The following is a 288,358-nucleotide window of genomic DNA, read 5'->3' as shown; positions in this document are numbered from 1 at the left end:
GCATGTAAATATTGTAATGAACTGTAAGTGTTAAATGAAGGAGGGTGGAGCGTGCTTTATGCCATGCAATGGAAGAGATTGAATTCCTTTGATCTTTCTGAAGTGTTATTTGAGGTTAGGAGCTGCTGCTGTGTGATAAGCGGCTACTTTCACAGATTGTGCTAGAACATTAGAAACTACTTTGCATCTTTCTGTCAGTTGAGAACAGGTAAGATGTATAATGTGCTGTGTTATGCATTTCCCTCACTTATGCAAAATAAGGTTCTCGTTCTTTGGGTTCTATTCTCTATCTGTTCAGTGTTCAGATCCTTTTTTGACTACCCTAAACAGTTTCTGAACTCCCTGGATATTTGCTTGGGAACCAGCGTGGTTATGTGGGATGATATGGGATAGTGAAGAGCCGGGGGTGTTGATGTAAAAGTGATTTTAATCTTTATGTGTGTGGATCCAAGGCCCCCTCATCCCCACCAATCAGTCATATTTGGTCCTAGCTCAGCTAATAGGTGAGGAAATTGTTCCCTAGGAATGGATTGTCTATCTTGGAAAGTTGAGGAAGAGAATTAAAAAGGATTGGGGAAATCAAGATCACTCTCAGCACGAGACTTTCTTAATTTGTATGTAAATCAGCCACAAAATTGTCATGGTAGCCTTCTTCCAACCAACTACAGGAGACTCAGGGACAGCTTACAATTGTTTTTTTCATGATTCAAGCATGGAGGGAATTACCCCAGAGAAAACTCTGGGGAAGCACTCTGCAAATATAGCTCTCAGCTTGACTACAGTTCTCATTCTAATCCAGCTCTCTCCACTAAGTCATAGATATTGACTGTTTATACAGTTAGTCAGCAAACAGAACATTGTTTAATTTCCAATCTTGTGTTATTAAACCCTTCACCCAAAAGCTTTGCTGTTATCTCCTAGCTCAAGACTGTCTCTTCTTCTTATAAGTAAACAACCTTGCTGGCAAGCTCTGTTGATTTCAAATTCTTGAGGCTGTGCAAAGTTCACTGAGATAAGCATTTGACGAACATGTTATTTTACACTAATGCAGACCTATCCCCATTTTACTAAACCTATTCAATACCCCTTACAATACGGTATACATTTCTCATGACTAAAGGTTTTCTCCAGGATGACTGTTTGAAGTTTAGTTTTGCTTGACATGCTTCCTTAATCTCAGTGTAATCAGCCACTCTTAGAAACTGACAAGTTTTTTTGGAAAAATAAACAAAGAATTCTGGGAAATCTCAACAGAGCGGGTCATCAATTCTGTTTCTATCTTCGCAGCTATTGTCAGACCTGCTGAGTTTTTCCAACATTTTCTGTTTTTATTTCAGAATCATATTGTCCTACAGTGCAGAAGGAGGCCTTTCAGCCTGTACTGACTAAATCCCAGTCAGACCCTGTTACCGTAACCCCACATATTTACCCTGCTAACCCCTTGACACTAAGGGGCAATTGAGCATGGCCAATCCACCTAACCCGTGCATCTTTGGACTGTGGAGGAAACTAGAGGACCCAGAGGAAACCCACTCAGACACGGGGACAATGTGCTAACTCCACACATGCAGTGACTCAAGGCCAGAATTGAACTCAAGTCTCTGGCGCTGTGAGGCAGCAGTGCTAACCACTGTGTCACTGTGCCACCCAGAATTCCAGTATCTGCATTATTATGCTTTAAATGTTTATAGGAATTGTGTCAGAATTCCTGTAGTGACTTGGAGCATCAAACCAAAAGAGGTAGGTGCAGAAGTAGGCCATTCAGTCCACTGAGTCGGCTCTGCCATTCAATAAGGTCATGACTGATCTGTCATGATAATCCTCAAATCCACTTTCTCGCCTTATCCCCATAAACCTTGACTTCCTTACTGATTAGAAAAGTGTTTATATCATCCTGGAACATCCTTAATGACCCAGCCGATACAGCCCTCTGAGGTAGAAAATTCCATACTTGTGCAAAGTCTTACCCAGAGACAGCCACAAGCACTCCCTTGCAATCAAGATCATATATACATAACCTTTACAGATGTACTTCAAGCTGATGGAAGGAAGTTGGAGTTAACATTTGGCAAAGTGATGCCAAAATAGAAAATGCTGCAAAGGCTCAGTTGGTCTGTCAATATCGATAGAGAGAAACAGGCAAGATAAAAATTCAGCTGTGATTCCTCCATTAAAATGTGTGAATGGTGTCACCTCAGCAGCAATGAAAAATGAACAGAATAAATGTGAAGGATCAATCCCACACATGCCATGTTGTAGACATCTTGTAGAGCTTATGAGGAAATAGATGAACTGTTAGTTCCCATGCAGTAGAAAGGCAATTAGGAAAATAAGAAATGTCTGCAGTACATCCATCTTGCGTTATCATACAGTAATCCTATTGTGCACAATTTACTGCAACATAAACCTTGAACAAATGGTTCCATAACATACATCACCCTCGATAGAGCCATAAGATGAGTAGAAAGCAAAAGTACTTGTGATAATGTCGCTATATTACTGTGCACTTTGGGTGACAGTGTTGATGCAAATGAGTAGTGTATTGGTGTGAGTATCTACCTTGCTGAGCTGTGGGGTGGCATGGTAGCACAGTGGTTAGCACTACTGCTTCACAGCTCCAGGGTCCTGGGTTTGATTCCTGTCTAAATGCTTTTTCAAAGACAAAATTGTACCCACGTGTACTACTACTTCTGGTAGCCTGTTCCAGGCATTCACCACACTTGTGTGATAAAATTGCCCCTCTGGACCCTTTTGTATCTCTGCCCCCTCGCCTTAAACCTATGCCCTCAAATTTTAGGCTCCGCTATCTTTGGGAAAAGATATTGACTATCTAGCTGATTGACGCCTCTCATAGGTTCTATAAGTTCACCCCTCAGCCTTCTACGCTCTAGAGAAAAAAGTCCCAATCTATCCAGCCTCTCTTTATAACTCAAACCATCAAATCCCAGTAGCATCCTAGTAAATCTTTTCTGCACTCTTTCTAATTTAGTAACATCCTTCCTATAATAAGGTGACCAGAACTGTACATAGTATTCCAAGTGTGGCCTTATTGATGTCTTGTACAATTTCAACAAGACATCCCAACTCCTTTATTCAGTGTTCTGACCAATGAAACTAAGTATGCCGAATGTCTTCTTCACCACTCTGTCCACCTGTGACTCCACTATCAAGGAACTATGAACAAGTACTCCTAGTTCTCTTTGTTCTGTGGCTCTTCCCAACACCCTACCATTAGGGTGAACAGAGGGGAGTACGATAGGTTGAGAGAGGAACTGGCAAATGTAGATTGGGGGCGCAGATTGGTCAGTAGGACTGCTGAGGAACAGTGGAGGATCTTTAAGGAGATCTTTTTCGGTGCTCAGCAGAAATTTATTCCAAAGGTAAAGAAGGAACATAGGAGAAGGGATAATCAGCCATGGTTATCGAAGGAATTAAAGGAAAGTATTAAATTAAAAGCTGATGCGTTTAGAGTGGCTAAAAGTAGTGGGCGTGTAGAAGATTGGGAGAGGTTTAAAAATCAACAAAGAATGACTAAGAAGTTGATACAGAAAGGAAGGATAGACTTTGGTAGGAAGAATGGTAGGAAGGACTATTACTTACGTGGCGAAAAACTGCAGCAGGCGACGGTGCAGAGGGACCTCAGGGTCCTTGTGCATGAGTCGCAAAAACCCAGCTTGCAGGTGCAGCAGGTGGTCAGGAAGGCGAATGGGATGCTGGCCTTCATAGCGAGGGGGATTGAATATAAAAGTAGGGAGGTCTTGCTGCAGCTGTATAGGGCATTGGTGAGGCCGCAGCTGGAGTACTGTGTGCAGTTTTGGGCGCCGCACCTGCGCAAGGATATTTTGGCCCTGGAGGGAGTGCAGAGGAGGTTTACTAGGCTGATACCGGAGTTGAGGGGATTGAGTTATGAGGAGAGGCTGAATAAACTAGGCTTGTACTCGTTAGAGTTTAGAAGAATGAGGGGAGATCTCATTGAGACGTATAAGATGATGAATGGGATGGATAGGATAGAGGTGGAGAGACTCTTCCCGCTCAAAAAAGACAGTAGGACTAGGGGGCACAGCCTCAAGATAAAGGGGAGGCGGTTTAGAACGGAGTTGAGGAGGAACTTCTTCACTCAAAGGGTGGTGAATCTCTGGAATTCTCTGCCCGTTGAAGTGGTGGAGGCTGCCTCGCTAAATATTTTTAAGAAGCGGGTTGATGGGTTCTTGATAAGAGAGGGGATTAAGGGTTATGGGGAGAGGGCGGGAAAGTGGAACTGAGCCACAACAGATCAGCCATGATCTTATTGAATGGCGGGGCAGGCTCGAAGGGCTAGATGGCCTACTCCTGCTCCTATTTCTTATGTTCTTATGTTCTTATGTACTATGAAGCTAAACTAGCACTAAATATAAAAAAGGACAGTAAGAGTTTTTGCAAATATATGAAAAAGAGGAGGCTGGCTAGAGTGAATGTTGGACCCTTAGAGGATGAGAGGGGGGATTTAGTGGTGGGAGATGAGGAAATGGCTGAGGCCTTAAATAAGTTTTTTGCCTCGGTCTTCACGGAGGAGGACGCGAATAGTTTGCTGGATATTAAAGATAGAAGGATGGTAGGAGTTGAGGGCCTGAATGCGATTACTGTCACTAGAGAGGTAGTGCATGATCGACTAGTGGGACTGACGGTGGACAAGTCTCCAGGACCGGATGGAATGCATCCCAGGGTTCTGAAGGAAATGAGAGGTGATAGTGGATGCCTTAGTGATTATTTTCCAAACTTCGTTGGATTCCGGGGAAGTGCCGGAAGATTGGAAAACGGCTAATGTTACGCCGCTGTTTAAAAAAGGTAACAGGCAAAAGACAGGGAATTATAGGCCGGTTAGTTTAACGTCTGTTGTTGGAAAAATGCTTGAATTCATCATCAAAGAAGAAATAGCGAGGCACCTAGAGAAGAATTGTTTGATAGAGCAGACGCAGCACAGATTCATTAAGGGGAAGTTGTGTCTGACGAATTTATTGGAATTCTATGAGGATGTGACTAGTGCGGTAGATAGAGGGGAACCGGTGGATGTGGTGTTTCTAGATTTTCAGAAGGCGTTTGATAAGGTGCCGCACAAAAGATTGCTTCAGAAGGTTAGGGGGCATGGAGTTGGGGGTAAGGCGTTAGCGTGGATAGAAGATTGGTTGTCTAATAGGAGGCAGAGAGTTGGTATCAATGGGTGCTATTCTGATTGGCAGTTGGAAACTAGTGGAGTGCCGCAGGGATCAGTGCTGGGGCCTCAGCTATTCACCATTTATATAGATGATCTGGAGGAGGGGGCTGAGTGTAGGGTGATGAAATTTGCTGATGACACAAAGATGAGTTGTAAAGCAAATTGTGCAGAGGGTGTGGAAAGTCTGCAGAGGGATCTGGATAGGCTGAGCGAGTGGGCGAGGACCTGGCAGATGGAGTACAATGTTAGCAAGTGTGAGGTTATCCACTTTGGGAGGAATAATAGTAGGAGGGATTACTATTTAAAGGGTGAAAAGCTGCAGCATGCTACGGTGCAGAGGGACCTGGGGGTCCTTGTGCATGAGTCGCAAAAACCTAGTCTGCAGGTGCAGCAGGTGATCAAGAAGGTGAATGGGATGCTGGCCTTTATAGCGAGGGGGTTGGAGTATAAAAGCAGGGAGGTCTTGCTGCAACTGTACAGGGCATTGGTGAGGCCACAGTTGGAGTACTGTGTGCAGTTTTGATTGCCACACTTGAGCAAGGATATTTTGGCCTCGGAGGGAGTGCAGAGGAGGTTCACTAGGCTGATACCGGAGATGAGGGGGTTAGGCTATGAAGAGAGACTAAATAGACTGGGTCTGTACTCGTTGGAGTTTAGAAGGATGAGGGGGGATCTTATAGAGATGTACAAGATAATGGAAGGGATGGATAGGGTAGAGGTAGAGAGATTCTTCCCACTCAGAAAGGACAGCAGGTCTAGAGGGCACAGCCTCAAGATAAGGGGGGTGCAGTTTAGAACGGAGTTGAGGAGGAACTTCTTCACTCAAAGGGTGGTGAATCTCTGGAATTCTCTGCCCATTGAAGTGGTGGAAGCTAACTCGCTAAATATATTTAAGACACAGTTAGATAGGTTTTTGGTAGACAAGGGAATTAAGGGTTATGGGGAGAAAGCGGGAAAGTGGAACTGAGCCACTTCAGATCAGCCATGATCTTATTGAATGGCGGGGCAGGCTCGAAGGGCCAGATGGCCTACTCCTGCTCCTACTTCTTATGTTCTTATTAACTGATTAGGTCCTGTGCTGGTTCAATCTACCAAAATGCATCACCTCACTTTTATCTAAATTTAACTCCATCTGCCATTCGGCAGCCCGCTAGCCCAATTGATCAAGATCCCATTGCAATCTGAGATAACTTTCTTCTATGCCACATATCTTGGTGTCATCTGCGAACTTACTAACCATGCTTCCTATATTCTCATCCAAACCATTAATATAAATGACAAATAACAATGGACGCAGAACTGATCCCTGAGGCACATTGCTGGTCACAAGCCTCCAGTTTGAAAAACAACCCTCTACAACCACCCTCTGGCTCTTTTCATCAAGCTAATTTTGTATCCATTTAGCTACCTCACCCTGGATGCCATGAGATTTAACCTTATGCAACAACCTACCATGTGGTACCTTATACAAAGAACAAAGAACAAAGAACAACACAGCACGGGAAACAGGCCCTTCGGCCCAACGAGCCCGCACCGCCGTCCCAGTGTCTCAGTGACCTATTCATGATTTTAGTCTACGCCTGATCAGGGAGGTCCAATTTAGGGACAATTTAGTACCCAATCAATCAGCCTAAAAGCACATCTTTGGGATGTGGGAGGAAACCGGAGCACCCGGAGGAAACCCACGCAACCACGGGGAGAACGTGCAAACTCCCACAGACACAGGCCCAAATCCATGTGTCCGCACAGTAACAGAGATAGTCTCTGAGCTGTCATGTTGCCCTCGAGATGGTCCAGTTTAAGCACACTAACGACATGAAGCAATAGGCAACTCCCGAAGCAACGTCCAAGAGCAGCCCACTACAACCTGTCGCATGCATGCCCCTTGCTGGACTTAAATGCCTGTGGAGACAAAAAAATTCATTATTAAACAGGTAAAGACTAACATCCCTGAGGCAAAACGTATTCCCAAGCCTACAATGTTTAGTAAGGCCTACTATATCCCCCTATATGCAGCCCGCTCATGTGGCTGTCTAAGTGACTCTTAAACAACCCTAGCGTGCCTGCTTCCACCACCTTACTCGGCAGTGCATTCCACACCCCCACTACCCTTTGCGTGAAAAACTGCCCTCTAATATTTGTCTTATACCTAGCCCCCCTCACCCTAAGCCCGTGACCCCTCGTTCTATCCATTTCTAATAGCGGAAAAAGCTTACCACCATTTACTCTATCTATCCCCTTCATAATCTTATAAACCTCTATTAGATCCCCCCTCAGCCGACGTCTCTCAAGGGAAAACAGCCTAAGTTCATTCAATCTTTCCTCGTAAGACAGCCCTTCCATACCAGGCAACATCCTGGTAAATCTCCTCTGCACTCTCTCCAGGATCTCTACATCCTTTCAGTAGTACGGCGACCAGAACTGGACGCAGTACTCCAAGTGAGGCCTAACCAACGTTCTATACAACTGCAACATCAGACTCCTACTCTTATATTCTATACCTCTTCCTATGAAGGCTAACATACCATATGCTTTCCTCATCACATTCTGCACCTGCACCGACACCTTCAGGGACTTGTGCACTTGCACCCCCAGGTCTCTCTGCGTATCTATGCTCCGGATAGTTCTACCTTTTATCGTATAACTCCCCTCCACATTATTCCGGCCAAAGTGCATCACCTCGCATTTCTCCGGATTAAATTCCATTTGCCATCTATCTGCCCAATCTACCAGCCTGTCTATATCCTGTTGCATTGCCAGGCACTGCTCCTCAGTACCCGCCAATCCAACCATCTTAGTGTCATCAGCAAATTTGCTGATCACACCACCTACTCCCTCTTCCAAGTCATTAATATATACCACAAATAGAAGAGGTCCTAGTACCGAGCCCTGCGGCACACCACTGGTGACAGACCTCCAATTGGAAAAGGAGCCTTCCACTACTACTCGCTGTCTCCTCCTCCCAAGCCAGTTCTCCACCCATCTACATACCTGGCCTTGTATCCCATGAGCCTTCACCTTTTCTATCAGCCTACCATGAGGGACCTTGTCAAACGCCTTACTGAAATCCATATAGACGACATCAACGGCTTGTCCTTCGTCAACCGTTTTTGTCACCTCTTCAAAAAATTCCACTAGATTATCTACGATCTTGCTAAAGTCCATGTAGACAACATCAACTGCATTGCCCTCATCTACCTCCTTGGTTACCTCTTCAAAAAACTCAATCAAATTTGTGAAACATGATTTTCCACTCACAAAGCCATGTTGACTGTCTCTAATTAGGACTTAAGTCTTTAAATGCCTGTAGATCCTGTCTCTCAAAATACCTTCTGACAACTTACCCACCACAGAGGTGAAGTTCTCTGGCCTGAAGTTCCCAGGCTTTTCCCTGCAGCACTTGTTAAACAAAGCCACAGCATTTGCCATGCCCCAATCTTCAGGCACCTTACCTGTGACTGTCAATGATTCAAATATCTCTGCTAGGGGACCAGCAATTTATTCCCCAGCCTCCTACAAATGTCCTGGGATACACTTCATCAGGTCCCAGGGATTTTTCTACCTTGATGCGCTTTCAGACTTCCAGCACCTCCTTCTCTGTAATATGTATACTCCTCAAGACATCTCTATTTATTTCCTAAAGTTCCCTAACATCCATGCTTTTCTCAACAGTAAATACTGAAGAAAAGTATTCATTGAGGATCTCACCCATCTCTTCTGGTTCTGCACATAAGTGATCTTGTTGATCGTTAAGAGGCCCTACTCTCTCCTTAGTTACTCTTTTGACCTTTATGTATTTGCAGAAGCTCTTTGGATTGTCCTTCGCCTTATCTGCCAAAACAATCTTGCGCCCCCTTTTGCCCTCCTGACTTCTCTCTTAACTCCACTCCTAAATACCCTATACTCTTCAAGGGATCCACTTGATCCCAGTGGCCTTGCATGTCATGTGCCTCCTTCTACTTCTTGACCAGAGCCTCAATATCCCGAGTCATCCAGGGTTCCCTACTTCTACCAGTCTTGCCCTTCACTCTAAGAGGAATGTTAAACCATGGTTAACATACTTTTGAAAGCATTCCACTTACCAGACATCCCTTTGCCTTCTCACTGATTCCTGCCTGATACTATCAAAATTGGCCTTGCCCCAATTTAGAATTTTAACTTTTGGGCCAGACTTATCATTCTCCATTGTTTTCTTAAAACTAATAGAATTATGGTTACTGGTCCCAAACAAACACTTCTTTCACCTGCCGTTCCTTATTTCCAAGAGGAGGTCACGTTTTGCCCCCTCTCTAGTCGGGCTATCTACATACTGAATGAGAAATTCCTCCTGAATATACTCAACAAATTTCTCTCCATTCAACCCTCTAATACAATGGAAACTATGGCTGTCCCACTCAATGTTGGGAGAGTTAAAATCCCTTACTATTACCACAACAATTTTCTTGGAGCTACCCACAATCTCTTTACATATTTGGTGATGGTGAATTTTGATGAACAGTGCATTGGTGACAATGTCCATATTGATGAACAGTGTATTGGTGACAGTATCTATATGAATGAGCTGTGTATGGTGACAGTGTCTATACTGATGAGCAGGGAATTGGTGCTTGTAAATATATTGATGAGCAATGTATAAGTGATAGTGTCTCGATATTAATGAGCAGTGTACTGGTGATAGTGTCTATATTGATAGGCAGTGTACTAATGATAGTGTCTATATTGATGAGCTGTGTATTGGTGTTTGTGTCTGTACTGATGAGCTGTGTATTGGTGATAGTGTCTATATTAATGAGCAGTGCATTGGTATTAGTGCCTATATTGATGAGCAGTGTATTGCTGATAGTGACTATGTCAATGAGCAGCATATTGTTGACAGTGCCCATATTATTGAGTGGTGATTTAGTGCCAGTGTCTATATTGATGAGCAATGTATAGGTGTTTATGTTTATATTAATGAGCAGTGTATTTGTGATCGTGTCTAATTTTTTGAGCAGCATATTTGTATATTGGTGTTAGTGTCTATATTGATGAGCAGTGTATTGGTGATAGTGTCAATATTGATGAGCAGTGTATTGGTGTTAGTATCTGCATTGATAAACAGTGTGTTGGTGATAGTGTCTATATTGATGAGCAGTGTATTGGTGATAGTGTCTATATTGCTGAGCAGTGTATTGGTGATAGTGTCTATATTGATGAGCAGTGTATTGGTGTTAGTGTCTATATTGATGAGCAGTGTATTGGTGATAGTGTCTATATTGATGAGCAGTGTATTGGTGATAGTGTCTATATTGATGAGCAGTGTATTGGTGATAGTGTCTATATTGATGAGCAGTGTATTGGTGTTAGTACCTATATTGATAAACAGTGTATTGGTGATAGTGTCTATATTGATGCGCAGTGTATTGGTGATAGTGTCTATATTGATGCGCAGTGTATTGGTGTTAGTGTCTATATTGATGAGCAGTGTATTGGTGATAGTGTCTATATTGATGAGCAGTGTATTGGTGATAGTGTCTATATTGATGAGCAGTGTATTGGTGTTAGTACCTATATTGATAAACAGTGTATTGGTGATAGTGTCTATATTGATGAGCAGCGTATTAGTGTTAGTGTCTCTATATTACTAAGCAGTGTATTGGTGATAGTGTCTATGTTGATGAGCAGTTAATTGGTGTTCGTTGCTCTTGATGAGAAGTGTATTGGTGTTAGTATCTATATTGATCACCAGTGTATTGCTGATAGTGACTATATTAATGAGCAGTGTACTGGTGTTAATGTCTATATTAATGAGCAATGTATTGGTGTTTGTATCCTTATCGATGAGCAGCATATTGATGATAGTGTCTGTATTAGTGAACAGTGCATTTGTGATTGTGTCTATATTAATGAGCAGTTTATTGGTATTACTGTCTATATTGATGAGCAGTGTATTGGTGGTAGTATCTGTATCGATGATCAGGTACTTGGTGTTATTGGTGATTATTACTGTATTGATTGGGATCATGCACAAAACGGGCGTGATGGCCATTTAAATGCAATTGCATGCATTTAAGTTGACTTAATGGGCTGCATGCGCAACCTAACGGGCACCTCCCCCTTTACCTTTGCATTTGCCCATCCCGATTCAGCACACAACAGACATGCTCTATAAAATTCTGAGAACGATGCTCCAGTTAATGAGGAAGTAAGTGCTGGGCATCCAATAACTCTGCTAGAGATTAATGGGGGTGAGGGGTGCATCTGGCAGCTATCTGCTTGAGATCGGTCTAGGGAGGGATGGGGTTCTGCTGCCACTCTGCCTGTGATCAGCGAGGGGGAAGGGGTGAAGGGACCTGTGATCAGTCTGGCTGGAGGAGGGAGTGGGGTGGTAAGGGGGTCAGTAATGTTTTGGAAGTGGGGCAATGTCTGTGGAGGCCGGGGAAGGCATTATCTAGCAGCAGATCTGCATTCTATTTTTTTTTGCGCATGCGCAGTTGGAGGCTCTGATCAGAGCTGCAGGGTTCTGGGCTTGTTAAGACCCGCCACAGGCTTGTGCAGTGAGATTCAGGATTGCTGATATTTTTGCAGGCAGAGTGTGTATGGGGGCACCTGAGAACGGATCTAAAAGTTGGATCTGAAACATTCCCATCACTTAGAAACAAAATGGTTAAATAGGTCCTTATGAGTGCAGAAAACATTGAGAATGTTTGTGTCTGCATTCAATGTATCTTTGTTGTATCATCTATTGAAATTTACCTCTTTATTTCAAGTATAATTTGCATAGTAATTCATGTCTAATCTGTTTGGATCTGACTCATGTTGAAGTAAATGTGGCACCATGTTGGTAATTTCTTCAGTCAATTTGTTTCATTTGATTTCTGGTTTTCACACGGAGGTTCTAACTCACAGAATTTTATCAAACCCACAAGAGTGGGAAACATGGCATGCAGGTGACTTCATTACATGGGATGGAAAACTTTGATTTTCCAACTGGGGTATTGAGATAAAGTATTTGCAGCATATCAAACATCATGCTGGCGATTTGTATGCCATAAATATTCATTAATAGGAAATAACTTACAATGAAGTCCTACCTTTAGGATAAAGTGAATGGTGCATAAGTATCCTCTGGCACCCAAATCATAATCATTTAAAGATGCATGCATCTATGAAGTTGTGTGCATAATCAGTGATTTTCCTTGCTGTGCTCTATGGTGCAAAGGAAGGAGCAGGGAATGGCAATATGCACAGAATCTTGAGACCAGAAAGGATGAGTTGGTGGTGAAGGGGCTTGTGGAGTGGGGTCGAGGTCATGGAGGATGGGAAGAGATTCGCGGAAGGTAGACAGTGGAGGTCAGGGGCATGGAGGTGTGAGGTGGGATGTGGTGTCCTGGGTATGGCAGGGATGTGGGAGCAGTAAGTCAAGGCAAGAAAACGAGTGTCCAAAAAGGTGGGGGGTCAATATTGTCCAAATATGTGTCCATCTCGAGCTGTTGACTGACAAGAGCCACCTACACTTACCCTGCTGAAATTGCTCTCAGAAAATGTCTTTTACGATGCGTAGGAGGAGCTAAGCCTAAATGTTTAGCCATGTCTCAGAGTGGTGAGTATGATACTGGACAGTAACATAAGCATTCAATCAAGAGTGAACAAGAACACAACATTGTTTCTGCTATCATAAAAGAAATGTTCAGAATCCCCCTGCAACAATCAGTGTATGCCAACCATGAGGCATGCTACTACAGTTAGCTCTCTAAACTTGTCTCAAGAAATATGACTGATGCACACATGATTAAAATTGAACCAATTTAAAATGAAATAGTTACAATTGAAATTTAATTTGAAAAACATCCATGTTATCTTTGTACTCGCAAGTCTTATCTTAATGGCAATGTAGTTGGATTGAAATGTTGTGGCAATGATGCGCAGCCTCTCTGTTTGAACAGAAGGGTCTTTATTTGGCTGCCTGTAGATGCAGCATTATCACCAATATAAAGCTCACCTTGCTGCTAAATTGAATGTGTTTTGCATGCAAGCTACAGCACTTAGAGTTATAATTGCGTGGGAAAAGGAAAAAAGAAAGAGGGAATTGTGGGCATTTTCACTTACAATGTTGGGAATGGAATATTCTCGACAAAATCCATGTCATGGTGTTTAGGTGAATGGCTCTGTATATTGATCTGTGTGTTGTTGACTATATCTCTTTGTTGATTACCAATGTATTGAACATAGTTTCTTTATATTCCTGATTGGTTTGTTGGTGATCATGTCTGTATATTTGTGTATTGGTGATTGTGTCCCGATATTGATGAACAGTGTATTTTGTCTCTCTGATTATCAGTGTATTGGCGATCGTGCTTTGCTTTCTCTCTCTACTCACCATCAGTGTTTTGGGGACCATGTCAGTATAGTAATGATCATTGTATTGGGCACCATGTCTGTACATTGATGATCTGTGTTTTGGTGGTCATTTGTCTCTCAGTTGAAGGTCACTGTGTTTAGAACATAGAACATAGAACACTACAGCACAAACAGGCCCTTCGGCCCACGAGTTGCGCCGATCACATCAACACCTACCAATCCATAGACGTATCTATAACCCCCAATCCCATTAAATCCCATATACTCATCCAGAAGTCTTTTAAAAGACCCCAGCGAGTTCGCCTCCACCACCACTGACGGCAGCCGATTCCATTCACTCACCACCCTCTGAGTGAAAAACTTACCCCTAACATCACTTCTGTACTTGCCTCCCCGCTCCTTAAATCTGTGTCCTCTCGTAGCGACCATTTCAACCGGGGGAAATAGCCTCTGAGAATCCACCCTATCTATTCCTCTCAACATTTTATAAACTTCTATCAGGTCGCCTCTCAACCTTCGTCTCTCCAGGGAGAAGAGTCCCAGCTCACTCAACCTAACTTTATAATCATATATCCCTTTTGATGATCAATGTATTGGTGAACATGTTTTATGTTAATGATTAATGTATTGGGGATCATGTCTCTAAATTGATTATCAGTGTATTCATGACCATGTCAATAGAATTGAAGATCGCTGCATTTGGAAACCTATCTCTCTACGGGTGTTCAGTTTAATAATGAGCATACCACTATCCTCATGATCATAATATTTGTGATCTTAACCTTCAAATGATTGTCAGTGTTTTGGTGATCACATGCCAGTATCGATAGTCAATGTATTTGTGATTGTGTCTCTACCTTTATGATTAGTGTCTTGGTGTCCTGTCTCCAGAATAATGATCATTTCTGATCATGTATTGATTTTATTTTTATTGGTTAATGTGATGTGGGTATCACTGGTTGGGCCTGTGTTTATTGTCTATGCCTAATTTGAATTGAATGACTTGCTAGAATATTTCAGACAACATTTAAGAGTCAACCACATTACTGTGGGTCTGGAGTCACATATAGGCCAGGCCAAGTAAGGGTGCAGATTTTCTTCTCTAAAGATCATTAGTGACCCAGAAGGGTGTTCACAACAATCAACAATGATTCCATGATTCTCATTGGACTTTTAATTCCAGATTGTTATTGATCTCAAATTTCACTATCTGCCATGGTGGGGTTCAAACCCAGGTCCCTGGAGGATTATCCTGGTTCTTTGGAATACTAGCCTAGTGATTTATTAATACAACACCACCTCCCCTATTGATCAATGAATTGTGAATGTGTCTCTCTGTTAATGATCAGTGTCTTGACAATTGTGATTTCATACCAATGATCATTATTTTGATGCCGTCTGTTATGATCAGCACACTGCTAGTTGTATCTGTATATTGACTATCAGTGTATAGATAATCACCTCTGTATTATTAATCAATATACTGCCAATTGTATCACTATATTCATCATCATGTTTTTTTCAATCATGACTCTCTTTATTCATGACCAGTAAATTGGTGGATCATATCTGTATATTGATCAGTGTATTCATAACCATGTGCCTCTGTTTGTGATCACAGTATTAGTGACCATGTCTCTCTGTTGAAGATCCGCTTTGCAAATATCTAATCATGGTTCAAGTTTATTAGTATAAGAATGTTATTTTTAACTGCAGAAAATGGGATAAATGTAAGTAACGCAGCTTGGAATCTATTACACTGAAGAGAATGGCACCTTGTTTTAAAAGGTTAACAGCTAGAAAGGTGAAACCATAAAAAAGCAGGTGGGCTTACGTAGTTGGAGAATTGACGACATGTCTATGCTGTTTATTGAGAAATGAAGTCCATAGATATATTATTATTTTGGGAGTTAAGACTAAATTAATTTGAAAGCATTCAGCAAACCCTTAAAGACTATAAGACACATTTACTTCATAAGAACAACTAAGAATTTGTAAATGAGGGATAATTAGCTTAAAGATGGGTTTGAGGGCATTCCAGGGTAGGCTACCTCATCATGGAGCTGGGTGGAGCTTAGGAGAACTCTCTGGTTCCAATTTATCTGGGCGTTTTCTGGGAGAAGCTTTTGGTTACAGTTTGGATTTTATGTGTTTCCATCTTGCTAAGAACAGGTAGTCCAAACAAATGCTAGTTTGACAGGTCTGCACTGGGAGCAGAGTAAGCAGAGTAACACTAACTTCAAATGCATGGAAGGTGAATGAGGATTATTCATGTGAGGAACAGAACATTGCCTAATACAAAGCTTGTGGGACAATCTACAGTGTGCCTCACAGTGTCTTATTGCAAATGAAAGTAGTCAGGTGCATTAGCATGGAAGTAACCAGAGCAAGGGACAAAGGCTCCATTGTCAAGAGATAGAAAAGGAAAGTTTTACCTCAGATTGCTGAAGGTGAGGAAAATACCCCCAGATGAGTGTAGCAAACATATGGAAGAAAATAACTTTTAAGATTGATGTGACTATTGAAGAATTGTTGTGGGGAGTAAAAAGTAACCTGAATGCATAACATACGCAGTTACAAACTATCGGGTTAATTTACTTATATTTGCTTCTCAACTTATGTGTTTTGTTAAAAATGAAACATTGATGCATAATTAGTTGAAACAAAGTGTTAGGATTTCTATTCATAATTGATTAAAGCAAAGTGCTAGGATTTCTATTGTAATGGCACTGGTCCAAACCAGAGTATAACATCAATGTTTTTGTGTTTGTATCTCTCTGTTGATGATCATTGTGTTGATGGTTGTCTCTTTCTGTTGGAGTGTATCGATATCATGTCTCTCTGTATTGATGATCACAGTGTAAGGATAATTTTGTTTTAGCTGTAATTGATATATGAGAATTAGTAAAACATATTCATTTGGTAGCTCACCTTGAAATGTTGATATTGACAAAGAGACTGGGATTCAATTTAATTTGGGTCACAGTACTTCACTATATGTTCTCACTGATTAATGGTTTCCTGCTCTGAGATGGTTACTGAGATTGTTGATGAATTTGGTGAGTGGGAGTAGACCTGACAGTTCAAAATTAGATATCACACATAATTGGACAACAGGCAGTATTCTCCCATCTTGTGTCCTTCCAGTCTATTGCAAGATTTAACAATCCAAATGATTTTCATCATTCTGTGGCAAATGTTATGACAGGTATTGATGGATACTAGGGGCTTTTAAAAAAGAAAATCAAATTCTCAGTTAGCAACCGAATGGATTACCCCACAGATTTCACGTTTTAAACAAAGAAGCTTTGTTGTACAAGAGTAAGAAAAAGCAAGTTATCTTCCATCAGGGATATTAGTGTACACGGTAAGATCAGAATCTGATTTCCGTGTAAATAATCTACACTGTGGAAGACTGAAAGGTATTAACTTAATATTACATTTTGTGCGCTTAGACTTTAAGCCTGAAGGTCACAGCAGGACACTCCCAGTTTGACTTCTATTTTCACCCAACAGTTTTCCTATTCTTTGCATGATCTTAGGAGTTATTACACTTTACCAAGCATCAAACCAAGGTGCGGCACAGCTCTTAGGAATTCTCTTTGACTGTGTACAGTGTTTCCACTATTCTCAGAGGTACGAGATTTCTCATGGCATCCAGCTCAGCAGTTCTCCAACTCTCCTTAAGCACCTCACAATTGTGGACACCCCAGCTCAAACGTGGGCCTTATTACACTCTTGCTTCGTGACTCTAACTCAGAAATACTCTTGCTTTCTAATTGTTCTCTGCTTCTGCTCCACAGTGCCTTTACAGCTTTTGACAGATACTCTTTCTCTCTCTTTCGGTCCTCTCTCCCTCTCTCTCTCTGCCTCTCTCCAAGCTGTTCCAACTGTAGATATCAACTGTTTGTTTCAAACTGTTCCAAAGCCTGTTCCCTGAGAAATCACACAGATAAACCCAAAACAAAAGGGTACCTCCCAGTATAATCATTTTCTAGAGCAATGTGGTATCCTGGGATATTCCAGATAGAGATCATCCTCAATTCATTTACCTTCAAAACATCCTTTTAATTCTGGGATCCACATGGAAAATTTAAACCCTTTATGGAGAGACAGCTGTAGACATCCCATCTGCGCCAAGACTTAGAAGGGTTATCTATTGTTTAGAATTTCCCTACTTCCAAATCTGACCTTATTAAATAAAAATCAACCACCCTTTTGAGTTGAGATTTTTTTGGGCGTTGTTTATCAGCTTCCGAACTGAGGAGTTTCCATTTCCTACATTTAACAATTGGTTAAAAATTGCAGGCATCCAATAGTGACACTCATGGATTGGATACAAAGTTGGATATCCACATCAATATCAGCCTTCCATGAGAGGTGTCTCCCCAGGTAAGGAAAATGTTCCATGTTTGGGAGGATTTCTCCATTATCATGATGGAGGGAGAGACTGGATCTTGCACTGGGGCAGGTTGGTAAAGGGCTTGTGTCATCCTGAGCCTGAGGCTGAGACTGATTCTTTGGTGTGCTCCCTTGTATGTGTGAAGCATGGCTTGGAGATTCTCTTCTGAGAGAATGGAGATGGTGATGTCATCTGTATACTGAAGTTTCACCACCAACACCAATGGCGTTTTCTTTTTGGATTTCATGCCTGCCTTGACTGCAACATTTGTGCTGATACCAAGATCCTGGTATACAAAGCAGTCGTTCTCCTGACTCTTCAGTATGGCTCAGAAAATTGGATGACATGTCAAGGCCCTGGAGAGGTACTGTCAATGTTGTATGATATGGATTCTCCACATAGGCTGGGAGGACAGGTGTGCTAACATCAGTGTCCTTGAAGGAGCCAAGAAAACCAGCACTGAGGCCATGATCATCTGAAACCAAGTTGGCTGGGCCAGCCATGTGCTTAGGATGTCAGAGTCCCAGCTGCCAAAGCAATTCTTCTTCACCCAACTCAAGGAAGACTCTCAAACAAGGAGAGGACAAAGGAAGCTCTTCAAAGGCACCCTGAAGACTTACCTCAAAAAATGAAACATCATCATCAATGCCTTGTTCAAAAGTGACCCACTTGGGAGGAACCTCCTGATTGAAGGGACACAAAAATCTTAGTCCGGGCGATGAAGACCACGTAGATCAGTTGATATTGCTCCTGGCATTTCTCTTGAAGTTGTCAGGCAGTGAAAATCATATCTGCTATTCCACAGTTTGATTGGAAGCCATACTGGCTTTCTGGAAAGATCACTTCAGAGGCTGGGAGAAGTCAGCTAGAGAGGAGTTGGTCAATGATCTTCCCGATGATGTAGAGTAGGGAGATTCCTCAGTAGTTCCCACTGTCCACTTTGTCTCCTTTCTTGAAGGTGGTGGTGATGACTGCATCCCTGAGGTTAGCAGGAATTTATTTTCTGTCCCAGACTTTCAGGAACAACTGATGGAGATGGTGGTCTCTTCTCCAAGTTTGAAAATCCCTGCTGGAATCCTGTCAATTCCTGCAGCTATTCCACTCTTCATATGTTTAATGATAGTTGTGACTTCAAAGAACAAAGAACAAAGAAAATTACAGGAACAGGCCCTTCAGTCCTCCAAGCCTGCACCAACCTGCTGCCCTTCTGGGACCATATTCCTCTATTCCCATCCTATTTATGTATTTGTCCAGATGCCCCTTAAAAGTCATTATCATATCCGCTTCCACTACTTCCCTGGGCACCCATCACCCTCTGTATAAATAATCTTGCCTCGTACTTATCCTTTAAACGTTGCTCCTCGCAACTTAAACCTATGCCCCCTGGTAACTGACTTTTCCACCCTGGGAAAAAGCTTCTGACAATCCACTCTGTCCATGCCTCTCATAATCTTGTAGACTTCTATCAGATCGCCCCTCAACCTCCTTCGTTCTAAGTTTCTCCAATCTCTCCTCATAGCTAATACCATCCAGACCAGGGAACATCCTAGTAAACCTCCAAAGCCTCCATATCCTTCTAGTAGTGTGGCAACCAGAGTTGAACACTATATTTTAAGTGCAGCCTAACTAAGGTTCTATAAAGCTGCAACATGATTTGCCCTGGCCGATGAAGGCCAGCATGCTGTATATCTTCTTGATTACCTCCTCCACCTGCACTGCCACTTTCAGTGACCTAGGTGCCTGTAGACCCAGATCCCTCTGCCTATCAATACTCTTCAGGACTCTGCCATTTACTGTATATTTCCTCTCTGTATTAGATCTTCCAAAATGCATTACTTCTCTGGATTAAACTCCATCTGCCATCTCACCGCCTAAGTCTCCAATGATCTATATCTTGCTGTATCCTCCAGCAGTCCTCATTGTGATCTGCAATTCCACCAACCTTTGTGTCATTCATGCTTGGTGGGGGTCCAAGATCATCTTTGATTGGGGAGCTGGGGGAATTTCCTCAAATATGTCCTCATCTATGAGTGTGTCATAGTATAGGAGTTCTTTAAGAGTTCTCCCCATAGAAGGCTGATGTTTTCTCTGTCTCTCAAAAGGGTTTTCTTTATTTCACACTGGTTTGAGGTTTAGAGAGTTGCATCCAAATATTGCCTTGGTGGCACTGAAGAAGCCCCAGGTGTTGTTCTTGTCAGCAAGGAGTTGCAACTTCTTTTTTTTCTCAGTCCACCATTGATTCTTGGTTTCCCTAGTTCTTCTTTGTACCTCTGCCTTTTCTGATTGATAAGTTCTCCTCTTTGCCTTGCTGGTGATGTTCTTTTGTCAGATGTAGAGTGATTGTTGATGAGGATTTGTATGGGGTGGTAATTCTCATCGAATCGCTCTTGGTGTTTCTTGGTCTTGTAGCTGATGGTTTCCTCACAGTTTGAGATTAAAACTGTCTTCAGCTCTTTCCAGTTTTCCTCCACTCCACTAGAATGAAGACTTTGGAGAAGACATTGTCGGAAATTCACTAGCATGCTTGGCTCTTGAAGCAACTCAACATTTCTTTATCCTCCACTGCTCCTGGTGGAGTTTGATGGACATAAAGAATGGATGAGCCAGTGGTCTGTCCAGCATTCATCTGCACTGGTCATTGCTTTGGTGATGAGGGCATCCTTTTGGTCTGGAGATCAGATAATGATGAAGTGAATCATGTGCCAGTGCTTTGATCGTGGATGTCTCCAGGAAGTTTTGAACTTGTCTTTTTGGTGGCACAGTGTGTTAGTGATAACAAACTGGTGTTTTGTGCATTTGAGGCACTGGAGAACCCTGTTGGAGTTGCAAATCCCAACTCCTTCCTTTCCAATGCTTCTTTCCAGAACTGGAGCCCTTTCCAGCCCTGGTGTTGGACTTCCCAAGGAGGATGATCTTATCCTCCTTTGCAGTGTTTGAGGGTATGTTGCCTTAGTGGTGCAGAAGTTTTCTTTGCATTCAGCATCAGCATCAAAGGTTGGGCCGTAAGCACTTGTGACCATTGCCTGCTGGTTCTTGGCAAGTAGCAGATGGAGGTCACAATACTGACACAGAGCTCCGAGAGTCAGTTGATGAGTTTGTTCTTCATGATGAATCTAATTCCGTTCAACCTGGGCTGGTGATGGTGTTTTCCTCTCCAAAAGAAAGTGCCAGTACCACCTTCTTTCCTCAGTTTCCCTTTGCCTGCTCTTCAGGTCAGAGCAGAGATGTCAAAGTAGAAGTGCCTGAGTTCATGGGCCTGTAGAAGTGCCTGAGTTCAATTGCTCTGCTCATTATCCATGAGGGATCGTACATTCCAGGTTCTGAAATGGAGTTTAACTTTGACTTTCTGACTGCAGGTAGATAAGGCTGCTGGATGCGGTTTGCCAACCAGGTTGCAGATGTCTATTTTTAGGGCACCTTTTCTAGGCCTTTCGCCATGCAGGGTGAGCAGAGTGGATCATGAAGTGGGTTGCTCAGTCATGAAGAAAGCTGCCAAAACGCTCTCCTGTTCCTATAGCAAGATGACTGAATCAAACTCCACTGCCTACATGCTGGTCCAAAGCTAGGGACTTTCAGATCTCATGGTCCCATCTCTATCACCTCTTACCATAGGGCTTGCCTGTGTGGAGGGGTGTGTCGGTTTCCTCCAGGTAAATGCCTGGTTCGGGACACCTTTTAACATGGAAATGCCAATTCACATCAGAGGCACATTCCTTGGCAGAAGTAGATCCAGTTCCAGTGGCAAGGGGAGCTGGATGACTGGATATCTCCCTATTGCTGCAGCCTCCATCGCAGCCACTGATACCATATGAGTATCTGATTTGCTATCAAAGGCTTGCTTTGGATTGTGCTTTGTCTAGTTCTTCCCCACTGGCCTTACCGTCCTGGGTGATCCTGCCAGCAGTTTAAAACTCACAACTCAGGATCAATGGAATGTTCAAGCCTCTCCACCATGGCAAGGTGGCAATCCAGGGAAAGAGTTGTGTGAGTAGTCACTATTTAAATGTTCCGGTTTCCTTTTACTGAGATTAATTGAAGAGAAGCTCAGTTTCATATTTCATATTTCTAAATTGGAACAAGAGTTGAGGGGGTTATCTGACATCCCCCAAACATCAGAGTTCCCCACTGGGGAAACGGGCTCTGCATGGCCATTCATGAGAAATATCATCAATTTCTCCTTCACATGTTTTGTTCAAGAAATATTGGAACTAAAAAGAAGCAAATTGAGACATGAGGGGAATGGATAAACTCAAAAGTTGGAGAAGAAATGTATATGTGACTGTATTCTTGGGGCAGAGCACAAGAAATAAAAAAAAACATCAGGCGTATATGTTAATCAAGTTTATTCTGGGGTAAATATAGCATCATAAATTTGCAGGCTGAGTCATATTGAATATTTATATCTTTATGACTGGAATGTAAATGATTACATAAAACTCATTACAAATTCATCCTCTGGGAAGAATTAACGCATTATCCTGTGTTACATACCCATGCATCTTCATTATGGCAAACTTCTCCTGAATACCCAGAGAGGTCCCCCCTTCAAATGTGGAACTCTCACATGCAAAAAACAATGGATTTTGGTTCAATTAATGATTTTAATTGTGCAATGGATAGAATTTTGGTCTGAGAGGGATTATAAAGGGATTTGGAACTAAGGTAAAAGAATTGTGGGACATGCAGAAGAGACCAAACTCTTGGGGAGGAGTTAGACTTTTGGTCAAAGGGAGCATAGCTACCATTTTGGAATAATTTGACAGGATGATAGCAATAAGAAAGAGCAGAGTTGTCTTGCTTGACACTCTGAACAGAACTTGTTTTGTTCTCATTCCTTCAAACATTATAAGCATAGCCAGCCTCTCTGTCCAAACATATGCCTGTGATCTCCCTTGCCGAGAAAATGCATAACCACTCTTTGCAGTAAGTCTGTGACTTGTATTTTGAGAGTGCTGAAACGCTATTATTTGAATAATGATCTTTTCAGCCAATTTATCATCCTGCTCCCTTTAATATGCAAACAAATTAAATCCTTTTGCATCTCATTCCTGTTCATTCCTGCATTTTCTGCTGATTTTTCAGTTCAGGCAGATTGAGAGTATTAAGAGGACACTCAGCAAATTCATCTCCAATCCTGTGGCTTTCTTTTCAACAGGAGTTAGCCAATTGTTGCAAAGTAACTCTTTACTAGCCAGTACAGTTATGTGGAAGATTGCATGCTTTAAAGAGATGATGGACTGTTATATGGACAGTTGTAACTGTTTTATGTGTTTTTCTCTTCGAGATTCTTGTCAATTTTGTCTGTGCAAATTGTCACATTACATCGCTGGATGAGCTATTCTGTAAACTAATTACCTCTCAGTTACGAAATACCTCTTGATATCCTGCCTAAACCTACCACTGCTTACTTTAGACTCATAGGGCCCGATTTTACCATTGCGTCACGCCTGAAAACACAGTAAAGTCAGGTGTGAGGCCATTAACACGATCCACGCCCGTGTCCGAGCAAATTGCCACTTCACTGAAACCTGGGAATGACGGCGATTCAATTCATGCCCAAAACGGACACAATGGTGATTTAAATATATTTGCATACATTTGAATTGAATTAATGAACTGCCCACCCAACCTTATTAGCATTTTCCCCTTTACCACTGCATTTGCCAGTCCAGAACCGCACCATAATGGACCTGCTAAATAAAAGCCTGAATCGGGTGCTCCAGCTTCTGAAGAGCACATTCAGAGCTTCCAATGGCTCTCTGACTCAGATCAGTGGTGGGGGGAAGGAGGGAGGTGGGTCAGATCATTCTCTGGTTGGGGGGGGAGGGGAGTGAGGCCAGATTGTTCTCTGGTTCGTGGAGGAGGAGGGGGAGGCAGGTCAGGTGTTCCTTCGAGGATGAGCGTGTGGTGTGACTGAGGTGGTGTGGGGAATGAGTGAGGCCAGGTTATTCTCGGGGGGGGGGGTGAGGGGGAGTGAGGCCAGATCGCTGTCTGGGGGGGGAGGGGGCTGGAGGAGGGAGGTGGGTAAGATGTATCTCTGATGGTGGGTGGGGGGAGGCCCGATCGCTTACTGGTGGTGGAGTGGGGGCAGATGGATCTCTGGTGCAGGCGTGGGGGGTACAGGCAGGAAGGTCTGCTGCCACTCTGTGGCTGGGGGGCAGGGGGAGGTGGGGGGAGGTGGGTGGGAGGAGGGGGCAGGAGTGGCGATCAGTCTGGGTAGTAGGGAGAGGGGGTGATGATAAGGGGGACACTGATGTGCACCATCGCTCCAGCTTTTCGCTCTCCTGCCATTTTCTCCACTTTCTGTGGCCTGTGAGCGATCTGACCCGGGTGCGCTTTTTCAAAATTTTTTTCTAACTGCGCATGCACAGTTCAGAGCTCCGTTCATTTTGGCTGTGCTAAGCCTCGCCCGCAGCATGAATGGGATGTTTTTTTTTCAGGCTAAGTGCGTATCGGGCTGCCTGAAAGCAGATTTCTAAGTCGGATCCGAATTGCGCCCAGATTCAGCACTTCGAATGAAAATGGTAAAATCGGGGCCATAATGTTGTTTCGCTACCTTTTGCTGAGGCAAGTAGCTAATCCTGGATCACATTAATTTGACAAAAACACCTTCTGTCCTCCTGTCTTTTTCTTCTCATTGAGGAGGTCTCAATTCTTCCAATCTATCCTCCACAGGTTTATCCCAACAGCTTTTCTTTTCACATTTTCTAAGTCAGTCACAACATTTCTGTTCCATGTGTTTGAGAACAACATGCAGGCTGGGATTTTCCCAAATAAAAGAAGTGTCCAATGCCTGGAAAAACAGGGGAATTTCCCACTGGTTTTTTGGTAAAACTTAGTGAAATGAATCTCCGACACTCAGTGCATCACAGAGTGCCTCAGGGAGGTTCACGCTGGAAAGTGGTGGCGGGGCCTTGTCCCACTGGAGAGGCCGGCAGCATAGTGCTGACTGGGCCACTGCTCATGTGTCAATCTGTCAATGGGGAGATTGGTGCATGCTCACAGACTGCCCCCCCACCCCTCCCAATCGCTGGCCTATTGGTAGTTATACACCCCTCCCCTTCATTGCTGGATGCCCCGATCTCCATCCCCCAACCTACTGTAGCCCTCAATCACCCCCTCCCCCACCAATCCCATTGCAGAGTACGCAGTGGGTCCCACACGCCCTATCTGCCTCCCCATTAGGCTCTGCCCCTTCCTCCCCCTACCCGCACTCCCTCTGACCTCCCAGGGGAGCCTCAATGGCCTCTGTCCCCACTAGCGGCGTGGCCATGCCTGGTCCCTTTGGCGGAGACCAATTGTAAACCTTGCTGGTGGAAACTATTCCAGCAGGAGGGGAGATGCTAGTGGGCTCGGAGGCTACTACCCTGGGCTTGCTAACCATATGGAAATGACAATTATATGTGGTAATTAGCCCTGCACTGATTTCCTGTTGCAAGTTCTGCTATAGCCTCCCCCCGCCCTCCTCCCCAGCTGATGTCTCCTGGCACGCTGCACTACTTGACCTCCTCCACGAATAAAAACAGAAAAGGCTGGCCTGGCAACATCTGTGGAGAGAGAAAATAGCATTACTGTTCCGACTCTGTATGAGTCTCTGTCATTTGGACACAAAACATGGGGCCTGATTTTACCATTTTCATTCTAAGTGCTGAATCTGGGCACAATTCAGATCTGATTTGGAAATCTACTTTCAGGCGCCCCCATACGCACTCAGCCTGAAAAAGAAAACACCAGTCTAAATTGTGCTGTGGGCGGGGTTTAGCGCACCCAAAACAATCGGAGCTCTGAGCTGCGCAATGCGCAGTTAGACAAAAACCTGAAAAAGCACGCCCATGTCACATTGCTCCCGGGCCACAGAAAATGGAAAAAGTGGCCCAGGAGCAAAAAGCAGGAGCGATGACTCCTACAGACATCACTGTCCCCCTTATCTATCTCCCCCACCCCTGCATTATCCAGATCGATCGCTCCCTTCCCCCTCACTAATTGCCTGCAGAGTGGCAGCAGACCCTCCTGTCTCGCCCACACCCTCCACCAGAGATCCATCTTACCTGCCTCACTCCTCCCCTCACCAGAGAATGATCTGGCCTCACTCCCCACCCATCCAAACCAGACAATGATTGGCCCTCCGCCCCCCCCACCAACTACACAATGATCGGCCTTCCCCCTCCAACCAGATAATGATGGTGGCCCCCACCTACAAGACAATGATCGGGCCTCCCTCCTCCCCCCCACCAGGAAATGATCTGATCTGCCTGCCACCTCCTTCACCCACCTCCCCCCCCGCCCGCCCCCCCCCCGACCAGAGAATGATCAGGCCCGCCTCCCTCCTCCCCACCCCCACTGATCTGAGTCAGAGAGCCGTTGGAAGCGCTGAACGAGCTTCTTCAGCACCCGGAGCACCTGTTTCAGACTTTTATTCAGCATGTCCATTTCGGCGTGATTCCAGATTGGCAAACGCAGTGGGAAAGGGGGAAATGCTGATGAAGTTGGGCAGGCAGTTTATTAATATAATTTAAATGCGTGCAAATGTATTGAAATCACCGTTGCGCCCATTCCAGGCATGAATCAGATCACGGCCATTCCTGGGTCTTGATAAAATGGCCATCTGCGTGGAAGTGGGCACGGATCACATTAATAGTCTCACATGGGACTTTACCACGCGATGCAATGGTAAAATTGGGCTGGTTATTTCACTCTCCATGGGTGCTGCCAGATCTGCTGAGCTTCTCCAGCATTTCTGTTTTTTTTCTTTCAGGTTTCTAGCAGCTGCAGTATTTTTGTGCTAATTGTCCCTTTCAGAGTAACATAGCAGAGGAAGGGTCACCCATGCCAAGAGAGCCTTACTTTGCTGTGTTACCCACAATTTTGTTTTTGTATTAATGCAATGTTCCACGTTAGGACTGATCACTGCTCTATTTAGAGACATAGGATTACTTCCTTTTGATCTTTTCTTCATTCATCTTCACAACAACCTAAATCCCATTTGCCTTTTTAGCATTGATTTAGCATCTGGAAGGACCTATTCATTGTGATCTCTAAACACTCCTCTGAACCAACTTGTCAGTACTTCATTATTAATCCAGTATCTGCTCTGGATCAGTAGGCAAAAACCTTACAAAAAAGGAGGCCATAGTTGGGAAATTAAAATAACATTTTGAATGAAGTGGCAGAGGGGAATCACTCAGATTTATGCATTAGATGGTTGTTGGTTCAACTTCACTCACAAGACCTGAGCATGCAATTTCTGACATAATTGTACATTCCCTATTTAATTGTGTGCAGGAGATAGATATTTTCTGGGATTTCACTTGAAACTAAAAATAAATACAAACAAAAACTATGGCGGCTGGGTTTGGAGTATATGCCTGCAATGCATAAATAAACTCTGTCAATAAATCTAGAAATGTACAGGGATGGCATCAGTGCTACCTTTCATCAACTGGCTCTCCGGAATAGAACATAGAACATAGAACATAGAACATTACAGCGCAGAACAGGCCCTTCAGCCCACGATGTTGCGCCGACCAGTTTTTTTTTAAAAAAACACTGACCCACTAATCTAAACCAATCCCTTTTCGTCCATAAACCTATCCACAGATCTCTTAAACGCCCCCAAACTAGGCGCATTTACAACCGCAGCAGGCAGGGCATTCCAATCCCTCACCACCCTCTGGGTAAAGAACCTACCCCTGACATCCGTCCTATAACTACCCCCCCTTAATTTAAAGCCATGCCCCCTCGTGCTAGCTTTCTCCATCCGAGGGAAAAGGCTATCACTGTCCACCCTATCAAAACCTCTAATCATCTTATATGTTTCAATAAGATCCCCTCTTAGCCTCCTTCTTTCCAGCGAAAACAACCCCAAATCCCTCAGTCTCTCCTCATAGGACCTCCCCTCCATACCAGGCAACATCCTGGTAAACCTCCTCTGCACCCTCTCCAAAGCCTCCACGTCCTTCCTGTAATGTGGGGACCAGAACTGCACACAATACTCCAAGTGCGGCTGCACCAGAGTTGTGTACAGTTGCAACATGACGCTGCGACCCCTAAATTCAATCCCCCTACCAATAAACGCCAAGACACCGTATGCCTTCTTAACAACCTTATCTACTTGATTCCCAACTTTCAGGGATCTATGTACACATACACCTAGATCCCTCTGCTCCTCCACACTATTCAAAGTCCTCCCGTTAGCCCTATACTCAACACATCTGTTACTCCTACTGAAATGAATTACCTCACACTTCTCTGCATTAAACTCCATCCGCCACCTCGCGGCCCAGCTCTGCAACCTGTCTAAGTCACCCTGCAAACTATGACACCCTTCCTCACAATCTACCACACCTCCGACTTTGGTGTCATCAGCAAACTTACTAATCCACCCAACTATACCCTCATCCAGATCATTAATAAAAATTACAAACAGCAGTGGCCCCAAAACAGATCCCTGAGGCACACCACTCATAACCGAACTCCATGACGAATATTCACCATCAACCACCACCCTCTGTCTCCTATCTGCTAGCCAATTCCTGATCCAAGTACCTAGATTACCCCCAATCCCATACATCTGCATTTTCTGCAGAAGCCTACCATGGTGAACCTTATCAAACGCCTTACTAAAATCCATATATACCACGTCAACTGCCTTACCCCTATCCACCTCTTTGGTCACATTCTTAAAGAACTCAATAAGGTTAGTAAGGCACGACCTACCTGCTACAAGCTACAAATGGAATGGATCAATCTAGATTGACACTTTAGTATAAATCCAAGGGAATGTACATTCTGAGTTTCACCCTTCTGATGAGGGGTTTACTGACCATTTCAAATCCCATTCCCCTCCAAGGTTTAAGTGAAAAATCGTAAAAAGTCTGACAACACCAGTTTTTAGTCCAACCGGTTGGACTAAAACCTGGTGTTGTCAGACTTTTTACTGTGTTTACCCCAGTCCAACGCCGGCACATCCACATCATAAGTGAAAAATCCCATGGCACAATGGCCCAGATTTCTGCTCCTGGAGTGAGGTGTGTTGGGAAATTTCCCAGCTCGCCACAACTGTCCCAAATCACAGAATCTTCATTCTGGGTTCGGGGTCAGTTGGAAGGTGTCAGAAACTGTTTGGAGAAAGTCACAAGAGGGTTGTCAAGTGCAAATGCAGGTTGGTAAAAAGGCCTACCTCAAAGGTCTGGTCCCAGTTGTAATTTTCAAGTAATAGAGCCTCTAAATTGCACTGCTCACACTCCCTCACCTCTCACTAATTCTCCATGCTCTATCCCTGCCAACTCATGTCAACTCATGCCCCTTTACCCAACCTATGACCCTCCACTCAACCATTACCTTCCACCTAAGCCATGACTCTTTACCCAAACATCCTCTTATGCCACTCATACCGTTTATGCCAACCAATGCCTCCCATTCATTTCCAAAGACAAACATTTGTGTTCATAGGCCCATATAAATGACTAATTTTGTGATAACCGCTGTGAGCTACAAGCAAACTATGGAATTTAAAGCTACCCAGCAGGAATATAGGTTGCGGAAACATTCAAATAGCACTGGTACTGTAATGATAACCCTCAAGCTTATGTCAACAAACTTTTGAAATTGCAAGCATCAATATTTTTTTCAACTGAGATACGTGAAAGCCTGCTCTTTTTTATAAATTTAAAAAGCAGAGAAATTAGTAACTTGATAGCTTGACAGTTCCAAAGGCCTTATCCACCTTTAAGGTGACCTTGTATATACCTTTAAATATTGTAAGTCTCACACTAGGTGAAACAGAACTTGTTCCAGTGAAAATAAGGCCTGTTTGAATTCTGCACTGAGGTCAAAAGGCCTAGTTAGGTTCAGGTTTCCCGTCTCTCTGAATCATGTCCCATCCTCTTTCCTGGTGAAAATAGGATGTTGGAAATGGGCAGGACATCCGGACCTGGATCCTCAGTGTGATTTGGATAAGGCATTGTAACAAACTCTGATATTATAGATATCCTAAAATCTACAGTGCAGAAGGAGGCCATTTGGCCCATCAAACCTGCACCAAAAACAATCTCACTCTGATCCCATTCCCATAGCCCCATGTATTTACCCTCCTAATCCCCCTAACACTAAGGGGCAATTTAACATGGCCAATCAAACTAACCCGCACATCTTTGGACTGGGAAGAAACTGGAGCACCTGGAAGGCGGCCAGGTCCAGGTCCAGGTCCTCAAGAGGGCAATCGCTAAGAGGCATCACGGGCCATGGGGTGCCTTAGGCAGCTGACTCCCTCCATTCTGATGTACTTCCTGGATAGACACCGAGATGTAGAGGTAGGCCATGTAAGGTTAAGAAGTTGAAGCAGAAGTAAAATGATATGGGTGAAGATGGGTTTATAAGCACTTACCTCCGTGAACCGGCCTCATTGTTCCTGAGGAGCAGTATCCAGAGGCAGCGATTTTTGGGCGTGTGAAGAGGCAGCAAAAAAGGTGCATTTTTCTGTTTATTTTGTTTAACTGTTTATTTCTAATTTAAGTCGCGAGTTTTTCGGCGGTTTTTTTTTTAATTAGTTAGAAACCGGAAGTCGTCACTAGGACGCTTACCGGTAGTTGTAGTTTTTTTTTCTTGAGCCCCTAATCCTCTAAATTAGCGCAGAGAGGATACCCGATCCTCTACACTGGTAGAGAATCCCACCCTCCCACCTCCTCTAACCTAAATTATAAGTGTCGGAAAGTTTTTTTTGTTTTTTTTTGTTTTTTTCTGCTGGTAATTGTTTCAGGGATGGCAGTTCAGGCAGTGTGCTGCATCTCCTGTGGGATGTATGTGGTGAGGGACTCCAGTAGTGTTTCAGGGGATTTTACTTGTAAGAAGTGTGTTAGATTGAAGCTTCTGGAGGAGCGTGTAAAGGAGCTGGAGGGGGAATTAGAGGAACTCCGCATAATTCGGGAGGCAGAGGTGGACATTGATAGGAGTTATAAGGAGATAGTCACTCCTAGAAATCAGTCTTGGGTCACTGCCAAGAGGAGGGGAAAGAAGCAAGTGGGGGGAAAATCCCCTGGGGCTGTTCCCCTCCAAAATAGGTTTTCGGTCCTGGAGGCTACAGTTGAGGAGGAATCAACTGGGGATAGCCAAAGGGAGCAAGTCTCTGGGGGTGAGCCTATTGTAAAAGCTCAGGTGGTTAGGGGATGCAAAAGATTGGGCCTGGTGATTGGGGACTCCACAGTCAAGGGGACGGATAGGAGAGTCGGTAGTAATGGTAGGGACTCAGGGCTGGTGTGTTGCCTACCAGGGGCTGGGGTCCGGGATGTGTCAGAGAGGATATTCAAGACTCTTAGGGGAGAGGGCGATCAACCCCAAGTTATAATTCATGTGGGGACACATGACATAGGGAGGCTAAGGGAAGGGGATATTAAGCAGAGATTCATGGAGTTGGGGTGGAAACTAAAGGCCAAGTCAGACAGAGTGGTTATCTCTGGACTCTTGCCTGTGCCAAGGGATAGTTTAGAGAGGAATAGAGAGAGGGAAAGTTTGAACTTGTGGCTGAGGGGATGGTGCAGGAGGGAGGGGTTCAAGTACTTGAGCAATTGGGGCTCATTCTGGGGAAGGTGGGACCTCTATAAGAGTGATGGTATACATCTGAACCAGAGGGGAACAAATATCCTGGGGGGTAAATTTGTGAAGGCTATGCGGAGTGGTTTAAACTGATTCAGAGGGGGGGTGGGATCCTGAGTAGAGGGGGTGAAAGTGAGGGGGGCATAGATGGGGACTGCAATGCACGGCATTGTGGGGGTGGAGCAGAGCATGGTTTGAAATGCGTATACTTTAATGCGAGGAGTATTCGCAATAAAGTGGATGAACTTGCAGCGTGGATCAGTACCTGGGACTTTGATGTTGTGGCCATTTCAGAGACATGGCTAGAGCAGGGTCAGGAATGGATGTTGCAGGTCCCGGGGTACAAATGCTTTAGTCGGAGTAGAGAAGGAGGTAGAAGGGGGGGTGGGGTAGCATTATTGGTCAAGGACTGTATCACAGTGTCAGAGAGGAAGTTTGATGAGGACTTGTCTGTTGAGGTAGTATGGGCGGAGATTAGAAATAGGAGAGGAGAGGTCACCCTGCTGGGAGTCTTTTATAGACCTCCAAAAAGTTCTAGAGAGGTTGAGGAAAGGATTGCGGAGACAATCCTGGTTAGGAGTGAAAGTAATAGGGTAATTGTTATGGGGGACTTTAACTTTACTAATATTGATTGGAATTGCTATAGCTCTAGCTCGTTAGAGGGGTCAGTTTTTGTTCAAAGTGTGCAGGAAGGTTTTTTGACTCAGTATGTAGATAGGCCAACTAGAGGTGAGGCTATATTGGATTTGGTGCTGGGTAATGAGCCAGACCAGGTGCTAGACTTGGAAGTTGGTGTGCATTTTGGTGATAGTGACCACAATTCGGTTACGTTCACCTTAGTGATGGATAGGGATAGGCATGAACCTCGGGTCAGTAGTTTTAGCTGGGGGAAGGGTAATTATGAGGCTATTAGGAGAGAATTAGGAAGCATAGGTTGGACTAGGAGATTACAGGGACTGGGAACGTCCGAAATGTGGAATTTTTTCAAGGAACAGCTACTGCGGGTCTGCGATAGGTATGTCCCTGTCAGGCAAGGAGGATTTGGTAGGGCTAGGGAACCGTGGTGTACTAAAAAAGTTGATTCGTTGGTTAGGAAGATAAAGGAGGCTTATGTTCGGATGAGGCTTAAGGGCTCAGGTAGTGCATTAGAAAGCTTTAGATTGGCTAGGAGGGAGTTGAAGAGGGAGTTAAGAAGGGCTAAAAGAGGACATGAGATGACTTTGGCTGATAGGATTAAGGAGAATCCTAAGACGTTCTATAGGTATGTCAAGAACAGAAGGTTGGTTAGGGCAAGATTAGGGCCAGTTACAGACAGTAGAGGGAAGTTGTGTGTGGAACTGGAAGAGATTGGAGAGGCATTGAACCAATATTTCTCTTCGGTGTTCACGCAGGGGGACATGAATGTAGCTGAGGAGGACACTGGGGTGCAGGGGTGTAAAATAGAAAGTATTGCAGTTGATACCGGGGATGTGCTGGATATTCTAGAGGGCTTGAAAATAGATAAGTCCCCTGGTCCGGATGGGATTTACCCTAGGATTCTCTGGGAGGCTAGAGAGGTGATTGCAGAGCCTCTGGCTCTGATCTTCAGGTCATCGTTGGTCTCTGGTATAGTACCGGAAGATTGGAGGACGGCGAATGTTGTCCCATTGTTTAAGAAGGGGAACAGAGACTTCCCCGGGAATTATAGACCGGTGAGTCTTACTTCTGTTGTGGGCAAGGTTTTAGAAAGAATTATTAGGGATAGGATTTATAGTTATTTGGAGAGTAATGAATTGATTAGAGACAGTCAGCATGGTTTTGTAGCAGGTAGGTTGTGCCTTACTAACCTTATTGAGTTCTTTGAGAAAGTGACCAAAGAGGTGGATAGGGGTAAGGCAGTAGATGTGGTATATATGGATTTTAGTAAGGCGTTTGATAAGGTTCACCATGGTAGGCTTCTGCAGAAAATGCAGATGTATGGGATTGGGGGTAATCTAGGTACTTGGATCAGGAATTGGCTAGCAGATAGGAGACAGAGGGTGGTGGTTGATGGTGAATATTCGTCACGGAGTTCGGTTACGAGTGGTGTGCCTCAGGGATCTGTTTTGGGGCCACTGCTGTTTGTAATTTTTATTAATGATCTGGATGAGGTATAGTTGGGTGGATTAGTAAGTTTGCTGATGACACCAAAGTCGGAGGTGTGGTAGATTGTGAGGAAGGGTGTCATAGTTTGCAGGGTGACTTAGACAGGTTGCAGAGCTGGGCCGCGAGGTGGCGGATGGAGTTTAATGTGGAGAAGTATGAGGTAATTCATTTCGGTAGGAGTAACAGATGTGTTGAGTATAGGGCTAACGGGAGGACTTTGAATAGTGTGGAGGAGCAGAGGGATCTAGGTGTATGTGTACATAGATCCCTGAAAGTTGGGAATCAAGTAGATAAGGTTGTTAAGAAGGCATATGGTGTCTTGGCGTTTATTGGTAGGGGGATTGAATTTAGGAGTCGTAGCGTCATGTTGCAACTGTACACAACTCTGGTGCGGCCGCACTTGGAGTACTGTGTGCAGTTCTGGTCCCCACATTACAGGAAGGATGTGGAGGCTTTGGAGAGGGTGCAGAGGAGGTTTACCAGGATGTTGCCTGGTATGGAGGGGAGGTCCTATGAGGAGAGACTGAGGGATTTGGGGTTGTTTTCGCTGGAAAGAAGGAGGCTAAGAGGGGATCTTATTGAAACATATAAGATGATAAGAGGTTTAGATAGGGTGGATAGTGATAGCCTTTTTCCTCGGATGGAGAAAGCTAGCACGAGGGGGCATGGCTTTAAATTAAGGGGGGGTAGTTATAGGACGGATGTCAGGGGTAGGTTCTTTACCCAGAGGGTGGTGAGGGATTGGAATGCCCTGCCTGCTGCGGTTGTAAATGCGCCTAGTTTGGGGGCGTTTAAGAGATCTGTGGATAGGTTTATGGACGAAAAGGGATTGGTTTAGATTAGTGGGTCAGTGTTTTTTTTAAAAAAACTGGTCGGCGCAACATCGTGGGCTGAAGGGCCTGTTCTGCGCTGTAATGTTCTATGTTCTATGTTCTATGCCACCCGTAGATAGAATATGGGTAGATTAGAATATTTAATTCTAAGTAGACTGAATATTTAGGCACTTTAAAGTTTCACATGCACATATTTTTATATTATCACTTATTTTGAAAGCACCTTCACTGGCAACAATAATTGTTATTTCACCCCACAGCTATGACTAACTTGTTTCTAATTACCTTCTAACAGCAATGCTGTTATCTTGATGGTCACCGGAAGGACCTTGCATGTTGATGTCAGTGGGGGAGGCCCCCTCAGTGCACCAATACTGTGAAAAACAAAGTGCTCCTGCAGTGGCATCCCCAGAACCCAGAGAGATTCCCTCTCTGCCATCTCCTAAACCACCCCCTCCACACCCCATCTGCCCTGGGGCCCTGTGTGGGAGTTTAGTGCTCTCTTACCCACCACCCAGATGTGGGCTGAGGTGCCTGGGTGCATGTGGAGCTCAGGTAGAACTCAGACTAGTTTGCACCAGGTCTTCATCGTAATTGTGCACACACACTGAGTCATCATCACCCTCCTGCCTGCCACAGAAACTCACTAACACAGTGACCCAGGCCCAACACTCTGGTATGACAATGTTGCAGGAGATTGTACGGGGGGGGTAGATAATGGAGCTGATGTGCGGCAACATGGACCCTGAGTGACCAAACAGCATGGTGATCAGGGTCTCCCTCACTGCTCTCACATGCCTGACCCATGCTGCTGCCAGCCCTCCTGCACTAGGGTGGTGTTGCTTCTCATCGTCATGGCTCAGATGTGCATAATGTTGAATTGATGGTCACATACCAACTGCACATTTATTGAATGGAAGCCCTTTCTGTTCATGAATCTTCCTGGATTTTTCACCAGGGCACTGAGGGTGATGCGGGTGTAGTCTATAGCCCTCTGCACATTTGGCATCCCACAATGGCTGAGAATCCTGCAGCCTGGGCTTCCCACTGGACCAAGTCCAGGTCAAATTTAATAAACTGGCTAGCTTGGGCATGCAGGCCATCTGTGATATCCTTCACACACTTGTGGATGGGTGGTTTGGAAATACCACAAAGATCTCTACTGTGATCTGGAAGGAGCCAGTGGCATAAAAGTTCAAGGCAGCAATCACTTTCGCAGCCACTGGAAGTGGGTGCCCCCCTCATGCCCTGAGGTGCCAGGTCCTGTAACACATGTCACAGGCATTGCACTGTCTCCTTTGGAGTCAGAGCTGCCAGCCAGACGCAATGTCAACAGTTGCTCAAAGGACACTGGCGTGCAGAACTGTCAGGGTCTCCACTTCCTCTTTCTCCTGCACCCCCCCAGACCCCAGACCCCATCCCCCCCACCCCCACCCCCACTCCCACCTCCCCCGGGGCAAATGGTAGCCACATTCTGTCCTTGGCGGCCATCTTCCTTGACTCCTGCAAGTGGTAAGGCCTGGGCCTCCTCTTTCCACAATTCCCCCTTCTGCTCCTCCTCCTCAGTTCCAGCAGTAACCAGAAGAACAGCAAGATCAAGGGGTTTCATTGCAAAAGCCATCTCGTCACTCCAAAAGTGGTGGGCGGTGGGGGGGCGGAGGGGTGGGAGGGGATTTGGGGAAGGGAAAAGACAGATGGAGAGGTTAAAGAACTCTGCTCACATCCCCAGCCCAGGAACACACACTCACCACATTCCCCCCCACAGACCCCCCGAAAAAAACATTCCCCATAGTACCCACAGACCCCTATAAAACCCACTCCGTATAACCCCTACGGCCCCCCAGAATGGCAACACAGAGCCCCCTCATACCCCATCACTCCCAAACACACCCCTGAACCCATGCAGTAGTGGCCACAGACAGTGTCACTTCTCATCTCCCATCAGCAACAGTGCTTGATGCTGCCAGCACCCAGATCCAGAGTCAGCACTGAGGCTTGAGGTCAGCACTCTGACCCAGGTCCGTGCTAAGACACTGAAGCTGGACACCATGAGCAACAGCAGCTGCAACCCTCACACTTCCCTCCCCTAGCCCCCACTCTCTGCCCCCATAACCACCACCACCTCCCCTCACTTGCGCAGGCTCCCCTGACACAATACGCAACGTGATCGCCACAAAACAAACCCCCCAACCCCAAGCAGCACTGAGCAGTTTGAAAGCAGAGACTTATCTACTCGCTCATCCTCTCTGTTCAAGTGCTTGAATGTAATTTTTATACTTGAGGTGTTTTCCTGATAGATCCAGCTACAGTGAATGAGGTTGTTAAAGTGAGTGAGCTGGGACGATTGGGAGTGAAGCTCATTAATTGTATTGTGAAGAATGCAAAAAAATGCAAATAATATTTCTTCTATTTTGATGGGGTCTTGATTGCATTAATTTTCTTTTTCTTGATAAAATGGGAATGGGCACAAAAATGAGCGCCATTCCCGCTAGTCACATAATTTTACAACATTTTCCCACTTCAAAATAGGCACGATGAGGTGGTAAAATTCTGCCTCATGGGTCCTCATACTTAGAACAATAGAAGACAGGGGAAAATCATCAACAGGATTAAAAATTAAAGTGCCAGTAAGGCGAAGACTAAGTAAGGAAATAAAACTCTTTATATGGTTTTAAAAGAGGGGGTTTTCCAAAATTTGAAAATTATAATCACAGGAACTAAAAACCTGACAGTCAAAAAAATTGGGAAAATATTTCAAAATATGGATGGAGGGATATATATTTTGAAGTATTTTCCCAAATTTTTGACTGTCGGGTTTTTAGTTCCTGAGATTATAATTTTGACATTATCTTCCAAAGGGAATTCTTTAATTCTGTGCAATGTTCAAATGAAAACAAGATGAAAGAAAGGATCCAAGGCTGTTCCAAAGGCAGATTAGCTGCATCCAATGTTGCCCATACAATTCACATTCATAAGTAGGGGCACATCTGCCATGGAATGTGAGAGAAGAGTTGCCAATACAAACTTCTTTTCACTATGGTTAATTTCCCAAATTTAGTAATCTCCTTGAATCTATTTCCAACCAAGTTCCACCACGGGGACAATTCTTCCAAGTTCATCACATGACTTTGAACATTTGAACACCTGTCTCATAGCTACAGGGACATCAACAATCCAGTTACAGATCAGAAATGTATTATACAGGTCGCTAATTGCTCACTAGGACACTGTAGTTTAATTACCTTTCCCATAAATAATTAGGCAGCACAAAGAAGATGCGACATTATTTTCAGTTTGCAAGATTCTTAGCACACTTTCACATACAGTACCACCGATGAACAGAATTCTTCCAAGTCCATCCTTCCCTCGTCTCTGCTCTGTCTGCTGTTTTTCTCTTTCACACCTGGACGCGCTGCTTCAGATTTTGTTTCAAACTGCGCATGCGCAGTTCAGAGCTCCGATCGTTTCGGCAGCGCTAAGCCCCACCCACAGCGCGGATTGGACCGGAGCTGGCAAAAAGCATATGGGCGCAGTGCAAGGAGGATTCTGGGCTCGGATTCGTATTATGCCTGGATCCGGCCCTTGGGCTCCGATTGGTAAAATCAGGCCCAGAGAGTCGCTCAAAGCTGGATTTGAACCCAGGTCCCTGGCACTGTGAGATAGAAAATGATCCTGACATTCAGAGAGCTTAACTGATTTACATGCAAAAGATTTATGAACACACATTCCGAACGAAGGTCTGATAGAGACAGAAGTAATCCTACTCTCACAGACAGTAAAATCAGCTGACAAAGTTAATCCCACCTCACAGGCAGTAAACTGCTGACAGAATTAATCCCACTCACACGACTGAGACACCGACTGACAGAATTAATCCCACTCTCACATACTGTACCACTGACTGACAGAATTAATCCCACTCTCACATACTGTACCACTGACTGACAGAATTAATCCCACTCTCACATACTGTACCACTGACTGACAGAATTAATCCCACTCTCACATACTGTACCACTGACTGACAGAATTAATCCCACTCTCACATACTGTACCACTGACTGACAGAATTAATCCCACTCTCACATACTGTACCACTGACTGACAGAATTAATCCCACTCTCACATACTGTACCACTGACTGACAGAATTAATCCCACTCTCACATACTGTACCACTGACTGACAGAATTAATCCCACTCTCACATACTGTACCACTGACTGACAGAATTAATCCCACTCTCACATACTGTACCACTGACTGACAGAATTAATCCCACTCTCACATACTGTACCACTGACTGACAGAATTAATCCCACTCTCACATACTGTACCACTGATTGATAGAATTAATTACACTCACCCAAATAGGACACCGACTGACAGAATTAATCTTACTCACATAAATAGGATACCAACTGACAGAGCTAATCGCACTCACACAAATAATAAACCAACTGACAGAATTAATCCCACCCCACAGACAGTAAACTGGCTAACAGAATTAATCTCACTCTCACATACAATACCACCGACTGACAGAATTAATCCTACTCACATATACAATACCACCGACAGACAGAGTTAATACCAATCGCACATACAGGAAACTGACTAACAGAATAAATCCCGCTTTCACATAGAATAAACAGATTGACAAAATTAATTCCACTCTCACATACAGTACCACTGACTGACAGAATTAATCCACTTTCACATACCGTACACCGACTGACAGAATTAATCCCTCTCTTAGAAACAATACCCTGACTGACAGAATTAACCCAATTCACACTTACAGGACACCGACTGATAGAATGAATCCCACTCTCACACACAGAACACTGACTAACAGAGTTAATCCAATTCTCACATACAGTACCACCGACTGACAGAATGAATCCCATTTGCACAAACAGGACACCGACTGACCAAATTAATCCCACTCTCACATACAGGACACCAATTGACAGAATTACTCCTGCTGTCACGTACAATACACCAACTGAGACAATTAACCCGCTGTCACATGCAATGCCACTCTCACATACAGTTCACCAATTTACAGTTAATCCCACTCTCACATACAGTGAACCGACTGACAGAATGAATCCCACTTTCACATACAGGGCACTGACTGTCAGAATTAATCTCACTCTCACATACAATACCACCAAATCACAGAATTAATTCTGCTGTCACATACAGGACACCGAATGACAGAATTAATCCCACTCTAACATACAGTACACCGATTGACAGAATTAATCCCATTCTCACATACAATACCACCAAATCACAGAATTAATCCCACTCTAACATACAGTAAACCGACTGACAGAATTAATCCCACTTTCACATGCGTCATCACCAACTGACAATCAAGTTAATTAAACACACTTGCTTTCCTTAACTAGTCCAAATGACTGTTGATTTTAACCCTCTTTCTACAGAGTGGCTTTTGGCTCTGCCCTCATTCAGTTCAGACCAGAATTCTTATTTCCTCATTTTACTGTTTTTCCTTCTGGATACCCAGACAGACAGACAGAGCCTACGGACTTCCCTGGAATGTTGGCCCTCCCCATAATCCATACGCCCAGACAGAATCTGAATCATGTAAATAAACTGACTACCATGGGACCTTGGTGGCTAATGCACTGATGTAACATTTCAAAAATATAGATAGGAGCAAACAAGGCCAGGCAGTCCATCTGGTTTACCTGATTGTTTAGCTAGTTCATGATTTGGATCAATGGATTAATGTTTTTCCAGTCTATTACTAAGGGAAGATCGGTGTCCCCTCGATCAATTCTGTGTATTGTTCATCATCCATTGTGGATTTATCTCTGTGATCCATCAGAGGGGAACATTGATTCAGTTCAGTCTGTCAGTATTTCAACTCCATCCTCCAGAATTTTTGATATATCTTTCAAGCACACTTGGGGCAGGACTTCCTTGCCTCTCAAACCCTGGACGCTAACTCCTCTATGGCCTAAAGATCCTGCGTTAGATTTTAAAGATGTCAATAAGGCAGCACAGTGGCACACTGGCTAGCACCACTACCTCACAGCGCCAGGGACCCGGATTCAATTCCAGCCTTGGGTCACTGTCTATGTGTAGTCTGTACGTTTTCCTCATATCTGTGTGGGTTTCCTCCGGGTGCTCCAGTTTCCTCTCTCAGTCCAAAAGATGTGAGGGTTACGTTGATTGGCCATGTTAAATTAACCCATAGTGTCAGGGGGATTGAACAAAGAACAAAAACAGCCCGGGAAACAGGCCCTTCAGCCCAACGAGCCCACGCCTCCATCTCGACACCACCAGTCCCCCTCTCCCCCCACGACCCCTGTCTAATGTTTTATGGCCATCCACATTGAGGGAAACTGATTTAGGGACAATTTATTCCTGCCAATCAGCCTAACAGCACATCTTTGGGGTGTGGGAGGAAACCGGAGCACCCGGAGAAAACCCACGCAAGCACGGGGAGAATGCGCAAACTCCCACAGACACCGGCCCAAATCCATGTGTCTGCACAGCAATCAGCGATAGTCACTGAGCTGTTGTCTTGCCCAGTATCTGGTCCAGTTTAGGCACACACTAACGACATGAAGCACTAGGCCAATCTCGAATAACCAAGAGCAGCCCAAGTACGACCCATCGCGTGTATGCCCCTCGTTGGACACGAGGTGGACCGACTTAAAACCTGTGAATGAAAAGAGAAAAAACATTATTATCATACTATACCCATTTACATTACCAGGTACGCCCCAATGCTAATGACCCTTATTTAAAACAATCTCCTATATCCACCCATCTCCAACCCACTCATGTGCCTGCCTAAGTTACTCTTAAATGACTCTAGCGTGTTTGCCTCCACCATCTTACTTGGCAGAGCATTCCATACCCCCACTACCCTCTGTGTGAAAAACTTCCCTCTAATATCTGTGTTGTACCTCTCCCCCCTCACCTTAAGTCCATGGCCCCTTGTCCTCTGTGTCTCTATCATAGGAAATAGCTTACCTCTGTTTACTGTATCTATACCCTTCATAATCTTATATACCTCTATTAGATCCCCCCTCAGTCGCCGTCTTTCAAGGGGAAACAGCTCCAATTTGCTCAATCTTTCCTCATACCCCAGTCCTTCCATACCAGGCAACATCCTGGTAAACCTCCTCTGCACTCTCTCCAGAGTCTCCATGTCCTTCCGGTAGTAAGGCGACCAGGACTGGACACAGTACTCTAAATGCAGCCTAACCAACATTCTGTACAACTGCAACATTAGACTCCAGCTCTTATATTCTATACCCCTTCCTATAAAGGCTAACATACCATAGGCTTTCTTCACCACACTCTCCACTTGCACTGCCACCTTCAAAGACTTGTGCACTTGCACCCCCAGGTCTCGCTGCAATTCTATACTCCTTACGGGCTTACCCTTTATCATATAACTCCCCCCTACATTATTCCGGCCAAAATGCATCGCCTCACATTTATCCGGATTAAACTCCATTTGCCATGTATCTGCCCAATCAACCAGCAAGGTAAATACTTGGGGATACAGGATTATGGCCTGGATGGGATTGTTGCCCGTGCAGGCTTGAAGGGCTGAAAGGCCTCTTTCTGCACTGTAGGAATTCTATGATTTTATGCATAAGGAAATTGGGAGAGTGGTAGTATTTACCAAACGTCAACCCAAAGTTTATTAAGGATGATCACCCCCATCCCCTTTCCCTATCCTTTCATTTGAATCTGTTTCCCTGTAAAGGACTTTTTGTTACATTTTCATGGAGCAGATTTTATGGAGATTATCATCTTGGAACGGCTGACCTAAAACTAAAATGGTAATTTAAAAATCAACCATGAAAAGCTTTATTATAAGTGTTCTCGGATCCATATTTATAAGGTGTCCCCTCACAGCACCGAACGTGTGACTAATGTAATACCAGTTTGTATAGGATCATTACCACTGCTTCCTCTAATTATCACAACAGCTGTGTGGCCCCATGGGCCTTCTCCATTCACACACATAAAACCATCTAATCTTCATTGGAAACGTGAACTGCAACACAAACTATCTATTAAAGTTCACCAGAGCTGCTTGGAGAAACTGGAGGGGGAAGAAACATTCTCTATGAAACACTCTGGCCTCATCAAACCCTATTCCTCTTACTCCCCCTTCATACCTTCCTTCTCCCCTCACTCCGCCAATGTCTCCTCTGGAACTTCCCACCCCTTCTCTTCTGGGCACCATTTCCCCTCTTCCCACCGCCCAGCCACCGCCCTGTATCCTCTGAACCTACCCCCTTGTACACTTTGTGCACACCAGACCTGTGGCCATCTCCAGTGCTGTAGCCACCTTCGACTCTAAGGTAAGTGTTGTAAAATTCTCCCTCGCTGGATGACGTGAAGTCCAGTCAGGTAACAGAGTGGTCTAAATTCCTATGGGCAGGGCAGAGGATTTGGCAGGATGCATAGTTCTAGCGTGTCAGGGTTTTAATGCTTGTGCATGAGATGCAAAATAGATTCCCATTGAGCCTCAGCGGAGACTCGACCCGTCATTGAACTACCATAAATGTCAAGAGGGGTAGATCCCAGCCTGATTTCAGAGAACCAATAATTTTGCTGCCAGCAACATCTTCCACCACCCCTGCCAGGGCTCTGTCTGAAGAGTCCACAGTCACATATAGTTGTTAATCAAACTGTGAAAAACAGGCATCCTTCTGTGATAATGGATGGTTGTGAAATCAGTCATGTGGCATGAATACAGTAATAAAAACCCTTAAGTTTCTCTAAACGGAGTGAAATAGCAAGCAATAATTTTTTTTAATACTGCGGACATATTTGAAGGGAAGAATTTTTAAATGACTTGACAACTGTCAGTTCCCTTTGACAGCTGCTTCTGACAGTTTGACAGTTGATTTTGACAGGTCTGTTGTGGGGCTGTAAACTAGGTAGACATGAAACACTCCCTGATCCCACTCTTGTCCCTGTGACTATGGAAAGTGCTGTGTTCGGGCAGGACTTCGATTTTCATCCACTTGGTCCATTTTCACCACAGCTGAGAGCCTTTCATAGCAAAAAATCTGAGCTTGAATTTTTTTTGATGTCACTGAGCCTCCATGTCCAAACCAGTTCATCTGTTGTTCCTGTATTTATTATGTTTGCTTCAATTTGGACTTTTAATTTATACTTGCCCTTCTTCCATTCTGATTGAACTTCTTCCCTCTTGTTGATGGGATCAGAAAGAAATGCACTGACTGAATTGAAGCTGAGTTACCTGCAGTTGAGAAATTCTGTATTTTATGACCTTAAAGAAAGTTCATAAATCTTGCAGTGAAAATCTCCAAACCCTTAGCCAATCCCAAAGGCCCACTTTATTAGCTGGTAGTAATTTAACCTATGAACCCTGGGTTTACCACTGAAAACCCTGAGGAGTTGCTGGAATTTGACCACATTACCTGAATGTTAGAGAGTCTGTTGTGCTAAGGGATGTGGTGTCATGTGATTTGTAGAAGCCAGATGGTGGACATATGTCTCTCCCTCAGGAGTCATCAGGAAGAACTAACCTCGCTACTGACAGTAACAGCTGCTTTAACACTTCCAGTGCTTCCATCGGCTGGCTGTCAATGTTTACCCTGCATAGCACTCACTAACACTACATAGGTTTGTTCCAGTTAACGGGGCACTCCTTTGGGAGGAGCTTATTTTCAATGTAGCTCACTTTGCATTCCCTTTGAGTTAATTCATCAATTGACGCAAACTCCTAATTGCTGGGAGAGGTCTGCATTTGATTCATCATTGCCTTCTGAAGATCTGGCACTCTGTGAGTATGTAAGAGCTAATTGTCTGATTTGAATAATTGACACAAGACAGTAAACAAAGATTAGGGTCTTTTCCTGTCCTGGGTACTGGTCCAAAGGCTTCAGAAGTTTTAGAATTGAGTGCCAGATGGCTATTTTGTTCTGTTTTCAATTAATAGAAAATGCTGAAATTACAACTGGTGAATGTTTATAATGAGAGCTTAGAAGTAATCAAAATACCAAGATATACTCTGAGCACAAATAGTGAACATGACTAATTAAACACTCTGCACTAATTGCTGCTTTTTTCTGCTTCTCTTTCCGAATGCAAATTCAAAGCTTGTCTCTGTAAGATTTTTCAGGACCTGCATCTAAAGGAAATGGCCTCAGAGATAGTAGAGGCACTGAATTAACCATAGAATCCCTACGGTGTAGAAAGATTTCATTCAGCCCATTGAGTCTGCACTGACGATCTTCCAAAAGAGCATCCATCCAGGCCCTTCCCCTGACACTCTTTCTCCAAAACCCTGCACATTTACCAATACACCTAACCTACACATCTTTGGACATTAAGAGGCGAATTTTACCATTCTGCCTGCCACGGGATTTTCCGGTTTCGGGGCAAAACCAAAAATCCTGCCCCAATTGGCAATTGGGCAATTTGACATGGACAATCCACCTATCGACACGTCTTTGGACCATGGGAGGAAGCCAGAACACACAGAGGAAACCCACACAGAGAACATGCAAACTCCACACGGTCACCCACAGTAGGAATTGAACCCAGATCCCTGGAGTTGTGAGGAAGCATTGCTAACCACTGTGATTATAATTTTCCAAAAATCCTTACATTCTGGAAGAGTTGTAGTGGATTGGAAAATAACAAATGTAACAAGGGCGATTCTCCCAGTCTGCTGGGCTGTTCTAACAGTGTAACGGGCCAGTGAGGGTTGTTTCGCTGGCCTCCCCGCTCAGCACCATGGCCTCTGCACATCTCCCAGCCCAGGATTTTCAGAGTAATCAGCTCTGCGCCAGAAAAGGGCATGGAGCTGATTTCAATATGCTAATCTGCATTTCAATGTCATTAGCAGGCCCAGGGACTGACGTCCCCAGGCCTACTAGTATCTCTCCTCACCCCTACTGGGAGTGGTTCACTCTAGTGGGGTTTACAACTGCGATGTGGAGTTGTGGGACTGGCTAGCGACTGGGAGGCTGGTAACCCGGAGACACTGTGCATGCGCCAATCTCAGCGCTAACAGATCGACGCATGTGCAGTGGCCTGCTCAGCGCTATAGGCCCCAACCACAGATTTTTAGAGCAAATCACACTATGGCGCTCTGTGTTCAATCTCATGCTAAAATGATTAGAGGGAGTTACTCCTGTTTTCACACGAATTGAGGACTTAGAATTTTTTGGGAAAAACCCCGGCCAAGAAAGGAGGGAGACAGAGAACAGGAAAAGATAAATCAGTTAGCCAAACACCTGTCAGAGGGAAATTGTTAGAATCTGTTATTAAGGAGGTTAGAGCAGGATACTTGGAAAATCAGAATGATTTTAGGCAGAGTCAACGTGGCTTTGTGAAAGGATAATTATGCTAAACTAATTTACTACAATTCTTTGAGGAAATAACAAGCAAGGTAGATAAAGGGGAACCTGTGAATGTGGTTTACTTGGATCTTCAAAAGGCATTTAATAAGATGCCACAGCAAAGATTACGACACAAAATAAAAGCTCTTGATGTGGTAAAACATATTAGTGTGAATAATGGATTGGTTAGCTAACCATCTTCAAGTATAGATGAATGAGTCTTTTTATGGGTTGGCAAACTGTTATGCATGGAGTGCCACAGGGACCTGGCCTTAACTAATTACAATCTATATCAATGACCTAGATGAAGGGATCGAATGTATGACAGCTAAAGTGTTGATGACACAAAGATAATTAGGAAAGTAAGTTGTCAAGAGGACTTAGGCTTATAGAGAGATATAGGTAGGTTAAATGGGTAAAAATTTGGCAGATGGAATCTAACATGGGAAAATGTGAATTCATCCACTGTGTCAGGAACAATAGAAAGGCAGTGTACTGTTTAAGTGGAGAGTGACTATAGAACAAAGAGATTTACGTGTCACTGTACGTAAATCACAAGAAGTTAGTACACAGTGACAGCAAGTGATTTGTTTGTCTTTATTGCGAGGGGAATGGAATGTAAAGTAGGGATGTTCTATTGCAGCTATACAGAGCCACATCTGGAATACTGTAGACAGCTCTGGTCTCCTTACTTGGAATAGGATATAATTGCATTAGAAGCTATTCAGAGAAGGTTCACCGGACTCATTCTTGGAAAGAAAAACTTACTTTATGAGGAAAAGTTGAGGAGATTGAGCCTTTGTAGATCAGAACTTCGAAGAATGACAGATGATCTTACTGAAATTTAAATGATCTTGTTAGAGTGGAAACGAGAAGGATGTTTCCTCTTGTGACTGAAATTAAAACTCAAGGACATCATTTAAAGGTAAGAGTCTGCCTTTTAAGACAGAGATGAGGAGTATTTTATTCTCAGAGGATTGTTAGTTTGTGCATTCTCTTTCTAAGGAAACAATGGAGTTTGGAGTCACTGAATTTATTAAAGGCAAAGTTAAACAGATTTCTGATAGATGGGGGAGTTAGGAGCTATCTATCGGGGGCAAACAAGAAGGTGGGGCTGAGGCCACAGCCCAGATCAGCCATGATCTTATTGAATGTGTAGATCAGGCTCAATGGGCCAAATGGTCAATGCTGCTCCATTTTAAATTTTCAAATTTTATTGAGAATTTTCAGCCTTTTATTCAATATGATATCCAACAAGTTCTCAGGATTATTCAGCACAATCATCATTTCACATGTGTATTCTCAGTACAAACAGTATGGCTTGTACGTTTACTCAATGTTTGTTACTACTCTTCATTCCATTTATGCACTATCTTTTCTTCACTCTTCAATCAGTGTATTATAAAGTTCCTCAGAGCAACTGTTGCTAGCTGCCTATCTGTGCAGTTTTTAAATTGATCACAATCCAGTAAGGACGTGGACTGACTCACTCGGACATTCACTTATTTTATTATTTCTGTAGGTTTGCCTTTAAGATAAAACCTCAGTAAACAAAGAGATTTTCACTGTCAATATTTTCTGAATACATTGCTGGGACTGGCCACAGTGTCTGTGCGAATGTCTCAGTGTTGACTTTACTGATGTGTAATCTGCTTGCGGAGCCATTTATTATTCTCTATGAAATTCTTTCAAACAGACGAGACCTCATTAACTTCCCACACAGCAAGATGACAGGGTCCATTTACAGGGGCATTCTGCTTTGCAGACATGAAAGGAAATTAATGATTCCAATATTCAGAGCTGTAAGGGAGATTGCATTTATAGAGAGATAAGTCAAGCTTCATTGACAACTGAGGCATTTAAAGATTCACAGAGGCACAGTAACCTATTCAAAGCTGATCTTGGCTGTATTGGAATAATGGTCTTCTTGTATTCCGCTTCTAGTCTATTCCTCACAGTTAAATTGCACATTAATCTGATGGGAAAAATAAGCATCAGCATGTTATTTGATAATGGAAGCAGCACAGTTAAGCACACGAGAATCATATTTTCATGGTGTCCTCACCCAGTGGAAGACATTGGCGTTGACTCAGACGTACTCAGGTCAAATGTAGATCTTTGAATTGGCATCGAGAATTGTTTAATTCTACCCTCTGCCTGAATGTGTGATTTAGGAATATCATACAGTGCATTTAGTTGCCGACACCATGGCAACACTCTGCAATTCTAAACATGGCAATTAGGAGGACACTGTTGTGTGGAGAGTAAGTCCTTCTCATGTATGGGTAACTATGTCCCAGCCTCGGATAAAATGATAGATACCTAGGAGGGAGTTTCAGAGTAATAAACAGCTGACAATGAGATACGTGGTCATGAATATTTGTCAGATGAGATGTTGAATCAATTGTTGCTTGTCTGCTGAAGTGGATATGAAAGATTGCAGCTTTTCACATTGAATGAGAGTAGAGGACTTTTCTGGTATTAAGGCCAAAATTAATCCCAACTAAACATGCATTCTGGCTGTCTGTGCAAACTAGATTCTGCTTTGTTCTATAATGTTCTATATGGGAGTGGGCAAGGGGGGGGGTAGGAATATTGAGCCCACACTTTGGGCCCGATTTTACCATTGCATCAAAATGTGTTAGAGTCGGGTGTGAGGCCATTAACATGAACTGCACCCACATCCGTGCAGATTGCCAGTTTACCAAAACCCGGGAATGGCAGCTATTCGATTTTCACCCAAAATGGGCGCAACAACAATTTAAATGTATTTGCATGCATTTAAATTGAATTAATGAACTGCACGCCCAACTTTATTAGCATTTCCCCCTTTACCACTGCGTTTGCCAATCCCAAACCACGCCGTAATGGACCTGCTAAATAAAAGTCTGAATTGGGCGTTCCAGCTTCTGAAGAGTGCGTTCAGCGCTTCCAAAGGCTCTCTGACTCAGATCAGTGGTGGGGGGAGGAGGGAGGTGGGTCAGGTCATTCTCTGGTTGGGTGGGGAGGAGGGGGGTGAGGCCAAATCGTTCTCTGGTTGTGGTGGGGGAAGGAAGAGGAGGCAGGTCAGATGTATCTCTGGCATCTGGGGGTGGGGGTGGGGGGGGGGTGGGGGGGGGGGGGCAGTGTGGCGGGGGGGGTTGCAGAGGGCCAGTCATTGTCTGGTGCTGGGGGGTGAAGGGCTGATGGTTGTCTGATGGGGAGGAAGGAGGAGGCGGGTCAGATGTTCCTCTGGAGGGGAGGGAGAGTGAGACCAGACCATTCTCTGGGGTGGGGGAGTGAGGGCAGTTCATTGTGGGAGGGGGTGGGGGGGAGTGAGGCCAGATCATTGTCTCAGGGAGGGGGGGTGGTGAGTGAGGCCAGATCATTCTCTAGGGAGGAGGGGGCAGTGAGGCCATATCATTGTCTGGGAGGGAGGAAGAGGGAGGCAGGTAAGTTGTAAATCGTGGGAAGGAGGAGACCCGATCACTCACTGGTGTTGGGGGGGGTGCAGATAGATCTCTGGTGGGGGGGGGATCAGATGGATCTCTGGTTTGGGGGGGTGGCAGATGGATCTCTGGGGGGGGGGATCAGATGGATCTCTGGTTTGGGGGGGTGGCAGATGGATCTCTGGGGGGGGATCAGATGGATCTCTGGTTTGGGGGGGTGGCAGATGGATCTCTGGGGGGGGGGATCAGATGGATCTCTAGTTGGGGGGGGTGGCAGATGGATCTCTGGTGGAGGGGATCAGATGGATCTCTGGTTGGGAGGGGGCGGATGGATCTCTGATGGGGAGGCAGGATGTTCTGCTGCCATTCTGCAGCGAGCAGTAGAGAGGGGAGAGGCGAAGGGGTGGCAATTGGTCTGGGTAGTGAGGGTATGGATAAAGGGGACAGTGATGTGTGTGGGTAATGGGGGATGGTGGATAAGGGGAACAGTGATGTGGATAAGGGGGACGGGGGGGCCATCACTCCTGCTTTTTGCTCCTGAGCCGCTTTCTCCAATTTCTGCAGCCCATGAACGATCTGACCTGGGCGCACTTTTTCAAATTTTTTCCTAACTGCGCATGCGCTGTTCAAAGCTCCAATCATTTCAGGCGCGCTAAACCCCGTCCACAGTGCGAATGGGACTGGCGATGTTTTTTTCAGGCTCAGTACGTGTGGGAGAGCCTGAAAGCAGATTTCTAACTTGGATCTGCATTACTCCCAGATTCAGTACTTAGAATGAAAATGGTAAAATTGGGCCCTTTGTGTGTGTGGGATCACTGGCGCAGGTGGAAAATCCGGTCGGAATCACATTTCTCAATTCCCCCCATCCCTCGCTGGGGATGTCATGTGGTTCACACCCACAAAGGGCTTTAGACTTTCATGTATTTAAATATTATTAACAGGCATCACATCAGCAAGGTTCACAACAGGTTTGGCTGAATGAAAGGTTGCCTCCAGGAACACAGAGGTAAATATAGCCTCTGGGGGAGAAAGACGTGGCCAGTCACTGCCCCCTGCACTTGAGGTGTAATAGTTTGGGTGTGAATTACTTTGGAAAGTCCTGAGGGTGTGAACAATACTTGGTGAATGTAAATTTATCAATGATTTAAGTACCAGGGTATTGGCTGAGCTGGTGGTATAATGGTGATGAAGTTGGAATAGTAAGTAATCCTGAGGCCCGAGATAGGTCGGCATTTTCCAATCCCATCAGCAGCGGACATCATGCTGGCTGAGACGGAAATATGTGAAGAAAGACCAAAAGTCAGTTTGCCATTGGCACGAAAAATGTTTGCAACTGTCCACTCCCGACATTCATGGCGGTCAGGGAGCCTGCACGGCATGCTGGGAACACTCATTATAAAGGCAGCTAACCAGCATCACACTCCCACTCCCAAACACTGGGCCACATTGGTGGGTGGCTCTTTAGACTGGCGTGATTCATGACCCGAACACCACTTCCAGGTTTATTCACCAACTTTCAACACAATGTGTTCATTCATGACTGTTCAGACTCCATACCAATGCTGTACAGGCAAAACCAACAGGCACTCAAGGGGGTAACTGGGCCAAGGCTGACCATTTCAGAATAACAGAAAAGTGAGGATGGGGGTTAGTGAAAGGGGCAAGAGAGCAAAGGCTTGACTGGGGGTGACTGGGAAAGGTTGCTCACATACACATAACTGGTGAGGTTGATGAGGGGATTGCGGGGGGTTGGGTAGATAGAGAACAGGTAATGGAATGATGGGCACTCAATGGTTTCATGGTGGTGGGTAGGAGGGAGTTAGTTACTGTAATACACCTCAAGCTGGGGAAGGGGAAGATCTCCATGGTTCACTGAGTCAGCAACATCAAATGCTTCAGGAGGGAGAGCTGGGATACCAATCACAATCACAATCGAATCAAAGATTAGCAGAGGAGCGAATGGTGGGAGGAATACCTATAGACACTTACTGCAGACTTGCCTTGGATAACACTGGTATTCACAAGCTCCCACATGCTGCAGTCTTGCCACATCATCTGTCCTACCACAATTATGATCTTTAACTAATTACTCCATTATTATAATTGATCACTTATTTTCTTTTGTATTAATTAATCTCATCATAAATTGCAGGACAAATTTAAATCTTAAAAAATGGACTTTAATCACTTTGTGATCACCTTGATCATTGGTGAGTATCTGGATATTTACCAAATAATCACCAATGCTCACCCCCTTCCCTGTAGAACAGCAGAAACCAATTGCTGCAGGGTGAAAAAGCTGGAAAAACAAAGTAGCACTTCCCTCCCCTCCTCACCTAATTCCCCCTCCATACCAAACTTCCACACTCCGTTCAAAGTTGCACCCAGTGTTGCTTACACAGAGCTTGAATACCGTTTGCAATTTTGGTCTTCTTATTTAAGAAAATGAGCAAATGCACTGGAGACAGTTCAAAAGAAGTTGATGAGATTGATATCTGGAATGAACAGCTTGTCTAATGGGGAGAAGTTGGACAGACTGGGCTTGTTTCCACTGCAGTTTAGAAAAGTGAGGGATGATTTGATTGAAATATATAATACCTTGAATGGTCTCGACAAGGTGGATGTGGAAAGGAAATTTCCTATTCTGGGTGAGTCCGGGACAGGGAGTACTGTTTTAAAATTAGTGTTCGCCCTTTTAGGAAAGAGATAAGAGGGAATGTTTTCTCTGAGAGATTTGTGTGACTTTAGAACTCTGTACTCAGAAGGAAAAATATCTTTAAATGTATTTAAATAAATTTAAAGGGCTTTCCCACCATACGATCCCTGCAGGTAGAGAATTTGTGAGTGTTGTTTTCACCATAAGTCTGGAGGGGTAAGTCTGATAGATCATTCACCTTCTCCGCCCTACCACCACCATGTTATGGATACAGGGGACCCCCACACAAACCTTGGGGTGCCAGAGAATCTGGAGAGAAAACTTGGCTATGCAGCTAGGGAACTAGACATCGGTATTCTCACTGAAACCGACATTCTGACAAATTTATAGGAAGATTCTGCTAATGATCTTATTGAATGGCAGGGCAGGCTCGGGGGCTGAATGACCTACTTCTGCTCCTAATTTGCATGTTTGCATGTGCACTGGAGAGGATTGACTCGATTTGTACAATTCATATACTGCACAAACACTTTTTAAACTAGAACATCTCCTATGGCATTGCTCACTGATTGAGAAGTAGAAGCAGGGGAGTAAGTGAAAGGATTGAGCTGGGAACAGGGGACAGGGCAGTGCTGAGATTGTAAAACAATATAAAATACAGGCAGTGGGAGGCTAGGGCTGGGAGCATGCAGAAGGTCATGGTTTTAGTGTAGTAATGATGACAGAAAAGCTGAGGGGCTTTAGGGTCAGAGGCAGTAAGTGGACAGCCTGTGTCTATGAAGATTTACTCCCGCATTTTATTGCCTTTGCTGGGTTAGCTATAAAGATTGAAGAGGAGAACTGTCATGGCAACTGAAAGGGATTTGATCTATTTTCCTAGTGTCAGATTGCCTCAGTTTCCACTGTGAATAACAACTAATGTAAAAGCTTAGACATCAGCTTATGGGTGACAAAGTCAAACATTAGACAGGCAGATGGATAGATTTAACTGCAACATTTAGACAGTAACTGCAGTGCTAACATCTGAGAAACTTTAGGAGGAAAATTTATCATCAAAGGGGCTGACAACTGTGCAGATCAATTTTCACATGGGACTGTGTTTTTTCAAAGTGAGATTTATTCATATATGTTCTTATTTTTAAACAATTACAATAGTTTGTGGGAGAGTGACAAGATTCTAAATCTACAGTTATCAGCAGTAGTTGGAAATATGAAAACAAAGCGTTAGCGGAGAATTAAACAAACGCTTAAAGAACGTGATGAAATAGTATTAGAGAAAATACGCTGTGTTCTGAAGCTGGCAGTGATGGGCTGAATGGCCTTATCTGTTGAAATTAGAATCATAGAACCCTACAGTGCAGAAAGAGGCCCTTCAGCCCATCAAGTCTGCACCAAACACAATCCCACCCAGGTCCTACCCCCATATCCCTACATATTATACCCACTAATCCCTCTAACATATGCAACTCTGGACACTAAGGGGCAATTTCTCAGCATGGCCAATCAACCTAAACCACACATCTTTGGACTGTGGGAGGAAACTGGAGCATCCAGAGGAAACCCACGCAGACACGAGGAGAATGTGCAAACTCCACACAGACAGTGACCCGAGCCGGGAATCGAACCCAGGACCCTGGAGCTGTGAAGCAACAGTGCTAACCACTGTGATTAGAATTATTCTAATTCTGTCGCATTAATGGAGGTGATGTTGTGATTCCAAGTTCCGAGCAGGGAATTACATTCACAGGAAACGTGCTGGAAAATTAAATTAACAGTTCAGTGGGGTGGAGTTTTCCAGCTCCTCATAATGATGGGATCTTCCAGTTCTGTTGATGTGAACAAAGAATTCAGTGGTTCACCAGCTCCACTGTGGGGGAACTTGTCACGGGGTGGGGTGGGGGGTTGGCGGGGGGCACGCAGGGGGCAGGGGGGTTGAAAAATCTGGCCATTATTTTTGACTCACACGCCCCGGTGCTGTAAAATTCTGACTGAAATTCTGGGACCTGTAAGATTCATATACTAGTATTCCACCAAGTTCACCTAACCCTATCTCACAGCAGTTTCAACCATGTTCAGAGTAGATAGCATAGCTTTTCAAAAATAAACCTTGTGCTATTGTTTATAATTGTAGCAAAATTACAATTAAAATGCATCAGTCAGTCTGTTAGCATTCAGTGACGGCTAATTGTTTTTCTGAAACTTGCTGTCAGTGGCAAAGATATCAATGGTTGAGTTCTCAATTACAATAAGCCTCATAGATCCCAAATGAGAGATACTGTTTGAAATTCTCCGAGCTCACCCATGGCTGGGATTCTCCAGTCCCACTACAGTGAATGGAGTTTTGGCTGAGCACCAAATTCTCTGTTCTCCTTCAAAAGAAAGGATTCATCAGTGTCACATATGAAATAGATATGCAATAATAATAAACATCAAACATACATTTAACCAGCAGAACTTACCGCAAAAATCTTCTGACTTTTTAGTCGAACAAACCAAAAAAAAACTTTTCTTAATTTGGCTTTTCAGGGTCTTCAGATGTTAATCTAATTCCAAGATATCTGTTCCAGAGTGTCTGTTCAAACTCCCACTTCTTATAGAAACACTGAATATTGCAGATGCTGGAAATCTCAACTGAAAGCAGGAAATGCTCAAGGGTCAGGCAGCATCTGTGAAGAGAGAAACAAAGTTAAATTTGCTGGTTGATGATGTGGCCAAATGGGCCACCTAAAATGGTGATTTATAGAGCACTCTGGGACATTTGGGCAAAAGCTAAAATAGCAGGCTGCCACCTAAAAGACAGAGATAAACAGGCTCCAGCTCAGATGACTGAATACACAGGATATGGGCCATCTCCAGGATAAAGGAGACTTTCTGATCAAACTGAGTTGTTTATCAGACCAAGCCTTAATCCCTTATTTGGAAGGGAGGCGTGTGTCCTATGTTTCCCTAGCCAACAGACGTGGCTGTTGGGGACACACCTAGGGGTTGGTGTGGCGGCACTGATTGGACTTCATCGATCAGGATGATCAAGTCCTGATCGATTGATTGGCAATGGCCAAAAGGGGTGTGAAAACCAATGGGGTATAAAGGGTGCTGGGCAACCAAGAATCTATCTCTCTTTCTCTCCAACCCCACGACTGAGTGACAACAATGGTGACCATCCCCAGCAACAACCAGCACACGGAGAACCACCACACCCGAGAGGAAGGAAGACCAGAGCCAGAGTGCCCTATTTTACCATTGCATCACACCCATTTTCTGATGCAAAAACATGATAAAATCGGGTGTGAGGCTATTAACGCGATCCGCGCCTGCGTCCACGCAGATGGCCACCTTACCGAGATCCAGGAATGGCCATGATCCGATTCACACCCAAAACAGCCACAACATTGATTTAAATGCATTTGCATACAATTAAGTTGAATTAATTAACTGCCTGCCTAACTTTACCAGCATTTCCCCCTTTACCACCACGTTTGCCAATCGGGAATTGTGCTGAAATGGACATGGTGAATAAAAGTCTGAATCGGGCACTCCAGCTGCTGAAGAGGTGAGTTCAGAGCTCCCAACAGCTCTCTGACTCAGATCGGTGATGGGGGGAGGAGGTGAGTCAGATCATTCTCTGGCTGGGGGAGAAGGACAGGAGAGAAGGAGGCAGGTCAGATCATTCTTGAGGTGGGGGGGAGGGAGGACAGATCATTGTCTTGTGGTGGGGGGGTGGGAGGGAAGAGGGCCGATCGTTATTGCTAGGGAGAGAGAGTCGATCACTGTCTGGTGAAGCGGTGGGGGGGGGTCAATTGTTGTCTGGGGAGGGAAGAGGAGGCGGGTCAGATGTTCCTCTGGGGGCAGGGGGAGCAAGGTCAGATCATTCTCTGGTGGGGTGGGGGAAGTGAGATCAGATCATTCTCTGGGAGGTGGGGGTTAGTGAGGCCAGGTCATTCTCTGGGGGAAGGAGGGAAGTCCGTTTGCTCACTGGTGGTACTGGGGGCAGATGTATCTCTGGTAGTGGGGGGGGCAGAGGGAGTCCACTGCTACTCTGTGGACAATCATTAGGGGGAAAGGAAGCAGGGGGTCGCGATCGGTCTGGTAGCGGATGTGTGGGTAGATAAGGGGGGCACTGATGTGTATGGGGGCCATTGCTTCCACTTTTCACTCCCGGGCCACTTTCTTTGCTTTCTGTGGCTCGGGAGCAATGTGACACGAGCACACTTTTTCAAATTTTTTTCTAACTGCGCGTGCGTAGTTCAGAACTCCAATTGTTTCAGGCATGCTAAGCCCCGCTTAGCATGAATGGGACCTGCAATTATTTTTTCAGGCTGAGTGCCTATTGGGGTGCCTGAAAGCAGATTCCCAAGTTGGATCTGAATTGAGCCCAGATTCAGCACTTAGAATAAAAATGGTAAAATCAGGCCCAGAGTGTCAAACCAGACCAAAGCAAAGATTATGCAGAGGACTACGGAGATTAGCACACAGATAAAGGCCAATATTTGCCTGAGTACTTGTTGGTCACGCAAAAGTTAAGTCAAAGTCTAGTATTGGATTTGAACTTTAGTATTTCTGTAAGATAATTTATTGTTGGTTGGGTGGATGATTATTGATTATGTGTTTTAATAAATATTGTTGTACTAACAAGAAGTCTACTTGCAATTCTTTGTCCTTCGTATAAGGGCTAAAACAAACCGTGTGGCAGGCACAACAATGACCTTCTATCGGAACTGAAGATACTGAAGATATTTGGATATGGAATAGACAGTAATATCCTGTCAGATGTCTCGATAAAATCCTGGAAAAAGAAACAAAAGAGGAAAGAGAAGTGTACCACTGTCTAAAAGTGAAGGCACAGTAAGTAATCTCACAACACCAGGTTAAAGTCCAACAGGTTTATTTGGTAGCACGCGTTTTCGGGCTTCATCACCTGATGAAGGGGCAGTGCTCCGAAAGCTCGTGCTGCCAAATAAAACTGTTGGACTTTAACCTGGTGCTGTGAGACTACTTAGTTTGCCTACCCCAGTCCAATGCTGGCATCTCCACTTCATGAAAGAGGAGGGAAGTGTAAAACCAAAATATGTGGAAAAAACAAACTGGTGAGACAGAGTTTACAGTCTGACATTGTTCAACTCATTGTTGAGTCTGGAAATCTGTAAAATGCCGAATCAAAAGATTAGTTATTGTTCCTCAAGCTCCCATTGAGCTTCACTGAAACAGTGCAGCAGGCCAAGGACAGAGATGTCAAAGCAAGAGAAAAGTGGAGAATTGAAAAAAACAGGCCATAGAAAGCTCGGGGTCATGTTTGCTGATTGAGTGGAGGTGTTCTGCAAAGTGTTCACTCCAGGGTAGAGGAGAGCACATTGTGGGCAGCCAATACAATAGGCTTAACTGAAAGAATGCTGCTGAACTGGAAGTTGACTCAGGACGAGGAAGGAGGTGGTCAATGGAAATTGCTTGGCTTTGCATTTAGAGAGGCAGTGAGATCTCAGAGTGCCCTGGTGGGGAATAGAGGTGAAGAGGGATTAGACTTCTATTGTGAAGAGAATATGGTTAAGATGAAGAAGTTGTGAAAGATTACAGTGTCAAATAGCCTCAGAACAGTCACAGACATAGATGGGAAAAGACAACATAAGGGGAGAAAAAATTGATTCAGGATAGAAAGTCACTGGGTGGAATTGTGCACTCTGTATACAGATCTGGGGTGAGTAAAATGGCCTGTAACTCTCCAGTGAAACAATTGCATTTTCTCGCAGATTCTCAGTGCAAGGGAAATTCCCCCTCCCTCCCTCCACTTCCCCTCCTCACCAGAAGCAAATGCCTCCATGTCAGTGGGACGGAAAAAGGCCAAAACGGGAGCCAGGATTTTCCAACCACCCACAGCAGCTTTTTCAGCAGCGAAGGCAGCTAGCCATTGGATACCGGCGAGATCTTTCAACCCCACCAAAGTCAATAGCTATTTGTGTTGCTTGCCAGCTACACTAACATGGAATCTGCGTGCCGGATCACGTTCAATTGGACTGGAAGATCCCACCAGCAGGAAGGGCCAGAAAATCCGACCGGTCTACCAGGACTCTCCTGTTTATGAAGTCTGGGAAAGAGGAAGGAATAAGCTGTGAGGGGCTGCAGAAGTGATGGAAAGGAGTTTACTGGAAGAGATGAGGTCATTCTGGACACAATGGATTGATGTTTAGTGGTGTAATCATGGCTCAGGGAGAAGTAGGAGGAAATGGCCAAGAACTGGCGCCCGGCCTCTGCAAGGTAGAGGTCAGTTACCCAGACAGCCTGCAAACTCCCTCCCCACCCCCTGCCATCTTCCCACCCCCCCTCACTCCCTCCCTCTTGTCAGTAATTTTGGTAACCAAGGCTGTTGAGAAAAAGGAGTGCAGCCAGTTCAGAAGGAGATAGGTTGGAGTGAGCAAAGGGAGCAGATAAATTGAGACGGCCGAGTTCACGTCGGCAGTTCTCAGTTAAAAGGTTTAGAGATGGTTAGATGCCAGTGGGAGGTGTTCAGGTGGATGAAGAACACTGGAGATGGGTAGAAGTGTCCATTGAGCAGCAGACAAGCACAATGTTGTGCCCAGCCCCAAGTTCATTAAGTAGGGTATTCGTGGATTAAACTGACTCCTTTACTTGGAACGGACTATTCAGCATCAGCAAGGGGAAGGTTAGGGAGTAATACCTGGCAAGCAATGAGATTAATAGGGAAGGTGAGGTCAGAGGGGAAGAGAGATGTGGAGGGATGTTAGTATCAAACAAGCTGTTAGAACTTGCAATCCTTAACAGAAAAAAAATAGTTAAAAGGTTGAATGAGTGGAAGGATGAATGGAAATGGGCAGCTTTGAGATGGAGTGAGTAACTGAAGAGAGAAGCTAAGAATGTTCCTGGGCTGGTTTGTGGCACAGACTGTAGTCACAATTACCTGATCAAACATGAGAAAGGAAATAGGAAGCAGTGAAGGTGAACAAAGTGAAAGAGATGAGAATAGAAATCCCACTGAAGAGAAGAGCAGAACTTCTTCAAGGTGGACATTCCTGGAAGAGAGGTGGCAGTGAATTAAACACCACTGCAAGGAGAATATGGCAGATGCTAGAAATCAGAATCATCTGGAAATATCAGCGGGTCAGGCAGCATCTGCGGAACAGAATTGGAAAATCTGGAAAATATGGAATTGGAAAATCTGAAGGACCGGTCAAAGGTCCATTCACTTCCAGGCCAGAATTCCAGGAGAGGAAAATTCCGGCCAACAGCTTGATGAAATTCCTTCAGAATTGGGAAAAGTTAACAAGTTGTTTCTCTGAATCAACCAATATGACTGTCCTCTTTCTTTCCAAATCAAAGATTTCTCTTCAAAGCTACTTGCTATAGAAACAAACACATGGAATTTCACTGCCTTTATGTATTATCTTCAGAATTTAACATCCGATTACAACTCCCTGCTTCTAACGAGTGTTAATATTCTGCCTGATCATTGGTAAAGTAATAATTCAACAGTTCCGTGACCATTGAATCTAAACTGATTCAAGACATTCACTGTTGTGTCTTTACAACACAGAGCACAAACATTCAAATGTAAGGGGCCAGCTGTTCTACAACACTGCTCTGTAATACTTTCTTTATCTCAATCTTCTCAAATGGCTTTCCACCAATTATTTCTCGCTGGAGGAAATAGACTTACACTCCTCACACTTTCTCACAGTCTCAAGTCTCCCCTGTTGGGCGTCTGTTCACACTAAGAAGTCTCAGAACACCAGGTTAAAGTCCAACAGGTTTATTTGGTAGCACAAGCCACTAGCTTTCAGATCGCTGCCCTTTCATCAAGTGGGTGGGATTTCAGTTCACAAACAGGGCATATAAAGACACAAACTCAATTTACAAAATAATGGTTGGAATGTGAGTCTTTACAGGTAATCAAGTCTTAAAGGTACAGACAATGTGAGTGGAGAGAGTGTTAAGCATAGGTTGACGAGATGTGTATTGTCTCCTGACAGGACAGTTAGTGAGATTTTGCAAGCCGTGGGGGTTACAGATAATGTGACAGGAACCCAAGATCCCAATTGATGCCATCTTCATGTGTACGGAACTTAGCTATCTATTTCTGCTCAGCGATTTCTGCGTTGTCATGTATCGTAAAGGCCGCCTTGGAGAACGTTTACCCGAAGTTCAGAGGCTGAATGCTGTAACTGCTGAATTGTTCCTTGACTGGGAGGGAAAACTCCTGCCTGGTGATTATCGAGCGGTGTTCATTCATTCATTGTCGTAGCTTCTGCATGATCTCTCCAATACTCTTGCGACTTGGCCAGCATTGTCTACCTGATATGCTGCAGGAAAGGATATCCCGAGGCATGGTCTTTATATGCCCTGTTTGTGAACACAACTCCTCACTCACCTGATGAAGGAGTTTGAGGCTCCAAAAGCTAGTGCTACCAAATAAACCTGTTGGACTTTACCCTCATGTTGTAAGACTTCTTACTGTGCTTACCCCAGTCCAACACTGGCATCTCCACATCGTGATGATGTGTAGCAGGCTGTGTTATCCCACTGAGGTGTCTACGTAGACTGCCTGCCATGAGCCTATTGCAAAGTGGTAAAGTGCCATAGTGATAGGCACCAGGTGTCTCTGAAAGTTTTTGGTGTAGATCTCCCTGACAGAGATCATACATAGTGATATCACAGTGACTCTGGAAAGCCTGAGGGCACGATCTTACGACCGCTTCCTGAGATAGTAAGAGAGGGTGAGAGGCAAAAAACGAGAAACACACCCAGTTTCTCACCTCCCTTGATCTTACCTGGCCTGTTTTGCCAGCAGAATCAGCTTTGTGCTCAGAAAATGTTCATGCGCACTTGCCTGCTCACTGGCCGAGCTTCTCAACGGCAAGGATCACAGCTGCTCTCCACCAGCGGAGACTAGATGTGATGGCCTCACTGGGGGATTGGAGGCCCTGGGTGGTCAGGAGCACGACTGGGCAGTGCCTGTCTGGCAATGCCCATATGGCACCATAACTGTGACGGGGCAGTGCCAAGGGGGCAGGGCCTGAATATGACAGAGGGAGGGAATCGGAACAGCAGGGGGCGGGGGGGCAACTGGGAAGAGAGGGAGGAAGCTTTGCAGGAGGGGCTGTTCATCCAGCAGTAAGGATATGTCAGTAGCAAGCAATAAAATAAGTAATTTCACAACATAAATCAAAGTAAAAATTTAATAAAGAAACTTCATTACAACAGCATTAGGCCTCACCCTAGGCCATAAATGCTCCCCAGAATCTCCATCTGCTTTTTATTTATACAGGGCCAGCTGACACCACATAATTGTGCCATTGATTGTGTTGTGCGTGATTTTACCAAAAACAGTCTAAGTGCTGAATGAGCCTGAAAATGAGGGATTTTCAGATCCTATTTTTGGGCGAGTTTAAAATACAATTTTACGCCACTTCGTGCCAAAATTAATGTACAATCTATTTCCCGCCAGCAGGGGGAGCAACAGGGCCTAGGTTCTAGAAAACCGGCTATTTACACCAACAACAGAACAGAGAAAGAACTGTCAGGCATCCCCCCTGAACATTGCGTATCCTGCCCCCGTGATCTCTGGTCTCACCAGCCAATTAGCCACCCCATGGCCCAACTGATCACCGCCTGAACACCCCCCCAACCCCCCTGGTCTGGCCGATTGCCATCACAGAATGCGCAGCACCCTGCCCCCCCAGCTGTTCGCCATTATAGAGTGCATTGCTCCCCCTCAGCCGATTACCATTGCAGAGTGCACAGCTCCCCTATCCCCAGCTGATTTCCATTGCAGAGTGAACAGCTCCCCCCACCTCCCCTCAGGCCCCATCCCATTGTAGTGTCAGGGTGCCAGGCTGGCAGGGCACTGCCCCTCCTGTTCCCAATCACCCAGGGGGCCTCAATGGCCTCCTGTCCTTCCAGCAAGGCCATCTCATCAAGTCTTTTGACTCCCAATAAAACATTGCAGGATCACATTTAACTGGATACGGCCACTTTTCAGCAATACAGATCGTACAGAAAAAATACCAAATCCTTGATGCATCACTCAATCTGTGTACACATTTGTTCAGTTTCCACAACAGTCCCTGTGTATTACCTGCCTCTTTGGGTGTCTTCAAATAAACTTTTCTTTGAAATGTTTCGTCCTGCAGAAATGTTGCTTTGATATTTATCAATTTACGTTCCCAATTATTAGAGGCCAGGCTGGTGAAAAAAAATTCAGTTTCATTTTCCCTGCTATGGACGAATCAACTCTAACATCTCTCCCTTCCAAGTGTTCCTCAGATTTATGGGCTACTAATCTGGCCTTTGCTTCATAAATCCCACCTTGCAAAACCTTCTCTGTGCAAACCCACCGATGGGACAGAGCAGGCTGCCCTTCATTTGTACCTCAGTGTATACCCCAAATTATTTCCAACTGTCCAATTCTTTGTCTAGCCTCCCTTATTTCCATAATTTCCATTTTATTGGCAGCCACCAAAACTTTCTTATCACTGAGGCTCCTAATCCTATTCCTGTCACTGGTCACTAGCCATCTTTGTTAAACTCCGGCCTCGAGTACCATCAGGACTACTAGTCTCAGACCTCTGTTCACAAATTCGTGACTTTTTCCTGGGTTTATGAGTGCTCATTGACTCACTCTCAGAACTTAAATCTCACTTTTTTGGCTTCCATCTTTCTACTCCATTTTCCCAATCTAGAGCTTTTGCTTGCACCCTTGTTAAAGAACAAACAAAGAACAACCCAGCACGGGAAACAGGCCCTTCGGCCCAACAAGCCCGCGCCGCCGCATTACCCTACACCTATTCTACCCTGCGTATCTACAAATAGAACCCCTGACTTAGCCAGATTCAGGGGAGAATAGTGTCAATTTGGTAAAACCAATCAGCCTAAGAGCACATCTTTGGGGTGTGGGAGGAAACCGGAGCGCCCGGAGGAAACCCACGCAACCACAGGGAGAATGCACAAACTCCCACAGACACAGGCCCAAATCCATGTATCTGCACAGCTAGCAGTGCTAGTCACCGAGCTGTTGCGGCGCCCGTCTACCGGTCCAGGATCAAGCACACACACCGACACGAAGTACTAGGCCACTCCCGGAACCTCCAGGAGCAGCCCACGCACGACCCACCGTGTGCATGCCCCTCGTTTGACAACGAGGTGGACCTCCACCTGCGGAGTGAAAAGACAAAAACGTTAATCACAAGCCTGCCTTTCCGGTGTCTCCCGAGGTTCTAACCCTTATTCAATAACCCCTACCATAACCCTCCATCCTCGTTTCACTCATGTGCCTATCTAACTGAACCTTAAACGAGTCCAACGTTCCCGCCTCCACCACCCCACTCGGTAGCACGGTCCATACCCCCACTACTCTTGTTCTTGGGCATTGAGCCAGTGTTTATATTTTCCAAAGGCTTTTCCTGCTCTTCTGATTATAATGGCATCCTTCCACTCAGTTGACCCTTTGGGTATACATGATACCATTCTGCCCACTCCGGATAACTGAGCCTTTGAAGTAACGGCTTCATCCCCTGCCTCACTGTTACTTATCTGATCATCAGATTCCTTCTTGTTTATAGCTGTCTAATCAGAGCTGCTCAAGGTATGTGTATGTAAGATACAAGCTGCTTCTTGTATTTCTACATCTTGTCCAAATGCACCAAATTCATACTCAATTCCCACTACTCTCAAAGACTGGGCTTGTACTGTTATGTTACCATATTGTAGTATAACTATAACTTGCCATTTGTCCCTATAACTTTCCCGGGCCCTTTCCACTCTTTTAGGCCATCTCTTTTATAGTAGACCATACCGCCTTGCTCAAAATATACTCCCGGCTGATATTTGTTCCATGAGATCATTATACCCATTATCCAGCGTACCTGCACCCTGAAGCAGTGCTTTCAGTCTCTGTGGTGCTGAAAGAGTAAACTGCTTATGAAGTTTCAAAATAACCTTTTTGTCCATCAAGTGGTTGTCTGTAAGTGACGCTAATGTGTCATGAATCCTCTGATTAGATATTTTCAGCTCAATTAAAGGAAGACAATAATAGCCTTACCTCATAAAATGTAGATCAAGATATATTCCAAATGCCATGGCTTACTTGCCTTTACCACCTCACTGGATAAAGTTCACTCTGGCGAGAACCACATATGGTCCCCACCAAAGGGGACCAGACGTGATGGTCTTGCTGGGGGATTGCACACTATTGAAACCCCTGGGTTGTTGGGGGCAGGGCCAGACAGTGCTCATTGGGCAGTGCCACACTGGAACTCTGGCACTGCCTGACTGGCGCCCTGGCACTTCCCACTGGGCACCTTGGCTCTGCCCGACTGACACTCTGGCACTGCCTATTGGGCATCAAAGCACCGTCTACTGGGCACTCTGGTATTATCCGCCTGGCACCCTGGTAGTATCTGCCTAGCACAACAATTGTGCCTATCGCGATCGGGTCTCAGATTCGAATCGCCCTGCTGGTAAGAATCTTACCCTGGCAATTTGTTTGCACTAAGTGCCATGAGATTGCATTTTTAATCTCACCCAAAAAACAGGTCTGAAATTCTATTGCATTCTCATTTGTTCAGCACGTGGAATGATTTTTACATGATTATACCCTTAGAATTTTATTTTGTAAAATTCCGCCTTTTTTTGTCACATCACGATCCGACTCTTCCACACTGATCTTCACGATGCTTCCAATAAGCATTTCTGGACTCCTGCATCATCTCAATCTGAGCCTGCTCTCTCTCCTTTATGAGGAATCATTTCATCCTGAGTGTATAATACTCACAGCAGTTCTGTGACTGTAATATTCACACCAGTCCTGTGGGTTATCAGTAACTATAATATTTACACGGGTCCTACATGTTATCTAAATATTTACACCAGTCCTTCACAACACACGACAACGCAGACTCGCTGAGCAGAGACTGATGGCCAAGTTCCGCACAAATGAGGACGGCCTCAATCGGGATCTTGGGTTCATGTCACACTATCTGTAACCCCCACAACGTGCCTGGACTTGCAAAATCTCACTATCAGTCCTGTCTGGAAACAATACACATCTCTTTAACCTGTGCTTAACCCTCTCTCCACTCAAATTGACTGTACCTTTAAGACTTGATTAGCAAAGACTCACATTCCAATCATTATTCATGTAAATTGAGTTTATGTCTTTATATGCCTTGTTTGTGATCAGAACTCCCGCTCACCTGACGAAGGAACAACCAGTTCCGAAAGCTAGTGGCATTTGTTGCAAATAAACCTGTTGGACTGTAGCCTGGTGTTGTGAGACTTCTTACTGTGTTTACCCCAGTTCAAAGCCGGCATCTTCACATCATAATATATATACCAGTTCAATGTTTTATCTGTGACTATAATATTTACACCAGTCCTGTGTGTTATCTATAACTATAATATTTACATCAGTCCTGTGTTATCTATAACTGTAATATTTACACCAGTCCTGTGTGTTATCTGTGACTATAATATTCACATCAGTCCTGTGTGTTATCTGTGACTATATTATTCACATCAGTCCTGTGTGTTATCTGTGATTATAATACTTATACCAGTCCTGTGTGTTATCTGTAACTATAATATTAACACAGTCCTGTGTATCTGTAACTATAATATTTACACAGTCCTGTGTGTTATCTGTAACTATAATATTTACACAGTCCTGTGTATCTGTAACTATAATATTTACACAGTCCTGTGTGTTATCTGTAACTATAATATTTACACAGTCCTGTGTATCTGTAACTATAATATTTACACAGTCTTGTGTACCTGTAACTATAATATTTACACAGTCCTGTGTGTTATCTGTGATTATAATATATATACCAGTCCTGTGTGTTATCTGTAACTATAATATTTACACAGTCCTGTGTGTTATCTATAACTATAATATTTACACAGTCCTGTGTATCTGTAACTATAATATTTACACAGTCCTGTGTGTTATCTGTAACTATAATATTTACACAGTCCTGTGTATCTGTAACTATAATATTTAAACAGTCCTGTGTGTTATCTGTAACTATAATATTTACACAGTCCTGTGTATCTGTAACTATAATATTTACACAGTCCTGTGTGTTATCTGTAACTACAATATTTACACAGTCCTGTGTATCTGTAACTATAATATTTACACAGTCCTGTGTGTTATCTGTAACTATAATATTTACACAGTCCTGTGTATCTGTAACTATAATATTTACACAGTCCTGTGTGTTATCTGTAACTATAATATTTACACAGTCCTGTGTATCTGTAACTATAATATTTACACAGTCCTGTGTGTTATCTGTAACTATAATATTTACACAGTCTTGTGTACCTGTAACTATAATATTTACACAGTCCTGTGTGTTATCTGTGATTATAATATATATACCAGTCCTGTGTGTTATCTGTAACTATAATATTTACACAGTCCTGTGTGTTATCTGTAACTATAATATTTACACAGTCCTGTGTATCTGTAACTATAATATTTACACAGTCCTGTGTGTCATCTGTAACTATAATATTTACACAGTCCTGTGTATCTGTAACTATAATATTTACACAGTCCTGTGTGTTATCTGTAACTATAATATTTACACAGTCCTGTGTGTTATCTGTAACTATAATATTTACACAGTCCTGTGTATCTGTAACTATAATGTTTACACAGTCCTGTGTGTTATCTGTGATTATAATACATATACCAGTCCTGTGTGTTATCTGTAACTATAATATTTACACAGTCCTGTGTGTTATCTGTGACTATAATATTCACATCAGTCCTGTGTGTTATCTGTGATTATAATACTTACACCAGTCCTGTGTGTTATCTGTAACTATAATATTTACACAGTCCTGTGTATCTGTAACTATAATATTTACACAGTCCTGTGTGTTATCTGTAACTATAATATTTACACAGTCCTGTGTATCTGTAACTATAATATTTACACAGTCCTGTGTGTTATCTGTAACTATAATATTTACACAGTCCTGTGTATCTGTAACTATAATATTTACACAGTCCTGTGTATCTGTAACTATAATGTTTACACAGTCCTGTGTGTTATCTGTGATTATAATACTTATACCAGTCCTGTGTGTTATCTGTAACTATAATATTTACACAGTCCTGTGTGTTATCTGTAACTATAATATTCACACCAGTCCTGCGTGTTATCTGTAACTATAATATTTACACAGTCCTGTGTGTTATCTGTAACTATAATATTCACACCAGTCCTGCGTGTTATCTGTAACTATAATATTCACACCAGTCCTGCGTGCCATCTGTAACTATAATATTTACACAGTCCTGTGTATCTGTAACTATAATATTTACACAGTCCTGTGTGTTATCTGTAACTATAATATTTACACAGTCCTGTGTATCTGTAACTATAATATTTACACAGTCCTGTGTGTTATCTGTAACTATAATATTTACACAGTCCTGTGTATCTGTAACTATAATATTTACACAGTCCTGTGTGTTATCTGTAACTATAATATTTACACCAGTCCTGTGTATCTGTAACTATAATATTTACACAGTCCTGTGTGTTATCTGTAACTATAATATTCTCACGAGTCCTGCGTGTTATCTGTAACTATAATATTTACACAGTCCTGTGTGTTATCTGTGACTATAATATTTACACCAGTCCTGTGTATTTTTTGTGACTATAATACTTACACCAGTTCTGTGTGTTATCTGTAACTATAATATTTACATCAGTCCTGTGTCTGTCTGTAACTATAATACTTACAGCAGTCCTGCTTGTTATCCGTGACTATCATATTTACACCAGTCCTGTATCGTATCTGTGACTATAATATTCACTCCAGTCCTGTGTTTATCTGTAATTATAATATTTACAGCAGTCTTGTGTGATATCAATGACTATAATATTTACACCAGTCCTGTGTGTTATCTATGACGATAATATTCACACCATTCCTGTGTGTTACCTGTGACTATAATATTTACACCAGTCCTGTGTGTTATCTGTGACGATAATATTCACACCATTTCTGTGTGTTACCTGTGACTATAATATTTACACCAGTCCTGCTTGTTATCTGTGACTATAATATTTACACCAGTCCTGTGTGTTATCTGTGACGATAATATTCACACCATTCCTGTGTGTTACCTGTGACTATAATATTTACACCAGTCCTGCTTGTTACCTGCGACCATAATATTTACACCAGTCCTGCTTGTTATCTGTGACTATAATATTTACACCAGTCCTGTGTGTTACCTGTGACGATAATATTCACACCATTCCTGTGTGTTATCTGTGACTATAATACTTACACCAGTCCTGTGTGTTATCTGTGACTATAATATTTACACCAGTCCTGTGTGTTATCTGTGACGATAATATTCACACCATTCCTGTGTGTTACCTGTGACCATAATATTTACACCAGTCCTGTGCATTTGATTTGATTATGTTCATATGTATATAATAATATAGCTCTTCATTTGGCTGATGTATTTGTCCAAATATTTGAACCAGTTTCCCTTTTAACCTTGCCATTGTTGTTATAAGTCCGTACGTTCTCTTGAACTATTTGTTTGGAAAATTTAATTCTATGTTGTGTCATGATATTAGCTTTTGAATATACTGCCATCTCTTGGCTGCTTTAGACAGTAATACAGAATAGATTTTCACATGAAACTTCTGCAATATTTTTCTTATTTTGTTATTATGAAACGTCCTGGGCCAGCCAATTATTTGACATATAAGAACATAAGAAATAGGAGCAGGAGTAGGCCATCTAGCCCCTCGAGCCTGCCCCGCCATTCAATAAGATCATGGCTGATCTGTCGTGTCTCAGTTCCACATTCCCGCCCTCTCCCCATAACCCTTAATCCCCTCGCTTATCAAAAACCCATCAACTCGCGTCATAAAAATATTTAGCGAGGTAGCCTCCACCAGTTCAACAGGCAGAGAATTCCAGAGATTCACCACCCTTTGAGTGAAGAAGTTCCTCCACAACTCCGTTCTAAACTGCCCCCCTTTATCTTGAGGCTGTGCCCCCTAGTCCTACTATCCTTTCTGAGCGGGAAGAGCCTCTCCACCTCTATCCTATCCATCCCATTCATCATCTTATACGTCTCAATGAGATCTCCCCTCATTCTTCTAAACTCTAACGAGTACAAGCCTAGTTTATTCAGCCTCTCCTCATAGCTCAACCCCCTCAACTCCGGTATCAGCCTAGTAAACCTCCTCTGCACTCCCTCCAAGGCCAAAATATCCTTGCGTAAGTACGGCGACCAAAACTGCACACAGTACTCCAGCTGCGGCCTCACCAATGCCCTATACAGCTGCAGCAAGACCTCCCTACTTTTATATTCAATCCCCCTCGCTATGAAGGCCAGCATCCCATTCGCCTTCCTGATCACCTGCTGCACCTGCAGGCTGGGTTTTTGTGACTCATGCACAAGGACCCCGAGGTCTCTCTGCACCGTCGCCTGCTGCAGTTTTTTGCCATGTAAGTAATAGTCCTTCCTACCATTATTCCTGCCAAAGTGGACCACCTCGCACTTGCCAACATTAAATTCCATTTGCCATTTCCTGACCCATTCGCCCAGCCTATCTAGATCCTTCTGCAGACTCTCCACACCCTCCGCGCAATTTGCCGTTCCACCAATCTTGGTGTCATCAGCAAATTTCGACACCCTGCACTCGGTTCCCTCCTCCAGATCATCTATATAAATGGTAAATAGCTGAGGCCCCAGCACCGACCCCTGGGGCACTCCGCTAGTCACCAACCGCCAATCCGAATAGCACCTATTAACCCCCACTCTCTGCTTCCGATTTGACAACCAATCCTCTATCCACGCTAACACCCTACCCCTAACTCCATGCCCCCTGACCTTCTGCAATAACCTCTTGTGAGGTACCTTGTCAAACTATTTGCTCCTGCTGCAGATTTAATGATATTCAGATTATACAGTTTGTCCAGCACTGTCGTTATGAAACGAGAATAAATATCACCGAGTCTGAGCTGCAGGCATGAACTTCTCAGTCTAACTCATATCTTTCAGTGACCAGTTCCTGCTCATGCATTCCTCAGATTGGAAACCTGGTATTGAAGTGGTCAACTCATTTTCAGCAGATAATATTCTAGAATCAGTTGAACTTGAGTCATCGTCAGACACAGAAACAGAATGGTCAAGGTCACTTAACCCTTCCGATAGATGTGGCGATAGAATATTGGTGCTGTTTCTCATATTGATATTGCACCTTTAATAAGCTCAGGTCAAACTCAAAATGCCTTGAAGACATTGATATACTTTTGTGAAACATTGAAATGTAGGAAATGCAGCCATCAAATTCTACTCAAGCTCCCACAAACAAAAGGGGCGATTTTCCCAAAATAATTCTAAGTGCCCACTGGGAAGCAAAATGGGAGGTTTTCCCACCTTTTTTTTGGGCAAGCTGAGTTTTGAGGCTGGGAGCAGAGTGCTCAGGGGGCCATTAGGCATGCGCCAGTCTCCCAGTATGATAAACCCCTTTCCCATCTCCCTTATCACTGGCCTCCCAATAGCCTGTCCAAACCTCTGAAGGCCAGCCCCAATCCCCTGCTGCTGTCCCCAGCCCCCCATGCAGATTTCCTCCCTTCCCTCCCCTGCAATGTTCTCCCCACCTCCCGGTCTGGGTCCAGCCCCACCTGACTCTGAGGTCCCTCAAGTCCTGCCCCATTGGCACTGCCCGGTGAGCACTACCAATGTGCCACACTGGTAGTTTGTGTGCCCAATTTATGCCAGGCTGGACTGCCGCCTCCCCCCCCCGCCCCACCCCCGTCCCTGACCTCTGGGGGCCTTAATGACCCACCAGTGAGGCCATCACATCAGGTCCCCATTGCTGGGACTTTCTATAATTCCCGCTGCTGTGAACATTCACTAGCAAGATCGGAAACCTAGTGATGATAGTGTCCCAGGTTTGCGAAACAGATTTAAATGAACTAATGAATATTAAGATCAGCCTTGTGGTGATTACGTCAATAATTGTGGCCTATTATTGGCCTCCCACTTACTGCTCCGTGTCCAATTTGTACCAATGACTAGATAATCAAAGTTGACAGAGAGCTAAATATTGTTCGAGGCAATGATATAACTCCCTACTTTTGAGGGCAAGCCTTTGGATTTTTTGCTTCAGTTGGAGAGAATGGACAGGGTCATTGTTTAGTTTTGCCTGTGAAAGACAGTGCCTCTGACAATGCAGTGCACCCTTAGTGGTGCACCGGATTGTCGGCTCTGACTGTAAGATGAACTAAACCTTCTGACAAGAGTGCTACCCTCTTATTACTTAGATTTGGTTTCGTTCAATCCTTGTTGGATCATTCATACCTCTGAGCAACCTGGAGCCTATTCTTAGAAGAACATTTATCCTCCATCTGGCTTTGTGAGAGAAAGAGAAATAGTTACCTTGGGACATTGTAAAGTGCTTTACAGCTAATGAAGGGCAGCCAAGTCCAAAACACCAATAGATACCCACAATCTGCAATCTGATAAACGCCACACAATCTATTGTAGTGGTGTTGGCTGTGGGATGACTATTGAATGGGAAGCCCCTGTTATTTTGTAATGGTTTCTGTGAGATCATTTGCTTTAATTTGAGATGGCAGGCTCTCTTGTAAAAACACACATCACTTCCAAAGGTACCTACATCACTCTCACAATATTCACTGAAGTGTTTGTGTGTCTCACGTGCTCAGGTTTCTGGAGTGAGTTTGAACCTACAGCCTTTTGTTGGGGAGGTTGTTGCCTAATGAGGGGCATGCACTCGGGGGTCATGCATGGGCTGCTCTTGGATGTTTCGAGAGTGGCCTAGTACTTCGCGTTGATGTGTGTGCTTAAAACTGGACCAGCAGATGGGCACCACAACAGCTCAGTGACTATCACTGCTAGCTGTGCAGATACATGGATTTGGGCCAGTGTCTGTGGGAGTTTGCACATTCTCCCTGTGATTGCGTGGGTTTCCTCCAGGTGCTCCGGTTTCCTCCCACGCCCCAAAGATGTGCTCTTAGACTGATTGCTGTAACAAATTGTCCCTAAATATGGTTACAATAGGGGTACCATACACATACACACGGGTCAAGGTAGGTGTAGGAAAATGCTTTGTTAAGATGGCAATGCGGGCTCGTTGGGCCGAAGGGCCTGTTTCCCGTGCTGGGTTGTTCTTTGTTATTTGTTCTTTAAGATGCTGCCCAATTAGCAGTGTACTGGAGTGCTGCTGTTAAGACTCATTCCTTCATTCTCTTTTCCCTGGCCTTGGTAAGATGATAAGTAGACAGCATCCTTCATCACCAAGCATTTTACAATCAATGAAGAACTTTTCACAATGTAGTCACTTAGTAATATAGAAAACACAGCAAGTTCTCACAGACAACAATGTGATATTGATTGATGGATAAATATACGTCAAGATACTGGGGATAACTCCACTGTTCTTTTTCCAAATAGTGCCATGGAATCTCTCCCGTCCACCTGAGCAGTCAGATGGGAACTTGGTTCATCATCTCATTTGAAAGACAGCACTTCAGACAGTGCAGAACTCCCTCACCACTGCATTGCATTGGACTATATTGTCAGCACCTCCTGCCTCAGAGTCAAAGTTGCTAGTGACAGAACCACAGCGAACCCAACCGTAAATATATTTTTTATTATCTCTAAAAAGCTGATATTGTCTTTTCAGTTCAGTATGAATAAAATAAGTAGCATTGAGCTTCCTTTCTTCTTTATTATTAACCTGTTAATCATTCAGTCAAGGCCATGGTCCCAGTAACAAGTTAGTTCAGCCAGTCAGGAGAAGCATGTAATGCACTGTGAGGAAAAATAAATTGAAATTATTTCTGTTCACCATTTGTCAGCCAGACAGCATAACAGACCAAGAACACTGATAAAAATGAAGAGTGAGTCAAAGAGACAGAAACAAGCTGATATCATTAAACAAGGGTTCTGTCTCAATGGGATGTACACTGAAATAAATAAGAATCTTACAGCGCAATGATGTCACATGGCATCAGTATAATTCATATCAAAGTGAGATTACTTTCAGATATGATTTTTGAACCATAAGAACATCCTTTTGTATAATAGTTGGGGGGGGGGGTGATTTGGGGTGAAGTAATCAGAGTTATGGATATTGAACATTAGGACTTAAAGAAGAAAATTCTCCAACACAGATTCTCTACACAGATTCTTGGGAAGTGCTAACATGAATTAGATCCAGTAAATAGTTGTGATTTAGGATATCTTAATTCAATATATTGAAAGTTTTGTTTATAATGCTCTCTTCCTCTGACAGTCACAATTAAGGCTGGATTTTCACAAATGTGTTGGGTAGTAAGAGTTAGGAAACTCCCAGGCCTGGTAGCACCACACCGACTCGGGTAAAAGGCCCTGCTACTTTCCATTTTTCAACTGGCAAGGTGGAGATTGAATAGAATCAAACACGCCAACCCTGGAAGGTGATATAAGAGGCTGTTGAGCTGGGTAATTACTGAGGCTGCTGGAGTGGGTAAATTCTGAGGCTGCTGGAGTGGGTAATTACTGAGGCTGCTGGGCTGGGGTAAATACTGAGGCTGGTGGAGTGGGTAATTACTGAGGCTGCTGGACTGGGGTAAATACTGAGGCTGCTGGACTGGGGTAAATACTGAGGCTGCTGGAGTGGGGTAAATACTGAGTCTGCTGGAGTGGGTAAATACTGAGGCTGCTGGAGTGGGTAAATACTGAGGCTGCAGGAGTGGGTAAATACTGAGGCTGCTGGAGTAGGGTAAATACTGAGGCTGCTGGAGTGGGGTAAATACTGAGGCTGCTGGAGTGGGTAAATACTGAGGCTGCTGGAGTGGGTAAATACTGAGGCTGCTGGAGTGGGTAAATACTGAGGCTGCTGGAGTGGGTAAATACTGAGGCTGCTGGAGTGGGTAAATACTGAGGCTGCAGGAGTCGGTAAATACAGAGGCTGCTGGAGTGTGGTAAATACTGTGGCTGTTGGAGTGGTTAAATACTAAGGCTGCTGGAGTGGGTAAATACTGAGGCTGCTGGAGTGGGCAAATACTGAGGCTGCTGGAGTGAGTAAATACTGAGACTGCTGTAGTGGGATAAATACTGAGGCTACTGGAGTGGGTAAATACTGAGGCTGCTGGAGTGGGTAAATACTGAGGCTGCAGGAGTGGGTAAATACTGAGGCTGCTGGAGTAGGGTAAATACTGAGGCTGCTGGAGTGGGGTAAATACTGAGGCTGCTGGGGTCGGTAAATACTGAGGCTGCTGGAGTGGGGTAAATACTGAGGCTGCTGGACTGGGGTAAATACTGAGGCTGCTGGAGTGGGTAAATACTGAGACTGCTGGAGTGGTTAAATACTGAGGCTGCTGGAGTGGGGTAAATACTGAGGCTACTGGAGTGGGTAAATACTGAGGCTGCTGGAGTGGGTAAATACTGAGACTGCTGGAGTGGTTAAATACTGAGGCTGCTGGAGTGGGTAAATACTGAGGCTGCTGGAGTGGGGTAAATACTGAGGCTGCTGGAGTGGGTAAATACTGAGGCTGCTGGAGTGGGTAAATACTGAGGCTGCTGGAGTGGGTAAATACTGAGGCTGCTGGAGTGGGTAAATACTGAGGCTGCTGGAGTGGGTAAATACTGAGGCTGCTGGAGTGGGTAAATACTGAGGCTGCTGGAGTGGGTAAATACTGAGGATGCTGGAGTGTGGTAAATACTGAGGCTACTGGAGTGGGTAAATACTGAGGCTGCTGGAGTGGTTAAATACTGAGGCTGCTGGAGTGGGTAAATACTGAGGCTGCTGGAGTGGGTAAATACTGAGGCTGCTGGAGTGGGTAAATACTGAGACTGCTGGACTGGGGTAAATACTGAGGCTGCTGGAGTGGGGTAAATACTGAGGCTGCTGGACTGGGGTAAATACTGAGACTGCTGGAGTGGGTAAATACTGAGGCTGCTGGAGTGGGTAAATACTGAGTCTGCTGGACTGGGGTAAATACTGAGACTGCTGGAGTGGGTAAATACTGTGGCTGCTGGACTGGGGTAAATACTGAGGCTGCTGGAGTTGGTAAATACTGAGGCTGCTGGAGTGGGTAAATACTGAGGCTACTGGAGTGGGTAAATACTGATGCTGCTGGAGTGAGTATATACTGAGGCTGCTGGAGTGGGTAAATACTGAGGCTGCTGGACTGCGGTAAATACTGAAGCTGCTGGAGTGAGTAAATACTGAGGCTGCTGGAGTGGGTAAATACTGAGGCTGCTGGAGTGGGTAAATACTGAGACTGCTGGACTGGGGTAAATACTGAGGCTGCTGGAGTGGCTAAATACTGAGGCTGCTGGACTGGGGTAAATACTGAGGCTGCTGGAGTGGGTAAATACTGAGGCTGCTGGAGTGGGTAAATACTGAGTCTGCTGGAGTGGGTAAATACTGAGGCTGCTGGACTGGGGTAAATACTGAGACTGCTGGAGTGGGTAAATACTGAGGCTGCTGGAGTGGGTAAATACTGAGTCTGCTGGAGTGGGTAAATACTGAGGCTGCTGGAGTGGGTAAATACTGAGGCTGCTGGAGTGGGGTAAATACTGAGGCTGCTGGAGTGGGGTAAATACTGAGGCTGCTGGAGTAGGGTAAATACTGAGGCTGCTGGAGAGGGTAAATACTGAGGCTGCTGGAGTGGGGTAAATACTGATGCTACTGGAGTGGGCAAATACTGAGACTGCTGGAGTGGGTAAATACTGAGACTGCTGGAGTGGTTAAATACTGAGGCTGCTGGAGTGGGTAAATACTGAGGCTGCTGGAGTGGCTAAATACTGAGACTGCTGGACTGGGGTAAATACTGAGGCTGCTGGAGTGGGTAAATACTGAGGCTGCTGGAGTGGGTAAATACTGTGGCTGCTGGAGTGGGGTAAATACTGAGGCTCCTGGAGTGGGTGAATACTGAGCCTACTGGAGTGGGTAAATACTGAGGCTGCTGGAGTGGGTAAATACTGAGGCTGCTGGAGTGGGGTAAATACTGAGGCTGCTGGAGTGGGTAAATACTGAGGCTGCTGGAGTGGGTAAATTCTGAGGCTGCTGGAGTGGGGTAAATACTGAGGCTGCTGGAGTGGGATAAATACTGAGGCTACTGGAGTGGGTAAATACTGAGGCTGCTGGAGTGGCTAAATACTGAGACTGCTGGAGTGGGTAAATACTGAGGCTGCTGGAGTGGGTAAATACTGAGACTGCTGGAGTGGGTAAATACTGAGACTGCTGGAGTGGGTAAATACTGAGGCTGCTGGAGTGGGTAAATACTGAGGCTGCTGGAGTGGGTAAATACTGAGGCTGCTGGAATGGGGAAATACTGAGACTGCTGGAGTGGGTAAATACTGAGTCTGCTGGAGTGGGTAAATACTGAGGCTGCTGGAGTAGGGTAAATACTGAGGCTGCTGGAGTAGGGTAAATACTGAGGCTGCTGGAGTGGGTAAATACTGAGGCTGCAGGAGTCGGTAAATACAGAGGCTGCTGGAGTGTGGTTAATACTGTGGCTGTTGGAGTGGTTAAATACTAAGGCTGCTGGAGTGGGGTAAATACTGAGACTGCTGGACTGGGGTAAATACTGAGGCTGCTGGAGTGGGTAAATACAGAGTCTGCTGGAGTGGGTAAATACTGAGGCTGCTGGAGTGGGTAAATACTGCGGCTACTGGAGTGGGTAAATACTGAGGCTGCTGGAGTGGGTAAATACTGAGACTGCTGTAGTGGGATAAATACTGCGGCTACTGGAGTGGGTAAATACTGAGGCTGCTGGAGTGGGTAAATACTGAGACTTCTGGACTTGGTAAATACTGAGGCTGCTGGAGTGGGTAAATACTGAGGCTGCTGGGCCTGGTAAATACTGAGGCTGCTGGAGTGGGTAAATACTGAGGCTGCTGGACTGGGGTAAATACTGAGGCTGCTGGAGTGGGTAAATACTGAGGCTGCTGGAGTGGGTAAATACTGAGACTGCTGGATTGGGTTAAATACTGAGACTGCTGGAGTGGGGTAAATACTGAGGCTGCTGGACTGGGGTAAATACTGAGGCTGCTGGAGTGGGTAAATACTGAGGCTGCTGGAGTGGGTAAATACTGAGGCTGCTGGAGTGGGGTAAATACTGAGGCTGCTGGAGTGGGGTAAATACTGAGGCTGCTGGAGTGGGTAAATACTGAGGCTGCTGGAGTGGGTAAATACTGAGGCTGCTGGAGTGGGTAAATACTGAGGCTGCTGGAGTGGGTAAATACTGAGGCTGCTGGATTGGGTTAAATACTGAGACTGCTGGAGTGGGTAAATACTGAGACTGCTGGAGTGGGTAAATACTGAGGCTGCTGGAGTGGGTAAATACTGAGGCTGCTGGAGTGGGTAAATACTGAGGCTGCTGGAGTGGGTAAATACTGAGGCTGCTGGAGTGGGTAAATACTGAGGCTGCTGGAGTCTGTAAATACTGAGGCTGCTGGAGTGGGTAAATACTGAGGCTGCTGGAGTCTGTAAATACTGAGGCTACTGGAGTGGCTAAATACTGAGGCTGCTGGACTGGGGTAAATACTGAGGCTGCTGGAGTGGGTAAATACTGAGGCTGCTGGACTGGGGTAAATACTGATGCTGCTGGAGTGAGTAAATACTGAGGCTGCTGGAGTGGGTAAATACTGAGGCTGCTGGAGTGGGTAAATACTGAGGCTGCTGGAGTGGGTAAGTACTGTGACTGCTGGAGTGGGTAAATACTGAGGCTGCTGGAGTGGGTAAATACTGAGGCTACTGGAGTGGGTAAATACTGAGGGTGCTGGAGTGGGCAAATACTGTGGCTGCTGGAGTGGGTAAATACTGTGGCTGCTGGAGTGGGGTAAATACTGAGGCTGCTGGAGTGGGCAAATACTGTGGCTGCTGGAGTGGGTAAATACTGTGGCTGCTGGAGTGGGGTAAATACTGAGGCTGCTGGAGTGGGTAAATACTGAGGCTGCTGGAGTGGGGTAAACACTGAGGCTGCTGGAGTGGGTAAATACTGAGGCTGCTGGAGTGGGTAAATACTGAGGCTGCTGGAGTGGGTAAATACTGAGGCTGCTGGAGTGGGTAAATACTGAGACTGCTGGACTGGGGTCAATACTGAGGCTGCTGGACTGGCGTAAATACTGAGGCTGCTGGAATGGTTAAATACTGAGGCTGCTGGAGTGGGCAAATACTGAGGCTGCTGGAGTGGTTAAATACTGAGGCTGCTGGAGTGGGGTAAATACTGAGACTACTGGAGTGGGCAAATACTGAGGCTACTGGAGTGGGTAAATACTGAGGCTGCTGGAGTGGGTAAATACTGAGGCTGCTGGAGTGGGTAAATACTGAGGCTGCTGGAGTGGGGTAAATACTGAGGCTGCTGGAGTGGGTAAATACTGAGGCTGCTGGACTGGGTAAATACTGAGACTGCTGGACTGGGGTAAATACTGAGGCTGCTGGACTGGGGTAAATACTGAGGCTGCTGGAGTGGGTAAATACTGAGACTGCTGGACTGGGGTAAATACTGAGGCTGCTGGACTGGGGTAAATACTGAGGCTGCTGGAGTTGGGTAAATACTGAGGCTGCTGGAGTGGGTAAATACTGAGGCTGCTGGAGTGGGTAAATACTGAGACTGCTGGACTGGGGTAAATACTGAGGCTGCTGGAGTGGGTAAATACTGAGGCTGCTGGAGTGGGTAAATACTGAGACTGCTGGAGTGGGTAAATACTGAGGCTGCTGGAGTGGGTAAATACTGAGGCTGCTGGAGTGGGTAAATACTGAGGCTGCTGGAGTGGGTAAATACTGAGACTGCTGGAGTGGGTAAATACTGAGGCTGCTGGAGTGGGTAAATACTGAGACTGCTGGACTGGGGTAAATACTGAGGCTGCTGGAGTGGCTAAATACTGAGGCTGCTGGACTGGGGTAAATACTGAGGCTGCTGGAGTGGGTAAATACTGAGGCTACTGGAGTGGGTAAATACTGAGGCTGCTGGAGTGGGTAAATACTGAGACTGCTGGAGTGGGGTCAATACTGAGGCTGCTGGAGTGGGGTCAATACTGAGGCTGCTGGAGTTTGTAAATACTGAGGCTACTGGAGTGGGTAAATACTGAGGCTGCTGGAGTGGGTAAATAGTGAGGCTACTGGACTGGGGTAAATACTGAGGGTGCTGGAGTGGGTAAATACTGAGGCTGCTGGACTGGGGTAAATACTGAGGGTGCTGGAGTGGGTAAATACTGAGGCTGCTGGACTGGGGTAAATACTGAGGCTGCTGGACTGGGGTAAATACTGAGGCTGCTGGACTGGGGTAAATACTGAGGCTGCTGGACTGGGGTAAATACTGAGGGTGCTGGAGTGGGTAAATACTGAGGCTGCTGGAGTGGGGTAAATACTGAGGGTGCTGGAGTGGGTAAATACTGAGGCTGCTGGAGTGGGGTAAATACTGAGGCTGCTGGACTGGGGTAAATACTGAGACCGCCGGAGTGGGGCAAATACTGAGGCTGCTGGAGTGGTTAAATACGGAGGCTGCTGGAGTGGTTAAATACGGAGGCTGCTGGAGTTGGTAAATACTGAGGCCGCTGATCTGGGTAAATACTGACGCTGTTGGGCCGTGTAAACCCTGAGACAGCCTTGTTCGAAAGCCTGCTTCACTTATCTGGGACTTGGTCGTTGTTGTTTTAGATACTGTTTATCTCTCTGGCACTTACTCAATCCCTTGTGTGCGCACATCCCCTCCTGCTTGCTTTCTCTCTCTCTCTCTCTCCCCACTCACCCACACACCTTGTTGACTCACTCACACCCCCTCCCCACTCAGTCATACCACTCTGCCCACTCAGTCATACCCCTCTCCCCATTCACCCTCCCCTTGCACGCACCCTCTCCCTACTCACATCACCACTCACACCTCCTCTTCCCGCTCATATGTCCATTGGCACCTCCCCTCCCTACTCATGCCTTCCCTTCCACACCTCCCCTCCCCACTCATACCTCCCCTTCCACACCTCCCCTCCCCTTGCCTCCCCTTCCACACCTCTCCTCCCCACTCATACTTCTCCTCTCACTCACCTGTAACTCCTCCTCACTCACACACCCTTCCTCCCCATTCACAAGCCCCTCCTCCCCACTCACACCCGCTCCCCACTCATATGCCCTCACCATCCTCCAAACCCTCTCCTTGCCTCCTCCAGATCAAGCCTACATAAATCCAGCAGTAAATTTCTGGGGTGCCTGATCTCCTTCCATTCATTCTCATAATCAACAAAATTAGATCAGCAATGTCGAGGTATGGAACGAGAGTTCCGAAAATGGATAAAAAAACTCTTCAATGGTTCAATTCTTACGAAAACAAATCAGATCAGGAGACAAAAAAACATTTTTTAAATATTTAACAATTGATACCGCTCTCCAGAAAAAAGTTGCAAACATTTTCAGATTCCTTTTTTTCACAGAGTTGGAAGTTCTAACATGCAAAATATGTTTCCAATTATCAAAGCAGATGTTAAAAAGTATTTTGGAAGGATTTTTCCTCTGCTTAGCTGCACCCAGAGCATTGTGTTCTATGCTGTAAATTGTATTCAGATGGTGGACATCGTAGATTCAGCCCTGCTCTGTTATACAGGACAATAAGAAGCCTCACAACACCAGTTTGAAATCCAACAGGTTTATTTGGCAACACTAACTTTTGGAGCCTCAAGCTCCTTCATCAGGTGAGTGAGGACTTGCTTTCACAAACAGAGCAAATAAAGACACAAGCCCAATTTACAAGATAATGGTAGGAATGCAAGTCTTTACAGGTAATCAAGTCTTAAAGGTACAGACAATGTGAGTGGAGAGAGGGTTAAGCACAGGTTACAGAGATGTGTGTTGTCTCCAGACAGGACTGATAGTGAGATTTTACAAGCCCAGGCAAGTCGTGGGGTTACAGATTGTGTGACAGGAGCCCAAGATCCCGGTTGAGGCCGTCCTCATGTGTGTGGAACTTGGCTATCAGTTTCTGCTCAGCGATTCTGCATTGTTGTGTGTTGTGAAGGCTGTCTTGGAGAACATTTACCCAAAGATCAGAGGTTGAATGTCCATGACTGCTGAAGTTGTGCAGCCACACTTGGAGTATTGCGTACGATTCTAGTCGCCGCATTATAGGAAAGATGTGGAGGCATTGGAAAGGGTGCAGAGGAGATTTACCAGGATGTTACCTGGTATGGCGGGAAGATCTTATGAGGAAAGGCTGAGGGACTTTAGGCTGTTTACGTTAGAGAGAAGGAGATTAAGAGGTGATTTAATAGAGGCATATAAGATGATCAGAGGGCTAGAAAGGGTGGACAGTGTGAATCTTTTTCCCCGGCTGGAGCTGGCTATCACGAGGGGACATTGCTTTAAATTGAATGATGATAGATATAGGACAGATGTCAGAGGTAGGTTCTTTACTCAGAGAGTAATAAGAGTGTGGAATGCCCTGCCTGCAACAGTAATGGATTCGCCAACATTGAGGGCATTTAAATAGTCATTGGATAAACATATGGATGATATTGGAATAGTGTGGGTTAGATGGGCTTTAGATTGGTTCCACAGGTCGGCACAACATCAAGGCCGAAGGGCCTGTAGTGCACTATAATGTTCTATGTTCTGTGTTCCCCAAGAGGAAGAGAACACTTGCGTGGTGACTGTCAAGCGATGTTCATTCATTGCATCTGCATGGTCTCCCCAATGCCTTGGGACATCCTTTCCTGTAATATAGGAACAGTTATATGCATCACGTAGGAAGCACAAGTTTGTAATATGTGTACCCTCAAGCAACAACGCTAAAAACAATCTGCTATCACATTGCTGTGTGAGGAAACTTGCTGTATACAAATTAACTACACTACAGCAGATAACTTCAGTTCTAAAGTATTTCAATGGCTGCTTTGGGATGTCCTGCAAGGTGCTGTGAATGTACATTCTTTCTTTTCCTAGTGTTTCCAAAGTGGTTATTAGTGAGCCAACACCCATAGTCAGTGTAAGAATATTGGCATTAGAGTAAAGTGAGAGGAGGAGCTCCTGGCCTCCCTCCCCCTCCTCATTTTCTATAGTTTTGTACAAAAATTTGCAAATTGTCGGTGCGAGAGCCTCACCTGAGTGGCTCCAGGGACATCTCAGTACTCTCAGTGATGGGAGGTTCTGATTGGCTCTTGCCAGCAGCAGTCAGAAGGCTTTGATTGGTCAGGAGTAAAGGTGCAGCAAGACCCTTCGGCCTGCAGCTGCATTTCCATTTCCTCGCTCCAGTTGAACAAGCCGCCTCCCTGCACCCGAATTTCCCCTGGGTTATCGACCCAGAGAGAAAATAAACGCAATACAAAGGCAGCTGTTTCCTCTGGGCAGTCAGCAGACACACCTGGAGGAAACTCTACGTTGCAGTGTTGCAGTAATGTAATTAGATTTAGAGGATTTGTGTGAGCTTCGATGTCTTCATTATAGTTTTTACTTCAAGACTTCTGTTTCCCTGAGAAGCCAAGGCTTTGGGTCTGAGATTCAGATGTGTATATTCTGGTAGTGTATGGACTCTAACACAGGAAGAGGCTGTTTGACTTCTTGTGCAGATGCCAGTTCTTTGTGCATTTATTCCTGCTCCCCTGCTCTTTTCCCCATAGCCTTGTAAATGTTTCCTTTAGATCCAATTCCCATTTTGAACATTCCTATTGAATCTGCTTTCCCCACCCTTTCTGGTTGTGTATTCCATGTCATAACAACTTGCTGCATCTAAGCAAAATGGGGTGTCCCTCTTGCCTGTTGTACATGAGTCTGTTTGTTACTGACAGTCTGTTGACATCAAAAAACCCTTATAATTTTGAACCCTTCAATTTAGTCATTCCTTAACCTTCTGTGCTGTTAAATGGATCAATTCCCTCTGTGGTAAGCAATTGATTATTTTCCTATAAACCTTCCCCTAGGTTTCTATCCTTCCTAAAGTGTGATGCCAAACATTTTACACAACACTGCAGCTGAGAGCAATCACAGAAACCCTACAGTGCAGAAAGAGCCATTTGGCCCATCAAGTCTGCACCAACCACAATCCCACCATATCCTTACATATTTACCCACTAACCCGTCTAACCTATGCATCTCAGGAAACTAAGGGTCAATTTAGCATGGCCAATCAACCTAATCCGCACATCTTTGGACCATGCAAGGAAACCGGAGCACACAGAGGAAACCCACGCAGACACGAGGAGAATGTGCAAACTCCACACATACAGTGACCCAAGCCGGGAATCAAACCAGGTCTCTGAAGCTGTGAAGCAGCAGTGCTAACCACTATGCTACCGCACTGCCCCATCAAAGTATGTTATAAAAGGTTAGAATGACTTCCCCATCCTTGAATACTATTTTTCTATTTTTAAAGTCAAGGCTTTCACTTTTTTAAGAAACAGCTATCTCAGCTCCTCCTGATGTTGAAAATCCTGAGGATGGGAGACAGGACAGGCAAGGAGAAAAAGTTCCCGATCGTGAAAGGATAGAGAAAGAGAGGGCATGGATTTAAAGTGATTTTCAAAAGGAGCAAATGTGATGTGAGAAAACCTCATTTATGTAGCTAGTGGAGGGGGCTGGGGGGGAGGTGTTGGGTTTGGAATGCACTGCCTTGTGTGGGGGAGGGCGGTTCAATCGAGAAGGCGTTAGATTGTTTCTATTAAAGTTCCATGTGCAGGGGTATGAGGAAAAAGGCAGGGGAATGGCACTAAATCAGGAAGCTTGTTAACTGAGCTGGTAAAGACATGATGGGCCAAATGGCCTCCTGTGTCATCACAGTTCTGTGATTCCTGTCACCTTTGGCGATCTGTTTGTCCCAATCCCCAAATCTTTCTGTTCCTGCACTCCCTTAAAATGTGGAGCTAGTTTACATTGCCTCTCCTCATTCTTTCTTGGAAAATCTATCAGTGGCTATAACACCAGCTGACCTGTTAAATATCTTTCATTCTCTTCCAGCAGCATTCCATCTCGCTTTTCAAAATTAATCCAAAGGAATTAAGCTGGAAACAACATTTGTGCGTGCATGTGTGTATTTTCTCCCTTTGCCTGAGTGAGTTTCCCCGAGTGCTCCCATGTCCTCCCACAGTCTGAAGGACGTGCTGGTTAGGTGCATTGCCAGAGTGTGGCAACTAGAGAATTTTCACAGTAACTTTGCAATGTTAATGTGACTACTTGTGACACTAACAAACAAATAAACTTACATTGGAGTGTCTATTCTCCAACCTCGCTGTACCATTTGTAAATTGTGTGTGGGCCTGAAAATTTGTTTTGCACCTTGTGCCAAACAGTTTGTGAGAGTCCCGGCCCTTCCTGATAGTAAGAAATATTTTAGCACCCAGAAAGGACCTGAGTCTGATTAGCATATGTAAAGTAGTATTTAAATAATTCAAATATGCTTTAGCATGCAGGCCTTTGGATATGGTGTAATGATGGTGAAAATGCTACCGGTCTCCACTCACAGTAGCTTGGTGTGATGGTCACACTTGGGGAGTGGGGGAGGGCACTAAGGCCCCCTGGGGCATTGAGATGGATGGGTGGGCCTACCTGGCACACTAGCAGTAGCCTTTGGACAACCCAATCAGTTGGATGGTGGTGAGGGGGAATGGGGTCTGAGTGGACGCCCTGATGGGGATGGGGTGAGGTGCAGGGAGGGTTTATCGGGGGTGTCTAGTAGGGGTAGATCATGAAGGTAGCCCTGATTGGTGGTGGGGGTGGTGGTGGGGGGGGGTGGGGGTGGTGGTGGGGGGGGGGGTGGTGGTGGGGGGGGGGGATGGTGGTGGGGGGGGTGGTGGTGGGGGGGGGGGTGGGGGTGGTGGTGGTGGTGGGGGGGGGCGGTTGGTGGGGGGGGGTGGTGGGGGGGGGGGTGGGGTGGTGGTGGGGGGGGTGGGGTGGTGGTGGGGCGGGGTGGGGTGGTGGTGGTGGGGGGGGTGGGGGTGGGGGGTGGGGGTGGGGGGGGTGGGGGTGGTGGTGTTGTTGTTGGAGGTCAGGCAGGGGAAATGAAAACAAGTGTCACCAAGCAGAACAGCCATAACAACAGTTCAAAGAAAATGTGGAAGATAAAATGTTGCTCACTGCATCGTAAATTTGATCACCCCCATTTTCCTAATTACAGCGTTTACACAAATCATATCATCCCTCCTATTTACAATAAAGCCACCAATTCAGATTCAACCAAGCCAGAGAGGATGAGAGTTTATTGCTGTTCTATATCCCCTCCCATCATTGCCTGTATTACTTAGTGGCTTGTATATGAACCTTCAGTATTTGAATCCACTAGTCTGTGCTTCAGCATGAGTCAGTTCATTAAAATTTCACAAGACAATTCCAGCTTTTTTGCAGTGGGCGGAAGTAATTAATTCCAACCCGACAAGGTGAGTCTGGAAGCTGTTAAAATCAACCTGAGTGCTACTTCCTTCCACTGGCTACAGTGTGAAGACATAACAACAAATTGCATTTATGTACACTCTTAACATAACAAAACATCCCAACGCATCTAATAGTTTTCAGATCGTGTATGTTAGTTTTTGGGAGTTACAGTTTGATGCTGTCCTTATTCAGCATTTGCCCCACAAAGAGGTTGTAGACAATTGGTCAGATTTTTAATTGTGCTCATGGAACCTTCTGGGGCTACGGCTGACTGTAATCTTATTTGAAGATGTATTTTCTTCACAACTAGCTGCTGCTGTTTCTTTGCGATAAGAAGGATATTCCCCAATGTGAATGCATTAGCTTATTTTTGATTTGCCCCTGATCAGGCAGGACTGCTGGATTTGGGGGAGATGTCACTGGGAAGAAATGTTCTCATGTGCACAGAGTTTCAACAACACTAGGAAATGTGAAGAGTAATATTAAAGATATACAATAGTTTTTAAATCCTAGGCGAGAGGCCGTAAGTTGCAGTTTTCTATTACTGGAAGAAGCAGATGTGTAGTTAAAACCCAAGGCCACAAAATATATCCAAAAGAAAAATTCATAAACAAATAAAACAGAACGTAATTATGGTCAGCATGACTATAGCATGAGTGATTAAAGACGAAAGCACAACAGAAAGGCTGAGGTGCTAATTAGAACCATACAATCCTTATGGTGCAGAAGGAGACCATTTGGCCCATCAGGTCTGCATCGACCACAATCCCACCCAGCCCCTATCTCCATAATCCCATGTATTTACCCTGCTAATCCCCCTGACACTAAGTGGCAATTTAGCATGGCCAATCAACCTAACCCGCACATCTTTGGACTGTGGGAGGAAACTGGAGCACCCGGAGGAAACCCACACAGACATGGGAAGAATGTGCAAACTCACACCAACAGTGACCCAAGCTGAGAATTGAACCCAGGTCTCTGGCAGTGTGAGACAGCAGTGCTAACCACTTGTGCCACTGTGCTGCCCTTTGACCATTGTGGTGGCAGATTTTGTGTTACAGAATAAATATATGCTGTTATTAAGGACTGACTACATATAAGACTGGTGGCGCAGTTGTTAGCACTGCTACCTCACAGCACCAGGGACCTGGCTTCAACTCTGGCCTCAGATGACTGCCTATATGGAGTTTGCACACTCTCCCCGTGCTTGCGGGGTTTCCACCGAGGCTCTGGCTTCCCCCCACACTCCCAAGGTTGTGTAGGTTAGATGGATTGGACGTGCTAAATTACCCCTTAGTTTTTGGGAATTGGCAGGATAAATACTTGTGGTTATGGAGATAGGATCTGTAGGGGATTGTTGTTGGTGCAGGCTGAATGGGCCAAATGGCCTTCTGCACAGTAGGGATTCTATGATTTGTTATTGATCAAGGGAGTGCAGCATTTTATTTTGGTCTGATTTTGAAAGGATAGGGAGGTGGTATTTGGCCTTCACCTCTGTCCAAATCGCAGGAGGTATCTTGATATGACTGGCTGGATAAAGCCTGACAACATTTCTAATGTAAAAATCCAAAACTATGACAGCATGCAATGGATTCTATTTTCCATGTAAGGAAATCAACCTTTTCAGCGGAGTCCACTCAGTAACATAGGGCTGGATCATACACTGAGGGCAGGCTCCCTGCATCCCAGTGTCAATTTTGGAGGGGAATTTCAAAGCCTTTGCTTGGGCAACCCAAGCCATTGGAATTTTTTGGGCATTGGCTCTTTAATTGGTATGAGGTGGGACTTCAGTCCATCTTCAGGAGTAACTCCTGCCTCATGGAACTGCTGTCCAATTGGAGTCTAGAAGCTGTGTGCCACACCAGGATTGTTCAAACACGAAAGGAATTGCAGGCGGTCTGGAGGAGATTGAACAGTGGATAACCCAAACCCTCATGAGGCTGGCTTGCAAACAATGATGCTGGGTGGGGAGGGGGAACGTTGATTACAGCATAGGCTGAGGTGGACTCAGGGAGGAGGGTCTCTAGCTGGCACAGAGAGCCCTGGAAGAAAGAAGGCATCTCTTCCTTTGGTCCCCACCTGTCATTTACTAACAGTCTGCACGGTTAAACCTGTCCAGTTTTGTGTTGGGTTCAGACCTTTCCGCCATTCCCCTTGTCTGTTAAATTTAAGCAGCATTGAGAATGAGCCCTCCATTGGACACTAATTGCCCTCTAAGGGTCTTCATTGGGTCACGGGTGTGCCACCTGTCACCTCACCCACCACCCACAAAATCTCAATGGGATGGGAGGAAAAGAGTGCAAGGGTGGATGGACAGACAAAGGGAGTGGAGCTGATGGCACCGTGCTAGAGTTAACCAGCCTGCCTGTCCTTTCTCCTATTATCTGGTAGCTGGTGGAATTCAGCCCGTGGAAACCATTGAAAAAATGATAAGCAAGGCTGCTATCAGCCCAGATGATCACAGGCTATGACAGATGGTGATTTAACCTGAGGCCTGACCAAGGTTGAGGAGGTGGTGCTACAAATAACCTCAGTCAGTATGGGAATTGAACCCACGCTGTGGGCAGTGATCCACATCACAAACTAGCCATCCAGCTGACTGAGCTAGCGTGTGCGTGTGCGCGTGTGCGTGTGCATGTGTGTGTGTGTGTGGGGGGGCGGGGGGGGGAGGGTGTGAAATGCTGACAACAGCCTTACATTTTTATGTTTAAAATACCTGCAATCCTTGTAAAAAAGTTAGTTTTTAGCTTGAAAGGCAAAATTCTGGAAAATTAAACAACCTGCCATAAATCCACGTTTTCTGGGAAGACATGAGCCAAATGCTTTGTTACATTTCTGGAAGCTTGTGAATCTCAGGACTCAACACAAATAAACAAAGTAATGACTCAATATGACTGAATAATTGAAGAATCAAGAGTGACCTGTGCTGTATAAATCAACTAATCCCCTACAAGATACCCTTTCTAGTTTAAAACTCAGATATTGGATGTTTCAGCTAGATACGTGCCTCTTCCTTATGAGAGAGGTACCCCCTGTTTTTGGTCCATACAAGGTGCCCACATATTGAGTGAGCAGAAGGAAGGAGGCCCTCAATGGGCAACCAGCTACCACGTGGGCATGGAACAAGGTGACAGAATATGTAAATACAACCCATAATTGTTCCCAGAACCTGCACATTGTAACCTAACCAAGACTCATCTTCACCACCTTTGGCTCCATCGCACAATCCTGCGAGACACCACTGTGACCTCACTGTGATGTGTGGTGGTGGAAGTTCTCATATGTTAAAGGAAGGCTTACATTTGTATAACTCCTGTAGTGTAAGAAATGTGCTCACCAGTTTGTGCACAAACATTCACAAACAACAATGCGATAATGACCAGGTGATCTATTTTTGAGATATTGGCTAAGGGACAAATATTGGCCAGAACACTGGGGACAATTCCATCGCTCTTCTTCAAATAGAAATGTAGATTGGAGAAAACAGTAGGGCCTTAGCTTAGATTCTATTTGAAAAGCATTACATTCAATAGTGTTGCACATCCTCAGTATTGCTGAGGAGTGTCAGTCTCAAGTCTCTAGAGTGAGGTTTTCACTGTCAGTTTCTCATGAATTGAAGCAGCAACAAAGTATTGTCAGTGATATTAATAATGAGAGAATAATGTGCATATCCACAGCTTCATTTATGATGATTTAATTTCTTGCTTTTGTGTATGGTAAAGTTAAAATGGTTTGTTTTGAATTGTCAGCACTTCTGGTAAGCACAGTATTTTTCTTGTTTGCTCAGTTAGTACACGTAGTTGAGTTAAGCAGCCCAACAGATGATCTCTTCAAACTGCAGGAAGCAAGGCCTGAGGTAAATTTGAAGTGATAATTGCTTTGATATCTCCAAACTCTCCAGCTGTGATCTGTTCTTACCTACCAGGTAGGTCTTCATTGGAAACACAGAAATAATAGGGATTTATTTTCTTTTTCTTTCTGCTTTCCCTCTGCAAACTGTGCTCTCACATTTATTTATGAACACACAACAAGCTCAAAATCAAGCAAGAAATCTTGTAAATCTGGAAGATTCATAGTAAGTCTAAGTGCAATCTGGATATAGGAGAGCCACATGTTACTTACATTCCATTATCAAAATAGTGACCATAGGAATCTGGGCCCGTTTCTTGCTAGGGAAGGCAAGTCAATGGGATTCCTTACTGAAAGCTGATTGTGTATGTTTGTTCACCAAGGGAGAATTTGACAGCTCTTCCAACCAGCAGGATCTTCCAGTCCTGCCAAAGTCAGTGAATGTTTGTTCCTGCCCCACTGCACCGGGGTTGGAAAATTCCACCCCATCTGTTAATGGTTCTGCATTCTTTCAAATGTCTTAGGCAGTCCCCAACTGAGCAAGGAAGGAGAATTACAGCTAAATGGATGCATGCGACAGCTATTGCTAAACTGTAAGGTAAAATAGAAAAAAACTATAAGTTTAATGTGGAGAGAGTGGAGAAACCGGGATAGTTCATCCCGGATAAAAGGAAATTTTGATCTGTTCAAAATCCTGAAAGACTTTTATGGAGTAAATATGGAGGCCAGAATTTTCTGGCCATTCATGCCGACGGGATCTTACAGTCCCACTGACGCATACCCCTGCTGCAAGTTTCCCCGCAGCGATGGGCGCATTCAACAAGAAACCCTGTTGGCAACAGGAACCAGAAGATCCCACCACTGAACAATGGTGGTCCGTTTTTGTTGCCATGAAACACACAGTGGAAGGTGTGGAGAATCCCATCCAGAAAAACTGCATCCACTGGCAGAGGGGTCGATTAGTCAAAGGACACAAGTTTAACATAACCAGCAATAGAAGCAGAGGTGACATTAGGAAACATTTATTTATGCAGCAAGAGCTGGAATTCACTGCCAGAAAGGATGGAAGAATCAGATGCAATATTCCCTTTCAAAAAGAAAATGGATAAATACTTTAAAAGGAAAAATATGTGGAACCATGGATAAAGAGCAGAGTACTGGGCCTATTTGGATAACTGCATCAAAGAGCTGACATCAGCATGTTCAACCAAGTGACCTCCTTTTCATGCTGTATAGATTTTATAATTCTAGTTGGAATCCAGAATTACTAATATAGATTTGGTCACACTCTTAATCTTCCCTCAGCGAGTCAGCAGTCAGAGTGGCATTTTATTATTAATGACATTGAGGCAGCGAAAGGGTTTCTGATTTTCCCTTTGAAGATGAATACCCTTTTCCAAAGCAGCAGATTTCAGTGTTCCAGTTCCACCACTGATGCCAATCTGTCCAACACAGTCTGCACAGTTTCAAATTCAGCATCCCTGGGAGCTGCTATTCACACTGCCACACACTGCTGTTGCGAAAACCCAGCTGCAGTTATCCATTCAAGTCGCCCACGTTCTCCATGGATCTCTGTGGGGTGTTATAGTATCAGAACTCCATACAAATTGATACCAGAACGGGCTCCTCCACATTGTGCTGCAATAGGTCCCTAGCAGCCAAGCTTTGAGCAATTGGTATTGCAGAGAAAGCACGTTATTTTTACAGATAATACTATATCCAAGCCCTTTTCATAAGCTACTCCACCAGTGAACTGAGTCTCGGGCTGGCCAGTTCACTGGCACTTGTTCCTGCTCACGTGCTTAGACCTCATAAACTGTGTGAGGCGTTGATATACGTGCTGCTGCTCACACAGGTGAGAATAGTGACAATACATGTTCCACTCAGTGTGAGGGGCTGAAAGATACAAGAGTGCTGACAGACTGAGGAAAGACAGTAAGAAGTCTCACAACACCAGGTTAAAGTCCAACAGGTTTATTTGGTAGCACAAGCCAAAAGCTAGTGGCGTTTGCTACCAAATAAACCAGTTGGACTTTAACCTGGTGTTGTGAGACTTCTTACTGTGTTTACCCCAGTCCAACGTTGGCATCTCCACATCAAGACTGAGGAAAGGGCAGAGACAAGGATAAGTACACAATTGCCAGGATAAGCAGCAGAGGGACAGTGCAATGCACCATCTCCTTGATCTGTTGAGTCAGTGAGTTCAATAAAAAGGGGAAAAACATGGCAGCCTGTTGGGCCTTGCCCCCAACTCGCTGGGCCTTGCCTCCAGCCCACTGGGCCTTGTCTCCAGCCAGCTGGGCCTTGCCCCCAACTCGCTGGGCCTTGCCTCCAGCCTGCTGGGCCTTGTCTCCAGCCCACAGGGCCTTGCCCCCAACTCACTGGGCCTTGCCTCCAGCCCACCGGGCCTTGTCTCCAGCCCGCCGGGCCTTGCCTCCAGCCCGCCGGGCCTTGCCTCCAGCCCACCGGGCCTTGCCTCCAGCCCACCGGGCCTTGCCTCCAGCCTGCTGGGCCTTGTCTCCAGCCTGCTGGGCCTTGTCTCCAGCCTGCTGGGCCTTGTCTCCAGCCTGCTGGGCCTTGCCTCCAGCTCAATTACCTCATATCTTGTAAGTTCTTTCTCTATATGGATTATGTTCATGATGATTTCCTCCACCAGTCTCAGAGTTTGATAAGCTGGAGACCTCCTCCTGTTAAGATACTCCCCCCACCCCCCAGCACACGATGTACCCTGTTTTCTTCTGACTCTCCTGCAGAGAAATGGGACTACATAAAATTTACAGAACAGAAACAGGCCATTCAGCCCAACTGATTGGTGCCAGTGTTTATGTTCAATGGGAAGCTCCCACGCCTCTCTTCATCAAACCCTATTCTTCTATTCCTCTCTCCAATCAATGCTACTCAACTCTGTAAGAAGTCTCACAACACAGGTTAAAGTCCAACAGGTTACGCAGAATCACTGCATACTACAGTGCAGAAGAGGCCCTTCAGCCCATCAAGTCTGCGCCGACGCATGAAAGGTCCTGACCTGCCCACCTAATCCCACTTACCAACACTTGGCCCATAGCCTTGAATGTTATGGCATGCCAACTATTCATTTTGTTTGGAATCATGAGCTTTTAGAGCATTGCTCCTTCATCAGGTGAGCGGAGGTAAGTTCAGAAACATGGCATATTGTAGGCAACGACACAATTGCAAGATAATTACAGATTGTGAAGAATGGTTGGAATACAAGTCTTTACAGGTACAGACAGTGCAAGTGGAGAGAGGGATAGTCAAAGGTTAAAGAGGTGTGAATTGTCTCAAACCAGGATATTTAGTAGGATTTTGCAAACCCAGGCAATATGGTGGGGGTTACATATTGTGTGACATGAACCCAAAACCCTGTTCGAGGCTTTCCTCATGTGTGTGGAACTTGGCCATCAGTTTCTGCTTCGCGAATGCGCTGTCATATGTCTTGAAAGCCACCTTGGAGAATAAATACCCATGGGCTGAATGCCAATGACTGAAGCGTTCCCAGACCGGAAAGGAACATCCTGTCTGGCAATTGTCACGTAGGGCTTACTCCTTGTGACAGTGAGGTCCCTGTTAGTGGAATAACACATGACCTGTGAACACTGATTAAAGATGGAGGAAATGGATTAATGTAACATGCTTCATGACAGGATGTAGCAGCGAGTACAACTGAGAGGAATTAATTGTTCTGAAAGCAGTGCAGGGCGGTACAGACAGGAAGGAGGTGCAGCAAAATGATTCTTGCTGACATGAGGAGAGGCATGTGAGACAGGAATTGGCAGTACTGATGGTGCTCTGATTAGTGTCAGGTCTCACAGGGCTGTGTGATGGGTTCGAGAAATGTGAAGGTGAGTCCTGGTTAGTCTTGGTTAGGTTACAGTGCAGCCAAGTCCTTGGTACAATTACGGGTAGTATTGACATGCTCTGTCACGTTTCTCCATGCCCACTGTCAAAGGTCTCATTTCTGTTGCTCACTGAATATGTGGGCACTTCACCACTTGTGGGCACAGGTGGAGGTCGTATGGCCACCCACCACTGGGCTAATGCACCTTTAAGGTGTTTGCCTTTAAGCAACAGATGTTCCACCAGATTTACCAGCCTCCCAAACTGTGAGCGGACAATCTGGCCACAGTAATGGCACTAGCTCCATGTTCTTGAGGTCTGAGCATCACCGCACGCTGCCCTCGAAGCAGCTGAGGGGGCGATGAGACAATCACACACCTCCTTGTGGAATGTGCCTTTGCAAAGAAGGCCTGGAGTGAGATGCACTGGTATTTGTCGAGGTTCGTCCCGAGCAGCTCGGTGACACAGGACTCTGTGCTCTACGGGCTGTTTCCAGGGACGCACAGCGAGACAAATATCAACTGCTGCTGGAGGGTCATCAACTCAGTGAAGGACGTACTTTGGTCCACCCAAAACTTGCTGATCTTCCAGTTGAAAGAATTGTCCTCGACCGAGTGTTGCAGACTGGCACATTCCAAGGTCCAGGACTATGTGCTGAGGGATGCACTCAAGCTTGGGGCAGCCGTCACAAAGGCACAGTGAGGAAAGGCCACAGTGTAAAGCCTTTCAACCGAGGCAGACCAAGGGCCCGGTAACTGTAGAATACCCTCGGCCTGTGTAACTGTGTGCTAATCTGAAAAACAACAGTACACATTAAAATCTAATGCATGTATATAGTTTTAAGTACTGAAATGTAATTAATGTAATGTCGTGTAAATAAGCATCATGTGGTACTGTAAAAATGACCTTTTTTTGCACTGTTTGTAATTTTTGAATATGTCGTTTTACAATGGTTTATTTGGGAGTTCTTTTGTGAATAAGGTATATTTTTGAAATTAAAAAATGACATTAGCTCCATGTTAATATCTTGACTTGGTGCAATGCAAACTTTGCCTACTCTGTCTGATCCATGTCATAGATGCAAATCAAGCTAGCTGTTGTTTTGGAGTTAAGCTGAAGCTGGAGGGACCGAGATCAAAACTTGATCTAAGGATGTTTCTTCTAAATCGTTTCTTTGTTTTGTTTCCTCCCAGGTTTCTGAAGTTTATGCACAAAAATAAACTGCTCTGCCAATGACTGTTAAGATGGGTCGTTTTGAGCGTGTCAAGTACTTGATGGTCACCCTTAATGTGTTGGTTTGTGTAAGTGTATCTGAGCAAATGTTAACACAGCGTAATATCTCAATGTGTGAGGGGAGCTGGAAACATAAACTATTTGCTTCAATTAATCAATTCAGAATATGTTGGCTCCAGTCTGTGCAGAGTGTCTGTGTGCTGATAGAGCCACCATGGGCTGGCTAGCTCCAAACTATCAAATATCTTCAGTCACAATCAAATTAATGGGAGCTTTGCAAAGTCTGTATTTAGCTCTCGTTAGAGGCTTGTGCTACATGTGATCCAACAGGCTTTTCACTGCTGCTCAGAAATAATCTGGGTTAGATCTGTATGATAATCATAGAATAACTGCAGCACAGAAGAGGCCATTTGGCCCATCGAATCTGCACCAACTCTCTGACACCCTCACTCCCCTGCCCTATTCCCATAACCCCACACATTTATCATGACTCATCTATCTAACCTACGCATCTTGGGACACTAATGGTCAATTTAGTATGGCCGATACATCTCACCTACACATCTTTGGAGTGTGGGAGGAAGCTGGGGCATCCGGAGGAAACCCACACGGAGGATGTGCAACTCCACATAGACAGTCACTCAAGGCCAGAATTGAACCCAGGTTCCTATAATGTAAAATGGCTGGTGGTCTCCAGGTGCTCCAGCTTCCTCCCACACCCCAAAGATATGTAGGTGAGATGTATTGGATCAGGATAAAGGGGAGACAGTTCTGTGATTCTATGATTTGCAAGCAATAAACAGGAAAAGAGTCATGACAGAGACTGAAGCTGCATTGACATAACTCAAATAGGTTGACTATTGTGAGGGGAGCCTGATTTTTACTGAAAGTAGATCCTAGAGAATCGAGCAGCATGTTTACTCCAAACCTCTTACCGTTAACATAGGGCTAGATCTTGACTGTGCAATGTGTGAATGCAACTTGTTCCACATTCATCCATTGTTAATTCAATCATTTCAATGTGAATGAGACCACCATCCTCCGTGTCTGTGTGGGTTTCCTCCAGGTGCTCCAGCTTCCTCCCACACTCCAAAGATGTGTAGGTGAGATGTATTGGCATCACCCGCACCACACTATGCACCATCGCAGAGACACACCCTCATGGGTGAAATTAGCAGACAGGCTTTAGGGTCACTTAATGGTGAGCACCACACAGCTGCTGACGCACATCAGGTGGATGCCGCAACTTGAGGGATCAGCAGGCAAAGATCTCCCAGATCCAAGGATATGGAAGGACTCCAGCCAAATCCCTGGAATAGGTTCTGCAGAAGCTGCCGGAGATGCAGAAGGAAAGCTGAGGATTGCAGGGGAGGGTGTCAGCGACATTCCAGCAACTGCAAAGTTGCTCAGAGGAGTCCCATAGCCTTCAGTTACAGGTGGTGGTGTCGGCATTGCGTGGAACCCAAAACAGCAATGGTGGCAAACGTTCATTCCAGCTTTCCTTCCATCCCACCAAGTGTCCCAGGGCTCCATGGGAGCCTCGCAGGAAGACGAAGCACTGGAGCCCATGCTGGAGCCTTCCATCCAGGAACCCCCGGCCATCCCCTCTTTCTACATACCCAACCCCACTCCCCCCACTTCCTGACACCAGTGCATTTCTTGGGCAGTGGTGGAATGGGTTGGCACGGCATGCATCTATGACATCCGAAAGTCAGCTGGGGCCTCCCAGGCCCTAGCCATCTGGGCAATGCCCACCATGAGGTGTGGAACACAGTTGACCTCCTCAATCTCTGATGTAGGGAGTCACCTAGACATAGTGCATGTCACATAAGATTAACCACCCTCCTGCCCAGACATGTGATTCACTGGCATGGCCAACCCAGGCCAATCATCCTGGTGTGCTGCCAATGAAACCCTCTGGGGGAGAGGTAGAGTGGAATGGGGACCTCTTTGATTCTCCTGGCTTGCTGGACCATTGCTGCCACTGCCCCTTAGCCTCTTCCTCCACAACATCCTGATCTGCCTCCTCCACAGTGGGTGTCTGCTGCCGCCCACCTCCCCCCCACCCCCCCACCCCCGCCCCGCCTCTCCAGAAATATCACCCGGATGCCGCGCAAGGTTGTGGAGCACACAGCAGAGCACAAGGATATGGGAGACCCTCTGGGGGCTGTACTGAAGAGCATAGCCAGAGCGGTCCAGGCAACAGAACCATATCTTGAGTAGGTCTTGCACCACTTGATGGCAGAACAGGTGGCAACGTGTGCGTCCTTGTAGTGGGTCACTACCTCGAGCTCAGGCCTCCACACTGGCGTCATCAACCAACCCCTTAGTGGGTAGCCCTTGACCCACACGAGCCATCCCAGCAGCCTGGGGTGGTCCACAAAGACTCCGGGATGTTGGAGTGCCCCAGAGCGTAGCTGTCATGCACACTCCCTGGATAGTATGCACACACCTCCAGAATGTGGCAAGATGGTCGCACACGATCTGCATATGAAGAGAGAGGAACTCCTTCCTCTTTATAAAGGGCACTCTCTGTTTCCATGGGGTCCACAGGGCATTGTGGGTGCCAAATATGGACCTCTGAACCTGCAGCATCCCAGTGGTGGCAGTAAAACCTGCAGCCTGGGCATTTTGTTGGACATGAGCCGGGTTAAAGTGGATGTAGTGGCCTGCCCGGTGAACAGAGCATCCATTACCTCATGAATGCATTTGTGTGCTGACAACTGGTAAATACCACACAAGTCTCTGCTCGAGCCCTGGAATGATCTGGTGGTGAAAAGGTTGAGGGTCGCTGTGACATTCACAGTTACTGGGAGTGTCCTGCTCCACCACGAGATGCCAGGTCCATGAGGCAGAGCCTTTGGCAGCACATAGTGTTGTCCTAAAGTTCTCCTCCACCTTCTCCTGCCACCCTATCGGGCGATGTGTGGCCGGGCCCTGACCCACATTGGCAGTCCCCTGATGTCCTGGTATGGCCTCCAGCCTGGCTTGTCCTTGCTATCAACCACTGTGGTGAGGGGTGGGATGGGGGGGGTTCTGTGAGGTTACCAATCCCGGACTCCTCAATCTCCCCCCCACTGATCTGAATGTTCACTACATGACCCCAACCGAGCAGCAACGACCCCCCCACCCACCCCCACAACCTGAGGACCACCAGCCCAAGCCAAGACCTCAAGCCCCTATCAAAACTGCACACGCACTTCAGCTGTGGCTGAAGTGTTTTATATAATTCCAGAATAACTTCTTATATTCTATGAGCCAGTTAATAAAGGCACCAGTATTTATATCATCTGCAAACTTCTTAACCATGCTCATTCAAGTCCATATTGTTGATTCATACCCCAAAAAGTAAGGTACTAGCCCTATGGAAAACCAGTGGAAATAGCCATGCAGCTGCAAAAATACTTTATCATTATACTTTACTTCCAGTCTCTCAACCAGTTTTCAATCAATCTTGCTACTTTGCCTTGAGATCTATATGCTTTAATTTTTGAAAGCAGTCTGCCAATCAGGATCTTATTAACATTCATATAGATATATACCTCATGTAGCCTTTCTGTTACCTTCTCAAAAAATTTAATCATGTTACTCAGACACAACAGGCAGGATTTTACGGCCTCATTTGGGTGAGACCGGAAATTCCAACCTGAGGTCACGGAGATTTCTGTTTTCAGATTCTCACCCATGTCAATTCTGAGTTGGGAGAGATGGTAGATTTCCAGCCAACATTGCCTTTACAAATCCATACTGTCTTTGATTTATCTATGCCTTTCAAAATGAAGATTTATCCTGCCCCTCAGAATTTTTCCAATTATTTCCTCATTGCCAAGGTTAGGCTGAGTAGTCTGTAATGACTTGGGCTGGGATTTTTCACTCCCATTCAGTGGAATGCAGTGGAAAATACCGTAAGAACTGCAAAGTTGCGTTTTATATTGGCGTAAACACTTGACGTGATTTTCCCCTCCCTCCATCAGTGATAGGTTGTGTTTCCTGACAATTAAAATTGCCAACATCATTTGAATATGTTAACATATATAATTATTAGGCCTCTATGTCTGAATCCTTCCCCCTGTGAGAAATTCCATTCAAGTCTGTGTGAGTACAGGCCAGCATACATCTCCATTGGTCTCCTTACACCTGGTGAGCTGACCTCCCAGAGGAACTCAAGTGAGTGCAGTATTCAGCGAGGGGAGAGAGTCAAGCCTGGGCACCGTCTCCTATGTTATAAAGCAGAGGTTGATTCCCCCCTCTAAGTACTAATACTGAAACACCCAAAGGGGAGTACCTCACCTTATAATCTGTAAAACGTGTATGCAAAGTGGTTTGACCTTAGTAACTTCTAATAGTTAAATATAAAATAAATCCCTGACATTCACTCTAAAACCAATACATAACAATTTATTTATCTAACAGTGAACAAATTAACTAAATATTAACAAACCAAATAAATCCCTTCTATTAACTATTCCCAAATAAAACAAGATTCTAATAGAATGCTGTTCAAGCAAATATAATTCCCACTCATTAACAAAAATAAAATTTAGTCACTTTCTAAATTACAACCAGGTTTTGTGACTTCCGGAATATTCTGGCCCTTCTCTGTTGATTCTTCTGTCTGGAACCTCTTTCTTCTTTGGTATCTTTGCCTAGATGGTTCTTTCTCTAAGACATAGATGAAACTATGAGAGCCAGCGATTCTCTTTCTCTGTTCAGAGCTGTGAGCTCTTGGTATTGGAAGTAGATACGATAGTGAATTTTAAGGGGTGTCTGGACATAGTTGGGAATCAGGGGATATGGTCCCCTAAAGGGGAGGGAGTTTTAATTCAGTCGGACAACATGGTCGGTGCAGGCTTGGAGGGCTGGAGGGCTTGCTCCTGTGCTGTAATTTTCTTTGTTCTTTGTTATCTTTGGCAAGTGGCAGTTGCTCTCTCTTTTTGTCTCACTGCCCCCTTCTTTTATACTTGTGATGACATATCAATATTTCCCACAATAGGATTGGTCCTAGGTTGTCAACACCATCAGATTTAAATTTAATAGGTTCTTGGTATCTAAGTACCTGATTCAAATTAATTAGCTAAATTCAAAAGTCTGTTGTCTTGGTTAAAAACTGCTGTTTGGCCTTTTAATACAAATGTTTCAGTTTGGGGTTCGCTATATACTTGCATCATTTTTTAACTCTCTAAGCACAGAAAAAGCACCACATTTTAAAGGGACCATGCAATGCTTCCCCCCTAGCATTTTACAGTTTTACAAACACCAATCTGAAATTACTCTACCCAACTTTGCAACAAATACCTTATATCCAACTGAGCATCTTTTGTTCCTGGTCTAGTTTTGCCCTTTTCTGTAGCTATGCTAAACCTGACCGATGTAAGATCACTTTCACCACACTGCTCCCCACTTCCAGCTGCCCAGCTTCATTCTCTAAATTCAGAACCATGTCCTCTCTTACTAGATGATATGTTATAGGATGGGGTGATGATGATTGTTTTATTGTGTTACAGCTGAGTGGATTCGCCCTGCTAACAGTTGCGTTCTTGCTATTGTTTCACCCGACTGAAATCAGATATGTTGTGTCACTGAATACGGTGATCTTCACTGGAGCAATGTATGCAGTTGTTCTGTCTGTTGTGCTGGTTATTCTTGGCATCATGGGAAGTATTGCAGCCTATCGGGAGAACAGAACTCTGCTGATGCTCGTAAGTCCACCTTCTTTTCTTTCATTTCTTACACTCTTATAAATGCCCTGTCTTTAAGAATGAAGCATGATGATGTATTGCACTGATAGATTCTGACGCTGCAGAATTCCTGACTCCAGTTCCGACATCCCAGGGGGCTGAGTGGCGGCTTGGGAACTGGTTGCTCTCCTGCTGATGGAGATCAGGAAGCTGAGGAAGAAAAGACACAAATGTTGCCCTTGTAACCAATCATTCCACTTTTTCAAATCCATCAGCTTTAGGGGAATGCGAGGCCTTGTCTGGGAAAGCAGGAAGTAAATGGCACTGGCCAAGGCATTGCAATAGAATTATATTGTTTAGCCTTAGATTAAAGGAGAAGATGAGATTGGGTTGTTGGAATGAAGGGCAGAATTGGGTACTTTTATAACAGATAACCCTCTATTATAATTAAGGTGCAGCCTCTTAACTCTAATTACGGAAAGGAAGTGTGGTGATGACGATTTCTGCCACCATTTATTCCAGAGTTATATCCTTGGGAGTAGCTGGTTTGAGACCAGATTCCCTTCTCATTGAAGCTTGCACTGACACCTAACTGCTCACAAAGCCATTAAGCAAAGCTGAGGATTTAAAAACATAAAAGGCAACTGATGGAGAGCAAGCAGTGATGTAGTTGGTCCTGTCAGATGTGGCCTCCACTGGGCTCATAGGGGACAGCAGTCCCAGGGGAATAGCCCCATATATATATATATATATATATACACACACTCAAAACTCCTCAGCAATGGGATAGGTTCGCCCAATTCAACCCAGGGTGGAGCTGGAAGTGAATCTGCCAAGTGGCAAAATCCAGCTATCTTGTTCTGCTGACTCTTGTGATTTAATGAGTTTGTGGTCTGCAGGGATGTACTCAGGTGACTGTCTTGTGGGATGCTTTATAAATTGGGTGTATGTCAGAATAGTTGCATTCATTTGCAGCCATGTCACAATCAGCCTGGAGGCCATCATGGTACTTACTACCTGCAGATTATTCCTAGCACAGTGAGGATAAAAGCTGGTTGGAAGATGTGGATTTATTATTTATTTCTGTTGATATGTTTAAAGTGACTGAAATATGGCTGTCCTTTTCTGGTTTCAGTTCTTAATGCTAATTCTGCTGATCTTTGTGGTTGAACTTTGTGCTGGAGTTGGTGCATTTCTCTTCAAATTTCAGGTAAGTGTCCATCAGAATGAACACTGGGATTTCTGAAGCATTGTGAATGATGAGTAGGAATAGGCCACACTGTCCCTCCAGCCTGCTTTACTTCCAAACTCAATCATGGCTGAATATTGACTTAACTCCACTTGATCTCCCATATCCCCTGATTCCCTTTGGGTCCAAAAGTCTATCAATCTATGCCTCGAACATACTCAAGGACTGAGCATTTGCCCTCTGGGGGAGGGAATTCCTTAGATTCACCTCACTCCCTTTATCCTGACTTTATGTACTCAGCTCTAAGCCCTGGAATTCCATTCTCAAACACTTCCACCTTCCTTTCTTCCTTTAAGACATACCTTAAAATCGCCCTCATTGACCAAAAGTTTGCTCATCTGTCAACAAATATGGCTTAGTGTCAGACTCTGCTGTGGACCTGGTTTGCTTAGCCAGCTAGGTTGCTAGCTTGTGGTTTAGAATATCACCAGTGATGTGAGTTCGATTCCTATCCCAGCTGAGGTAGATTTGGGAGCTGCCTGTTAGAGTAGAAGGCAACAGCAATGCACCAATGATAAAGACAACACCATGAAAATGGCTCACGATAAAACATCAGCAAGCAATGAGTCAAGGAACTGCCAATGGGCAGATTGCACATGACTAAGTGAATTAAATGTGCTGTGAAACACTTTGGACTGCTTACTATTTCATCACTGTTGTTGCTGTTGATTAAGAGGAACTATAGCTACCTGCTGCTGAACTGCACTGATGACAATGAAGGAAATGATCCAGACTCAAGTCCATGTGTGTAAGTTACTGCATAAACTTACCTGTTGTCCTGCCTTGACCTTATACAACTCTACCTTAGTCAATCCTACCTCTGTTCCAACACAGCAGCTCAGGCACTGTCAGCTGGAAAGCCACTTCAGGTCTTGAACAGCAGGTTAGGTGTAAGGATTCGCATTCTAATCAGTAATCTCTAAACTGTCTGTGCTTTATATGCTCTGTCTGAGGCCAGAACTCCCCATTCACCTGACGAAGGGGCTAACCCCGAAAGCTTGTGAGTATATTATCAAATAAATAGGTTGGACTAAAACCTGGTGTTGTCAGACTTTTTAGCTGGAAAGTAGACAGTGGTACTGAGAGATTCCCAAAGCAAGAAGGGAGAGGGAACTGAGATGTGGATAAGAATGTGATACCTGCCCTTTGGAAGTTGAGAGATCATGGGACCTGTCAAGAAGGGTGACACCATTGGACGTTGCATTTTAATGAGGCATCAGCCATCAGACTCCAAGGATGTGAGCTCACTAACATGCAACTTCACAGATCTCGTAGTGATGATCTTGGGGATTCTGGACACTGAGGCAGCATCTTGCAGTATTCTGTAATCTACAGCAGATTCTCACCAAAAAGTGACTGGAGACCTGCTGCTATGCCCATCAATGTACTGAGTGTAGCAACGAGGAGAGAGAATGGAGGAAATCTGTGTGGGAAGCCCCAGGGTAGGTTTGCTGTTTCAATCAGGAGTTTCAGAGCTGCTTTTAAAGCAGTGTGGTGCTGATCAGGATGGCAGTGAAATATGACACAAACCTGACAGTTATTTCAGGATTGCAGTACATGCCAAGCCATTTCCATCTGCCCATTTCATCAGGAAGTCATGGGAGGTGCCATCAGGAACCTGAAGGAGCTCTTCATGTCTGTCCCAGTGCTATTGCAGTGAGTGACAAGTGATGGGAGTTAATCCTCTAACCAGGAGTTACAGGACATAGGAAAATAGTGGGAAAAAACAGCTGGGCCATCAAATCAGCTCCACACATGAACAATTTCTCTCCAGACTCCCCTCCATCCCATCCCTTATCCTTCCCTCTCCAAAGCTACATCTTCCCAGGGTAAAACAAACCTAAAGCCAAGAAAGAAAGAAATAATGCTGGAAGAAGTCCCTCTTAAGGCCTTCAGGATATTGAAACCAATCTAGGAGATCTCATAGACCATAAAGATGTTTGTTATGATCTGTTCTCTGCCCATCAAGAACTGGCCCAACACACAGAGAGTTAACCTACACATTATACTAACTAGTAACATTTCCAAACTCGTTACTCTTTAACATGTGAATAATCCCCAGATGGTGAGTCTATACATACTCTTACACTGTTTACACTCCTGTGTCCTCAGTCTATCAGTATTCTGTTCTTGCATTATTTTATAGGAGTCAGCTTGAAGTCTACACTGCTCAAAGGTAAATAGATCTAGGTTATTGAGCCTGAGAAGTTGTGTTTCTTTCAGCTGAGATTCATACTTGTTGCACTCTTCTGGACCTTTTCCAAGGCCAACATATTTCACAACATGTAGGAACCTAATACCAACCTGATATCCTTTTATTTATCATAGAATCACTACAGTGTAGAAGGAGGCCATTTGGCCTATTGAGTCTGCACCGATCACAATCCCACCAGGCCCTCTCTCCATAACCCCATACATTTAAGCTAGCTAGTGCCCTGAACACTAAGGGGCAATTTGACATGGTCAATTCACCTAACATGCACCTCTTTGGACTGTGGGAGGAAACTGGAGCACCTGGAGGAAACCCACGAGGACATGGGGAGAATGTGTAAACTCCACATAGACGATGACTCAAGCCAGGAATCAAACCCGGGTCCCTGGTGCCGTGAGACAGCAGTGCTAATCACTGTGCCACTGTGCCGCCCTTTATATTGAATGATTATATGAATGATTCTTCTCAGCCATTTACAGTATTATTCCCTACAAATGAAATGTGCATTCCATGTTGATCCTATCAATGCATAGGACACAACATTTATCCGAATTAAACACCATTTTGCCATTGTGTAGCTCATTCCTTTTGCACTTTTAGATGAGATTGTATTGATTAACAGTGACTGCTGTTACAACCTCCATTCCTGTCATCCCTTTTGTTTTGCAGCTGACAAAGCCCTATTTTGAAGACGATCTAGTAAATTACTATAATGGAGATAATGTGACAAGTCCTTACTCAGCTAACAGCAATTCTATCATGATCTCAGTAAGTTTACCTCTCCTCACTAGCATGTTGGCAAGCCTCATCTTCGTTTCAAAGAGGGAATTGAATGTCAGATGAAAGGTTCCTGGATTTATTTATTTTCAGTATTGCACTCTTTTCCCCAAATCCCAGTCTCACAAAGCAGCCAGATGTCCCTCTCCCATTTTATTTAATTCAGTGTTGGACATTCATTGCAAGACAGAAGGTGGATTTCAACCTTAATCCAAGTCAGAACACATTGGTAAAGCTACACATCTGGCACATGTGAGGTCTTGCATTCAACCCATAAAAAAAAAGCTGCACAATTGTTTCTGCCTCTTAGTGTGATTAAACAATGCAAATGATCTTTGATTTGATTTGATTTATTATTGTCACATGTATTAACATACAGTGAAAAGTATTGTTTCTTGTGTGCTATACAGACAAAACATACCGTTTACAGAGAAGGAAACAAGAGAGTGCAGAATGTAGTGTCACAATCATAGCTAGGGTGTAGAGAAAGATCAACTTAATGCAAGGTAAGTCCATTCAAAAATCTGACAGCAGCAGGGAAGAAGCTGTTCTTGAGTCGGTTGGTACGTGACCTCAGACTTTTGTATCTTTTTCTCAACGGAAGAGGATGGAAGAGAAAATGTCCAGGGTGCATGGGTCCTTAATTATGCTGGCTGTTTTGCTGAGGCAGGGGGCTCAGTAGGGGGTATCTGTGGGGGAGAGGGTTGAGTGCAAGGTCTGAGGGGGGGCTGAGTAAAGGAGGTGAGGTCAGGTCACCCTCATGCCTGTGTGGTGTAGGGGATTACCTATTGTGGGTGGGGTGGGGGGAGATGACCCCCTTTGGTGAAGGGTTGGTGCTGCTCCCCTGGTCAGTGTAGAGGCCTGTCTCCAAGCATGAAGATCAGACAGCCATTAAAAATTGTAGTCTGGTCTCGCAGCAGCGGGGCTGGACCACGGATTGTTCAATATGAATAAATTAGCACTTATCCCAGCTGCAAATAACAGCTGAAACCCTCCAGGTGTGGGCACTTAGTCCCAGTTCAGGAGAACAGCAGCCATTAAGTTTGTTTCTCTGTCCATAAGTGCCGATAAGTTTATCCATTTCATTGCATTTTGGAAAGGTTTTGTTAAGGTACCTAGAGGAAAAGTATTTTCATTGGTCGGTGCATCAGCAACCAGGGAGCATAAACTTAATAGCACCTCCAAAAGGATGCAGGGAGTTTTTTTAAAATGCTAGCATTTGGCATGCCTTTAAAGGGGCAATTGTGTGACATGGGTGGGTAGGAACAAGGGAGGATCTTTGCTCTTTTAATTAGTAAGTTGAGCAACATCATCATAATCATTGTTCCCTATTTTACTCTAAAATTAATAGCGCAACATTTGTGTTCCTTATTCATCAAAAAGCACTTTATCACAGTGAATTACTTTAAATGCTGTCATTCTGGTTGTGTGGCAACTAAAAGATGAATAAGCAATCTGCTTTTGGGATTGACTGGGTGTTAGGAGCTGGCTGGGACACACAGATAATGGCTGGTTCCCAACAGCTGCATTCATCTTTAACCTTGGCAGAACAAGCAAGTAGACCCTTGTTTTAACAGATGAAAGCATGGCAATTCTGTAATCCCACACTGTAATATCAACTCAACTCCTGGTGTGAGTGTGAACTCTGATACCTGACCTGAAGGGGAGAGAGCTACTGAGTACAGTTACAACATAGCAACAGGGTCAAAGTGCAGATCAAAACTCTTATTGAAAGCATCATTAAAAACATTCAACCTCAGTTAGCAACTCTAGGTAAAGGTAAAGTTGCCATACTCCCATTTGACCATAGGCTGCTCTCCCCTTTGAGGGAGAAAGCTGACTCATGGTATCTTAATCTGAAGGTCACCTCACATCAGGCGAGGAGCAAGGCTAAGAAGGGGGGCCTTCATGAGTAACCACAGTCGATACAGGAATTGAACCCATGCTGTTGGCTCCACTCTGCATCACGAACCAACTATCCAGCCAACTGAAATAAACCAAGGTTAAATAGTGCTTAAATGCTTTTAACAAAAGGATAACCAATGATACCATTTTGTCCCTTTGTGATTCAGTTTGAATGCTGCGGAGTGAGTGGTCCAAAGGATTTCTTGCGCACCTTGGAGTTCATTATATTAAACCCTCACCATGAAGTTCCAGAAGCTTGCTGCAAGAGGAACAAGGCAACACCAGATGGAGTTGTAGTTAACTTAAAGGAATGCCTGTCTGGAAATGTTGACTTCATCCATAATCAGGTACAGAAGAATACATTAATATTTGGCTCTGTTTGAGATTTTGGAGTACTTTCCCATGAGCAATGTGTGTCATATTGCCCGATATCTAATGAAAAGAGAGGAATGTAAATTTGCGTGTGATCTGAGCTGTGAGAAGTGTCTTTCACACATCCCTTTTCTCAATCTTTCCAAAGCAGGCCTGGAATGCTCAGTGAGACAAGACCTGATAAATAACATTCAACTGCTTTATTTTACGCGAGCAAAAGTACATATAGAGCCACAGATTTAATCAAATCTTACCTCGATTTAACTTACTATGGAACAACAATCAAGGACAAGAAAATAATTTTAAAAATGCACTGTACTCCCACTATTATCTATCTATGAGATTCTGAGCAGCCCTGCCTCTTCTCATGGGATCTGTTCTTCCCATATCCAGCTGGCTGCCCTAGATTCCTTTCGTCCTTTTCTCTCAGTCATCAAGAAAATAAGACAGCTGCCTTTCTTGTTTTCTTCCCCTTCTTGTATTTGGCATCTTTCTCTCTCCCTTAGGGTGTGGGTTTGAAGCTATTGTCAACAAGTATGGTACTCACATGGTCCATGGGCCTAGGATGACGTAACTGACTCTCATTGTCTCAGGAAATAGGCTGCGAGCCATGAGATTGTTCAAACTGGTTTGTCAGCCTTTAATGTGCATCTTCCGTGCCTGATTCACGACCAAGCATAGACTTTGTCTCAGCGGTTTCCACCTGTGGTTTATTTTAAAGTTGTGTGAGACAATTTGTTTGAGAAAAAAGCTCCTTCCAAAATCATTGAAGGAATTGGTCAGTGGTACAGACACACAATGGCAGTCAGCAATTTGGAGGTCGGTGCATCAAGGACCGAAGAGCAAACAGTGGCACTCACACCCATAAGTGGTGGTTGAGTGGACATAATTGCGTGACTGGTTTGACTCCATGCATGTCAATTGAATTCAAGTTGAAAAGTCTCAGCTGCAATGAGGTACTGATTATTGACATGTTTTACATGTTTTTCAATTAACCTTGCAACCTTGCACTCAACAACATCCTGCCTCCAGAAGCCACCACCTCCCCCCACCCCAATAAATTGAGTGGGGCAGTCAGCCCATGATGACTCGCCATCCACCCCACCACACTAAAGCCTGTACCCCAGACTCCCCTTCCCTCTGTGCAGCCTCTCCAAGAAGCCTACGTCCAAGGTTTCCTTTCCTATTGTGTGGCCTTTCCAAGAAACCTGTTGTCCGGCAACAGAAGGCATCCTCCAATACATTGCTTTCCGTATTTGCCTGCTCCCCCCATCATTCCTGACTTGCACTCTACTCCTGTTCCCATATCTTATGGTGTCCACTGACCCCTCCCTCCCAACTCAATCCTTGTTTTCCCCAAGTCAACCCTCAAATTTCTCTCTCCTCTGATCACATGGAGCCACTCTTATCTCTGAGCTCCATTGGAGGTCTGCTCACCAGGTTCACACCTTTTGAAGCCAGTTGTGGTTTGTGCTGTTCTGACATCATGCTGCCATGGATGGCTGCTTTTGATGTGGGGGTATGATTCTCATCTGTGGACCTGGTAATAAGATGCAAATGCATTAAATGAGGTTCCCAAACTTCAATGCTGGGAAACATGGCCGCCATTGACAGAGGAGGGACCGAGTATGTCTACCTTGTTTTTAAACCCTGGTGACTGTTGCCTTGCTTCTGTTCAACTTTCAAAGATTAAAAGTACTGACTGAGGTGATCAATTATTATACAGCTTAACCAATAACATTATTCAGAAAATACTTCTCAATTTCCACAATTATTTATGTGCCAATTTCTACAATTATTGAAGTTCCTCCTGAAGCCTTTGTACAACAAAAGCCTCCAGAGATCTCACTGTCTCTAGACAGTTCTTGCCAAGTTCCCAAGATGGGAATGAAACTCCTCCCAGGACTCATCATCATGACCATCTCCACAGCGTTCATACATCATTACTGCTCTTCAGTTAAAGTCTTACAAAGACAGAGGCCTGAGATCAGTCAATCTTCTAAAGACAGTTAGGTCTTCCCCCCACCATCCCCACTTGGACACCACCCTTTCACCCATTCCCATGCCCTCACTGGCACCAGTGCTGTCTACCCATGCTGGCACATCATTCCATCTCTCACTGATCTGGCACAGTGAATCAAGGAGCACAAACAGCTCTTCATTGACCAGGCCCTTACCAAAGCCCCTAACCTGCTCTCATAGCCACACACACCGTTTGGGATGCAAGAGATATCTTCTCTGATGTTTGACTATTAAGTGTCTTTGAACTAGCCTTTAGAATGTTCTCCCCCCCCCCACCCCGTCCCTGCCCCTCACCCCATCTCCCCTTCCTCCTCCTCCTTCAGGTGCCATGCTGAGAGTGTTGCCTTCCATTGGATTAGTCCATGATTCGTCTTGGTAAAGTACTGTAGAGGTTCATCCGCCATTGTGCAATATGGCTGACCAGGAAACATTCTCACTCCTACTGCCTGCCATAAGTATTTTGAAATGATATGCAGGCTGATGATACAAACATATAAATTAGGAGAAGGCTGTTCAGTCCTTCAAGCCTGCCCTGCCATTAAATAGGATCATGGCTGATCTGACTGTGGCCCCAACTCCAAATTCCTGCCTACCCCCAATAACCTTTGACTCCCTTGTTTGCTGAAAAATCTATCTCCCTCTGCCTTAAAAATATTCAATGATGCTGCCTCCACTGCTTTACAGGGAAGAGAGACTCACAACCCCCCCAGAGAAATCATTTTGCCTCATCTCCATCTTGGATGAGAAGCCCCTTATTTTTACACTGTGTCCCCAAGATCTCACCTCTCCAGGTAAACTTCCCATTTGGCCATATTATGAATACTCCTTCTGTGGCCATTTGGTCCTGAAATAGGTCTTGAACTGTAGCCTCCAGGGTCCCAGAGGCAGACAAACTGCCACTGCGCAACAAGCCCTACACCCTAGCCTCCCCATAATTGAAAATAAATGATTTCCGACAGAGAATCCATTTCTAGGTTTCTCAACAGTACTTTGACAGATTAGAGGGAAGGGAGCAACAAATGTCCTGACACACAAAAAGAATTAAAGTACTTTGTAGAATGTAAAGGAATTCTGAACCTCAGTCTATGCACACAAAATGGCTTCTTTCAAACTATACATGACCCAAGGATACTTGTGACAGTGTCTAGCATTACATTCCCAGTGAGTTTATTAGTTTGGGTTTATGGAGGAGAGGGACTATTGGCCATGACTCCTTTTATATGGGATGAGTCTTAAAAGAGACTTGCAGTTTTTGACAGGCATGTACAGTGCAATATTTCTGTGGAAGGTTTGAGGTGGAGGTCTCCAAAGACTATTTCTGGTCTTTATAACACTCCAAATCCACCCTAACATTAAGTTAGAGGAGGATCTCCCTTCCCTGCACTCTCATAATTCTAGCTATTTACAGTTAATAGAATTTAGCCAAAGGTGAAATGCTGTCTCCTCATTTGAAGTCATTATAGTATAAAAACAAATCTGTCTTTTTCTATCCCTTTTACAGGGCTGCTTCGAACTAATTATAGACAAATTGGAAGTTTATCTTTACGTGGCTGGAATAATGAATATTTGTATCCTAGTCATTGAGGTAATTCTTTCATTAATCTCAACAACCTATGAAGACTGAAGGCATGCAAGTCCATCAGAAATGACTGACCATCTCAATCTCCCATGACCTTCCTCCTCCAGTCTGTTGTATGTAAACCAATTATCTTAAGAGATAGAGTTTCTGCTGACAGTGACTTCCCTTATCTACTCTGAGTCCTGTGTAAGACAGGAATTCCCTTAGTCTGTGCCTTTACTGAGTCCTGTATTAAGATATGAACCCTTGTAAGGTGTAACTTCCTTAATCCTGTATTAAGTGAGAATATAGACCAGTGAGTCTAATGTCAGTACTGGGGAAGTTGCTAGAGTCCATTATCAAGGACTTCATAGCACAGCATTTGGAAAGCAGTGGTATAATCAAACAAAGTCAGCATGGATTTACAAAGGGGAAATCATGCTTGACAAATCTACTGGAATTCTTTGAGAATGTAACTAGTAATGTTGACTGAGGAGAACTGGTGGATGTGGTTTGTTTAGACTTTCAGAAGGCTTTCGACTATATAAAATTAAAGCGCATAGGAATGCAGATAATGTCTTGAGATAGATAGCTGGTTAGCAGATAGGAAGCAAAGAGTTGGCATAAGCGGGTCTCTTTCCAACTGGCAGTCAGTGACTAGCAGGGTGCTGCAGGGATCTGTGCTAGGACTCCAACTGTTCACATTATATTTTAATAATTTGAAAGAGGGAACTAAATGTATTATCTCCAAATCTGCAGATAATAAAAGATTGAGTGGGACGGTGAGCTGTGAGGAGGATGCAGCGATGTTTCAGCGTGATTTGGACAGACTGAATGAGTTGGGATATGCATGGCAGATGCAGTATAATGTGGATAAATGTGAATTTATCCATTTGGTAGGAATAATAGAGTATTATTTGAATGGGTGTAAATTGAGAGAGATGGATACTCAGCAAGACCTTGGTGTCCTCACTCATTAGTCACTGAAGGTAAATGCACAGAAATAGCAGGTAGTAAAGAAGACAAACGGTATATTGGCCTTCATAGGGAGAGGATTTGAGTATGGGAATTGGGATGTTTTGCTGCAGTTGTATAGAGCACTGGTGAAACCGCACCTAGGGTATTGGGTGCAGTTTTCATGTCTTTACCTGAGGAAGGATGGCCTTGCTACAGAGGGAGTACAGTGAAGGTTTACCAGGCTGATTCCTGGGATGGCATGTATGTCATATGAGGAGAGAAAAGTGGGTTAGGATTACATTCATTGGAGTTTAGAAGAGAGGAAATCTCAAAAATTTATAAAATTTTAACAGGATTTGATAGAATAGATTCAGAAAGAACACTCCTGATGTTGTGGGGAGTTCAGAACTAGGGGTCGTAGTTTGAGGATAACTGCTTTACTGTTCCCTCATTACATTGCCTGTTCATTCTCTAACATAATTCCATATGACCATTCTAAATGGGGCTAGCTTGAAAGTTTATTAACATTAGTCGAGCCTATAAAAAAACTCCAAGAAATACTATACCATGATCAAAATCTTACAACGGGCTGCTTTATCAATGGAAACAAAGAGGACAAAAGCCAGGAAATTACACTAGACCAGTGTAGAATACTGGTTTGATTCCACTATATTGTATCCGATTCTGGGTATCGTCCCTACAGGAAGGAGATGAAAGTTTTGGAGAGATTTATTCAAATGGACTTGTAGGTGAGGAATAACAGTTGTGTGAATAGTCTGGAAGAGCTGGGCTTGTTCTTCTTACAGTAGAGAAGGCTAACAGGAAATTTGGAAGAGGTTTCTTAAATCATGAAAACTTTATATTGGGTGAATAAGGAGCAACAGGCTCCTAAGGCTGAAGTATTAATGACCAGGTGACACAGATTAATGGCTAACAAAATATATAAATAAAGAGAAAAATAAAATCAGGTACTTAGAATTTGAAATGCACTACTTGATGGAATAATGAGATAGATCAAATTATCTTCTGAAAGAAATTAAATAAATATTTAGAAAAAAATAAATGAAGTGGTAAGGGAAAGAATTGGAGAATGAAATTATGTGGATTGCTCTGCAAAAGATCTGGCATGGATTTGATGGGTTAAATGGCATTTTTCTGTGCTATACCATTCTATTATTCTATAAACTGAGATTCTCTTTAATATGAGAGTTACGTTTGTGCCTGTGACACAACTTATTCTGAATTTCAAGATTACAAGATGGTTACAGATCAGGATGGCCTGATGCCCCATCTAAATTCCAGAAAGTTCTTAACATTCCCCCAGCTGTATCTAATTGTTCTAGGGCAGTTGCAGGGTATTGTCCGCAGCACCGTATTTTGAAGACTATTCCTTGCATTTTCAAGTAGCAATCTTAACTTCACCCTAGCCTAGTTTGAACTTGTGCCCAAGGTCCTCCTCTCAAAGTTGATTTCTTCTGTTATCTTCCTCATTTTATGTTTCTGTTGAATGGTTTCTATTTCATTACATGCTCTGTTTCTATGGGCTCAGTGTTTGATTCTGCTGTGATTTATCCAATCACAGTCTGCTGGTTAATATGAGCTATTTCCTACTGCTTGTTCCTTGCTTTCTGCTTACACCCATTAAATACCTCATTAAGTCTCTCCCATTCTGCCACAGAAACTTTCATCCCTCTTCTTACATACTTTGTCCCCTCAACCTCCATCTCAATGCATTGCTAGTATTCCATGCTCTGCCTTGCAACTCTTCTGCCACTCTGTTGAGTTTCAATGTTCCTTGAACTAGCCTTTGCTTGCTTTTTTTTTGCTGTGGCAATTACCAAAACGCCATCGAGGGAGTCACCCTTCCACCCAATGTGCCTTCTAGGGACTTACTGTCTTGTTTTTATGATGCAGGATGACTAATTCCATTGCTGTGAACTCACTTTATTACTAATACCTTTTCAGAACATGAACAAACTGCAAGGCATCTGCAGCCTATTATAATCTTCCCTTACACGTGCTATCTAACTTTCAACTCCAGCTCAGGTGACCCCATGAAATACGGTGGGTACCGTATTGTATCTAATACCGGTATCAGCTACCATAATTGCCTATTATCATGACACTAATCTCACCAGCCTTTCCCCAGCTACCTATCACTGTCCCTCTAGAGTCTGATGTGGAGATGCCAGCGTTGGACTGGGGTAAACACAGTAAGAAGTCTCACAACATCAGGTTAAAGTCCAACAGATTTATTTGATAGTAAACCCACTAGCTTTCGGGGTTTGCCCCTTCTAGGGGTGAGCCTCTAAAGTCTGACAGTGGTTTCCATTCATTTGTCTCCAGCAGCACTGGGTGGGATGGAGATATGAGGGGCTAAGCTATCCATGTCTAACTCGGACTGTAACCAAGAAGAAGTCAGGCACCTGCAGTATCAGCAACATTCAGGGTCTGTTTGAAGGGCAAATTTAAAGTTGAAAATTCACAAAAAAGAATACAGTTTAGTGATGAGTTTCCCATCCCTCTGTGCTCTCTATAGATATCGATCTTGACATATTCTACCGAGGTCTAGACTGGAGCTGATTTTGGATTCCTCTGTTTAAAAAACTGCAAAATAAGAGAATGAACAGCACACACTTCACCTCACTAGACGCTCTAAAAATACAAAGCAATAAAGAAGCAAATTAGATCAGTCTCATTCACCACCTCTGGCCATTCCTCAGCAAGCTTTCACATACAACTAGATCATCTGTAATTAGTTATGTTGTCTGAGGGATGAATATTGGTCAGGACACTTCCCTTTGGAATAGTGCTGTAGGAACTCTTATAACCATCTGAGAGTCCAGGTAAATGCTCGATTGGAAAGGCTTCGTTGCCAACAATGTGGCATTCCCTCAGCGCTGCGTTAGTGCGACAACCTGGATTCCGACTGAGAACAGGCTGCAAAAACCAATCACTTCTTCCCTCTCTCTCTTACAGTTATGTGTGATGATCACTGCAATCTGGCTGTACCAACGAGCTTAGAAGTGATCTCCTTGGTCCATTCTGGCCAAAGCGAGCCTGAAGGGTGTGGTGGTGTTTAATATTTACAGAGACAAGCAGCGTGGCTGCAACTATACAAACTGGATCTGTGGGTGCAGCACTTCAATGAACACTTCTATTTGTGAGATTATTAGCTGAAAGCAGGATCTGACACAGAAGACTGGACCAGGAAGATCACCAGTGTTGCAAACCCATCTGGGAGAGGAGAGTTGTAGCTGGGGGAGGAACGATGTTGATTGAATACTCCTAATTGTGAACCTCCGAATGTACAAGAAAAATACACTGGCTCTTATTTCCAGAATTAACTCCTGGCATTGTGCGACTCTCTCTAATGGATGCAGCTTTGTGAAGCAATGTGAATAAATGATGGTTTGAGGCACTTATATTAAGTAATTCTCTGGGGACAGCTGAAGTTACAGAGTGACGGGGGGACCTCACTGTCACTCCCTCAGCCCAGTAATCAACTCAACATAAGTTAGGGAATCAGTTTATGTCCCAGAGGATGGGGACCGAACAGTGTATCCTGGGGTGGGGTTGGGGTGGATAGCATATCCCAGGGATGGGGGACAGACAGTGTCTCCTGGCGGGGGTTGGGGGGAGTGTTCTGTGAGGGGTTTTGAGGGATCGGTGCTGTTGTTGGGGTCATGACTAAACATGGGTGGGATGAGGGGAAGGAGCTGTGTGGGCCAGGGATCTCCGATCTCGTTCGGTCCCTCCGGCGCGAATGGAGAATTTGGTGCTGAGCCAAGATTCCATTTCCTGCAGCAGGACTGGAGAATCCCACTCTCAGGTGAGGTTGGAGAATTCTGGCCATGGCATGTTGTTGCATGGCTGAGCACATGGGAGGTGAAGTAAAGGTTTCCAAAGACAGTAGATGACTGCTGCTTGGTGGTGGATGCTATAGAGTGTGGGTGAGGGTGCCATAGGGTATAGGTGCTATAGGTGCAAGTTGCAGGGTTGAGGTGCTGAAGGATGGATGCTATAGGGTGTGTGTGTGGCAAAGTGGATGTACTTAGTAGGTGCCATAGGACGTGGGTTGCCAGCTGTGGGGTGCTTTAGGATAGGTGCAATAGGGTGTGTGTTGCTGGGTGGGGATGCTATGAATACTATAGGTTTCAGGGTGGGGGACCTATAGAATGGGTGTTGTAGGGTGCAGAAGGCAAGGTGGGGGCACTATAGGATAGATGCTTAAAGTGAGGGTGCTATAGGATGGGTGCTATAGGGTGCACATTGCAGGGTGGTGATGCTATGTGATAGGTGCAGGTTGCAGGATGAGGGTGCTATAGGATGGGAGTTATTGGTGTGGGTGCTACAGGATGGGTGCTATAGGTTGTGGGTTACAGGGTGGGGGTGCGAAAGGATGTGTGTTGCTGGGTGGGCATGCTATAGGGTAAGTGATATAAGGTGTGGATTACAGGATGGGGGTTGCAGATTTGGGGTGCTATAGGGTGAGGGTGCTATAGGATGTGGGTTGCAGGGTGAGGGTGCTAGAGGGTATGGGTTACAGTGTGAGGCGCTATAGGATGTGGGCTGCAGGGTGGGGTGCTATAGGATGGATTACAGGATGAGAGTGTTGATGCTATATCACAGAAACATACAAATCATAGAAACCCTACAGCACAGAAAGAGGCTATTCGGCCCATCGAGTCTGCACCAAGCACAATCCCACCCAGGCCCCACCCCCTATCCCTATATATTTACCCACTAATCCTCTAACCTATGCATCTCAGGAAACTAAGGGCAATTTTTAGCATGGCCAATCAATCTAACCCGCACGTCTTTGGACTGTGGGAGGAAACTGGAGCATCCAGAGGAAACCCACGCAGACATGAGGAGAATGTGCAAACTCTACACAGTTGCAAGCCAGGAATCAAACCCAGGTCCCTGGAGCTGTGAAGCAGCAGTGCTAACCACTGTGCTACCGTGCTGCCCATACCCTATAGGGTGTGGGTGCAATAGGATATGGGTTACAGGATGTATGCTGATTGAGACTGCGGGGTGAGTTATTCATTCATTGGCAGGGCCAGTGTCATCCCGAATTGCTCGTGGACTGAGTGTCCTGCTAGGCCAGTTCAGAGGGCAATTAACAGTCAACCGCATTGCCGTGGGTCACATATAGGCCAGACCAAGTAAGGACTGCAGATTTCTTTCCCTAAAGGACATTAGTGAACCAGATGGGTTTTTGCGTCACCATTAGATTTTTAATTCCAGGTATTTAAAATTGAGTTCAAATTTCACCATCTGCCATAGTGGGATTTGAACCCTGATCCCCAAAGCATTACCTTGAGGTCGCTGGATTGCTAATCCAGTGACAATACCACGATGCCACTCTCTCCCTAGGTTGTACAGTAACAGGTGAAGAGTGTATGTTATGGATCTTGTCTACATTTTACTCAGCCCATACCCTGGGAGAGTTTTGTATGAGTTGGATCCATGGTCCACACATTCTCTCTTCTGTTATCTCACTAATTCCCCAATTCCCTGGTGAAGGCAGTGACTGTGAACTGTATGCTGCCATTAGCTCTGTCATTACAGGGTGATTCCAGGACTTGGTCCCCTTCTATACTGTGTTGAGTGGGCAAATAGAAAGAGGAGGGGAGTGGGGTAATCCTGGTGAGGGTTCTGATGGGGGGATTCTCAATGGTGAGGGTTCTAATGGGGGGATTGTGGTGGGTCCTCCTTGAAGTTCTGCCTCTGTGCCTGTTATAGTCCAATCTGTCAGAAAACTTGGGATTTTCTTCAGTAATGTGCAAGCCTAAATTATTTTGTATCCTCGAATTGTTTGAAAAAATAAAGTGCATCTCATTCTACAACACAGAGTTTTGTAACAGTTTGAACGCTGAGGTGAAAGTTAATGTAGCGAGCCTTTAATGGAACAATGTATTTGAAAGTGAAATTGTTCTTCTTGTTGCTGTTTAATAACTAGTGGAATATTTACAATAAAATGATGTATAGAAAGCCAGTGTGATCTTTTGACTGGAGACAGTCAAACTATCACTTTAGTATATGTCTTGTGCGACATATACATTGTGTGAACATAAACACTGTGAGTCTTTATGGGCTGGAATTCTCCTAAAAAATTCTAAGTGTTGAATTTGTGGGAATACTGCAGTAATTCACACTGGTTTTTTCAGTGTGAGTTCACACTAGAATCTCCCACACTGTGCAATGCAGAGGTCACTATCGTGAATATCATTAGATTTCAGGGCGCGAGGCCTATTCCCCAGTAAGCTGAAACTAGCAGCTTCTGCACATTTCCCCATGGAGCCAAATTATCAGCCACCTGATTACTGACCAGTTCAATCACTGGCCAGCCTGGGACCTCGCAGTGTTATTCACAACCCCCCATGACCCGATTGTGATCCTCCATGACCATTCCCAGGCTAGCCCTGACACACCCCATCCTGTTTTGGACCACCCTGATCTTCAGCTGCCCCACCCCCCACCCAATGCAGACTTGGGGAGGCAGACACTACCCCTCACCCCTGTCCCTCCCACCCTGGCAGACACTGCCCCAGCCCACCAGGATTGCTGGCCTCCCTTCTGTTCTGACTGATCCCAATGCAGAACGGCAGCATCACCCCCACCAATTGATCACTAGGCCCTACTGCCAGTAGGCCCCACACCCATGTCACACCCCTTGGTACTGCTCCATGTCTGGAGCGAGGGTAAAGGACATCAATGACTGGATACTGAATATTCTGCAGACGGAAGGGTAAGAGCCAAAAATTATGGTGCACATTAGTAACATTGACATAGAGATGCCAGGCACTGAAGTTCAATCGCCAGACTTTCACGAGGTGGGAAGGAACTTCAGTAGTAGCAACCTCTGGATTACTCCTGGTGCCACAGCGCAGCAGAAACAGAAAGTTTGTGAGGGTGAATGCATGGTTTGAGTCATGCTAAGGAGGGAAGGATTCAGGTCCTTGGGTCTTTGGGAAAGGGCACCTATTCACAAGTGGCAGGCTACACCTTGAGGGGACTGGGACCAACCCTATCCCTAACACTAACCGTGACCCAGGGATATAAAGGCAAGGCATCGCAGGGAGCAACAAGGGTTAGGCGTGAGCCGAAAGAAAAGCAACAGAGCACGAAGAAAACGGGGCATGTCCTCTCTCTGTTCGACCCCAAAAACCTAACCCTAACCTATCCGAGGTTCACTCGTGTGGCTGGGGAAGGTTTGAACTAAGTTCACAGGGGCATGGCCAGCAGCACAAAGCAGCTGAAAAGAGGAATAAGTGGTATAGAGGGAGAGTGCTGGATAGTCAGACCAGGGACTAATACCATAGTGCCATGTGCTAGAGTAGAAATGAAAGGATATATCAGATAAATATGTAGTTGAAGAAATGGTGTCAGGGGAAGAATTTCAGACTCCTGAGGCATTTGGACCAGTTCTGAGGGAGGTGGGACTTGTACGGGTTACATCTGGGCAGGACTGGGATTGATGTCCAAGGGGGACTGTTTTCTCCTAGATTGGGGAGGCTTCAAACTAATATGCCAGGGGAGTGGAAAATTACATCAGGAATCAGGGAAGGAGGGAGCAAGGACAAAAAAAGGAATAAGAAAAGTGGTAGGGAAAGAAACCAAGGACAAAGTTCAAACAGGGCTACAGAGAAAAATACTGGGATAAAGACAATGTTAAAAAGTCAAGCTTAAAGGCACTGTGGCTTAATGTGCAGAGCATTTACAATAAAGTGGATGAACTAATCATACAGATAGATGCAAATGGGTACGATGTAATTGGGATTACGGAGACATGGCTGCAGAGTGACCAGGGATGGAACTGAATGTCCCGGGTATTCAATATTAAGGAAGGACAGGCATAAAGGAAAAGGTGGTGGAATGGTTAAAGAGGAAATTAACACAATAGTGCAGAAGGATATTGGCTCTGACAATGTGGAGTCATCGAATCATAGAATCTTATAGTGCAGAAGGAGGCCATTCCCTGCAGATTGGAGAGTGGCTAATGTCACTCCAATATTCAAAAAGAGAGGTAGAGAGAAAACAGGGAATTATAGACCGGTAAGCCTAACATCGGTAGTGGGACAAATTCTCAAATCCATTATCAAGAACTTTATAGCGGAGCATTTACAAGTAGTGGCAGGATTAGACAGAGTCAGCATCAATTTCTGAAGGGGAAAATCATGCTTGACAAATCTGTTGGAATTCTTTGAAGATGTAACTAGTGGAGTTGCTAGTCGACGTGGGATATTTGGACTTTCAGAAAGCATTTGATAAAGTCCTGCACAAGAGATTATTGCGCAAGGATAAAGTGCGTGGGATAGGGGGAAGTGTATTGAGATGGATAGAAAACTGACTAGCAGAGAGGAAGCAAAGAGTCGGAATTAATGGATCTTTTTCAGGCAGTAACCAGTGGGGTGCCACAGGGGTCGATGCTGGGTCCTCAGCTATTCACAATATGTATTACTGATTTAGACGAGTCATCAAAATGTAACATCTCAAAGTTTGCAGATGATACCAAGTTGGGTGGGAGGGTGAACTGTGACAAAGATGCAGAGATCCTTCAGCATGATCTGGACAGGTTGGGTGAGTGGGCAAATCAATGGCAGATGCAGTATAATTTGGCTAAGTGTGAGGATATTCGCTTTGGAAGCAAAAACAAGAAGGCAGATTACTATCTGAATGTCTGTAAATTGGGAGAGGGGAGTGTCCAGCGGGATCTGGGTGTCCTTGTGCATCAGTCACTGAAGGTCAGCATGCAGGTGCAGCAGGCGGTAAAGAAGGCATATGGTATGTTGGTCTTCATTGCGAGAGGTTTTGAGTATAGAAGCAGGGATGTGTTGTTGCAATTATACAGGGCCTTGGTGAGGCCACACCTTGAATATTATGTCAGTTCTGGTCTCCTTTTCTAAGGAAGCATGTTCTTGCTCTTGAGGGAGTGTAGCAAAGGTTTACCAGGTTGATTCTGGCGGGACTGATTTATGAGGAAAGATTGACTAGGTTAGGATTGTTTTCAGGGAGTTCTGGAGTTCAGATGCATGAGGGAGGATCTCATCGAGACTTATAAAATTCTAACACGACAAGACAGGGTAAATGCAAGGAGGATGTTCCCGATGGTGGGCGTGTCCCAAACCAGGGGTCACAGTCTGAGGATGCAGGGTAGGCAATTTAGGACGGAGGTGAGGAGACATTTCTTCACCCAAAAAGTGGTGAGCCTGTGGAATTCATTACCACAGGAAGTAGTTGGCGTCAAAACATTGAATGTATTCAAGAGGCGGCTGGATATAGCACTTGGGATGAATTGGATCAAAGGTTATGGGGAGAAAGCAGGATTAAGCTATTGAGTTGGATGATCAGCCATGATCGTGATGAATGGCTGAGCAGGATCGAAGGGCCAAATGGCATCCTCTACTCCTATCTACCATGTTTCTGTGTTTCTATATCACACAGGAACAGTCCAAGAATATTCATGATCAGATTGCATCGCATGTGTGTTAACATACATACTGCATGATGAACGAGATTAATGAGCTACCAGAATAGAGAGCTGGATGGGAATGTGGGGGGCGGCAATAGTGAGCTATCTTGGATCTGGTGCTATGTAATGAGGCGGGTAGAATTAGGGACCTTGTGCTGAAGGATCCTCTTGGGGAGAGTGATCATTGTATGGTGGAGTTTCTGGTGCAGATGGAGGAGGAGAAAGTGGGTTCCCGGACACGCGTCCTTTGTTTGAATAGAGGGGAGTATGGTAGGATGAGAGAAGAATTGGCAAATGTGGACTGGGGGAGTGCGTTGGAAGGTAGGTCTGCTGAGGAGCAGTGGAGGATCTTTAAGGAGATCTTTCTTGGTGCTCAGCAGAAATTTATTCCGATGGTTACAAAGGACAGTAGGAAGAGAGGTAATAAGCCGTGGATAACGAAGGAGGTGAAGGAAAGTGTTAAATTAAAAGCGGAGGAATTTAGAGTAGCTAAGAGTAGTGGGCGAGAAGAGGATTGGGAAAGGTTTAAATGTCAACAAAGATTGACAAAGAAGTTGATAAAGAAGGGTAGGAGAAGCTATGAGGCTGGGCTAGCACTTAATATAAAAAAGGATAGCAAGAGTTTTTATAAATATATAAAAAGGAAGAGGCTGGCTAGGGTGAACGTTGGTCCTTTAGAGGATGAGAAAGGGGACCTAGTGGTAGGGGATGGGGATATGGTTAAGGTCTTGAATAACTTTTTTGTTTCTGTCTTCACGGAGGAGGACGTGAATAATTTGCCGGGTGTTAGCGATGGAAAGGTGGTAGGAATGGAGGGTCTTAATGACATTACTGTTACTAGAGAGTGGTGCTCGACAGACTGGAGGGGCTGATTGTGGACAAATCCCCAGGACCGGATGGAATGCATCCGAGGGTTCTGAAAGAAATGGCGGAGGTGATAGTGGATGCCTTGGTGGTTATTTTCCAGACGTCGCTGGATTCCGGGGAAGTGCCGGAAGATTGGAAAACGGCTAATGTTACGCCGTTGTTTAAGAAGGGTGCCAGGCAAAAGGCGGGGAATTATAGGCCGGTTAGTTTAACGTCTGTGGTAGGTAAAATGTTAGAATCCGTCATTAAGGAGGAAATTGCGAGGCATCTTGAAGGGAATTGCTTGATAGGGCGGACGCAACACGGTTTCATTAAAGGGAAGTCGTGTCTGACAAATTTACTGGAGTTCTATGAGGATGTGTCTAGGGCTGTGGATAGAGGAGAGCCGGTGGATGTGGTCTTTCTGGATTTTCAGAAGGCGTTTGACAAGGTACCTCACAAGAGGTTATTGCAGAAGGTCAGGGGACATGGAGTTGGGGGTAGGGTGTTAGCGTGGATAGAGGATTGGTTGTCAAATAGGAGGCAGAGAGTGGGGGTCAATGGGTGCTATTCGGATTGGCGGTTGGTGACTAGTGGGGTGCCCCAGGGGTCGGTGCTGGGGCCTCAGCTATTTACCATTTATATAGATGATCTGGAGGAGGGAACCGAGTGTAGGGTGTCGAAATTTGCTGATGACACCAAGATTGGGGGAAAGGCAAATTGTGCGGAGGGTGTGGAGAGTCTGCAGAAGGATCTAGATAGGCTGGGCGAATGGGCCAGGAAATGGCAAATGGAATTTAATGTTGGCAAGTGTGAGGTGGTCCACTTTGGTAGGAAGAATGGTAGGAAGGACTATTACTTACGTGGCGAAAAACTGCAGCAGGCGACGGTGCAGAGGGACCTTGGGGTCCTTGTGCATGAGTCGCAAAAACCCAGCTTGCAGGTGCAGCAGGTGGTCAGGAAGGCGAATGGGATGCTGGCCTTCATAGCGAGGGGGATTGAATATAAAAGTAGGGAGGTCTTGCTGCAGCTGTATAGGGCATTGGTGAGGCCGCAGCTGGAGTACTGTGTGCAGTTTTGGGCGCCGCACCTGCGCAAGGATATTTTGGCCCTGGAGGGAGTGCAGAGGAGGTTTACTAGGCTGATACCGGAGTTGAGGGGATTGAGCTATGAGGAGAGGCTGAATAAACTAGGCTTGTACTCGTTAGAGTTTAGAAGAATGAGGGGAGATCTCATTGAGACGTATAAGATGATGAATGGGATGGATAGGATAGAGGTGGAGAGACTCTTCCCGCTCAAAAAAGACAGTAGGACTAGGGGGCACAGCCTCAAGATAAAGGGGAGGCGGTTTAGAACGGAGTTGAGGAGGAACTTCTTCACTCAAAGGGTGGTGAATCTCTGGAATTCTCTGCCCGTTGAAGTGGTGGAGGCTGCCTCGCTAAATATTTTTAAGAAGCGGGTTGATGGGTTCTTGATAAGAGAGGGGATTAAGGGTTATGGGGAGAGGGCGGGAAAGTGGAACTGAGCCACAACAGATCAGCCATGATCTTATTGAATGGCGGGGCAGGCTCGAAGGGCTAGATGGCCTACTCCTGCTCCTATTTCTTATGTTCTTATGTTAATAGTGGAAACACGGCTTCAAAATGGTGAGCATTGTGTGCTTCATCTACCAGAATATACAGTGTTAGAAACAGATGGAGAAGGAGAAAAGGGAGATGGGCTGGCAGTGCTGACTGGGGAAGACATGGTGTTAGTAACAGGGGAGCTCCTTTAGGAGCAAGGACAGAATCCATTTGATTCGTGTTGAGAAACATCAAAGGGATATGATCACATTACTCGGAGTCTCTGAATGGTGAGAATTAAAAGACCAAACAGCAAGGCAAATCAGAGAAATGCATGCTTCATACTGGTGACTTTAATTAGCCAAATTGGGGTAATGTTCGAGTCAAGAGAAAAGGAAAGAATTTCTGCATTGTGCTCTCACTCAGTATGTTCACAGTCCAAGCAGGAAGGAGACATTGCTGAATTTGGGAATGAGGTGGGCCGAATGGACCAAAAGCAATATTTTAATGTCTTCCCCCATGGTAAGTTTGGTGATAGGAACATTTCATCAGGTGGGAGGGTTAGCAAATGGAGGGGGGGCGGGGGTGGTGGAGGGCACTAACTCGATTTTAGTTCAGTTGGCTGGACAGTGTTAGTGAGGCAAAGTGATGCCAACAGTGTGGGTTCAATTCCCATACCGACTGAGTTATACATGAAGACCCCACCTTCTCAACCTTGCCCCTTGCCTGAAGTGTAGTGACCATCAGGTTAAATCACCACCAGTCAGCTCTCCCCCTCAAATAGGGAGCAGCTTATGGTCATCTGGGACAATAGTGACTTTACCTTTTACTAACTCCACCTCCCCCCATCCCTGCCACACACAACCTGAGGCTTCTAATGGTATATCAAAAGTATCTGAAGTAAGCATTAATCCTTTTGAGGTAGGAATTAATAATGGAAAACAGGGCGGAGATTTTGAACAAGTTTTTGTACCTCACTTCATGGGCTAAGATCTAAAAAGCATTGTGAGAACAGTAGAAAATTATCAGATCAAAGGAAGGAAGTGAAAACAATTACTATCACAAGGGGAAAAGCACTGTGCAAGCTAATGAACATAAGGTTGACAGGTCCCTGGGACCTGATCATCCAAATATCTTAAAAGAAGTGGATGTAGTGATAGTGGATACATTGGTTGCAACCTTCCAAAATTCTCTATAATCTGGAACAGTGCCAGGACATTGGAAATCAACAAATTTAGTGCCTTTTTTTGAAGTAGGGAGACAGAAAGAAGGTAATGATTGGCTAGTTGGTTTAGAATATGACATTGGGAAAATTCTTAACTCCTTTGGGCAGAGTTTTGATTGACATGGAGGTCAGGGCTTACGTGGGACAGGCAGAAAGTGGAGCTAAGGCACGGTCTTATCATATAGCAGAGCCGGCCCGATGGACTGAATGGCCTACTCTTCTTATTTCTTAGGATCTGATAAATGAAAGTTTGCACATATCAGGGGCTGAGTTGGAAATACTGTCAGATTGTCACACTTGTGCAGGATGTGATGCAAGTTGTTCTAATGACATGAAGCCTGTTCTACACACGACTTAAAGTGAAAATTCGTTTTCTTTTATTTGAAATATCCTTGGCCTGTTAATTAGTGTTTGAATTATATTGATTTTAGTTGGCTTATTACGTTTTAAAGGTGAAACCATGTCCATGAACTTTCTGATACCTCTCTGTCTATGTAGTTATCAGTCTCAATGAGGATGGTATTGGCAGTCACACAGGCTGCACTGTGGACTGCGGCTTCGATGTTCAATCATTCCACACCAGAGGTCACGTCACAAATTTATTGGTGATTTTTGAGGTAATGAATCTGATATTGTCAAACTGTTGCTGCACATGCACAGGGATGGGGACAGGGATACAAAGAATGTTCTCTCAATATAATACATCTGGAAATGCATGAGTCTGACGGAAAGACTGACAACAGAACATGGATTACAAAAGAAAACATTTCCAGAGGACAGTCTGACGCTTTCCAGTCAGACAACTCAGACAGCTCCAGTGTGCAGCTCAGAGTCACTCACACACACATGCATACTCATACACACACACACACACACACACACATACACACACACACACACATACACACACACGCACGCGCGCACACACTCACTGCCTCTAGCTCCTCACATCTTCTTTGGCTTTCGGCCAACTTGGTAATAGAAGTAGACACTGATGAGGATAAAGAGCCCCCGGCTTAGCTGCAGCAGCGATGCTCCCTGCGGTAACGCTCCCTTTTCAAACAATGGAATGGTCGTAACTGGAAGAGGAGGGAAGATTTCATCATGAGGCTTACGACGTAGCAATCACTGGGCTTTTTAGTAAAAGTTTAACTCATCAACTATGACATTTAGCATGTCAGGAGATCCACACAGGCATTCACTGCCAAAGGGGCCAGGGGAGAAAGCTGCGGGGGGGGGCGCGCAGAATGGGAAATGGTGATATGGAGCGTTGGAGTTGGGACACTGTGTTTCTCAGGGTGGTGCTGAATCTCTGGAATGAGATGTTTGTGCGAAAGGGAGGGCCACTGGGACACGTGCTGGACTCCGGTGTGGTTTGTGAATGAGCAGGCCACTGGGAAACTGTTTGTGAATCTGCAATAGTCTGGGATACTAGTGTCTGGTGTACACACAGCACTGACACGGAGGCCTGAGGGATACACTGCTCGGGGCGGGGATGAAACATGGCCACGTCACCAGTGGCTCCCATTATCAGTGTTCATTATGAGAGGGGCCTGTTTCTCATCAGTGACAGACATTCATCCCAGCTGGGCTGGCAGGCTGCTGGCACCATTTGGGCAACAGAGACTGGCACAGGAAACCCTGCTGAACAAATGAGTGCCAGCTGAAGGAGTGGAAATGGGGGTGAGGCACTCTAAAAGTGGACAACATAAACAGCAGCAGTTCATAAGAACATAAGAAATAGGAGCAGGAGTAGGCCATCTGGCCCCTCGAGCCTGCCCCGCCATTCAATAAGATCATGGCTGATCTGTTGTGGCTCAGCTCCACTTTCCCGCCCTCTCCCCATAACCCTTAATCCCCTCGCTTATCAAAAACCCATCAACCCGCGTCTTAAAAACATTTGGCGAGGTAGCCTCCACCACTTCAACAGGCAGAGAATTCCAGAGATTCACCACCCTTTGAGTGAAGAAGTTCCTCCTCAACTCCGTTCTAAACCGCCTCCCCTTTATCTTGAGGCTGTGCCCCCTAGTCCTACTGTCTTTTCTGAGCCAGTTCCAGCAGCAGCTTCCTCCTGAGCAGATAAAGAGGCCAAAGGGGAGGAAGCTGTGAGCTGATACCTTGATGTCTGCCTGCTAGGAGAACGAGCGGGGGGAATGGGCACACAGTGAGTGGGCAGCGTGAGGGCAGGTTGTGAGCACAAGCCTGATTCAGTCAGACTATCAGAGCTCTCATTCACCCTCGTCCTCCCACACAGCGACATGCACTCTCCCAGAGGGTGAGGGTCTGCACTCCGAGTGACTGGGAATGGTTATTACCCATTGCTTTTGCTCAACAGGTGATTACTTTTCATCCATTATTATCTTTTCTGAAATTTATGTTTAACTTTGTGCAAAATATCTTTTTGAAATTTGCTCATCAGCCCCTTGAGTGAGAATAATGTGAAATGAAGGAGAGTGCTGGCGGAGTGGGGCTATGTGCCAATGGAGCTAAGTGTGTCACATGCTGGTGTATTTATAATATACTACATGCACAGGAGGCAGTCAAGGTGCCAAAGTATTATATTCAATAAAGGACAATACAATAAATTTAACAATACTTTTATCTTTCAAACTGAATCACCCGAGGCAGGTATGATATTCCATGGATTTTTATGTTATCACACTTGGAGACCAGGCAAGACAGATTTGGGCTCACTGTAATTCCCTGCAGCTAAATAACTTTCCGATGTTGACGGTTGTGGCTCACCGTGCTGACAGTTTCTGTACCTCCCTGTCTGCAGCCCAGTCTGTAAGTATTAGACAGCACTGCCACCCTGTGGCTACTCTTCAATGCTACAGCTTGAGAAGCTGTCCCTCACTCAGGATGGATAGGGACCAATTGGGCCTCACTCCCTCTCAGAAACAATGATTCTGTCCATCACAACAACATCTTGTGAAATTCGGGATGATTTTCCAGCCTCGCCGAGCCTGGAGTAGATTGCGTTGATCCCAGAAAATTACGTGTGGTTTCGCACCTGGCATCAAATGGCTTGCAATCGAATCAGTCCCCTTCCACTGATACAAACCAGACCATTCCCAGAAACAGCAGAAGGACAATTAGCATATTTGAAGCAATATTTACATATTGTTAGAGGGATTCTGAAAACCTTGGTATTTAAAAACTAATTAGATTACTAAACAGGGGAAAGTAACTTAGAATAAGGACCACAACGTGCCTTACACTTATTTTATACAAAGGTACGACTTGCATAGACACACACATAACTACTGCTATGGAAATTAAATATATATTTTAGATTTGAATAAGTATTTTTGAATGTATTGTGCACCTTGGCCAAAATACAAACTGCCCTGGAGCATAATGGAAAGAGAGTTAAATCAGACAGGCCACATTCTTTGGGAACAATAAGCCACAGAATACAGTTATGTTATCAGAAAAGTCACAGAGAGTTCAAATTCTCATACTCTAGAAAATAAATAAAAGTATTCATAAAATGTATAAAGTATTCAATTCTTACTGATAATAAGGCAGAACGAGATGAAGGGACCATCACCATTTCAATTCTGTGGCTCAGGGTGCGAAAGCAACCTTTGAACTTTAGGGATTTACATAAGTGAGGTTGCTTAGTAACAGTGGTTAGGAACTTACACCCATGAGAATGGCCAGGAGGCTCACGGCAAAGAGTTCGTCTGGATTACACCAGACCATTCAAAAGATGTATGTTTCTCATTGTGGTAGACAATGAGAAAATGGCCTGAAGTCTTCTTTATGAAGGTGACATCCTCAGAGAGAACACTAGAAAGACTGGGTGAGCTTTTGGCAAGATTCAAGTTAGCCTGAATAATTTGTGAGCAACAAGGGTCCACAGTTCAATTTGCAAGAATTCACAAACTATTTAAAGGAGAACAGGATTCAACACATCCGGTCTGTTCCTTATCATCCTGCCACACATGGACTGGCTGAAAGCTTTGTACAGACAGTGAAACATTCATTGAAGTAACTCGTGAGCAAGATCACTGTCTAAATGAATAACCAATTCCTGCTGACAAACAGGAATACAACACATTCCACAACTCAATATACTCTGGCACTCCTCACTTGAGAGCACATCATTGACTTAATCACAAACCTCCAACTCTCTCTTACCTCCAGGATCTCCAATAGCTGCAGCTGTTTACTGCAGCTGCCAAATCTCACCATCCAGAGTGGAAACTAAGCCAGAGAGGCAGCAGGACCCTGGGGAGGGGCAGTGGGACCCTAGGGAGGGGCAGGAGGACCCTGGGGAGGGGCAGCGGGACCCTGGAGAGCTATCAATGGAATTGGACACAGAGTACAAGTGATTCTTCTTCATTGATGACTCACCTATAAACTGCACTGTGAAATAGCAGGCTTCTGTGAGGAGTGTCCATTGAATGATAACCTTTTCGGCTGTGTATAGAGCGTGCCACATTATCAGAGAAATACCTGCAGCAAAAAGAACAGAGTTAAAGGTCAGAGTGTTTCTCGGACAATGTTGTTCTCACAGAGCAGTTAGACACCACATTTCACACAAACTGTTAACCCCATATTTGCCGGGACTGGGAGAGCTGACCACTCTGGGGGTGCAGAGAGGGGAGCTGAATCCTCTCAAATGAGAGAGAAATGTCAAGGCACATATTCAGGAGAAGGAATTGCAGGGTTAGAGGCAGTTGAAGGCACGGTCGTGATGGACCGAAAGAAGTGTGGTTCAAGCAGCAGCTGAGCTGTGGGAGCAGACGTGGGAGACGTGACAGAGTTAGGCCATTTCTCAGAGAGGATGTAGCTTCAGTGTGGCAGGACTAACATTGCCATCTTCATAGAACATAGAACATTACAGCGCAGTACAGGCCCTTAGGCCCTCGATGTTGCGCCGACCTGTGAAACCAATCTAAAGCCAATCTAACCAACACTATTCCAATATCCAATATGTTTATCCAATGACCATTTAAATGCCCTCAATGTTGGTGAATCCACTACTGTTGCAGGCAGGGCATCCCACGCCCTTACCCTCTGAGTAAAGAGCCTACCTCTGACCCTCTGAGTAAAGAGCCTACCTCTGACATCTGTCCTGTATCTATCACCCTCAGTTTAAAGTTATGCCCCCTCGTACTAACCACCACTATCCGAGGAAAAAGGCTCACACTGTCCATCCTATCTAACCCTCTGATTATCTTGCATGCTTCAATTTCGTCACCTTTAACCTTCTTCTCTCTAATGAAAACAGCCTCAGTCCCTCAGCCTTTCCTCATAAGACCTTCCCACCATACCAGGCAACATCCTGGTAAACCTCCTCTGTACCCTTTCCAGCGCTCCCTCAGCCTTCCTATAATGTGGCGACCAGAACTGTATGCAATACTCCAAGTGCGGCCGCACCAGAGTTTTGTACAGCTGCAACATGACCTCATGGCTCTGAAACTCAATCCCTCTACCAATAAAAGCTAATACACTCTACGCCTTCTTAACAACCTTATCAACCTGAGTGCCAACTTTCAGGGGTCAATGAACATGGACACTGAGATCTCTCTGCTCATCCACACTACCAAGTATCTTACCATTAGTAGCCCAGTATTCTGTATTCCTTCCAAAGTGAATCACCTCATACTTTTCCACATTAAACTCCATTTGCCACCTCTCAGCCCAGCTCTGCAGCTTATCGATGTCCCTCTATAACCTGCAACATCCTTCCACACTGTCCACAACTCCATTGACTTTAATGTCACCCACAAATTTGCTAACCCATCCTTCTATGTCCTCATCCAGGCCATTTATAAAAATGACAAACAGCAGTGGCCCCAAAACAGATCCTTGTGCTACACCACTAGTAACTGAACTCCAGGATGAACATTTCCCATCAACCACCACCCTCTGTCTTCGATCAGCTAGCTAATGCCTGATCCAAACTGCTAAATCACCCTCAATCCCATGCCTCCGTATTTTCTGCAGTAGCTTACCATGGGGAACCTTATCAAACACTTTACTGAAATCCATATACACCACATCAACTGCTTTACCCTCATCCACATCTTTGGTCACTATCTCAAAGAACTCAATAAGGTTTGTGAGGCACGATCTACCCTTTACAAAACCGTGTTAACTATCCCTAATCAAATTATTCCTTTCTAGATGATTATAAATCCTATCTCTTATAATCCTTTCCAAAACTGTGCCCAGAACAGAAATAAGGTTCACTCCTCTATAATTACCAGGGTTGTCTCTACTCCCCTTCTTGAACAAGGGGACAACATTTGCTATCCTCCAGTCTTCTGGCATTATTCCTGTGGACAATGATGACATAGAGGTCAAAGCCAAAAGCTCTGTAATCTCCTCCCTAGCCTCTCAGGGAATCTTCAGCTCGAGGGTCCCTGTCCTCTCTGTGTAATGGATTGCTCCCTGTCCAGTTTGTGGATATGGAATGATTATCTCCCAAGAGTTGATACTTACTGAGAAGAGCCCCTCCATACAGTCTGACAGACATTTTATTGCTAGATCCATCTTCATCAAAGACAGCTTCATAGAGGGGCACAGGAAATGAGAGAGCCTGGAACAGAGAGACACCGATATATTAACTGTGAACATTCAGCGTTAGTGAGCATGGGACAGTATTCTCTGGGTCCACTTACGTCCCACACCCCACTTGCCACCCCATGCCCCACCCCTCTACCCCCAAACCCCCAAATCCTCCCCACTACCCCCATCCCCCTGGCCGCCAGGACAGGTTCCCACCATTAGGGATTAAATTTGGTCTCCATCAACAGGGGCCAGGCGTGATCACCTTGGTGGGGACAAAGGCCATTGAAGCCCCCCTGGGAGGTTGGGGGCAGGGGGGTGCCCCTTGGGCAGTGCCAGTCTAGCTTCCTGACACTGTCCACCAGGCATGCTGGAACTGCCAACCAGGCATTTGGCAATGCCGGGGCGGGGCGGGGGAGAGGTGGGGGGTGGGGCGCTATTGTGCACTTTGCATTAGGAATCGGTGGAAGAGAGAGGGAGGGCAAATCATGGTGGGGGGGTTCAGGGCTGTTCTGGTTGTCGGAGAGGAGAGAGTACAGCAATCTGGGGGGGTGGGGTGGGATGTGGGTCAGGACTTATCCCCGGCAGGCTTTTTGAAACACACAGTGCCAGGAATTCATTAAACTAAGTACGTCCAAAAACCTGGCGGGAAATCCTCTGTCTCCCATCTGTTGGGCACTTTGTTTCTTCTCAGAGAAAATCTCCCAGCAGGTGTCTCATGCTTAACATAAAGTGTAACACAGTCATGTCACACAGACTGAAGGAGCTTATCCTGCCTCTACACACAGACTAGATCATTAGAAATGTGGGATCTCTGCTTCTCCGAGGAGAATGTCTGTAAGTAGTGTCAAGGTTTCCAGGTCATCAACTGTCGGAGAAGTTTCAATTCCAAAATTAAACTAGAAATGGAAAGAGGGAGGCAGATGAGTGGGCAAGGGAAGGAGGAAAGGAATGAAGCGAGGGAGCTTGTGAGGCAGTGAGGGATAAGAACATAAGAAATAGGAGCTGGAGTAGGCCATCTAGCCCTTCGAGCCTGCCCCACCATTCAATAAGATCATGGCTGATCTGTCGTGGCTCAGTTCCACATTCCCGCCCTCTCCCCATAACCCTTAATCCCCTCTCTTATCAAAAACCCATCAACCCGCGTCTTAAAAATATTTAGCGAGGCAGCCTCCACCTGGAGGAAGGCACTGAGGCATTTAGTGAGGCAGTGGGGGAGGAAGGAAGACGCACTGAGGGAGGGAGGAGGGCAGAGGCAGAAGGCAGAGGGATATATACTGAACTGTGCAACAGGCTCCATGAACTCAAAACTATTGTTAAATTATGCAAACACTTCTTGCCCTTTGTTCACAGAGATGTTTGCACAGTTGGTCGATTAGAGATGCTCACACAGATTCTCCCATGTACAGGCTAAGTGCCCAATGCCAGACAGAAAACTAGAGTGTTTCCTGTTGCAACTGGCAGCATCTGTCAGTTGGAAGCTTATTTCAAAACATTGTATATTGAAATTGACAGAAATCAAATGTTTCCTGTGGATTGGAGAGGGTTTCAAAGGTTTCAGCTGGCTTTAGGAAAATCAAAGCTGTGTGCATACATTGGGGCTGAGTGCACAGCTGGGCACCACACCCTCACCACCCCAGGTGAAACTGAAATCTCCTCCCTGTCACAGGACTTGAAAGGGGTTTGCAATGATTTAAAACCCTGCCATGTGACTAAGGGGCACAGAGATTAAAGTGACCAGGCCAGTTCGCAATTTACACAGCTATCTGGCAGGAATGCAGAAATCCTTCACAGGACTGCCTGAAATCCCCATGTCATGGGTGATCTTCAGGTCTGCCAGGGCTAGAAGGGGCAGTCCAACCACAAGACCTCTATCCCAGAGAGTGCTCCCAGCCCAATCCCACCCAACCTATCAGATCCTTGAGGGACCTTTTGTCTACAGCTTGGCAGCAGCAGAGGAGCAAATTGCCACTGGTCCTACTCCCTTGATCCACTTGCAGCACAAGCCATCAGGCCAGGGTGTTAGTGCCAGTGGGCAATACACCATTGGCACTGCTGATGCGGTCCTGAATGGAGGACTGAAGCTGAAGGGGAAGATTGGCTGAGTGGGAATGGGGAGGAGGCAGGGGTGCTGAGAGGGAAGGTGGGGCTGAGAGGGGTTTGTGGGGGGAGGAACTGAGGAGGGGTCAGGTCAACCTTATGCCTGCGTGGTGTGGTACGGGGGGAGGGACGCCTTTCATTGCTGAGGGGTTGGTGGTGCTTCTTCTGGAGGTCCTTGTTTGTGAGGACCTGTACCAAAGGCTGCCTGTTGCTGATCTTGCTGGAGAGATGGGTTAACAGCAGAATAGAACTGATTCGAGCTTCAAGCCCACTAATCAGATGTAAAATGGTGCATTCAAAAGGTCAAAATCCTGGAATATCCTCCCTAACAGGATTGAGAGTCAACCCGCAAGACAGAGATTGCAGTGATTCAAGAAGGCAGCTCACCACCACCTTCTCAAGGGCAACTAAGGTTGGGCAATAAATGCTGGCCAACCAGCGACATCCCACGAATGAATAAAAAAATGAATATTTATTGGCATCCTACATGCTCTAGTCAAGAACTTTATTGGGGTTGATGTGGCTGAACGAAGTCATCGGAATGGGTTTGTGACCAGCAGGGCTTTTCAGCTGACACCCGATTCTCTGGGTCATCGCGATTCTCGCTGGGAGCTCAGCGTCTCAGAGGCGCTCACATAGATGTCAGGCGGGAATTTGCAACCTCGATCATCCCGAAACTGCCAAATCCCACCCAAGGAGATTGGACCTTTCCTCGCCGACTCCGATCCCCGTGATGGGCAGGACACTAAATCTCTAGCCGCTGTATCCAAGATAATGACAAAGGTTGACCGAGAGACACATGCAGATGTTTGCCGCCTCCCAGTTTATGGAATTTTGTAGGTCTATTCGTTCCCAGATTCTGAATCCTGCAGCAAACGATGGTTGAAGTGGAGATGGTGGGAAGACCACAATGGTTGGAAGGGGTGAAAACTGATAGGCAGGGTATATCAGGAAGGTCAACAATGCTCAGAGTGGATAATTCTTAGGTCTAAAAAACTTCAATCCCAGATTGCCAAAGAAAGTGGGAGCCGAATAGGCAGAAGGGCTTCTCACAATCTCCCTATCTTGGCTAGATATGGAGCAGGTAGTAGAGGATTGGAGAGCGGTAGTAATGATGCCTTATTCAAGAAAGGCTGCAAAGACAGTGGTAGCAACGAAAGATCTGTTGGTTTAACGTTAGCGAAGGTTTTGGAATCCATTATCAGCAGAAAAAACCAAGAGCAACTCGGTGAGGTTTGGAGTGAATTGTAGAGTGGGCACAGATTAGTAAAAGGCAGATTGAGTTTTTCGATAGTGTGACGGAGTAGATTTATAAAGGGAATGCAGTGGATATTTTCTATATGGATTTTAAGCAGGTGTTTGATAAGCTACCACCCAAAAGTGGGTTTAATGAAAATTTGGCTTTTTTTAAGTTCAGTAATGGGATATAGGCATTGCTGGCTGGGCCAGCATTTATTGCCCATCCTTAACTGCCCTTGAAAAGAGTGGCTTGCTAGGCCAATTCAGAGGGCAATTCAGAATCAACCACATTGCTGTGGATCTTGGAAGTGATTTGCCGGTCTCGCCGTGGCTGGCACACACCGCAGCGATCCCAAGAAATTGTGTGTGGACCTAAAAGTGGATTTTGCACCAGGCACCAAATGATTTGGGACGAGGCTGGAGGTCCTCAGGTCAGCGGTCACCACTGGGCTTGTGTGGTGCACATTCTCCTGCTTGCTAAAATCCCCAAAGAGTTTCATATGAAGTTATGTTCAAGTCCCACTAACATCGTCACGGTTACCCTGCCATCTGTCTGCTGCACAGGCTCTGCTGGCATTCCACTCCAGACCCCACCAACAGAAACAAGCAGCAGCTCTGGCAGCTGCTGCTCCAATCGGGGGAGTTCGGTGGATGTTAACATGGATCATCACACTGCATGGATTCTGCAGTGCTGCCCTCGATAGGAACCCATCCCCTGATAGTCATAAGGATGTCCTTCCCCCATCTATCTGAACTGCACACCATGTCTGGAAGCTAGTTCTCACCATAAAAACGCAGGTTTATGCTGCTAGCATTCCTCAATAAAGACATTCTCAGAGCCACCTTTATACTCAATGTGAGCACCAGAATGCTGAGCCCAGTCTGCCTCATGCTGCCACCACTGGCCTGTGCTATCAGAGATCCATGTCTGAGGCAGCAGAGCTAGCCATCAGGAGGAGTATCTTTGCACCGCACACCACTGCACACCCAAATGCACTGGGGTGCAAAAGACATTCTGCTGCATCATGTGAAGGCAGAACACAGCCATGTGAGACGCCATGGCGATTATGAGGGGACATGGGCAGTGCCCATGGCTAAGGCAATGCTATGGAATGTTCAGCGGCCAATTGAGGTGATACCAGGGGTAGTGCAGGGCTGGCAGCGTCCGGAATCATGAGGATATGGATGCCAGGGGGTCAGGATTGATGACGTCTCTGTCTCTCCTTCCCCACTCCAGAGCAAACATGAATGTAGGTTTGCAGAGAGTTGGCAGCAATTATTGTTGCTACTGTGGTGGCTGACTGATGTCGCCATCTGCAGCAAGATCAACCCAGGCCAGAAGTTACACCTCTGCAAGGTGCAATATTCTTGAATGCGGATGATTTACAATTACCCTATCCTTAACTACAGTCTCTGCCCTCTCAGTTCCCCTATATCTTCTCATGGACTAGTGCTACATCTAACTGACTCCCCAGGATACACATTAGAGGCGGAGGTGGTCAGCTGTGTTCTGCATCCCATGGCCTATGATGCCCTTGGTGGCTGTCCCCTAGAGGACCAGCGCCTACGGGCACTGGCCAATGTTCACAATGTCACAAATGTATCCATGCCACCCTGTTCAGCCTGCTGCCCATGTGATCCACCAGGGTCAGGAAAGGGGGATGCGGAAGGGCTGGAGACTGCCAGGATCTTCTTTGGGGTGGGGGGGGGGGGCACTGGGATGGTCCCAATGCTTCCTTGTGCCTCAGGGTGCTTGTGGGCCCCAGGACACACCATGGAATGGAGAGGCAGCTGAGTGAGCATCAGAAGCCTCTGCATCACCCGGCTCTGCCAGTACTGGAGGCCCAACTGCATCTGCACCATGGTACGCGTGCCCTCAGTGTTCGCCCCTTGTGTCTAAACCAAGCTCTGGAGCCCCTCTGTATTAGCCCTCTGAGACTGGACCAAGCTCTGAAGCCCCTCAACCATGGCCCACCAAGCAGGCTCCTGAGACCCTCAGCCGTGGTCCGCAGAGTCTCAGTCAGCCTTGGACCCTATCATCCAGTGTTGACCTGGGTGCCATGTAATGCTGTCACCATCTCTTGTGACTGAAGGCTATGGGGCTCCTCCAAGCGGCCTTGCAGTTGCTGGAATGTCGCTGACACCCCTTCTTGCCGTCCCCGGCTCTGCTTCTGTATCTCCAGCTGCTTTGTGAGAAGTAATTCCAGCAGGCGTCTGCGTGCCCAATCCCTCAAACATTCCTGCCTCAATGGCTGTGCGGTGCTCATCAGTCGTGATCTCAAAGCCTATCTGTGAAGTCCACCCACTGAGAGGTGTGTTTCTACGCCGATGCATGGTGCCTGCGACGTGGTTGGTGCTTTCTTCTGAGGTGCTGGCACAGATTGCGCAGGGCGCTGACTCCTGATAGTCCAGCCTTATTGGGGTCATTGCCAGCAGAATAAGACATTTGGTCAGTGCAAAGGGGGGACAAGTGTCTGGGCAGATTAAAGTTTATTTAATATTGTCACAAGCAGGCTTACATTAACACTGCAATGACATTACTGTGAAAATCCCCTACTCACCACGCAGATAGCGACTGTTCGGGTTCACTGAGGGAGAATTTAGCATGACCAATTCATCGAATCAACACATCTTTCAGACTATGGGAGGAAATCAGAGCACCCAGCAGAAACCCACACAGACACAGGGAGAATGTGCAAACTCTGCACAGGCAGTGACCTAAGTCAGGAATTGAACCTGGGTCCCTGGCATTGTGAGGCAGCAATGCTAACCACTGTGCCATTGTGCCACCCTGGTCATATGGATGAAGGTTCTGTGGATCCTCACCTCTGTGGTGCAGTCCAACCTCACAGGCACTTGCAGCTCTCTCATGTGGTTCCCCTGAGATCTCTATTGCTCACTCCTCATAGACAATGAGGGATGCAGGAATTTGCCTGCCAGCCTTCTCCCTCTCCCTTCTATTATAGACTTTCTTCTCCTGCAGGGAGGCAGGCTTAGGTGGTGGGGCGGGGGAGAACAGGCAGCCTAAATCAGCACTGCGCCTCAACAAGAAGGGACTGTGATGATGTGACAGGGAGTGCCAGAGGGATTTGAGGAAGATGCTGGGGTTCAGTTACTGGATGACTGCAGGGTGTCAGGGAATGGATTAGTGTGAACATTCCATGTGTGACAGGTGAGACTGATGCCAGGATGTGGCAGATGGACACTCATCCTTGCAGCTCAAATAAAGTCATTCTTTTTTTGTGACGTTGGACGCTGGTCCTCGGTGTCAGGCCGCTGGCACTGACTGCTGCAGCCACCGCACCCCAGACTACATTTTCTTTCCTGCTTCTGGGTCGTCTACCCTCTCAGGGGTACAGGGTGGATTGCCCTTCCTCATGGCATCTAGAAATCTTCTGCGATCTGCCTCCATGAAGCATGGAGCTGCTCTCTGCGCTGCATCCTCCTGGCAAGACTCTCTGAGTGCAGAGGGAGTGTTTAAATGCAGTTCCCCTGTGTTAATGGTGCCCTGTTGCAGCCAGTTCATGTGAGTCACATGCCTGGGGTAACATGGAGGGTTCTTTCAGCAGACTGAGTGTGGGGCGATTGTAGTCCAAACTATTCTTGCTGTTGTGACACTTAGTCAATTTTTGGTAAAATCATAAGAACATAAGAATTAAGAGCAGGAGTAGGCCATCTGGCCCCTCGAGCCTGCTCCGCCATTCAATAAGATCATGGCTGATCTTTTTGTGGATTCAGCTCCACTTGCCTGTTCACCATAACCCTTAATTCCTTTACTGTTCAAAAATTTATCTATCCTTGCCTTAAAAACATTCAACTGCGTCACTGGGCAGGGAATTCCACAGATTCACAACCCTTTGGGCGAAGAAGTTCCTCCTCAACTCAGTTCTAATTTTGCTCCCCCTTATTCTGAGGCCATGCCCCCTAGTTCTAGTTTCACCTGCCAGTGGAAACAACTTCCCTGCATCTATCTGTTCTACTCCCTTCATAATCTTAAGTATTTCTGTAAGATCTCCCCTCATTCTTCTGAATTCCAATCTGTATAGCCCCAAATTACTAAATTTCTCCTCATAAACCAACCCTCTCAACTCCAGAAGCAACCTGGTGAATCCCCTCTGCACCCCCTCCAGTGCAAGTATATCCTTTCTCAAATAAGTAAACCAAACCTGTACCTTATACAGCTGCAACAAAACCTTGCTGTTTTTAAACTCCATCCCTCTAGCAATGAAAGACAAAATTCCATTTGCCTTCTTAGTTACCTGCTGCACCTGCAAATGAACTTTTTGTGATTCATGCACAAGGACGCTCAGGTCTCTCTAGATAGCAGCATGCTGCAAATTTTTTACCATTTAAATAATAGTCCATTTTGCTGCTTTTCCTACCAAAATGGATGACCTCACATTTACCAATATTGTACTCCATCTGCCAGACCCTCACCCATTCACTGAGACTATCCATATTCCTTTGCAGACTTTCAGAGTCCTCTACACATTTTGCTCTGCCACTCTTCTTAGGGTCATCTGTGAATTTTGACACACTACACTTGGTCCCCAACTCCAAATCATCTCTAAATCATAAACAATTGCGGTCTCAACACTGATCCATGAGGCACATCATTAGTCACTGATCACCAACCAGTGAAACACCTTTTTACCCCCACTCTTTGCTTTCTGTTAGCTGTCCAATCCTCTATCCATGCTAACACATTACCTCTATCCACGCTAACACATCGTGCATCATTATTTTATGCAGCAGCCTTTGGTGTGGCACCTTGTCAAATACCTTCTGGAAACCCAAATACACCACATCCATGGGTTCCCTGTTGATGTTCTCAAAGAATTCTGCTAAATTAGTCAAACAGGACCTGCCCTTCATGAACTCATGCTGCTCTTTTCCAATGGGACAATTTATATTCAGATGTCTCGATATTTCTTCCTTGATGATAGATTCAAGCATTTTCTCGACTATAGAAGTTAAGCTAACTGGCCTATAGTTACCCACCTTTGTCTACCTCCTTTTTGAAACGGTAGCGCCACATTTGCTGTTTTCCAATCTGCGGGAACCATCCCAGAGTCCAGCGAATTTTGGTAAATTACCACTAGTGCATTTGCTATTTCCCCCGCCATATTTTTAGTACCCTGGGATGTATTCCATCGGGGCCAGGAGACTTGTCTACCTTGAGTCCCATTAGCTTGCCCAACACTACCTCTTCAGTGATAATGATAGCTTCTAGGTCCTCACCTGCCATAGCCTTGGCATGTTATTTGTGTCACCCACTGTGAAGACTGAAACAAAATACCTGTTCAGTGCCTCAGCCATTTGCTCATTTCCAATTATTACATCTCCCTTCTGATCTCTAAAGGACCAATGTTTACTTCAGCCACTCTTTTTCATTTTATATATTTGTAGAAACTTTTGCTATGTGTTTTTATATTCTGAGCTAGTGGAAACTCATAATCCATCTTACTTTTCTTTATAGCTTTTCTCATGGTTTTTTGTTGACCTTTAGAGATTTTCCAGTCCTCCAGTTTCCTACTAATCTTTGCCATTTTGTATACATTTTCTTTCGATTTGCTATCCTCCTTTATTTCCTTAGACATTGATGACAGATTATCTCTTTCTTTGCAGACCTTCCTTATCACGGGTTTATACCAAAATCATGGACCTTGAGTCACATGTAGGCCAGACCAGGTAAGGGCAGCAGATTTCCTTCTCAAAAAGACAAAAGTGAACCAGATGGATTTTTACAGTAATCGCCAATGGCTTTATGGTTATTATTAAACTTTGAATTCCAGATATTCATTTTACATTGAATTACTAGTCCAGTGATAGTACCACTGTGCACCAACCTGCCCTCCCTCCCCCTCTTCATAGGCCTTCATTCACTCACTCCAGTGTGTCTTTGTTTCACAAAGTAAATAATGTTAAAGAAGTGTAAACTCACCATTATGGCAACAACACTGAAAATGATGGCTGACATCAGTTGCCATATCCTAAAGAGAGTAAATCAGAGTGATTAGTGCACTCAGAGAGACAGGTACGGATGCAATCTCACAATAGAGTAGGATTTCCCAGCCACGCTTGCCCTAAGGTTGGAAAATCCCACCCAACAGACCTTTGCATGGTGCGTGTCCCACCCGCTACAATTCCTGTGTTGTGCAGAATTGTAAAATTTCACCCATGGATGTGAACAATACATAAATCCATCTACCAGTATTGATGCACACATGGGTACTGACACATGCCATGACATACACAAATGGGTAATGACGTACACACGTGCGCACACACATTTAGTGATACACACAGTCACACAAAAACACATGAAGTAATTCAGTCTTTCACATGCCGTGACACAAACAGTAACACATATGCAGTCACATACGCAATGATGCTCGCACACACATTTATAAGCAGACACACGTACAGGCGGATTCACAATCTGGCACAAGTTAATCATTGTCATTAAATGGATTAAGATTCTTTCTGTTATCACATTGTTTGTTTGGGGATGTAGGACTGAGGTGATTCTGCCTCTTCTTTATTAGGGCTGACAGATGTGTCAACAGAAATAAAAGAAAAACACCCAAAGACTAAGTACATCCTGGCTTGATCTAACGTTATTGAATTTGGATCTGGAAAGTAGCTGGAGTGCGGGGGGCGGTGGGGGGGATGAAGGTGAGGGTGATGAAGGGGTGAGAATGGGGGTGAGGATGGGAGGTGAGGACGTGTGTGGGCAGGGGGCAAGAGCGGGGATGCAAGGGCAGGGGGTGAGGGTGGGGGCGAGGGCGGGGCAGGGGTTGAGGGCAGGGGGCAAAGAAGCAGGGAGAGGGTGGGGGGTAGAGGATGGGGTGAGAGCGGGGGGGAGAGGTCAAGGGTGGAGTGAGAATGGGGGTGAGGGTGGAGTGAGAGTAGGGTGAGGGTGGGGATGAGGGTGGGGCAAGGATGGAGTGAGGATGGGGATGAGGGTGCAGTGAGAGTACGGTGAGGATAGGGATGAGGGTAGGGATGACGTTAGGGGTGAGGGTCCGATGACTGTGTGTAGAGCAGAGTTGGTCCTGCAGAGACTGCGTGCCCCCTTTAACATTGCCACAACACACCCTCACCCTCCCAGCTTGGATTTTATTCTGAAATGCAGTTTTTAAGCTGTTTTTTCACTGCCTGTGGTGATTGAAGGGCAATACAGCAGAATAAGGGTCACCTGGCTTGGGAACAAGTTGGGAGTCAGAGTGAGGAATCAGCGTGGAGTCCTCTCCGAGGCAAAAGGGATGTAGCAGGCAGGTAGTGACTGGGCAGCTGGGTGGCTGCACACCTATGTACAGTTTCTTATTAATAAACACCTTTTTTGTTTCTAATGAAGTCTGTGAAGGGGCATTGTTACACTGCCATACTTGGTTATTATGTCTGTTCTGGTTCAATGTCATTCCAAGCCACTGTCCAAATGAGTACACAAACCACACACTGTGGGCACAATAACAGCAGGCTGTCTAAACCCACAGCAACATTATCCAGAACCCATTCTGTAGCCAAGGAAAGGGTACCAGAGCATTCCTATCCCAGAATAGAAATTCCCCTCTTCAGAATGTTCTTCCTGCTCCATTCCTCCTGTCTCTCACTCTTCTCTCCTCCTTCTCCTCCTCTTTTCCACTCACTCCTCCTCCCCTTTCCCCTCTTCATTCCCCTTCTCCGAGTGCCTCCTTCTCCTCCTCGTCCCCCTCCCCACTCATCCTCTTCCTCCTCCTCTTCTTGCATTCACTCCTCCTTTTCCTCTCCAATCCCTCTCCCCAAGTGCGTCATCCTCCTCTCTCCACCCCTATTCATCCTCCTCCCCACTCCTCCTCTTACCTCCTCCCTCCCTGCTCCCACGACCTCCCCTCCACTGACACCCTCTCCACATTTCTCCACTCCTTCCACCTCATCCACTCCCTCCTCCTCCTCCCTTCTCCTCCTCCCCATTCCCTTCCTCCGTCACTTTCCCCTCGTCATCTCCCTCCGCCACTTCCTTCCCTCCCACCTCCTTCTCCCCCACCCCCTCCTCCCTCACTGGTTGCACTCTGTGACTATTTGGTGTGATAGTGGGTGATCAGTGAGGAGGAAAGTGTCTTCATGATCAGCAGATGTCTTGGGGAGCTTCCCAGCCAGTGCAGTGTGTTTTGAAATCATATCAGACAGCTCATACACACAGTAAGCTCCCCAGCAGCAATGTCAAAGTGTTTCTATTGTGCTGATGGAGGGATAAATATTGAGCAGGCTACTGCGAACAATTTCCTTCCACTGCTCCAAATCTTATCCACTTGATCCTCAGTACAATATCTCACCCAAAAGGGGTGTCTCTCACACTCACTCAGCTCAGCACTGCATTGAGTTTTCTCTCTAAATGGGACTTGAACCCACAGTGTGCTGGCCGTGAGGGTCACTGTTCAGCCATGGCTAGCACCGTGAAGTATGGAGTGTGCTACACTCTGCTGGTTCCAGGCTGGATAACTACTGACACAGTGACAAATATGACAAATAGCCAGAGTGGATTCACTGGCAATAATGATCCCAGATCCAATCCAGTGCAGAGATCCTTCACACTGGGACATCAGTGGGCAGTTTGGTACATTGCCCTAGAGAACAGAGCACAGTTGCACCCTCTCACTATCATCATTGTGCTAAATCAGCACATGCTCCTGTAACAATGAAAGTTGTACCTGAGACCCAAAGGCTCTCGCATCGCAAATTTCATTTCATTTCCCAGTACTTGACTGATCTGAAAAAGAAATGAGCATTATTCAGGGCTATCCAAATCACAGAATTGTTACGATGTAGAAGGAGACCATTTAGCCCATTGTGTCTGCACCTGCACTCCAATTGAGCTTAGTGCCATTTTCCTGCCTTTTCCCCCAAACCCCTGCATATTGTTTCTATTCAAATGATCATCTATTTTCCTCTTGAATGCTGTGATTGAACCTGCCTCCACCACTCTTCCAGTTAGTGTATTCCAGACCCAAGCCACTCACTTTGTGAAAATTGTTTTCTAACATCACATTTGCTTCTTCTGCAAATCACTTTCAATCTGTTCTCTCTCATTCTCAATCCTTTTATGATCGGAGCAGTTTTTCTCTATCCACTTTGTCCAGCCCCCTCATGATTTTGAACATTTCTCTCTAATCTCCTTTCAGCCTTCTTCTCTCCAAGGAGAACAGTTTCAACCCCTCCAATCAATCCTCATAACTGAAGTTTCTCATCCTTGGAACCATTCTTGTAGCCTCTTCTGCACTCTCTCCAGTGCCTTCACATCCTTGCTATAGTGTGACATCCAAACTGTGCACAACATTTCAGCTGAAGTCTAACCAGTGTCTTGAATAAGTTCAGCATAACCTCCTTGCTCTTGTATTCTATGCCCCTATTAATAAAACCCAGAATACTATATGCTTTATTAACTGCTCTTATAGTAATTCATCCAATTTCCCATCACCAAAAACCTTTTATTAGAAACTGATGTGGGAATTTCTTTCAAGGTGGCCTGATTTAACATTTTACTTTCACAAAGGCAATAAAAAATTATTTAATTCAAGGAAAATGTTCAATTAAGCAATCTTTATCAATACATTGAAATGCCTGAATAACAACTTAATATTATATACTATAATATTAAGAAATTCATACAATTAAAACAAGACAAATCTTGTTTTGGCCTATTCTCATTTTGTATCCACCTACACAGGCTTTCCTGATCTCCAATTTTGGCCAAAATGGGATTTGTCTTGTCTTAATTGTACGTTTGTCTGAATATTGTTTATTTGTAATGTTTTTGATTCTAACATGTCAATGTTTTAATAAAAACTAGTTTAAGAATTTCACTGAATTGAGTAAAATGTTTTGCCTTTATAAACTGAAATCTTTAATGAAAAGATTTAGTCTTTAAATTAATCAGGCCACCTAAAAGAATTTCCCACAACAGAAACCAAAATGAAGGGCTGCACTCACGGCTTACAGCAAGCAAATCTGTACTCTGGGACCTACAACAAAATCTGTGTAACAGCAACTGGTTTTTTAGCTCCTGCTGCTCACTTCCCATTCGGTGAGGTTCAATAAGGGAATTCATACTCCACAAAGTTCACAGGAAGATCTACTGATGATCCCCCATGCCCTTCGTGGTTATCACCATCCCGTTACCTTCAATGATCTATGTAACTATACACCCACATCCCTGCACTCCAGAACCCCCTCTGAAAATTTTACCCCTTGTTTTATACTGTCTCTCCATGTTCTTCCTACCAAACTGCACCACGTCACACTTCTTCACATTGAACTTCATCTGTCATCCATCTGTCCACTTCACCAACTTGTTTATGTCCTTTTGAAGTTCTGCACTTCTTCACTGTTTACAATACTTTCAAGCTTTGTATCATTCACGTACTTTGAAACTGTCAACTGCACAGCAAGATCTGAATCTCCAAAATATATAAGAAAAGCAAGCGTCCCAATACTAACCCTGGGGAACCATATAATCCCTACAGTGCAGGAAGAGGCCATTCAGCCCATTAAGTCTGCACTGGCTTTCTGACAGAACATCTTACCCAGGTCCACTTTCCCCCATCCCCATAACTCTATGCATTTACCATAGCTAATCCGTCTAATACACATCTTCGCACTGTGAGAGGAAACTAGAGCACCCGGAGGAAATTCACACAAACACAGGGAGAACTTGCAAGCTCCACATTGACACTCACTCAAGGCCAGAATCAAACCTGGGTCTCTGGCATTGGGAGACACTACTAACCACTGTGCCACTGTACCAAACGCAACGAGAAATCTTCCTCCAGCTTGAAAAGTATCCGTTGACCGTATTTTCTGCTTCCTATTACACAGCCAATGTTATATTCATTTTTCTACTGCCCCGTTTTATTCCATGAACTATAACTTTTCTCACAAGTCTATTGTGTTGCATTATTAAATGTCTTTTAAAAGTCCAAGTGTTATAATCCAGTTGAGAAACTCCAAGGTGTTTTATGAAGTCAGCCGAGACCTAATTTTGCACTTTGAAGATTGGCTAGGGTTAGCGTTAGATTACTAACTCCAGGTATGATTCAAGTGATCCACTAGGGAGCTTTAATCAAACAGAGTTTATTTAAGAGTACAGTTAACATATATTAAGACAGTTAGCAATACTTTTTACCAATTACAAACAAGAAAAGAAACAACCATGATATTGTATATACCTTAATAGCTAAATGTACTATTTCAACCAAGCCCTATAAACATACACCCTGTCCTAGGTTTAGCACATAAAATAAGTGTGCTCACATGATGCTAGACTTTGCTGCTTTCCAACCCTGCTGTGGATTACTCCTTTGGATGTTGAGTTGAAAATGCTGAGGCCTTCTGGAACTTTCAGCCCACCTTGAGAAACAGAGGCAATCCTTACCTCTAATTACTAGTTAACTAGCTAGCCAGCCACAAAAAGCTAACTTTCCAATACCAGAGAGATAAATAGAAACATTACTTGCAGTCTGCAGTCCTAACAGCTTCTGCCAAACTGAAAGTAACTCGTGGATTACCCTGGGAAGGAACCACCTAATGTTGACCTGTCAATCACTTGCAAACAAGATAATTCAAAAGGGTCGTAAAACTCCAGGATTTCGCATTAGTCTAAATTAAAAATGAACAAGAGGCCCATTATATGGATTTTTAGCAATAAAAGTACATTATTTCAGACAACTAGGTGCCCAATATAAATAACAGGGCTGCTTATAACTCCAGAGAATATGCTTATAATATACTTAAAAGGCACAGTAGCATCACACCAAGTATACCGCATCAACAATATTACTCTCATCGACCCTTTTTGTTACCCTTTTGAAAAAGTCCACTAAGTTAAACACAATTTCCCCTTTAGAAATCCATGCTAGCTCTTCCTAATCAACACATATTTTTCCATGTGACTACTAATTCAATAACTGTTTCCAGAAGCTTCCCTGTAATGGCTTGAACAAGGCCCAGGAAGTTGGTCTCTTGGAGTATGATCTCCCTGATTGATGTCTGCCATCTACTGGTCCAGGCAGCGGGTGATTGAGGGGAATCATCCAACCTGACTGTCTGCCCCTTTACCATGGCTATATTCATGTAATCTCTGGAAAGGGAGCATGCGGTGTCCACTGAAGCCTTCCGTGCCTGCTGGGCACCGCAGGGACCGGGGTGTATTATTGACCCCTTTAATCACATTTTAATTTGATGTTTTACATTCCCTTTCCACTTTGTCTTTATTTGTTTTGGGCGGTTCCCCTTCTTTTAAGGAGCTGCCCTTTTTGAATTGTCCTTAAGTTAGTTTGACTTTGTTTCTTTGGTTCAACAGGAGGAGATATCCCTGTTTGGGGTCATCACTAAAAGATGTCCCTGATTGGGGTCATAATGGCCTGCCCAGTCAGGGAGCGTCACCTGTATATAAATATGGGAGTGTCCAGTCTTACGGCATTCCTGATTCTGCCTTTGCACCTAAAGCACTCTAGGAGTGGAATAGACTTTGTAAATAAAGGGAATCTGGTGAAGGGACACTAGCTTCTGAGGAGTTATTTCAGTGGCGATGAGCAAAAAGGATGACCCTAAGGAATTTGCTGCAAATAGCCAGCTTAGCTTGGGGTAAGCCATTTTCGGGCATCATGCCTCTATTTGGGAAACTGGACTCTTTTGTCCCTGTTGTGGAGGACTGGGTCCAATATGTTGAATGCATGTGTTACTTTTTTAGAGCAATGACATTGTGGCAGATGAAAAGCAATGGATCAATCACCATTTGTGGACCATCGGCATTTGCTGTTATTTGCAGCTTAACTGACTTAGTGAGGGAATATTAAGACTCTAAGCCACCTCTGATCCTGAGAATGTACCAGTTTACTCGGCACTCCGGAAGATGAGGAAATCTATTTCCTAAAAGGTTTTGATGACCACACGTGACTTTGGGCTAACACTTATTGAGATGCTAAGAGATCATTTGGTATGTGGATAAATAATGTAATTATCCAAAAATGTCTGGTGGAATCCCAACTGGACATCAAACAGGGACTACAGGTGGCCTTATCATTGGAAAATGCTATGAGTGGAGCGTATGTGTTGCAAGTTATCCCGATGGAAGTGGACATCCACGCCAGTTTGACTGAGGTTGGGGACCACAACTTGAGCACAGATAATTACATAGCCTTCCTCAGGAAGTATGCGGATACCAGTAGACCCAGGTCTGCCCGCAGTATGGCCCAAAGTAAAGCCAAGCTTTGACTAGACAGTCAACAGTCCCTTCGGAATCCCGCCCAGCGAGGCATTGTAATTGTTGCTGGTATGCAGAGTCAGAGCAACAAAGTAAGCCTTCAAGAGATGGATTTAGGAAAAAGACATGTAGGCCAGTGTCCAGAAGAGTACACATCATTGAAGGACCAACTATATCTGACATACAACAATTAACTTGCATGGCAATGTCCAAATGTAAGATTAACTGGACATCCATATCAACAAAGGTTGATACAAGTGCAGCTGTATCTGTGGTAGGAGAATCAGTGTTCAGTAAAATTCATATTGGACTTCAATTCTTAGCCTTAACCAAGACTGAGGATTTATACAGGGGAGCTCTGAGAATTGTGGATACAACCTTTATTCCCGTCTCTTACGAAAGCAACTGGATAGGCTACCATTAATGGTAGTGGAAGGCTCAAGCACGATCCTAAAGAGGCACAACTGGAGAAATCCATCTGGGTTGGGTAAACATCTTCCAGTTAGAAAATGGAGCTCGAGTGAAGTCCTGCTCAAATACCCAGAAGTTTTCCAAGAAGGGCTAGGAACGATAAAAGAGCCAAAGCGATATTAAATATCAATCATACGCAGTCCTGCGATTTTACAAGGCCCAACCAGTACCGTTTGCTTTTATGGAAAAAGTGGAAAAGAAATTAGAAAACTGGAACGAGAAGGTATTATAAAACCTGTCCAGTTGGCGAAACAGGCAGCACCGATTGTGCCTACTTTGAAGGCAGATATTACAGTCAAGGACTTTAAATAAACCATTATTCAGAGTTAGACAAATGCCCGATTTCCCCGGATCAAGGATTTATATGCAAAGTTGGCAGGGGGACACTTATTCTCAAAATTCGATATGAGTCATGCTTGTTTGTAGCTGCAGCTGAATGGGGATTTGCAGAAATATTCCACAATCAATACTATAAAGGACTTTTAACAATACACAAGGTTACCTTTAGGGATATCGTCGGCCTGATCAATCTTCTAGAGAACAATGGAAAACATGTTTGTTATAAGATTTACCCAAGGTGGCCTTTTTTCTGGATGATGTTCTTATCACGGGTAAAACAAAGACAGAACACCTTCAGAACCTGGAGGAAGCTCTGAGCCATTTTTCAAGGACTGGCATGTGCCTAAGAAAGGAAAGTTGCATCTTCCTGGTACCTAAAGTGAGCTATCCGGGCTACAAAGTGGACAAGTCGGATCTACACCTTTGGGGGACCAGGTGTATGTGCGAAAGGAATCCCAGCTCCCATGTCCATCTAGGAGTTGCAGTCATTTTCAGGAATGCTGATGTACAATGGAAAATTCATACTAATCCTGGCTTTCATCTTCATTCAACTATATCAACTGCTAAAAAAAAAGAGTCAAGTTCACCCGTCAAGACCTTGCTTTGAACAGGATAATGCAACAGTTGTCATTGTCAAATGTCTTAGCAAATTCTGATCCTAGAAAAAGGTTAGTGTGAATCTGCGATTTATCTCCATATGGCATTTGGACTGTATTAGCACGTAGATGGCCAAATGGAGAGGAACATTCAATAGAAAATCCCTCCAGGACCTTGGCTACAGCAAAAAGAAAGTACACCTACATTGAAAACGCAGGGTTGGTGGTAATAATTGGGTTAAAAAAATTCCATCAATACTTTATGGGTGGGAATTTGTGATTGTCACCGTCCACAAGCCGCTACTGGGGTTACTAAGAGAGGACAAAACAGTGCCACTGATAGCATCAGCCTGTATCCAGCAGTGGCCATTATTATTGGCGGTTTACAACTATCGATTGGAGCACTGTATATGGTGGGCACAAGTGGTTGTTCCGAATCAGGGTAGTTATCAGTACTTTTTTCATCATCGCGCCTCTTTCCTTCGTTATTTGTGACATTCCATACTGTGAACTACATCATGGACACCCTGGAGTTGCCAAAATGAAGATATTGGCAAGAGACTATGTTTGGTGGCCTGGAATGGATGCAGACATAGTGGCGCGTGTGGTTGCCACCAGCACTCTCTACACCCGTGGGAGACAATCCATGCAGTTGCATATGGATTATGTGGCCCATTCATGGCTCGCCATTCTTGGTCATAGTGGATGCCCACTCCAAGTGCATTCGGTGAACACAACAATAATAGCAGAGAAAATTTGCACTTCCATTTTGGCACATGGGATCCCGGAAATGCTGGTCTCTGACAATGGGATGTTTTCTGCCAGCCAGGAGTTCACCAGCTTCATGAAGTCGAATGGGATTTGACATCTCAGGAAGGCACCATACCATCTGTTGTTGAATGGTTTTGTGGAGAGAGCAGTGCAGACTTTAAAAGCTGGCAGCTTCAATGGACACCAAGCATTCTCATTAGTTACCTGATTATTGGACAATCCCCCCATGCTATTACAGGTATAGCGCCCACAGATTTGCTCAAGGGCAAACAACAATGCACTAGATTGAGTTTGATCTTCCAAAACCTGGGGGAGGTAGAAAAGAAACCCAACACAAAGGTCACAACAATAATAGCCGAGAGAGACAATTGGAGGCTGGTGAAAAAGTTTGGGTGAAGAATTATGTAAATTGCCCCAATGGTTATCTGGAACAGTTGAGTCCAGGACAGAGTCAGTATCCTATAGAATACACGCAGGCCTCAAAATCACACCTTGTGCTGGAGCAAACTATGCCAGTGGGCTGAAAACTGAGGAGTGTCCTCCCAGCCTGACCAGCTCCGTCTCTCTGTTGGCTTTAGTCAGAGCCTTGGAGTCCAAAATGGGCACTGCACGTGAAGCTGCGGCTACCCTCCTGTCGCTCGATGAAGCGGGTAAACTAGAATTCTGACACTTGCATCGTAAGAGACGGGTGCCTGTTAGATATGCTCCTCCCACATCAGATGCCGAGTTGGAGGATCCAGGCCAGTGCTGAAACGTTGAAAGAGACTCATGAGACATGCGAACAGCCGAGATTCCTCGGACTTGATGGGAAAAGGGATGTAATGACTTCAGTGAGGCACTGGAGATTGGCCTCTTGAAGTTTAAGGTGACAACTGCCTGAGCAAGGGAATCATGATGTGGAGATGCCGGTGTTGGACTGGGATAAACACAGTAAGGAGTCTCCCAACACCAGGTTAAAGTCCAACCGATTTATTTGGTAGCAAACACCACTAGCTTTCGGGGCTCTGCCCCTTCGTCAGGTGAGCGGGAGTTCTGATCACAAACAGGGCATATAAAGGCACACACAGTTTACAGAATACTGATTAGAATGTGAGTCTTTACAGCTAATCAAGTCTTAAAGGTGCAGACAATGTGAGTGGAGACAGCATAGGTTAAAGAGATGTATATTGTCTCCAGACAAGACAGTAAGATAGATGTTGGAAGCCCAGTCAAGTCACAAGGGTTACAGATAGTGTGACATGAACCCAAGATCCTGGTTGAGGCCGTCCTCGTGTGCGGAACTTGGCTATCAGTCTCTGCTCAGCGACTCTGTGCTGTCGTGTGTCGTGAAGGCCGCCTTGGAGAACGCTTACCCAAAGATGACGGGCGAATGCCCGTGACCCGCTGAAGTGTTCCCAACAGGAAGGGAACAGTCTTGCCTGGTGATTGTCGAGTGGTATTCATTCATCCGTTGTCGTAGCGTCTGCATGGTCTCCCCGATGTACCGTGCTTCGGGACATCCTTTCCTGCAACGTAACAGGTAGACAACATTGTCCGAGTTGCAAGAGTATGTACCGTGTACGTGGTGGATGGTGTTCTCACATGAGATGATGGCATTCATGTCAATGATCCAGCATGTCTTACAGAGGTTGCTGTGGCAGGGTTGTGTGGTGTCATGGTCACTGTTCTCCTGAAGGCTGGGTAGTTTGATGTGGACAATGGTCTGTTTGAGGTTGTGCAGTTGTTTGAAGGCAAGAAGTGGGGGTATGGGGATGGCCTTGACGTGATGCTCGTCTTCATCAATGATACGTTGAAGGCTCCGGAGAAGATGTCGTAGCTTCTCCGCCCCAGGGAAGTACTGGACGGCGAAGGGTACTCTGTCCACCGTGTCCCGTGTTTGTCTTCTGAGGAGGTTGGTGCAGTTTTTCGCTGTGGCGCATTGGAACTGTCGATTGATGAGTTGAGCGCCTTATCCCATTCTTATGAGGGCATCTTTCAGCGTCTGGAGGTGTCCGTTGTGATCTTCCTCTGTGTGACAAGAGCACCAGTGTGTATAGTACATTTTGCAATTTCCATTCATTATATTCAATGTTTTCTAACTGTCATTTATTGAGTGAGTGCAGTAATTTGAAAGTGCTATTACTGTTTATTTTGATTTCAGATGTTCTGTATTGTTGTTGGCTGTTTGTATTCCAGCAGGTGGGATATATTTCTAATGTGAGTTGTCCTTTCTGGAGCGAGAACGGGATTCTGGCTGCTCGGTGTTCCTGCTGTGCTGTAAAGTGCAGCTGTTAGCATTCACTCTGTTAGCTATGCAGTATGATTCACCAGTCAATAAGCAAAGGGCAACATCTGCTGTCACTCACTCCTGTCGGATTACCAGCCCTGAAAACCTACTGTTCAATTAAACTGCCAAGACTGGAGATTAATTCTCAGCAATCAAAAAAGGAAACAGTTGTGTAAAATTGCTGGTCAATAGAAGTCATGTTCCACACTCACTCTGCAGGAGAATGGATCCATTGTATGAGTACACTCAACCCCATTCATTCACAGACCTCTCTGCTGGCACACAAATTCTCTCATCACTGAAATCAATTTTCATTTTGTCTTGTGGTATCAATAGTTTTACAAATGGAGGGGGAATAAAAAGCTGGATTCAGAACAAGCAGTAATAACTACGAGTTTTGTGGTCTTTCAAAGCAGTTTCTGTCTGGGACATAGGGATGGAGATTAGAACCACAATTCCAACAAAGCTATTTTCCTGACTTTGCAATTGGGTTTGGTGCTGGTGGCCTGTAACCTGACAGCTGTGGTCAATTCTTTCCACCTGAAAATCAACTGGATTGGGATGTTAAAGGTCTGTGCAGATTGAGAATGGTCTAATCGTTTTGAAAAGGGTTTTGAAACAAAGTGTGGAGTACATTTAGATGTCACAATGGGTAGCATTGCTGCCTTACAGCATCAGGAACCCGGGTTCAATTCCATCCTTGGGTGACTTTCTGTGTGGAGTTTGCAAGTTCTCCCAGTGTCTATGTGGATTTTCTCCAGGTGCTCCAGTTTCTTTCCACACTCCAAAGATGTGTGGGTTAGGATGATTGGCCATGCTAAATTGCCCCTTAGAATCAGGGGATCAGCAGGGTAAACATGTGAGGTTATGGGGATAGAGTCTGGGTGGGATTGTTTTTGGTGCAGGCTTGATGGACCAAATGGCCTCCTTGTGCACTGTCGGGGTTCTATGATCATAATGTTTCCAAACACATTCTAGGTTTGAAAGCTGTACTTATGGTGTGTATCATTTTAAATGTCACTGCATCATTTGAGACCTATCATTGTGTGGAAGTTACTATAATCAGAGATTGCATTTGAATTCCCATTTAACGGATGTGGTCCTGGGAGGACCATGGGGAGATACCATTCCTAATGCCAGGAGGAAGGAACTTGCCTGTGAAAACAAGAAGGTATGGCTGGAGTTTGTCTCTGACATCAGCAGCAGGAGTTTGCAACTACAGTTGTGGATTCAATGACAAGATGGTTTAGTGGCCTAAGCAAGCAAGGAAGGAAAGGTAAGTATGGTGGCACATTCACCTGTATCCTGTTGTGTGCATTACAATAACCCTCTCATTCTGCCTTCTCAAACCTACTCCAGCACATCACTCCTTACACCATCTTACTTTGGACCCTTACTCCGTGTCTATGTACTTTCTAACAAATCTCACTGATCCTTGCACACATCTTTATGTAACATGGTGGAATTTCTCTAGCTCACCCTGACCACCAATGGGTGGAGTGAGCTGGTAAAATTGCACAACAGCTGAAAAATGAGGATCATGCCTGATTCTTGGCTCTCGCGCTTTTATGAGAGCGGATTTCCAGCGATGTCAGCCTCTTGTTGGAAATGGGCGAGAGGCTGAATAATGTACTTAAAACACAATTTACATCTGTTTAGTGAGCCCAGCACTCAATCGTCCGGGCTCGCTTGCCTTTGTGGCCTCACTGGGAGAGGTTCTCTCTGGTGAGAAAAACACCTGCCCTCCACAAACAGGGAACAGTCGTGTTGGCCTTACCAGTGGAACTGGAGGACATTGAGGTATCCCCCATAGAGGCTGAGGGCAAGGGGGGGTGCTACTGGCAGTGCCTGAGGGTAGAGCATGAAGGGACGAGAGCCTGCACTTTCTACTGCGAATGGATTGAAGAGGGGGGGCCCGATCGGTCTGGGTGGCATTGGGGAATGGCGGGTGCTAGATGCCTATTCATTGCAGAGCTTGCGATTAGCCATGGGCCCACACAATTGTGAGGGGGGTGGCACTGTGTTGAAGCTGCCTGCAGTAGCAGGGGCCTGACAGCTTTCTCTTTGTCTGTCAGCCCTGCTGCTACTATTGAGCACGTGCAGAATTAGAGGTCTGCACATGCGCAGTAGCTCCCTCTACAGGCTGGCTTGCAAACTAAGCCCAGCCCACTGCCTACAGCAGCTAGAAACAGTCCTCACCATTTTTTCAATGACCAAGTGCAATCCCATAAAATTCTACCCTATTTCTCTCCCTCAGAGATACTCTCAGCAAATCCTCCTATCCATTCAACAGACTTTGTTGCTCTCACTCATTGGCATCTTAATTCACTCAATGCAGATGAGAGCACAGAACTCCAAGGGAGAGCTGGAGGTAGCCAGTCAGTAATCTTGCAACCAACAGATGCAGGGGAGATGGTGCTGGACGTCAGTAGAGCTGGCTTGACATTCAGAGCTGAGGGGGTGAGGGCCTCATAGTCAAACAAGTTAAATATCAGACTGCATTCACTGACTTAAGGTTAGCAACTAGTGAAAAGTGCATCATGGCCAATTAAAACATTTATACCACTTAAATTATGTCTTTAATCTCCCATTGGTCTTTCAGTGTCTCACTGAAGGTGTCCCAGGAGAATGACAATTCATCAAACGTCACTCGTGAGGGTGCACACACAATGCACCAGCACAGTGGGACCAGACAGGCGGATAGCTGGGCTCTCACCTGGTCACACAGACAGCACAAGTGAGCAGAAACAGGCAAGTTGTATACAGTCCACACGGAGGGGATGAGGGATTCTATGAACCGCGCTCAGCTGGATGCTGATGCTATACTTCTGGGGCTATTAGCAAACTGAATACTTGCAGAGCAGTAGCAGAGAATGTACAAAATACTGGCAGACATCCCAGACAGTGTGAATCTTTACAGCGAGATTGGAGACATTTGTCTCAAACATATTTAGTTCCTTCATCTAAATCAGTAATATATATATAATATATAGTGAATAGCTGGGGGCGCCAGTATTAATATCTGTGCTACCCCACTAGTCACACCCTGCCATTTGGAAAAAGACCTGTTGATACCTACTCTTTGTTTCCAGTGTGCCAACCAGTTTTCTATCCATCTCAATATACTGCCTCCAATCCCATGTGTTTAATTTTACATGCTAATCTCTTATGTGGGACTTTATCGAAAGCCTATTGAAAGTCCAAATATTAGTTACATCCTTGAAGGATCCCAGTAGATTTGTCGAGCATGATTTTCCTGTCATAAATCCATGCTGACTCTGTCTGATTCTACCACTGTTTACCAAGTGCCCTACTATTAAATCTTTCAAATGGATTCTAGAATTTTCCCCACTACTGACGCCATGCTTACTGGTTTATAATTCCATTTTCTCTCTATTTCACTTTTTAAAAAGTGGGGCTACATTAGTTACCTTCTAATCTGTAGGAATCGTTCCAGTCTATAGAATCTTGGTAGATGAACACTAATGCATCCACTATTTCTTCAGCCACTTCCTTCAGTACACTATGAATGCCACTTTAAATAGGATGACCAATAATTTCAGCTTGACAGTTCATCAGCATGCTAATATGAAGCAAAGTATTCTCCAGCTCATTGCTAGCAAGGAGGTGTAGCTGGATCCCCAAAGGAATAATTGTGAAAGGAGATATGGAAGGTCCACATCCCAGGTTGTTGGGGTGAGGATAATGGAAAGACTTGCTGTAATACCCCAGTCTTAAATTTCATTATCTGCCATGGTGGGATTCGAACCTGGATCCCAGAGCATTATCCTGGTCTTGGGATTACAGGAAAGATTTGCTGTAATCTTCCAATCTTCCTTAGATGCAGTGGAGGTGCCAGAGATTGGAGACAAATGTGGCACACCTACTCTAGGAAGAATGTAGGGCCTTCTCCAGGCTGGCCATTTTAACATTTCTTTAAAATCAATAGTCAATTAAAAAATTAATAGGTATTTGAATGAATTAGGGCAATCTAGCATTGATTTGTAAAGGGTAGATTATACTTAACAAATTGAATGTTTTAGTCAATTAACAGCGAGGGTTGATGAAGCGAAAGGAATGGGTGTTGTCTAAATGGATTTAAGAAAGCATTTGATAAAGGCAACATAAAAAGCTGGTTAACAAAATGGAGACTCATGAGGGTTCACAACCTTAAGGACAAAAAGCGTGAGTCAAGGGAAATATTTGTTTTTTTTCCCCGATTGGAGGATAGTAGAGATTGATGTTTATAAGAGTTAAAGTGTGGGGCTGCGTAAATAACACCTTCCATAATGATGATGTATGAGAACTGATGCGTAGGAGTTGAGTGGGAGAATGTTTGTGGCTTCAGCAGGGTGACACCTAGACATGTCCAATTCAGTTGTCTAGAGTGAACCTGCTGTTGCTTGAACAAACCAACACCTCAATAATTTCAAAGCTAAACTAACCAACTACATGAGTATTTATTTCAATACATAAGTAGACAAACCCTGGAATTGAGGTAAACAGTGAGGATGATACCAATCAACTGAAAAGGACATAGATAGGCCAGCAGAATGGACAAATTGAGTGAGATGTGAAGAAGCTTCTGACTCAGGCCTCCATAAGAACATAAGAAATAGGAGCAGGAGTAGGCCATCTAGCCCTTCGAGCCTGCCCCGCCATTCAATAAGATCATGGCTGATCTGTCGTGGCTCATTTCCACTTTCCCGCCCTCTCCCCATAACCCTTAATCCCCTCTCTTATCAAAAACCCATCAACCCGCGTCTTAAAAATATTTAGCGAGGCAGCCTCCACCACTTCAACGGGCAGAGAATTCCAGAGATTCACCACCCTTTGAGTGAAGAAGTTCCTCCTCAACTCCGTTCTAAACCGTCCCCCCTTTATCTTGAGGCTGTGCCCCCTAGTCCTACTGTCTTTTTTGAGCGGGAAGAGTCTCTCCACCTCTATCCTATTCGTCCCATTCATCATCTTATACGTCTCAATGAGATCTCCCCTCATTCTTCTAAACTCTAACGAGTACAAGCCTAGTTTATTCAGCCTCTCCTCATAGCTCAACCCCCTCAACTCCGGCATCAGCCTAGTAAACCTCCTCTGCACTCCCTCCAAGGCCAAAATATCTTTGCGCAGGTGCGGCGACAAAACTGCACACAGTACTCCAGCTGCGGCCTCACCAATGCCCTATACAGCTGCAGCAAGACCTCTCTACTTTTATATTCAATCCCCCTCGCTATGAAGGCCAGCATCCCATTCGCCTTCCTGACCACCTGCTGCACCTGCAAGCTGGGTTTTTGCGACTCATGCACAAGGACCCCGAGGTCCCTCTGCACCGTCGCCTGCTGCAGTTTTTCTCCACGTAAGTAATAGTCCTTCCTACCATTATTCCTACCAAAGTGGACCACCTCACACTTGCCAACATTAAATTCCATTTGCCATTTCCTGGCCCATTCGCCCAGCCTATCTAGATCCTTCTGCAGACTCTCCACACCCTCCGCACAATTTGCCGTTCCCCCAATCTTGGTGTCATCAGCAAATTTCGACACCCTACACTCGGTTCCCTCCTCCAGATCATCTATATAAATGGTAAAAAGCTGAGGCCCCAGCACCGACCCCTGGGGCACTCCACTAGTCACCATCCGCCAATCCGAATAGCACCCGTTGACCCCCACTCTCTGCCTCCTATTTGACAACCAATCCTCTATCCACGCTAACACCCTACCCCCAACTCCATGTCCCTCGACCTTCTGCAATAACCTCTTGTGAGGTACTTTGTCAAACGCCTTCTGAAAATCCAGAAAGACCACATCCACCGGCTCTCCTCTATCCACCGCCCTAGACACATCCTCATAGAACTCCAGTAAATTTGTCAGACACGACTTCCCTTTAATGAAACTGTGTTGCGTCTGCCCTATCAAGCAATTCCCTTCAAGATGCCTCGCAATTTCCTCCTTAATGACGGATCCTAACATTTTACCTACCACAGACGTTAAACTAACCGGCCTATAATTCCCCGCCTTTTGCCTGGCACCCTTCTTAAACAACGGCGTAACATTAGCCATTTTCCAATCTTCCGGCACTTCCCCGGAATCCAGCGACGTCTGGAAAATAATCACCAAGGCATCCACTATCACCTCCGCCATTTCTTTCAGAACCCTCGGATGCATTCCATCCGGTCCTGGGGACTTGTCCACAATCAGCCCCTCCAGTCTGTCGAGCACCGCCTCTCTAGTAACAGTAATGTCATTAAGACCCTCCAGTCCTACCACCTTTCCATCACTAACACCCGGCAAATTATTCACGTCCTCCTCCGTGAAGACAGAAACAAAAAAGTTATTCAATACCTTAGCCATATCCCCATCCCCTCCCACTAGGTCCCTTTTCTCATCCTCTAAAGGACCAACGTTCACCCTAGCCAGCCTCTTCCTTTTTATATATTTATAAAAACTCTTGCTATCCTTTTTTATATTAAGCACTAGCCCAGCTTCATAGTTTCTCCTACCCTTCTTTATCAACTTCTTTGTCAATCTTTGTTGACATTTAAACCTCTCCCAATCCTCTTCTCACCCACTACTCTTAGCTACTCTAAATTCCTCCGCTTTTAATTTAACACTTTCCTTCACCATAAAAACATGCAGCCATTTCCAAGGCCTTCTTTCAGCTGAAATGAAGCCGTGCTCCCTTTTCCAGCACCAGCTGCAGGAAAGTGGGAAGTTTCAAGGTCCAGCTACTCTGAGAAATCAAGACAAAGTGGGGGCTGGGGTGGGGGAGGGAGGTGGAGTGAGTGCAGGTTAGTGTTCATGTTGACAGTTGAGGGGGTGGATGTACAATTGTCAGTGGAATGAAGGCCCGATGGTCAGTGTGAAATGGGGTCTTCACTTGATCGGGGTTCAGATGGGCATCGCGGGAGTAGGATGGTCAATATAGGGAGTCAGACAATCAGTGTGGGAGGGGGCTCAGATTGTCAATGGGGGGGCTTAGTTGGTCCATGAAGGGGGTTGTTGGGTTGTCAGTGTTGGATGGTCAGTGGGGAAAGAGTCAGATGGTTGGGGTGGCTGTTCAATGGGCAACAGAGAGGGTATTGGGTGTGAGTGCTAGATGGGATTGGATGGTCAGTGGGGAGAAGTCAAATAGTCAGAGTGACTGTCAGGTGGACAATGGGGAGTGTGTTGAGTGATCAGTGGAGAGGGTTGAACAGTCAACGTTGTGGGGGGGAAGAGCAAGTGGTGCGAGGTGATCAGTGGTGGGGGTGGGGGTGGGGGGGAGTGGCAGATTCAGTTGGATAATGGAAAGCGTGTTGGGTGGTCAGTGGAGAGGTGGGAGGCTGGTGTTGGTCAGTGATGTAGGATGGAAAGGGGAGGGTCAGTTGGTCAATGAGTGGGGTTGGATGAGTGGGCCTACAATGCTGTCATTTTACTTCACACTAAATGGACAATGATTGGAAGTCAGTGGAAGTTTGAAAGATTTAGGGGCAAAATCATTCCACAGCAACTTTCTGACACTGGCTTATTGCCTGTTGATTTTTCACCATGTCGGATTTCCTGTCCACTGGAGTTCACAGAACAATCATTCAATTTTTGATTCCTTTCTTTGTCTCATTCTCCTGCTCACTTGAATTGAAATGAAAAGTTCTGGCAGGATTTCTCCCAAGTCAATGGAAAATAAAAACTGATGTGCTGAAAAGTTTGCTGACAATTTGCTAATAGACCATTTCACACCCTGGTGTCAGCCAATTACACCCCCTTCAGTTCTGATTCAATCTTTTGTATCTTCTATATATCTCGCAGTTTGTTGCAGTTTCTTTTCAACAGTAGATAGGTCTGCAATAAGAGTGTTACACCATAACAGTGACCACCTTCTGTGCACACTTCCAGGGCCCTAAGCCAGTGAGTCAGGCTTCTCACCCATTTAAAGCTTGAGAGGAAATTTGAGTGCAGCTCCAAAACCTCCAATCATAACCAGCAAGTGGTCAACTATCCTGAGGGCCACTTCAGGAGGAACCAGTTGCTAGATGGTTCAAGTCGTCTTTCATGAGCATAGAATCCCTACAGGGCGGGAGGAGGCCATCTGGCCCATCGTGCCTGCACTGACAACAATCCCACCCAGGCCCTATCCCCATAACCTCATGTACTTACCCCGCTAGTCCCTCTGACACTAAGGGGCAATTTAACATGGCCAATCAACCTAACCTGCACATCTTTGGACTGTAGGAAGAAACCAGAGTGCTCGAAGGAAACTCATACAGTCAGAAACTCCACACAGTCACCCAAGGCCGAAATTGAACCCGGATCCCTGGCGCTATGTGGCAGCACTGCTAACCATTGTGCCTTACAGTTGGAGATTAATTTACATTGCAGCTCTGCTATGAACTTCCAACAGAGTTTCCCCTGGCTAGACATTCAATATTATCCCTGGTGGCTTGGACAATGGGGTGGATGTTCCACATGGTCACTAATGTATTGATATCGTCTTCAAGGGGTAACTGTGATCCCTTGGCTTCCTTCACACTCATAGCACGTATACAGATGTGAGTTTCACTGCATATGAGACTCAGTCTCCTATAAAAACTGTCACTTTGCAGAGTGCAAATGAAATGTATTGTGATAAAATCCCAGCTGTAAGGATAGTATTGTACACATCTCAATCTGCATTAACATGATCTGGTCACTCCCACATTGCAGCTTGAGGGAACTTGCTTTCTACATTAAAACAGTGCCTCACAAAATACTGTGAAAGCATAAAATTGTAAGTGGTGCAATAGAAGCATACATTCTTGCTTTCTTTCACTCGCATCTCTGAATGGGACACTAGTGAGAGTAATTAAGTGCTGTATAGTTTGTTGTGTATTTAAAGAATGCTGTATAGGAAGGTTTCTGCTTATATTGAGGAGGGGTACTCAATCTCTATGTAAAGCAGCATGTAACAAAGATGCAGTGTACTGCCACGTGTATTTAAACATAGCCTGCATCTGGGCATGTGCAATAAGGGCATTGTATAGACCTAAGCCTCTATGAAAAGAGCTTTGTGTGGATTGCGCTGTAGTTTAAAATTGCCATTGTAAAGGCTCAGCGTGTATTAAAAGAGCTGTATGAGTCTGCGCATACAGTGAGGGGATGTTTTATAGACTTGTGCATATATTAGTGGTACAATGTGTGGACTTCAACAAATATTAGAGGGACAGTGTCGTACTAACCGAGGTCCAGCAAACACTTGCTGCTAAAGCTCTGTGCCAACAATGGCTGATTGAACACCAGCTGAGAAGGGATTAATTCTTAATCGGGAGTTGAGTTTTTCACTTAGAATGATGCTTAATTTTCTCATTCACAGACGTACTTTGCTCTCTTTGGGGCTTATAGGAAAACGTTTAAAATTTTAAGTTTATTTATTAGTTTCACAAGTAGGCTTACATTAACACTGCAATGAAGTTACTGTGAAAGTCCACTAGTCGCCATACTCCGGCACCTGTTCACTGAGGGAGAATGTAGCATAACCAATGCACCTAACCAGCACGACTTTTGGATTGTGGGAGGAAACCAGAGCACCCAGAGGAAACCCAAGCAGGCATGGGGAAACATGCAAACTCCACACAGACAGTGACCCACGGTGGGAATCGAACCTGGGTCATTAGTGCTGGGAGGCACCAGTGGTAACCACTGTGTTAGCTACTGGATTAAAGGCAAGCCCACTATGTCTTTCTCCATACCAGGCTCATAGTTGCATTCAGGGCCCCTCAAGACATCAATCTAATTTGTCAGACATCACCTAGTCAGTAAACTCTAACCAGTTCAATGTAACTTGTGAGATATTAAAAAAACACGTTGCAACAAGCTTCGAAACCTGCCCCCTCTCCTCCCAACTGCTCCACCCTGAGCCCGCAGCACTAACTCCTCCCAAAACACATACAGCGCTAACCCCTCCGCGCACACACACAGCACTAATTCTCCCCCCCCCAACACACACACAGCACTAATCCCCCCGCGCACACACACACACACACACACACACACACACACACACACACACACACACACACACACACACAAAGCACTAATCCCCCCGCACACACACACAGCACTAATCTCCCCCACGCAAACTTTACTAACCCTCACAGATACACAGCACTACAGCACTAATTCCCACACATGGCACTAACCCCTGCACACACAGACACAGCACTACCCCCCCCACACACACACATACAGCATTAACCCCCCCGCATACACATACACACACACGCACAGCACTAACCCCCCTCCACACATACAGCATGAATCCCACGTACACACACACAGCACTACCCCTCACAACACATACACAGAACTAACCTCCCCACAACAAACACACTCAGTACTAACCCCACCACATACAGCACTGACCCCCCCAACATACACACAGCACTAACCCTCCTCACCACACACACAGCACTAACCGCGCCCCCCCCCACAGCACTAACCCTCCACACACACACTGCACTAACCCCCTGCCAAATACACACAGCACTAACACCCCCCTGCACACACACACAAAATACTAACACCCCCCCCAAACACACACAAAACACTAACCCCACCCTCAACACACATAGCACTAACCACCCCCTCCCATATACACACAGCACTAACATCCCTCCCTCACATACAAACAAGCACTAACCCCTCCCATACACAAACAAGCACTACTAACTCCTTCCACAGACAGCATTAGCTACCCTGCCCCACAATCAGACACATACAGCAGTTACTCTCTTCCACACACACGCAGCACTGACTCCCCCTCCAGCACACAAACAGCATTAGCCCCCCCCCAGTACACACAACACTAACCATCCTCGCACACACAGCACTAACCGTCCCCCGACACACAGGTCTAACCACCCCAACACACACACAGCCCTAATCCCACCCTCCCACACAGCATTAACCTCCCCCCACCCCCACACACACACACAAGCCAGACATACAACACTAGCCTCCCCACCCACACAGTACTGACCCCCCAACACACAGCACTAACCCCCCCCAAACACACACAGCACTAACCCCCTCAAACACACAGGCAGCACTAAGCCCCCCCTGCCCCCCACACACACGAAGCAGTAATCCCCACCACAAACACACATGGCACCAACCACCCCCCGCAACACACACACAGCACTAACCCCATCCCCCAACACATATAGCATAACCATCCTGCCCTGCGCACACACACACACACACACACATACACACACGCACACAGCAGGTACCCCACACCCACATCACTAAATGTCCCCACACACACAGCACTGACCCCCCCTCCACACACACAGCACTGACCCCCCCTCCACACACACACACACACACACACACACACACTGCACTAACCGCCCCCTACACACACACAGCACCAACCCCCCCCCCTCCACATACACACACACATACACACAGCACTGACCCCCCTCCACACACACACACACACACACACACACACACACAGCACTGACCCCCCTCCACACACACACACACACACACACACATACACACAGCACTAACCACCACTCCACACACAGCACTAACCACCACTCCACACACACTGCACTAACTCCCCCTCCACATACACACATAGCACTAACCTCCACTCCACACACACACAGCACTAACCATCCCCCCTCCACACACACACACAGCATAACCCGCACTCCACACACACAGCACTGACCCCACCCCCCATACACAGCACTAACCCCCCAACACAGCACCAACCTCCCATAAACAGACAGCACAAACCACCCCCCCCCACACATAGCACTAACCCCCTCTCCCATGCACAGCACTAACCCCATCCTCCACGCACAGCACTAACCCCCCTCCAAACACACAAAGCACTAACCCCACCCCCACACACACTGCACTAACCCCCCACACATACACACGCACAGCACTACCCCCCACCATACACATGCAACACTAACCACTCCACACACACACACACACACACACACACACACAGAGCATATCCTCCCCCCAACACACAACACCAAACACCACCACCTCACCTCCCCCCCCCACCCCCCCCACACACACACACAACACTCTTTGTGCCCCTAACACGCAAAGGTTGGTGTTTGTGTAGCTTTGCATTAATGAGACAAGTCAAAATGAAAACAGAGTTCAGAAATAACAACAGGAACATCTTTTATCAAAGAACAATACCATGAATGTTGTAAAATATCACTATTCTTAGGAGTATACATTTGACACCAGCCCACTCGGGGAGATGATTAAAAAACAGTCTGACCCCAAAGCTCAGCTGGGTAAAGTAAATGGCAATGCGATGTGCAGGGAACTAAAACTAAAACCCAGTGGTGAAGTCAATCAAACACTTGGCTTACACAAGTTTTACCTCTCAGCACACAGCTACATTCTCACACTGGGTGGAATTTTACAAGATTTTTTCTGAGTGTCTAGCTAGTTTGAAAATGGGAGAGTTTCAAGTGAGTTTTCATGCTCAATCTTTTGCACTTGATCTTTGAAAATATAGGCTAGACTAGAGGCAGTGGGCAGGGCCTAACTCGCCAGACAGGCCTCAACGCAGGTCAGAGCCACATGATGTGGGTATGCCGGCGTTGGACTGGTGTAAACACAGTAAAAAGTCTGACAACACCAGGTTTTAGTCCAACCTATTTATTTGATAATATACTCGCAAGCTTTCGGGTTAGTCACCTGACGAAGGGGCTAACCCGAAAGCTTGCGAGTATATTATCAAATAAATAGGTTGGACTAAAACCTGGTGTTGTCAGACTTTTTACTGAGAGCCACATGCACAGGAAAAGCAGAAAAAGTTCCAACTCTGCTGACAGACACCACAGCTCCCACCCCCGGGCCAGATACAGACACCGCAGCTCCCACCCCCACCACCCTGTCCCCCCGTGCCAGATACAGCTGTTCCCCCCTCGGGACAGATACAGCCTCCCACCACCCCGCAAGGACAGATACAGCCTCCCCCCCCACCCAGGACAGGTACAGCCTCCCCCTCCCACCCAAGGACAGATACAGCCTCCCACCTCCCACCTCCCCAGTACAGGTACAGCCTCCCCCACCGCCACCACCAACCCCCTCTCCCCCCTCTGCCTCCCGAACAGATACAGCCTCACCACCCCTCGGGACAGATACAGTCCCCCCGGGACAATTCAACCCAGCCCTGACAGATGCAGTCTACCCCCTCCCCCCCAGGGCAGGTACAGCCACATCCCCCCTAGGACAGATACAGCCTCCCCCCAGGACAGATACACCCCCCATTCCACCCCCCCCCCAACTCCCACCACCCAACTCCACCCCCCCCCCCCCCCCAGAGCAGACGCAGTCTCCCCCTCCAAAAGAGTAAATGCTGGAAAATCTCAGCGGGTCTGGCAGCATCTGTGCGGAGGGAAAACAGCTGATGTTTCTAGTTCACACGACCCTTTGTCAAAGCCATCCCCTGCCTTCCCACAGACATTGGAGACCCCCCTCGCCAACATTACTGATCCCCTTATGCCCCCTCCAACCCACCCCTGGACCATTTTTGCACATGGCCCCTCATCACCCCCCATCCCCGATGGCTGACTGACATGACCTTTTCTCTCCCCTGTCCCCACCCATCCATCAGCATACTTGCGAATCTGACTTGGCTTCCCCTCCATGGCAACAAGGCAAACTGCATTAAACTTGCTAGAATGCTCTAACAGGCCTGTGGCCGCCCAAACCGCCTGTAACTGACCTGCCCTAATAAGGAAGAGCTCCATAGAAACCCCAAGAATGGACAGACAGGCCGGTAGTGCAGGAAGTTATGGCCTCCAGGAAGACGGCTCCCTGTTTTTGGAATCTGAGCTGGCCAGATTGCTGGAGGAAATGGAAGCAAGGTGGGACATCTTCTTCATCCCAGCAGGACGTTGTCACGGGGAAGGGATAGAAACACAGCCTGGGGGGCTGTGGTAACATGTGCTAGTGCCAGGACACTGCCGAGGAGATCCCGGGAGCGGTGCCACAAATATTGAATGATCTAATCCAGGCAGCAAGGATGAGTGTTTAACCTCATCTAGCAACTTTCTCCTAAATGAGCTTCAGATCCTCCCACCCCCAACATCTGCATGCTTCCAGTCCCTGACCCCCAAGCACCTCTCTTCCTCCCCACTAAGAGTATCACAGTGTTGCCCCCTGCAAAACTTGTGCATCAGACTTTTCACGGCTCCTTCTGGCTCCACAAAAGAAGAATGCCTGTAATCACCAGGAGAGGGTGAAGACATGGGATGGTGAGCCTGAGATCTGGGTCCTCAACCTCTTTGAGGAGCAGTGCTAGAGCGTGCGGGAGAGGAGGGGTTCGAACCATTAGTGACGGCATGATTGGGCTGGAGCACATAAGTGAGCACCTGCCAATCCTCCACTTTATGGAGGAATCTCAAGCAAATTGCATACAGCCCAGATTCCTCTCCCTCCCTTGCATTTAACCTTGTGTCTTGTGTTGCAGGAAGGAACCCCGACCTGCGCAGGCCATCGAGCACTGTGGCCCCAGTGCTGCTCCCAGGAAGCCAATGAAGGAACCTCCGAGGCCAGCACCAGTTTGACTTCAGCTTCCACCTCACAATTCACCATCCCAGATACTCTCACGTCGGTCGGTCAAGTTAGTGCCGAGGTACCTGGGTCACTCTCTGGTGTGCACGAAGGAATATCTGAGACTTCTGGCACGTGGGGGCCTGCTGGAGGCAAGGAATCAGCTAGCCCCAGGCTACATGCTAGGCCTCTGAGATCACATCTCCCTCAGCTGCTGGAGATGCAGCAACAGAGCCAGGGAATGCAGGAGGTGCTGACGGCCACCACTGGACCAACTGGAAGGCTGTTGGGAGGACTCCCAAAGTTATCGAGCAGACCAGCTATTGTTTGTCTTGAGTGGTTCCTAGGCCAAAACTGCAAGGCTGCTGTCTGCAGTGGAAAGCCTGGGGCAGGGGATCCTCACCATGAGTGGCAGGTTCCAAGTGATAGCCAAGTCACAGCGGGACACAGTGGAGTCTCAGAGGGCCAGACCTGAGGGCCTAAACCGGCTTGGAGATTCTGTGGCCCATGGTTGAGAGGCTTGAGAGCTTGCAGGAGACACAGCGGGACAGTGCTGAGACACTGTGGGCTATGGCAGCAACTCTTGAGAATACGGCCCAGTCACAGAGGGTCATGGCTGAGGGGCTGCAGAGCTTGCAGGAGACACAGTGGGACAGCAATGAGACACAGAATATTTAGACACTTAAAAGTCACTTATTTTGAAACCACTTTTATTGGCAGTAATAAATGTTATTTCACCCCACAACTGTGACTAACTTATTAGCATCTAACAGGAATGTACTTACCCCGACAATTGCTGGAGAGACCCTTCATGTTGATGTCAGTGGGGAAGGCCCCTTAATGTACTGCTATTGAGGAAATCAAGGCTCTCAGTTCATTCACTGGCTACAATGGGGGACATGCATCGACTGCAACTTACAGCATCAGCCATGGCATCACCAGAATCCATGAGACATCTCTTTCCCCCTACCCACCCGCCCAGGCCCCTGCGTGGGTATTTAGTGATCCCCTACTCACTGCACAGATGTGGGCCCAGGTGCCAGCGCACATGCGGAGCTCAGGTAACAGTCAGACTAGTTTGCACGAGGGATCATCATAATTGCACTTAGCAAGTCATCATTACCCTCCTGCACGCTAAATAAACTCATTAACACAGAGTACCCAGGCCCACCAGTCTGGTGGCTGCTGGGCCTCCTGTCCAGCAACACCTGGCTGGTCAGCCTCCATATCCTTCTCTTCCAAAAAGTCTCCTTGCTGCTGCGCCAGGTTGTGCAGGGCACAGAACACCACTACAATGCTAGACGATATCAGGGGGCTATGTTGGAGGGCCCTGCCAGAGTGGTCCAGGCACCTGAACCACATTTTGAGGAGCCCTATGCACCACTCCAGTATTGAACATGTGGCAACATGGGCCTCATTATATATCAGGTCTCCGCCTCAGCCTGAGGCCTCCGCACAAACGACCTCTGGGACATCAGAATTCCTCAATATGAAGCTGTCATGCACCTGCCAGGGTGTTTGGCACAGATGTGTATAATGTTGAGTTGATGGTCACACACCAATTGCACATTTATTGAATGGAAGCTCTTTCTATTCATGAATTTTCCTGGATTCCTGATTGGGACCTTGCAGGTACCTTCGGTGCAGTCTATATCCCCCTGTACATTGGCATCCCTGCAATGGCCGTGAATCCTGCAGCCCAGCTTGTTGCTGGGCCTGGTCCAGGTCAAATTTAATATACTGGCCAGCTTGGGCATGCAGGCCGTCTCTGATCCCCTTCACACACTTCTGGATGGATGATTATGAAATACCACAAAGGTCTCCACTGGTGATCTGGAGGGACCCAGTGGCATAAAAGTTTAAGGCGGCCGTTACTTTCACAGCCACCTGGAGTGAGTGCCTCTCTCGTGCCAGGTTCTGCAACAAATGGCACAGGCATTACATTGTCACCTTTCGAAGCTGGAGCCATCAGCAATGATGCCCAACAGTTGCTCGAAGGACACTGGCAGGCAGAACTGCTGGGGTCTCCATTCTTTCTTTCTCCTGCACCCCCCTTGGGTCAAATGGTGGCCACGTCTACCTCTGGTGGCCATATCCCTCTACTCCTGCAAGTGGTAAGGCCTGGGCCTCCTGTGCCCGCAATTCTTCCTCCCGTTCCTCCTCCTCAGCTCCAGCAGCCACCAAAAGAACAGCGAGATAATGGGCTGCATTGCAAAAGCCACTCATTAATCTGAAGTGGGGGCAGAGTTGGGGAAGGAGAGAGACAGATGGAGAGTTGAAAGAATTCATCTCCCCAACCACCCACCATCCACAGATTACCAGCGACACATTCTCCCATAGTCCCACCCCCAGACACCCAGGAACACACACTCACCTTACCCACCACCCCAACAGACCCCCAGCAATACACGCTCCCCATATCCCCCCACTGATCCCAAGCAACAAACACTCCCCATACCATCCCCTCCCCAGACCCCCAGGAACACACACTCCCCATACCCACCCCCCACCACAGACCTCCAACACACACTCCCTATACCCCCTCCCACAGACCCCCAGCAACACACATTCCCCATAAACCCTCCCACAGACTCCCAGCAACACACACTCCCTATACCCCCTCCCCAGACCCCCAGCAACACACACTCCCTATACCCCCTCCCACAGACTCCCAGCAACACACATTCCCCATAAACCCTCCCACAGACTCCCAGCAACACACACTCCCTATACCCCCTCCCACAGACCCCCAGCAACACACACTCCCTATACCCCCTCCCACAGACCCCCAGCAACACACACTCCCTATACCCCCTCCCACAGACCCCCAGCAACACACACTCCCTATACCCCCTCCCACAGACCCCCAGCAACACACACTCCCTATACCCCTCCCACAGACTCCCAGCAACACACACTCCCTATACCCCCTCCCACAGACCCCCAGCAACACACACTCCCTATACCCCCTCCCACAGACTCCCAGCAACACACACTCCCTATACCCCCTCCCCAGACCCCCAGCAACACACATTCCCCATAAACCCTCCCACAGACCCCCAGCAACACACACTCCCTATACCCCCTCCCACAGACTCCCAGCAACACACACTCCCTATACCACCTCCCACAGACCCCCAGCAACACACATTCCCCATGCCCCCTCCCACAGACTCCCAGCAACACACACTCCCTATACCACCTCCCACAGACCCCCAGCAACACACACTCCCTATACCACCTCCCACAGACCCCCAGCAACACACATTCCCCATGCCCCCTCCCACAGACTCCCAGCAACACACACTCCCTATACCCCCTCCCACAGACCCCCAGGAACACACACTCCCCATACCCAACCCCCACCACAGACCTCCAACACACACTCCCTATACCCCCTCCCACAGACCCCCAGCAACACACACTCCCTATACCCCCTCCCACAGACTCCCAGCAACACACACTCCCTATACCACCTCCCACAGACCCCCAGCAACACACATTCCCCATGCCCCCTCCCACAGACTCCCAGCAACACACACTCCCTATAACCCCTCCCACAGACCCCCAGCAATGCACAATCCCCATACCCCCTCCCACAGACCCCCAGCAACACACACTCCCTATACCCCCTCCCACAGACTCCCAGCAACACACACTCCCTATACCCCCTCCCACAGACCCCCAGCAACACACACTCCCTATACCCCCTCCCACAGACCCCCAGCAACACACACTCCCTATACCCCCTCCCACAGACCCCCAGCAACACACACTCCCTATACCCCCTCCCACAGACTCCCAGCAACACACACTCCCTATACCCCCTCCCACAGACCCCCAGCAACACACACTCCCTATACCCCCTCCCACAGACCCCCAGCAACACACACTCCCTATACCCCCTCCCACAGACCCCCAGCAACGCACACTCCCTATACCCCCTCCCACAGACCCCCAGCAATGCACACTCCCCATACCCCCTCCCACAGACCCCCAGCAACACACACTCCCTATACCCCCTCCCACAGACCCCCAGCAACACACACTCCCTATACCCCCTCCCACAGACCCCCAGCAATGCACACTCCCTATACCCCCTCCCACAGACCCCCAGCAATGCACACTCCCCATACCCCCTCCCACAGACCCCCAGCAATGCACACTCCCCATACCCCCTCCCACAGACCCCCAGCAACACACACTCCCTATACCCCCTCCCACAGACCCCCAGCAACACACACTCCCTATATCCCCTCCCACAGGCCCCCAGCAATGCACACTCCCCATACCCCCTCCCACAGACTCCCAGCAACACACACTCCCTATACCCCCTCCCACAGACCCCCAGCAATGCACACTCCCTATAAGCCCTCCCACAGACCCCTAGCAACACACACTCCCTATACCCCCTCCCACAGACCCCCAACAACACACACTCCCTATAACCCCTCTCACAGACTCCCAGCAACACACACTCCCCATATCCCCTCTCATAGACCTCCAGCAACACATACTCCCCATACCAGCCCACGCACCACCCCCTCCCCCTCCCCCACCACCCGCCGCCCCCCCCCCCCCGCCACCCCCCCCCCCCCCCCGCCACCCCCTCCCCCTCCCCCCGCCGCCCCCCCCCCCCCCCCCGCCACCCCCTCCCCCTCCCCCACCACCCGCCGCCCCCCCCCCCCCCCCCCCGCCACCCCCTCCCCCTCCCCCACCACCCGCCGCCCCGCCACCCCCTCCCCCTCCCCCACCACCCGCCGCCCCCCCCCCCCCCCCCGCCACCCCCTCCCCCTCCCCCACCGCCACCCCCTCCCCCTCCCCCACCACCCGCCGCCCCCCCCCCCCCCCCCCGCCACCCCCGGGAAAAACCCAGAATGGCAACACAGCTCCCACCCCCATTTCCTGCCCCCTCCCACAAACACACTTCCGGAATCCATGCATTAGTGGCCACAGGCAGTGCTGCTTGACAAGTCCTGAGATTGCTGCACTACCACTTCAGACAGTTTCCAGCCCCCACCTCCCCATCCGACCCGATCAGGAATGCAACAATGGCTGCTACAAAACAACCCCGTGAGCAGCACGGCGCAGTCTGAAAGCAGAGACTTGCCTCCTCACTCACCCTCTCTGCCCAAGTGCCTGAATGTGACTTTTATATTTGAGAAGCTGCGGTGAATGAGGTTGTTAAGGCAGGTGAGCTGGGACGATTGGGAGTGAAGCTCACTAATTACATTATGCTGAACATAAAAAATACAAATTAACATTTCGCCTGTTTTGGGTGGGCTCCTGATATTGCCGATTTATTTTTCCTTGTAAAATAGGAACGGGTGCCATTCCTACTAGTCACATCACACCCAATTTTATAAAATTTTACCACCACAAAACAGGCACAATGAGCTCATAAAATACCATTATATACACAGAAGATGCAGGTGTGGTAATCCTAAAGCATGTTCAAAAGGGACACAAATGCTACATCTTTACATAAGTAGTTTCACCAACAATCATAATGGATGATTTATTCTCTTCCCTTCCTAAGGAAACCAGGCTGGCATGGAGAAGGCAGTTAAAAATGGAACGGGATATTTATCTACCCTTTCGTAGTCCCAATCTGGCCATTTGCCATGTGTATTAGATTCCTTGCATGAATGAAAATGCCACCTTTCTCAATGTACAGCATATGGTACAGAGGAGAGACAAAATGCACCAAAAATCAGTAGCTTTCCACCCTCTCCCACCCAGGCAATTAGTGTAGCAATGACCAATCTCTACCTCAGTAGCTTCAAAAAGAATAACCCCAACTAAATACATGTTCAAAAGAATTTAGCAAATACAAAAACAACTACAACAACGTTAAACACAACTACATGTTGTTTACGTATGGGTGTAAATTGAGAGATGGATACTCAGTGAGCCCTTGGTGTCTTTGCGCATCAGTCACTGAATGTAAGCTTGCAGGTATAACAGGCAATAAAGAAAGTAAATGATATATTGGCCTTCATAGCGAGAGGAATTGAGTATAGGGATAGAGATGTTTTCCTGTAATTTTATAGGGCGTTGGTGAGGCCACATCGTGAGTATTGTGTGCACTTTTGGTGTCCTCACCTGGGAAAGATATCCTTGCTATAGAGGGAAGGTTTACTAGGCTGATTCTGGAGATGGCAGGACAGTCAAAAGGGGGAGAGAGAGACTAAGCCGGCTAGGATTATATTCATTGGGAATTTGAGTAGTCAGAGGGTATCTTATAGAAATTTTTAAAATTTCAACAGGGTTAGACAGGATAGATTCAGAAAGAATGGTTCAGATGGTGGCAGAGTCCAGAACTAGGGGCATAGTTTGAGGATAAGGGGTAAACCTTTTAGGACAGAGATGAGGAGAAATTTCTTCACCCATAGAGTGGTGAATCTGTGGAATTCACTAGCACAGAATGCAGTTGAGGCCAAAACATTGCATCATTGACTAAGAAATTAGATATAGCTCTTGGAGCTAAAAGGATGTGAGGAAGAAGGCAGGGTCAGAATATTGAATCCAACAATCAGCCAAGATCGTAATGAATGGTGGAGTAGGCTCAAAGGGCTGAATGGCTTAGTCCTGCTTCTAGTTTCTATGTACATCACAAATAGACAGTTACGCAACAAGTGAAAATATTGCTGCCTTACATGTGTTTAACAAGTGAAATTTTCCCTAACACAAATCTGTCTAGAAATAGTAATTTTATGTTTCTGCAATGTGGTTTATTCAAATGAAGACTGAGCAATGCACAGAGGAGTCTTGCCCTTGTGCCTTTGACGAGGGCAAAATAACACTTGTTAAATGAAGAACTTCTATTTTTTTAATCACTTTACAGGATCAGCGTGGCCCCTTTGCTCAAAGCTGTTGTGCTGTGTGGGTGTGTGGAACTATTAAAATAACTACAGAGAACAGTGTGATGTGAAGCAGTTTCCAGCTCCAAGAAGTAAAACCACTGATTTAATCCACATCTTGAATGTTGCGCAAACTTCCACTTCTCATGCCTGGCTGCATTTGAACCCAATATTGAATTGGTCGTTCTACAGGACTTGCATACATGATTTCCATCTTCCCTGACTATTCTGAACTCAATCCTGGGTCCCAGAGATGAAATGATAATGTTCAAACATACTCACACTCTGTATTGCAAGTAGAACAATGTCCATTATCAGTCAAGCCAAGAGCTAACCTCTTGTCCTCAATACAGAAGGATTAGCCTTGAAAAAGTTGGTGTTCAAGTTGTCGAACATTGTGTCTGCGTTACAGCAATAAAAATAAAAACTGAGCAGCAAACAAGTAGCAGCTGTGCTTCTGAACAGAGTGCTGAAATGAAAATCACTCTAATAAATCAGCAATTCAGCATGATTGGGGATTACTCAGTGTGTAATACAAGCCCATTATACTATCAGTACAACAATTAAACTCGCATGAATGGTTTCAGCAAGTGATTATAACAGCGCTTGTAACAACTCCTCTCATTGCCTCGGATATCATAGAATCGCTACAGTGCAGGGGGCCACTTGGCCCATCGAGTCTGTACCGACTCTTTGAAAGAGTAACGCGCTCAGGCCCTCTGTATCACCCGAACCCCATAAACCCACACATAATTCATCTAACCCACACGTTCTGGGACACTAAGGGGCAATGCAGCATGGCCAGTCGGCCTATCCTGTACATCCTTGGACTGTGGGAGGAAACCGGAGCACCTGGAGGAAACCCATACAGACACAGGGAGATCATGCAAACTCCACATAGACAGTCACCCAAGGCCTGAAATGAACCCTGGTCCCTGAAGCTGTGAGGCAGCTGTTGTAACCACTGTGTGCCACTCCAACTTAAATCAGATTAAATGAATTATTTTTACAAACAATTATAAATAGGAAAAAAACTCAACCTTGAAAACAGTACAGATTGTTATCTCCCAGCCGAGAGGTAAAAGACACACAGTACGGAGGTGATAAGGGGACATGATTGGTTTCACTGGTGGTTGAGTGGTCGGAACTCCACTTCCCCATCAGACTCTGTCACTAAACCACCCTGGGGTGCCTCTGTTGTGCCTGAAATGTGATAACTCGCATTTCAAGAGGATTACCATCCTCTTGGGAAGGTAGAGAAATGAAGTTGCTCTGCAGCAATGAAAGCTAATCTGCCCTAACCAACACTAGGTGGGTTTATACAATGAAGCATCTCGCTTGATAATCATTTTCTGGGACTGACCCAAAAATAAACCAATTTCTTTCATTCAATTCCACACAGGGCCATGATGTAATTTGAACCCATAAATTGTGGAGCATTAGTTCAAGGCCCTAACCACTATTCAACAAATATCTGCAACAACATGACACAACTAATGCTTTGCTCTAATTGATGTCATAATGTAACTAATAATGTGACAGAAGAAATAACATGTTGGATCTATGCAGTGACGGATGCTTCTCTGCATCTGTCTAGTGACTGATACCAGGACATGATTGATGCTAATGGTACATTTGCCATGACGACATGATTGATGCACAGGTTTTTTTCCCCCTTTCAAATGACTGTAACCTCCTTCACTAAACTGTCCCTTTCCAGAATTAGATGCCGCCTCTCTCATCACCTCACCTTAGAGGATTATGCCTTCAACCGCTTAAGCGTCACACCCTATCAGGCTCTCTCTAAAGCCTCCCCATTTTACTCATTTCAGATGCTCCTTGAAGATCATCTCTTCAACCAAGCTTTGCTGTCATCTCCTTAATTTGGCCCCTTATAAAAGTCCTTGGAATAATTCCGTACATTAAAGCTGTATGATAAATGTGAATGTTGATGTCCCGAATGATGGTTTTTTGTAGCATTTACTTCCAGCCAAGAGGAGTTGGGAAAGAGCTTTCTATCACACTTGTGCATTCTGAACATGTACAGCAAATGGATGCTTCCAAAGTATATTAAAAAGAGAGGCCAGAACGCACCTTTCCCTCAAATTGTGAGGATGAGGTTTGATTTGTTCCGAAGAGCTCTGAGAGATATTGGAGATTGAACTCAGAAAGTTAAATAATTGAACAACGAAGCATTTGAAAAAATAGCTTCAATTAGTTTACAGGAGCTAGTATAAGCCAGTCACATTTCTCACAGTTGGTGTACAGGCTGCCTGCAATAAAAGCAAAATATTGCAGCTGCTGGATATCTGAAATAAAAACAAAGTGCTGGAATAACCCAGCAAGTCTGGCAACATGTCTAAAGAGAGCGAGAAAAACAGAGTTAGTGTTTTGAGTCTGTGTGACTCATCTCCAGAACGAAAGAGATCAATTTGATGGAAAGCAGCATTGCTCTCACTTTGAGCACTTTGGGAGCATCTATTTGCTGTATGTGTTCAGAATGTACAAATGTGACAGAAAGCTCTGTCTCAACTACTTTAAGCCAAAAGTATCAGATACAAAAGACAATTCTATCATCTGGAACATAAACAAATTAAATTCATCATACAGCTTTAAACAGGATATTATTTGTGGGCGGCACGGTAACACAGTGGTTAGCACTGCTGTTTCACAGCTCCAGGGTCCTGGGTTCGATTCCTGGCTCGGGTCACTGTCTGTGTGGAGTTTGCACATTCTCCTCATGTCTGCGTGGGTTTCCACTGGGCACTCCGGTTCCCTCCCACAGTCCAAAGATGTAGGGGTTAGGTTGATTGGCTATGCTAAGAAATTGCCCCTTAGTGTCCAGGGATGCGTAGGTTAGAGGAATTAGTGGGTATAATATGTAGGGATATGGGGGTAGGACCTGGGTGGGATCATGTTCGGTGCAGACTCGATGGGCCAAAGGGCCTCTTTCTGCACTGTAGGATTCTATAATTCTATGATCTATTACTCCAAGGAATTTTATAAGGGACCATGCTGAGGAGATGATGTCAAAGTTTGGTTGAAGAGGTGAACTTCAAGGAGCATCTGAAATGAGGAAGGTGGGGAGGTTCCTCTGGACTCATATTTCAACGTCCCTTTGTTCCTCAATACTTTCTAGGGATCTACTGTTCATTGTGTATATCCTACCCTTATTAGACTTCCCAAAATGCATCAGCTCACACTTATTAGGATTAAATTCCATCTGCCATTGCTCCACCCAGTTTACCAGCTGATCAATATCAGTCTGTAGCCGAAGACTATCTTCCTCAGTATCAACAACACCACCAATTTTCATGTCCCCGGAGTGTTAGCTTGCGCCTCTGGATTTCTGGTCCAGTGATATTACCATTATGCCACTGTCTCTCCAGACATTGCAATATAGGAAACATTAATAAATGAATAAGTGTCTTCTTAGTCTGAACTTGCATTAGTAACAACTCCAAAGAAACTCTAAAATGTCTTCCCTTTTCTCATTTGTCAGTTAACTTTGTACTCTCGTGGACTCTACTGTTTGTTTTCAGTGAGATGATTGTAGCCAATTGGCTCACTAGCAGATCTCCTTTGGCATTGCTCTCAGTGAGCAGGCCATGTAATAAGCAGACAAATGTTAATGTAGTATTGTTGGGAGATGGAGGTGTCAGCATGGGGGGGCTGGGCTTGTGAGCAGGCTGTGTTGCTGTGTCATCTTGAGGAATCTGAAAGTATTTTGGGGTTAGCTCTTGTAGTTAACAGGAACAGAAGGTGAAGGACCATCCCTTCCAGGTAACTGCTGTACAAAATATCTTTGCAAGCAAGACCTTAACTTTGTAGTCACTGGTCATTTCAATTCACCAGATTGCTCTCATTCTCACATCTCTGTCCTGTGTGTTACACTGTCCCAGTTAAGCCCAACACAAGCTTATGGAACAACACCTCACCTCCAATTAGGCCCCTACTGCCCTTTAGACTTAACACTTCAACATCTTCAGGCCATGAATTCTGCCTTTTATTTTGATTACTCTCCTCCCCATCCCAAACGTCACTGCTGCCCCTGAATTGCCAGTCTGTATCTTGTCCTCATGTTTTTGTTTTCAGAGAGAGCTTTTATTCTGGACCTACTCTAGCCCAATGCTCCATTTATTTACTACAACCATTACCACTCCCTTAGCCTTTTATTCCATGACATCTTTGCTACTTGAACTTCCCCATGCACTAGCTCAGGCTTGTCTGACCTTTTTCTCCTTGGGGAGTCCACATTTTCATATCTTTCGCACTAAAGAGGCCAATGAGCAAATTTCAGGGGCAGCATGGTGGCACAGTGGTTAGCACTGCTGCTTCATAGCTCCAGGGACCCGAGTTCAATTCCGGCCTTGGGTCACTGTCTGTGTGGAGTTTGTACTTTCTCCCCATGTCTGCATGGGTTTCCTTCGGGTGCTCCGGCTTCCTCCTATAGTCCAAAGATGTGTGGGTTAGGTGCATTGGCCATCCTAAATTGCCCCTTAGTGTCAGGGGGACTAACTAGGGTAAATGCATGGGATAAAGGGTTCAAGTCCCGCCATTGTAGCTGGTGGAATTTAAAACAAATTAATGAAGTCTGGAATTGAAAGTAAATGAAGCTATCATCGATTATTCTTTGGTAAGACAGACAAACTTGATCAGCACATGGAAATATGATATTGTTGCAATCGCTGAGAAATGGTCGAAAGGAGGACAGAAATGGCAACTCAACATTCTAGGGAATAGAAGTTTCAGGCATGACGGGGGTAGCGGGGGAGATGTAAGAGAGGAGGGGGCATTGCATTATTGTTGGCGATTGGGAGGCAGAGAGTGGTGGGTGGCGTGTAGGGGGGATATCTGTAGGGGTGTCTGTGGGGAGATGGGTGATGATCGGGGGGGGGGGGTATGTGTGCGGGGGGGTGGATGTCTGCGGAGGGATCAGGGGATGGTCTGTGTGGGGGTCTGTGTGGGGGGAGTGATGTCCTTGAGGGTGGGAGGTGGAGGTTGACAGATCTCACATATACTGTGTAGACTTGTATACACTGGGCAAATATTTCCCAAACAAATTCCAAGTGTCACAAAAGTCTGTAAACTGGAGCGTTTAGGTCTGGAAAACAGGAGCATGGGCTCTCCCCAACTACCATGATGGAGGAAGGTTGGGCATTTTGTGATTGGAAACCTGTAACCAGCGGTGTACTATAGGGATCGGTATGGGACTCTTGTTGTTTGTTATATACATTAACGAATGTAGAAGGTATAATTACTAAGTCTGCAGATGACATGAAAATTGGTGGTGTTGTTGATACTGAGGAAGATAGTCTTAGGCTACAGACTGATATTGATCAGCTGGTAAATTGGGCGGAGCAATAGCAGATGGAATTTAATCCTAGTAAGTGTGAGCTGATGCAATTTGGGAAGTCTAATAAGGGTAGGATATACACAATGAACAGTAGATCCCTAGGAAGTATTGAGGAACAAAGGGACCTTGAAGTACGAGTCCAGAGATCCCTGAAGGTGGCAGTACAGGTAGATAGGGTGGTGAAGAAGGCATACGGAACGCTTGCCTTCATTAGCCGGGGCATAGGATATCGGAGCACAGATGTCAATAAAACATTGGTCAGGCCACAGATTGAATATTGGTCACCATTTTATCAGGAGAATTTGATAGTACTGGAGTGGGTGCAGAAGAGATTCACCAGGATATTGCATGGGTTAGAAAGTTTCAGCTATGAGTAGAGACTGGGTAGGCTGGGTTCGTTTTCCCTCGAGTTGAGGAGGCTGAGGGGGGGATCTGATGGACATGTACAAACTTATGAGAGGCATAGGTAGGATTGCTTGTAAGAATCTTTTCCCCATGTCAGAGGTGTCTAAAATCAGAGGGAATCGGTTTGAGGTGTGTAAGTGGTTTAGAGGGGATCTGAGGAAATGTTTTATCACCTGGAGGGTGGTGGAAATATAGAATGGAAGAGGATGATGGAGGCAGTACTCTTGCAACACTTAAGCAGCATCTGGATGAGCACTTAAATTACAAGGCATAGTAGGCTGTGGACCAAATGCTGGTAAATGGGATTAGTGTAGATTGGTATTTGATGGTTGGCATAGCCATGGTAGGCCAAAGGGCCTGTTTCTGACTTGATGCTCTTAAACCTATCTGGTTCACTAATGCCCTTTAGGGAAGGACATTTGCCTTCCTTACCTGATCCAGCCTAGATGTGATTCCAGACCCACAGCAATGTGGTTAACTCAACTGCCCAAAGCAAAGGCCTAAGCAAACCAAACAATTCAAGGGCAATTAGAGATGGGCAGCAAATGCTGGCCTTGTCAGTGACCCACATCCCATGAAAGGAAATCCCTTGGCTGATGAGGGTCAAGGAAAGAGCTCTATAAATAAATGTCCAGTCTTTCTTTTCTTCTTTGTTGGTTGAATGAGAGTGGGAATGTTGATTAAAGCCTCCTTTCCGTTCACAGACTATGCTCCACAATGTTTCAACAGGAAGCCTCACAGCTGATTCCTTTACAGGAAGTCTTCAGTCAATGGTAGGAAACTGCATCATCAGCACCCAGAGACTGAGGAAAATAGCAGCTGGGCTCACTTCATTCAGTTAGAAAAGGAGGCTGCTTTCTGGAGAAACTTGAACGCAGGCCTTTACAGCTTGCCCTGCGTGAACAGTGCCCTATTAGTTACACAGGTCAGATCAAGGTGTGAACAGAATCTAACTTGGCATGTTGATGATATCAGGAGGTTGGTTTGGTTTTAATCTTTGCATTTCCCACTCAGCTAGACGTACACAAATCACTAAATGCCAGTGCAGGGCATATCAAACAGCCAAAAAGGGCAATAGACTATTGGCCTGCTATTATCAGGACTGGAATATAAATGAAGGAAGTTTGGCTTTTGTTGTACAGGGTCTTGGTCAGACTCTCTCTGAACAGCATTCATTGCTGACAATCACAACTTAGGAAGGACATGTTGGCCTTGCAAGGGAGTGCAATACAGAATCATCAAAATTATACAGGGACTTAAACAGTTAAATTGAGAGGTTTCTTAGCAAGCTGTTTATTCCCTTGAATTTAGAAAATCGAAGAGTAAGAAAATGTAGATATTTAAAATGTTTAAAGGATCCAATAGGGTGGAGAGAAATAAACTATTCCCTTTAATATGGGCACACAGAATGAGGGGACATATTGTACTTTTACCATGAGAGAATTCTCATAGCTGCTTCACAGGAACATTAGAAAGCAAAAAAATGACACTGAGTAGGCAAGATGACCACAAGCTTGATCAAAGAGGGAGATTTGAGGGAGTGACAGCAGAGGAAAGTGAGGTAGACAAGGGAGGTATACCAGAGCATGGGGTCTTGTTACTGAAGGCATGGCCACCACTGGTGCAGCAAATAAAATTGGAGAAGCAGAAAAGACCAGAATTAAAGGATCACAGTGATTTGCGAGTGTTGTCTGGCTGGAGGAGATTAGATAGGGAGGAATTTGGAGCCAGTGCAGATCAGAAAGTGCAGGGATGATAAGGCAATGGATTTTCATGGGAGTTAAAACATGGGCAGTAGAGCTTTGATGAGCTCAGGTTTGTGGAAGATAGAATAAGGGAGAGCAGGCAGGTATGCATTGAATAGTCACGAGGCAGTGAAGACATGAGTGAGAATTTAGCAGCTGAGGAGTAGGGACAGGAGCAAAGTCAGGCGGCTTACTGAGGTGGAACAGACTATATTAGCAATGGCACAAGTATGAGTTCATTTCAGGATTAAATGTGACTCTGAGGTTGTGAACAGACTGATTTAATTTCAGGCCGTTGTTAGGCTGAAAGATGGAGTCAGTAACCAGGGAAGAGTTTGGACTGGGGATTTCTCAATGTTTAATTGGAGGAAATTTCTCCTTATCCAGTACTGGGTATTGGATCAGCAGCTTGATCATTTAGTAACAGTGGAGGAAGCGAGAAAGGCGGTGGGGAGGTAGAGCTGGGTGTTGTCAGTGTGCGTGTGAAAATTCACAACATGCTTTCGGGTGGTGCTGCTGGGGGCAGCACATTGACAGGAAATGAAGACGGCCCAGGATCGATTCTTGGGAGATACCAGAGATGATGGTGAGAAGACAGGAAAATAGCTACTGCAACTGGCTGTCTGGTTATGTTTAGATGGTAAAAAAAAATGGAACCGGGAGAGAGCTGGCCCACCTCGTTTGATGCTACTGGAGAAGGATGGTGTGGATAACCACGTCATAGGCCAAGGTGGACAAGGAGGGAAGGATGGTTCCCCCATGCCAACACTATAGTTAAGAAAACCCATCAAAGCCTCTACTTTCTCAGAAGACTAAGAAAATTTGGCATGTCAGCTCTGACTCTCATCAACTTTTACAGATGCATCATAGAAAGCATTCTTTCTGGTTGTATCACAGCTTGATATGGCTCCTGCTGTGCTCAAAACTACAAGGAACTACAAAAGGTCATGAATGTAGCCCAATCCATCACACAAACCAGCCTCCCATCCACTGACTCTGTCAACACTTCCTGCTGCCTCGGCAAAGCAGCCAGCATAATTAAGGACCCCATGCGCTCCGGACATTCTCTCTTCCACCTTCTTCCTTCAGGGAAAAGATACAAAAATCTGTGGCCGCGTACTAACCAACTCAAGAACAGCTTCTTCCCTGCTGCTGTCAGACTTTTGAATGGACCTACCTTACATTAAGCTGATCTTTCTCTACACCCTAGCTATGACTGTAACACTACATTCTGCATTCTCTTGTTTCCTTCTCTATGAATGGTATGTTTTGTCTGTATAGTGCACAAGAAACAATATTTTTCACTGTATATGCGACAATAATAAATCAAATCAAAAAATTATCTTTATCCCACCCAGTCTCATAAATGACACTTTACAATCTGAGCTAGGTTGCATATTGGCACAATGGGGGTTTTCAAGAATAAAACTGTTAGATGATCAAATAACGGGATCAAGGAAATTGTTGCCAAGGTGAGTAAATGGGGTTGAGGTACTTTTCAGCCCCAATCTAATTGGATCACTGGGGGTTAATTGACTTGCTGCCAGTAAATGAAAGCAGCATAACAATTTGCATCTGACTTTGACTCAGGGAGTGTTTCAGAGTCTTCAGAAAGTTAGAAAGCTTGAACGGTCAATCTTTAAACAATGAAGCCCATGTGGGGACATTATACATATATGATATCCAATTCAAAACAAAAGGGATGGGGGGGTGCAGCAGGGCTTACACTTACAACACTGTGCTACAGTTCCCCAGTATTAGATATTAACCGGAACAGATCAAACCAAAGGAGCCCTTTTCAACTTTTTGCCTTTTGATATCTCTGAATAGGCCTCAACTGGAGAATGGCATACAATTCTGGGCACCACATTTTAAAAAGGAAAACAAGGCTCTGGTCAGAGTAAGAGGAGGTTTCACCATTTCATTGTAACATTTCAGGAATTGCACTACCTTTTTACTGTTATTTCTCCAGTTAATAGCAGGGTAATATCACTACTTGCACCTTTCCTCAAATTATCTGCAAACTTTTTCCTGTTTCCTTCCTACTATTTGATGACTCACAGTATAGAATAGAAATAACAGTTCCTTTACTGTTCCTTAATATAGCCCGAGAAAACTCTCAAGACCTTTCTAATCCTGCCATTTCCCCATTTATTTATCCTTCCCCAATCTCTCCTGAATACGTTGTTGCCAGGTACATTAAGCGTCCAATCATCTCCTTGTTTGAGCCTGATCTCTGTATTGCCACCATGTCATAATCTCATATTGCTACTTCTAGCTGCAGTTCACCAACCTCATTGACTACATTTATGTAAATACACTTGACCATGCTAAATTAGTGTCCCAAAATGAGTAGGTTAGATGGATTAGCCATGGGAAATGTGTGAGATACAGGGTAGGATGGGGGAGAGGGCCTGGGTTAATACTTTGTCAAAGAGTCAGTGCAGAGTTGATAGGCTGAGTGGCCTCTTATGCACAGTAGGGTATCTATGAATCTATCGTTCACAACAAGAGTGCTCTTATTTTGTAAACTGTCTTTGGAACACCACTGGGTGTGAGCCAGGATGGAAAACGTAGATCATGCCACGCAGCATGGCAGCATTTTTGAGCAGTCTATATTTTATAATCAGCAAACAAAATAGCTAATGATTGTATAAAGACCAGAATACTGCATTCTAAGCACATTCAGACATCCTTCATAGACAATGACAGGAACTTTGGTCAGGAACATCCAAGTTTTCACATCTTCTGTCTACTGTGTTGACGTAACTTAGTGAAACAAAATAGTGAATGGGACCTGACCTAGCAGGTGCTGCAAGAGCTGTGTTATGTTCAGTGGTACCTTCATGTTCTTTTATAGATTTTCTGTAACTGCTATAAATGGAAAATATTGACTGGCACTTTGAACATAATACAGCTGTGTTTCTTTTTTCCATTTCTAGCTAGTCATAAATATGAAACAATCCTATTGAGGCTGGTCATCAGAGCAGCAAATTACATTTTGGTGACAACACCATTTTCACTTTACATTGAACCTTGTTGTTGTCTAAATCAGACACCAATCAGTTAGTGTTGTGACTTTAACAACTACAGTAGTGATATATCAACTGCCTGTTATAGCTAATAATAATGATAAACACTCTGGAAATTTCTCTCTGATGCACTGATTATTGTTGCTATTCAGATGTTTAGCAGAAAACCCTGTCCAAGACAATTGACATTGCATACTGTGTTATCACTCATTTATCACAGAATTACCATGCAGAGGCCATTTGGCCCATTGTTCTCACTGCATCTCTGAATGAGTATATCACCTGGTGCCAGTCCCCCGCTTTCTCCCCTTTCTCTTTGCATGTATTTCCTTTTCAAATAACATGCTCATTCCCTTTTGAATATCTAACTTAAACCTGCTTTTCCCATACTGTAAAATGGTGCATACTACATGTCTTAACCATTATGTGAAAGAGTTTCTCCTCACATCATTTCTGTTTCTTTCGCCAATTACTTTAAATTTGTCCTCCTTCATTCGTGATTCTTCCACCACCTTCCAATAGTTTTTCTCTATTTATATTTATTTGTTGGAAACAATCCAACATTTCAAAAGTTAGGGTATTCAAGATTGAGTTTCCTGAACCGGGGACTCTTCTGGAGATATGGTTTCCTGAGGACACAATACCTGATCAAGGGAATGTCTCTGGAAAATGGGGATGTATGGTCATCTCTACTCTAAATCCATTTTAGACATCCTCACATTCTCTCTTCCGAACTGCTCTTTGTTCTAATGCTGTTTTCTCTCGCAGTCCTCTGTGCATTTTGTTCCTCTTCTTTCAAGCTTCAGTCTGGTGACCTGCCCACCACTCCACCCCACACTATTGCTGATCACCTCCACTACTGAACCCAAGCATCCTTCACTGGTCTTACAACAAGCTGTGCTGGGCTCTTTGACTACCAAGGCATCACAGCTGAGTCTAATCTCATTTTCACTCAACAGCGACTCTTCGACAGATAACAGGGCGGCATGGTGGCACAGTGATTAGCACTGCTGCCTCACAGCGCCAGGGACCCAGGTTTGATTCCGGCCTTAGATCATTTCTGTATGGAGTTTGTACATTCTCCCTCTGTCTGCATGTATTTCCTCCAACAGTCCAAACATGTGTGGGTTAGGCAGATTGGCCATGCTAAATTGCCCATTAGTGTCAGGGGGACTAGTTAGGATAAAAGCATGGGTTTTATGGGGATACGGCCTGGGTGAGATTGTGGTCGGTGCAGACTCAATGGGCCAAATGGCCTCATTCTGCACTGTAGGATTCTATGATTCTACAAGTGGGAACCTACAGGTTTTCATTGAGCAAGTCCCAATGTATCAGCTTTTAATAAATGAAAGAGAGTAAAATCAGGAGTGAGGTGAGATTTTCACCCAGGGTTGGAAGAGAGACTACAGTGTTGTATTCTTCAGACAAGCAACTACATTGAGTTCCCACAGCCAGCCCTGCAATGGAGGAAGGCCCTAGAGGGTCAAACTGACATTTACAGATTATGAAAGTGTTCATCGTGGAAGTTCAAGTACCGACAAGTTACAATGAGAAAAGGAAGAGTGGAGAAGAACTTCCTACAATAAATTGATGAGTCATCAACAAGCTACTTGTTACTGTGCTGATTTTTATGATCTTATTGCTAAGCTGTGTTAAAGGAGAAATAGGCTGAACTCCTCATTTGGAGAACCCACCCAATCGCAGGGACACTTCCTGTAGAAGGGTGCAAAAGTCATTACCTTTGACCTGTGAACCTCTCCATCATCGTCCTTTCCACCGACTCCCAGGATTTTCCTGGTCTTCAGTCGGCTCACCAGGTCACTTTGGCTGTGTTTTTTTATTAGAGGAGGTTGCTGTTTGGCAGCCATGGTTCCCAGCGAGAGCCAGACCCGTTCGTACACTGAAACTGAGAGAAAGAAGAAGGCATGAGATATAGATGCACAGTCACAAATACAGACAAGTCAAAGTTTCATTACGCAATAATCTGTCTACCAGGCCAACCTATTCAGACGTGGCTCAGCTGGTAGCACCCTCACCTCTGGGTTCAAGTCCCACTCCAGGGTCTGAGTACAAAAATGAAAGTTAACACCCTGGTATCATACTGAGAGAACATTGTATTGTCAGGGGTGCTATTTCTGGATGAGATATTGAACCAAGGCCACTTTTCCTTGCCAGGCAGAAGATTCCACAGTGTATCCCAGGGGAAGAGCTGAGAAGTTACCCCAGTGTGTTGGCCAATATTTACACCTCAATCAACATCACAAGAAAATAGACTATCTGGTCACTGTCACACTGCTGCACGTGGGAGTTTGCTGAGCATATACTGACTGCTGTGTTTCCTACATTACAACAGTGACTCCACTTCCAAAACATATTTCATTGGCTGCAAAGTTCTTTGAGTCATCCGGTTTTATAAATGCAGGTCCTTCCTCTTCTTCTATTAGATAACCAAGTCATTATCACATTGCTATTTGGGGGAAATGGAGTTATAGTGGTAATGTCACTGGACTAGTAATCCAGAGACCCAGGCTAATGCTCTGGAGTTCAAATCCCACCATAGCAGCTGGTGGAATTGAAATTCAATGAATCAATCTGGAATTATAAGATAGTCTCAATAATGACAACCATGAAACTATCATCTATTGTTGTAAAAACCCATCTGGTTCACTCATGCCCCTTTAGAGAAGGAAATCTGCCATCCTTACCTGGTCTGGTCTGCATATGACTCCAGAGCTACAGCAATGTGGTTGACTCTGAAATGGGCCAGCAAACCAATCAGTTCAACAGCAATTGGGGATGGGCAACAAATACTGGCCCATGAAACCTATGGACGAATAACACTTGCTTTGCACAAACTGACTGATGCATTTCCTATATTCACTTCAAAAATACTTTGTTGGTTGTAATTTGCTTCCTTTTTTTAATGATGGCTATTTTGGGCAAGGCGCAGTACACACTATGCTTTATCTCAATACAAATCCACTGAATTACCATTATACTGAGGAAGCAGATAACAATTATCATTTGAATACAGCACTAGTGAGGAAATTCCCTTCCGCTATTATGCTTATCGTTATATATTATGGTCTTATTAAAGGGTACTTTGGCTTTAAAAAAATATACTTTATAGAAGAACTTCAACAGATGATTAATAACGTGCTGTATTGTTTATTCAAATCAAAAGCATGGAGCATAACCTATTACTGTTATGATGATATAGCATTGAGCGGGCTATTGGGTCTTGGAAGGTGGCATCCAAGTGGTAAATCTTTTTTCAAGAGAACCAGGATGGATTCAATGGATAGAATGGTCTCCTTTGGTACTGTTCTATTATGCTATAACAAAGTATAAGCAATACATAGATCAGATATCTATGTATGCAGGAACTTTCTGAATGAATGGAATGAAGGTGGGCTTAATGGCCTTATCTTAAGGTTTGTGATATGAAATTAGTGTGTTTCTCCTGCATGAGCAACAAGACATTTCTCATCTCACATTTTTACAGCAAGGATGCCTGGAAATCAATTTTATTTGCTCCACTGAAATTTGATTAAAATGTTATAGATGGAGGTGAGGTGTGTGGGTGTTTTCAATCTTGTCATTTTTACCACTAGTGTAAGGGAGGAACACCCCCTATAAAAAACACAATGTCACAAAAATCCAAATATTACTGACTCCTCCTTTGTCCCAATGTTTTTTTTTGTCATTTCTTCTCCAGAAGATTCTCACTGGGTCACAGCCACAGTTTAAAATGTATCCAGTCAGGTAGACATGAAGGCAATGTTTCCTCTGGTGAGGGAATCCAGAACAAGAGGACATCATCTGAAAATTCCAGGTGAGCGTAGGTTCCATGGGAATGTAGAGCTCTCTCTCTCTCTCTGGTGCTGGGACAATCAAAACGTTAAGGAACATAGAAAATAGAAGCAGGAGTAGGCCATTCAGCCCCTCGAGCCTATTGATCATGGCTGATCCCGCCTTCCCCTTCATATTCCTTGATCCCTTTCATTGTCTGGTTGGATAAGGGCATCAACTGATTTTGAGCAAAGGTGGGAACATGGGTTTGAGTGCAGATAATAATGTAATAGCTAGATAGCAGAGGAGGTTTGAGGGGTTGAATGGCCTCTTCTTTTTCCCACTTTATCCTTTGATACCTCTATCTGTGATAATAGACCAGGTTTTCTGCCACCCATTCGCTGGGTGTGTGAGTAATCAAAGTGCAGTCTGATCCTGTCCTGATCTTCCTCCCAGACCTTTCCAGCAGAGGCTGCAAAAAGGAGAGACAAGTGACATATTCTTCCCTTCTATGTCACAGAGCTCTATGTTGAATTGTAACACCTCATCTGATGCTCTGATCCAAGCCATCAAACTCAACATGGATCAGGGATAAAACCAGGGACTCCAAGTCTGTTTAACTTGGTGACATTAAAGCTGGGTTTGTTACCCATTCAGCCTCTCGAGAAATCTCTGCTCAATTGGGTCAAAAACAGAAGTCGTTTGAAAACAAGGGAAAACATGAACAACATGTTGTTTTGAAAAGTGACAAAGCATCATTCGTTCAGAGCCCAAGTTCAATCCATTTGAGTTAACACTGAGATGCTGCAAACTGTACTCTTGAAATCTTTGACTGTAACAAGAGTTTATATTTTAAAAATACGGCATATCGCATTCATCTTACAAATAAATAGTCCTTGTTATGTCATTTTGAGGCTAGAACTAGTCACATATAAACTCGAGAAGTTGTTCCATACTGATAAATAAACACCTGTTTTCTCTCCAGAGGAATGGGATTCGGGATTGTGGATATATTAAATATTAGAATGGATACAGATATTTTCATCCTCTGCTTGTCTCAATTTTGATGGATACTTTTCCATCCTTTTAAACTTCATTGGAGATTTTATTTGAAGACTTAGGGCATGATCTTACTGCCTGTTCACACCATGTTCCCACAGCAGCGTAGTTGGAAAATTTGGTGCCCAGCCTGATCTCGGCTCACTGCAGCGGGACAGGAAAATCCCACCAGCGTGAACAGCTGTAATATTCTGACCTTAGACTCATTCAAAAGCCTGGTCTTCCACTGGATATTTTTTCCACAACACTTGTCTGTTAGTAGAAGTCAAAAGCTGCAGTCTGACCACAGATGATCTGCTCCATTATCCCACCAAGTCAATAGCATTTTAGTTAGTTTAATATTTCATCTGTTTATCAGCAATTGAAATGGACAGTGAAAACTTTTTCATCACTTTATTCTGATAAAAGAATCAGTTGTGAGTTGTTTTTGTTATAGTTCAAAAAGAGAAACTTTGAAAATTGATTAAATGCCAACAAGAGCAATGCAATTTCTAAAATGCACATGCTTTCGGAAAGCATATTAAACCAAGGTATTTAGACTTTGAGTACTCATGTAAATGTAAGTAAATAAAAGAAGTTGGATGGTGATCCTTCAATTAACCGTTATTAAGCACATTATGCTATAGTTACTAAATATACACATTGTAAATATTGACACCAGTGTAACATTGGGAAAGAAGCTCACTTGTAGATACTTCCATCAATCTACAGAACTGGCACTATGTCCAGGAGAGAGAGGTAAATGTGAACTCCTTTATGCTCTTGCTGTTTGCCTGCATACAGAGCTGTTCTCATGTTTGTCATTGGCTGTGGAGTGTTCCCCAAACCCTCGGTTTGTGATGTGAATTCTTCAAGTGACACACAGCAAAGTTCCTGTAGAGTTTTGCATTGAGACAAAACATTTTTGAATAAAAGAGGTCAAGATGGAGGGGAAAGGTGACAGTCTAAAATTTTAAACTCAGTGTTGAATCCTGAGGGCAGTAGTGTGCCTAATGGGAAGATGAGGTATTGGTCCTCCAGTTTGTGTTGCTGGAGCACTGCAGCAGATCAAGGAAAGGCATGTGGACATGAGAACAAGATGCTGAGCTGAAATGGCAAGTGTCAGGAAGGTTGGTGACATGCTTGGAGATGGTGTGAAGGTGTTTCAGAAAGCAGTCACTCAGTCTGATGAAGAAGGTGCCAGAAACCAGGTTCAATTCCTGGCTTGGATCACTGTCTGTGTGGAGCCTGCACGTTCTCACTGTGTCTGCACGGGCTTCCTCCAGGTGCTCCAGTTTCCTCCCACATTCTGAAAGATGTGCTAGTAGGTGCATTGACCATGCTAAATGCTCCCTCAGTCTACCTGAACAGGCACTGAAGTGTGCACCTAGGGGATTTTTACAGTAACTTCATTGCAGTGTTAATGTAAGCCTACTTGTAACATGAATAAAATTAAACTTATAAATCTAAACTTAAACTGAAAGTACGCCCTTTAAAGGGGATGTTGTGTACCTACTGCGGTTGCAGGAGAAGATGCCATGGAAAGGAGTTGGGGACAATGGAGCGGTAGGTTAGTATGTCACAGAGGAAATGGTCCCTGCAGGATGCTGGGAAGGGTGAGGGATAGATGTGTTCTATGGTGGCAGCATGCTGAATAAGTGTGGAAATGGGGGATATTTTGAATGCAGAGGCTAGTGGGGTGAAAAGTGGGGACAAGGGCAACAATGTCATGGTTCTGGGAGGGCGGGGTGAGGGCAGAGGTGTTGGGAATGGGTTGGATTGTTTTTACTTCATTCATGGGATGGGGGCATCACTGGGCCGCATTTATTGTCCATCCCTAATTGTCCATGAACTGAGTGGCTTGCTAGGCTATTTCAGAGAGCGTGGCTGTGATCTGGAGTCACGAGTAGGCCAGACTAGGTGATCACAGCAGATTTCTTACCTGAAAGGATATTAATGAACCAAATAGGTTTTTACTGACAATTGACCCAGATTTTTATTGAATTCAAATTTCCCCAGCTGTGGTGGTGGGATTTGAATCCGGGTTCCCAGAGCATTACATTGGGTTTCTGAATTAATAGCCAATGGAAAATAGCATTATGCCACTGCCTCTCTTGGGTCACAATCAATCACAAGGGGTTGGGGGAAAGTAGGGGAGTGGGGTTGAGGAGGGTAGTGTGAGGAAGGTGGAGGGGGGTTGAGGAAAAAGGCAGACATGTTGAAGGTGGCATCATCAGAACAGATATGATGGAGGTGTAGAAACTGGGAGAATGGGATGGGGTCCTTCCTGCAAATGGGGTGTGAGCAGCTGTCACCAAGGGAGCTGTGAGAGTCAGTGGGTTTGTAATGCACATTGGTGGTCAGTATACCAGCAGAAATAGAGACAGGGATGTCAAGGGACGGGAGGGAAATATCAGAGATGGACCAGGTGAAGGTGAGAGAGGAGTGGAGATTTGAAGCAAGATTTTTTTCCACATCTAGGTGAGAGCATGAAGCGGCACTGATACCTGCTGAATTTTACCACCCCACCCACCATGGAATCAGAGAGGTGGACGGCAGATAATGAAAATGTCTATTGATCTCGGGTGGGAGTTCCCGGTCTCGGGTTGAGCGAGGCCATTAAATCCTGCCAACTGTCGTTGATGCAATGGGGAAAAGGGTTCTGCGAGTGGGCCTGAATAGGAAAGGAACAAGGAATATTTCACATAACCCACAAAAAGACAAGCATAACTGGGACCCATGTGAGTACCCATAACCTCACCACTTATCTGCAGGAAGTGAGAGAAGGAATACAGGAATAAGATAGAGAATCTGGTGAACTGGTGTGACAACAATGATCTCTCCATCAATGTCAACAAAACATGTAGATAGTCATCGACTTCAGGAAGAGTAGAAGAGAACATGCCCCTGTCGGCATCAATGGTGATGAAATAGAAATAGTCAAGAACTTCAAGTTTTTAGGTATCCAGGTCCCAACAACCTGCCCATTCCAACGCTATAGTTAAGAAAGTCCACCAACATCTCTACTTTCTCAGATTAAGGAAATTTGGCATGTCTGCTACAATACTCACCAACTTTTACAGATGCACCATGGAAAGCAATCTTTCTGGTTGTATCACAGCTTGGTATGGCTCCTGCTCTGTCCAAGACCACAATAAACTACAAAAGGTTGTGAATGAAGCCCAGTTCATCACACAAACCAGCCTCCCATCCATAGACTCTGTCTACACTTCTCACTGCCTCAGAAAAACAACCAGCATAATTAAGGATCCCACGAATCCTGGCCATTCTCTCTTCCACCTTCTTCCATCGGGAAAAAGATGCAAAAGTCTGCGGTCACGTACCAGCCGACTCAAGAACAGCTTCTTCCCTGCTGCCATCGGACTTTTGAATTAACTTACCTCGCATTACGTTGATCTTTCTCTACACCCTAGCTATGACTGTAATGTTACATTCTGCACTCTCTCCTTCCCTTCTCTATGAACAGTGTGATTTGTCTGTGTAGCATGCAAGAAACAATACTTTTCATTATATATTAATACTTATAACAATAATAAATCAAATCCAATCCGATTAAATCAAATCAAAATGTTAATGAAGAAATTGTTGAGAGAGAGAGACTACATTTAGCCAGGAGGAGAAGAGTAATGGTGGATGGGCTTTTCTAGCCTCTATTCAAGGAAGGTTCAGATAACCCTCAGACCCTCCTGATGGGGGATGGAGGTGTAGAGGGGTTGGATGTCCAAAGAGGAGGTAGTTAGGGTCAGGAAACTGGAAATTGTTGATATGGTGTAGGGCATCAATGGAATTGGGAGTGTAGACAGGAAGAGACTGAACAAGGGAGAGTGAATGGAATCAAGATATGGAGAAAAGTGTTCTGGGGGCAGGAGCAAGCTGACATGAAAGATGTACTGGTTAGGTGCTTTAGCCATGCTCAATTCTTACTCAGTGTACCCAAACAGGTGCTGGTAGTGTGGTGACTAGGGGATTTTCACAGTGACTTCATTGCGGTGTTAATGTAAGCCGACTTGTGATATTAATGAATAAACTTTTTAAAATTTGTGCTACAGAATTTCATGATGAACTATGGAGGAGGGAAAACTGTTTTAATTTTGTTTTAAATGCTTCCTGCCTCCAATCAATGATCCTGTCTCCATGTAGCTCATATAAAATCTAACAGCTGCTAAAGTCTGGTCACATCCACAAAAATTCAGTCTACAGCCAGTCAAACCACACATTCCACCAAACTCATTTTGCTAAACTTTAGCATCTGCCATTGTGTGCCAAACTAAAGGACTACCAATCAAGTTGGGGCCAAAGATGAGGACTATCTGGGGTTCACTGAAGGTTTGAGACCAGCCAGTATCGAAAAATCCCAAACTTCCCACTGTTGAAAAGGGGAGCTCCCAAGCTTGAAATTCCTCAATGCACTGCCAGTGAGTTATGGGGTGAGCTCAGTAGAATTCAGCAGAACAAGTTGGCACATCACACTTGGGAGACCGGGGAGTGGGACAGAGGAAATGCCTGAGGATGCAGCTGCAGCATTTACAGCTGAACAACTCTTAAAAGTGTAACCACGACAGAAAAAGACAAAACAGGAACAAGCAGCAAATACTGCAATGTTATAAATATTCTTCTTACAAGATTGTACCAATGTGGGGGGGGGGTGGTTCTAATACAGTAAGAAGTCTCACAACACCAAGTTAAAGTATAACAGGTTTATTTGGTAGCACAAGCCACAAGCTTTCGGAGCACTGCCCCTTCATCAGGTGAGTGGGAACTCTGTTTACAAAAAGGGGAAACACATACACAAACTCAATTTACAAAATAGTGGCTGGAGTGTAATCAAGTCTTAAAAGGTACAGACAATGTGAGTGGAGAGAGCGTTAAGCACAAGTTAAAGAGATGTGTATTGTCTCCAGCCAGAACAGTTAGTGAGATTTTGCAAGCCCAGGTAAGTTGTGGGGATTACAGATGGTGCGACATGAACCCAAGATCCTGGTTGAGCCGCCCTCATGTGTGTGGGACTTGACTATCAGTCTCTGTTCAGTGACTCTGTGCTGTTGTGTGTCGTGAAGGCCGCTTTGGAGAACACTTAACTGAAGATCAGAGGCCGAATACTCGTGACCGCTGAAGTGTACCCCAACAGGAAGGGAACAATCTTGCCTGGTGATTGTCGAGCGATGTTCATTCATCCGTTGTCGTAGCGTCTGTGTGGTCTCCCCAATGTACCATGCCTCGGTACATCCTTTCCTGAAGCGTATCAGGTAGACAACCTGATAAGGTTGCAAGAATATGTACCATGTACCTGGTGGATGGTGTTCTCACGTGAGACGATGGCATCCATGTCGATGATCCGGCATGTCTTGCAGAGGTTGCTGTGGTAGGGTTGTATGATGTCGCGGTCACTGTTCTCCTGAAGGCTGGTTAGTTTGCTGCGGACAATGGTCTGTTTGAGGTTGTGCGGTCATTTGAAGGCAAGAAGTGGGGATGCGGGGATGGCCTTGGCGAGATGTCCGTCTTCATCAATGACACGTTGAAGGCTCCGGAGAAGATGTTGCAGCTTCTCCGCTCCGGGAAGTACTGGACGACGAAGGGTACTCTGTCCACCGTGTCCCATGTTTGTCTTCTGAGGCGGTCGATGTGGTTTTTCACTGTGGCACATCGGAACTGTCGATCGAAGAGTTGAGCACCATATCCTGTTGTTATGAGGCCATCTTTCAGTGTCTGGAGGTGTCTGTGTGATCCTCCTCATCTGAGCAGATCCTGTATATATGGAGGGCTTGTCCATAGGGGATGGCTTCTTTAAAGTGTTTAGGGTGGAAGCTGGAGAAGTGGAGCATCGTGAGGTTATCTGTGGGCTTGCGGTACAGTGAGGTGCTGAGGTGACCGTCCTTGATGGAGATGCATGTGTCCAAAAATGCAACCGATTCCGGAGAGTAGACCATGGTGAGTCTGATGGTGGGATGGAACTTGTTGATGTCATCATATAGTTGTTTCAGTGATTGTTCACCATGAGTCCAAAGGAAGAAAATATCATCGATGTATCTAATGTATAGCATTGGTTGAAGGTCCTGTGCAGTGAATAGGTCTTGTTCGAATTCAAGAGGCCTTGTTTGAGTTTCTAGCAACAGACCTGTCAACATACAACTCAAGCAGTGTGAAAAGGGCTGGTGCAGAAAGTGAGTGATAAATCCCAAACTCCTATAATGCCTTGTCAATATGCGCAGGTTAGATAGACTGGCCATGCTAAATTACCCCTTAGCATCCAAAGGATGAGTAACTTTCAGCGATAGGTAGGGTAAATGCATGGGGTTATGGGAATGGGTCGGGAGTTAAGCCAGGTAAGATGCTCTGTCGGAGAGTTGGAGCTGAGTCAATGGGCTGAATGGCCTTCTTCTGCACAGTAGGGATTCTATGATGACATAGAAAGGAGATTTAATGATCTCACAAGATCCGCAAATGTAAGTGCTGTGACTGCAACCCGCCAATATTGTTGGCACGTTTTGTTTTAAATCCTAAAAATATATCAACCAATATGAAAAATATGTGTTGCTGTGTGTAGCAAATGAACAATAAGGATTTCAGCTTTCGGAAGGCTTTAATTCAAATAGTGCAGAGTTCTGCAATGCACACATGGTCAGTGACTTTGCCATCTCTGACACATCCACAAAAACGTGGTGAGAATTCATAAATTGTTGTAAAACAAAACAGACTGACATTAACAGGAATTCTTTTTTTTAGTCATGGGGAAAAGACTGCACATAGAATTCTAAGACATGCCTCAGGCTGGCACATTCCAGATCCTTGCAACTGAGTTAGAGAATGCTGGGGGGGGTGGGGAGGGAGATGTGGGATTTCCTACACACATAGGTAGACTATATTGACTCATTGGTCAAAGATTCAAAATAGCTTCTGTTTTTGTTTTGAAGGTCCAATTTTGTGAAAAGAGTGTCAAAGAAAAAAACTATAGGAAAACAAACTCCAGTTCTCTTTCTGACCTCCGCAGAGACTGGAGATTACAAAGCTATTCAGAGAGTGAAAGAAGGGCTAAGTGTCCGAAATGTGCTTTACCATTACAAATATTCAGGCTGGTGTCAAATAGAGCTAGTACTCTCTTTTTCTAGATTCCCCCCATCACCCCCAAACCCTAATGAAAGGAGAATGGGGGTGGCATGGTGACACAGTGGTTAGCACTGCTGCCTCACAATGCCAGGGAACCTGGATCAAATCCAGCTTTGGGTGACTGCATGGAGTTTACACGTTCTCCCCGTGTCTGCATGGGTTTCCTCTGGGTGCTCCAGTTTCCTCCCACAGTCCAAAGATGTGCAGATTAGGAGAATTGGCCAGGTTAAGTTGCCCTTAATGTCCCAAGATGTGTAGGTTAGGGGATTAGTGGGTCAAATGTGTGGGGTTATTGGGATATGGAATGGGGGGCTGCACAGGTCAAGATGCTCTTTCAAAGAGTTGGTGCAGAATCGATGGGCTAAATGGTCTCCTTCTGCACTGTAGGGACTCTATGATTTGGGTTACTACCTACTATCTACTATCACAATACAGCTTATCCACAATGTCATACCTCAATAAAATATCAAAATAAAAGTCTACCCGTTTACTGCTTTTGCACAAATGAAAACAGATGTGGAAATCAATGGGAGCAGCAGTGTCAACCCCAGAGTCCCACTTAATAGGAAACATAATTTGACTTATTCAGTTGTTCTCCAATATGGTATAACTGTCCTTTTTACAAAACAGTCAATCCTGGCTCACAATGGGTGGAATTTTAGCTCATTGGGATTTTCTGCTTCCAGAAATGGGCTTTAAAACAGCATGCTACATTTTCCAGCCCCACGCCCTCCATGGCGAGGCCATCAAACTCAGCCCAATGTTATAAGAGGGTCGTGTTTGTGCAAGAAAGCAAGTGATTAGGAGACACAGCGGGGGAGTGAGGAGGAGGACACCAGTGAGTGCCTGTGCTGTGCCCGACTGTCTATTTGACTTCCCTGAGCTCAGTGAGCCAGTTCCCCTTCTAATCAGAACTCACTGCTGAGATGTTCAGAATGATGTTGTCAAACAGAATAAAATGAAGAGTTCACAGGTCCTTTTCAAAACAAACACTAAAATTAGATACTCAATCTTGGCTGAGTTATCTATTTTCCAACATGCGTACCAAAAACAGAAAATGTTGCAAATACACAGCAGGCCTGAGAGGAACATGGGCTACAATTTGGGCAGTGCCCACAAAGCTTGTAGTGAGCCAATGGTACTGACCATTTCCTCCAGCATCTTCCAATCCTGACTGAAGAAGAAATGGTCAGTGTGTGCCTTGCTGGTATGTCCAATATTGCGAGAAGGAGAGGATACCACCTCCCCACCCCACCATCACCCTTTTTATGGCCATCGCTGATGTATTCAAGCACATTTTTCAAGGTCTGAGCCTTTGAATGAATGAGTGCAGGTCAGTGAAAGGCTGAGTGAATGGCTAGGTGGGTGAAGCGGTTAGGTGGGGTGCTGGGTTGGAGAGTGTATTTAGGTGGTCGGGGTGTAATAGATTGAGAGTGAATTGATGAAACTTTAACTATAAATGCTTTATAGCCAACAGACTAATTATATACACGTACAACAAGGTAAGACTAGACTACAAGTGTGACTGCTCCTCTGGACTTCTGGGCTGGGATTTTACGGCCTCACTGGGTAAGACTCATAAAATCCCCCCGGAAGCCAACAGAAAGTTTCCGTACCGCGAGTCTCGTCCACCTTAGAATTGGGGCGGGTATGGCTGTAAAGTTCCAGCCCAGGGCTCCAACCGCCAGTCCCTCCTCTACCCTAGACTACTTCCTCTTGCTGATTGGCTCAGCTGTTTGCTGGGGTGATCCATAGTGTCCTCACTGATCATGTGGCCCTTGGAACACACTCACTTCCCCCCCCCTCACCCCCCCCGGCATTTCAAGGGCCACACTGCCAGGTGCCCCCACCTCCCCCCTACCACTTGAAGGGTCAAACTAACACAGCAGTAGTCAGATTGAGGGGGTAGTTGGATAAGGGGTGTAGTTGGATCGGGTGGGGTAGGGTAGGGTAGAGTCAGGTGATCAGGTGGGTTTGCAGAGTGTGACCATGAGATTCCGGTGCAGACACGATTGGTCAAATGGCCCCCTTTGCACTGTAACAATTCTGTGAAGTTAATGTCAACAGTAATATTCTGGATAGCAGCAACAGACAAGAGTTAAATGCATAATGGAAGAGCAGAATTCTACACAATACTTTCATATTGATAACATGGGTTACGCCCCTCCAATAGAGACAAGATCAATAATAGTCTGACACTATAAAAAGTAACTGTCATTAATTTTCCAGATCCTAAAATATATCTCCTGCACTCCCACAACAGATGCATCCACAGAGTGGAGCAGTGAATAAAGCGTTACAAGCAAGGTAACGATGGTGCACTGGAATGGCTTGCTGTGGGATTGCCTCTCAATGAGCCGCGGCAGAAAGGTGCAGTCTAATACTGCAAAGAGGATGGGCAGTAACGCACAACGCAGGGTAACACAGGGTGGGTGGGAGGGACAGTCACCAATTTGACTCACTGTCAGCAGATAATTCCTAACATCAATGATCATCAACACCTAATTACGGGCTGCCAACCCAACAGGGTCTGTCCTGGGATCTCCCGGAAGGAAAGGTTAATCTGCAGACCATGGTCATGAGCAAACCAGCAGAAAAGTCATACAACCATTGTAAAGGAAATGCTTTCTCTCTTTTACTTCCTTTTCATTGGGAACACGATGGCTTAGTGGTATTATCACTAGACTATTAATTTAGAAACTCAACTAATCTTCTGGGGACTCAGGTTCGAATCCTGCCACGGCAGATGGTGGAATTTAAATTCAATAAAAAATATCTGGAATTAAGAATCTACTGATGATCATGAAAACATTGTTGGAAAAACCCATCTGGTTCACTAATGTCCTTTAGGGAAGGAAATCTGTCATCCTTACCTGGTCTGGCCTACTTATGACTCCAGAGCCACAGAAATGTTAACTCTCAACAGCGCTCTGAGATGGCCTGACAAGCCACTCAGGGCAATAAACACCAGCCAGCGATGCCCGTTCTCACAAATGAGTAAAGAAAAAATTTCTAATACTATTGTGGAAAGGGAAAGAATTGTATTTTTCTGCGCAGGCATCATGTGATGACACCTATATATCCTCCTTCAGTTATGACACACTGAGGGTGCTGCCAACCATGGACTCCCAGTCCAGTGGGAGTACTATACTTGGCCAAGTATTATGCTTGACAAACTGTTGCAGGCTGACCTTGCCTTTTGCAGGATGGCTGACAGGAAACTGGTCAGCCTGATATCAGGAAGGATTTACAGGCTGAAAATTAATCTGGTTGCCTAGTTATGAATACACCTTCCACAACCCTCAAGTCCTAAAGTGGGACTTGAACCGGAGCTTCTGACCCAGAGGTAGGGATGCGACCATGGCACCAAAAGGCATCGTTCTCTAAGGATAGTCAATACAATAGATTTCTAAAATATATGTATTGCAACCTGCACAAATCACACTGCATACCTGTAGTAGCCTAACCAACCCAATAGTTCATAGTGTTATAGAAAGTTACAGCAAACAAGGAGGCCATTCTGCCCCTTGAATTTGTGCTGGATCTTTGAAAGAGTTGTTGTTTCTGTTTTTTCTCTATTTACTCTAATCAAAACATTTCATCAACTTGAACCTTCAGGAAATAATCTCTTAATCTTCTCTGTCCCAAGGAGAACCATGCTAAATTTCCCAGCCTCTCCTCAAACGGATGTTGTTCCTCTGTGCAACAATACTCTAGCTAAGGCCTAAAGTTCGAGCATCTCTTTGCTTTTATATTTTATTTCTCTACTTATAAATCCAATAACCTTTTAAGCCACTTATCATCTTGCCCTGCTGCAATTAAGGATGTGTGTGTTCAGACAATACTGCCTATCTGCTCATCTGCACTTTGCAAAGTCACATCATTTCCAGAATACCTGCACAGAGTAATTGACCTACAACTGATCTTTCTGACTACTTCCAGTGGAGTACCTATCTTCCAATCTAAAAATCATCCATTCACCAACATACTTTATTTTTAGACACTAAGGGCACAATCTCACCTGCCATTCACACCAAGCCCCCACTGCAGCCAAGTCAGGGAATCTGGCATCCAACCAAATCTCCATTCACTGTGGCAGGATGGGAAAATCCTGCTGGCGTGAACAGTGATAAGATTCCAGCCAAAGCCAGTTTTTTAATCCATACAATCACGTTCCCCATTCATTTCCTAAACTGCCATCTGAATAAAATCTCTTATCAATTGTCTTCCAAGAAATCCAGTGCCATAACATTACCTTTTCTATTATCTCACCAAGGAATTTGATCAAGTTAGTTCAACTCAATTTAGCTTTAACAAATCTACACTGGCTTTCCTTGATTAACCCATATTTCCAAATGAAAGTTTGTCTTGTCTCTTACGATGTTCTCCAATAGCTTGTCCAGCATAGATGTGAGACTGACTGCCCAACAGATGAAGCAGATTTTTCTCACCCACTGGCTGTGAAAATCAGATTGCGCAATGCTTAACTTCATTTTTGTTTGTTGGAGAAACCGTTTTTCTGTGCCTTCCCATTCCCACACCCTTTCCCTGTGGCCTTTTCATGAGCTGGGAAGGCCAACTATAATCTTTTTTAAAGCAGTGATTCATAATAGGGCTCTGTCCTGCAAACACTGGCCAGCATGATGTAATTGTTGTCATGTACTTATTCAATTGTCAAAAGTACCCTAATGCATTTTTTGAAAGTTAATAAAATGTCCTGTCAGCATTCGCTGTCATGTTTTGTGCAGTGATTTAAATCTGAATGCTCTGTCTTTTAAAAAAAAACTGCTTTTGAAAGTTGAAAAGATCTCTGCACTTGGTGTTTGGTGATTGATGCGCATTGTGTTTCGAACTGGAAATGGACATCCTTCTAGTTTCAGATAATGTCACTGGAGGCCATTGCTTTGAACTGAAGATAGGCAAGAAGTGAGGGGAGCATGGGTGATCTGAGATGGCACAGAAGAGCATGGGCAGTTTAATGTGGTGTGGAGTTGGGTGGGAGCTTGAGGGGGCATGGAGGTGGTGTGACTATCTGAAGGGACATGAGATGGTGGAGGCAGGGAGTGAGAATTCAGGGGCCTTTAAATAATGCTGGGCTGTTGTGTCAGAGAATGGAGGTGGGCCACATCAGTTTCCAACCTCCTTACGCGTTCCATGCAGCTGGTGGAATGCACTGGGATCTCAATCATTTTTATTCAGCATACTCTTTTTTAGGAACACATGAGGATTGATTAGCAGCAAAATTGACATAAAAGGAGAGTTTACAGGAGGCTAGCCATAACCCAAATATTGATTACCTGTCCAGTCATGGTATTGAGAAATAATAGGTAACAGAGTATAAGCAAGGCAAGAGTCAGAGCACAGAATCAATGGAGATTCATCAATTCCTTTTCTTTACCAGGTCTCCTAGTATATCAATTCTTGAAAAATTGAGACAGCTCACTCCTCTAAAAATTTGTGTGAAATAAATTGGAGTTCACAGTCAGAAACAAAATACTTCAGTTAACAGGTTGACACCACCTTTTTATAAAGAGAATAAAAGGCTTACCTTGCAAAACAATTGGATCACAAAACACTTTTGGCTCTGACAGTGCATCTATTCATTGAAACCATAGGGTCCCTCCAGTGCAGAAGGAGGCCATTCAGCCCATTGAGTCTGCATCACCACAATCCCACCAAGGTCCTATTTCCATAAGCCCTCACATTTACCCTGCTAATCCCTCTGACACTAGGGTTAATTTAGCATGGCCAATCAACTTAACCTGTACATCTTTGGACTGTGGAAGAAAATCGGAGCACCTGGAGGAAACCCACACAGACATGGACCCTAAGCTGGAATTGAACCTGGGCTCCTGGCGCTGTGCTGCCCCATATTTATCTTAGTTGCTGACAATTTCAATCCTTAAAGTTATTTTTCAAAGATGTTGCACTTGTTTTATTAATATTACACATATATTGTGGTATGTGTATATAACAGCCTGATTGCCACAAATTTGGAAATACTGAACAATTGAGCTAAAAGGGATATTAAAATTGGGAGAATTTTGTACATTCTCAATTACTGACTTGTTTTGTAAATTCATTTGTATCACTTCAGATTAAAATAAATGTAAAGAAACAGGTTGGCATATGAAGTCTGACAGAATTGTGAAGGACATTGAGATGTTTTATAACAGGCGATGTCGTGTGGTGATGCAACAAAAAACCCACTCAATTTACATTATTTCCTGTACAATTACAATCACTAAATGTTTCATCACAGTGGCCTCAGATGGTGGGGTTCATTCTTTGTGTGTGTGTGTGTGTGTGTGTGTGTGTGTGTGTGTGTGTGTGTGTGTATTTAATATTGTCTGTATAGTGCAATCAACACAGATTTTGTCAGCGGATTTGTGGAAGACTATTGAACAAACACATCAAATATGCTGTGAAGAGCTGATTAATCAGCAGCTCATGGGGAATGATAACATTTTTACCCAGTATGTGGGGGAGCTTGTCTCAATTCATAATCTTAATTTTGATTAGTGCAGTAAGAACTTTGTTTAGTGTCATGTTTTGCACACACAACGTGAGGAAACCTAGCTTTTCCAAATTTGCTTTGAAGATGGCAGTTTGTGATTAGGAGATTATTCAATTTTATATTAATTACAGCACTGATTTTCGACAGAGCATGTGGAAAAGCAGGAAGACAACAGGTTCCCAACAGATATTGCAGTTTATTAATACCTGAGGCAGAGTGGTTCACTTATATATTCAATTATAATTGTGGACATTAGAGTTTAATATGGAAAATTGGTGTGAAGTGTGCATGGATAGAAGATTTTAAACACAGTAAACAGAAATTGAAATACTGGGTGTAAGGAACTTGGAAGACACAAATAAGAAAGAGAGACAGAAAGAGAGAGAGCAAGGATAGAGAGATAAAGGCAGAGATTATTATTAACCCAGTTACTGAGCTTTCACAAAGGACCATCTGGACTTGAAATGTCAGCCCTTTCTCTCCTTACAGATGCTGCCAAACTTGCTGAGATTCCAGCATTTTCTCTTTCGGTTTCAGATTCCAGCATCTGCAGTAATTTCCTTTACTCGGTTATTATTAATACCTATTTGTATTTATCTCATGAAGTCAAGAGCTTTCCTCAGAACCTCATTCAACTCTTACAGAACTTTCCGCTCTGCCATATATTCTCATCAGATTCCCTGTCACTGAATTGTCCTATGAGCTAACTCATGTCCTCCAGAAACAAGGTTGGCCAAATGTTGCTAGACCCAAGGACTTTGAAAGAACCCTCAACTCCATACGCTGTTCCTGGAAATGATCGTCTCCCATGAGGTGACCTCCGAGTCTGGGTGGATGGTGAATAAAAACTGGATCAGTCTGAGGTTCAGGCCCCAATTCAACATTAAACAGGTAAATGAACCACCCTCAGTTAGGACGGGCAGCTGGGTGTAAAGCCAGCCTGAGAAAGCATTTCATTTCCACTTGGATTGAACTCGATGTGAATGATAATCGGGAGTACCCAATGTTGATCAGTTTATGCCAAACATCCCAAGGATGTGGGAACTAAATACATCCCTCAGTGGAATTTTGATTCCCCAATAGAGTGTAGATTTGTTGAAAATTATGAAATGTTTCTTTAAACATTCACCACTGCTCTTCTATCATTTATTAAACCCAATTTCCCAATCTAACTTCCACGTCTATTTCCCTATCCTATAGTTCTCTCCAAAAATAGTATGTAAAATCATGTTTATTTCTCAGCAAACTATTTAAGGCTGCCAAAGTGCGTGCAGCAAAGTGGAACCAGCCTCCTGCAGTGGGAGAATACCACTCACCTGACAAAGGAGCAGCAAGCGCTCCGAAAGCTACTGGGTTTTGCTACCAAATAAACCTGTTGGGCTTTAACTTGGTGTTGTGAGACTTCTTTCTACATTGATAGCACAGGGAATAAATTATGACTAAATGTCTCAACTATTTTTCTAATGGTGAAAGTTCAGAGTTCTCCATTTTAATACAAAAATCATTTACATCAATAGCTTTGCTCCACCCAATTCCTCGTCATGATACATTAATGAGAATATCTCTAATTTGACCTTAAAACATTGTGGTTGTTGACTGATTCTCTATATCAGTGGTTCTAACCTTTTGTATGACATGGCACACCTCTATACTAGGAAACAATACTGAGACACACCTCCTATTTTCTCTGGCCACTTCCTTATTGAGAACTTTATTTCTAAATTCTCCCTGTCTGCTTGCCTACCTTTTTCAACATCTCCTGTCTCTCTCTCTCACTTTCCACAGCGTTTTGCATCCTTTTTGAGTTTTCACATTTTGTGTAGGTATATGATGCCTTTGTCTTCAGCTCCAAGTCCTATAGGTCATGCACACGTGTAGCTCACAGAATAGAATCCCTTAGGTGCAAAAGGAGGTCATTCAGCCCATCGAGTCTGCACCAACTGCAATCCTTCCCAGCCTCTATAACTCCACGTATTTACTCTGCTAATCCCCTGACACCAAGGGGCAATTTAGCATGGCCAATCAACCTAACCCTCACATCTTTGGATTGTGGGAAGAAACTGGAGCACCCAAAGGAAACCCATGCAGACACGGACAAAACATGTAAACTCTACACACAGTGACCCAAGCTGGGAATCGAACCCAGGTCCCTGGTTCTGTGAGGCAGCAGTGCTAACCACTGTGCCACCGTGCCCCTTCCCAGCCAGCGCACGCACGGGAGGCCCAAGATTCGGTCGGGTTTAAGAGATGCCGAAACAGAGCTGAAGAAGGAGTTTAATTGCATGAATTTTGAATCATTTTTAATTTTTTCACGGCACAGGGCACACAGGTTGGGAACCACTGCTCTAAATGACAGCAGGCACAGTGGCAGTCCTGGGCCTGCCTTATAAAAGACTTAGGTATTGAGTTACAGTTGGGAAGGTCACTGTCTGTTACCAGGCGAACCCATACTCAACGCACCCCACAGGGAGATCTATCAGTGATTGCCGATGGACCTTGTGGGGGACATCACAGAAATAATTGAATTGAAGGCTTGGTGACAATTGAATCACAATCCTGCCCTTCGGCACAATCCTCCGACTTTTCCAATTGCAGCTCGATGGACAACGTAAGAAACAGGGCTATTCATCCAATGTAAGTAGACCCGAGGCTTTGATGGAATTGGATGGACAGGGAGGAGAAGCTGGGCCTGAATTTGACCCACTGTCTATATGTCTTGGCACTGAGAGACTTAATGCAATTCATCCTACACCAGCAACCTTCATCAACACCAGCAGAAAATGTACAGACACAAGCAGCAGCAGTCAAAAACATGAAGTGAAGGATGTAATCCATCACAAATTTCACCAGATACACTCTGACCTTTAACACTGTCCTGAGATCTCTGTACCTCGGTAGAGTGAAAACTCAACTGGAAAAATGCAGTGAGAGCTTTGTATCTTGTAATTGGTGTTTGTAATGAATATTTAATTTTGACAAGTGCTGCAGCATTAAGGTGTCAATAATTCAAGACAATCTTGCCCTGCTTCCTTCCACTCAGGGGGTTATTTTATAATTCAGCGATTCATCGAAGCCGGCTCATTACATACTTAGCCACAGATCCCCTGCCACTACAAGTCCCTTTAACAGATGACAGCCAAAGAAGCCCAGATCTCCTTGTGGCTCATAAAAATGCAGCAAGCCCTAGATATCACCAATACCACCACAATATATTAACTCCAGAGATCAGAATGACAACAGCTGGATAATTGATGTTTGTTTTTCTGAACATTTAACCATGGCATTTCTGTAAAACAGGAACCAGGGACTCATTGGAAATAGCCAGGAGGAAAGCCAGTCCACTCTCTCTTTTATCCCCTCTCCCCAAAAGAGGCTGCTGTAGACTCGGCTTTCACATATCTATTCCAACTCATACCAGAAAAGCCTTTTCCTCTTGAAACCCAAAGCTCACGGTAGACACCTTCCCCAGATAGACCCCCTTTTCCTGCTGAAGAACTTGTCCATCACGCCAAAGCTCACAGCAATTCACTAGTTCCTGTTACACTGTTGTAAAATGGTGTTGCCTTACAATATGCACAAGAAAATGTCAATAAGAAATGTTACCTCCTCCCCCCCCCACACTCACCCCCACCAAACAATAGTTAATTCAGAACTTTGCCCTCTGTGTCCCTATCTTCACAAGGTCTCACCATTCAGCTATTGAGCATGTTCAAGACAGAAACCAGAAGATTTCTGGATGCTAAGGGAATCAGAGGATCTGGAATCTGGAGAAATGATGTAAGTAGTAAATGATCAGCCATGATCACATTGAATGATGAAGAATGTTTGACAGGTGGAATGGCCTACTGCTGCTCCTATTTCTTATGTTCCTATGTTTCCTGGCTCATCCACAATCCTGAAATTTTCAAATATCACTCCACTTGAACTTGGCACAATTTTCTCCAGTTGTGTCTCCTGAGCTGTACCCCAGATTTTGGATCACTGCTTCCCACCTTCTTACCAGCAACCCTTTCAGATCCTAGGACCCGGTCCGTGGACCTCCCACCTTGATCAGTTGGTCATGCTACCACTCAGCTAAGCTTCCCGTAAACTTTGAAATCTCCTGCTACTCAGATATACTCCTTCAGCCTAAATTCAAACTTTTATACTCTCCATGTTATCCAATCTAACAGCATTTGAGTTTAAATGCAATATTTGGGTCCATTTTACTTCTCTTGGTTACCAGTGCCTTAAGGCCTTGGCCCCAGTAACAAACATCATCAGATAAAGGGTGTGAGTGTATTATTATCTGTGGCAGTGAAGTAATGCACACAGGGCTCAATCTCTGACCTATTACACTGCAGAGACTGGCTGCTGTGCAGAATGGAGTCAGGCACCTCCCTCAGGGATTGAGGGAACATCACCATGGACAAACTCAGCTGAACAAATACTCCAGCTCCTGAACTGTAACAGAGTCAAACTGAAGGCCTGTTTTTAAACAAAAACATACACTGGACTGCTCCTGTTACCATGCCAACAGCTAATCTGGCTTGTTTTGGTCATGTGTGAAGAAAATCAAAACATCCAGTTTGTGAGATTGCAAACTACTCAGTCGCTTTTACTGAAAACACTCAATGTAACATGTCCCACCCCATGGACAGAAATTTCCATCCTGCAGATTAATGGGGGGATTCCCTCCACCACGGTGTGTTTTCTGGAAGCAGGCTGCCATTGGGCGCCGATGGGATCTTCTGGTCCTGTTGAGGTCTATGGTGTTTTATGTAGCACAACTGTTTCACCGCCAGGGAACCCTCCACCAGCACCTTTGGTGGCACCAGAAGATTCCACTGGCAGCATGGGCTAGAAAATCGCACCCTATCTGGTGGAGACTGAGAAAATAGGCGTGATTCTGGCTGGGCAGCGGGGCAGAGGAACACACAGAATCTTCTGTTTTTTAGCTCATTCATTATGCAGCAACTAGGATGGAGGCAGATCTTGGAGCGGACAGTGTTTATGGTGCAAGTCAGAAACTCCAAAGTATTTTACAGAGCCCACCTGGATCATAATTTTTGCATCTTGAATTTGACTAGGGTAAGCATGATAGGTTCCACTTCCCACATGAATCAAATGACCACTAGGGAGCTTTTATCAAACAAAAGTTTATTTAAGAATATAGTTAAAATGTATAGTGAGAATATTAGCGATAACTTCTATTAATTACAAACAACATGAAAACAACTACAATAATGTATAAACCTTAACAAATATTGGAGCTGTCCTAGTCAAACTATTCCTTTAAACAAGACCCTTCAAACCGGTTTAATACAGCACAGACTAATGCTCATGTGATACTGGAATTGGGTCCTTTGGACGAAGCTTGCAATTCTCTGGATAGACTCAGAACAGTTTTCGATGCTACATCTGGAGAGTAGTGTCCACTTCAGAATCCTGAACTTCAAAAAGGACAAAGATTTATACCAGGTCTCAGATGTTGAGAATGAAGAACAATCAAGATCTTTGGATTTCCCTGTTGAAACAAGGACAATTGGGGAAGCACTGACCATGTAAGTGTTGGTGGAATGAGGATGTTGGTCTGTGGTGCTGACATAACTAAAGCAGAAGGAAAGAGAAATGTCATTTGGAGATACAGAGAAACTTTCAAACCAGGGCTATAGATTCAAGATATGAAAGCTTAAATCAAATGTTTTTACTCAGAAGACAAGGTATGGAAGGAAACTCAATGCAGCTGGCTGAACAGGAAATTTGACAACATTCAGAGGAGGAAGTTCACAACATCTTTAAGGGATTGAAGGTTACCGAATGATAGTTGGGCAGCAAAGCAGACAACAGCTGTTAGAGACCATTGGGCTCCTCTCTGCTATACATCTGGATGCCCAAATGAGTTACAAGGAACTGTATGAACTCATGCTGCCTCTTCCTCACTGCTGAATTAGTCATACTGACACTCACTGCCAGGAACATGGTGGAATAAATAGTTGACTGAAATAGCAGAAAGACAGTGTTACTTTAAACCTCACTACAGCTCAGCCACAGCTTTTGGGAATGTAGAAGTGGAGAGTAGTCAATGTGTTGAAAATGTGATCAGCCAGTGCTGAAAAGGGCCATTCAACCCACAGGAATGTGGTGAGTTCTCCTTCCAAATAAACCATGTTGTTTAATTCTACATGATTAGTCCTCATGCTCTCCTAATTTCCCTATAATTCTTCTTCTGATTAGCTTCGATTTATGTAGGAGAAGGAAAGGGGCAATAGTGAATGCTGTCAAAAGTGGTCGTTCAGTAGCTCTTACCAAGCGGTTCAGAGATTTCAAATGTTGAACAGTCATGTTTGTTGGTAAGACATGGCTATTCACATATGCACAAATTATCACCCAAACTAGAAGCTAGCTTCATGCTGACATTCTTTAACTCTCTCCATACAACTCTGTCTCCTAACTACTATCATACGTATGTCCGTATCTAATGTGGGCGGTACTGCTCTCCAGTCCCACATTAAACCTTGGTACGCCGAACACCCTTATACTACACCTCCCTCAATTGTAACATATTTACAATACAATCTTTCTCTATGTGCTACTCCACTTTGCCATGCCTCTCAAGTCTCTGACTTTATAAATTCAGAAAACCTAACGGCTTGATCTCGCTCTGATCACATTTGGAGAGGATCATCAACCACTCAGTCTCCTATTCAATCTCATGTGAGCTCTGACTTAACGTTTCTGTAGTTACAGCCTTCCACCAATATGTATAATTCTTTTGTAAAAGATTCAACGGGTTCTCCAGTCTGTTAGGCTTGCTTGTTGAACTTTGCTCACTCTAAAATGTTGTTCTTAAGTTAAAGAAGGTATCAAAAGATTTCAGAACATCGTCAAATTTAACTGAAGATTCATTCATTCTGTGCCTCATAATAAGAACGTAAGAAGTAGGAACAGGAGCAGGCCATTCAGCCCTTCAAAATTGTTCTGCAATTCAATGAGGTGATGGCTGACCTTCTACTTTAACACCATGTCATTGTCTACTGGACCTACTCGGTACAGGAGTGGATTCACTTGTGTCTTTTTATCCAATCCTCAAGTTATCATGTATCTTGAACATCTTTTTCACTGAAGGCCCAGTTCTGCACCTGATTTGGCCCTTGTATCACCTCAAGTTGATCTAGTAGGAAAAACGGTTGTTTTTCAGCTCAGGCAAATACATCTTTAAATGTTGTTTTACTTTAAGGATGACATTTCAGTACCATTTTCTCAATGTTCTTTCCTGTTTTGGCAGGAAACTGTAGCAAGACAGTGTTGACACAATCAGCCTGTGGTTGACAGCAATATTCTACAAACACTGACAAAAGTGAATAGGAGTAAATCCTTCAAGTCCCTGGCTTATCAATGCTGAGGAAATAACATCATTAATGCGTAAGAAAACGGAGCCACGTGACTATCCATATCATACTGTGGGCAATGTTGTTTTCCAGTTCCACATTGCTATACTATCAATGCCACAAGAAGATGTTTATAGTAACCGAGGAGTTTTCACAATAGATATTAAAAGGAGCAATACATAGGAATGTGAACAAAGCCTATCAGAAATCTGTCCCTCCAGCAGCAAATTCCTGTACAGACACACAGTCAACATGTTTCAACATAATGCCTGCCATTTAACATAAATCTATTTAATGTACATAAAAGAGCCTATAGATATTAGGCAAAGTGAAGACACAGGCTGTCATTTATGTTTTCCACTTGGATTCTGTCTGTTCATTCACCACATGGGTTACAGCCATTCAGGATGGCAGCACCTTCACCTCAAGAGCAACTCACGCTGAGAAACAGATGCTGGGCTTTGACAGCAATGCCCATTTCCCCAAAAAATAATTCCAAAATCCATTCCTTCCCTCACATGATTGGCCCGGAACTGTAGCCAGACCTCAGTGTTGACAGAATCATCTTGTGGTTTACAGCAATATTCCACAAATACAGACAATGGTGAATCGGAGGAGACAATAACAAGTATCACAACACCAGGTTTAAGTCTAACAGGTTTATTTGGAATCACGAGCTTTCAGAGTACTACTCCTTCATCAGGTGAGTGGAGGAGGAGATTACACTCCTTCCAGCCTCTAGCCTACAAAGCTGAGGAAATAACACCACTAACCAGCAAGAATATGTTCCAGATATGTGACAATGCTTTCAAGGCCACTTTGAGAATCAACAGCAAATGTGCTCTATCCCATAGGCATATAAACTTTGGAATATAGGCATCAGCAGCAGAGTAGCTACTGTGCTCATAGATGTCCCAACGAGTTAGTCAGTCCTGAGTAATTACTAAAAGATAGGTTGGAACATTTAAACCATCTCAGAACTAACCAGAACTGCGAGGAAAGAAAGCTGTCGACAATACCTGATGACTTGCAGCACTTCAGAACAGAGACCACATTTTTAAAAGCACTTCATTGGCTGTAAGGTAGGAAATGTGCAGAGCAAGGTTCCACAAAAATAAGGCATGATCATGACCGGATAGCTTTTTGTGATGTTGGTTAATCAGATCCAACTGGCAATATTTTCCATAATGATTACTGAGCAGTTAGGCTGATGGCTAATTCCTTTTTGAGACAGGGATTAATTACTTAATTGTACCTACATGATCATTTGAAGATCACACAGAAACCATAAAGCAAAATGAAAAAGGAGCTCAACATATTTAAATTGGATGGCAAGCTAGTGATTTGGGGCAGAGTGTCCATGATGTGTGAACAACCCTCAGCAAACATGCAAACCTTAGGGTTAACTTAGAGTCTTGTCATTCTCCAGACCATTAACTAGTGAGTACCTGAGCTTTCTGAGACATTATGTAAAAGAGCTCTCTGCTATCTTGCTTCACACTGTGGCTCGAAGAGAATTTTTCAGGCAGTTATTGGCAGTATTTGAAAGGGAGTGATAAATCTGAAGGATCATGCAAATCTGAGCTACAAATGGAGGATGGAAAGTTGGAAAATGATGAGAAACAGAAAAGATGCACCTCGTTAATGCTGGAGCATGGAACTTCAAATTTGTGTCAGTGCGGAAACCCTGGGGAATGGGATGGGGAGAGGGGAGATGAGTGGTGTCCCCAGTGGCATTATTGTTTAATGAATAAATTGGGGAGATTCTCTCAAAAGTGCTGAATTGGCGGGAAAACTGTTCTAAATCCCAACTATTCCGACAGCTGAGCTTCTCACCTGAATCTCCCACTCTGTGCAATGCAAGTCGTGAATGTCATTAAAAGCCACGGGGCAGGACAGGGCAGGGCCTATTGCACCGGGATCTGACAGTACATGCACAGTGGCCCTGATCTGTCAGTCTCCCTGATCGCTGGCCAGGCCGGAACCCCCGCAGTGCTACCCCTCCAGCCCACCTCCCCACAGCCTGATCACGATCCTCATAATAATCCCTAGGCCAGCCCTGACCCCACCCCCACGATCATAAGAACATAAGAAATAGGAGCAGGAGTAGGCCATCTGGCCCTTCGAGCCTGCCCCGCCATTCAATAAGATCATGGCTGATCTGTCGTGGCTCAGTTCCACTTTCCCGCACTCTCCCCATAACCCTTAATCCCTTCTCTTATCAAAAACCCATCAACCCGCATCTTAAAAATATTTAGCGAGGCAGCCTCCACCACTTCAACGGGCAGAGAATTCCAGAGATTCACCACCCTTTGAGTGAAGAAGTTCCTCCTCAACTCCGTTCTAAACCACCCCCCCTTTATCTTGAGGCTGTGCCCCCTAGTCCTACTATCCTTTCTGAGCGGGAAGAGTCTCTCCATCTCTATCTTATCCATCCCATTCATCATCTCATACGTCTCAATGAGATCTCCCCTCATTCTTCTAAACTCTAACGAGTACAAGCCTAGTTTATTCAGCCTCTCCTCATAACTCAACCCCCTCAACTCCGGCATCAGCCTAGTAAACCTCCTCTGCACTCCCTCCAAGGCCAAAATATCCTTGCGTAAGTACGGTGCCCAAAACTGCACACAGTACTCCAGCTGCGGCCTCACCAATGCACTATACAGCTGCAGCAAGACCTCCCTACTTTTATATTCAATCCCCCTCGCTATGAAGGCCAGCATCCCATTCGCCTTCCTGATCACCTGCTGCACCTGCAAGCTGGGTTTTTGCGACTCATGCACAAGGACCCCGAGGTCCCTCTGCACCGCCGCCTGCTGCAGTTTTTCTCCACGTAAGTAATAGTCCTTCCTACCATTATTCCTACCAAAGTGGACCACCTCGCACTTGCCAACATTAAATTCCATTTGCCAGTTCCTGGCCCATTCGCCCAGCCTATCTAGATCCTTCTGCAGACTCTCCACACCCTCCGCACAATTTGCCGTTCCCCCAATCTTGGTGTCATCAGCAAACTTCGACGCCATACACTCGGTTCCCTCCTCCAGATCATCTATATAAATGGTAAATAGCTGAGGCCCCAGCACCAAACCCTGGGGCACTCCACTAGTCACCATCCGCCAATCCGAATAGCACCCATTGACCCCCACTCTCTGCCTCCTATTTGACAACCAATCCTCTATCCACGCTAACACCTACCCCCAACTCCATGCCCCCTTACCTTCTGCAATAACCTCTTGTGAGGCACCTTGTCAAACGCCTTCTGAAAATCCAGAAAGACCGCATCCACCGGCTCTCCTCTATCCACCGCCCTAGACACATCCTCATAGAACTCTAGTAAATTTGTCAGACACGACTTCCCCTTAATGAAACCGTGTCTGCGATCCCGGAGCACCCCGATGCCCAGGCCCCATCCTCCAGCCCTTCACCCCGGCACACTTTCCCTCACTGATCCTCCCCAGAGGCAGGCCCCCCACGCCTCCTCCTCACCTCAATCACTGCCCTCCCTCCATTCTAGACTGATCCAACACAGAGTGGCAGTGGGTTCCTCCGCCCCGCCCCAATCGACCGAGGCCCTGCCCACAATAGGCCCCATCCCTTGGCACTGCCCAATGGGCAGTACCAAGGTCCCCGCTGGGCTTGGGCGCTTTGCCCCTTACTGGGTTACTGGCTGGCACTACCAGGGTGCCCATGCCCAGGGGCACCATCCCCCACTGCATGAACATGAAGAGCTAGTCTGAACCCAGCCGGAATGAAGTGCTCCTGGCAGGGTGGGAGATTCGATCAGGATCTGACTATTTGCCAGCTCTGGGAGATGCGCGTGCATTCCCGGCACATGTGCATATCCCTGTTCAAGGCCGCAGATGTGTGTCTTCTGGCCAGACCCGCCAGAAAAGTGACAGGCTCAGATGGCAGAATCGCAGCCACTACTTCTGTAACTGATCAGTATTGGGAACAATCGTCACAGCATTGGGCAGCTGTTCTAGAAGTCAGGGGACAGTGATGTGGTGTCAGTATCTGCAAGAGGTTTCTCCAAGGTTCAAGTTCATCACCAACAGAAATACCCCCTCTCTCAAACCACCCCTCCTCACTCCCAACTTAGCTGGCTGGGCTATTCCAGCCCATATAACATAAGAAGCAAACTTTGATGATGGCAGCTCTGGTTACCGAGACGGGGGGAGGGGACTCTTTGACATATAACTTCAATAGCATCTCCGTCTCTCAGGGAAAAATATATGTCAGTGTAGACATGTCTAGAGAACCCCATTGCCTCAGAAGCTCTCATGATATGGCTTCAGCATCACTAAGTCATTATTCTGGAATATTCTAAACAATCCTATTGAACAAGTAGCAATGCCAGATAGACTGCAGCTTTCCATAAGAACGTAAGAAATAGGAGCAGGAGTAAGCCACCTAGCCCCGTGAGCCTGCCCCACCATTCAACAGGATCATGGCTGATCTGAAAGTGGTTCAAGTTCCACTTACCCGCCTGCTCCCCATAACCCTTAATTCCCTTATTGATCAGAAATCTGTCTCCCTGTGACTTAAACATATTCAAAGAGGTAGCCTCCACCACTTCAATGGGCAGAGAATTCCAGAGATTCACTACCCTCTGAGAGAAGAAGTTCCTCCTCAACTCTGTTCTAAAGTGACTCCCCCTTATTTTGAGGCTGTGCCCTCTAGTTCTGGTTTCCTTTCTAAGTGGAAAGAATCTCTCTACCTCTACCCTATCTAGCCCCTTCATTATCTTATATGTCTCTAAAAGATCACACCTCAGCCTTCTAAACTCCAACGAGTACAGGCCCAATCTGCTCAATCTCTCCTCATAAGCTAACCCCCTCATCTCCGGTATCAGCCTGGTGAACCTTCTCTGTACTCCCTCCAAGGCCAATATATCCTTTCGCAAATAGGGGGACCAAAATTGCACACAGTACTCCAGTTGCGGCCTCACCAGTGCCCTGTACAGTTGCAGCAAGACCTCCCTGCTTTTATATTCTATCCCCCTCGCTATAAAGGCCAGCATCCCATTCACCTTCTTGATCACCTGCTGCACCTGCAGACTGGGTTTTTGCGATTCATGCACAAGGACCCCCAGGTCCCTCTGCACAGTAGCATGTTGTAATTTTTCACCATTTAAATAATAGTCCATTATTCCTTCCAAATTGGATAACCTCACATTTGCCAACGTTATACTCCATCTGCCAGATCCTCGCCCACTCACTCAGCCTATCCAGATCTCTCTGCAGGCTTTCCGCGTCCTCCACGCAATTCGCTTTTCCACTCATCTTCGTGTCATCAGCAAATTTTGTTACCCTACACTCAGGCCCCTCCTCCAGATCGTCTATGTAAATGGTAAATAGTTGAGGCCCCAGCACCGATCCCTGTGGCATGTCACTGGTCAGCAACTGCCAACCAGAAAAGCACCCATTTATTCCAACTCTCTGTTTCCTGTCAGATACAGTAAAAAGTCTGACAACACCAGGTTTTAGTCCAACCTATTTATTTGATAATATACTCGCAAGCTTTCGAGGGGTTACCCTCTTCGTCAGGTGAATGGAGAGTTCTGGCCTCAGACAGAGCATATAAAGCACAGACAGTTTAGAGATTACTGATTAAAATGCGAATCCCCACACCCAACCTGCTGTTCAAGACCTGAAGTGGCTGATAATGTGAGTGGTAGGAGCACTGATCACAGTTTAAAGAGATGTGTATTGTCTCCAGACAGTACAGTAAGTGAGGTTTTGCAAACCCAGGCAAGTCACGGGGGTTACAGATAGTGCGACATGAACCCAAGATCCCTGTTGAGACCGTCCTCATGTGTGCGGAACTTGGCTATCAGTCTCTGCTCAGCGACTCTGCGCTGTCGTGTGTTGTGAAGGCCGCCTTGGAGAATGCTTACCCGAAGGTCAGAGGCTGAATGCCCGTGACCACTGAAGTGTTCGCCAACAGGAAGGGAACAGTCTTGCCAGGCAAGACTGTTCCCTTCCTGTTGGCGAACACTTCAGTGGTCACGGGCATTCAGCCTCTGACCTTCGGGTAAGCATTCTCCAAGGCGGCCTTCACAACACACGACAGCGCAGAGTCGCTGAGCAGAGACTGATAGCCAAGTTCCGCACACATGAGGACGGTCTCAACAGGGATCTTGGGTTCATGTCGCACTATCTGTAACCCCCGTGACTTGCCTGGGTTTGCAAAACCTCACTTACTGTACTGTCTGGAGACAATACACATCTCTTTAAACTGTGATCAGTGCTCCTACCACTCACATTATCAGCCACTTCAGGTCTTGAACAGCAGGTTGGGTGTGGGGATTCGCATTTTAATCAGTAATCTCTAAACTGTCTGTGCTTTATATGCTCTGTCTGAGGCCAGAACTCTCCATTCACCTGACGAAGAGGGTAACCCCTCGAAAGCTTGCGAGTATATTATCAAATAAATAGGTTGGACTAAAACCTGGTGTTGTCAGACTTTTTACTGTGTTTACGCCAGTCCAACGCCGGCATACCCACATCCTGTCAGATAGCCAATCCTCAATCCACACTAACACTTTACCCCCAACTCCGTGTACCTTAATCTTCCGCTGCAACCTTTTGTGAGACACCTTATCGAACACCTTCTGGAAATCTAAAAACATCACATCCACCAGTTCCCCGCTGTCAACCGCACTCATTACATCTTCATAAAAATCCAGTAAATTTGTCAAACACGACTTTCCCTTCATGAATCCATGCTGCGTCTGCTTGATCGATCCATTCCTTTCCAGGTGTCCTGCTATTTCTTCTTTAATGATGGATTCCAGCATTTTCCCAACTACAGACACTAAGCTAACCGGCTGTAGTTACCTGCCTTTTGTCTACTTCCTTTTTTAAACAGCGACATAACAGTAGCTGTTTTCCAATCCGCTGGCACTTCCCCAGAGTCCAGCAAATTTTAATCAATTATCACTAACGCATCTGCTATTACTTCTGCCATTTCTTTCAGTACCCTGGGATGCATTCCATCCAGTCCCGGGGACTTGTCTACCTTTAGTCCCATTAGTCTACCAAGCACTACCTCTTTAGTAATAGTAATTGTTTTAAGGGTCTCACCCCCTACAGTCCCACAACCATTAATGTTCAGTAAGCTATTTGTATCCTCTACCGTGAAGACCGACACAAAAAACTTGTTTAAGGCCTCGGCCATTTCCTCATTTCCCATTATTAAATCCCCCTTCTCATCTTCTAAGGGTCCAACAATTACTTTAGCCACTCTTTTCCTTTTTCTATATTTGTAAAAACTTTTACCATCAGTTTTTATATTTTGCGCTGGTTTAGTTTCATAATCTATCTTTCCTTTATCGCTTTCTTAGTCATTTGTTGTTTTTCAAAGCTTTCCCAATCTTCTAGTTCCCCACTAGTTTTGGCCACTCTGTACTCATCAGTTTTTAATTTAATACTCTCCTTCATTTCCTTCGTTATCTACGGCTGGTTATCCCTTTTCTTACATTCCTTCTTTATCACCGAAATATACTTTTGCTGAGTACTGAGAAAAATTTCCTTAAAAATCCTCCACTGTTCCTCAGCCGTCCTACCAACCAGTCTGCGCTCCCAATCTACATTAGCCAATTCCACCCTCATCCTATCATACTTCCTTTGTTCAAGTAGAGGACACTGGTTTGGGACCCTACTTTCTCACCCTCCATCTGTATTAGAAATTCAACTATACTGTGATCACTCATCCCAAGAGGATCCCTCACAAGAAGATCATTAATTCTACCTTTCTCATTACACAGGACCAGATCCAAGATAGCTCACTCCCTCGTACATTCTGTAACATACTGTTCAAGGAAACTATGCCAACAACATTCTAGGAACTCTTCCTCAAGTCCACGGCGTCCCACTTGAGTCAACCAATCAACATGCAGGTTAAAATCCCTGATTATTGCCGTTCCACTATTGCCATCCATGCCTTCTCATGATATCTAGGGCTGAGCAATGAACACAGATGTCCCAGCATCCCCTCCAGCCAAAATTTAATAAATTAGAACTGAATAACTGGGGGGCGGTTCAGAACGGAGTTGAGGAGGAACTTCTTCACTCAAAGGGTGGTGAATCTCTGGAATTCTCTGCCCGTTGAAGTGGTGGAGGCTGCCTCGCTAAATATTTTTAAGAAGCGGGTTGATGGGTTCTTGATAAGAGAGGGGATTAAGGGTTATGGGGAGAGGGCGGGAAAGTGGAACTGAGCCACGACAGATCAGCCATGATCTTATTGAATGGCGGGGCAGGCTCGAAGGGCCAGATGGCCTACTCCTGCTCCTATTTCTTATGTTCTTATGTTCTTAAAATACTGTGAATGCTGCAAACAAAAGCAGAAAATGCTGGAAATGCTCAGTAGGTCAGGCTCAACATAACCTTGAGAAACTGCACATCTTTTGATTGGGCACTTTGCAGTCTTCCTGGCACAGCATTGAGATCATCGATCACACTGAATAATCTCTGCCCTCATTTTGTTTCTTTTTTTGGTTCAGGATTTATTCTTTTTCGCTTCTGCTTTTGGGAGGCAACTGTTCATTTTTGCATTCCCTCCCACCCCGAGACACACCTTTTGTTTCTTTACTTGTTCAGCTCCAGTTCCTTTGTCAACTCTCGTGTCATTTCATAGAATCCCTACAGTGCAGAAGCAGGCCATTCAGCCCATTGAGTCTGTATCGGCCACAATCCCACCCAGGCTCTATTCTCATAACCCCACATATTTACTCTGCTAATCCCCCGACAGTAGGAATAATTTAGCATGGCCAATCAACCTAACCAGCACATCTTTGGGAAAAACTGGAGCACGCAGAGGAAACTCACGCAGACACAGGGGGAATGTACAAATACCACATAGACAGTGACCAAAGACCAGACTTTAACCAGGGTCCCTGGCACTCTGAGATGCAAGGATCGAAACCAAGGAGCACAGACTTAATGCGATTGACAAAAAAAAGCAGTGGCAACATAAGGAAAAATGTTTTGGTTAGGATGGTTCGGATCTAGAATGGTTTGGATCCAGAATAGTTCAGAACTGGAATGGCCCAGATCTGAAATACGCTGCATGGCCGTGTAGTGGGTTAGGATCAATTGAATCATTCAAAGGGGAATTCAAGGGAACAATGTGCAGGGTTACAGGGGTAAGGCGAGAGACTGGCACTCGGGGAATTGTTCCTTCAGAGAACCAGCACAGACGCAATGGGCTGAATGGTTCTCTTCTATACTGTAACAATTCTGTGATTCTCTAACCATCTAAGATAGAGAAGCCCAAAGGTTCACAACACTGAGTAAAGAACTGTCTCCTTATCTCAGTGCTAAATGATCAACCCCTGATCCTAGACAGTGCCTCAAATTCCAGATCCCTGTCTACCCTGTCATGCTCCTCCAGAGTCTTGTATGCTTCAATGAGATTACTTTTCATCTCTCACTCCTGGGAATATAGACCCAATTAACTCAGTCTCCCATCATTGGACAACATTTCGTCCCAAAGTGTTTGAATAGGTCATCAAATCCCAGGTCTCCATCAGAATTGTTATTCTTTAAATAACATACATTTACAAATCATGAACCCTTCCCCATCCACCACACCACCCCCTGCCAAAATCCCTCTGAATGTTCTTATTGCAGCAGGCAGAGGAGTCCTTTGACAGCTGCAAAATCACATGACAGAGCAATGAGTACTTTTTCTGTTAAAAGTTGATGCTATTCTGCTAACAGCATCGATTGTTAAAATCCGTCAGAGGGCAGTCTGCAAGTGTAACTCCCTCCACAATCCCCTCTCACCGTTACAACAAATCCAGGCAATTGGTAATCCTAGGAACAAAAAGGTACAAAACTGTCAACCAAAAGAAAACCTTTCAGACACCATCTTGAAAGACAAACTAATTGGCATTTCTGAAGGAAGAGAGAGTGAATCTCTGCAAATGTCGTGATTGAGCGGAGACCCATTTTCATTGCTGTGACAAAATGTTCTAAAACGGCCGATTTAAATGAAACAATGCAACATAAACTGAGCTAACCGCCCAGCGAAAGCAGGCAAGAAAGGATTAAATAAAAAAGAGGGTTTAAAATCCAAGAAAGACTTCACTTTAATTGATCCCTTTCCTGAACGTATAATAGTCTCTGATTTATATTAGTTAGGGTATTCAGGGAAAACAAACCACCTAACAAAGGCGGAAGAAGACTTTACTTCTAATGAAACGTTTCTCGTGGGAGATTCTGGGAATGAAGTTGACCAGCACTGAAAACAGGCACAAGGATTGAGATATACAATTATTATTGAATGATCTCTGTATGGAGTCAACACCAAGGGCACTGTCCATTCACTGGACAACATCAGTAAGTGGCCAATATTGTAAGCGGTCTTGTCTGCTTAAAACTCACAAATACCTCTTTGAGCACTGTGACATGAGCAGGATCTTGGGAGTCATAGTTCAAAGAGAATCTTCCCTACTTCAAAGTGAGGAATGAGACTGTATAGGAGAGTGTGGGTTCCTAGATTAATAAACTCTGCACTGGAGCCTGCGTGGTGGAGATGGAAATGAGCAGAGAGGTTCTTTGTCCTCTGGAGATAAGAAGAACATCCAGACACAATATGAAAAGGCAGTGGGAGAAAATAACATAGAGATCAGTAGCTGGATTCAAGGCCTGAGGATCTGGATGCTGTGCTGCAAGGTATTCAATAATCCTGTATAAGTGAGGGTCAGTAAAAGTTTCTTCAAATTCGAATGAGTAGAGGCAACAGGCACTAACTGGAGGTAGAAAGGCAATCTCACCATGGCTGTGGATTAGTGAGCAAACAGGATGACAGGCTGGTACAGGCTGCTAAGAAGATGCAGTACAAAGTTGGATCTTTCCAGCCTAGAACTGCTCATGGCCATCTCGCAAGGCTGTCTCAGACTCTGCCAATCAAAATCAGCAGCCACGCTACAGCCGCAGGGTAACACTGTGCAAGAACTCTAGAGAAGGCAGAGGCAGCCTAGATGACAGACCCTAAAGAAATGTACAAGAAGAATGAACTAACTATTGTACCTTGATAGTGTGGTTTTATTTATAAACTTGGTGCCTTTGATTTTTCTATTAAGACAAAGGAGACTGTGATGGTCAGATACACACAGAGGTTAAGGTTGGTTATTGGGCGAATTGGATTTACAATTACTGGGAACACATGTGAGCTCTTCGCAGGCAGTAAGGGGTGTTGAGCTTATCTCTTCCTCCTTGTGCTCCTCATTCTCTTTGTCAGTCGAAAACAGTTGAGTTTTCCGCTGGTGCTGGGAGCGTTTGTCAAGTGGGATTCACCCACCTGAAAGAAGCTAACGAGTCATCTCAGGGAACCCTCTCATCAGATTGATTTTTCAGATATCTGAGCGCCATTTTTAAAGGTCAGAATCAGCCCTACGCCATCTCCTCCCCCACCCCCCCCCAACCGGCAAGGGGTATACCACCAACCCCTTAACAAAAAGGCACATCCTTTCACCACCACAAATAACAGGTTAATCCTCCCCACACCATGCTGGCATGAGGGTGACCTGGCCCCCCGCCACCTCCCCCCCCCCCAGACCCTCCACTCAGCCTCGTCCTCCCCCCCGCCAGATCCCCGAGTGCCCCTCCTCCCTCAGATTCCTTTGCACTGACTCCCTCTTCCCTCATACTGCCCACTCAGCTCCTCTCAGACCTCCCCCACACTCAGGCCACCACACCCCCCACCACCCCCCCCAGATCCCCCACTCAGCCTCCCTCATAGCACCCCTCATAGCACTCCTCAGCGACACTGTGGTTAGGATCAGTGGAGGCATCTGAGATGCATTCAGGCATGAGAGAAAGGTCAATAAGCTGTCAATGGAGGCCTCTCTCACTGTACTGAACTTTGACAGTGACAGATTTAGACTTTCCATTGAATAGAGATGGCTTCAAAGGTTTCAGCTTGCTAGGAAGCCTCAGAAACTCCAAATCAAAGTTGTGTGCATATATTGAGGCTGAATGTACAGCTGGGAAGACTGGAACCCCCACCACCAGGTGAAAATGACATCTCCTCACTGTCAGAGGACTTCAAACTGCTCAAATTTTAGCTTCTAAAATCTCTGCTGCAGAATGGAGTGCTGCAATGATTTAAAATCCTACCAGGTGAGCAGGGGGCATGGAAGTTAAAGTGACCAGGCCAGTTCAGAATTTACACAGCTAACGGGCAAGAAAGCAGAAATTTCAGGTTGCCTGAAATCCCCATGCCAGGGGTGATCTTCAGGTCTGCCAGGGCTAGAATAGGCAGTCCAGCTATGACACCCCTATCCCAGAGGTGAGTGGTGAGATTAACCCCTTGCCCCCAGCTTGAGCCCACTCAACTCCCATGAACTTTAAGGGACCCTCCTTTTGCAGCCTGCAGCAGCAGAGGGGCAAATGATCACTGGATCTCCCTTCCCAAGCCCCCTTGGGACCCAAGGTGCCAGGCCAGCATGTCCTTGCCAGGGTGCTAGGGAGCAGTGCACCATTGGTACTGCCAAAATGCATAGCCTGAATGGGGGGAGCCTGAGTGGGAGGGCTTAAGGGTAGAGGTGGCCTGAGAGGGGGAACCTGAGGGCAAAGGGAACCTGAGTGAGGGCTGAAGATGAAGGAGGCTGAGGGGGATCAGATCGGTCACCTTCATGCCTGCGTGGTGTGTGTGTGTGTGTGTGTGTGTGTGTGTGTGTTGGGGGGGGCGGGGTGGCGGGGGCGGGGGGACCCATGATTGAGTGGTGGGGGGGGGAGATGATGCCTCTCTTTTCTGAGAAATTTGTGGTGCTACCTGAGACACTCTGGGTCCAGCTTGCCATGTCACCGCTTGTGGCTAGCAACACCAAAAACCATCCAGTGCCATTCCTGCTGGAGCTGGGTGAATGGCTGGAGGTTGGAGGTTGGTGAATGGGCCGTCAAACCCTCTAATTTTATTATAATCTGTGCATTTGTGTAATTATCGGTTTGCTGCCACTCTGGGCAGGAACCCAATCAGTGCTGGTGAGGCAGCTGAATCGCGATTGCCCTCATGCCTGTCAAGGAACTCCATTTTGGACGGTACCCATTCACCGGGGTATTGGAATTCCCGCTAGCTGTCTGAGAATGTCGGTAAATCTCCCCCCACGTGTTATTTTGAAGAAAACCGGCGTGATGCGTGGCAGTATGTCCCGCATGAATCAGATCTCAATCTTACCATCATGAATCATGTTTTGGGGCAGAGGCGAGTTTTAGTCTGGTTCTGAGGGGGGTGAGAGCTAAGCACGCCAGCAAGCCTGGTTTCACAGAGACTGGGCATCGTTTTTAAAAGGTGCCCCAATCTCAAAGTGAAACTGAAAACCCATCTGCCTCCCCCCAACAGGACACTGGGGACCCTGCCCCTCCCTCATTGAAGGTGCTCCCCCCCGCCTGCAATATGGGTTGCTGGCATCCAGGCATTGAGGACCTAGATTCCCCCTTTCATGCTCTACCCCCATCATGCACCCTTCAGGCCCCACCGCTTGGCACTGCCCCAACAACCTGGCAGTGCCAGGGTGCCATTTGGCAGTCAGGTTGGCACTGCTATACACGCACTGATCAGCCATGTCCTAGTCCAGGCAGGCCTCTACGATCTCACACTGCCCAACGCAATCTGCACCAGGTGTGCCGAGGCTGGAAAATCACAGGCTTTATCTCAATGATGTGTTCTGTCAAACTTCTTGGCTTTCATTTTCGCCCTATAGCAAATGTGTGTGCGTGACTTTCACTTTGAAACTATTAGCCATGCGGTCACAGGAAAGCTCTTGTCACCCAATAGCCATCCTTTGGTTTGCTATGATGGTTGAAATGTAGCTGTGGGCACAGCAGAATGATACAGACTGAAGGCACCTCGGTGGCTGCCAGGATATTGAGAATTGACCTGTATGAGGGCAGACCTACAGCAGCTGCACATTGGCTGAAATTCCAATCTGTTCCAATACAGGGCAAGCTGACATTCAACTCCTGCCAAGTTACATGCTGCCGTCAGTGGCACCCTGCACTCTTCTCACAGAGCCGCATGTTTATTCAACCTGTCTGTCCCTGCGTGACCAGAGAGAATTAAAACCAGCCTTTGAATAGTCCTCCCTTACACAGACTGTAAACAGTGAGATGGTGCCCATTTCTCCAGCTCCAAACTGAACAGAGTTAAATACATTAAAGTTGAAGGCTATTATTGCCTCTGCAGCCACTGACATTGCTATCCTCACCCAGCTGAGGACAGTAGTGACTGCAGCTGCTTTCAATGAGGGTGACCTTACTGAAGTGGAGACGTGTGACACATTATTCCTTGCTAAGTTTGAGTTGGAGAATGGCTCCCTCAACACAGTGGGCTGACATGGTCTCCTACCAAGAGCCCTCCCCACCTCCTCTCCTATCCCGCCTTCTTCCAGCAGCATGTCCTGCTTCACATGGCATATTACAAGGGGAATGCCTTGCTATGGACTAACTGATTTGTATAGTTCCCCATATGTCCTCACTAGAAATGCTTAGCTAAACACAAAGACTAATGATTAGTTCAGCAGGGGTCTATTAAGACAGGCAGAAGTGGAGAGTTGCTTTGATTGATTGACATCTTTATGAGGTTAATATAAGTTATCCTTTCTTTGATCTTTTTTCAATGTCTGCATGAATATTTGAGCAAAAATATGAGGCTTGGCTTAAGCTCGAACTTTTTCTATTATTGATATTACAATAGTTCTGATTGACATTTTTACACGGCTGTAAGAACAGCAGAGTTTTTCAAAGCAAATTCCTGAATGGGTGTTGTTTTTGCATCATGACGCTAAACTTGCCAGTGTTATGATGTATTTCATCGGTTCTAGAATAGCCTACAACGATGAGGGAGCATGGATTGTATAGAAGTAGCATAGAGGGCATGGGAGGATGGGGGCTGCAAAAGGTGAGGGCAGAAGTGCCTAAGAATCTTTAACACAGTTGGAACAAGAGAACCAAGGCCCTCTAACCAGTCTGCCTCCGCACTCGCCAGCCTCCAGGACCACATCTGATCTGCTTCTAGGATCAGCAGGCCCCCATTGCAATCACCCTTAACCCTCACCCTTCCTAAACAGAGTAAAAACAGTATGCTGGAAAAGTTCTGCTGAGTCTGAAAATTCCCTGACTTGAGCTTCCCACCTTGTCTGTAAAAATCTGCTCCAGACACACAGATACAAACAAAAACACTTCTGCTTCCTTCTGCAGCAGTTACAAAGTGAACAGGTAAGAGAGACAATCCTACTACACCATGAAACAATGCCTCAAGAGATTAACTTGACATTATTCACACACACCTTACTGTTGTACTGTCTCTTTCAACATCAGGGCAGCACAGGGGCACAGTGGTTAGCACTGTCACTTCACAGCGCCAGGGACCTGTGTTCGATTCCCGGCTTGGGTGCAGTTTGCATGTTCTCCCTGTATCTGGGTGGGTTTCCTCCAGGTGCTCCGGCACATTCCAAAGACGTGCAGGTTAGGTCCAAGGCTAAATTGCCCCCTAGTCTCTCAGGATGCATAGGTTAAAGGGATTTACGGCGTAAATATGTGGGGTTATGGGGATGGCGCCTGGGTGTTGTTATGGCCAGTGAAGACTCGATGGGCTGAATACCCTCTTTTTGGACTGTAGGGATTCTATGATTCTATTTTATGATTTAGAATTGCATATCCTGGTTCCTGGAAGTCAATGTTCACAGCTGCCTGTCTTGGCTAAGTTCCAAACAGTCTCATGTGGGGTTCTGTGCCCTGCACCCCTCTTCATTTCACCGAAAGAATTCTCTGTAGCTGCCTCACGATTCCTGTTTGCTTTGGGTGCAGCTATTGATCCTGAAATAGGTCTCTTCAGAGAGAGTTTTCTTTAAATAAACAAGTGCTTTGACTAGACACACATACAAACTTATATAGAAGTATAGCTTTGATCCTTCAAACTGAATACCTGTACACAGACTGTACTTCAAGAGAGAAAGCAATGACTAAATGTAAGGCACTCCAACCTACAGTGTCCTGAGCACAGCAACAAGCTCAAATTGTGCATTCAGGAAAACTAGCCTTTTTGAGGTGATCCAAACAGGGCAATATTTCTTATTATTCATTTCCAAGTTGTCCATGGGGTTGCTCTCATCCCATCCCACCCTCTCCAACACCCCCTGCCCAGCAGCCCCACCTCATCTCTCACCCAGCCCGCCATATTAATAGCATCAGGGTCTATCGCAGGAAGTATTGCTCTACATTCCTTGCCTTAAGATTGAACTGGCGTGGGCTGGGATTGTTTGCTAGCTGGACCATTTCTAGCATTATGGATCCATGTGTCTGGTTGGAAGGCTTGGCTTCGCTCCCTGAGAAACTGTCAGCACTAACAGTCTATGCTTACACTTTTCACCTTTCCCTCAATGTGAATTTAATATAAGCTCCACAGCCGGAGGCAGTAAGCAGCTAATCAGTTCCCAGACAATCCCAACAATATTACCATAGTGGTAATGCTGCTGGTTTAGTAATCCAGAGGCTCAGGGTCTTACTCCAGAGAAATGAATTAAAATCCCATGACTTCTAATTAATAAATCTCGTTAATAATTGGAATAAAATTGGTTTCCCTCCTGTAAATTTTAGAGGCAGCATGAACAATTTCAGGACACCATCAAACCTCAACTTCAGCAAACTGCTGACAAAATACAGACAACAAACTGCCGTCACTGACAAACTGCCAATAGACCACCATCACTACCAATAACTGTCAATAAACCATCACCACCAAAAAACCACCAATAAACCACCATCATCACCAAAAAAACCACCAATAAATCGCCACTACCAACAAACCACCATCACCACTGACAACCATCAATAAACCACCATCACCACTGACAACCATCAATAAACCACCATCACCACCAAAAACTGTCAATAAATCACCATCACCATTGACGATGTCAATAAACCACGATCACCATCAACAAACCCCCAATAAACCACTATCACCACCAACAAACTGCCAAAAAACTACCATCACCACCGACAACCATCAATAAACCACCATTACCACCGACAACCGCCAGTAAACCACCATCACCGCCAATAAACCACCAGAAAACCACCATCATCACCAACAAACTGCCAATAAACCACCATCACGAATGACAATCGTCAATTGTTTACGATTTACATAGATGATTTGGACCTGGGGACCAAGTGTAATGTGTCAAAATTCACAGGTTACACTAAGATGATTGGCAGGGCAAAGTGTGCAGAGGATGCTGAAAGTTTGCAAAGGGATATAGTCTAAGTGAGTGGGTGAAGGTCTGGCAGATGCAGTACAATGTTGGTAAATGTGAGGTCATCATTTTGGTAGGAATAACAGCAAAATGGACTATTATTTAACTGGTAAAAAATTGCAGCATGCTGCTGTGCAGAGGGACCTGGGTGTCCTTGTGCAGGAATCACAAGGAATTGGCTTGCAGGTGTAGCAGATAGTTAAGAAGGCAAATGGAATGTTGTCCTTCATTGCTAGAGGGGCAGAGTTTAAAAACAGCAAGGTCATGTTGCAGTTGTATAAGGTGCTGGTGAGGCCACATCTAGAGTATTGTGTACAGTTTTGGTCTCCTTACTTGAGAAATGGTACACTGGCACTGGAGGGGGTGCAGAGGAGATTCCGGAGTTGAGAGGGTTGGCTTATGAGGAGAGCCTGAGTAGAGTTGGGCTATACTCATTGAAATTCAGAAGAATGAGGGAGATCTTATAGCAACATATAAGATTATGAAGGGAATAGAAAAGTTAGAAGCAGGGAAGTTGTTTCTACTGGCAGGTGAAACTAGAACTAGGGAGCATGGCCTCAAAATAAGGGGGAGCAGATTTAGGACTGAGTTGAGGAGGAACTTCTTCACACAAAGGGTTGTGAATCTGTGGAATTCCCTGCCCAGTGACGCAGTTGAACGTTTTTAAGGCAAGGATAGATAAATTTTTGAACAGTAAAGGAATTAAGAGCTATGGTGAGCGGGTGGGTAAGTGGAGCTGAGTCCACAAAAAGATCAGCCATGATCTTATTGAATGGCGGAGCAGGCTCGAGAGGCCAAATGGCCTACTCCTGTTCTTAGTTCTTATGCTTTTAAGAAACCACCATCACCACAACAAACCACTAATAAACCACCATCACTGACAAACCATCAATAAACGAAAGTAAGCTTTGCTGACCTGAAGAGGGATTCAGCCTGAATGAGGCAGCCAGAATGGGATTGAAAGTTAGTAATTTGGAGCAGTGTGATAATTAAAGAGATCAGTGATAGATCAAATTTTCCTGTCTTTTCAGTTAGTCTAGTTAGTTGGTAAAGAGGATCTTTCCCCACCCTAATAGCTGAGTGGCAGTTATCTGTTAATACCCTGAAGCAAAAGGTGTAACTTGTACTCTTCTGTTTGCAACCTAAATGGTGTTATCTCCACCCAGCTGTGCTCTGTATAAGACAGACGTAAGCACACTCTCAGTAAGCTTTGCAGACTTGAAGTGGGAGACAGCCTGGGTGGGATTGAAACTTGGTAACTCGGAACAATGTGGTAATTTGGTGCAGAGTGGAAGGAGGTGCTCTTTCCCTTTTTTGTTTTGTTTTCTTTCTTCATGCTTTGTAACTGTTAATCTGCAGGGAAAGATCCAGAGAGCATTTTGGATTGGTAAGTGATATAAAAACCTACTTTGGGTATCTGCAGCAATTAGCGAAGGTAAGAGTTTAATAATTGTTCTTAAATAATTTAATTGGTGATAGAAATGTCAGTCAATGGGGTTAAGTGCTGCACTTGCGAGATGTGGGAGATCTATGATGCTTCCAGCATTTCAGATGACTACATCTGCAGGAAATGCACCCAATTGCAGCTCCTTACAGACCACATGGATAGTTTGCAGCAGCAGTTGGATGCACTTATGAGCATGAAGATGGTGGAAAGAATCATAGATAGGAGCCTTAGTGATGTGGTGACACCCAAGGTGCAGGCAGACAGATGAGTGACTGCTAGGAGACACAGGCAGTCAGTGCAGGAATCCTCTGTGGTGGTCCCCCTCTCTAACAAGTATACTATTTTAGATACTGTTGGAGAGGATGGCCTGTCAGGGGATAACAGCAGCAGCAGCCAAAGCAGTGGCAACACGGCTAGCTCTGCCGTTAAGCAGGAAGGGACAAAGAGCACTACAGCAATAGTTATAGGGGACTCTATAGTTAGGGGTGCAGATAGGCACTTCTGCGGATGGGAAAAAGACTCCAGGATATGTTGCCCCCCCCGGTGCCAGGGTCCAGGATGCCTCTTAATGGGCAGAAAGCATTCTGAAGGGAGAAGATGAACAGCCAGAGGTCATGGTACATATTTGTACGAACGACATAGGTAAGAAGAGTAACGAGGTCCTGTGCAGCAGTTTAGGGAGTTAGGTAGAAAGTGAAATAGCAGTACTTCTAGAGTTGTAATCTCAGGATTACTCCCTGTGACACATGCCAGTGAGGCTGGAAATAGGAAGATAGTCCAGTTCAACATTTGGCTAAACCGCTGGTATAGGAGGGAGGGTTTCAGATATCTGGACTATAGGATCTAAACAAGAAGGACAGGTTGCATCTAAACTGGAGGGGCATAAATATTCTGGCCGGAAGGTTGCTAGTGTCACATGGGAGGATTTAAACTAGTTTAGTGGTGTTGGCGGGGGTGAGAGAGAGAGAGAGAGAGAGACGAGGAGGAGGAGGAGCCAAAGCAAAGGTGAATTAACTGAAGGGGAAACTAGAGAGTAGGGCCAGTAAGACTCAGGGGATGGGCAGGCAGGGTATGGTTGCTAATCAAAGAATGTCTGCTGGACTGAAGTGCATGAGTTTCAATGTGAGAAGTATAACAAGTAAGGCAGGTGAACTTAGAACTTAGTACTTGAAACTATAACGTTGTTGCCGTTATAGACTTGTTTAAGGGAAGGACAGGAATGGCAGTTTAACATTCCAGGATACAGTTGTTTCAGGCGGGATAGAGGGGTGTGTAAAAAGGGGTGGGGGAGTTGCAGCACTGGTTAAGGAGAATATCACAGCTGTACTGTGGGAGGACACTGGAGACAATCCCAGTAGAGCTCAGGAATAGGAAGGATGTAGTAACAATGTTGGGGGTTTACTATAGGCTGCCCAACAGCCAGCGGGAGACAGAGGAACAGATATATAGGCAGATTTTGGCAAGGTGTAAAAGTAACAGGACTGATGATGTTAATTTCCCCTATATTGATTGGGACTCACTTAGTGCTGGGGGAATGAAAGGGGCAGAGTTTGTAAGGAGCATCCATGGGTGCTTCTTGAAACAGTATGTAATAGTCCAATTGGGGAAGGGGCTGTACTGGGCGTGGTATTGGGGAATGAGCTCGGTCAGGTGGTCCACGTTTCAGTAGGGGAGCAGTTCAGGAACAGTGACCACAATTCAGTAAGCTTTAAGGTACTAATGGATAAAGATAAGTGTAGTCCTCAGGTGAAGGTGCTAAATTGGGGGAAGGCTAATTACAACAATATTAGGCAGAAACTGAAGAATGTCGACTGGGGGCAGATGTTTGAGGGCAATTCAACAAGTGTCATATAGGAGGCTTTCAAGCGTAAGATGATTGGACTTTAGGACCAACACATTCCTGTAAGGATGAAGGATAAGTATGGCAAGTTTCGGGAACCTTGGATAATGAGAGATATTGGTGAGCCTTATCAAAAAGAAAAATAAAGCATTTATCAAGGTTAGGAGACCGGGGATGCACAAAGCAAGTGTGAAATACAAAGAAAGTAGAAAGAAACTTAAGCAAGGATTAAGGAGGGCAAAAATTGGGTCACAAAAAGTCATTGACTAGTGGGATTAAGGAAAATCCCAAGGCTTTTATACATAAAACAGGATACTGCGAAGCCTGGAAAGAGTGGATGTGGAGAGGATGTTTCCACGAGTAAGAAAAACTAGAACCAGAGGGCACAACCTCAGACTGAAGGGATGATCCTTTAAAACAGATGAGGAGGAATTTCTTCAGCCAGGGAGTGGTGAATCTGTGGAATTCTTTGCCACAGAAGGCTGTGGAGGCCAGGTTATTGAGTGTCTTTAAGACAGAAATAGATAGGTTCTTGATTAATAAGGGGATCAGGGGTTATGGGGAAAAGACAAGAGAATGGGGATGAGAAAAGTATCAGCCACGATTGAATAACAGAGCAGACTCGATGGGCCAAGTGGCCTAATTCTGCACCTATGTCTTATGGTATATAAAAAGAGCAAGAGGATAGCCAGGGAGAGGGTTGGCCCACTCAAGGACAGGGGAGGGAATCTATGCGTGGAGCCAGAGGAAATCTGCAAGGTATTAAATGAGTACTTTGGGTCAGTATTCACCAAAGAGAAGGATTTGGTGGATGATGAGTCAGGGAAAGGGTGTGTAGATAGTTTGGGTCATGTTGAGGTCAAAACGGAGATGGTATTAGGAGTCTTGAAAAACATTAAGGTAAACAAGTCCCCAGAGCCTGATGGGCTATACTCCAGAATACTGAGAGATGCAAGGGAGGAAATTGTTGGGGCTGAGAGAGAAACATTTGTATCTTCCCTGGCTACAGGGAGTTCCCTGAGGATAGCAGAATAGCCAAATTCCTTTGTTTAAGAAGGGTAGCAAGAATAATCCAGGTAGTTACAGGCCAGTGAGCCTTATGTCAGTAGTAGGGAGATTATTGGACAGGATTCTTCAAGACAGGATTTACTCCCACTTGGAAATAAGTGGATGTATTAGTGAGAGGCAACATGGTTTTGTGAAGGGGAGGTCATGTCTCACTAGCTTGATTGAGTTTTTCGAGGAAGTGACAAAGATGATTAATGAGGATAGAGCTGTGGATGTTGTCTACATGGAGTTCAGTAAGGCCTTTGTTAAGGTCTCTTATGGCAGATTGGTGCAGAAGGTGAAGTCGCATGGGATCAGAGTTGAGCTGGCAAGATGGATACAGAACTGCCTCAGTCATAGAAGACAGAGGATAGCAGTGGAAGGGTGTGTTTCTGAATAGAGGGCTGTGACTAGTGGCGTTCATCAGGGATCAGTGCTGGGACCTTTGCTGTTTATAATATATATAAATGATTTGGAGGAAAATATAACTGATTTGATTAATAAGTTTGCAGACAACACAAAGGTTGGTGGATTTGCAAATAGCAATGAGGACCATCAGAGAATACTGCAGGATCTAGATCAGTTGGACATTTAGGCAGAGATGGCAGATGGCGATTAATCTGGACAGATGTGAGGTAATGCATTTTGGAAGGTCTAATGCAGATGGGAAATATACACTAAATAGCAGAATCCTTAAGAGAATTGATAGGCAGAGGGATCTGGGTATACACGTACACAAGTCACTGAAATTGGCAAAGCAGGTGGAGGAGTCAAGAAGGCATATGGAATGCTTGCCTTCTTCAACATTGAGTTTAAAATTGACAAGTTATGTTGCAGCTTTATGGAACTTTAGTTAGTGTTCAATTTCTCGTTGCCACACTACGAGAAGGATGTGGAGGCTTTGGAGAGGATACAGATTTACTAGGATGTTGCCTGGTATGGAGGGCATTAGCTATGAGGAGACGTTGGAGAATCTTGGTTTGTTCTCACTGGAATGATAGAGATTGAGGGGTGATCTGATAGAAGTCTACAAGATTATGAGGGGCATGGACTGAGTGGATAGTCAGAAGCTTTTTCCCAAGGTGGAAGAGTCAACTACTAGGGAACATAGGTTTAAGGTGCGAGGGGCCATGTTTAAAGGAGATGTATGGGTGCCTGGAACTCGCTACCAGGGGAGTTAGTGGAAGCAGATACAATAGTGACTTTTAAGGGGCATCAAGACAAATACATGAATAGGATGGGAATAGAGGGATATGATCTCTGGAAGGGTAAGGGGTTACGGTTCCGATGGGCAGCATGGTCGGTGCAGGCTTGGATAGCTGAAGGGCCTGTTCATGTGCTGTAAATCTCTTTGTTCTTTGTTCCAAACTATCGTCACCATTGACAAGCTGCCATCACCATTAGTGTTAATTTTTTTTTTACATCTGTGAAGTGAAGTGCCCTAGGTTGTTTGTGCAGAGTTTTGATGGGAGCACAGCCTAAATTGTTACGCTTAGTTTTGGCCTCTTGATTTAAGGAAAGATACACTAGTTTTGGAGATGCAGCAGCGAATGTCCATTGGATTTTTTTCTGGGATGAAAAGTTTGTCTTGTGATGGGAGGTTGAGAAGAACAAACCTACACATTCCATAGTTTAGAAAAATGAGAAGAATTCTCATTGAAATATATAAAGAATCAAAAGGGCTTCACAATGTAGATGGCGACAGAATGTTTCCATGTGTGGGTGAATAAAGGGCTTGGAGGTAGAGTTTCACAGCTTTGAGTGCTACCAAGTGGCACTTACTCAGCAATAACCTGCACACTGACACTCAGTTGGGGTTCCGCCAGGGTGACTCAGCTCCCGTCCTGATTACAGCCTTTGCCCAAACACAGACAGAGGTGAGAGTGACTGCCTTTGGCATCAAGACAGCATTTGGCTAGTGTGATAGCAAGGAGCCTGAGCAAAACTGAACAAGTGGAAATCAGGGGGGAAATCTCCTTGCTCGTTGGAGTCATGCCTGGCACAGAGGATGATTGTTGTGGTTGGAAATCAATCATCCCAACCCCAGGGGGTGGGAGGGGGTGGGATTCTTCCGGGTTCATCCCAACCCCAGGACACCACTGCTGGAGAGCATCCTCGGCCCAATGGATTGGAGCAGATCCCACAACCCTCAGAAGTTTGACACCATCCAAGACAAAGAAACTGTTTGACTGAAGCCACATCCACAAACAAACATTTATTCCCTCTCTCCCTTCTCTTGTAAAGGCATCTACAAATGCACTGCAACAACTCACCAAGGCTTCTTCAACAACACATTCAATACCTGTGAACTCTACCACTTAGAAAGACAAAGAGAGCAGACCACAACCTGGAGGTTTGCCTCCAAACCACACACACCATCCTGTTTTGGAAATATATCACCATTTCTTCACTGTCGAGGACCAAACCTCTGAAACTTCCTCCCTAACAACACTGTGGATGCACCTACCCCATATAGGCTGTCGGGGTCCAAGAAGGCAGTTCATCATTATCTACTCAAGGGCAAATAGGGTTGGAGAACAAACACTAGTCAAGCCAGAGACATTCACATGCCCTGAAATAACTGTTAGACATTTGAAAATAAGGGCCCTTCTATTTAAGATGAACATGAGGATGGTTTTTCTTTCAGAGGGTTGTATATCTTTGGACTAGTCCACCCGAGCGTTTTTGATGCTGAATCTTTGATAATATTCAAGACAGAGGAATCAATGGCCCTGAGGATAATGTAGGAAAGTGAAGCTGAGGCCGTGTTGAAGGGCTGAGCAGGTTTGAAGAGTTGTGTGGCCTATTTCAGTTGCTCTTACATTTGTTAGGATACCAGATCAAAAACCCAAGGTTATATTATAAAGCCAGACTAGACCCCAATGGGTTTTTTCCTATATTGGCATTAATGTGAAGATAAGGTGTTTCAATCCAGATGCAAATTACTGGTAAACCAGAGAGCTTTTGTCAAAAGAAACTTTACTTAACAACACAGTTTTTCTATAACAAGTGAATTAGCTTAAATTTTAACTATTAAACAATACTTAAAGATGGCAAGATACCTATCACTCTGAGTTCCAATCAAGCAATATTTCTCATAGACTTAAACATCTCTTTAAAATTAGTTAACAAAACTACTACAAGGCATACTTGCTTTGGCTTGGGTTAGAAGTCTTGAAGGTTTCAGAAAGCCCCTGGAGAGAGAGACAGATTTCTTTCATCCACCAACTTAAGGCAGCAACTACTCTTGGTTTAAAATGAAACTGTTTATCCTTGCAAGCTTAGGTCCTCCGACTCTGTTCCCGTCAATCAAAACTCACATGACTTTGTATACCTGGTCTAAAATCCCAAGGAAACTTAAAACAAAATGTCTATTAACTCTACAAAGCAACATATTCCTAGCTAAAATCAGATATGAGCGCTGTAGTCTGAGCCAACAGCTGCACGGTTACCAGACAAGTTGGCTCTTGTAACAAAACACTGCCTCTCAAAGCAACACAACTTAAACATAAAATATATCAAAATAACACAGTATCATCGCACATTCCAATGCTTTATTATCTGAAGGCGGTATTTAATCTCAAGATACTGCTGGTTCATATTGCCTAGCGGTCATCACTCTATCATCCCCAGACCAACAGGCCTTAACAGTCACAATTCAGGCTCTCACCCTGTGTCAATTGTACAATTTAACCCAGCTAGTGATTCTAAAGCCGCTTGGGCACTTTCATCTGCAGGAAGTATAATGTCAACATGTGCTGAAAGTGCTGTCTCTGCAATGACGTGGAGCCTAGGCTGAGATTACCCAGTCAGCCCATTGGGGTTGTACCTTCGAACAGGTTTGAAGTAGCAAAGAAGCCTATAATAAAAGGAAAATAGTAAAGAACACCCACTCAGGTTGTATCTTTCATGAATTCAGGACATCCCGACTGATACTTCTGAAGCGTAATCAGTTTTATAACATAGGAAAAATAACAAACAATTTGTACACACCAAGATCCCACAAAAAGTAATGAGGTAATGACCAGACAATAACCTGATTACTTGGCAATGTTGGGAGATAAATATTAGTCAGGGCATCAGGGAGAATTCTCTAACTCTTCACGTTGTAGAAGATTCCATTGCACTGTCCCCCCAGAAAGTGGACAGATCCTTCGTATAATACCTCTTTCAAAAGAAGCTGTGTTCCTTCAGCATTGCACTGGAGAGTGAGCCAACATTCCTGTCAAAGATTCCAGACCCTGGGAGAAACCCAAGTTAATGCAGCTGGAATTCTCCTTATTTTGAAATGCCAAATGGCTGTGATTGAGGCAATGAATAAAAGTATTCTTTGTAACAGCTACTGCTCTCTACTTGAAGCTTCAGACCCACTCATTCAACCATTTAGTTCCACATTAGGGGTGGGAAGGTGGTGGGTGGTTTAGACAGAAATAGAGGAAGACACAAAGGCCCTGACTGAAAGGTATAAAACTAATTCTGAAACACTTCTTTTTCAGTCAGCTCAAATTCATGTGAAAGTTCATGTTACCTTTTGTTCCACAGTATTCCTCTAACTGATGGAACATGAGCACTGATCACACATCAGGAAATAGCTGTCCTCTCTTCCAATTATTTTCAGGAACTTTGGTGAACACCTCTGAAAGACCATTGGGAAAAGGATCCTAAAGAGCCATCAGCCTATCACACTTAAAACAGTATAGGGAAGGTACAGACTGAGGGCATTAGGCAACACAGAGAGAGGGATGGACGGAGACAGAAAAATTAAAGTGTAATTCTGTTCTCTGAAAAGAAACATCTCAAAAATAAATTAACAAGGGAGAAATGGGCAGAAATTGCTTGTTTCCACATTAAATATCCACCACGCCTCCTGCAGGCCCTTCCTTTGGCAGACTGTAAGGCTGACACTCCCCATTTTTCTCGACTCCCTGACTCATGCCTCCTCTTTTCCAGAGTTCCTGGATGATTCCCCCTTTTCTGAACTCCCTGGCTGATGTCTCCATTTTCCGGTGCGCTGGGTATATCCCCCCTTTTCGGGACTCCCTGGCTGATTCCCCCTTTTCCAGAGTACTGGTTTGATTCCCCTTTTTTCGGACTTCATGGCTGACTCCCCCTTTTCAGGAGTCCTGGTCTGACTCCCCTTTATCCAGACTCCCTGTCTGATTCCCCCTTATCCGGGGTGCTGGGCTGACTCTCCGCTAGTCGGTGTGTGACTGATTTCTCTGCTGCAACATCCATTCAGCTCCAGAATGCTAAATGTTCAATGTTTGAATGTTGAAATGCTGGCAGTAAATAGGTCAACTCTCAGTGCCAGCTGGTGAAGCGGTTACACCCCAGTCAAACTTTATTATATAAGTCATTTTACAAAGTATAAGCATGGAGGGTGCTATCTACCTTTCCTTTCTCTGTTACCCTGAGTAATTCCCTTCCCTCCATTCCGATATGTGTATTCAGTGGCTACTGCCTTCAAATCTCACTCACATGCCAGGGATTAAAAGTTATTCATAGAGCAGGTGCTGGAAATGTGGCCTAGCAGGAGTCAGTGTTGGAAATACTCAGCAGATTAAGCAGCTTCTGAAGAAACCCGGTGGCACAGTGACACAGTGGTTAGCACTGCTGCCTCACAGCATCAGACAGCTGGCTTGGGTCACTGTCTGTACGGAGTTTGCACATCCCCTCTGTGTCTGTCTGGGTTTCCTCCGGGTGCTCCAGTTTCTTCCCACTGTCCAAAGCTGTGCGGGTTAGGTGGATTAGCCATGCTGAATTGCCCCTTAGTGTCAGGGGTACGAGCTTGGGTAAATGTATGTGGATATTGGGATAGGGCCTCGGTGGGATTGTGATTGGTGTAGACTTGATGGACCGAATGGCCTCCTTCTGCACTGTAAGATTCTATGATTCTATTCTATGAAAAGACAGCTTTTCCGTTCAATAACCCCCACCGCTCCCCCGCACCCCCCTCACCTGGCAGCACGGTGGTACAGTGGTTAGCAGCGTTGCCTCACAAAGCCAGGCACCTGGGTTTTATTCTCGACTTGGGTTACTGCCTGTGCAGAATCTGCACATTCTCCCCATGACGGCGTGGGTTCCTTCAGTGTACCCGAATAGGCTCCGGAGTGTGGCGACGAAGGGATTTTCACCGTATTGTCATTGCAGTGTTAATGTAAGTCAACGTGTGACACTAATAAATAAATAAACTTCCTCTCTTTCCACTGATACTGCCTGACTTGCTAAGCATTTCCAGCATTTTCTGGTTTATTAAAATGTATTCTGTCAGTTTGAAGGAGATGTGAACAGAGTCTGGATAATTTCAATACATGTTCATCAACTCCACAGCTAAAAACTGGGAAGCCATTAGCATTAAATTCACCATCTCACTCAGTGACACGATGGTGACCAATAAATGAAGAAGGTGCATTTATATAGCACCATTGACAATCTCAGCATGTCCCAGTGTGCTTCTTTGCACAGTGCAGTAGTTTGGAAGTGTAGTTACTGTTGCAACATAGGAAACGTGACATCCAAATTGCACACAGCATGTTGTAATGATGAGCTGATAATTTTAGTGATCTCGATTGAGGCACAAATATTGACTTTCAGGCTGGGATGAACTTTAATATTCTTTTCAGAATAGTGCTGTGAAATGTTTAATTTCCAGAGGGACAGATAGGACTCAGTTTAATGCCTCACTTGAAGAACAATACCCCTCACAGTGCACCACTCCCTCAGTACTGAATTAGAGTGACAAGTTCTGTGGCCTAGGCCACTAATACACGGCTATGATGTGGAGATGCCGATGTTGGACTGGGGTGGGCATGGTAAGAACCTGTTCACGTCTCCTTCAAACTGACAGAGAGAATATGTTTTAATAAAACAGAAAATGCTGGAAATACTCAGCAGATCAGGCAGTGTTTGTGGAGAGAGAGGAAGTTTATTTATTTATTAGTATCACACTTAGGCTTAACACTACAATGACATTACAGTGAAAACCCCTTCGCCGCGACACTCCGGAGCCTATTCGGGTACACTGAGGGAACCCACACAGTCATAGGGAGAAGGTGCAGATTCTGCGCAGGCAGTAACCCAAGTCGAGAATAAAACCCAAGTCCCTGGCGTCCCTGGCGCTGTGAGGCAGCAGTGCTCACAACACCAGGTTAAAATCCAACAGATTCTTTTGGTATCATGAGTTTTCGGGGTGCTGCTCTTCAAAGAGCAGTGCTCTAAAAGCTGTGATTCCAAATAAACCTGTTGGACTTTAACCTGATTTTCTGAGGCTTCTTACTGTAACCCATGGCTGACAGTGAATGGGAATGATCGTTTTGCAGGCAGAACATGATACAAAGATGGGAATTGTGGTCCATTGAAAAGGCAACCTACATGACATCTAACTTGCTCACAGAAATGAAAAACAATGAACACATCAGAGCTTCATTCTTTAGCAGAATATGATGCCGCGAAAACAAAGGAGCAAAGTAAGATTATACTACTGTGGAAAAGCAAGTCGTCAACTAACATCTCTGCTGATTGAGAATAAAATCACTAAAAGTCTTCACAAACTGTATCATAACCTTCAAAACTGCCCCGCTTTAATGTTAAGGAAAACATCGCTGGATATATTCCCTATTTCCTATGTACAGGATAGATACATTCCCAGTGTCAACAAAATGAAGGAGATAGTGATCGACTTCCGGAAGCCTAGTGGAGAACATGCCCCTGTCTGCATCAATGGGAATAAGTGGAAATGGTCGAGAGCTTCATAAAAAGATAAGAACATAAGGAATAGGAGCAGGAGTAGGCCATCTAGCGCTTTGAGCCTGCCCCGCCATTCAATAAGATCATGGCTGATCTGAAGTGGATCAGTTCCACTTTCCCGCTTTCTCCCCATAACCCTTAATTCCCCTGTCTATCAGAAACCTATCTACCCGTGACTTAAATATATTCAGCGAGGTAGCCTCCACCACTTCAACGGGCAGAGAATTCCAGAGATTCACCACCCTTTGAGTGAAGAAGTTCCTCCTCAACTCCGATCTAAACTGCCCCCCCACTTATCTTGAGGCTGTGCCCTCTAGTCCTGCTATCCTTTCTAAGTGGGGAGAATCTCTCTACCTCTACTCTATCTATCCCCTTCATTATCTTAAACGTCTCTATCAGATCCCCCCTCAGCCTTCTGAACTCTAACGAGTACAGACCCAGTCTATTCAGTCTCTCCTCATAGGCTAACCCCCTCATCTCCGGTATCAGCCTAGTGAACCTCCTCTGCACTCCTTCCAAGGCCAATATATCCTTGTGCAAGTGTGGCGACCAAAACTGCACACAGTACTCCACCTGCGGCCTCACCAGTGCCCTGTACAGTTGCAGCAAGACCTCCTTGTTTTTATATTCTATCCCCCTCACTATAAAGGCCAACATTCCATTCGCCTTCTTGATCACCTGCTGCACCTGCAGACTGGGTTTTTGCGACTAGTGCACAAGGACCCCCAGGTCCCTCTGCACTGTAGCATGCTGCAGCTTTTCACCTTTTAAATAACAATCCCTCCTACTATTATTTCTACCAAAGTGGATAACCTCACACTTGCTAACATTATACTCCATCTGCCAGGTCCTCACCCACTCGGTCAGTAGGCTTATATTAACACTGCAACGAAGTTACTGTGAAAATCTCCTAGTCGCCACACTCAGGTGTCTGTTCGGGTGCATTGAGGGAGAATTTAGCATGGCCAATTCACCTAACCAATACGTTTTTCAGACTATGGGAGGAAACTGGAGCATCCAAAGGAAACCTACGCAGACATGGGGAGAACGTGCAGACTCCATGCAGACAGTGACCCAAGCCTGCAATCAAACCTTGGTCCCTGGTGCTGTGAGGCAGCAGTGCAAAAAATGTGCCACCGTGCTACCACACTGTAAAAGAAGGAAATCTAAAGTTGAACCAGAAGATTAAGGTAGAAGATCATCATCTTAAGTGGTTGAAGTGACTACCAGGAAGAGACATGAATATTTGTGGCCTTTGCATATATTTGATCAAGATGTTTGATGGTGGAAAGGTTGGATTTGTGCATCTAGATCATGCTTTGCCTTCAGAGATTCATGAGGAAGAAGGGATTTGGGGAAAATCAAATGAGTCTGATGGCTTGGGTATTGGGATATTAAGCAGATAGCAATATCTGCTCCAGCACAAGCTGTGCTTGAAACCAGTTCAGATCTAAGTCAGACAAACATGCCTGGTGAAGTGGAAAATTGAACTGACAGTCAAGGGCAAAAATCAGTTTTGGGGAAAACTTCAACTCAGACTCGGGCTAAGATGGGTCAAGGTCGTTCTCCAGGTTTTGACAGTTTGAGTCCAGACAAGCAGTATCTTCCTTAGAACAGGAGAATACTGATTGAGCTGCATTCATGAATAAATGAAAAACAAGAAATACACAATGTTCATGTTACATGCAACTTGTATGCAGCTTTTTCATTAAGGAGAATGGTGTATAATTACACTATCTTGTGGCCATTTACCTAAGTATATATATAAGCCAAAAATCAGAATAAACCCATCCAGTTGGGTACTGGAGTACCAGTAATTTTGTCCTGACAAGATATTTCAGTGCTATATGTCTTCCCAGTCACCAGCCTATCTGCATCATCCTGAAGTCTATTACAGCTGTTTTCATTTTTACCACATTTTCACATCACCTAAAAACATTGAAATTATGCTCTGCATACATAAGTCCAGACCATCAACATATAACAAAATGAAGAGCGGTTCTAATACCATATCCTAGGCAACACTGCTGCATACTTCCCTTTAGTCAAAAACAAAACTGTTCACCACTATTTTATGGTATCTTACCTCAACTAGTTTTGTCTCTGCACTGCCTGAGCCCCTCCAATCCCATGGGTTTTTATTCTGCAAACAAATCGATTGTGTGGTATTTTGTTATAGGTTCTTTGAAAGTCTATGTACAGATCAATCGCAGTACCCTCATCAACCTTCTCTGTTAGTTCAAAGGACTCAATCAATTTAGCCAAACATGAATTGCCTTTCTGTATTAATGATGCAGATGAAGGGACTGAGTGTAATGTGCCCAGGTTTGCTGACAGCACAAGGCTGCATGGGAAATTACGTAGCTGACACAAAGAGGCTGCATAAGTTGAGTGATTAGGAGATTGGCAGAAAGAGCACACTATGAGGAAATGTCAGGTTTTTCACTTTGAAAAGAATTCAAAAACCAGAGTTTTTTTAATATGGTGAAAAACAATTAAATGCTGGTGATCAGAGGAATTTGACATCATTGTGCACAAAACACTGAAAGGTAATATGCAGGTACAATACGGCAAACCCTTTATTGCAAAGGTTAATAACTCTTTATATTTTCTTAGCTAAAGGACATTTCCCACTTCCAGCCACGAAAAATTCGATGCACCAGCTGCACTCAAATGCCCATTAGGAAAACTGATACAAGACGCATTAAGACAAATTACGGCATTTCATGCTCTTGGATAACTCAAGTATGAAAACTTAAGAACCCATTCTCCATGTTTCATTTTTAAATGTTTATTTGCCCTTAAGACATCTTTAATATTACAGTGCTTTAGTACCTAGTTATAATACATCAGGACTGGTATCTATTTTTTTTGAGTGCGTAACCAATCCAACTGATCAATCAAGTTGGCCGACAGCCCTGTTTCTTCTTTAGATGTGTCACCATCTTTCTAGTAATTGCTTCATTATGTTCCACAACCAGTTTCATTTTTACTGTTTTCACAGAAGGCTTCTTTAACATCAAAGGTAACTCGTGAGACTAATTAAGTAGCTTACTCTAACTGTTTTGCATGGAATGACCAATCTTTTCAGTGAGCTTAATGCGTTGTCATCTCCAATCACAAAACTAACAAAACTTCCATTTTCCTAACCTTCCATCAATTCTCACTACCGGATGGTTAAAACGTTATCTAGATTCAACCTATTTCACACACTGTTGAGGTGCAACCACTATCTAACACCACACAGTGAAACGAAAATTACAATAAATACGCTCATCACCAGACAAAAACTTCTGCGCCCATGTACAGTTCCTTCTGATCACCATCTTTAGCCTAAAGAACCCTCCATGACAAACAACACCCACTAAAACTACCAGCCAGAAAGGCGTAAAGTTTATTTACATAAACATAAGACAACTTACCTGCTCCTGCACTGCACTTTCTAGCTTCCTGGAATCTTCCCCCTCATTAGTGTGATGTCACACTGGTGAGAATCAATACTGGCTCCACCAGCCGAGACCAGGCGCTATGACCATACCGGAGGGAACCATGGGTGGTTGGGGTCATGGCCTGGCAGTGCCCAGTGGGACCCTGGCAGTGCCCATCGCGGCACCTTGGTAGTGCTCACCCTGGCAGTGTCCAGTTTGGCACAAGTGTGCCAGGAGCAGTGCCAAAGGGGTGAGTGGGAATGGGGTCATAATGGGAGAGGGGTATGCACAAAGACAGGAGGAGGGAGCTCTACAAGGCAGGGCTATGGAAGAAGGAGGCTATATAAAGGAGTTTTTTTATTCATTCGTGGGACACGGGTGTTGCTGGCTTTTATTGCTCAGTATCTGAGGAGTTGTGAATGATGCTGAGCATTGTGCAATCATCGGTGACCATCCCCATTTATTGCTTATCCCTAGTTGCCCTTGAGAAGATGGTGATGAGCTGCCTTCTTGAATTGCTGCAGTCCATGTTCTGTGGGTTGACACACAATGCAGTTAGCTAGGGAATTCCAGGATTTTTGGCCCAGTGACTGTGAAGGAATGGTAATATATTTCCAAATCAGGATGGTGAGTGGCTTGGAGGGGAACTTGCAGGTGGTGGTGTTCCCATTTGTCTGTTGCCCTTGTCCTTCTCGGCGGAATTGGTTGTGGATTTGGAAGGTGCTGTCTAAAGATCTTCGGTGAATTGCTGCAATGCATCTTATAGACAGTACACACTGCTGCTACTGATCATCTGTGGTGAAGGGATTGAATGTTTGTAGATGTGATGCCAATTAAGCAGGTTGCTTTGTCCCGGATGGTGTCAAACTTCTTGAGTGTTGTTGGAGCTGAACCCATCCAGGCAAGTGGAGAGTATTCCATCACACTCCTGACTTGTGTCTTGTACCTTCTAGATGGTGGGTAGGCCTTGGGGAGTCAGGAGGTGAGTTACTCACCACAGTATTCCTAGCCTCTGACCTGCTCTTGTAGCCACTGTGTTTATGTGGTGAGTCCAGTTGAGTTTCTGGTCAATGGTAACCCCAAGGATATTGACAGTGGGGGATTCAGTGATGACTACACATTTAAATGTCAAGGGGCAGTGGTTAGATTGCCTCTTATTGGTGATAGGCACGGTCTGCCATTTGTATGGCATGAATGTTACTTACCACTTGTCAGGCCAAGCCTGGATATTGTCCAGATCTTGTTGCATTTGAACTTGGACTGCTTCAGTATCTGAGTCGTCGCGAATGATGCTGAACATTGTGCAGTCATCTGCGAACATCTTCACTTCTGACCTTGTGACAGAGGGAAGGCCATCGATGAAGCAGCTGAAGGTGGTTGGCCTAGGACACTACTCTGAGGTAGAGTAGTCTTGGAGCTAAGCTGACTGACCTTACACAACCACAACTACATTCCTCTGTGCCAGGTATGATTCCAACCAGCAGAGAGTTTGCCCTGAATATCCACTGATTCCAGTTTTGCTATGGTTCTTTGGTGCCATCGAATGTGGCCTTGATATCAAGGGCTGTCACTCTCACCTCACCTCTAGTCAGCAGAGGGGGGAATTGTGAGGGGCAGGGGGAGGGGGGGCATAGGAGCAGTCTGCCAGGGGATTCATTGGGAGGGTCCTGATGCCCTTATGCTGGCAACCCACATTGGTAAGGGGGAGAAGATGCAACTGATGATGGGGCTGGGGTCCAATGTCAGTGGTGCATGGTGCCAGGAAGTCTCCCAGTTCACTGGGAGATCCAGGCACCCTGCCCAGTGGTGCCCCAAGCAGGCTGCAACCGGCTTCACCAGTGAGCTTAGGCTCAGATCACCCACCTGTGCAAAGCTCCCAGATGCCAGAAAAACTGATAGCTTCGGACGACGGCAGTTCCGAACCTGCCCAAAAACAAGATGTGGAAAATCCCCCTTTTCACACTTTTTCAACACTTTTTAGGAAGATTACCCCATGTTTTCCATCCTTTGTGACACTACGGAATGTCCTGTTTATGTCATCAAGGCCACTGTAAGTGTCTGCTTATCTGGGAATATATTTCCTTCAGGTAGAAAACATGTTCTCCCTATATGCATCCAGTGATTGGTTCCTGTACGCTGGGAATATAGTAAGAAGTCTCCCAAGTCCAGCAGCTTTATTTGGTAGCAGACACCACTAGCTTTCGGGGCTCTGCCCCTTCATCAGGTGAGTGGGGAGTTCTAATCACAAACAGAGCATATAAAGACACACACTCAGTTTACAGAATGCTGATTAGAATGCGAGTCTTTACAGCTAATCAAGTCTTAAAAGTATAGACAATGAGAGCGGAGATAGCATTAAGTATAGGTTAAAGAGATGTGTATTGTCTCCAGACAGGACAGTAAGTGAGATGTTGCAAGCCCAGGCAAGTCACGGGGGTTACAGATACTGTGACATGAACCCAAGATCCCTGTTGAGGCCGTCCTCATGTGTGCTGAACTTGGCTATCAGTCTCTGCTCAGCGACTATGCACTGTCGTGTGATGGGAAGGCCGCCTTGGAGAACGCTTACCTGAAGATCAGAGGCCGAATGCCCGTGACTACTGAAGTGTTCACCCACAGGAAGGGAACAGTCTTGCCTGGTGATTGTTGAGCAGTGTTCATTCATCCATTGTTGGGGAGACCATGCAGTCGCTACAATGTACCATGCCTCGGGACATCCTTTCCTGCAGCGTATCAGATAGACAATGCTAGCCGAGTTGAACAGTATGTACCGTGTACCTGCTGGATGGTGTTCTCACTTGAGATGATGGCATCTGTGTCAATGATCCGGCGCATCTTGCAGGGGTTGCTGTGGCAGGGCTGTGTGGCGTTGTGGTCACTGTTGTCCTGAAGGCTGGGTAGTTTGCTGTGGACAATGGTCTCTTTGAGGTTGTGCGGTTGTTTGAAGTCAAGAAATGGGGGTGTGAGGATGACCTTGGCAAGATGTTCATCTTCATCAATGAAGCATCGTGAGGTTATCTGTGGGCTTGCGGTACAGTGAGGTGCTGAAATGATCGTCCTTAATGGAGATGCATGTGTCCAAGAATGCAACCAATTCCGATATTTAATGTTATCTTCACTCACATTGTCTGCACCTTTAAGACTTGATAAGCTGTAAAGACTTGCATTCTAATCAGTATTCTGTAAACTGCGTGTGTGTTTTTATCTGCCCTGTTTGTGATCAGAACTCCCCACTCACCTGATGAAGGGGCAGAGCCCCAAAAGCTAGTGGCGTCTGCTACCAAATAAAGCTGCTGGACATTAACCAGGTGTTGGGAGACTCCTTACTGTGTTTATCCCAGTCCAACACCAGCATCTCCACACATTGGGAATACACCCAGTGATTGATTCCTATAAACTGGGAATATATCCAGTGATTGGTTCCTGTACATTGGGAACATATCCAACGATTGGTTCCTGTAACCTGAAAATATATCCAGTTGAATTTTCTGGAGGATAGTCTCCAAGCCATTGAGTCCAGCATGATGGAGAATCTCATTGTTTGTGACTTTGTCCTCCCATTGAATTCTCATGATGGACTTCAAAGTCTGGAATGCTTCCACCACTGATAGCTGGAGTGATGTCAACAGCAGACCAAGGATTCTGGGCTATATATAAGGGCAGTGAGGACAATGGCCTGGAAGCGTTTGATTTTAATTTTCTGCTTAATGCTATGCTGCTTCCAGACATGATCAAGGAGCTGGCTAACAGCAGAACTTACTTTAGGGATGTAAGCACATCTTCATCAATAGTGACATCCCAGCAAGCACAATACCAAGGTATGAGAATTTTTCTACAGTCTTGAGAGTAGTGCCATTAAGGGTTACATTAAGTGTTTCATAGCTTGTAGCTGGTGATGGCTAAAATATAACCTTGATCTTTTATTTTTCAACATCATGTTGATTTGTTTGATTTTGTGGCAGATTATAACAAAGCTGGACATTATCAAATCAATGCAAACAGATCCCAATGAATATGGTTCAGTCCTGGATATGATTAGCAGCAAAATCCTCATAAACTTTCTGGTGTCGACAGAATGGATGAATCATGAATCTCATCCCACACTTGGAAAAAGTGAACGGCCTCTCCCGGAGTGAACTGGCTGACGTGCAGTGAGTTGTGACGACTACCTGAACCCAGTCACAGTCCGGGCACCTGTACAGTTTCTCATCAGTATGAACAGGTTGATGAGACATCACAGCCCAAGATCTTTTATAGCCCTACCCACAGTCCAGGCATTTAAAAGGGTCTTTTCCTGGTGCTTCAGGAGCTTGGATGAGTCAATGAATCTTTTCCCACACTCAAGAGCAGGTGAACAATGTTTCCCCAGTGTGACTGCACGGATAGGTTTTCAGCTTAGACAGGTATGTGAATCCTTTCCCACAGTCCCCACATTTCCACGGTACCTTCCCACTGTCTGCGCTTGTGTCTTGTCAGGCCAGATTCACTGAACCCTCACCCACACACATAACACACATCCAGTTTCTCACCATTGGGAACAGTGCTTCCTTCCATGTTCTAAATCTAAAAATATTCAGCTTACAGTAAATTGGCAACTCTGAGGTCCTGATTTGCTGTTTGATTTCTGTTTGCTGACTGCAAATCCAGCCTTTCTCATATCAGAATAGAGAAGATTCTCTGCATCACCATCACTCACGTTTGCGCATGCTTGGTCTTGGCAGCAATCAAGAACTTGTTTACTATAGTCTGAATGTCTACCTTCCTGTGAGCAGACAGAATACAGTCATCTCTGCTCGGTCACTTTTTAATGATTGCCTCTGTGACTTTGATGGCGACAAAGTCTGGAGATTGAAAGAGGGCAGGTAAGGAAGTCTTGTTGCAGCTGGACAGAACCTGGAGACCACACCTGGAGGACTGCATACAGTTTAGGTCTCCATATATAAGCAAGGATATGATTAGCATGAAAGAGATATTCATTAAATTAATTCCTGGCATGAAGATTCACTTCTGATGGCAGAGGAGTAAACTGGGCCAACAGTTTAGAAATGAGAGGTTGGAAAATATACATTATCTGCATTAAAACAATACTCCCCCTCACCCTCTGCATAAGCACCGGGTCAACCCGCCTTCCACAGATAAAGGGAACCCCCTACATCGAGCTTCCCAGAGGGCCCTCTTGGAACTGCCTCTTGTCAGCATGGCATTGCCAGTTTGGTACTGTCAGCTTGCCAGTGGGCTGTGCCAGGGCAGTGCTAGGGCATGTCTTTACCCTCGGGGCCTAGGTGTACCTTTGGGCTCCCAGCAGGTTCCTCTCAGCTGCTTCAGGTTTCTAAATACCCGTTATAAATCTGGTGATGTGACATCAGGTCAGTGGGGGGAAATTCATATCTCGAATGGGTAAATATGGTGGGGAAGCTCTGTAAGTTAATGCAAATGGATTCAAGTGGATGTAAATGAGGTTCCCACTCTTTCTGGATGCGAGCTTTGTTGTGTCATTAGTGAGGGCACAAAAAAGGAGAAAATCAGATCTTGTTGCTGAGATTCTCATTGCCACGGTGTCACAAGAATTTCTGCTGGTGATGCCACTTATGCTGCACAAATACCGGCAGCTGACGCCCATCCACACACACACCCACCCACACACCCACGTGCCCACCGCCCCCCCCCTCCAAACCCCCTGCTACACAGACTGTTAGCTACCCTCTAAAATTGTTTAGCAAGCCACTCAGTTGCATTCAAGGCATCGCTCACCACCACTTTCTGAAGGGTAATGGACAATAAATGCAGGCCTGAGCAGCAATGTCCACATCTGTGAAAAGCTTGATTTCTATTCTTACAGAATGTATCCAGTGATTAATTCCTGAGCATATAGAATATATCCAATCAGAGAGAGTACAAGGAGAGAGTTCAGTGGTCTGACTAACAATCCTGATTGAAGGACCAATTGTTTTGAGACCTGCAGGCTGACATTTGACTCAGCATCGAGAGACCTAGAAAAATAAACAAACAGCTGTTGAGTGTAGGCAAGTGGTTGTGTAGTAGGTTACAGGTACAGCTGCCAAGAGCTCCCTGCTCACTGGAGACAACTGCTACACTGAAACAACACTGACCAAGCTGTTTGAGCTGAGTTGCCCTGTCCAAGTTTCCACTGTGTTAACAAAGAGGCTTGTGTGGTTCAAACTGCCAGCTCTCCTTTTGAGATGATGCTGCCTCCCTACTGGTTGTTGACAATCTGGTCCTGTTGGTGACGATTTGGTCACACCACTGATCCACAAAGGCTCCAACTCATTGCTGAAGCGAGGAGTGATATTAGGATGACTGGAACTGACCCTAATGTGACTACACCTGTGAACCAAACTTGATCTACGCTCCAAAGGTCAACCTGTGCTGGTCCACACCAAGGGAACCACTCTCACTCTCTTCTTCCCCTTTCCCTTTCACAATCTCAGTCTCTGCTGTTACATCTCACTGTGAGTCCATGTTTTTTTTGTATTGCCCCGGATTGAGATATACGGCACCGACCGGCACACATTGTCCCAATTACTCCCCTAACAACTTGAAACATTAGTATGTTGGGAATCATTAAATCACTCACTTGAAATCAGGTACCAGCAGGAATTAAAGCAATGTCATCGTTCTCGGACATTCAGAACAAAATACAACTTGATACCCCACATCCCCCTGCCAGCAGAATACACCTGATAATCAATAAGACAGTAATTCAAATATATATTTCATATATGTGCACACACACACGCATACACACACACACACACACGTGCAAGCGCCCACACACAGGCAGGCATGCACATACACGTGTGCATGCACATACATGTGCACAAGCGCACGCGCGCACACGCACACACACTCGCAGGTGCACACACACACGCGCGCACACACATGCAGGTGCACACACACGCGTGCGCGCACACACACACACTCGCGTGCGCACACACACACGCAGGTGCGCGCACATACTCACACTCAGACACACTAAGTAAAATCACAGGTAATGATGAACATCTTCATTGTGAAACATTGCTGTAGTACCAGGTTCCTGACAGTAGAAGACACTAAAGTATTTAGGCAGTACACCCAAACTTGAGACACTAACTGGACAGTGAAATTAGCAAACACGAAGAGACAATTTTAACACCTCAAAGCAGAATATCAAATCAATAGTGATTCAAATTTAGTCAAAAGTTTGCCTTCTCACTATTTGTTAAAGATTCTAATCTATTCAAATCATTGACCATCCTCATACATTTCAAGTGTTCAGATCGAATTGATAAGGAATAACAAAGAATGTATCATTGTTTGCAGCATCAAGGAGTCATAATTTAGAGTCCATGAAATACTCTCAAAGTGCAGTCATTGCTGCGATAGATCAAACATCTTATTATAATTCAGGTCAGAAACTCCAAAATGCTTTATGAAGTCTGCCTGGATCATATGTTTTACACTTTGAATTTGTCTAGGTAAGCATGAGATATTTCAATTCAGGTGTGATTCAAATGACCCATTAGGGAGCTTTTATCAAACAAAGTTTATTCAAGTATACAGGTAATACGTATAAAAAGAAAATTAAGAGTAACTTATACCTATTATAAACAAGAAAAAAAAATCAATCATGATATTGTACAGCCTTAAAAGCTAAACACTGTTTCAACAAAACAAATCCCATAAACAAAACCTTCGCCACAGGTTTAACACAACACAGACTAATACTCACATGATACTGGAATCTAGTCCTTTGGTTGAATGCTGAGACACACACAGACCAAGTTGGAGTCAGAACAGCTTCCCAAAACACTAGGGAGACTCTAGTCAAGTCAACCACCAACAGTAGATTTTCCATTGTAGGAAGGCTTGCTTCCAGCTGACAGTAGAATTTCCAAAACCAGGGAGAGAGTGAGAGAAACATTGCTTTCTAACTTGATGTCCACCTCCTTCTAAACTAAAACTGAAAATTAATCCTTAGATTTTTTTTCCTGGGGAGGAGCCACCTGACTTTAACTTGTCAATCACTCTTCCCCCACACAATGCATGGTCATGAACGCTCCAGAGTAAAAATAAACAAAACCCCATTTAAGCCATTGAAGTAGCAATGAAAGGACTTCTGCAGACAATCCTGCAGGAAAAAAAATCTGAAGCTGGGAGAGCTGCAGAAAACATGATTTAAAAAAACATTTTTTAAAGGTACACTAACATCACGATCTCCAGTACCATCCTGGAGCTCCGAACTCTCTCACACTGTTCAATATCTGGTGAAGGATTGCCAGAAATAAAGAGGTGACATTAGCATGGCAATGGGCACCAGAAGGACTTTGTTTACTTTGAAGCAGGAATACCAGCAGAGAGCCATACAATTTGCAGTCAGATTGGTATACTTGCTCAATACCATTATCTCATCCATCACCCCCCAAGGCCAGCCCTCCAATGCCATCCTTCCATCCAATGCCACACTTTCCTCATGGCATTCCATCCTTCTCATGCCATACCATCTGTGAGGAATTTGACTTGGAAGGAATACACTAATGAAAATTAGTAATTTCTTTATAATATCTGTGGAACCTGTAATTGGTTTTTCAGAATGTTTGTATGTTTCAGGAGTTTGCACTTTTTGTAAAGGGATTAATTGTAATCTTCCTGAATAACAGGAAATGCTGGTCCACGTGACCTGCCAACCCTTTATCTGGAAACAGAAGCAACAGAAAGGATGTTAACATTCAAAAGCCATGTGGGCAGACTCAAATGGGAGCTACAGGCAGAGAGTAGCAAATTGGGGGGGAACAAAAAAGGCACATTTATAAGGAACCATATGGACAGGATTTTTGGGCCTTGCTCACCCCAAAATCAGAAAATCCCACCAAGGTCAATGGACCTTTCCATGGTCTATCCCTTGCCCGCTTTGGTTCCTGTGGTGGGCAAGGTGGTAAAATTTGCTCCAATGTGTCAGCTAAACAGGACAGAAAGACTGGCTTGGGGAGCAGGGATTGTGAATTGGACAGTTTTAGTGCAGCTGCTTCAGTTTCACCACAGCCAACCAGACCGTTCAACGGTTTATTAACGCCAGCCTCCTGATCGGTGGCATCCCTGGTATCCCCGCAATCTTCCATGTTCGCTGGCCTACCAGGCCAGCCTCGACCCATGGCCATCCCTGAACCCCGCTTATGGCCCTGGCCCCCAGGACCACCCCTGATCATCTCTTCCCTCTCTCTTCCACTTATCCCACTTGCAGAGTGGCAGCAGATATCCGTCCCACGCACTGATCACCCCCAATAGTCTCTGTCCTCCCAGTATGCTACACTCCCTCTGGCCCCACCCCCTTGGCACAGCCCGGTGTCCAGTGGGCGGTACCAAGATGCACAGTGGGCAGTGTCAGGGTGCCTTGTCCCTGACAGGAGAGCCTCGATAACCTCTATTCCCACCCATGGGGTGGGGATGCCTGTTTCCCATTAGGGGGGGTTGGGTTAGGGTTCTGACGGGGATCTCTCCTGCCGGGGCGGGGGATACGCTAGCAGGCCCGGAAAATACAATACTGGGCCCGCTAACCAAATTGAAGATTTCCGTGTAATAAACAGCTCTCTGCTGATTTCCGGCTTGGAGTTGATCGAGCTCAAAAAAGAAGCATCTGGGAGACTCGTGAGTGGGCAGGCGTCGATTGCGAATCTCACTAAAGGCCACTCACTTCTGTCTTTTGAGCAGCGGGCTGCGAGAATCCGGCTGTATTCTTTGAGAAACCTGCCATGAAACTAACCAGGAGGATCCTAATTTTTAAACAGTGTCCCTCAATCTAGACTCTTCTGCAAGGGGCAGCATACTCTCTCCTGAACCCTATCAAATCATCGCAGGATCTTATAGGTTTCAGTAAGATCACCTCTCATTCTTCTATAAGGCATTGGCTTCACCTCATAAGATAATGTCTTCATCCCAGATATCACCCAAATGAAGCCTCGCTGCAACACATCTAATACAATTATATTGTTTATTAAACAATGAGACAAAAGCTATACACAGTATTCCTGGAGTGATCTCATAAAGATCCTGTGCAGCTGTGGCAATGCTTCCCTCCTTTTATATTTGATTCCCCGGCAATAAACACCAACATTTCATTTGTCTTCCAAATCATTTGCTGTACCTGCATCATAACTTTTTATGATTCATGTACCAGGGCACCCTCTGTACTATACAGCTCTGCAATCTCACTCCATTCAAAGAATATACTGCTTTTTTTATTCTTCCTGAGCAAGCTTACATTTACCCACATTTCACTTGATCCGCTTAATATTTTGCTCACTTACAAAAATCTTTCTAAATCCCTCTGTAGAATCTTTGGGTGTGGTTCTTTCAGCCTGCCACACTAATTTTCTAGCGCAGCAGGTTGGAGGATCTTGCGTCTGGACATGCGCGGGATCTGCCCATGCATTCTAGCAGCAGGCACTTCTCCCAGTGCCCGATTTCCGGTGCCATCAGATGCATGCTGGAAACCAGCAGGAACACCAAGTCATTTACACCTATTTTTAATGTCATTTTAATGTGATTAGTGGGCCTGGGACTGAGATCTCCGGGTCTGCTAGCCTCGCTTCCCTGGCCAGAGTGTTTCACTTCAGTGAGGTTTGCAGTAGGTCCAGGGCAATACAGTAGGGCAATTGGAGCCCTCCCCCCCAGGGGATACAGCAGCAGGGGGTTTGGTGCCTTCTGGGCATGGGGTCTATGGCAGTGCTAGCCTGTGCCCCAACACTGCTTAAAAGGCAAAGTGCCAATGCCCAGGGGCACCTTAGGACTGCCCATCTGGCATGGGGCAATGTCAAGGAGGCGAGGACTATAGGGGCAGGGCTTAGGGGGCAGTGGGGTGAGGGTCCTGCTGCCACTTTGCATGGGGATCAATGGGGGCAGACAGTGGGGGTTGGTTGGGATGGGGTAGTGAGCCAGTGGGATGGGGAGGGAAGGGGGGGGTCTGCCTGCAGTGGGGGTGGGGGGCGTCTACCTGTAGGAATGGGGGGGGAGCTGGAGATCAGGGCAGGCCAGGACAAGGTGGGGTTGGGGCTGGGCCTGAGAATGGCCAGGGGGCTGTGATCAGGCCATGGGGGGCCGCTGTGGGGGTCCCAAACTGGCCAGTGATTGAGCGACCAGCAAATAAGAGGCTGGCAGTTCAAGGCCACTGCGCATTCACCTTTCCTGTGTGAATAGGCTCCACCCCCTGAAATGTAATGATATTCATGCTAGTGACGTCTGCAGTGTAGACTGTGCAAGATTCTTACGTGAACTCCGACTGAAAAAATATCAGCATGATTTACCCCAGTTTCCTTGCAAATTTGACACTTAGAATTTTTTGCGAAATCGCCTTTGTGTTCTTTTGATAACTTACTTTGCTTTATGTCACCAGCAAATGTAGCTACCATACTTTCAGTCCCTTCATCAAAGTCATTGATATGGGTTGTAAATAGTGAAAGCCCCAGCACTCTGGCATTCCAGACTAGTTACAGCTTTCCAACCCAAAAATAATCCTTTTAGCTCTAGTTCCTGATTAAGACAACCTAACCAATTCACTATTCATGCTGAGATGTTATCCCAAAGGCAATGAGCTCTTATCCTGCATAGTAATTTTTGATGTGGCATTTTAACAAATGCCTTTTGGAAATCCAAGGTACACCACATCCACAGGTTCCCTTTATGCACCATGCTTGTTATTTGCTCAAGGAACTCTGATAAATCAAACACAATTTCTCTTCCACAAAACCTTTGTCTCACTGTACTGCGATTTCCTAGAAGTAATGCTATTACCTTGGTATAATTGTCTTTATTTAAATTTAAGACACAAGTTCTAGACCCCCGCTTCTCATCCTTAATCTGAATGTGAAAATTCTAACATTAATGAACACTGTTGTTGAGGTGTTCCCTTACTCAGGTCATAATCCTGTCTCATTGCACATTACCGGTATTAAAATGGCCTGCTCCCTGGTTGGCCCCAGAAGGTACTACTTTAAGAATTTGTCCCACGTACAGCACAAACTCATTTTCTGGATATCTTTGCCAATCTGATTCATCCAATCTATATGATAATTAAAATCACCCATGATTTTTAAAGTACCTTCTTACAAGTCCCATTACTTCTTCCTGTGGACTCTACTATCAGAATTATTACTTCTTACCTTTGCTATTTCTTATCTCTACTAAACTGGCTCCACATTTTTTAGAACTAAGAAATCTCTAACTACCTTAATTTACATAGTCACAGTACCGACTTTTCCTATCCTTCCTGTCAAACGCCTGAGAATATTTCGGTCCTAGACTTGGCCACCTTGCAAACATATCTCTGAACTTGCTATCAGTCCCTTCCTGCCACACTCTGGTTATCATTAGCCTCACTACGATCCCATTCTGTGGCCTTGTCCTTTCTCTTTAATGTTCCACATCTGGATGGTCCTGCATGTATCTTACGTGACGCTCTGACCTACATTAATCCACCGTCCGATCAAAAATGCAAGCACTGACAAAAACTGTATAATATGATCACTACTACAGGTGTTGAGATCAGCCTCTCTTGGCACTGATTATTATAGAATCAGCCACAACCACCAAATTAATCCAACAAGCAATCAGGTTGGCACTGACAGATAATAACTGCATCATTGTATTAATAAGGCTACGGGGTTAGTAGAGAATATGATCACAGATATGGCGACGTCACGGGGTCATGGCGGCGTCACGGGGATACAATGGTGTCGCAAAAATGTGGTGACATCATGGGGGCATGATGACATCACAGACATATAGTGATGTCATGGCATGGGTACAGGGTGATGCCACAGAGATAGTGATGTCACAAGGATGTTGTGATGTCACAGGCATATGGTGCCATCACAGGTATGTGAAAATGTCATGGGGATGCAGTATTGTCACAGGGATGTTGCAATGGCAAATGGATCTTGGCAACTTGATTGAGGTGTACAAAATTATGAGGGGCATGGTCAGAGTGAATAGGGAGCAGCTGTTCCCCTTAGTTAAAGGGTCTGTCATGAGGGGACATAAGTTGAAGATGAGGGGCAGGAGGCATGGAGGGATGTGAGGAAAACCTTTTTTACCCAGAGGGTGGTTACTGTCCAGAATGCTCTGCCTGGGAAGGTGGTGGAGATGGGCTGCCTCACAACCTTTTAAGAAGTACCTGGATGAGCATTTGGCGCAACATAACATTTGGGCCTGTGGGCCAAGTGGTGGCATATAAGATTTGGTAGGCAAGTCAGGTTCTTCTCACTTGTAGACTTGATGGGCCAAAGGGCCTCTTCTGTACTGTATGATTCAATGTCCTGGGGCACTGTTCTGATCTGATGTTCCAACAATGGTTGTTTTTTACTGTGCTTCGCCAGGTCTTTCCTGCTAATGAATCATTGAACCACAGGATCTTGGTGCTTTGTGCACCCAGATGAAACAAGCAGGAGCATGTAGCGACTGGCAGTGTTACTGCACAGTCCTATCTCCAGCCGATATCCACTCCATCCTGTTGGGGGTGGTCACTGGATCAGTTTTCCCCTCCCTAACACACTTGCAGCATCAAGGGTCACTCTAATCTCTAATAAAAAGGCCCAAGATTCTGGAATCTCTCAATTCTGGACAGCTCTGCTGTCCAAATTGGATGTTTCCATTGGAATTCTGTGCCACACAAATCCTCCTCGATGATCATTTAATTGCAAACCAAATATCACAACATTGCCCACTGCTGCTTCTGGTTGATTTGAGATGAATCTGTCCCACGGCCTGCATGTACTCTGTGTAGAAAACAGTGAGGGTGTTCCCTTATATGGCCATGTGACAGGCTGTTGTTTTAGCACAGCCAGTGTGACCCTCCCAGTGAAATCCCCGAACAGGGCGCGTGAATCTGCTCTGAGCAAACACTCCCTCACTTCCTCCTTCATTCACAATAATAAATAAAGTATTTGATCACATATCTGCAAGGTTCCAGTATAAAGACAAGCAAGAGAGTTTAGAAAAGTATTTGCTGACTGAGCATGTATTGCATCGATTGGCAAGGGAATGTATGGGCTATTAATGAAAAACCGATTTTGACCAAGGGTTGGAACCCAAATTGGTGAATTCCACTTTCCTTCGAGGTAATACTAAACCTGTCAGTTATAGAGTTTTTTACACAAATTCCTAGGACCTGCATTTCTATCTGTGAAGCCAATGCTGACAGGACTCTTTTAACTATACCATCCAGCCTGTCACTCAATGACCTGACCCAGCACTGCATAGGTACAAGCTTCCCCAGGGCTGTTACCCAGCTGAACTCCATCCTTTAATATATTCCAAGGCAATGGGCATTGTGCAATATGCATTTATACACTTGATGACTATTGGCACTATTTTATAATGACAATTTGCGTTTGCTTTTTTTTGTATCTTGGGAGCCTACAAGCTGACTTTTTGTTGCTTTTTTTGTGCACTATACAATGACAATAAAGTTGAATTGAATTGAACAGTGTCAGGACACAAAGCACTGTCCAGCCTCACCATTCAACACTTTAGATCCCACACAGGTTTCTGTGCGTGCTCTTACACTGCGCAGCTCAGCAGCGCAATGTCCAGCAGTACAGGTACTTCCCCAAACTCCAGCACAAACATTACATAGTTTCTCACTGCTGGAACTCAGTTCCCGGTTCTGAGAGAAACCTACTCAGACTTCTCCACGTTCTGGCAACTTGTTTCACTGCCTTCCCTCCCTTAGTACATACTACACGTACAATGTACACAGACACATACACACACCAGACACAACTGTCCAGCAGGCAGTCTCGTACTGTGTCTAGTGTCCAGTCTCACAGTGCATCCAGTCTCACACCATGTCCAGTTTCACACCGTGTCTGGTCACACTGCATCCAGTCTCGCACCAGGCCCAGTCTTGCACCGGGCCCGGTCTCACACTGTGTCCAAACTCACACTGTGTTCAGTCTTGTTGCCCAGGGTGTGGCCGCTGTCGCATGCAAACAGCTACGAGGAGCCACAGGTGAGAGCTGAGTGCCAGGGTACAAAGGGTGGACAAACCGCCCTGAAAAGGACGTGACATGTTCCCTCACCAGGGGTATTATCCCTCCCTGACACCCCATACACCTTTGTTGACCTTACGAAAGCCTTCGACGCTGTCAGCCGACAAGGCCTGTGGAGGATCATGTCAAAGTTCAGCTACCCCGCCCCCCAAATTCATTCAGATGGTATGCCAGTTCCATGATGGCCAGAGTACTGGATGGCGGAGAATCCTCTGAGGCATTCCCAGTCACAATGGCATCAAACAGGGCTGAGTGCTCGCACCCACACTGTTCAGCATGATGCTTACTGCCATGCTGAATGATGCCTTCCAGGACAGTGTTGTTGGAATCAGCCTCAAGTACAGAGTGGATGGGAAGCTTTTCAACCTGAGGAGACGTCAAGCTATTACCAAAGTGAAGGAGACTGTTCTGAGAAACTTTCTCTTTGCTGATGACCCCACCCTGTATACTGGCTCAGAGCCAGAGATGCAAGTCAGTATGGACAAATTTTCCATGACTTGTGACAACTTTGGACTCAGCATCAACACTGAAAAGACCGAAGCCATGCACCAGCCTGCTCCTAATGCACTGTACACAGAACCCATAATCACAATCAAAGGGCAGAAACTACAGGCAGTGGACCAGTTCACTTATCTTGGCAGCGCCCTCTCCCAAGCAGTGACTATTGATACAGAAGTTAACTGCAGAATAGCAAAGGCAGGTTCTGCTTTCGGTGGACTGCACTCCACTGTATGGGAATGTCGAAGAATCAGCCCAGCAACAAAACTGAAGGTCGACAGCACCGTGGTACTCACTACCCTCCTGTATGCCTGTGAAACATGAACTATGTATCAAAGGCATACAAGACAGCTCAATCATTTCCACATGACTTGTCTTCGCAGAATCATGGGCAGATCATGTCATCCATATGTCAGACGAGCGCTTACCCAAGCAGCTCCTTTTTGGGGAACTCTCTGTTGGAAGATGCTCACGTGGAAGGCAGAAGAAACGTTACAAAGACACACTCAAGGCATCCCTGAAGTTGCTTGACATAGACACGACCACCTGGGAAACACTGGCACAAAACCGCCCTACCTGGCACTGCCTCATCCATAATGGCTGTCAAGCTTACAAAGTAAGATGCATTGCTGAAGCACAACTTAAGTGCAAGCTGCACAAGTCCAGAGCCACCAGCGCAACAACTACAGTGCCTACATAAGTCTGTCCAGTATGTGCCAGGACATTCCGTGCACGAATTGGCCTGATCAGTCATCTTCAGACACATTGCATCCAGCCTCAAAATGACTAATGGTGTCGGGGTCCTCATCAACGACAATGGACGAACAACAACAGTATCCAATCTCGCACTGTGTACAGTCTCACACTGTGTTCAGTGTCCAGTCTCACACAGTGTCCACTCTCACAGTGTGTCCAATGCCCAGTCTCACATTGGGCCAGTCATGCACCATGTCCAGTCTCACATTCTGTCCAGTTTCACACTGTGTTCAGTGTCCAGTTTCACACTGTATCCAGTCTTGCACCATGCCCAGTCACACATTGTGTCCAAGTGTCCAGTCTCGCACTGTGCCCAGTCTCGCAGTGTCCAAGTGTCCAGTCTCGCACCATGCCCAGTCTCGCATCGTGTCCAGTCTCGCATTGTGACCAAGTGCCCAGTCTCACATTGTGCCAGCCACACAGTGTCCAGTGTCCAATTTCACAGTGTCCAGTCTCGCACTGTATCCAAGTGCCCAGTCTCACACTGTGCCAGTCACACAGTGTCCAGTGTCAAATTTCAGACTGTGTCCAGTCTCGCACTGTGTCCGAGAGCCCAGTCTCATACTGTGTCCAGCCTCACAATGTGCCCAGTGTCAGTTGCACTCTATCCTAGATCTTGTATCATTCTGTTTTGGAGGCAGTCACATTGAATGAGGGTGTCAGTCACACTCTGTCCTAGAGCGTGTCTCACTGTGTTTACTGTCTATCACATTAAATCTTGGATCAGTCACACTCTGCCTGGTGCCAGTCACACTTTCTCCTGGAGTCAGTAACACTGTATCTTCAGCAAGAAAGTTCCCAGCAGTTTGTTGAATGAAACATAGGAGTTGAGATTAGGATTACAGCTCCCACACGGGATGCTCAAAGTTTGCAGTTTACTCACCTCAGGACTCTTGGCAGTGGCATGTATCGGCGACTGCTCCTGGGCTTGGTGCCACCCCACTGAGCGGGTCCTCACTACAGTCCCCGAAACCACAGCAGATCACAGAGTGAAAGAGAGGGTGAACTGAGAGCGAGAGAGGGAGTGTAATACATCTAATAGAGCGGCACTCCTCTACCCTAATACACCCAATGAGAGAGACAATAATATATGTAATAGAGCGGCACTTCGCTACCGTATTACACCCAGTAACAGAGAGTAATACATCTAATAGAACAGCACTCCCCTACCCTAATACACCCAATGAGAGAGACAATACTATGTCTAATAGAGCGGCACTTCGCTACCGTATTACACCCAGTAACAGAGAGTAATACATCTAATAGAGCAGCACTCCTCTACTGTAATACACCCAGTAACAGAGAGTAATACATCTAATAGAACAGCACTCCTCTACCCTAATACTCCCAGTAACAGAGAGAGAGAGTAATACATCTAATAGAACAGCACTCCTCTACCTTAATACTCCCAATAAGAGAGACAATACTATATCTTGTAGAGCGGCACTTTGCTACCATATTACACCCAGTAACAAAGAGTAATACATCTAATACAGCAGCACTCCTCTACTGTAATACACCCAGTAACAGAGAGAGAGAGTAATACATCTAATAGAGCAGCACTCCTTTACTGTAATACACCCAGTGACAGAGAGAGAGTAATACATCTAATAGAGTGGAACTCCTCTACCGTAATACACCCAGTGACAGAGAGAGAGTAATACATCTAATAGAGCAGCACTCCTCTACCGTAATACACCCAGTAACAGAGAGAGAGTAATACATCTAATAGAGAGGCACTCCTCTACCCTAATACTCCCAGTAACAGAGAGAGAGTAATACATCTAATAGAGCAGCACTCCTCTACCGTAATACACCCAGTAACAGAGGGTGTTTAATATATCTAATAGAGTGGCGCTCCTCTACCCTAATACACCCAGTAATGGAGAGAGAGTAATAGATGCCTCTACCATAATATACCCATAACAGAGATAGGGCCCAGTTTTACTATTGTATTGTGCCTGTTTTCGGGTGCGAAAACTTGGTAAAGTCGGGCATGAGGCATTTCCATGCATTTAAATTGACTCAACGGCAGCACGTCCAATTTTACTGCATTTCCATCCTTACCATCACTTTCATCCAACCAAAATCAGCGTAAAACAGACAGGCTCCAGATAATTCTGATTTGGGCACTCCGTCAGTGAGGGTTAGTGGGGAGGTAAGTGCTGAGCGTTCAATGGCTGTCTGCTTGAGATCGGCGGGGGGAAGGGAAAGGTGGGTCTGACCCAGTAATAGCAAGAGAGAGTAATGCATCTAATAGAGTGGCACTCCTCTACCATAATACACCAGTAACAGAGAGAGAAAGAGAGAGAGCAGTATATTGAATAGAGTGGCATCACACTACCCTAATACACTCTGTCATAGCGAGAGAGTGTAATACATGTAATGGAGTGGCACTTCTTTACTGTAATACACCCTATCTCTGTTATAGGTATATTATGGTAGAGGCCACTCTAATAGATCTATTACTGTCTCTCTGTTACTGGGTGTATCAGGGTAGAGAAGTGCTGCTCTATTAGATGTATTACTCTTTCTTAAAGGGTGCACTATGGTAATGGAGTACCACAGTATTAGATGTATCACTCTTTCTGTTACTGGGTATATTATGGTAGATGATAGAAAGAAAGAGATGACTTTCTCTCCTATCTCACTTTTGGAATAAGCGTATGGTTCAGTCTGAGAAGCCAACTCTACCTATAAACTGAGATCTCTTAATGATTGCAACAACTTGCATACCTGATCAGATTCAAGAAAATGACTAACCACAACATTTCCAACCCACAGCTTAAATGCTTAACTGCAGCTTCTCGTAAAACAGGAACCTTTGTTTGGGACTAACCGAGGAGGTGACAAAAGGGGAACAAGTTCATCCCTTCTCACCTAGTCAGAACACAACTGGGGGCTCATGTCCAGGATTATTCCCACACACTGATGATGGAATTGTAGTGGGGAAAATAAATAGTTCCTTCAAAGCAATTTAAAACCAGCAAAATGCTTTCTTGGATCCCAAAAGCATATGTGCTAAAACATTCAATGTCAATGCTTTCATAGACCAAGATGAAATAACTACTGAGAAGTTAAGGGCAGTGTCTTTGCAAGAATTAAAAGGTGCAACTCATCACTTACTGGTGGGGTTCTGCCAAAAGCCAGGAAAATTTTTAAATGGGTGGTGAAGCATCTCCACCCAGCAGCATGGTAGCACAGTGGTTAGCACTGCTGCTTCACAGCTCCAGAGACCTGAGTCCGATTCCCGGCTTGTGTGGAGTTTGCACATTCTCCTCGTGTCTGCGTGGGTTTCCTTCAGGTACTCTGGTTTCCTCCCACAGTCCAAAGATGTGCAGGGTAGGTTAATTGGCCATGCTAAATTGCCCCTTAATGTCCTTGGATGTGTAAGTTAGAGGGATTAGTGGATAAATATGTAGGGATATCGAGATAGGGCCTGGGTGGGATTGTGGTCAGTGCAGACCCAATGGGCCAAATGGCCTTTTTCTGCACTGTGGGGTTTCTATGGTTTCTATGGTTTCATCAAGATGTGGAAATTGAGGACACTAAAACTGATGAATTGGCAGCAGAAAAATTAAGATTTATTATCATCTTAGAGTTCTCTAGACACCTGAAGAGGATTGGGATAGCTGGGTAGTAGAGTCATGTGTTTGCAGTACCACCTCAGCCTCCTCTGACCATAGGTCAGGTCACCCACACATACAGGGAAAATGCCTGGCACTTTCTCCTGTAGCGGTTATGTCTCACTGATCCTGATCTGCTTCTCTGTGCCAGAGGAAATTGGAACTGGAATTTGAGGCAGTAAAGGAAAAAGGGAGAGGGACAGGAACTGAAGAAGGAGAGAATTTCAAGAAAAGGGGGGAAGAAAGTGAAAAAGAGCTTAAGCTGAGAACTGTGGCCATTGCAGACATTCCAGGCAAGGGGAGCGCCACAAGCTCAGACCAAAGGGCTGAGGTATTTGAATTTGCACATTGAAGATAGATGATGAAGAGATAGACATCTTTGTCTCTTCTGAATTGTTCACACAGCAGTTAAAGTGATCAGTCGAATACTAGACCCTGCTATTGCAGAGTAAGCTCACAAGGTTTACTCCCTCTTGCCTGAGGAAGGTGCAAAAAGTTCTGAGGCAGTGAAAAGGGTTATTTTAAGTATGCAGTTAGTGCTGGGGGCATACCACCAGAAATTCTGTACCCTTAGGAAACAGCCTGACCAGACATTCCTGAAATTCCAACAGTGTAAGCAGTGGGGTGGCATGGTGATTAGCACTGCTGCCTCACAGCCAGGTTTGATTGGGTCACTCCCTGTGTGGAGTTTGCATGTTCTCCCTGTGTCTGCATGGGTTTCCACCGGGTGCTTCGGTTTCCTCCCACGGTCCAAAGATATCCTCGTTAGGTACCGTGATAATGTTAAATTCTCCCTCAGTGTACCTGAACAGGTGCAAGAGTGTGAATACTAGGGGATTTTCACCGTAACTTCATTGCAGTGAGAACGTAAGCCTACTTGTGACCAATGAATAAACTTTAACTTTACTTTAAGTAAACTTTAAGTAGCTTGCTTTGGACCAATGGTTCTGGCTGCCTGAAATTGAGGCCGTTTGTGAAATAACTCTCCCCGAGAAGATCAAAACCTCCATAACCTTCGCTATAGAACTCACACAGTGAAACAGAGAGTAACCAGACTGGCAACAACATGCCTGATGATTCTAAGCTTGTCCGTCAACACTCATCCCAAAGGAAACCCTTTGCTTGTCACTCCCGAACAACTGGCAAGGATAGAAGGTGGGAGAGTGATCGGAAACTGAACATCCAACAGAGAGAAGAGACAGCTGGGAGCCCTCCTCGGGCCAGAAAGGATGGTGTCAAGAAAAGGAGTGAGACCAGGAAATGTGTGTGTGCGTGCAGTGGCAGATTTACTACCACCCGGACCCCTAGGCTGAGCTTTAGTAAGGCCCCCTGTCCCCTGCCTCACCCTTCATTGAATAGAATAAAATGATGTTAAGTGACATTGGATAACTTACATTGTTGTACTATGTATAATGTACTACATGTATAATAAAGTTATATGAATCAATTACAGCCCTTTTATTAATTTATTTTTCATTTTCTTTACATTTGTACTTTAAAAAGCTTCCGCGTTTTTTGGTTTACAAAAGTGTCGATAACAGCATGTAAATCAACAGATCGAAGCATGTCTGATTCAATGTGCATGAGTGCCAGATGACTAAGTTTCTCATCACTCATTGTTGAGCGCAAATAGATTTTGATCCTTTTCAGTGCTGGAAATGAACGAACAACTGAACAGTTAGTGATCATTAAGGACTGATAAATTCTAAAGCAAATGTATGTATTTGGATACACGTTGTGCAGTCAATCTCTTGCCAGAACTCAATATCTCCCTAAGTATGCACTAAAATAATTATGTATACATGTTATAGAATGACAATAAACTCTTTGTTGCATTTATTTTGTATTTATTTGCATGTAGGACAAGTCCGGGGGTGAAGGACCTCTATTTATAGGTGTTTGTTATATTAATTCACCCACAAGGTATAGTTATGAAAATTTATTCACCCTTAAAAGGGTTAAACCTTTTTTTTGCTCTTCCCTTCCAGACCCCTAGGCTTATGCCTACACAGTCTAATGGTTAATCCACCACTGTGTGTGTGTGTGTGTGTGTGTGTGTGTGTGTGTCTGTCTGAATTGTCACAAGTCAGGGTGTATCTGTGGTGGTTGCTGAAGGTTACAGGGATTTGCTAAGGCACAGAGACCCTGCTCAGGAAATGGGAGTCAGACAGAGAGCAGAGCAGACCAGGTTATGTCCCTGACTGTGGCAGCATATCTGTAAGCGTGATTGAGTTTGAAAAAGTTCCTGAGAGTTACCAGGATTTTGTACCAGAAAGAATAATGGCCACAATTTTCCAGAGCAGGGTTAGTAGACAGGGATAATAACACTGAAGGATACAGAAGCCTGCCAAACATTGGCATGACCCTTCTACCAGAGATTCCAGTAAGTGCCAAAGTGTTGGTAAAAGGTATGTCCATCCCCTTATGCCATGTGCACCTGGAGTGCCACCTTGTGTCAGGATGGGTGACGGGGGAATCATTTCCCGTTTGCCTGTTGTCAGGGTTGACCTACTCAGTGACCTCCTCAGATCAAAAGTGATTGCAGCCCGAGCTGACACAGAGAAACAGACTGAGATCAGTGAGACACACAGCTACAGGAGGAAGTGCCTGGCATTTTTCCTGCATGTGTGGTAACCGGGTCTCTGGCCAGACAAACTCTGATGTGGAGAAGCCGGCGTTGGACTGGGGTAAACACTGTAAGAAGTCTGATAGAGAAACTCTGTCAGAGGAGGTTGAAGCAGTACCAGACACATGACGCTAACGTCTTCTTATCTTAAACCTTCTTCAGGTGTCGAAGGTGGTAATAATTAGATCTTCATTTGCTACAGCTCAGCAAGCCAACAGGCTATTAAAAAGTTAGCTCAGACTGTCCACACTGTAGCTGAGCAGAGGCCCACTCTGAATGTTACCACAGGAAAAATGAGGAGGTGGAGATCCCCATACAGGCCCACAAATGAGGAGTGGACAATAATCCACTGGCTAAGGGTGCCGCTGAGGTTCCGAGGGGAAATATTAAGGAGACTACACAAAATCCCAATGGCTAGGCACATTGGTCAGTGAAGAGCAGTCACAGTGGGCACTAGGATGGTACCACCAGAGCCTATAAACAATGATAAGGGCATTCTGCCACCAGCACCCCTATGACTGGGATAAAGGCTTTTTTTCTGTTCTTTCCCAGAGACTCTCCCAATGAGTTCACCAGTCTTACTGGGTTTGGATTCATTTATGGACACAATGTGAGATCCTCAGAAACTAATCCAGGAGAGATTTTTAGAAAAGAAAGAGGAAGGCTCCATGTTACACAATGTATCTGTGTTCCATGAGCGACTCACAAGAGCATGTGCTGTGACTCTAGAACACTCACAAATCTTCCAAAGAAAGCAGGCAGACCAACAGGCCAGGACCTGAATCTTCCCACCAAAGTCCACGTGCTAGTGCTCCCACCAACATGGACTGAACGGTTCAGTGACCTGTACAGAGTAACAGAGAAACCTGGGGGGGTAATCTGCCCAACTGACATCCCAGATCACATGAAAAAGCAAAGGCTGACTTAGGCCAACATGATAAAACAATATCACAGCCAAGAAGGGGTCTCGCAGGTAATGGCCTGTCCAGCAACAACAGATCGAGAGGATCAGAGGAACAGAGAGAATTGGAGGGAGACATGGGTCAGGCTCACATTTTACCCCCATCTATCCAGATAGCGAAATTCGACAGCATATTCAGCCACTTAAATGCAGAACAGTGAAGAGACTGGAAAAGGTTGCTCATTGCATCTGTAGAGCTAAGCCAGGCTGCACCATTGCGATTCTCCATGATATAGATGCCACGATGCCCATCACTTGAGAAACATTCCTAACGTTTAAGCCCTGAAGTGCTGGCCCATGTTCAGGAGGATATTAATTACAAGCTAGAACACCAACTAACCCTTTCCCTTACAGCCTGCAGCATGGATCACCAACGTTTGGCTGCCCTCTTGGAACTTCAGGCTTCTCTCAAGCCCACTTTACTTATAACATATAGAGAGCAGAATTGAAGTAAAGTGGGCTCAAGAAAAGCCTGAAGATCCAAGAGGGCAGCCGAATGTTGGTGATCCATGATGCAGACTACAGGGGAAAAGGTATCCTTTGAAGCAGTGGGTTCTTCTTGGCAGATCTGAAAGTCTGCTCAAAAGGTGAAGTTTAAGTGTATGCAGAGATCCAGGAAAAAAGAATCGTCGGTGAGACTGAAACCCTAGAGGCGGATCTTGGCTGAGGTTGTCCAAGTTGGGAGTTGTGTACAGGAGAATGTGAAGTGCTGAATGTGAAAATTGGAAACCCATGGGAGAAAGGTAAAGTTTCAGCGAGACCAGTTGACTCAGAGTGTAAGGAGTCTTGGTATGGGTTGTTGAGAGATCCATAGAATCTGCTTTGGTTGCATTTGTGTCTGATCACCTGAGCCTCAGCGAGCGAATTCTTTGTGAGATTGACCACAAGGTCAGTGATTTATTTCTGGATTTCTAGTCTCTCTAAATGAGTTTCCCAGGTGTTGCCACACCTAGGTGACACCACACAAGTGGATAAACATGAATTGACCCTGGTCTAACCCATCTAGAGTCATGAAGATTGAGATTTCCTTTGCGTGGGCAGTCAAGGCAACCTGTCAGTAAACCTTGAGTGAATTTTTGTACTGTAGGCTGTGTGACCGACTCCATCTGTGCAGCTTTTTAGATGGAGGGTTGGGCAGGAGTCGATTCTGATCTCTACATTAACCTTGCAATAGTCAATACAGGGTGGGACCATCCAGCTCAGGCACAAGCACAACTGGAGAGCTCCACGCACATGATGCAGGATCTCAACTGGAGAGCTCCACACACACACACATGACACTCATTCATGCACATGCACACACATGCTCACATTCATTCATACAAACACACACACATGACACACACACATGCACAAATCCCGATTCAAGGCCAGCAGTGTGAATCTCCCACCGCGACCCACCAGAAAAGTTGTGGGTCGCAATTGGAGAATCGAGGCCCGTTGTTCAGACCAACTGAGGAGGTTGAACAGACAGGAGCCAGTTCACCCCTTCTCACCTATTCAAAACCATAATAACTGCAATGGATGAAAATTCTTCATGACTAGTTCATCAAGATTGAGAACGATTTGGATCAAAATAATGAACAACTGAATGACAAAGGATATGATTTTCTCTCAGGCCAGAAATCAGAACCAGATCTTATTAAGTAAAATTGAGCGAAAGGAATAGAGCAGCAGACTCTGAATTAAAGAGACAGAGCACTGTAGAGAGCAGAAGTGAAGTAAAGCTGAAGTTTCTGATTTCTGGCCTTGTCCTTTACCGGGGATTTTCTCCTGATATTTAGTTTGAGATCTTCCTATTTGTTTGTACCTTACACCATGGGATACCTCCTCTCAAATGGTGTTCCCACTCTTCAGGTCACCAAACCCACAGTTTTGCATTGTTTCGCTTCTTCTGTGTACACACACAGAGCTGATTCCTAGCCTAAATATCATGAAATCAATAAACTGTGCATGTGGCCATTCTCTGGACAATATATAGGCATAAGTTCCAAAGCTTGCTGAAAATGAGTTTCCGAACTCCTGTTCCAATTTAAGTAAGTATTTTGGCTTTCCTGAAACTGGGAATGAAATGAGAATCAATCTCATTTCATTTTTTTTGTGTGTGGCTGGGAGAAGTTTCAAAGCTGCACCACTGTGTTTTTGGAAATAAGATTGTTCAATTTTCAACTGACTGGAAATTTTGCAATTTGAACTGAGACAGAGCTATCTGCTTAAAAATATAAGGCCACCTTCCAAGGTGAAGGTATGAAACAAACAAATCAGCCTCAGGGGAATGTGATGAGAGAGACATTTCCTATAATCCACTCATTCACACACACACACACACAGACACACACACACACTGATACTCATTCACACACACACACACACACTCATTCACACACACACACACTGACACTCATTACATACTCACACACACATACACATATTCATTTACACACGCACAGACACACACTCATTCTCACACACACACTCATTCTCACACATACGCACACACATAATCACACATACTCACACATACACACACATACACAGACACTCATTCACACACACACACACACTCATTCACACACACACACACACACACACACACACACACACACACACACACACACACACACACACACACACAGACACTCATTCACACACACACGCACACAGGAAGGGAACACTGTTGGCGAACACTTCAGTGGTCACGGGCATTCAGCCTCTGACCTTCGGGTAAGCATTCTCCAAGGCGGCCTTCACGACACACGACAGCGCAGTCGCTGAGCAGAGACTGATAGCCAAGTTCCGCACTCATGAGGACGGTCTCAACAGGGATCTTGGGTTCATGTCGCACTATCTGTAACCCCCGTGACTTGCCTGGGTTTGCAAAACCTCACTCACTGTACTGTCTGGAGACAATACACATCTCTTTAACCTGTGATCAGTGCTCCTTCCACACACATTGTCAGCCACTTTAGGACTTGAACAGCAGGTTAGGTGTAAAGATTCGCATTCTAATCAGTAATCTGTAAACTGTCTGTGCTTTATATGCTCTGTCTGAGGCCAGAACTCTCCATTCACCTGAAGAAGAGGGAAACCCCTCGAAAGCTAGTGAGTTTACTATCAAATAAATCGGTTGGACTAAAACCTGGTGCTGTCAGACTTTTTACTGTGTTTACACTGATTCACGCACATACACACGCCCACACTCATTCACACACACACACACATGTGCACACACACACACACACACACACGCGCCCACACAGACAGACACACAAACACACACTTGCTCACATTCATTCACACACACACGCTCACACTCATTCATACATACACATGCTAACACTCATTCATGCACACGCACACACATGCTCACATTCATTCACACAAACACACACACATGCCCACACAGACACACACACACACACACACACACACACTCACATTCATTCACACACACACATGCTCACACTCATTCACACACAGACACACACACACACACAGACACACACACACACCCTCACACACACAAAGAATATATGGTTTCAAAAAGAGAGTAGGAACAGAACAGTATTTACCCAATTACAAATCATTACTGTCTGAGAAAGAGACATTAAAAATGCAAACTGCTGGATATTGAAGCAATGGCTGCCACAGACATACCCACCGAAAACCCTAGGAAATATGCAATGGGTGAATTATTTCAAGGCAAGGCTACCAGCCATGAGAGATTGCACGAATGACTGTGAGCATGTGTGCATGAATGAGTGTTAGCCTGTGTATGTGTGTGAATGAGTGTAAGCGTGTGTATGTGAGGGCCTGAATGACTACATGAGGGCCTAATGCATGACCTTGTGCGTTCATTATTTTTTTCAGGTTTAGTGCTAAATATGTTTGCTTTTTCTTTGACTCAAGAAAAGCTTGCTTGATTGGCTCCTTATCGCTCATAGCTTAAATAGTTAAATACATTCAGATTCGGAATAGGCATATTTTGCAAAAAAGAAACTGAAACTTTGGCTGTGATTCTCATCAAAAATGCTGAATTGGTGGGAAAACAGTTCAGCTTCTCACCTCAATCTCCCCACTCTGTGCACTGCAGAGAATTTGGACTTAAACCTGGTGTTGTCAGACTTCTTACTGTGTTTACCCCAGTCCAACGCCGGCATCTCCACATCATCACTGCAGAGATCCCAGTCGTGAATATCATTAAAAATCAGGGGTGGGGATGTGTGGGAGGGGGTATTCACGCCAGAATTTGACAGTTCTGGAACTCTACGCATGCGTAGTGGCCTCAATCTGTCAGTCTCCTCATTTGTTGGCCAGTCCGATTGCTGGCCATTCTGGGACACTTGCAGAGCTGCCACTCTACGCCCCACCCCCCCCACCCCACCATGGCCCAAATGCAGCCCCCACAGCAATTCCCAGGCCAGACCTGAACCACACCTCCCCATCCCGGAGCGCCCCAATGCACAGCCCACACCTCCTAACGTGGTGATTCCCCCCACTGCCCTCACCCCAGAAGACCACCCCGGGGTCAAACCCACCCCCCTTCACCTTCCCCTGGAGGCAAGCCCCCCCCACCTGCAGACCAATCCCCAAAGTCCGCCCCAATCGCTGCCCTCCCTTCACCCCAGACGGTCCTGTCTGCAGCGTGGTAGCAGGACCCCACCAGCCCCTCCCATTGCCCTTAGGCCCCACCCACAATAGGCCCAGATGCCCAGTGGGCAGTGTCAAGATGGCCCCTGGGCACAGGCAGTTTGCCCCTTGGGCAATGCTAGGGGGCACAGACTGGCACTGCCAGGGTGCCCATGCCCAGGAAGTGCCACCCCCCGCCACCCGACCCCCTGGAGGGCCCTGATTGCGCTCCCCACTTCATTCCGGCAGGATCTCCTGCTAATTCCCCAAATGTGGGGAGCTATTCTAAACTCCACTGGAATGAAGTACTCCTGTTATTGGGTGTATTATGGTAGTGAAGGGCCATTCTATTAGATGTATTACAGTCTCTCTCTGTTACTGGGCATATTATGGAAGTAGAGTGCCACTCTATTAGGCCCATTACTCCTTGCTTCACTTCTGTTATTGGGTTTATTATGGTTTTGAGGATTTGATCAGAACCTGAAAGTTCCCGATAATGACCGGCTAAACGTATTTAAAATATATTTTAAAAAGGTTCAAATGACTTAACTTCCTTCCCGCCGGTTTCCAGTGTGGTCTGACCAGTGACTGTTCGCTGGCTCTGGGAGATGCGCATGCATTCCCAGCACATGCACAAATCCCGGGTCAAGGCCGGCAGTGTGTATCTCCCACCGCGACCCACCAGAAAAGTTGTGGGTCGCAATTGGAGAATCGAGGCCCATTGTTCGGACCAACTGAGGAGGTTGAACAGACAGGAGCCAGTTCACCCCTTCTCACCTATTCAAAACCATAATAACTGCAACAGATGAAAATTCTTCATGACTAGTTCATCAAGATTGAGAACGATTTGGATCAAAATAATGGACAACAGAATGACAAAGGATATGATTTGCGGCTGCAGGTTGCAACATATTAATTTAACTTCCATTGTCTTAGTGCAAGAAGGAAGCAGCTTGGATTTGCAAGGAGTTAAATAGAAAATGCTGGAAAACGTCTAGGAAAGAAAGAGAATTAATATTTCAGCTCAGTAACTTTCCTTCCACGGAAGCTGCCTGATCTGCAGAGCATTTTTAGCATCTTTGAAATGTAAACTTACAGTGCGCACGCACAGACACACACACACACACGCACACACACACACCCCCACATACACACACAGACCCACACACACACCCACACACATACACACAGGCATACACACAGACCCACACCCACACACACACCCACACACACATACAAACACACACACATACACGCACAAACACACATACACACACACATTCTCATACAAACATACATACACACACGTAAACACACATACACACACATAAACACACATACACACACACACACACACACACACACGCATACTCACATACACACAGTTGTCCTGTCACTGTATGACACCCACTAGATGTGTAACTAAATTAAATAAGTGCTTGGAAGTATATATTCCCCAGTCAATGCAATGTTGCCCCATTCACGCATCAGCCCTGTGCTTGCTGACTTACATTTGCTCCTGCTCAAGAGTTTGATGTTAAACGTCTCATCCTGGTTTTTCAGGCTCTTCATTCTCTCACACCTTCTACCTGCTCCAGCTGCTACATATAAGGACATCCATCCATCTACGAGGGATGTTGGACATGCAGCAAACAATTCATTTAGGTCAGCGTCTACATTTGGTTCACCTTTGTTCATGGAATCATAGAATCCTAGTGAAGAAGAAGGCCATTCGGCCCATTGAGCCTGCACCGACCACAATCCCACCCGGCCCCTATCCCCATAATCCATATTTACCCTTACTAATTCCCCTGACACCAAGGGGCAATTCCGCATGGCTAATCAATCTAACCCGCACATCTTTGAACTGTGGCAGGAAACCGGAGCAACCGGAGAAAACCCACATAGACACAGGGAGAGTGTACAAACTCCAGACAAACAGTGGCCCAAGTTGAGAATCGAACCCGGGTCCCTGGTGTTGTGGGGCAACAGTGCTAACCACTGTGCCACCATGCTGTTGAACTCTGTGTTGGCCAGTCCTTGAGAGGTAGGTTTTGCTACTAGTGCTACACATGAAGCTGCAAGTGATGCCTCGGCTTGTTTTTGGTGCCTATTGCCAAGCTGTTTTAATCACTAGTCACCAAGGATGCTGCATGCCAGCCCACAGCATGTGAGTCCCAGATGAGATCATTGAAATTCAGGGCCTTCATGTCATGCTTGAAAAGCAGCGTTGGGTGCCCATTAGCCCTGGCTATCTCGCCATGCAGCCCTCTAAGATAAGCTCTTTTAATGGAGCAAATAATCAATGAAAAGAATGATAATAATTGGGTGTGGAGGAGAGTGGGTTTTGAAAGCCAAAACTAAAACAGAAACGATAAAGGAAATTTAAACTAAACCAAAAATATCATTCATGAGGGTGATGATGGACCAAGCCCCTGCAACCGCCATGAGAAGCCTTAAGCGTACTTGTGGAGCCCTCTGAAATAGGTGTGCTTCCCTAATTCAGATCTTCATGATTTTAATTACTCCAGTACTGGTGGCCATGCCTTCAGCTCCTGAGGCCCTAAACTCTGTAATTCTCTCCCTCAGTCTTTCCACCTCTCTCTTTCCTCTTTTGAAATCTTCCAGTAATCTTACCTCTTTGACCAGAGCTTTGGTCACCTGCTTTAATATTGCCTTTTATCATGTTAAAGGCTCGATCTTAAAACAAGTTGGTGCTTTTCTTATTCATCATGCCTCCTGTTGGCTGGCCAGCCCCTTCATCACTTCAATACAAGCAAAACAAATCCGGAGTCAAAGCTTGAAAATAATGCTATATATATTAATTATAAAAATGGGAGTATTTATATCATGAAGTTCCTAAGGTAATTCAAATGAGTTTTCCAGTGATAGGCCAGATCTGTAGGCCAGGAAATGTCTTGGATATAGTCTCAATTTGAGTTAAGTGGGACAGCAGTAACAGGACACCAGTTAGCCACAATGCATTCAGCAGACAGCAAACACAGATAAAAGTTTTCATTTGGGTACATTGGCTCGATGGCTCTGCCTCAGTCATGAAATGAGCCTCTCGTACTCACTGTTAAGGCTCACACATGAAGGAAGCAAGGTACGGGGGTGGGGCGGTGGGGGGCAGTTGGTGGTGAGAGCTTCCAGCTAGAAACCAAATAACAATGAATCAACATATTCAAAGTAAAGGGACAACTCCTTAGAACCGAGAAGCGTAGAATCATAGAATCCCTACAGTGCAGAAGGAAGCCATTCGGCCCATTGAGTCTGCATAGACCACAATCTCATCCAGGCCCTATTCCCGTAACCCTACCTATTTACCCTGTTAATCCCTATGACACCAAGGGGCAACTCAGCATAGCCAATCAACCTAATTCGCACATCTTTGACTGTTGGAGGAAAATGGTGCATGCAGAGGAAACCCACACAGACATGGGGAGAATGTGCAAACTCCACACAGACATTGACCCAAGGTCAGAATTGAACCCAGGTCTCTGGTGCTATGAGGCAGCAATGTTAACCACTGTGCAACTGTGCTGCCCTAAGGTAAGGAGGCAGTTCTTCAGCCAAAGGGTGGTGAATCTATGGAATTTATTGCCACAGATGGCTGTGGAGGCCAGGCCATTGAGTATATTTTAGACAGAGATAGATATGTTCTTGATTAGTAAACGGATCAAAGGTTACAGGGAAAATGGGGTTGAGAAACATATCAGCCATGATCAAATGGTGGAGCAGCCTTGGTGGGCCAAATGGCCTAATTCTGTTCCTACATCTAAGGTCTTATGGTTTATTGGGGAAGGAGGGGAGCTGTGTAGAATAATTAGTCTGCATCATAATTGATGAAAGAGGTGGTAATGAATTGTTTTACAGTGAGTTGTGACCAGGAATGCATTGTCTGAAAGGAAGATGGAAGCAAAATGATGCTGCAAAAGGTACTTGAGAAGGAAATAATTCCAAAGCCCAACCATCTTCAGCTGCTTCATCAATGACCTTTACTCCATCATAAGCTCAGAGATCAAGATGTTCGCTGAAGATTGCGCAATGTTCAGCACCATTCACAACTCCTCAGGTACTGAAGCAGTCTGTGCTTGTCTGCAGCAAGTCCTGGACAATATTCAGACTTGGGCTGACAAGTGACATGTAACATTCATGCTACACAAGTGCCAGGCAATGACCATATCCAACAAGAGAGCATCTAGCCATTGCCCCTTGAATTCAACAACACCATCATTAAATCTCCCACTATCACTTAGGGATTACCACTGATCAAACACCTAACTTGGCCAGCCATATAAATACTGTAACCAAAAGAGCAAGCCATTGACTGGGGATTTTGTATCGAGTAACTCACCTCTTTCACCAAAATCTGTCTGCAACATGTCACATTCATCTGTGACTTCCACTTCACCATCAACAAGGCACAGTTCAGTCGTGTGATAGAATACTCTCCACTTGCCTGGATGAGTGCAGCTCCAGCCACACTCAAGAAGTCCCATCCAGGACAAAGCGGCCTGATTATTTGCTACCCAATCCATAAACATTCACTTCCTCTACCATCAATGCACAATGGTAGCAAAAGTAAGTCAATGCTTAAAAAAATGCAATTTACAAGATGCACTGAGGAACTCAGAAAACCTCTTTAGACAGCATCTTCCAAAACAACAATAGAGAAATGAGGATAGCAGATACAAAGGACTACCACCAAGAACAGCAAGCACCCCTCCAAGTCACTCACCATCATGACTTGGAAATATATTGCCATTCCTTCACTGTCGCTGAGTCAAATTACTGGAACTCCCTCCCTACCAACATGGTGATTGTACCTACACCACATGGACTTCAGCAGATCAAGAAGGCAACTCACCACCATCCTCTCAAAGGAATTAGGGATGGCTAATGAATGCTGATCTTGCCAGCGATGTCAACATCTGGTGAAAGAAGAAAGGAAAGCTGCAGTGCTATAGGCAAAGAGCAGTGGAGTATGATCATTCTTGTTGTCAAAGGTGTGCTGGAGTAAACAATCTGCTTTGTTGCTGTCAGATTGTATAATTGTATAAATCTATATATTAGATATCCAGGACCTGATACTTCCAGATGTTTAAAGATACAGGGGGAAAACATTTTTTATGTGTAACCCTGGATCCAGCCAGGGGCAAGCAGCACTATCTGAGGCACATTGAAGAACATCATACAGATAGCAGTCAGCGGTGATGTCTTTCCCTGGGGAATGAATGAAAATCTGTATAGCACCTACTGGAAAGGCTACTTCATGGGCTGGTGTCTCCCACTCAGAACACAAACATGTGGTACAGGCCCTGCAAGATAGATATGGAGTAATACAGCATCTTAAATATATCAGTAGCTATGTTTGTAATGTACAGAGATAACATACAAATATTCCATAATCTATAAAATAATTAAGATAATTAAAATCACAGATAAAACACAACAAGAGGCTTATTACTACCACTGTGATAAAGCAACTGTACATAGAGATAGATTAAAAACTAAAGTTTAAACTATGGGATGTTGACTATCTCTAATTCATTAAATATTAGACCTGTGTTCGAGTCTTGTATCTCAGTTTGTTATCTGGCTGCCACAGGGAGAACTGAACATTCACCCTGGATTATATCGCTAGACATTAATTTCACTTTTCCCTAACTCAGGTCACAGAGCGTAGCCTCATCTAAATAACATGTTGTACTCCACACAACATGTTATCATTTTACATTTAAAAGAAGCCTTCAGCGAGGCATTGTTACAGGGTTCACTTGCTATGTAGATCTTTCTGAAACAGTTGGGAGGGGAGGTTGCTATGGAGACTTGACTCTCGTCTTTGTAATTTGGGTCATGTCACATTCATCCACTCTGCAATCACCCCAGCTCCTGACTGACCCCCAGGGAGAACAGGCTATGACACTTGTGGGAAAGCAGCCTCAGTGTCTGACCCCTCCCTTCGTGCTGATTGTGTGTGTGAACCAGACTGTGTCCCTTATCCCTTCAACCCTTCCATCTCGGCTGCTGCTATTCTGTATTATAGCTATGGCTCAAATTGGTCAAAGTTGTTCGGCCGCTTAATTGTGATTTCCTGCTTGCAAAGAGTGAGCCACATGGAGGCTAGAATCTTCCACTCCAGAGATAGCTATCTGCAACTTGTGGTTTTCTAACAGCACTGAAATGTTGCATGTTGCTCAACTCTCAGAAAAGCAGCCAGCATAATCAAGGACCCCACGCACCCCAGATATTCTCTCTTCCACCTTCTTCCGTTGGGAAAAAGATACAAAAGTCTGAGATCACATACCAACTGATTTAAGAACAGCTTCTTCCCTGCTGCCAGCAGGCTTTTGAATGGACCTACCTTGCATTAAGTTGATCTTCCTCTACACCCTAGCTATGACTGTAAGACTACATTATGAACTCTCTCATTTCCTTCTGTGTGAATGCTATGCTTTGTCCATATAACAAACAAGAAACAACACTTTTCACTGTGTGCTAATACATGTGACAATAATAAATTGAATCAGACTCAACCCCAACACTCTGGCTGCCTGCAATGTCATACATTTCACCTTTACCCATTCACCTCAATGGCACAACCCTTTGAGAAGTCCAGTGAATCCAGGGACACAAACATCCTTCCATCCACTAGGGCCTCAATGACATCCTTCCGTACTATCTGGAATTACACTAGCCCCTTTGACCCACATGCTTAATCTTTGATCAGAAGGCTTTGACCCCCATGAAATTTGGAGAGTCAAATAGAGTTAAAAAGAGGTCAAAAACACCTTGTGACTGTCCAAAGCAAACAATACTTGGCTTTGATCTTCTGTAAATATCATGGGCAAGCCTAAAGCATATCCACACAAACACAATGGGTGAGGGTACTTGCTGCACAAATGGAAAATGGCAAGTCCCTGAGAGAGTGACTGTGCATCGTCATCCAAAATAGACCATGGAAGTGTAACAATGCATTATGAATGAAATACAAAGGAAACATCACAACGATACATGTCACTACTCCCAACACACCTAACCCCACCTGAATGTAAAACTCTAGTTGTTGGTTACATTTTACATCAATCGGAATCAAAGGAAGAGGATCCTTGTGACTGCTCTCTGTATCTGTGACCTGCTAACTGCATTTTCTCTTTAATGAGCAGACTTCAGAATTCCCCTGTTTATCTTTGATGATTGTTCTCAGAGAGATGGTCTTGTCATCACCACCTCCGTGTTTTGTTGCTCTTTATACACCATCTGACAAAAGTTGCAATTATGTGCGGGAGTTTAATGGCTAGTTTGGAAAGCAAAGTGTGTATAATTTCACAATGAAATCCTCTGACCCTGTCAATTCCTCCTTGCACCAGAGCCTTACTGAAGAAGTGCCTTTCCACCACATAGTTTAAGCACTCCTTGTTGTCTGCTGTCACTTTAATAGCTCAGGTCACAGCAGTGCGTTCCCTGTACACACCATCTGCAGTTTGGTATACAGCATGGGTGCCAGTGTTTGATATTACCAAACAGGAGGAGTGACAAACTGCCAGTAAGAAGGCAGATGGCTAAAGGGGAATATCAATAGAGCGAGAGCATGAACAGACAAAAGATTTAACATGTAGGAAGAGGGGGAGGAAGGAAGAATGCTTTCAGAGTTAAAAGGTGCCAAGATATATTCAGTTGTAGTGCTTTTGTTTCTGAGTTCAAAGGTTAGAAGTTTAAACCCTATTCCAGAGACCTGATCATGTACATTTAGCTAACACTTCAGAACAACGAAGCACAATTATACGTTCAGAGACACTGGGTAGGATTTTCCAGCAGCGCTCGCCCGAAGGCCGAAAAATCCCATCCGAGGTCAACGGACCTTTGCATGTTCCGGTTGCTACGATTGCCATGATGGGTGGGTGGGGAAAATTCCACAGATATAGAGTGGAATTTTCCCCAAAAAATGGCAAAGGCTATGATTTTCCGGCCACGTCCCGGCCGGCACAGAATGTGTTAGAGTAGGGCCAGAGCAATGCGGGCTTAGCATATTCTGCTCTGTTGTGAAACCTCATCCGTGTCTTCCCAACCACTGTTCCCAGATATAGGCCAGAATTTTACCGCCTCGCCTGCCCCGATTCCGGAGTGGGCAAGGTTTGCAGGCCCTGTTGGCCTTAGGCAAGGATTTATGACCCTTTCTCAAGCGAGGTTGTAAAATCTCGCACTATCTGGTTTCCATCAGGCAGGAACTTTATCAGAATATTTAAATGTGTGTAGCCAGCAGCAGAACCCACCCCCAGCCATATTTATGCTGAACAGCCTCTCACTGCTCTGTAACGACCAGCACTACAATACTTCGCTTTGTTTTACAAAGGCACCAGAAACTAGTTGGAGAAAGGAAGAAAATCAGTTGGGCTTTATGTTGAAAAATGTTCAATTTTTACATTCATAATTAAGTAAGACTGAACTTGGAGAAGTACCTTAAGTGAAAATTTGAGTGAAGCTTCTGCGCCATCTTTATGTGCTGTGCCGAGCTGAAACTAACTCTTAGGTATTACCAGTAAATGAAACGGGAGATCAGTCGTCACAAAGCTTGTGAAATTCGAAGAGTCGGGGCTTACTATATATGACAGTTTTCAGTTAGGAGCAATGTCTATGCCTGGGCGTACACGAGTGGGTCACAGAACCTCAATTTAAAACCGGCAGTGGGAACTAAGCAAAATAGCAGAAAACATCTACACAATGTGAGGAAGATTGAATTTAACTTTCAAACACTCAGCAAACAGCTCTGGAACAGCAGCATCCAACAATGATCTGATGGATGGATTGGCTAATTCTGATGCACAGGTTTTCACCAGAATGTTGGCCAGCTCCTTAACAGTTGCTGCATCTGATGTGCTCAATGACTTCTTAAAGCCACAGCAAGCAGACTGAAGTGCTGGGTGATGGTACCTATGATAGTGAGGAGCTCCGGAAGAGGCCGAGCGGGAAAGACCACTTGGTAGTTTGGTAAATAAATAAGAGAATGTATTAGTCACAAGAAGGCTTACATTAACACTGCAATAAAGTTACTGTGAAAATTTCCAGGTGTTTCGACACATTACTCCCACTCACCCTGGTCAAGGAACCTTCTCCTGCCATTAATGATCTGATCCTTCATCATCTCTCTAGTTTCGAGTGGCAGAGATTTTCTCTGCTCTATTGATAGTGTGGCTCATTCTAGTGTTTAGCTAGCAGGTAGCCATCTGTTGTAGCTTACCCTAAATTTGAGGATTTCAATTTTTATTAATAAAAAACCGTGAGCTGGAAGTAGTAAATGTAGAATGTGTTTACCCTGTCTATTCTTTTTATTGCTGTGAGCAACACTTACAGCAAATGCTCCCTAACAGTCCTTTCTGCTCAATGGTTACAGGTCAACTTGCCCTGGCCTTTGTTCCCAGCTCAGAGCTGACAAATTCCCTGGGAAGTTAGCACTGGATCTTTTCCCTGGATATTATATCCATCCTTATGGTAAAATAGTCAAAATTATAAATATTATCCCAGATGTGGACTGACGAGTATTGATCAGGACAACTTTATTCCTTCATTCAATCACTCTTCATTTAACACCACAAATCCTGTTTAGCTTCCTATTTCTTTTAAATTGTCCACCCACTTCCCACTATTAAGGATTTGTAGTTCTTGAATATTTGGTGCATTAAGGAGGAAGGAATTTCCATTTATGTAACTCCTTTCATGACCTGTGACACTCCAAAGTACTTTACAGATAATGAAGTACTTCTTGTTGTTGAAGAGAATAGCCAGGATGTAAGGCAGGATGTGACCAGCAGCTCGTAGTGTGTATATAGGAATTGCTGTGTTGTCCCTGAGCAATGGTTGCTGAATCTATAGACTAGATCAGTCTGCTAAACCATATCATCAAACAAACCAAATTTACAGACAGGCTACCACTTCTGTGTGTGAGATTGGTGAGTTTTTGTAAAATAGACATCGAAACACAGCATTGTTGCCATACAACTGATATTGCCGTATAGTCACTGTTGTGGTACAGTCACTGTTATGGTACAGCTGCTGTTGTGATACAGTCATTTTGTGGTACAGCCGCTGTTGTGATACAGCCACTGTAGTGATACAGTCACTGTTGTGACACAGTCACTGTTGTGGTACAGCCACTGCTGCCGTACAGCTACTGTTGCCATACAGCTGCTGTTGTGGTAGAGCCACCGTTGTCATGCAGCCACTGTTGTCATTCAGCGGCTGATGTATTACAGCCACTGTTGCCATACAGCCGTTGTTGTCATGCAGCCACTATTGTGGTACAGGCACTGTTGCCGTACAGCCGCCGTTGCAGTACAGCAACCGTTGCCATACAGCTACTGTTACTGTGCAGCGCTGTTGTAGTACAGTCACTGTTGTGGTATCCCGTCCTTTGTGTCAGTGTGCGGGCACTGACTGCTGCTGCCACCGCTTCCCAGGCTGCATTGTTACTATTGTTACTAGAGAGGCAGTGCTCGAAAGACTGGAGGGACTGATTGTGGACAAGTCCCCAGGACCGGATGGAATGCATCCAAGGGTTCTGAAAGAAATGGCGGAGGTGATAGTGGATGCCTTGGCGATTATTTTCCAAACATCGCTGGATTCCGGGGAAGTGCCGGAAGATTGGAAAACGGCTAATGTTACGCCGTTGTTTAAGAAGGGTGGCAAGCAAAAGGCAGGGAATTATAGGCCAGTTAGTTTAACGTCTGTTGTAGGTAAAATATTAGAATCCGTGATCAAGGAGAAAATAGCGAGGCATCTTGAGGAGAATTGTTTGATAGAGCAGACGCAGCGCGGTTTCGTTAAGGGGAAGTCGTGTCTGACGAATTTATTGGAGTTCTATGAGGATGTGTCTAGGGCGGTGGATAGAGGAGAGGCGGTGGATGTGGTCTTTCTTGATTTTCAGAAGGCATTTGATAAGGTGCCGCACAAGAGGTTATTACAGAAGGTCAGGGGGCATGGAGTTGGGGGTAGGGTGTTAGCGTGGATAGAGGACTGGTTGTCAAATAGGAGGCAGAGAGTGGGGGTCAATGGGTGCTATTCGGATTGGCGGTTGGTGACTAGTGGAGTGCCCCAGGGGTCGGTGCTGGGGCCTCAGCTATTTATCATTTGTATAGATGATCTGGAGGAGGGAACCGAGTGTAGGGTGTCGAAATTTGCTGATGATACCAAAATTGGTGGAACGGCAAATTGTGCGGAGGGTGTGGAAAATCTGCAGAAGGATCTAGATAGGCTGGGCGAATGGGCCAGGAACTGGCAAATGGAATTTAATGTTGGCAAGTGTGAAGTTGTCCACTTTGGTAGGAATAATGGTAGGAAGGACTATTACTTACATGGCGAAAAACTGCAGCATGCGACGGTGCAGAGGGACCTGGGGGTCCTTGTGCATGAGTCGCAAAAACCCAGCCTGCAGGTGCAGCAGGTGGTCAGGAAGGCGAATGGGATGCTGGCCTTCATAGCGAGGGGGATTGAATATAAAAGTAGGGAGGTCTTGCTGCAACTGTACAGGGCACTGGTGAGGCCGCAGCTGGAGTACTGTGTGCAGTTTTGGTCACTGCACTTACACAAGGATATTTTGGCCTTGGAGGGAGTGCAGAGGAGGTTTACTAGGCTGATACCGGACTTGAGGGGGTTGAACTATGAGGAGAGGCTGAATAAACTAGGCTTGTACTCGTTAGAGTTTAGAAGAATGAGGGGAGATCTCATTGAGACATATAAGATGATGAATGGGATGGATAGGATAGAGGTGGAGAGACTCTTCCCGCTCAGAAAGTAGGATTAGAGGGCACAGCCTCAAGATAAAGTGGGGGGGCGGTTTAGAACGGAGTTGAGGAGGAACTTCTTCACTCAAAGGGTGGTGAATCTCTGGAATTCTCTGCCCGTTGAAGTGGTGGAGGCTGCCTCGCTCAATATTTTTAAGACGCGGGTTGATAGGTTTTTGATAGGCAAGAGGATTAAGGGTTATGGGGAGAGGGCAGGAATGTGGAACTGAGACACGACAGATCAGCCATGATCTTATTGAATGGCGGGGCAGGCTTGAAGGGCTAGATGGCCTACTCCTGCTCCTATTTCTTATGTTCTTATGTTCTTATTGCCAGCCCGAGCCTGGGCCATTGACTGTCTCAGGAGAAGAAGATGGCCTCCCTTTCTCCCACAGTGTTCAGTAGCAGGGTAGCTGGCCCAGCTCCACCTCTGTAAATCGTGGTGCTGCTCTATGAGGTGCCATCTTCCTGGCATGACTGGCTGTGACTGTATCGTTCAAGTTTAAATGCAGCTCCCTCTTGTTAATGGCACACAGCCATTGTGTGCCCAGAGCCTCCATGATGGTTTGATTCACATGGAGGCTCTGTCATTGCACTAAGTGCCGAAAGACTGTAATGTAGAATGCTCCTGAGAAACCAGTGTGGAATATTCCTGTTTTCTTGCCTTTCTAATAGTTAGAAATTTTTTGGAAAAATTCTGCTCCTTATTTTTAAATTGTTGGATTTCCAGTTCTTCTGTTTCTATTTTGAACAGCTCCCCTTAATTTCCTTTTCCTGTAACTCATTTAATTTTAGTTTTAGCATTTAATTTTGTGGGACAGGTTTTTGGCCACAGTAAAGACTCACTTTATGACAGGAATCTGAAGTCTGTCCCCTGGGAAACATCTTTCTACTGTGTACACCCCTTCACGAGTCTTTGTTTTTTTTTAGACAGTGTTTGATGATAGTAAAAAGGATCCTTATATTGTGGTGGACCTCATATCTTTTTTGCGATTGCTCTTATCATCAGCATCTTTTCCAATATCTCTCACAAAGCTTTTATTTCACCCACATGACCTGTAATGGCTGAGGGAGGCACCAGCAAGCCTTGTGAGACACTCAGTCACACATTTCTCGAATGAACTCATTGTCCAAATGCTGGGGAGGAGCACTGTTACTTCCTCTACTGCCATATGGGACACATTAATTCTCAACTGATACCTCGCTGCCCTTTCAATGTTCATGCAACCAATTGCCTTATTTATCCTGACCAACCAAACAGTGTGGTGCACAACTCCACACACACACACACACACACACACACACACACGGGGTTCGTGACCACAGCAAACATTAATACATGTTATATGGAAATAACCAGCTGACAGGGAAAATGCAATATGGTTATAATTTCACATTCAAACAATCTAATAGCTGGTTATATCATTCATTCCTGGTTTGTGTCGTGATAGTTTTGTAATAATCTTGTAATATTTTGTCGAGTGGTATTATTAATGATACTGATCTATCAGCATTGGGTATATCATAAAATAGAATCCCTACAGTGCAGAAGGAGGCCATTCAGCCCGTTGAACCGGCACTGACAACAATCCCACCCAAACTCTATCTGTAACTCCACATGTTTACGCTTCTAATCCTCCTAACATTAGGAAACTGGAGCACCTGGAGGACATCTATGCAGATACGGGGAAAACATGTAGACTGTACACAGACCGTCACCTGAGGCCGGGAATTGAACTAGGTCCCTGGCGCTGTGAGGCAGCACTGCTGACCACTATGCCACCGTGCCACTCCACTATACCAACAATCTAGAAGCATTAATGTGTTTTGCAGGCTCTGCAATACTGGGATGTGTATCGCAGAGTTTGGGAAGGATCATAGGTTTGCAAGAAGTCAGAAAGAATGCCCACCATTCTTGGAAACAATACAGATCGAGGTTCTGGAAAGACTGGGATATTTGGAAGAAGAATCCTGGGCCGGGAGCCACTTACTAGTTTTTATAGGCATATTTTCCATAAACAAACATATATTACCTCATAAAACAATCATAAAATGTTCAGTTTAAAAATTCCTTAAATTACAAAATGTTTCAGAAGAGATTTTATTTAACTAAATATATGCAACCAAAATAAACAAAATGAGTGACAAAAAGAGATCCACCATTTATAAACAATGACACTGTTTCCTTTCAAATCATTCACAAGGAAACAAAGATCCTCTGTGTCCTCATCAGAACCCTTGATGATCACTGTAGCTGTTACTCACTGGAGCTGTTGGCCACTGGTTTTAGTTGTTGCTGGTCATTAATATTGCTGGTCACTTGCATTGGTCATTGGTTAATTGCTTTACTCATCACTGCTGCCTCACCGTGCCAGGGTTCAATTCCAGCTTTGGGTCACTGCCTGTGTGGAATTTACACATTCTCTCCGTGTCTGCGTGGGTTTCCTCTGGGTGCTCCGCTTTCTTCCCACAGTCAAAAGATATGCGGGTTAGGTTGATTGGCCATGCTAAATTGATCTTTAGATCGGGGGACTAGCAGGGTAAATTTGTGGGGTTATGGAGATAGGACCTGGCAGGGATTGTTGTCAGTGCAGTCTTGATGAGCCGAATGATCTTCTTCTGCATTGTAGGGATTCAAATGTTGGGTGGGATTCTCCCAAAAGACTCTAAGTTACAGATTTGCATAAAAACTGGAGTAAATCCAGCTGTTTTTTCAAGCAGGATTTTCAGAATAAATCTCCCACATTCTGTACATCACAGAGTACACTAGCATGAGTATCATTAAAAAACAAGGAGTGGGCCTGTTCCTGCAGGAGAGGTCAGCAGTGTAGCGCTGCACATGCGCCACTCTGTCAGAGCGGAGCGAAGATGGGTACATGCGCAGTAGCTCTGCCAGCCTTCCGATTGCTGGCCAGCTCGATCATTGGCCTTGCAACTCCCACCACCACCCTGTTGCTGGCCTTCCAGAGGTGTCCACGCCAGTCCCTCCTGTGTTCATCGCCCTGGGTCACATTGATAACTACCCCTTTCTCCCAACAACCCTGAACCTCCTCCCACTGCTGCCTCCCCCCGACCCCCCAGCCCCACAACCCGCCCCAAGCCGATAACTGGCCCCCCTCTGTCACAGCCGAATGCAGAATGGTAGCGGGACCCCTCAACCCCACTGATCTCCCCCGCAGAGACCCTACCCCACTGGTCCCCCCCCCCAACACCCCACCCCGAGCAGCATAGCAGGCTGGGAGAATCTCCCCCATTATTGGTCACTAGTTTTACTGGTTATTAGTTTTACTAGCCTTTGATGCTGTTTCTCTGACCATTCCTTCCAAGAGCAGGACATATGTTAATAAATATCATCAATTATTTAAAATTAAGCTTGGGTTTCAAGTGGTAGAGGTCATGGGTTTAGACTGTGTTATAGAAGATGAGTTGCTGCACTACATGGAGTGATGGGATACACTGCTGTCACTATGCATCAATGGTGGAGGGAATGACTGTTGAATGTAATGGGTTGGGTGCCAATTCAGTGGGCTACTTTATCCTGGATGGTGTTGAGCTTCTTGAGTATAGTTGGAGCAGCACTTATTCAGGCAAGTAGGGAGTATTCTATCACCTCGTAGGTTGTGGACAGCCTTTGGGGTGTCAGGAGGTAAGTTACTCGCTGCAGGATTCCTAGCCCTTGGTGTTCTTGAAGCCATGATATTTACATGACTAGTCCAGTCCAGTTTCTAGTCAATGGTAGTGCACAGGATGTTGATAGTGGGAAATTCAGTTAAGTTAAGGGGAGATGGTTAGATTCTAAATAACTTTGGGGGAGGGACCAACGTTGCATCAATCAGTTGGTCTATGACCAGTGCTTGACCGCTATAGGGTGGCACTTGGAGCAATCCTGTCCAGCTTTCCAAGTAAGTGGTGACTCTGGCCTCCAGCTCTCACCAGTTTTCCTGCCAGTATCACACAGCAGGGCTAAGATAGGCTCCCGGGTTAAGGAGATGGGTGGTGCTCCAATGGAAAGGCTTGAGCGCCTCCTGCAAGAAGTCTGTCTGCCACTGACTGATCAGGATTCAGGGACATTTGCCCCATTTCATCCTGGAGGAGGACTTTGTGAAGTAGGTTCGTTGCACTCATGCATCCTCTGCAGATCAACTCACTGTGTGAGCATGAGGAGCATCTTAGCCATGTAAGCTGAGAGGAGACCCCTCGCCTGCACAGAGCTAATCCCAACCACCTCCTCTGCAAGAGGCACAGGAAAGATTCCAAGTAAATGAAATATACCTGGCCAAACATGGGACAGCCTGAAACTCTCTTCTCCCAAAGTGAAGGGCAACATTAATATTAATTACATACTCTGCTGCAGCGTACAGAAGTTGGATTCAGTGGCAAAATGTGTCCTATACCCGTATGTCTGCAGGATGCTGAATAAATATTTGTTATTCACATTGTCAAATGTCTTAACCTGGTCAAAGGACAGGAAGATGGCTGACAGACTAGCCCTCGGGGAATGATGGATCAGTTCCCCCAGAAGATGGCTATTATCAAAGACAGTGCAGCCTGGGACTGAGTAGGACTAGTTGAGGTAGGCCTTATGGTCCAGCATGGTGCTAAGGCGAGGAGATGTTATAATGCAGGCTAGGAGGGAGACAGGGTGCCAGTTTTGAAGTAGGTAGACATTCCTCCGCCCTTCCCTCTGCAGGACAACAACTAAAAGCCTGTTCCAGAGGAAGCCCCAGAATGCTCTGAGGATTTCCACAGACTTTCCAGCCCTGAGGGTTTGCTCTTTGAGAGGCAAGAGAGGGCACTGGCCTGTTCTGCCAGAATGAATGGAGTATCAAGCTGCTCTCCACCTTCTGAGAGGACCTGCGGCAGAAGCTCTGTGAGCATCCTCACTGGATAAATCTGGAGAGAATAGAGAAGCGCAATGGCTTGGATCTGAACCCTGATGCCCTCTGAATCAGATTGAAAGAATGATGGTGAGACAGCAGCATAAGGAACAGCTCTGACTCTTCTTATACATGTTTATCAATGTTTAATCAAACAACAGCTATTACCTTACACAACATAATCAACCAAATGCTAACAACCACTGTACACATCATCAGGGATGGAGTCACTTCCTTTATTTGGCTGTGATGGATAAGAATATCACACAGTATGCTGAATAATCATGAGGAATAAATAAATGGAGCCAAAAATACACTATCATTTATTTCAATATCAAATCAATTCAATAATAACAACATTAAAATGCTATTGGAATGGAAATTTCTTCAAACCAATCACTGTTTCTAAGTATCTGTTGAACTGCCCACACATTGATAATAATTGCTTCCTCCAGGTCTGCCTTTTCCTACAGCTTGTAATTTTTAAGATGTTTTTACACATACTCTGAGCTGAGGAGGAGTGACAGAAGGCCCAGCTCACTATCTGAGTTGATACATTTTCAGAAAACTATTTTGGAAAGGTTGTGGAACTACTCTCCATCGTAACTTGCAAAAGGGAATTTTATATGGCATTCAAAAAGAAAAGAAAAGTACAAGGGACTGAGAGAATTAGACAGCTCTTTTGAAGACCCAGTCCAGACGTGATGGGCTGAATGGCCTTCTTTTATGCTCTGAGCTGCCCGTGGTAATTTTCCTGGATAAGGAGTCAGGCATTTAACACTGAGATGATGAGGGATTTCTTGACTCTGAGGCTTATGAACCTGAGGGTTGTAAATGTTGTTGAGTATGTTTAAGACCGAGTTGAGAACATTTTTTGATCTCGGGGAATCAAAGGAATGGGGAGTGTATGACGAAGAAGATCAACAAAGTTCATAATGGAGCAAGTTTGAAGGGTCATCTGGACAACTCATGCTCCTGTTATGAATGTTCCTATATCATAAAGCCTCGCTCCCTGTTGTGAAGCCTTTCCTTGAAGCCTTTCCTCCCACTGTAATAGAAATCAATGTCCTCTATATTCAACAAGTGAAACTGTTCTCAAAGAATCACAAGATCCCTGCAACCCATCTGCACTGATTCCCTGATAAAGTATCTTTCCCAGGCCCTCTCCCCTGCCCAATCCCCATAACCCCACACATTTACCATAGCTAATCCCCTGAACCAACACATCTTGAGACACTAAGGGACAAGACAGCATGGTCAATCCACATAAACTGCACATCTTTGGAGTGTGGAAGGAAACTGGAGCAAGTGGAGGAAACCACGTGATGGTGG

At 45.2% G+C, this 288,358-nt stretch overlaps 2 protein-coding genes across 2 annotated transcripts; one reads left to right on the top strand and one right to left on the bottom strand.

Moving 5' to 3' along the window:
* Positions 1 to 72,505: 72,505 nt before the first annotated feature.
* LOC145343959 (tetraspanin-18-like) lies at positions 72,506 to 114,337 on the top strand. Its single transcript, XM_080190538.1, has 8 exons — positions 72,506 to 72,618; positions 94,221 to 94,328; positions 99,765 to 99,959; positions 101,074 to 101,148; positions 104,069 to 104,167; positions 106,249 to 106,428; positions 109,977 to 110,060; positions 113,970 to 114,337. The coding sequence occupies exons 2-8, from the start codon at positions 94,260 to 94,262 to the stop codon at positions 114,012 to 114,014; spliced, it is 747 nt and encodes a 248-aa protein (XP_080046664.1). The 5' UTR covers positions 72,506 to 72,618; positions 94,221 to 94,259; the 3' UTR covers positions 114,015 to 114,337.
* Positions 114,338 to 124,690: 10,353 nt separating this feature from the next.
* On the bottom strand, positions 124,691 to 259,550 carry LOC145344475 (tumor protein p53-inducible protein 11-like). Its single transcript, XM_080191623.1, has 7 exons — positions 259,411 to 259,550; positions 185,353 to 185,519; positions 142,662 to 142,720; positions 139,913 to 139,961; positions 130,564 to 130,660; positions 128,467 to 128,568; positions 124,691 to 125,183 (listed from the first exon to the last, which is right to left on the bottom strand). The coding sequence occupies exons 2-7, from the start codon at positions 185,479 to 185,481 to the stop codon at positions 125,050 to 125,052; spliced, it is 570 nt and encodes a 189-aa protein (XP_080047749.1). The 5' UTR covers positions 185,482 to 185,519; positions 259,411 to 259,550; the 3' UTR covers positions 124,691 to 125,049.
* Between the last annotated feature and the right edge of the window lie 28,808 nt (positions 259,551 to 288,358).

The sequence above is a fragment of the Carcharhinus amblyrhynchos genome, chromosome 6 (assembly GCF_965287045.1).
Source record: "Carcharhinus amblyrhynchos chromosome 6, sCarAmb.v2.hapA, whole genome shotgun sequence".
Classification (NCBI taxonomy): Eukaryota; Metazoa; Chordata; class Chondrichthyes; order Carcharhiniformes; family Carcharhinidae; genus Carcharhinus; species Carcharhinus amblyrhynchos.
This window is presented reverse-complemented; position numbering and strand designations above follow the sequence as displayed.

Coding starts and splice junctions, on each gene's coding strand:
- LOC145343959 (XM_080190538.1), top strand. CDS start 94,260: ATGACTGTTAAGATGGGTCGTTTTGAGCGTGTCAAGTACTTGATGGTC. Junction 99,960..101,073: donor ACAGAACTCTGCTGATGCTC/GTAAGTCCACCT, acceptor TTCTGGTTTCAG/TTCTTAATGCTAATTCTGCT. Junction 101,149..104,068: donor CATTTCTCTTCAAATTTCAG/GTAAGTGTCCAT, acceptor TTTGTTTTGCAG/CTGACAAAGCCCTATTTTGA.
- LOC145344475 (XM_080191623.1), bottom strand. CDS start 185,481: ATGGCTGCCAAACAGCAACCTCCTCTAATAAAAAAACACAGCCAAAGT. Junction 142,721..185,352: donor GAGAGGTTCACAGGTCAAAG/GTAATGACTTTT, acceptor TTTCTTTTTCAG/ATCAGTCAAGTACTGGGAAA. Junction 130,661..139,912: donor TCAGTGTTGTTGCCATAATG/GTGAGTTTACAC, acceptor TCTCTGTTCCAG/GCTCTCTCATTTCCTGTGCC.